General features: G+C 42.5%; 6 protein-coding genes and 2 long non-coding RNA genes across 10 annotated transcripts; 4 read left to right on the forward strand and 4 right to left on the reverse strand.

The window, feature by feature from the left end:
• Window positions 1-7964: 7964 nt before the first annotated feature.
• Window positions 7965-122357, reverse strand: jmjd1cb (jumonji domain containing 1Cb). Of its 2 annotated transcripts, XM_084938548.1 has the most exons (31): window positions 121914-122357; window positions 74726-74941; window positions 46745-46858; window positions 37439-37544; window positions 37174-37298; window positions 36447-36590; window positions 35588-35629; window positions 32047-32317; window positions 30610-31164; window positions 30198-30540; window positions 28205-29117; window positions 27904-28101; window positions 24597-24766; window positions 23345-23507; window positions 20467-22915; window positions 19220-19421; window positions 18373-18587; window positions 18137-18289; window positions 17881-17970; window positions 17639-17763; window positions 15789-16023; window positions 15457-15674; window positions 14109-14447; window positions 13842-14010; window positions 13664-13754; window positions 13421-13551; window positions 12552-12674; window positions 12148-12287; window positions 11855-12031; window positions 10057-10188; window positions 7965-9416 (listed from the first exon to the last, which is right to left on the reverse strand). In XM_084938548.1, exons 1-31 carry the CDS (start codon window positions 122067-122069, stop codon window positions 9324-9326), a joined length of 8598 nt encoding a protein of 2865 aa, XP_084794674.1. In that variant the 5' UTR covers window positions 122070-122357; the 3' UTR covers window positions 7965-9323. The 2 variants fall into 2 exon arrangements, with proteins under 2 accessions (XP_084794674.1, XP_084794675.1); XM_084938549.1 differs by lacking the exon at window positions 35588-35629.
• Window positions 122358-128527: 6170 nt separating this feature from the next.
• On the forward strand, window positions 128528-173681 carry reep3b (receptor accessory protein 3b). 2 transcript variants are annotated; one of them, XM_084938554.1, is made up of 8 exons: window positions 128528-128903; window positions 150146-150218; window positions 157813-157889; window positions 158607-158727; window positions 158822-158935; window positions 165533-165695; window positions 171521-171654; window positions 171788-173681. In XM_084938554.1, exons 3-8 carry the CDS (start codon window positions 157822-157824, stop codon window positions 171857-171859), a joined length of 672 nt encoding a protein of 223 aa, XP_084794680.1. In that variant the 5' UTR covers window positions 128528-128903; window positions 150146-150218; window positions 157813-157821; the 3' UTR covers window positions 171860-173681. The 2 variants fall into 2 exon arrangements, with proteins under 2 accessions (XP_084794680.1, XP_084794679.1); XM_084938553.1 differs by lacking the exon at window positions 128528-128903 and adding an exon at window positions 139738-140095.
• Window positions 173682-175963: 2282 nt separating this feature from the next.
• Window positions 175964-183847, reverse strand: nrbf2b (nuclear receptor binding factor 2b). Its single transcript, XM_084938552.1, has 4 exons — window positions 182200-183847; window positions 180752-180836; window positions 180187-180227; window positions 175964-179240 (listed from the first exon to the last, which is right to left on the reverse strand). The coding sequence occupies exons 1-4, from the start codon at window positions 182290-182292 to the stop codon at window positions 178539-178541; spliced, it is 921 nt and encodes a 306-aa protein (XP_084794678.1). The 5' UTR covers window positions 182293-183847; the 3' UTR covers window positions 175964-178538.
• Window positions 183848-183857: 10 nt separating this feature from the next.
• LOC146382189 (uncharacterized) lies at window positions 183858-185370 on the reverse strand. The gene is made up of 2 exons (XR_014801224.1): window positions 184892-185370; window positions 183858-184451 (listed from the first exon to the last, which is right to left on the reverse strand). It is a non-coding gene; the product is annotated as an uncharacterized LOC146382189 (long non-coding RNA).
• A 216-nt stretch (window positions 185371-185586) lies between these two features.
• Window positions 185587-191732, forward strand: LOC146382190 (NHL repeat-containing protein 3-like). Its single transcript, XM_084938551.1, has 3 exons — window positions 185587-186126; window positions 188275-188477; window positions 188571-191732. Exons 1-3 carry the CDS (start codon window positions 185838-185840, stop codon window positions 189168-189170), a joined length of 1092 nt encoding a protein of 363 aa, XP_084794677.1. The 5' UTR covers window positions 185587-185837; the 3' UTR covers window positions 189171-191732.
• Window positions 191733-244130: 52398 nt separating this feature from the next.
• Window positions 244131-247460, forward strand: egr2b (early growth response 2b). Its single transcript, XM_084938550.1, has 2 exons — window positions 244131-244576; window positions 244869-247460. Exons 1-2 carry the CDS (start codon window positions 244411-244413, stop codon window positions 246035-246037), a joined length of 1335 nt encoding a protein of 444 aa, XP_084794676.1. The 5' UTR covers window positions 244131-244410; the 3' UTR covers window positions 246038-247460.
• Window positions 247461-257144: 9684 nt separating this feature from the next.
• adoa (2-aminoethanethiol (cysteamine) dioxygenase a) lies at window positions 257145-261729 on the reverse strand. The gene is made up of 2 exons (XM_084938555.1): window positions 261146-261729; window positions 257145-259136 (listed from the first exon to the last, which is right to left on the reverse strand). Exons 1-2 carry the CDS (start codon window positions 261479-261481, stop codon window positions 258681-258683), a joined length of 792 nt encoding a protein of 263 aa, XP_084794681.1. The 5' UTR covers window positions 261482-261729; the 3' UTR covers window positions 257145-258680.
• Window positions 261730-261768: 39 nt separating this feature from the next.
• On the forward strand, window positions 261769-268140 carry LOC146382193 (uncharacterized). The gene is made up of 4 exons (XR_014801225.1): window positions 261769-262253; window positions 262371-262470; window positions 262549-262593; window positions 267216-268140. It is a non-coding gene; the product is annotated as an uncharacterized LOC146382193 (long non-coding RNA).
• Window positions 268141-281705: the final 13565 nt, after the last annotated feature.

The raw sequence follows: 281705 nt of genomic DNA on the forward strand, positions 1-281705 counted from the left end.
AAACAAAAAGATGGTGGTAGAAGCTTTAGAGTTCATCTGACATGCACGAGACAGCCGAAATCTGAAAGTAAAAACATCTCTCAGATATCTGTGTGTGTGTAAAATTTAAAGGAACACTTTATAATCAGAGTATAACATTAAGTCAGTCATGCCTCTGGGATACTGACCTCTCAGCAGTCATTAGCAGGGTTGTTAATCAGTTTCAGCTGCTTTGGTATTAATGAAATGATCAACAGCTGCACTGGAGGGGCACTTTGAAAACACATCAGATGTAAATGGGGTGAAAAACATTATGAAATCATGCTGTCAGTACTGATGTCGAGTAATGTGTCAGGAGTGAAAGGATGCGACATCCTTTGATGGAAATGAAAGGATCAACCTGCAGGACTGGAATTAAAGACCCGGGAAGTAAATAGACAAAATTATGCAGCCGACTCGTCCATTTTGCAGAAATTGCAACAAATCCAAATATTCCTCAGTAGTATGTTTGGCCCACACGGGGGTGTCAGATGTACCGAAATATAACGTCCCCGCGGTGTTCTATTGGAGTTAGGTAAGTGAGCGTGGGGGTCAGTCAACAGTATCAATCCCTTCATCCTCCAGGTGCCTGCATGCTCTCACCGCATCAGGTCAGACATTGTTGCTCAGCAGGAGGAACACACTGCACCACCTAATGGCAGCCAGGGTGTCGTTGTTTCCTATCCTGTAGAGCGCGGGGGTGACTCCAGGCCTCGAGGGCCGGTGTCCTGCAGGTTTTAGATCTCACCCTGGGTCTACACACCTGAATCACATGATGAGTTCATTACCGGCCTCTGGAGAACTTCTGGACATGTTGAGGAGGTGATTTAGCCGTTTAAATCAGCTGTGTTGGATCAAGGACACATCTAAAACCTGCAGGACACCGGCCCTCGAGGCCTGGAGTCCCCCCAGCCCTGCGTGGTGTCCCTCCATGGATATGACCCCCCAGACCATCACTGACATACAGAGAAAAACCCTCCCCTATGAGCAAGCACTTTGGCGACAGTGGGAAGGAAAAAGGCTGCTCTACGATTGTGTCATTTTGAAATGTGACAGCGCTCTTCCTTGCACCTACAGCTGTACAGCTAGCATGTTTCAAATATGCTGTTTTATGCTGCTGAATTTTAAAGGACTGTGGAATATGGTGACAGAAGGAATGCTTCAGAGAGTATTGGAGAGCTGGTTTGTGTGATGAATGACAAACACACCTCTGGTTCAAACCTCAGTGACCCAAATGGAGGCATGCTTACACACACACACACACACACCCAGGTGTGTCTGGCAAGCCTTGTGCGTGTTCATGTTGGTGAAGACATGGTGGGAGGCTGCAACCTCCACGTATATTAATCTGTGAGGCTGAGCCACAAAGAGCTGGTTACAAGAAGTCAACACATTTTATGAAAAGAGAGCAAGAACAGTGGGGCGAGCTTCTGTGTTTGACATGTTTCAGTGCAGGGCTTCCACAGAACGAGTGCAACAAGCACACCAGCCAGTTGTGTTTGACCCATTAGTAACTGCTTTTGTTACTGTGACATCGCTAAAGGGTTTTCAGAGCTTTCCAAAGACTTTCTTCTCTTTACCACTTGTTGCATCTTCCACTGAGCGGTCTGGGATCTCTGTGCTCCTGCATTTACACAATACTGAATCCATGCACAGATCTACTGCAACTGACAGATAATTTATGCTCACAGACATCGTTCTTGCACTTTAGTGCCATTTCAGCTTGTGGTGTACATTGCAATTTAAAAATATATATATAATCCACCTTTTTTAAGCAATTAAATGAGTTCAGTGAGAGAGACATGGAGTGCCTCCAAAGGTCACTGCACCTCTAACCTCCTTCTGTTTCAAAAGAAACAGTAAATACATCACAAGTTTAGAGAAAGAGAGAGCAGATTTCTCCTGTTTTGGCTTCCTGTTAAATCCAGAATTGAATTCAAAATCCTGCTCCTCACATACAAGGTCTTAAATAATCAGGCCCCATCTTATCTTAATGACCTTGTAGTACCATATCACCCTATTAGAGCACTTCACTCTCACACTGCAGGCCTACTTGTTGTTCCTAGAGTATTTAAAAGTAGAATGGGAGGCAGAGCCTTCAGTTTTCAGGCCCCTCTTCTGTGGAACCAGCTTCCAGTTTGGATTCAGGAGACAGAAACTATCTCTACTTTCAAGATTAGGCTTCAAACTTTCCTTTTTGCTAAAGCATATAGTTAGGGCTGGACCAGGTCAATCCTCCCTTAGTTATGCTGCTGGGGGATTCCCATGATGCACTGGGTGTTTCTTCCTCACTCACTGTGTTAACAGACCTCTCTGCACTGAATCATTACTTATTATTAATCTCTGGCTCTCTTCCACAGCATTGAATTCTGAAGTGCACAATCCTTTACTTTCTGCTCAGATTCAGAGAGAAATGGTGCAAAACTGAAGGCGCTTCAGTGCAAATGGTTAATGTGCCAACGATTACTGCAAAAACAATCCAAGAGAAGTGTAGCCACACAAATACACACACAATTTTGTTATCTTTGTAAAGAAATGAATCCATTCCTATCCAAAATTCAATCATCATAACTATGTAAGTGCTAACTCAAACCATGATAACCTAAAATATTTCTAATTTTAACCCTAAAACTAAGTAATAATTTAAACCTTTAGAAAATGTCATCAATCTTATAGCGTAAAACTGCTCCTACAAAGGTGGCTAAACATGATTTTATTCTCTTCATCTATTGTTGTAGGTATCCTGTGACAAATGACTTCAAATACTCATGTGATGTCACAGCGATGTCATCAAAGTTAATTCAGCTAGAGCTTGAGAAATTTAAGAAACTCTGCTTTGCAAACTGATGGTGTGTAATTTGACAGGTTTGATGAATAACACTGAAGATGAAGGTGTCCCAAAAATCCACCACCAGATTTTAAAACCATTCCAAGTTATTCCTTTCACATCCAAATTTAGAACTTAGAAAACATCTTGAGGCGACTGATGTTCTCAATAAAAGTGAATTGAATTGAATCACATTACAGTGATTTATTTTTATCTTGTGTCACTAAACCCCAGCATCTCACACCACCAAGCTTCAGTGGACACCACGTTTTAAAGGGTTTTCTTACCATCATAACCATGAGAGGAAAGAGACCAGGTAGGACCAGGTAAAGGCTCAAAAAAAGGGAAAAAAAGAAATAAATTAAAGAAAATTAGAAAAAAAGAAAACAGAAAAGAGAAAAGGAAAAATAAAAACCAGAAAAAATTAAAGAAAAATAGAAGAAAGAAAAAAGAAGAAAAAACAGAAAAAATTAAAGAAAAATAGAAAAAAGAAAAAAAGAAGAAGAACAGAAAAATTAAAGAAAAATAGAAGAAAGAAAAAAGAAGAAAAAACAGAAATAAATTAAAGGAAAATAGAAGAAAGAAAAAAAAAGAAAAAACAGAAAAAATTAAAGAAAAATAGAAAAAAGAAAAAAGAAGAAAAACAGAAAAAATTAAAGAAAAATAGAAGAAAGAAAAAAGAAGAAAAAACATAAAAAATTAAAGAAAAATAGAAGAAAGAAAAAAGAAGAAAAAAAAGAAAAAAATTAAAGAAAAATAGAAAAAAGAAAAAAGAAGAGCCTCGGGTGGGTTCAGAGCCTCGGGTGGGTTCAGAGCCTCGGGTGGGTTCAGAGCCTTGCTTAAGGCTCCTCAGCAATGATTGGTTGGTTTTGGTTGAATCATCTCTTTTTTAATCTGCATCGTCTCTGATTTTGTTTTGTTACCTGCTGCTTTCACAGTCAGACTGAAGCAGTCTGTATGAGATGACCTCATGTTCAGGTACATGTGTGTGCTGCAGGCACAGACGGGGGGAGCAGCAGGCTGCCTGCTGTCAACACTCACAATTTATGATACCTCATCTCACTTTGAGGAACAGCTGCTATTTGTTCACACTGACAGTTGGAAGCACTTCACACACAGATACACACAGAAAGCAAAGGAAAAACAAGTCACAGTGTTTTGGCCAAACACTATGAAAATAAGTCTGCGTATAAGATCGTCTTAAAATGTTGTTTCATTAAATACATCTGTGGGTTTGGGGATTGGAGGGGAGATGGAAATGTAAGTAAAAAGGGTTTTCTGTTGTGGGTGCATGTGACAAAAGAGGAAACCATGGAGACTTAAAGTAGATGAATTAAAAGAATAATGTACTACTGCTTAAATACAAATGCAGTTATTAAAAAAAAAACACAGAATAAAAAAAGTTCTGTGGAACAAAAGCCAGAAAGTTTGACACAAAATCAAACAAAAAGTCTTCACGTATGCTACGAATACTAACATCTAGCTCCAGTATGAGTCCTGACAAGCTCAGTGTCAGAGCATAAGGAACTGGAAACTAATAAACTCTGATAAAATGTTTTTGAACCAGCTGATAGAAATGCATCATGTTTATTTATACATGTAACAAACTATGTGAACCAGCTGAGTATATAGAGCATGGATGTAACAACTGTAATGTCACCTATTGCTTTGTGTAGCCTCAGTGTTAAAGTACTGGCAGCGGTGAACGTTAACATTTATGATGTGGAAATGACCATATTTGGATAAAAACTGGGGTGGAACATTATCAGCTGTAGAGCACAGACACTAACAAAACACAATAGCTTCACTCAGTAAAAATCTTCCTTGATAGTCTGTACCACACAGCATGTTGTTTGTAACGGTAGACACTCAGCAGCACAATCCTGTTGGAAAAGTCCGGTTCAGTAACCGGACTTAGTGGAAGTTATGACTCGTGGTTACTTTTAAGTCTTACTCATCATTTGGAAAAAGAAAACAAAATCCTGACCATTGTGCATCTGTGTGTGCAAACATGCTTTTTAATGCTGTTCAGGCACTTTGACAGTGCTGTCTATAGGGGAGGACTCACTTTTGGGGGGAGTTGTGTTACAAGTAACCTGTGGCTGAACCCTGAATACACTTCCTCTGGTTACAGGGACGACTCTCAGGAAAGGCTTAAAAACAAGAAAGAAAGAAGTAAAGCTCAGTAATGACACGCATGCCCCAAAAAACTGCAAATGGAAAAAACGTTTTAAAAGAATAATTAAAAAAACAGAGCGAGAAACAGCGAGAAACGAAAAGCAAAAAGGCAAGAGAGACAGTGACCTTTCTCTGAACCCAGTGATGAACTTCTGCCTCAGTGTACTCCACACACACACACACACACACACACACAGCACCAGAGGGCACATTTTCAGCTTATGTAATGGAGAGCAGGATCGCATGTGTGTGTTTCCACTTCAGTATGAATAGGAGGTGATCCCAGCATCAGTCAAGTCAGCACTGTTCCTCTCTCTCACGCACGCACACACACGTACACGCAGACACGCACGCACACACACTACTCGTTTCAGCACAAATGTGACCTTCAGTTTTCAAACTAAACTGGTCAATCATGGCTCGGGCTGAGGACGAGCACCCACATGTTAATCAGAGCTGCAGAGGTTTAACCCAGGACAAAGCTCTTACCTGCAGTAATTTATTTTAACACCTTCCTAATTAGGAATATGCATGAGTATAACTATCTCTAAAAGACACTGCTCCCACTGTGAACCTGAGTGTGAGATTCCTCGGTGTCTGCGCTCTCGGGGCAGTTAGCTGCTATGGTAATCACTGTGGTAATTACTTACCCAGTACTGACATTCAGCCTCATTTAGTGAAGATTCATGAAGATATTTCATTCCCTTTATTCTGATTTGTGGAAATCAAATGTTCTTCTGTAGTTGCTAGAACTACTGAACACAGAGTTCTTTAGACTCTCATCGTGCTCAGTGGAGCCGTGTGCCACTGAGCATGTGCAGTGTCACCTCACAACAAAAGGTTTGTGGTTCCCACATTTTAGTCCGTGTCAGCTGTATCGAGTTGACGTGATCTCCCCGTGTCTTTGTGGGTTTCACTCCACAGTAAAGAGTAAAATAAAAAGTACAGTTACCGTCGCATAAATCCAGTTGTAACCTCCAAATAACTTCAGGATTGACCCGTAGCGTCCTCTTCTGGTGAAATGTAAGTACTGTATACTGGTGCGCACAGGGTGTATATGCTCATGCTTCTGTCTTACTAGCTGCACATATATACATATTTGTTTAATATGTGCGTTGAAGGACATGTCCTGGTCAAAAATGACTCCAAGGTTCCTCACAGTGTTACTGGAGGCCAAGGTAATGCCATCCAGAGGAAGAATCTGCTTAGATACCATATTTCATGGGCGTAGATTTGGCATGGACGGCAGGGACGTGTCCCCACCAATATCCAGCGATTATTGAATTGTCCCCAACAATAATCTGATCTCTTCGAGTAAAGAAAAACAACCCGATAGAAAAAAAAAACGATCTGTCAGCGTCTGATTCACCCAGCGGAGCAGAAAGAGTTAAATTACTTCTCTACTGAGTCCTACGTCATGTGACAAATATGGCCAATGTGATTGGCTGAGCCTTTCAGGGAGCTCTGTTTAGTTTCAGCAGCGGCAAACCTGCGCTGCGAGGCGGAGAGGAGGACGGCAGCAAAGAGGAAGAAGCTGGATGTAAGAAAGTGTTTTTCAAAGAAACCTGTCAGTCACTTAAAGCCAAGTTCACTCATAAAATGTGTCCGTCACAATAACGTTACAGGCTGTGCTAGGCTTTGGCCCACATCAGTCTAAAACTGTATGTAACCATGAATAACGTGTTTGGGAAACTAACTGCACAGCAGGCAGCAGTATCAGTTCTCTCAGTCTCAGAGCAGCATTTCTAATTTTGATTGAAGCTGTCAGAAAACCGCAGCCTCGAGCAGCCAGGATATTAGTTTACAGAGGCTGTTAGAATTATATGTCTAACGTTAAAATGTTGGTGACAATAATTTCATCCTAATGGCACTGACGTATTCATAGGGTTCATTTTTGAGACAATATATCATCATGATTTTGCAAATATTCCACCTTGTAGTGCAGTTTGCACAAATTGTTTTAAAAACGCACTCAGCCTACAAACATGACTGAGTGACTCATCAGTCATGTTTGTATGGTGCCTAAAATGTTGCATAATGTTGCTGAGAGATCTTTGACTGTGTGGTAATCTTAGACCAGTAGTTTTATGGACAAAAACCAGCAGGTCATTCAGTGTTCCCTTAGTGCTAATGTATCAGAGATGTTGGTGTAACTGAAGTAATGTAAAGTCCTTAAAGTCATATTCTTTTATTGACTCCATTTTTATGTTTGTATGATACCTCATTTATATGGAATATGGCTGAAGTAAACTAAAGCCTAAAATACTTAGTCAGTCATTTGTTTAATAGTAATTTAACGTTATATAATTCACATATAAAACTATGAATTGTAATTTTAAATGGTTTAAAAGCAGGTAGAATAGCATATGTAGGCAAGTATACTTCTCCTTTTTTTTTTTAATCAAGAAGCAAAGACAAAAAGGAAAAAAAGAAACGGGGCAGGTTCGGCGGTTGAATCATCCCCACCAACGCCTAAACCAAATCTACGCCCTCGGCATATTTCTAAGATTTTCAGGGCCGAGTACAATAACCTCAGTTTTATCTGAATTAAGAAGCAGAAAGTTAGCGGCCATCCAGGTCTTTATGTCTTTAAGACATTCCTGCAGTTTAACTCATTGGTGTGTGTTATCTGGCTTCATGGACAGATAGAGCTGGGTGTCATCTGCATAGCAGGGAAATATTCACAGGCTGCTCGGATTAAATGACCTGCATAAAATGAATTAACGAATTAAGATGCACATCTTCTGCACATTGTAGTTTCAACACATCCTGTGTCACATTAAGGAAACCGCCGTGACGTCGTTTCGACTCATCGACCGACGTCCTCATCAGTTCTCCCACCCAGAGGTCGGGAAAAGGAGACAGGAGGGAGTTTTGGAACGCACCCTGTGAACAGCTCCCGTTCACCCTCAGCCCTCAATCAAAAACACAAAAGCAAATCTTAGATAAATCCATTTTAATGGAAAATGTAAAACCCTTTTGAACTTCAATGTACAAAGCATGTAACACTTGCAAGTTAAAATTTGAAATTGAAGCAAGCCATGTTTTAAAAAAATACCTCAGTGGATGTATATATGTACATATTATAGTTCATTTTTTCTTTATTTTATGTTTTAACTTCAAAATGTCACCATAGTAAATCTTAACAAAAACAAGACAATCAATTCTTTTCTTAAATAAATTACATCTTTTCTGTAAATGTCTCATTTTTACAGCAAATACTTTTTTCATAAAATGCTGACGTGTATAAGCCATTTCGTTTGTTTTTTCCTTTACATAATACAACTTTACACAGTCTACAATAGTTTGGCAGGTCATTTTCAGAAAATGTATTTATGGCATGAGGACTGTAGAGCGTCAACATTTCCCAAAGTACAGGCATTAGCTGGTGTGTGTGTGTGTGTGTGTGTGTGTGTCCTCCATCACAGTAGAGCCGTATTACAACTGAAAAACAGCAAAAGAAAACAAACTGTACAACTCACATTTACATAATGCATTTTGTTTCAATAACACTGCATTTAATAGAGCTATGAAATAAATACATCTTCACAGAGGAGATAAAACAAGGTTAGATGAAAGAAATCCTGAAAAAAAAGCACAACAAAACTAGAAAAAAGGACAAGAACCGACACGAAGGAACGACAAACGAGGGAGCAGCAGAGGCTACTGACTAAAACATCTGAGATTTCTGGTTTGCATTTTCCGCCCTCGTGTGTCTTTTTTCTTTTCCTTTCGAAACATCAGAGATGCCAGTTTTGATCCTAATGCTGCTGGTGATGCTGACGCCATCAGCTGTGTTAGCTGCTGCCATAGGTTAAAGTTCCTGGCCTTTATCATCCAAAGCAGTGAGCGCAGCTCCACCAGTGCTGCTACGGGACAGTCTGAGCCTCCGTGGAAACTGCATGTTAGCTGGATGCAAACGAGTTTGGAGGTTTGTAGTGCTGATTCGCTCCATCACACTGGCTCTAGTGAGGCTCCCAGCCAGCATTCGCTTTGTGTTTGGAGCCTGTGGGGCTTTCAGCCCTCTCAGCCCAGCTGCTCTTCAATTTGTCTCCTCTTGGCACTAAAGGTTTGGGGTGATGACAAGGGCGGCAGTGCCTCTCACTGGCCACTGGATGTGTGACATGAATGTGGGTCACACTGTGAGGTCCTCTGGATCACATGACCAGCTTTGAGCCAGCCATTTATTGTGGTCACGTGACACAGCCCTCCATGGCAGAAGGAGGAGGGTGTAGAAAGGGCGAGGTGCTGATGGGAGTCACAGCCATCTGTGGAAGGCATGAACGAGGCTGAGAGGGCATCATGAGTTGTGTTCCTCGTCGTCTTTCTCAGAGCCGCTCTTTTTAAGGGAACTCGCTGCCTCCTTCACACAATGATACAGGATGTTCTTCACCTGCAGGGAAACAGCAAGGCGAGACGGTGTAAGTGCTGGACCTCATCCATTTCTTTTACAAGAATTATGTTCAAATCTCAAACGTCAAGCAGCAACCTTTGGACCTGAAAAGCTGCCGTTCCTCTAAGGACCCCTTGAGGCTCCACAAACAAGTTCATTCCCATAGATTTCCATATAACCAACCAGCATTAAAAGCTGTGTGCAGCAGCAGTGAAGGTATGGCTGCTCTGACTGACTCTCATGTAGAACTGCTAGCTGCTAGGCTTCACCAAGAGTCACTGAACTTGACCTCCCACTGTGTTTGCACTGTTGGTGCCCCTGTGGAGCATTTTCATGTCGTTATCTGACACAATATGATCCCTCTGATGATGACTGCCCCCTCTGATGATGACTGCCCCCTCTGATGATGACTGCCCCCTCTGATGATGACTGCCCCCTCTGATGATGACTGCCCCCTCTGATGATGACTGCCCCCTCTGATAGACTTCGCTTTGGTTTTCAAACACAAATGCAGCAGAAAAGCAGAATACAGACGATACGGAGACGGAGTCTAACTCTCAGCCACAGAGCTTTAACCACAACGAGACTGCTGTGCTCGGTGTGTCTGCTGACACTTTTTGTGTGGCGTGTATTGTATTACCTGTAGTTTGTCTTCATAGTTGACCTCCTCGTTGTTGGGTCGTAGCTCCTGGGTCAGGTGGAAGGAGTTAGCCACGTGCTCAGGAGACACAAAGTCATTGATGACTTGAACACAGCTGTGGAGGTTTTGGACCTACAAGAATCAGAGGTATTTATAACAACACAGAATATCATGTAAAAATAAGCCAAACACATTGATAATTAAGTGTGCCTATGCAGATTTAATATTCTTCTTCTTATTTTTCTTCTTCTGCCTAAAATTTTGCAGCGAAACGCGTCGTAGCGTTGAGACAACACTTACATATATCATTTCAAGCGGCTCGATTGGGTACGGTGTGCCGGGGATTTTGGTGGCAATTCGTGGTTTTTGCAAAATTCCCCAAAACTAATAGATTTTTAATTGTTCCCCATTCATTTGAATGGGAACACATGTGAAAAAAGGCACAAACGCAGGCCACTTTGAAGGCCTACTGCTCGGCCAGAGTTGATCACAGAAACATCATTCAAACATTACACGGGTCACAAGACTTTGGACTGTTATTGACTAAAACCATGCCTTGATATCCTTTATGGTTTTTTCACAACATCAGTATAAATTTTAAGAAAAATTGAGTTTTCCTGCCACTGAATGATCATGTGACCTGCTCTAAAAACAGAGTGTGGAGAATAATTTGAAACAAAAGTCTTTCTTTCCCGCCCAAAGCTTTTGCTCTACATGTATATTATATACATCAGAGCGTAGCTTCATTGTCCTCTTTCACCCAGTCACGTTCACTTGGAGACAGCATGTATGGTTCTCCCAGAAATGAAGCGCAGCCTCCTCCCCGTCTCTGCCCCATAGGCAACCATGTGTCTTTACACTGTTACCATGTCAACATGATAAACACTACAGATATGATAATGTAATGTAATAATGGGATATTTTGTAGACTGGAAACGTCTTTCACTCACAGTGAAAGACGTTTCCTGAGAGTTTTCTCTAGGGAAGCATTTGTTTCAAAACTTGAATCTTGTTTGGCGGCTGTGTGTCTGAGTGTGCGTTTCTAGTTAGTTAGTTACTATAGTAACCAGTCCTCACAGCTGATGACTGTTTAAAACTCCAAGCACGCAGATCCTGACGTCTCTGAAACCTGACCCAGCAGCAGCTTAGGCACACTCAAAGTTACTAGTTTGTGTAAACAATCTGCTGCCACAATATTATGTACAATCACAATAAAACAGCAAATGGCCTGTATTTGTATAGCTTTACTAGTCCCTAAGGACCCCAAAGCGCTTTACATATCCAGTCATCCACCCATCCACGCACACATTCACACACTGGTGATGGCAGCTACATTGTAGCCACAGCCACCCTGGGGCGCACTGACAGAGGCGAGGCTGCTGGACACTGGCGCCACCGGGCTCTCTGGCCACCACCAGTAGGCAACGGGTGAAGTGTCTTGCTCAAGGACACAACGACCGAGACTGTCCAAGCCGGGGCTCGAACCGGCAACCTTCCGATTACAAGGCGAACTCCCAACTCTTGAGCCACGATCGCCCCCAATATTACCCAAACTGTGTGAAAGCTCCACTGTGCAATAAGAATAATAATAAATAATGAAAATGTAAACTAGACTGCATTCAGTTTAAACTATAAAACATCAAACACCATCACTTCCTCTATTTTAATTGTGCCATTCACAAAGAGGCCACCGACTATTAGATTGACTGATTTCATTTCTGCTGCATTAAATTTGGTAGAGTTGGAAGTGTTGTCCTTATCAGTTAGTGATCAGTGTGTGTGTGTGTGTGGTAAATACCTGATGCATGGCCCCTGCAGGTATAAGGACAGAGTCTCCCAGGAATTGAACGACTGTCCAGCCCTGGACGCCATGCTCATCCAGCAGCTGCTGACGCTGCTTCCTGCTCAGGTACCATGCGTGCTTTCTGATGGGGTCCTGGTCCAGCGACACGTCCAAACCCTGCTCCTTAGAGAGCTGAGGTGGTTGTTGTTGAAGGGGAGGAAAAGGGTTTTTTAGGTCAGCGCTACGCTGAAATTCACTAAATTACATTCACATAATCACGTTTTGAGTATGTTTCTGTGAGTGCCGACCTTGTGCAGGAAGTCTCGGACTTTGTCCATGTCTCTGTTGAGGTAGATGTGCCACAGCGCCCCTGGTGTTTCACTCGAGTCTTTTAATCTCTTTCGAACCCCCTCATCTAGATCCTCCTCTTCCAGACGCTTCAACACTCCTTCAGAAAAACAAACTCATGTCGTTCACTTATTATCATTTTTTAACAATGACCTTTGTCAAACTGTATCTATGTCATTCAGCTCTCAAAAATCTAAACTGACAGTCGTTTAGTTTATGACATAATACAGTAAACAAACCACAGATTAACTCATGTTTAGTTTTCTTCATTTTGACTCTTTGACAAAACGTTTCTCTCAGCTGGCGATTCAGGTATAAAATGCTAACAGCTCCTGTTAGTCCACACACGTTTCACCAGTCTTACCAGTTTTGGACAAGACTCCATTGCCTTTGGCTATTCCAACATAGACCAGAACAGAGACCACATCGGAGACTTCCACGTGGAGTTTTGCAGTCCCAAAGTCCTGGTCCTGAGATGCAGCTACACCTACAGTGACACCATAAGAGCAATTACAATAATGCATGTGTAGAACTTTATACACATAATTCTGAGTATTATGGTAAATGGCCTGTATTTGTATTTGTATAGTGCTTTTACTAGTCCCCCCTAGGGACGCCAAAGCGCTTTACACACCCAGTCATCCACCCATTCACACACTGGTGGAGGCAGCTACAGTTGTAGCCACAGCTGCCCTGGGGCAGACAGAAGCGAGGCTGCCATATCGCGCCATCGGCCCTCTGACCATCACCAGTAGGCGGTAGGTGAAGCGTCTTGCCCAAGGACACAACGACCGAGACTGTCTGAGCCGGGGCTCGAACCGGCAACCTTCCGATTACAAGGCGAACTCCCAACTCTTGAGCCACAATCGCCCACATTATATATGTGGTCATCCTGCTCCTATGCCAAAAAAGTAATGAGCTGGTAAATAAGATGCGATTTAAGACCTTTAAATGTGTAGTTTTTATGTCCTGGTGACTGAAACTCAAAATAACAGCTAGTGTTGGTGGGAGGGCTTTCTTCTCAAAGAAAATGGTTAAAGTTTTCTGGGAAACCTCGACTCCAACTGGGAACGTGGAGCAACCTTGACACACTCAGCATCATTTTCATGTTTCTTTGTAGGAACAAAGAAAGAAATATGAAATAAGGAAATAAATGTCATGATGAATCCCAAAAAGTTGATTCTGATGAGCAGAATCTGGCACTGCTAGATATAAACTGACGGCTCCTCTTACCATAGGCACAACAGAGTCTTGGCCCCAGATCTGGCCTGACAAAGAATGAAGGCAGGTGAGAAGCCAGGTTGAGGTTCCCTTCTGGATCAGAGTACTCTGGCAGAGGCAGGTTCTTCATCAAGTCATCATATCTGCAATGAATACTTGTATTTAGACGGCTTCGTCGTCACTACTGAGTCATTCACGTATCTTTAGACCTTTGTTTTTAAAAGCAGTCTGAGGATCAACACCGGTGCTGTGTACCTTGAAGGCATGAGGGCCATAAACTCTTCTCCAGATGGCCAGTCCATCAGTCGGTAAACCATGGGCTCGCCATCTTTGGACTTTGGTCGCTCTGAACAGTTGCAAAGGATCCAGTCAGACTCGGTCACTGATGGTTTACCATAGTAATGCTCACAAGACTAAATGCAGATGAACTTACTGGTGATGTCTTCAAATCCATCCCAGAACTCCTTGATCCCAGAGTTGGACAGCACCTGGTCTTTACAGTTCAGGAGGTCTCCCTGATGGTCTGCAAACTCCTGGTTGAAGGAGTCGGCCTTCCACAGACTGGCATTCAGTCGCTTATGGATCCCAGACACCAGCACAGGCTACACAAACACACAAGACACAAAATGCATCTCAACACCAGGGTGATAAAGCGTAGTGGAGCACTGCTAAACCGACTTGCTGTAACACGGATGTGCACCTGTCCGAGCTTCCAACACTCTCTGAAGAGCTTCCAGTTGTTGTGGTTGCGGTGATCTCTGAGCCACAGTAGCTGTCTGTTGTTCAGCCAGCAGTGAGGGATGTCTGGATACTGACTGCTCGAGTCCTCCGCTTCTGCTGCAGTAACAGGTGCTGACTTTTTCTTCTCTGCTTTGGCTTCCTCAGCTGGGGCGTTATTGTTGATACTTAGGGTGATGGGCTCTTGCTTCGCTGACAACTTAGTGGTGATGTTCTGGCGGCTGGCGGGGATTTTATTCTCTACAACCGAAGCAATGATGTCATCGAGGATATTGGGCATGCTCCGCCCACCCTTCCCAGTCTACAGAAAAAGGAAAGAGGATCACACATATTACAGGAAATAAAAACCTGTGACTGTGGCTTCTGTTTCTTTTTCCTTTCTTTACATTATGCTGGAACATGGGGAAGTGGTCGGGTAGGACTGGACTGAAAAAGCAGCCAATGTCCAAAGATAAACTTTAAAGAGTTTCAGAAAGACGGGAGACCTATGGCTCGAGGCCGCTTTAGACAATTACACAAAAGTCTGGCTCCCTGGAGCAAAAATCTAAAAAAATAGATGCAGCTTAAAAGAAATTGAAATAAAAAAAATAAATAAATGATTGCACACAAACATCCTCTTACATCCAAAAACAGGAGTGGAGGTGATTGATCAGTTATCCTACTGTTTGCTGCTTTGTTACTTGTTCAGACTCAGAATGTATCCTTTAAATTTCTTTAAACTGTGTGCAAAAGTCTTGAGCCACCCATCATTTGTCTATATTGTGACTAAGCGAGGGGAGGCTGTCACTGTAATTTTCTATAAGAGTGTTTGAAGGTTGGTCTTTCTCTGATTCAGTTCCTGAAAGAAGGAGCTTGAAAAGAAAAGAGAACTGACTTCTTTAAGTTTCTTGAAGGCGTCTCATCTCTGATCCAGAAAGCTTCTTCAGTTCTAAGACCAAATGGTGGAGAGTTCCCGGGTATTTAGGTCCTAGTGGGAGCCCTCTCTTTAGAGGGTGGCTGACCCACTGTTGATCATGTGGCTCATCCAATGAACCAAGACGTGAAAGTCATGGGTCATTATCAGCAGAGGTCTGGGGTGAAACCGCTGTCAGAGAACCGATTAGAACTAAAGAAGCTTCTCGGCTGAAACTTCCAGTCCAGTCACTTTTTGTTCCAAGCTCCTCAAACTACCATGACCTGGATGACTGAGGATCTATACAGGCCTAATTTTAAAAATGTCATAAAGTTTGGGAAAATGATTTTTATAACAGTGTTCTGTAAATACTTCCTGCAAAGAGGGCTGTGTACGAATACAGCATGACTGTGTGTACCTGTGAAGCAGTGGAGTAGACAGGTGCAAAGGCTATTCCTGCGTCAGTGGAGCCCAGCTTCAGCTTCCCTGCTGTGCTGGTGAGGAGATCTCTGAGTGTGGAGCCCTGCTCTGTACTGTTACCCAGTGAGGGGGTTTTACACTGCTGCAGGACTTCCAGGCTGTCCCCTTCTTTGTCCTCCTTCACAGATTTACCCAGCACCACCGACTCTTTGTTTTCTGTTACAAAAAGAGGACGGAGCCAAACTTCACATTCAGCGAAACATTTAAACTTAAAAAGTTAATGGTGTGGACAGATTATTAATAATAATTTGTGGCTTCTGTTCCTCTCACCTTTCTTTTCCTCCCTGGATTTCCGCTCTGCCAAGTCTGCCAGGAAGTGCAGAGGCGACTGGGACTCTGGCGGGGTGATGGGAGCATTTGCACCATCGTTACCTGGACTGGTTCCTCCACCACCTCCTCCGTTAGTTTCTGACTTAACTCCTCCTAGGTCAGAGGTCTGCAGAGAGCCTGGCTCAGCTTTCACCAGGGACAGCTTGTTGCTGTGATTCAGAACATTCTGCAGAACCTGGACAGACGGAACAGTTGGATGAACTCACTTAACTGCATGAAATCACAAAGCCTTCATGTCAGAGGAAGAATGAAACTTTATTTAAACAGTGACCAAGCAAAATGCCTGTCCACAGTATTGATATCCCCTGGGTTACAGGTTAATAGATAGCTATGATCACCACACACAGCTATTGTATTATGAGTTCACCACAGCTGAGCTTAACCACAAACCTGTTAGAAAACTACTGTCAAGCCTGCTTAAAGTCCACCATTCATTAGATAGAAAAGCCCAGATAATAGCACCTGTTTTCGGTTCACTTACTACTAAACCACAGTTTATGATTAACTCTAGTGCAGTAACTGATGGACCGATGATGCCATTTCTGTATGTAAAAGCTATTAACCATGACTCAGTGTGGCTGGTGTAGGCTGCAGGTCCTCTGTGTCTCTCACTCAGCAGTGGATCACAGCGACCCACACATGTTGATCTAGTCTGTGCCACAAAGGTAGCATCATAACAATGTCATAAAAGACTGCCCCCCCCTACCTATCACTTAGAAAACGTTGTCAATGACATTAGACGGTCAGTGCTTACAGCTGTGAATGGCCCGATCGATATCTATCATCTATTGTTTTGCTTTACGAGTCATGCCCAGTGGTGAAAGCTATTCTGGAGTTTTCTCTTGATCCCATTTTATCTTTTCTTTTCTTTGCATTGCAATCAAATGTGGCTTACTGGTGACAGCACTCGTTTTCCAGTGGTCCCACTTAACATATCTGTCTTATGAGCTGTCATTCCACAGCATGTCTTTATCCTGTCTTCCTTCTCTCACCCCAACCAATCACAGCAGATGGCTCCGCCCCTCCCTGAGCCTGGTTCTGCCGGAGGTTTCTTCCTGTCCAAAGGGAGTTTTTCCTTCCCACTGTCACCAAAGTGCTGCTCATAGGGGGTCATATGATTGTTGGGTTTTTCTCTGCATCTATTATTGTGGGATCTACTGTACAATATAAAGCGCATTGAGGCGACTGCTGTTGTGATTTGCTGTTGTATAAATAAACCATCTGCGATTCATCATTTTGTGTTGCAGTCAAGGCCAGACTGACTTGCTGCACCATCCTGTGGTATTACATGTTCTGCTCTGTATCATGGAAATTAATGAAATGAGTCAGAGGCAGAGAACAAGCGTTTTCAATGTAACACAAATCCAATGTCAGAGGAAGTAGATTTGCAGTGTTGCAGAGCTCTGTGTGTATGCACTGCTGAGCAAACACACAGGCCTTTATCTCTATATCGAAATGTGACTAAAAACCTGAAGAAATCCAAAGTCCGGGGTCCTGTGATACTGAACAACATACATGTCATGTTCATTTCAGCTAACTCTCAGCGTGCTGGGCCATGCACCCATTCCAAATGAGTCCATCATCCTGATATGTTATCTCACTCTACATTAACACCACTAACAATCACAGTCAGCATCGCACTATGCTGCTTTTCAGCAGTGAGCGACCTGCCACAAAACCACAGCTAACAGGTTTTTCTGATCTGAACTCTGCACATTTTAAATACACCACCTCTTCAGAAAGTCTTGACAGTGAGTCAGGATGTCATTGACTGGAAGAGGGTGTGGTACCTGTGAGACTCCGTTGGTGGCAGGCAGTTTGGTGAGAAGGTTCTGTTTGCTGGTACAGGGACAGTGAGAGCTTATATTGTGTTTTTCTCTCAGGGAGTGCATGGATGTCACCAAGTCTGTCAGCACTGAAACATGTCAAAATCAAACAACACACAATATTAAATAATTGTGCTGAAAAGTATCATTCAGTCATAAAACTACACACCAGCTGTTGTTCAGGAAAATAGCAACACAAACTGTACCTGAGCCAGGGATGATCTGGGTTGGCATGAGGTGTTTATGGTCATGGGGTTGGCCTTTAACACACTTTAGCCATCCATACAGCTCTTTATCTGATCATAGTGAGAAAAAAGTCACACAGTGAACACACACCCACCACACTCAGACACAGTGGAGAGAAAGGTTACATACACGCGCATGTTACTGAAAAAGACTCCGATTCTGCTCCGGTTCAACCGTTTCTGACTTTTTGTGAACTGTCCAAATACCCACACTGACCTTTGGAGCTCTTTCTCTCCTTGGCCTTGTAGCAGTCTAGGCAGACGACAAAGCCACATTTCTGACAGACCCAGTGGATGTTGAAAAGCGTGGCTTCACATGCGTCACACATCTCCCTCACCCCTCTCACTGCTCGCTTCCACGCCAGCTTGGCTGAAACACACGATAAAGGTTCAGAGGAAAACACGCTAAGACGTGTTCATCTAAACTTTGACACTATTTTTGAGAAAACTTACCATCCTTCTTAATCCAGCTGGATGCAGTATTCTCTGTTGCTACCATCTGACAGAACTTGTCTCCTATGAAGCTCAGGATGTACTTGGCTGTGCTTTGGTCCAGGTGGCTCTGCTCCATCGGCCCCGGGACCCACAGGCTGAGGGCCTCATCATCAAACTGGTCTGGAGTGGAGAAGCCATCCATCCGGATGACGCCATTCTTGCTGTAGGAAAGCCTAGATGAGAAGAAACATGAAGGCTCTCTCAGTAAGGTGGTGCACACGTGTAGGCTGGCTGTGACCAAAGAGGAAGCTGATGAAAGAAGCGCATCTAATATAAAAATGTTCAAACAAGGTTATGAGTGACTGTATTTTGATTTCGGAAGTGTTTTTGGTGACAAAAAACAAATGTTGCTTATTTTTTGTCCTTACAGTCTTAATCAAATAGCTGAGAAAAAACCAAAAGTGTGACATGTTTTTAAAGCGCATGTAGTTTTAAACGCAAGCTGACGTTCTTCTGAATCCAGCATTAAAGTGCCAGACTTCAGAAACAGACACACGCACATTAAAGCAGCTTTTACTCTCAAACAGAAGCACGAAAGAGGCCTGATATCAAACAACTGTTAACTTGTTACACACAAAGTTCAATAGTCTGACTCGTGTTAACCAGGATGGGTTAAACTGGGCGTCTAACACCCAGGCAGCCTGCTTCAAACAAAGACTAGACGTTATTACCACAGAGGAAACAACAACATCAATATGACCTGGACGGATCATTTCAGGTAAATCTCAGCAGGTGTGGCACTCTAAGAAGAAGCCAGTGCACAGATAAAGCAGGAGAACCACCGTTCATAGAGTGAGTGCTTTACCGTCTGAAATAGTAGAAACGACAGAAGACGGGCGAGTGAGCGGGCTCCTCCCCTTTCTTGCTGCGGACCACCCTGCACTCCCTACACTTCTGCAGGTTGGGGCCAATTTCTGAACATGAATCATCCTGCAGGAAGGACTCTCCCGTCTGCTTCAGCTTCTTCACTTTCCTCCAGTCCTTGAGCACAGAGCGAGGGATCCCATCTAACATGCATAACATCATAATCATTAACTGTGACTACGCTTCATTTTGAAATATTAACATAGAGTTGCCCGTCAAGAGAAACACAGAAAATACATCAGATAAAAGAGATGAGATTTTTTTATAAGCAGGGTGTAGATGGAGACGCGCTCACGTCTTTGTCACATTTTCTCTCACCTGAAGTCTCGACAAATTACAGAAATCACTCTGAGTAATGTGACTTTTAAAAAAATAACATCCAAGCAGTTTTCCTTCAGAAAGAATGAATATTATATCTTCTTATAGAACATATGAGACCAGCAGTCACATGGTTGCTTCATGCCACAGATGTTGTTTAGCATCTACACAAACAAACTCTTATCTGATAATGAAACTAAAGCTGGGAGGTCATAACTGTCATTCCTGTGTATCAGGATATCTTCACTGTCACTGTAACAAATATAATTACAAAAGAATAATAACAAAACAGAGGCAGAACGCTCATAATGAAGGAAACCTTACTGTACCTGTCGGGCTGAGCTGGAGGTGATTATGTGTCAGGCACGTATACTCATTTATAACTGTAACTGTTACATCAAACAACACCTTCACCTGGACTCTGTATAACATGCACGATGATGCTTCTGAAAAGTGAAGCCATGCAGAAATACTAAAGCTGAGCTCAGAAAGAATAGTTCAGACTCTTTAAAGTGTACGTGAGTATGAGCACTGCGAAATATTCCCTGAGTTTATGATCGCAGTTGCTCATTTTGCAAATATAGCCCGTGTTATGTTCAGGAAGAGGATGAATGCAGTGACGATGGGTCTCGCATTCATTCATTCATTATAATTCATCATTCATTGATCTGTTACACAGTTTTGTTCCTTCGAGCTTCCCAAGAACACGTGAGAGACTCCGGCTAACACTGATCATGTGGCCATTCATTGGGTAAATGAACTCTGTTACCCCCACAGCTCCCAGTTGCACTGCTATGACAAAAACACTGTTGCATGCTCCCTAAAACAGCAGTGAGACAAACCTACAGCGAGACATGAGCGAGGACTTACTGCTGCTGGCCAGTTTGAGTTTAGTCTTCTCTCGGGCTGATCTGAAGATGCCGTTGGGCTTCACGTCGTCTTCCTCTCTGTCGTTGTCTCCTTTCTTCTTGGCCATGTCGTTCTGCTTCTTCTTGTAGGTCGGTTTAGGCTGACGCTTGGCTCGGCCCTCCATCTTGCTCTCGCTGGTGTCAGAATCATCTCCCCCGCTCTCCGAACCAGACTCGTACGTGCGTTTGTTCACCCTCCTTGACCCCACTTTTCTCTCCTCCCCGCCTCCTGGAGCTCCGGCCAACTTTTCCTCAGGCTGTCTGTCTCTGTCACCTTTGCTTCCAATGTCTTTGCTCAGCTCGACCTCGTTGGAGGTGGAGGCGCTGAGATTGACGGTACAGGGCTTGATCATTTCTGACATGGCTGTTGTGTTGCTTGTGGTAGTGGTGCTAGGACTTTTCTCCACTTTCATACTGGAGCTTGTAGTAGTAGCTGTGTTCCTGTCCTCCTCGGAGTGCCGGGTTAACCAGGCTTTCTTCAGCTTGTGGTAGTTGTTGGGCTGCGCAGAGCTCGGTAAGGCTGATCCCAGGGACTGGCCATTAAGCAGGGGACTTGACTTGCCTGGTGTGGTACTCCTGCTCGCTGAGCTATTGCTGCTGCTGTCAAACGAGACCGAGGAGGCCTGACTAGTAGCAGGTGGAGGCGGGGAGCTGGAAATTGGGGTTTTCTCAGTGGAATCCACAGTTAAGGAAGAATTTTCAGCTGTGACTGATGTGGGAGGAGTAGAAAGGTTGCTTCTGGACTGTGCCGCAGCTAAAGCAGCTTTGTGCTTCTTGAGGTGGATAAACGAAGAGGCGTAAGGCTGACTCGAGCCAGAGATTGAGCTAGGTGTTGGGGTAAGGCTTGGGCTGGGGCGGGGTGCTCCTGCTACACTCGCAGGATTCAGAGAGACCCCTGGAGATGCGTGTGAGCCAAAGCCCTCCTGGAGCTCCTTTTCCGTCTCTGGTCTTATATGGCAGAGCACCCGACCCCCGGTGCCAGTTTTGAGCGCTGCAAAGTCACATCGAGCCGAGTAAACTGGCTCAGGAGTAGCGCTCCTGGTTTTACTCTGAGAGCCAAAAGCTGAGGAGACTAAAATGGCAGTCCTGCACACAGAGTTCGTAGCACCGGCTCCCACAGGTCCTGACACACCTGGCACAGGAGTCTTTTTATAACGGATCTCCTCCAGGTTCAAGTTAGGCTGAATGACCCTACCTGCTGCAGGTTCTGCTAAACCCTCCCCCAGTCGTGGACATTCGTCCTGAAACTTCGACGTGTAGAACCTCCCCTGGGGGAGCTCTTTGTGGATAAGAGCACCAGATTTCTTAGCACCAACGGGACTGTCGTACTTGATAGACGATCGCACAATGACCGATGCCATTGCCGACTGGGGCTTATTTTTAGAGAACCCCTTATCTCCAGAGCACACCCCTCCTCTTTCCTCGATCAAGTCTCTGCCTTTGCACCCATCTGCGGATGGAGCCGCCATCTCTCCGGGGGTGGCAGAGGCCACAAAGGTGATGGCAGCAGCAGTCCCGTGACCTTTGATGTCCCTGAGCTCTGGCAGCAACGTAGGGGGCTTCTGCTGCTCTGCTGATGTTTTGCTACCAGTTACTGGCTGAATGGGAGTGAGGGTTGGTGGAGAGAGGCGTCCACCGTGCGCGGCTCTTTCCCTCTCTGCAGCCTCTTTGCGTTCCAGCGCGTGCTGTGTGGGTGGATGGAAGACAGGTGCTCGGTGGAGAGATGGCATTGCCCTGAGCTGTTGCTGCTGCTGCAGGTGATGATGGTGATGGTGTTGGTTAGAGGCTGAAGATGAAGAGGACAGCGTGGAGGAAGGAGGAGAAATAGCAGGGCTGCGACGGTCTATCCTGTCTACACCTGCGTGGAGCTGATGCTGCGGCTGAACGAGGGTCACCTGCTGACTGAGCTGCTCCGTGATTTTCCCCGCTAAACCTTCTCCTCCCTCCGGCTGGTGCTTGATGAGAGGAGGGGGCTTGGAGAGGGAGTTTTTGGAGCTGGTGTGGTAGCTGCTCATCGACAGAGCTCCTGGGCTTTGCACGGCGGCCCCAACACCGGCCACGACCCCCGGGGCCCCGATCGACACTTTGTCATAGTAAGGACCGACATCTTTGGAGGGGTAGAGTCTGGGAGGCTCATTCACCACACTGTTAGACAGCGTGGTGTAATAGTTGCTCTTTTCTGACTGCATGGTATGAGTGAGGGCGTGGCTAGTCTTGGGGCTTGGCGAGGGAAGACCCGGCATCCGAACACAAAAGCTCGAATCTCTGCTTCTGTCTCTGTCCCTGTCCATGGCAGGGTCGATGGAGCGCTGTATTTTAGCCGTGAAGGGAGCGACCTCAATGCTCTCCTTCAGGATTTGACGATTTTCCTCTTTGTATTTGCAGGCTCGCTCTGCTGCCTGGAGCGCCTCCTGAGAAGAAAACAGAAACGCTGCAAGAAACGCTTCTCACACTTTCTCCTACATTTGTCACTAAAACAGAGACCATGGGCATCACAGTCAGTTTAAATAAGGGCTACACTGAGAAACGGGAATCGAGGGCCAGACGATCTATAGACTTTAATCAAATGGAAAATTAATGTCTGAAAATGCATTTGACATGCAAACTGATCCCCATGTAAGCTTAGCTGAAACTGTCTGTGCAGCATCAGCTTTGCTTCTTAACAAAGTGATAAACAACAGGGTAGCGCGCTGATATGGCCCATGTGCCTTAATATTTACACATGACAGACAAATATACGACTCTGATGACTGAATGTGTCTGCTACTCTCAACCCGCCTTTCTTCCATCTGCTTTAAAAAATGAGTATTTATTAAGAGAGTGTGCGAGCAGCCACGTACCTGTGGACTCGTCAGACGGGCCTTGCTGTGGGGATCCAGGTAAAGGCGGTGCAGATGGACGTCTTTTCCTGTTGGAGTGCGACTTCTGTCTGTCTGCTCCTGTTTCAGCTGTGCCAGTGTCATTGTCCTCATGGGATCCACGTAGCCTTTCTTATCCACATCTCTGCACACGGACAGGACAGATATTCAACTTTATGAAACAAGCTTTTACCATCTTTTTCAACAACTGCTCCTACTGGAAAGATCTAACTGTATGTGTGTGTATGCAGGTCAGTGTTCATGACTCAGAACAACTGATGGATGTTTTAACCTCAGCCATGTTTTGTGTTGGGTAGTCAGTGATGTTGGTTGTGTAAGGCGGCTACAAGCTGCTGAATGAATGGCACTCTGGGTAGATTGCTTCAGTACGGTGTTAGTGCCACTTCATCTGAGGTATTCCCTGCAGCTCAGAGCCACCTCAGGTCTGCTCTGTGAGAGCTCTCTGAACACGGAGCTTTTGAAGTAAAGAGGAGTTCAAATGTCCAAAGCAAATATTCAGCGGCTCCTATATTTTGTGCTTCGTTTTTACCCACAGTAGTTAACTTTTTAATGCATATTGAAGCCACCAAAGAATTTCCTGCTCCCCTCAGTCACCCTCAGTGCACATGTTTTCATTTCATGTGTGAGGTTCAGTAAGAAGTGAAACACAAACATTTGTGTTGTAAGGAGAATGAAGAAACTTAAAGACTCCTTAGAGTACCATGACCTGCGAGACTGTCTGGTTTGACAGGAAGTAGTTCTTTTCCTCAGCGTGGATTTTCTCCACTCTTCAATAACAACAAGTCACAATGGCAACGTGGCCAAACTACGATCTTTATGTTAATTAAGTGTTTTTAAGTCAACACTTAATCAAACCATCCATAATCTGTCCTCCGATCTGTAGAAGTTGAGCTGGAGCCTGTGGCCTGATCACCTCCTCTAACGTTTTGAGCTTTTCCCTCCATAGGACACAAACACAGAGGTGGGAAACACAAATCAGCTACTGTGGGACTGTAGGTCTGTGTCACGGACGTCATTCATTCATCTGGTGTTGCAGGGTGTAACCCATCAAACATCAGCAGCTGTTTGTTTTCACAAGTTCATATTTTCAGTTTTCACTGAAGTTCAGAGAAACAATGATTCCAGGTTTCATCAGTATTAACGCGGGACATCGTCACGTTTGGTGACAGAGTGACGGTGCAGCTTTAACTACAGCACTGATCTTTCTGCTCACTCTTTATGAAGATCCATGCTGGTCTTTGACAACGGAGGGCTCGTGTGGGCGATCTTGACGGGGGGGCGGTGGGCATCGGCGCTGGCTGGCCGGACAGGAACGTGGCTCAGCATTCCCAAACTGTCAACAGCAGCACCAGCAGTCTTATGGAGCCATGGACTGGCAGTATTCTACACAGCACACAAACAAAAACACCACTGTTATTCTGCTCATGGCAAAAAACTACGTGAGGAAACATGTGGCCAACCAATAACGGGGGGAGGTTATTATGTGCCTTAGACACTCGCGTCTGATTGGCCGGTTGCTTTTTTAACACAGGCTTCTTCATCAGAGGTCCAACAACACAGCTGGAAAAAGCAGCTTTATTTCAGCTTTGATTAGTATGACGAACAATCCAGTTCAACCAGGACATGTATGAAAATAAAAGTCTTGGGTCCTGAGTGGAAAGTATCTTTAACAAATGCTGTAATTCACCTTTGGGTGAACGAAGCTGACATGAGCTTTCAGTTCCAGCTGAACAGGGTTCAGGCTCTCTCGGCGCATGTGTGGGTAACACAGTTCATTACTTTTAATCAGTAATACTCGATACAGGAACTATAAATGCATTAGGAGTGGGGGAAAATCGATTCTGTGTAGTATCGTCATATTTTGTTTGCTAATAATGTATCGATACAGGGACAGCAGAAATCGAGATTTTGTTACAAAAAAGGTTTTTGTGCTCTGGCTTCAGAGCATGTTGATCCTTTTTCTGAGCAAGAATCCTTCACTGTCCAAATGTGTTTAACTTTTTTTTGGCAGCAATAAACATGACAGTTTACTTATTTTCATTTAAGACATGTTTTATTTTAATTATGTTTAAAACTTTTTTATTTAATGTAAAATTATATTTTGTTTTAATTTACTTTCAAATTCTTCAGTTGCTGAAGGGGCTGCATAGTTTTCATAAATTTCATAGTTCAGAATAGCTATAATTGTACCAGATGGTTGCGTTCAGCTAAGTTGGACTAGACTGTAATACAAACCGTTCAGTTTGTCAACAATAAAACTGAAATGAGAGAAAGACTGAGTGCAGACTTTGATATTAGATAAAATGAATATTGATAAAGTTTACCTTTATGTACAGAATCTGAATATCGCTAAATATTTAAAAAAAATTGCAATAATATCGTATCGTGCGGTAAGTATTGTGATAATATCGTATCGTGGGATGTGTGGTGATTCCCACCTCTAAAATGCATGCTAATACTGAACATGATGTTTTATGCAGCAGCTGAGAAACTAGTCTGTTAGTTTGTGCACAACTATTCAACTATTCATGTTTCTTTCTGGATGCAAAAGCTGGAATCCAGCCTCACATGATATGCTATGAATATGAAGATACTGAGACGGACAGACAAACAGCCAGTTTGTCTGTCCTAATAGCAATAATGTTAAAACATGTTATGAATCACACTGACTGTAAATGTTTGGATAGTTTTTTTTCTCAGAGCATGTTTCATATATATGATTGGAACATGTTTGTGCAGCCTGTTTACTAAAACTACTGAATATATTTAGTCAAGTTTAAAGGTGTCACGTCAGTCGTCCTCAGCTCTGACCATCCTTCACCTCATGGTTAACAAATGTGTTTTTACCTTTGGAAGCACGCCTCGTTTTAGAGACACATGCAGGGTTGTGTATTACATGATCACTATACAGGGCTGATCAGGGGAGGAGCTCGGAGGAGGGGCGTGGATGCTAGGGACAGGATGAGATGAAGGTAACGATCCACCCATGAAGAGAGCGGCCGAAAGATAAAAGAAGAAGGTGGCAGGTGTTGTCGGCTGATTGTGCGTTTCCTCTAATCAACATGAAATGGTTAATGGGCTGATATGGACCAACAACAAAGGCCTTGTATTCCACTTTTCTGCTCACCTAAAACATATCTGTGTTGTTGCTTTGAGTGTTTTAAGTCACATTCAACAACGCATACCTACACACAGCACTTTAGTCTGTGACTTCAGCACTTTCTAATAATCACGCTCACACTCTGACAATTACACCAAACTCTGGAATACAGATGGAGGGAACAAGCTGCTGGATGTCATCAGCCTCCACATTAAGGGGTCAGACCCCAGGTTTCCTCCACGGACTAAGAATAATGACTAATGCAACCTGAAGCCAGAAACTCTCCCTGGATTGGACTAGTCACTGCGATGTCACCCACTGGTGAACCCACTCCACACAGGGAGGACTTTAGTCTGCTCAGCTTTTTAAAACCAAACGTCATCAGCGAGTCACAATCCTGGGAACGTGAACTGTGGATCTGAGGGACGCTGCACGCTCACTAGCTAACAACCTGTGATTTATAAGTCACACGTCTTTACTGAGGTCATAGAGCAAGACAGCAAAAGGTCACGTAAAGCTCTGGTCACCAGTGAAACTCCTGCTGGGAATGAGAAATAACTGGAGGTATAAGGTGCATCGTAATCGTCTGCATTTCTCAGAAGCAGATGCTATATCGATCTTTTACACCCATTCTACGCCTGGAACTGATGCTAAATGTGGAAGTGGACATTTCAAGGCTGTCAGTTTAAAGTCTACGTTCCTGAATGAACACACAACTGGTGTGGTTACTTTGGTACCAGCTCCAGAAACAGATCGGTCACCTGACCTGTTAATTATGGTTTAGACGACTAAAACACAAAACTGAACAAGCGTTACACACCATTAAAATACTAAAAGAATGATTACTTTCATACCAGCCAGTTGGATGTTATTAAAATATAATCCACAAGGTGGCAGGCTTTGGTATCACAAAGCTCTGTACTACTGCTATTACTAGGATCAATGTAGCGTTGTAGTGCTGTGAAGGCATTTTTAGGAAGGTGCAGACTTTCACAGATCTATCCACAGAGCTCAGCGAGGTGAGCTCACAGGTGAGCGTCTTATTTTATTATTGTGTCACACATCATGCTCATGGCCAACAGGCTTATAGGAAACCAGGGGAGCAACAGCATCTGCCAGTGTTAAAGAAAAAAACAGCCTTTGGAAACCAAAGCAGCGAACTTTTGAACATCAAAACGAGTAAACATCACTGTAAGCGTCAGCACACTGGAAACAGACATCTCGATAAAATAAATATGGACGTTCTAAGGACAATAAGGACAGTACAAAGGAAAGTGTCATCCTGTTGAATGAACTGTCGTAAAGCAGAAACTTAAAGGTGACACTTCTTCTTTCCTTCTTTTTCCTTCTATCTTTGTTCACCAGTGGAAATGAACAAAAACACAAACACACGCTGACATGGGTGCTCCTGTACACCTACCCTCCTGAGAGAGGCCTCAGAGTTCACAGTAACAGGATTTTCAGGGTGGACCCACTTAGCCGTGGGGGGCAGGTTGAGCCCTGGTGGGTAGGACGCTGGCGTTCCGTTGGGGTACTGCCACAGGATTGGGTACAGACCAAGTCCTGCAGCCCCGCTGTGAGCTTGGGCTAGAAGAGATGGTGAAGGGTGGCCCTGGCCCTGAAAAACACAGACGCATCTTTAGCTTTTCTTTAATGAGGGTAAAAAGACAAAGACACTACTCTTCTCCACAGTACAGGACTGCGGCGCACAGGAGGCACACCTGTAGGTACTGCTGCTGGTGGGGCAGAGCAAGGTGACCCAGACCTCCCGGGGAGTCGAGTCGAGGGTGGAGAGATGCTGCAGGAGGGGCCATGGCTGGGAGCACAGTGGGAGGCAAAAGGTGTGGGTGAGGCAGGGCGGAGGTGTGAGCAGGAGCAAGGAGATGGGAAGCTGCGTGGGGGTGTGACGCAGGGGTAAGGCAGGGCGAGTGGGGGGAGTGCAACGTGTGCAGGTGGGGATGGAGATAGGCTGCCACGTGATTGGATGAGACTGTTGCAGAGGCGGAGTTCTCTGCGTCGCAGCGAACCAGAGCTGGGTCTCTGTAAACAGTGAAGGGCTCATTCTTCTTGATAATCAGCGGACTCTTTGTGTTGCTGCTCGTACTGACCGCGCCCGACTCTAACCGCACTGGCTTGAAGCCAGACCGCGGAGGTTCTGCCAACTCTATTTTAACTGGCAAACGAGACGGTGGAGGCGGGGAAGTATCCGAGTACCTCGGTATTTTATGTTTGGATACCTCGGGGGAGGTGTTAGGTTTAGGTTTGGAGATGTCCACCAGGCCTGCGTGCGTCTTAGCTTTGACGAGATCAGCTTGACTTGCGTTGGGGTAGGAGGGGCTCCGAGAGCTGTCGGGGCGGGATTTCTGCTTCAGGGAGTCCAGGTGAGCTGAGCCGGGGTTTGGGCTGGAGCTGATCTGAGTTTTAGATATGTCAGGGGGGAGCACCGTGTTCATCTTGTGGGGGGCTGGTTGCTGCTGAGGGTGCTTTCTTGTCTCTTCAGATAAAGAGGGACTCTTCATGCCAGGGTGGAACGACTGTAGTGTATGGTGCTGCTGCTGATGAAGATGATGGTGAGGAAGGACATTTTTCTCCTTTTCCACCAGCAACACATTTTCAGCTATAGATGTGACAGGCCTGGGAAAGAAGCACAGCAGGAAAAGTAAGAAACAAGTATGATATTGACCATATTTGAAAGACTATAAAGTTAAACGTTGAGAGAAGTCCTCAGATCATGATGTGGTCCAGGGCAGGTAACCCTGACCCGACCAGGTCATTTTCCCATCTATCCATGTACTTCCTGTTAGCCTAGTCACAGGTCTATCCGAGTGTGACAGGAGAAACAGCAGGGTGCATCCCAAACATGCTGCTAGTCTATCTCAAGGCTACAAAAGGCGAGAGAAGGTGGGAACCTAACATTCATGTCTTTGCACTGGAGCCTACAGTAACCAGAAAGAGTCTACATGAATGGCAAAAACATGTAAACACAGAGTGACAGTGACATCCACCATCCAGTGCGCTGCCCTACATCTTGGCTAAGTGAGCAATACTTTTGGTACACAAAGCACACTGGAGGAATAAATACATACGTACAGAATATATATTTCTGCATGCCAGGTAAAACAAAGTTCAGTATCTCCCTGAATCTGCAGGTTTTAGGGAATCACAAAGCCACAAATGTGCAGTAGCTAGGAGACAGAACAGGCTGCGATCACAGCTGTGCCAGGTGTGGTTCTAGTTTTGATGACCACAGATCCATTGTGTTTGCTAAACCTGTGTTGACTGCTGATATTTTAATATAAAAAAAGTGTTTTACTCTCCTAAAATAGGCCCCCAAATCCAGCAGTAGTTGAGCTCTACGATCAAACAGCACCGGAAATAATTCCAACTCCTGGTTTTGGAGTAAGGAAAAGTAGTCCCACTCCACAGCTGGATCACCACCACATTAATGTGTTTACAGCCGCAGCTCAGGCACCACACCTATGGTATGCATTTCAATAGAATATGTCGCCTTGATCTCGAATTATCGCAGTCATCAGATTTCCAGAAACCTTGACCTCTGACCCCTGACCTTGAGATAACAGCTATTGTATCAATTTAAACTCGTACGTCGCTTCATTCTGTCACAGGCGTCCATGTCGCTCGGGCGCCGTCCCAGCATCAGCCCAGGGGTAAAAACGCGTGAGCTGAAATATTTAAAACAGTGTCTGCACTCACCTGATGACCTCAGAGGAAGCAAACTCCATCCTGCTGCTTATGCTCTTAGTCGCCGTAACGCCGCCTCCCAAGATGCCTTGATGCTGCACGGGAGGTTCCATCTCCGTCCTGCGGCCTCCCTCTGATGGCGAGGGAGACGGCGCTACAGGAGGCGAGGAGACGGGTGAAGGGTTGAGAGAGAGGTAAGGCGAAAGGGCCGTGGACTCGGCCTTTTCGGAAGCGAGCAGTGCCGACACGGCCTCTGAGCTCTCGCGGTGCACGGTGGCCTGGGCGTCATCTGTGATGTCAATCACACTGGCGCTGTGGAGGTGGGACAGCGACGGCGTCTGGGATCGAGACGACGCTAAAACAAAACACAACAGAGTAAGAACACTGAAGTGTCGTCGGAGATGAGAAACTTGCAGCAGCTCACCTTTCACAGTGTTCTTGCTGTTCTCCAGAACGCCGCCCTGGACAACATCAGACATCAGCGGCGTCTGTTGCCGTGGAGACTGGGTGATCTGCGTTACGGCTACCAGTTCCTCGTCTTCCTTTGATAACATTTTGCTCGTTTCCTTCACTACGCTCTTTTTGACATCCTCTGTTGCTTGAAGCTCCGCCCACGGAGACAGGCGGCCAATGACAGACGAGGAATCGTTCGTCTTGGGTCCCTGCAGAAGCGGCTTCTCGTCCTCCTCCATTTTAGAAATGGCACTTGGTTTCACGTCACTGCGAGTCTTTAGCTCGTTCTCAGAGTTGGGCTCTGAGGAGGAGGAAGAGGAGGAGGAGGAGGAGGAAGATGAGGAGGTGGAGGAAGAAGATGAGCACGAGGAGTGGGCGGCTCTCTTATTGTGAGGATTTTCTGAGTCGCTGCTCTCGGACAGATCGGATGTCGTGTCGGTCTTCGGCTTCTTTGGACCCGCCTTCTTCTCATCTTCGTCACCTTTCCTGCGTTTGTTCGCAGACTGCTTCACCTTGGACTTGGGCTCTGAACAAATGACAAACAGGTGGGATTATTCTGTGCCTGTGTGAGACTCTACACGTGATAGCGACAGCCACACGTACAGATTTATTTTGGACAGATCGTCGTGTAGTCAGAGGTCAGGACGGCTGGGTTCATTTACAGACATTTTAAACATTTTCAGTATCAAAAACAAAGCTATGCTGCTGTATCTTATTAAAGATGTTAAGGAAAGAGACAAGAACACTTGCACAGTCACATTACTGTCTAATACTTTTCTGTTAATATGTTGGACTGTTGAATCGTCATTTCCACCCACCTATTGTTAGGGGCTGTCAGAATGCACAGTTTCAATATTCAGGACTGGAGGTAAAACCTCAGTCTGACCATGACAATAATCGCCGCAGAGCCAGTGAGAGGTTAGACTGGTTTAGCCACTAAACTGGGTCAGATCCACACACATGGGTGAGGCGTAAAAATGTAAACTTTTCCTGAACAGAAACCTACAAACTAAATATGATGGTACATAATACATCATGTAAACTAACATCTATCGTCTGGTCCAAGTCTTACGTTAAACTAACCTTTGCACAGCAACCAAAAATTGCTTCTTTTTTTCCATAGGTTAGGTTAAGGTCATAGACTGTACATAAAAGATGGGGAAAGCCACCATGACATCACATTCTGGTGAAGTCACTTTGTGAACGGTGAACATTTATGCTGCTGTGATTTCACTGAGACACAGGCATGATATCTGTTCTGTTCGACTCGATTTATTGTTTTCAATATGACATGAAACTGTGGACTTTTTACCACAACGACTAACTGGAGTTTTAAGAGGCAGCGCCTCCATCAAACGCCTTCACATGTGTGCATGTTTTAGCTTTCTTGTGATGAAACCCGACTCACCTCGCCCTGCGGGCTCTTCTCGTCGGTCCTTTTCCTCCTCTGGAACGCTGCTATCTGATCCCTTCCTCCTGGAAGAACGAGAGTTGCGCTGCTCTCTCTGCTCCCGCCCGCTGCCACCAGGCGAGTGGTGTAATTGGCTGGCTGGTTGCTGACTCTGCTGCGATTGGCTCAGTTGTTGGGAGGCCAGCATGCCCTGTGAGCCTTTAGAGTTGGGGCCTATTGATGTCATGATGGGGCGAGGGCTGTTAGCCTGGGCTCGTGTGTAATGACTCTACAAGAATGAAAACAGAAATAAATAACAAATTTAATTTATGTACAGAAATCTACAGAATCACAAACATGAGTCTGATTTTACCTACCAGTACACAACGTGCACCTCAACAACATCAGTAAAACTTCCTACATCAGATTCTATTGTGTGGTTTCCACTGTTACGGCCGGCAGGCTGTATGCTCCACACAATCAAGCATTGGCTGACACATTTATACGTGACATTAACAAACAAAAGAAATAACTGGGCTACCATGGGTGTGAACTGTACAGACTATGAAGTAAGAAAGGAACACTGAAACAACTACTACAAACACACCGTTCTTCTATATGGTATCTATACGACAGTCAGATATGTATGACTGCTTGATATACTTCTGCAATTAATTTAAAACATGCCTGAGTTTAGCTTCAGTCAGAGGAACGTCCACAGGCACGAACACTCCCTGGAAGAGGCTGGAGTCATCAGGGTTTACTTTGTACTTTCTCGTTTCAGAGAATGTTCCTATTTATCACGCGGACAGGAAAAACCCTCCATCTGTGCAGTGTTGAGGTTACCCGACAGGCTTTGGGTCCCAGTAACAGCACAGAAGCTTCTGGTAAACAGTAGCTATTATGCAGTTGCCTAGTTTAATATGTGAAATCATGTCAGTGAAGTTTAAACTACTTAACTTGGTGGGTGAAGAAGAACAGCTAACACTATCAGTCTACTGGGGGGTTGGTGTGAAATACAAAGAGCACAAAGGTAACATCCCCGACTGCAACTGAGGGTCACTGCCTACCGTCATTCAAATGACCCACAGCAGACAGGAAGGACAATATTGCTATGAACTGCCACCACAGCAGTGATGGAAGATGACACACGGATGGCTGGAGCTGTCCTTAACTTGGGTTTTATAGGCTGCAGAGTGCAGGGCAGTGAGCTGATCTCAGGCTGGAGAGAGCTCATCAATGACAGCATCACTGTCCCAGCACATCCTGATACTGTGACTCTCGCACAGCAACAAAGACACGGTCATTCTGCTTCTTATGGTATATTAGGTAATGAGGTCCCAGAGCTGCAGAGAACATGAAGGTGCATTTGTCTGTAAAGTAGATGAAAACCTACAAACCAGTACGCTCAAACGATTGTAACCAGTATTGTACAAAAGACAATGCTGCATCTGCTGATCTATTTCTGCTGTTTACAAGAAGGTGTTCAGTGGTCTGCACGCTGATAACCCCTGTCCCTGAAAGCACACCTGCTCAATACGATTGGTGAACTATACTACGCTGCTTTACAAAATCTGCCAGGTGTTAGTTTACTGTACACATACAGCAGAGTACTATGCAACACAGCAGTCAGTGCAATTCACAAGATGTTTACAAGGAACTAAATTTGCTAAATGTCCAATTTGTATTTACAATAAACAACAACCTGCATGTGATTATCTAGGCTTAGCTCTGCTTTGGAAAACGACATGTTTTTCATTCTAGAGCAGCGGTCCCCAACCCCCGGGCCTCGGACCGGTACCGGTCCGTGAGTCGTTTGGTACCGGTCCGTGAGTCGTTTGGTACCGGGCCGCGAGAGTTGAGGCTCAGGTGTGAAATGTATAGTTTTCAGGGGTTTTATCGGTTTTCAGCGTTATTTTGTTATCGTTTTTATCGTTTACTCGGTTTTCCTGGGTCTTTTCTCGTGTGTTATGAATAAATTTTCTTTTGTTCGGTACCGGTACCAGTTTTATTTTGTTGTATTTATCCGCGACACCTTAAAGGCCGGTCCGTGAAAATATTGTCGGGCATAAACCGGTCCGTGGTGCAAAAAAGGTTGGGGACCGCTGCTCTAGATGACAGTGATGCCGATCTGGCTACATTTGTGCTGCACGAGAACGTCACCATTTGTAAGTGAAATAAGTGAAATGAGGTCTTTAAGAGTTTTTTGTTTCCATCCCTGTGGAAGGCTGACACCGAGGCCTCATTACCAGGCTGTGACTTCACTTTTTGTTTGTGGCAGTGGGCGCTCCTTTCCCTCCCATTAGTCAGCGTTATCCTTAATTCCCAGCGTCAGTAGGTCAATGAAGTTGCCTCAGAGTGAGAGTCATTGAACTAAGCACCTATCCACTTTTCATGACCAACATGGGCCCGTGGTTATTTCCCTGTAATCACTAGAAGCTGACAAACACTGACATTCAGCGTTGTGTGGTCGATGTTAGTCTGTTCCTGTTAACACAACTTCTACAGACTCTGACTGACATGTTGGAGGCTGCTGTGCCAGTGTGTTTATTCACTCTGTGCTGTTGCTGACCGTGAGAGGGTCACGTGCTAAAACGGTCAAACCGTGGCTTTGATAAGGACAGAACCTACAGCCAGGCACATGATGCACAGGACATTCAGTGTCTGTGAGAGTTAGTTCTTGATTCACGTGATCTAATCCTCGGTGAAAGGCATAGCAAAAAGCAACCCCACACTACACAAGACACTGCTGCACTGACCTCTGTGGTCACACACACACACACACCGTCACAGCTGGGAGCAGGTGAGCCTGGGAACAGCTATATTACCCGGGGTGTGGCGGAGGGTAAAGCAGCCAGTAGATGGCGCTGTGAGAAGCACTTTGGCCTGGTTACTCTTTTAATGAACATGTGAAACACTGCTGTCTTTGACGTCCATGAACACAGAGCACAGATTTAGGTTTAATGTAATCGGTGTTGACAGAAAACGTTTTAAACTGAATTAATGCCTGAATATTATACGTTTAAGATGATTTAGGCAGGTCAGCTATATTCATTTAACAAACACTGTCACAGAGCTCCACATTTTACCTTCATTTGTCTGCTTATTCAATTACTCCACAAGCAGTCCAAAAGACAAATGGAGTAAAACTACTGATACTTGATGTGACCGAGTGCCTGCTGAGGCAGCCAGTAGTATTTAATAAAACCTGACTTACAGAAATGAACCAATAAGCCTGAGAAGACAGATCAGTCCGCTTCCACTGAAGCTGATCACTGACCGTGTTTCCAACTTTGTCCCAGTGTGTGACTCTGGCCCCAGACTGCATCTCAGTTCAGAGCTCCACTCCAGATAATCAGCTTGTTTTTTTATAAGTACCAAATGAAAACAGTAATCGCATCACGGCGCTTTACATTGTAAGTACAACCCTGAGCCTGAGTTAAATTTAGGGGTGTGTGAAAATGTTGAGCACAGATGACGTCTGTCAGCTTTGTTCTACTGCAGAAAGTGTAGGACTGGAGGGTTGGGAGGTGGTGTGGCAGTGGGGGTTCTGGGGTACCTGAGTGTTGCCAGTGGTCCCGCCGGGTCTCCCTCCCGCCATCTTTAAAATGTCAACGACAACAGGAAAAAATAATAAAAAGAAAAATAACAAAATGAAATGAACACAAAGAAAATGTGGGACAAGGAGAAATGTTGTTATTGACTGCGGGACTGGCTAAGAGTTCAACGTTAGCTCCTTACACCAGCTTGCTTCAAACGAGTCTTACGTGGCAACTTGACATTACATCACCACAGTTTAATGGTCACCTGCTGACATCGCAGGCACATTACACGGCCAAGAGGTGAGCAGAACAACAGAGAGCGCCTGTGTGTCTAACCTCTTAGTCGAGGTTCATAGAAACTTTTACTTTAAAGGCAAAGGTGGCAATTTAAAGATACGGTGAACACAGAAAATAAGGAAGCGGACATTGGTCAAACAGCTCTGTGGAAGATTCGGAGCCACAGCCCTGTTCAGGGAATGCTGATTGGGAAATGTAAATGTAATGACGTGGAGCGTTCAGAGATCTGTGTTGACCAATGTCTCTGACACGGACAGATACACAGGAGGATGCAGATGATGCTGAGATTAGATGAAAAGCAGCAGCTTGTGCTCGCTAACAGAAACAACACCAAAAGCCACATGCTGGATGCATTCAGCTTGACAGTCATGAACACACCAATCTTTTTTATTCTACAGCTTTGTGTGTTTCGTCTCATCCCTTTGTCAACTCCACACCCTCATCAACTGAATATTTTGCATACAATCCATTATTTATTCCTCATTTCTAATTTTTCACTGAGTCCCTACAGCACAGGTGACAGATAGTTTATCACTGTATCTCATATTTGCTTCTGTGTCTTTGTGCGTCTGTACTCACGTGGGCAGCGTTGTTGTTCTGACTGGATCGCGACCTGCGCCTGGAGGTAATACCGATGTTTTCCCCTTTCAGCAAAGAGTGAACAACGTCATCCAGAAAGGTCATCTGGACCATGGATGGATCCACGTTCTGAGGCTCTAGCACCTGAGCACACACACCAGGTTCATTCGACACTCGTATCTTGGAGAATTCAAACGATATCAAATGATGAACAGAAACTAGATGCAAATGTAAAAAACATCATTACAGTATTTTACGTTACTCTGCATGTACAGGTCTATAGCAAGAACAGAATATCTGCAGACTGCTAACCAACCATTGCAGGTATCCTTCAGCCTCGGAGCAGATACACCAAAACCAGGTTTCATCGGCCTCTGACCCTGAGGTAACTAAGATTCAAGCACTTCTGAGACTTTGAGTAGATCCATCTATGGTATCAATCTGATTTCACTGTAAATCAGTAACTGGGCAGATTCATGCGTGCTTTCATTGAAGGCTAACGGGAAAAGTCAAACTCCACTCCTTTTGCCTCTGTCTCTTAATACCAGATGAAATCAGATGAAACGTCTGTAAATGATTATTATTTGAAACAGGATGAAGACAGAGGGGTGGCTGTGTCTCAGGTTCTAGTTAAGGTCACACGTCCCATCCTTTCAATCCATTTCACACAGTGTAAAACTACTTAAATAATAACATCACATAACTGTGTGTGAGTGCATCCACGTACCTGGTCATTCATAACGACCATGTTTCGACTGAAGAGGTCGTGATGTGTAATGATACCAGTGAACCACTGGGTGGCCGAGTCTTGTCTGTACACACGCACACGGTAGCCATTTAATGAGTAGGGACCTGCAAGCCACAGGAAACAGTTCCCACTGCATGTTCCTTATAAAACAACTATTACAGTAACGATGTCACTGACGTGGTGAGCTTTAGCAAAATAAGGCAGCATGTTAAAATGCGACCACACAGTCCAAACAAAGACTTACCTTGCATAAAAATTTCCTGCACCTTCTGGTCTTTGAGCCAGCCTTTCACTTCTTCGTGGAGCTGAGGGTTGTCTCTTAACACTGGGTTTTGACTGTCCACCTCATCCTTAAAGACACCAACAAGTACCAGCAAATGATTAAACACGTGTTTGAGTCAAAGCCAGCTCAGAAACAACCAGACTGACACAGACGATGGTTTCTCAGCTGACGGGGGCACCGTGTTCATTTCAACTTCAAAAGCTAATAACTCTTTAGAATGTTTACATTTCTTTATTAACGTGACCAGATATTATTATTTTCACAAAAGTCCTAAATGTAAGAAAAGAAAGAGTTACGTAAGTGAAGCCCACACGTCACAGTGTGTCAGAGCCTCCGTGTCCTTCTTGCACAGGCTGCTGTTAGCTCGTGGATCTGCTTTTCTGTAAAGTCTAATCTAGACGTCTCTTCTTTGATGAATGGTTCGCACCCTGTGCTCAGTCCAGACTGGGATCATCATACCGTACTTGCTGGAATGTGGTTGATGAAAAGATCCAATGATCCTTCTTTCCGGTTCTTTGGATTTTTCCGACTGTAATAACGGACTGATTTTCCCTCTGCTAACATTCCCTCTGCTAACATGTGTCACTCCCACAGTGTGTTGTGGGTTCAGATAAAAAGCTTGGAATAATCTTCAGACAGCTTTCCTGCTTAATTCAGTTTATATCTACAGAATAAAGATTTTCACACTTCTTTTCTAATGCATTTCAGTGTTTTACGATGTTTTCGTGCATGTTCATACAGCAGTCGTGTCAACAAAAACGTGCCTTTGTGATCGTCTACATGAGCTTTAGCACGATGTACAGCAGTGCTGTGCACACATTGTTGTTTAATGACTGAACATGAGGCTGTTAAAGGATAAATACTAACTAATGCAGTCACCTCCCTCAGTCCAGACTCCTGGGAAGGGTAGCAGTGGTTGTTTATTTGTGCAAAGGCCTGTCTTGGTAAAAGCTAAAGCAGAAACATGATAAGAGCTAGCACGGGGAACTGAAACCTGTGGGTGAATTCAGCAGTAGTAATTACAATGACAGAAACTTGCACAGGAAGAAGGGTTTTAACGACCTTATTTTGGGGCACAGATACAAGCTCTTTGTTTTTGTTTTGTGCATTCAGTTTATTTATATCTCGATGACCACTGAAATTATTTATATAAAGTCAAGCTGCAAACTGCTCGTCAAAGGTGGCTTTGAAGCAGATGGCAGTTACTTGCACACATGTCATCCTTTGGTTGTCTCGGTAATCCTCTAAAAGCAGGTCATGTGTCAGCCATCGTATCCTGCCCTGGCGCTCAGTCACTGCACACCTCCAAGGTGAGAAAAGTCGGGACCATTTCGCATCGCCGCTGGTTATTTTTCTCTTCGTCACTTGAAGTCATCAAACATCATCAGAGCAAATCTCGTCCAGTGTGGACGCAGCATCTAAAGCTCCAGCATTACCACCATGGCTGAGACATCAGCGGATTCTCACCGCAGTGACTGAAAACGTTTAAAAATCCAACTTCTGTGAAAATCTGATGATGTTTAGGTTTATAAAAAAACAGATTCACTCTAAAACTAGAAACCAGGAAAATATGAAGTGTTTTTGAAAGACGTGATATTATGTTTCATACAGCTGTAAAGCTCAAATACTACCCAGAAAGATTCACACACACATATTTCTACATGACACCTTGTTGGAGTAGTTTCTTAGCTCTACAGTGTACTTGTTATTTGCTTTTAAATTATTTTCTGGCTTTATTGGACAGACACAGTGAAGAGTGACAGGAAAGCAGAGCGAGAGGGGAAGGCTGCAGCTCGCCGCTCTTCACCATCATACGGCCGCCCGCTCATCCCTCTGAGCTGATTCATTTATTAATGTACACTTTGTACTACAAAGTGTTCGTTTTTACTCTTGTGTGACCTCGTTTTGATTTCACAGTATAAGGCCCTCACTGTGGCACCTGTGCACACTACTACGTACTCTTTTTATTCTTTATCCCTTCGCTGTAACACATTAAAAGTATCAATAATTTAATTTTTCTATAACAACAGATTTTCTGCTGTGACAGTAAAAACACCAAGGTAACAGGTATAAGACAGAGATGTCACAGACTCAAAGGGGTGCTAAAAGACGACCGAGTAACCAAACCACAGACACCACACAGTCTCACAGCTCCGTGCACACAGCTCAGTCGGGGGCTTATGTGCACTACAGCTCGTGTAGTAACGATCCATTCTGAGATGTTCCAGAATAAAACGGATTATTGGTGTTTCAATCAAATAAGACGAGTTGGTCCTTATCCTGGTGACGGGCTGATACAGATCAGTAGCTGCTCTGATCTCTGAACGTTTTCTCATACATGAGATCATCTATAATCTTCTCTATTGTTAATTACTGTTTACAAAACTGTGAGATAAGAACTGGGTGTGAGCACACGTCCCTGTACGTCTCCTTACAAATAAAGAGTGGCAGGAGTCAAAAAGACACAGAGGCTGAGGCTCAGCAGGAAGTGAGGCAGCTTTCATTTCACCTTCTCTTTCATCTCCTTGCCCCTCCCTCTCTGATCCTGCTGCAGTGCTCTACTTTCAAAACCTTTTTTAACTCCAAATTAAACCAGTGTAGCCTAAAAATAGCCCAGTGGAAAGCAGCGTGTCTCATATTCTAGAATTTGTCCTTCTGATGACTAATGACCTCTGTTAATAGACTCCTCTAACTCTTAATCCATCCCAATGAGCGCACACACTATTCTCTGTGTGTGAACAGTGGGGCTATGATGTTGCCTGGTTTGTTAGTCAGTATGAAGCTGCAGTAATGTCTCCTCTGTGCTGTTTTACTCCTGACAGAGACAAGTACAGAGCCGTTCATGCTGCAGCTACAGTATGTTTAACTTATCCTTACACCCATACCTGTGAATATACAGTGGATCAGGCCCAGTGTAGACGTGTTTACACACCACACAAATACACAGCTTAACCAAGGCAACAGGCTAATGCAACCAAGCTTGAAGCTAGCTTACATGAATATGAAAAAAGAGACATTATAGTCATGGAGCAAAGATTCTGAGTAGTGTGAAGACATTCAAAGGTTTGTCAAAGAGGAAAATCTGTGTGCACAAGTGAAAAATGTATCAACTTTTCACAAAATTGTATCCTGTGAGTCCATCTGCTGAGATTCTGGCAAAGACTGCAGCTTCACGATTCATCTTTGCTGGTATATAAAGTAGTGGGCTTGGAGAAATGTCAGTTTGAAACGATGTTCTGAAACTAACTCGAGTCCAGCAACAATTTGACTCCTTTTTCTGATGGCTGTCAAAACTGAATGAGTGATGTAAGCTGGCAAAGACGAGCAAACTTCCAAAGCTTTTGTTTTGTCAGATCTGAGTGCTGACTCTATACACGTGGTTTTACGGAGCTCTTCCATACGTTACATCATAGTCTCCCACACAAGTCTCAATCAGACACAGCAGGTGACTGTGCAACAGCACAGAGCAGCTTTTGTATTAGGAACACTGCAGGGCATAAAGCCAGAAACTTGCTCTGAGGCTGTCAGCTGAACACTATTAAAATGGGTGTGTCAGCTGCCTGCTGCCTTCCTCCCCCAACAGTCACACTTCATGGAGGAAAACAAAGAAAACTTCTTAATTTTGTAACACACAGAAGTGATCCTGCAATGTGAACGATACTGAAAGTCCCCTCATGACACCATCAAAGAGTCGGGCTGGCAACAGCTTCCATGAAACCCAATACTTGGTACTTTGTGGTTTCCAGCCATACGTCCATTGGATGTTCCTGCTGAACTCCTAAAATCCCATATCCCATCCATCAGACTCGACTTTTCAAAGTGAATTTACACTTAACAGAAGCAAACTGTGTATTTGGTCGGCTCTATTATTAACAGATGAATCTGTTGGTGCTCTAGTAATACATTTGGGGCAGCGGCACAGCATCTGTTCTGTGGTTCACATGACTGGGCTGTTTTGATGCTGGACTGATAAGCATGCTCGCACTATGTGGTTAACAGTTGCCTCCTAAGCTTGCTCCTGTCCACTGTGTTGGTGCTGTTGAAGCATTTGAGGAGCATTTAATGATCACATGAAGTAAAGTTCTACTCTGCTGTACGTGAGCAGAGAGCATCTCTGCAGAAAGGTGGAGCGACAGATGTGAAACAATCAGTGTGTGCATCGTTTGGTCAGGTTGGTGAGTCAGCACTAACAGTTTTATTATCTGGCTGCTGCTCTTCAGCTTCAGACCACAATTTTCTAGTAACAGGGACACACACACACACACACACAGAACTGAGCAGCAGCCTGGGTTGGCCCACTAAACACTGACTTCATTGTACCGTTTATGCCAAACAGATTGTAGTCCCCGCCCCCTCCCACTCTCTTCTTCCTGTCCAACTCCAAAAATCAATAAATAAAACACTCTGAGGCTGCAGCGCACAGAGAGTGTGAGAGAGACACGACTGTTTTTACTAAAGAACGGGGCGCTCTGTGTGAACACGAGTGATTTAAGAATAGAGGAATTTGCAGTGTGTGTGTGTGTGTGTGTGTGTGTGTGTGTGTGTGTGTGTTACAACTCCTCTGCAGTCACACTGCCCCCTCCAACCTGACACTCCTTCCTTCCTGTTTCAGTCACCACTCATGTGGCAGACTGTGTAGTGTCAGTGTGTATATTGTAGTCATGTGGTTTATCATGAAGTGTGTATTCATTTGACTTCCTTTCAATATTATTTATACAGCACCAGATCACAATGAGTTGTCTCAAAGCATTTAATATTGAAAGGTAAAGACCTCTATACTGATACAGAGAGGCCCCGACAACCAAGCAGCCCCCTATGATCTGCTGCCACCAGCTGAGGGTGAGGGGAGGTCACCTGGTGATTCTAAATCGTCCACAGGTGTGGATGTGGGTGCTCGTCTGTCTCTCTCCCCTGTGCCAGATAGCTGATCTGTCCACAGAGCACCCCCGCCTCTCGCCCTATGGTAGCTGGGACAAACTCCAGCCCCCGCGAGCCTGATAAAGATAAGCGGAAGAGCATGGATGGATTTACATGTCTAATTTTGATATACTGTATTTGCACATTCAGTGGCCGTGTCGTTTACTCTAACAATCATGCTACATCGTGCATAAAAGTTGTACAGTGTGTGGAAATCTATAATTCTATAAAACAAATCAAATCACAACTCGGGGAACGCGGCAGCAGCTGATTCAACTTCTGTCTGACTGCAAAGACAACACAATACATGTTGCTTTTTCTGACTTGGGTTAAATATGAACTTCTGCCCAAGACAGTGAGTGCAGAACAGAGTCTCCTCATTAGGTAGGCACTGAGTGGAACACACTGTTGCAGCCAACATAATACAACAAGCTGCGTTCAGCTGCACAGCACTGACACACAAACATCAAACCGCCTCACCGAGCGCACACAGCACAGGTGTGCACGCCTCAGTTACTCACTGTTTTGAAGCTACGGTGTCTGCTGTATCTCTGCAGTCAGTGTCTGTGTGCTAATGTGCAGGTGTGAGTCAGTAGTGAGCGCTCACGTGCAAACATGTCAATCAGAGGACAGACTGCAACTGCACATGCAGCTTATGGTCATGTTCAGGTTTGGCAGTGTTACATCCAGCAGACACACCTCACTGCGCTCCACAGCCAGCGTCCCTCCATGGCTGCTGTATCCAACCGAAGTATGAATGACTCATTTTTCATTAGCACATTTAATTTGCTTACAATGTGTACAAAATGTGCTCAAAATCAACTAATCTGACGTTCTTTTTCAGAGTAAAGAAATCCTCTTGATTAATCATCGCTCACATAAAGGCAGCAGGGAGGTCTGAGTTTCCATGCTGCTCTCAATCGCTGTGAGCAGGTTAAGACAGGAAAGCCAGAAGGCTCATTTCAAATCAACATTCCTGCTTTAATGAGCCTTCTGTCCACGACAGAACTGAGACCAGTATGGTTGGAGCGTAGAGTAAAGCAGGGACGACATGGCCATTTTCATTTCCGCTCATTAAAGAAAAGGCACCAGCACTCAGCGGCACACGTATCAAAAGTAACAAAGTACTATGATTGTTCATCATTTTTATTAAGGCTGTTTCAGTTTCATCTCATTTTTATAGGCTGCTTCTTTTTTCCAGCTACAGTCTTCAGGGGTTGCCACAGCAGATCATTCACCTCCATCTCACCCTGTCCTCCGTATCCTCCTCTGTCACTACATCCATGAAATCTGCCCAGTAGCTCCACATTCATCACACTTTGTCCAGTATTTCCACCATCCCTGCTTTGCACATGCCCAAACCGTCTCAGCTTGAACTGCCGCTCCGATGGACTCGTTTCTAATGCTCCCAATGAACATCTGAGCATCTTCAGCTCAGCCTCCTGTCTTTGTGTAAGAGCCTCATCAACACCTGCGTCTCTCTATCTAACTCTGTCTTGCTTCTAATGACTTTGATTTCTCTTCTCTGCCGTCTGCAAACATCATACTCCGCAGACACTCCTGCATGACCTCATCTGTCCATCAGCCCTGCAAACAAGAAGGGGCTCAAAGCAGATCCTGGTGCAATCCAGCAGCTGCACACTTCACCACTGTGTCGCTATCCCCGTGGATGCCCTGCACCATCCTCACATACTTCTCTTCTCCTGACGTCCTCATGCAGTACCACATTTACTCTCCTGGCACCATCATATAGTCTCTGTAACTCCACGAGACAAAGTGCAGTTCCTTCTCTCCTTCTCTAAACGTCTTCATAAACACTCTCAAAGCTAACAGCACACCTGCCCCATGAGCATCACATCAGCGCTGTCCCTCTGTAGTTACTACAGTGCTGCACATCAGCTTTGCTCTTTAAAACCAGTAACAGTACACTTCTTCATGCATCCTCTCACTCATTATGTTTCCATCTGTATCCCTAATCTCTGCCTAGCCAGCTGATACAGGTCTCACCGTCTTTCCCTGGTATCCAGCCTCGCCTATAACTCACTATGAACCATACTTCGAGTCTGCCAGTACTGCTGTCTGCTGTCTACATCTCCCTGACTTTTCTTTACTAATTCTTGCTCTGTAGGCTCCAGAGGAAGAAGTTAGTAATGAGATCAAACACCTTCCTGGCAGCTCCCCTCAGCAGTACTTTATCAGTCATCTGGTGACTCTTCCCTACCACTCATCGCCCAGCTCAAATCTTCCCCTCACCAACATTCTTTCTTCGTTAGTTTCCACCATTTAATCCAAGCCTTTTGTCTTAGTTCACTTCCTCTTCTTGATTTCCAAACTCATCCTACAAACTAGCCCCTGACACGAGCCAGCTACACTCCCACCTCACAGTGTCTCTTTCAAATTGCAGCTTCTGAAAATCATGCAGTCCACCTGTGTGTACGTTCATCCACTTTTACACGTCACTCTATACTGACCACAGCCTTTTCACAACATCCACTGCCCTCCTTATCGACCCAACACCATCTAATCAACCTCTGTTTAGGGGTGGCTGTAGCCCAGGAGGTAGAGCGGGACCATCTACCCACTGAAAGGTAAGTCAAGTCTGCATGCCCAATGTTCTTAGGCAGGGTATTAAGACCAACCTGCTCTGGGTCCATCAGAGGGAGACTGTTATGATAACAGTCTCCCTCTGTCAGTGTAATCATAGAAAGCACTTTAAACAAGTGCTTGAATGAATGGATGAATGAGGCACGTAAAGAGATAAGTCTGTTTACTTCCTGTGCCTACGCGTCCAATGAGCTGCAGTCACCGATTTCTGCTCACTACCACTTTATCCAACTTACTCCAGAATGTCTTTTCCTTCTGACACCCAGCCTATGAGGAATACAGACATCCAGCCTTAGATTCATGATGGTAGCTGACGCTCTTCACCTCCACTACAACCCAATCGGCGGATCAGTGGATCAGTCCTCCGCTCATCCAGTCCAGTGCCTACTCAATTTTTCTTCCTATCTAATAGTTTGAATGCACCTTCACTACCTGCTATTCAGTTGTATATCCAACTGAATACCCATCATAATCGCTGAAGGACACATTTCTTCATTAAACATGACAAACTGTGGATTTTAAACTGTTGGTCAAACAAAACAAGGTGTTACTGATGTGTACTGTATGGCTTTCATCATCCAAGGCTCCTGCCTGGGTGCTGCAAACACAGTGACCCACTATTGGCCTACAATAGATGGATATCAGACATATATCAACCTCACTTGACCACTTCTATCTGCAGTGTGGGTTTGTGTGTTAATGTAACAGCAGACCACTCAAAGCTTGCTATCAGCGCAGAGTTCCTGTTAAGTTCCTGTTAAGTGTTTCTGCAGAGTTCCTGTTAAGTTCCTGTTAAGTGTTTCTGCAGACAAACGGACTAGCATCAAAAAACATTTATGACGTAATACTGTTCAACCTCCAGGTGTACAGGTGACATGCTCACTATTCCCAGGAGCTCTGTATGTTTTTACTACTAACTAACAAGTCTGTGTTAATCTGTGTTAAAGGGCCACCCTGTCTCTCCTCCACTCTTCCCAACAAGCTTCTCACTGACAGAAATGGCTTGCAGGACAAAAGTTCAGGAGATGAACAAGCGTCACAAACGTGCCTATCTGCGCCACCCGCGCACCTGGCAGGGTGACCACGAGAAACACTCTCCGTCTGTTTTCTCTTATTTGATGATGACGGATCGGTGCAGACACTCACACGTTATTTTAAAGGGTTAAAGTCCTGTGTGTGTCCACACGTGCCTGGACACGTATGTGTTCGTCATATGTGGAGATGAGACATGAAAGTCTAGAGAGTGAATAGAAATCAAAGAATAACTGTAATACATGATTGCATCAGCAGGGAAATTCCTTACACTGCTTATCACGCTGTTTCCTGTTACTATGACCACGGTCGATTTCATCACCGTCCATGGCTCAACTCTAAGTGCAGTGACGTACTAGAAACTACAATGAAGAAGACGCTGAATTCTGCTTTTAGGTTAGTAGTGCCAAGTGCAGCGACTCATGCAACAAGATCCTAAAATACGTCTGATAAATTTGTTTAATATCACGAATAAGTGTGATCACAGCGAGAGGCAGGAATGCTGAACAAGTGGCATGAAACAAAAGTTCATCTCAGGGATTTTTTTTTCCTGACTTTGAGACATTTGAATGAAAGTATGTGCGTAAAAGCAAATATCTCGAAAAAGAAAGAAAAGCATAGCTGCTGGTGTAACTGTAATCTTTGCAGTCTCTGCGTAATCGAAACAGCAAACACCAACACTGAGATGAAAAAAGCCCATCCAGCTGTGAATACCTGGTACGGATGGTAGGCTGAGTGGTCTGACAGGAAGTCCAGCTGTCGGTCCAATAAGAATTCCACTGCTGTCACTGAAGACAACAGGCGCTCCCCCACCACCGGCTTAAATGTCTGTAAAGAAAACACATCACAGTCAACAGCTGCAGTTTTACGGTGGAGCTCGTTTCTGCGAGCAATCGTTCAGATGTCACCAGAATATATTTAGATCTCAGTGTTTCATGGAAATATTCAATTCTACAACACATTTTAGGTACGATTCATTTTGGAGCTGCAGCTAATGGGACGAAATCAGATGTCAGAAATGTAGGAAGAGGAAACGGGGAGAACGAGAGACAAATAACAGAGCTATGGAAAAGATTAGAGGCAGGAAAAGCACGAGCGGAGACATGATGAAGAGAGACAGAGACGCAGAGCAGGGCATGAAGAGGAGCTCCAGAGTGATGAATAAATTAATGAGCAGAGGAAGTCTGACAGTTGAAAGGCAGCACACTCCACTTTGATGTTACCGCTTTTACACAAAGACACGCTCTCTGACAATGTCAGCCTATGGCTCGGCTGCCCTGCTGCGCAGAGAGCGGCTGCATCACGTTAAATAGTATTTATAGAAATATATACGTTTATATTTCAGCGCCTGACGTCAGTCGACCAGTCAAAACTAAACGGATAAATGAAAGAACGAGGGTCACGGCAGTGGACGAGTGCATGTTTGTGCTGCTGTGGGCTGACGGTTACATAACGAGGCCAGTCTGGTGGAGAGATTAGAGGTGAAAACCATGGCTACTGTGAAGCTCTGCTCCCAAACACACACCCACAGGAGGCAGAAGCACATCGTGTGTGTGTGCAACTCTATTTCTGTCCATGCAGATCATATTCCCAGCATTTACTAGCAGAATGCAATTGCTAGCATTGTATGTATTTAAGAGGGTTAGGGTTACAAATGTCACTAGTGTCCAGGATGTCATACATCATCAGCATTTCTGGCCAGCAGGGTCTATCCAGGGTTCTTCTGGACCCCGGTGATGCAGGTTTACCCAGGTCCAACCAGCAGATCTCCAGCTGATCTTAGAAAGAAGAACTCAGTAGCAGGAAACATGTCATCTGTATCTCAAATTCACAATCTTTCACAATCGAATTATTATTTAACAGAATCAATGGCCAACACATGAGTCAGGACATTTTATAAAGTAAGGCACAGGAAATGATTTGCAACATACTAGTTTCTAAAAAACCAAGACTGCCCGGCGTGCACCGTCAGGTTGTTTAAAGGACGCAGCAGAAGGTTAAACCTTTCACACTTATGTTTCATTATCACCACAAATGTCTTCAGAAACATTCACAGCTATGTGCATGTCCTCTCAGACCCCTCTCTTTGGTCTCTGTCCTTTGCCCCACTGCTTCAGTATCTGTCTGTGGACGCCTCCATGACTGCATCATTTAGCAACGTAGGGCAACAGTAGAGGAAATGCAAAGGTTATATGCAATTCACAGGTGCAAGGCTGATGAGTCACGGTACTCTCAACAGCTTATTGTGAAAGAAAATTTCACAACGTCGCTTGTGCCAGTGTAGCTCAGCGGGTAAGCAGCAACCACAGAGCAGTGTCCTGGGTTCGAGTCCGTCTTCCTCTCTCTCGTCCTCGTCACTATGTAATTAAGGCAAATGCCAAAAAAACGATATTTAATTTTTCCATTTCACGTTGATTCAAGACGAATTTCAAAACTGGCCGAACAGTTCTGAAAGCTCGGCCATCGAAAATGAACGTCGAGCCCAAATTCAGGTCTCAAAACGTACGTCAGTCTTTTCTGTGTTCAGGTGAGTGTTTACCCACTGAGTCACTTCCACACCCACAGAACCGATGGAAAGGTTTTATAAACAGATACTGAAGCTGTCCTACACATCAGAAGTCATGCTTGGTCCATTTTTAGAAATAACACCGGAGTCACAAACGTAACCAAATTATATTTGAAATAACGTTTTTGACTTCCATCAATTAGAAAAAACAAAAACAAGAAGCAAAGATAAAATGATTTTTTCTACATTCCACTTCACCACGATGGGTTTGGCTCGTAAAACTAATCCAGGTGCTCTCTGAGATGAAACTCAGGGCCTGGTGTTCATTTAGTCCAGGTCATGGAGAAAAAACACTTTGTTCTCCTAAAGACAACAATTAATACTAAAATGAGTTTATTGAAAAATCAACAAATGCTTGAGTCATAAAAACATGACGAGATTATGTTTTTAAATCATCAGTGGTAAATAACAGACTTATAACTGCTGGATTAAGATTAAATTAAAGAGTGAAAGTTTTTAAATAAACCTCGGATCGTCTCCCTCTGAAAGGACTTCAGCTCCTCCGTCTTCTTAAAGACACTGCACACTGATTCAAGACAGGCACACACACACACACACACACACACACACACTGAGGTCCTTATATTTAGAGATAAAAATACAATGAAAACTCTCGGGGAACCAGAACATCTCAGGAGAACAGACACGGCACAGCGGCATGCTGGGAAAGCAGATCAGTCCCCGTGAGCACAAAGACATTTCCTCTGCTGCTGTGTGTCTATAATTGACAGAAGTTCAATAGATTGTAAAGGAGAATGAAGAGGAGATTATGAGCTCATGCCTCGCTAAGAAACCTCAAGAGGTTACCACACGCGAGCTTCAAGGAAGCCGCTGCCTCATCAAAGACAGAGCGAGAACGAGCATCAGAAAAAGATTGCATCAAATTAAAACACACATGAGCAGTTTCCTCTCGACTCCTCCGTATCAATAAGATATCCAGTGAACCATCAGAGCGTCCTGACTGCTCAGCCAGGGCCCAGAACGCCACGGCACCTACACGGGAGGTGTCAGGAGACAGGAGGAGACACTGGCAGATGTACATATGCATTCGAACATTTGGTGTTTAGTGAGTCTCATTAAAGTTGTTTGTGTTGCTGTTTTTAGCACGCTTCCACTGAAGGGTCAGTGTTTCAGGGATCAAAGCCAGGAGTTGAATCCACAGTAAGTAATGACCCACAGCATCTGCATAAATGCACTCAGAGTGTTCGTCTGTGTACAGTGGGCACAGTGTGACTGTGCTATAGAATACTGCTAACTGTACGAGTGCTGAATAAACAAACCTATATGATCACTTACAGATCTCCTCATCTGCTTTGATCACGTGACACATGCACACTAAAGTGTTTTTTACCAGCTGGAAACGTCCAGCTGGGAGCTCTTGGGAACACTGTGGAAGTGCAGGGTTTTTACAGCTGAGATATTGTGTATCATAGCAACTAAAGTATGTGTGGAAGTGAGATGTTACAAAGGGCCCTCAATGACTGCGAGTTACCCGATGAACCCATGAAGAGTGAGACGTTCTTTAACCATCACTTTGTAAATGAATCTCAGATAGTGGACCAGGTGACTATACTGTGCATGGACAGTATAGTTTGATAATTTCACAAACTATACTGTCGCTGTCAACAATTATTCTAAGTGTCATCATATAAGTCAAAAGCAGCGTAGTGCAAAGCTGGGTTTGCACCAGTACTGTCCCTCAGCAATCCCACATTACTGTGGCAAAGCCTGAACTACAGAGGTGCATGTCTGCTGCATCAGACTGCTGCTGTTCTATGGTGCGGTGGTTTCGTCTGCACGCATTTCTCTCTGCTTATGTACAGCCTCAGGGCTCGCAAAATCGCTAGCCCGACGTCCCGGGGCTAGCGATTTTTCCAGTCGGGCTACCAAAATCTAACTCAGCCCTGCCCGTCGGGCTATCATAGGAAGGAAAATATATGTCTATGCTTTTGCATTCTTTCGCCAATGTAGTTGAGTAATTATGTCATTGGCATCGATGAGCCACTGTCAATATGTGACATATTGAAATCGCGTTTGAATTTGCGCTTGTTTTTTGCTTTCACTTTCATTTTGCAATTGCGCGAACGGTGTGCAGAGAGCAGCAGCACTGATTGGTGAGTGACGATTAATTGCGCACCAATTCCTCTGACATCGTCTTATCACTCATTAGCTTACTATTCAAACGCGACAAGTGAAATCTCTCGCAGCAAGCTTAAACATGTGAGAGGTTGAGTGCGCAAAGAATCGCTGAGCGTTATGTAAGTACGTGTGTAAAAGCAGCAGGATTTACGCTGGTATTTTAGTTCTGCTCAGCCAAATAAGACAGGTCAGGGTGAAGAAGGGGCAGCCAAAGAAAAGCCTACCACAAAACGGAAAAGTTATGACAAATCAGACTATGAGGCCAAAAGAAAGCGCAGCTTTTTTGGTTTCATGGACAAAAGAATTTCTGTGGCTGGAATATGACAAGCTAAATAACATGATGTTCTGCCAGGCGTGTTGTGAGTTTCATTTGATTTCTGAGTCGACAAGCGCCTTTGTTACTGGGACCAGTCATTTTAAGAAAGACCCCATCAGAACCCATGAGAAATGCAAGAAATGCATTATTGCCCAGTCTGCAGTATCTTTCCCAGAACAAACAGCAATTGCAAAAAAACATACTAAAAATAAATCAAGCACAACAAGAACTCCTGAAAAAGCTGTTTAGAACAGCGTGCTATATTGCAAAGAGTGAACTACCACTGGCAAAATTTAGCAGTCTTTGCAAACTTCAAAAAGCAAATGGCCTCGATCTTGGTTCCACTTGCCTCTTACCTGTGACTTCATTGGAAATTTCAGATTCAGGATCTGACACAGACGGATTCATGTCCTACACAGTTCTTACAAGAAATTCTTCATAGAAATTTCTGTTCAATTTGAACCAAGTATTTGAGTTGATGGTTGTAATTTTTATACAATGTTGTAATTTGCATTTTAACAATTTTTTTGATAAATTTTTGTTTCTGTTGCAATATTATACTTTAATGTATAATATTGTAACGGAAACAAAACGTAAAAAAATTGATTTCTTTTTTATTCGGGCTACTTAAATTTATTTTGGGCTACCAAAAACTGAAGAATGCCTGCCCGAAGGGCTACCAGAGATTTTGAAATTTTGCGAGCCTTGAGCCTACAGACCTACACACACATGCTTCTGTGCAGTCTGTCATAGCTTGAGCCTGCATAGGTTTTATTTATAGTTATTATTATTGTAGGGTCTACCTTACAATATGAAGCGCCTTGAGGCCACTGTTGTTGTGATTTGGCGCTGTATAAATACAGCTGAAACTCTTCTCCTGTTCACCAGGAGCAGGAGAACACTGAGCTGAACGTTAGCCGGGTTGCTTTTCTGGTGGCCTTCAGCCTTTCTGTATTTCCAGTTCAAGTGTTTATCAGTTCCTCTTGATAATAATAATCAGTAGGTTCTCTGTTGGCTTCAGGTTAGGCAAGGTGGTTGGCCAATCAAGCACAGTCAGCGCGGCCATCTGCCAGGAACGTTTAGAGCATTTCATGTTTCCCTTGGCAGCCAATCACTGGTAGCAGTTGTGGCACTTTGACCAGCTCGTCAGCAGAGGGAAACATGAAATGCTCTAAACGTTCCTGGCAGATGGCCGCGCTGTCTTTGACTTTGATAAGACATAAAGTCTTACACTCCCTTGCTCCACCACCACTAAAGCAGTTCATTAGGCATAAAGAAAGCTCAGACAGGACCACTCGAGCTACAATCCGAGGAGACTTGTTTATACCCCACAGACGGACAGCATTTGGGCAGAACGTCCTCTCTGTTAAGGGTGGCCATCTGTGGAACAGTCTTCCTCAACCCATTAGAGAATGCTCTACACTCAATTTGTTTAAGGCAAAGGTTAAAAACTGGTTATGGACAAATCAAGTGTGTGATCATGTATGAGTTGTATAGTTTTAATGTTTTATTTGGGAACAGAATGGTGTGTATGTGTAAGTTTGGTGATGGAGTTTTTATTATGAATGAATGATGAATTTTTATGAATTATTATGTCTATTTTTTTATGTTTAAGGACAACAGATGGAAATTAGCCTTTGGCTATAATCTGGCATGTTTACATTCATGTAATTTTTTTTTTTTTACATTTACGTTCATTAACATGCACTGTCCTAAATAAATACATATAGTGGACCAATCAGCATCAACGAAGCGCGTGATACAGCATCTCAAATCATCACAGACTGGAAACTGTACACTGCACAGCGCTCCCTCATTTATCACGCGAGTTACCGTCTAAAAATAACCCACGATCATCAGCAAAGTCAGCTTTATTTTCTACAATTATTATAGAAGTGTTAAGGCTGTAAAACCTCACTACACACTTTATACACTCAGACAGGCATGAACATCTCCACACATTTGTCTCTTGTTTAAACTCTCTCAGAGTTCAAACATTCGTGGAAAAATAAGTCCAGTATTATATTATAATCTAAAAAATACAGTAACTTCTAGGGCTGGGCCATATCATACCAGTAATACCAGTATAATGTTGGGCAATGATAAGAAAATGAAATATCGCGATAGAATATGCGCATGCGCAGTGCCTTTGTTTTCATACGCACATGGCGGAAAAAGCATGGCGGCGACGCAGAATGAGGAGGGCGAAAGCGGATCGTTGAGTGAAACAGATGAACCTGAACTGGTTTGTAAAAATGCTGCAACTTCACTGGTGTGGAACTGGTTTAGCTTTCGTCCGTCAGATACACAACAAAGCGCTATTTTTGGTAGAGCATGCTAGCGGGCCGTCGTTATTACCGAACCGATTTTATGTACTCGGCGCTCGAAAATCTGTCAAATGTTTCAGTACGACTTTGCTAAGCTACGAAGCCGCACCGCTTGATGGATTGTCGGAGCGTTACGGCTATCGTAGGCGGAGCCTCGCGGAGTGATACGTACTGTGCTTCAACATAATGTTACCGTATTGTGTGTGTAGAACCTCTTTTTAAGTTTTGTGGATATTATACATGGTTATGCTGAGGATGTGTCGGCCAGTTTCCACTGGAAATGCCTTTTGGTTAAACTGTCAGACAGGAATTTGCATTTGCACTGTTACATTTTTATATAACTTTAATGCACATAAAAAACAGCTGCTTGTTGAAGTGAAAATACACTGATTTTTTATTTTTGCACTACTAAAGTTGTGGAGTTGTAAAGTATTTTGTTTCGCGTCAATTATATCGTTATCGCAAATTTTAAATATATATCGCGATAAATATTTTTGGCCATATTGCCCTGCCCTAGTAACTTCTACCTTCCTTTAGCATCTTCCTCTGCCTTTGGGTGCTACCACAGGAGCCTTTGACGGTGCACAACGTTTCGTCGACAGAAAACGTACAAACATACAGTGCAGCAGAGTCACACTGCTGGGATCGAAGATTTATGCAAATTTGACAAGCTGAACGCACTCTGTGCTGTACAGGAGACACAGCACGAGACTGATTGACTATGGTCTACAGCCAATCGGGACGCAGAACACATGCGCTGTAAAAAACAAAACAAAAAAAAACCCTGCAAAATCGACAAAAATAATCCGCGAAAGAGCAAAGCTGCGAAAGGTGAACTGTGTTATAGCGAGGGACCGCTGTACTTCAAAGAATCTTCCTCCACCGGGGACAATACGGCACAACTGTGCTCTATACAACCGCACAAACAACACTCTGCTGGACACAGACATGATTCTACCTGCAACATGACCTTTAAATCCAAATGAGGCTCAACTGTAAGTGAAAACCTCTCTTAGGATCAGAGATTTATTCTTCCATGGTGTTGAAAGCAAACGCTGCAAACGAGCAGCTCAGCTCTCCGAATAACAACATCGTCTGCAGGTTCTCTACACGAACACAAGAGCGTGTTGGGCACTTTTCATCTTTGCGATGTCTAAAAACGCAAAAGATTTATAAGATTTGTGAATCTGATCTTGGTGCAGTGCTGCGCTGACGAGCGGTGTTGTCTAAGTGGGTCACACACACAACGGTTTCTACTCCAGAAATCCACAGGCTGTGGTCAAAGCTACTCATTACTTTGATGGTAGATGACTGGAGTTATCAAACCAAACTGCTGTCGTACATAGTAATGAACCGTTTGCCTCAGCTGCTGGAGGTCGAGGCCTGTATGTCAATCAACCGTAACAATGACACGACTTTATTTGACACTCATTACATGTGCCCTGCAATTTGATACAAGGACGACATATGCAATACTGCAGAATCTCACAGCATCTAATAAATTGTAGAATTTGTTATATAAAATTATTTGTATAATAGTTTCTAATAAACTCCTTTCATGCTTTGGCTGGATTTCAGCTTCAATATCCACAAACATCCACAGCGATATGCTAATCTGATTCTCTGGTAGTTTTGGAGAAGCAAACAGGATCAGCTGGTCCTGGATCAGCCGGTCCTGGATCAGCCGGTCCTGGATCAGCCGGTCCTGGATCAGCCGGTCCTGGATCAGCCAGCTGAGAGAGGGAGCTGCCTACATGCTCCCGGCTTGTCTCACGGGTTAAGTTCTCACTTCTTCCAACTGCGATTTGTGTCCGAGTTCACAAAAAACCAGATCAAATTGCTGCTAAACACATTTTAGTAAGAGTAGTTCCCACTGACCAGTATCCCATGTGATTATGGATCACACGCGTCGTGTACAGGAACAACTGTGTTAATACAGCCTTTTATATTTGTTCATTACAGCTCTAATGGCAGCTTCTGCTCCACAGCAGTCGTTACACATGTAGGACGGGCAAAGTACGTGACATTTTCTGGAGCAGGTACAAGCGAAGGTAGAAAAAGCAGCTCTCCAACAGACAAACACCCCAGAAGACAACATCTAGGACGGAGCAGCATTCCCAGAATAGAAGCTGTGGGTAGTTTTCACAGTTCACAGCCAGTATGTGTTACTCAAATGCGTTACTTCATCGATCAAACTCAGGCCTGCTTCAAAATGTAAACCACAACAGTTCTTCTGAAACGGCAGAGGATATAAAAGTGTAACATTACCTCTGTCCTTCGTGTCCAAACTCACACTGAGAGGCGATGGCTTTGGAGAAAAACTAGCTTTGATCCAGCAACCGGGGCAGAGACAGGAAGAAAGAAAAGAAAAGGATGACGAAGTGAAAAAGAACAGGCGAGGAAGAGCAACAGAGTGCGGTTTCCTCCTGTGGTAAGAAGAGACAGATGGCCAAGAGGGAGAGAGCAGAGCGGAGGACTAGCTACACAGCCGACATTTTAACTGCTGCTGACGCAAGGAGGGAGAGAGATGAGAGAGAGGGAGGGAGGGAGGGACAGAGGCAGGGCCGGCTGACTTCCTCTCTCGCTCTCTGTGTGACGCAGGACTGTCCTATTTCCTCACAGCACTCTTTGACTGAGCGTCTTTCACTTTCTCCCCTCGCCTTTCAGATTGTTCCCTCGCCACTCACCCGCCTCACTTCTGCTCCTCCACTTCCTTCCCCTTCAGCTCCATTCAATACAAGTTTACTGACAATCGTGTGTTTACAAAATGACAACATAGCAGGAAGGAGACAATACTACGTGTGCCATTACTCCTGCTATTATTAGCACCTCCATTCAGTATTATTAGCAGGCGGCTAAATTCACCAGATGCTGGCAAAATGTTGCCCAGCATCGAGTTGCTGTAGCAGATCTAACGTGTAGGAAAGTGCCTGGTGGTGCTCAGAGGAGACAGCAGCAACTACCCCGTTACCTTCCCTCCCTCAGGGCTGCTTAATATTTGAGCTCATAATTTATTTCTCACATACACATTAGGCAAAACGACAGCTGCCAAATGTGCCACTGATCTACAGTATTCATGTAGACCAACGAGCATTTAGAAAATGAGCTTTTTTGGCCTTCCTGCCTGTGTACACAACCAGGTGATTTAAACAAGATGTGACTGTACGAGTTTACGTGAACTCTTTAATGATTACAGTGTTTCTTACATTTTAAATGACTCCATTTCTCCTTATATACACAAGACAAAAGCAATAAAATACAGTTATCCAGTGTTCAATGATGAAACTACAACAGATCTACCAACAGAGGTAGCAGCCAGCCTCGTTCGTCCCTCTGTGCTGATAAACCTGATTGGAGTGTTTGAAAAGCCTCATTTAGTCGAAGTAAGCAATCAGCTGTTCAGTGACAATCGTGTCTAAAACCCTGGAGAGAAAGTGATGTTTAGAAATGGGACCACAATTATCCAAAGAATGAGGGTCAAAGAGGCTGTTTTTATTAAATAGGTTGCATGATTGCACTATTTAAAACAAAGCAAGGACAGAATAGATGAAACACTCTACCTTTCTGCAGGAGGAGCGATTAACTCTAGAAAAATGTCCCTAAACTTTATCAACTCAGATAGTCAGTTATCTCAGTTTATATGGAGCAAAAAACAACCACGGATAAGGAAAGAAACCCTGCAGCTACCTCAGACAATCAGTCTTCCAAACTTTCTACACCATTACTGGGCAGCAAATATTCGGCCATTGCTTTACTGGATGAATGGAGCCAGATGCGGTTGGGCAGCTCTGGAGGAGAGCTCAGCTAAACAAACTTGTCTTGCAGCTCTACAGGTTATTCATTCATTTCTAATCTGGAATCAATTCAAAAGAGCCTTTAATCTTCCTGAGCTGTGGCTTGCTGCTCCAATAAGGAAAGCCCACCTGTTTACACCGTCAGTTAGACACGAAGCATTTGACGGCTGGCTGGAGTCAATGGGAGATAACGGGTTTGCTTCCTTTGCAGAGTCGTCTCAAAAGTTTCAGGTTTTTTTAAGATATTTGCAGATTAGATGTTTAGTCTCATCTAATCCTGGATGTTAACCTTCACCTTCTCTGACGGACATGAGGTCCATCATTTAAAGGATCGGACTTGGAACAGATCCTGGGTGAAATGTGTTTAATGAACCCAGGTTGACTTTCTTAGAGGGCCTTAAACGCAGATGGGAGGCGAACTGGGACAAACAATACCAGAGACAACTTGGCTACAGGTTTTAAAGATCATCTCCACCTCATCAGTGTCTCTTAGGCACAATATCGCACATCGTCTCCACTGGTCTAAGGACAAACTTTCAAGCATCAAGACTGATGTGGACCCCAGCTCCATCCACAAAGTGTCCAAAGTTACATGGAGTTCAATCTTTGAGACTTACTCCAAAATGACAGGACAAACGACCCACCAACCCCTCTGATTTCACTGTTTGGTCTGATTCCCTCTGATCCACCTCTGAATACGCGTGAATCGAACACGACTGCGTTCTCCTCTTTGATGGCCAGAAGACCGATTCTGACCAGGAAGGACCCTCGACCCCCAACATTTGGGAAGTGGATTAGAGACGCGATGAGACGATTAGGTTCACCATCAGAGGCTGTGCTGGAAAATCCCATGGTTCCTGGCAGCCATTCATCAGTTATGTTGAGAATATGTCAGCCTGTGATATGGTTTCATGATTATGTTGTGTTTGATGTGTAGAGCCCACTGCCTGACAGCGCACAGATCTGTGCACACCCTGAGTATATATCAGTGTTTGATCTGGTCTCATGGGGAGGGAAGCGGTGGGAGCAACGCTGTACGTTTACCTGCGTACGTTTACCTGCGTATGTTTATGTGTTTAACTGCTGGAAAACCAATAAAAACAGCTGGATGAAAAAGAAGACGAGTGCCCCGATGCTGAACCCACCCACAGCATCACGCTTTTATCAGCTGACCACAAACCAGACTTAGTAATCTGTCCGTTGCTGCTCAGCAGGTTTATCCTCTACCACTGTAACAGCACACACACTGGTCCAGGTACTGGTCCATCTAACACACACTCACAGAGACACAGACACACACATTAAATCCTGTACAACAACCAACCAAAAACTGAAACAACTAAATCAAACAGCACTGCCAACACATTCAGGTGTAGGTCCAGGTGTGCAGCAGGAACAGTGTCATTGTACTTTCTATTTCTCAGCTTTACTCAACATGTGTGGTGCGGTTATCACTCATCAAAGTGAGTGGACTGAACTGCTTCAGCAGAAGGAGACAAACGTTTCATCTGCAGCCTGCACTGCATAAAGGTAAGCTCTAATTACACATGCACACACAGATCCACAGGAGGCAGGAGATTACACTAGCCCTGCTCCATCTGCTCAGGGAGAGGAGGGGCTTTTTATTGACCCAATTTCAACCAAAACTGCATCTGACGCGGTTGACTGGTTCTTCTCCAGGCTGGCTAACAAGCCTACAAGCAAGGCACGAGGCCCCAACTGTTTCAGGTCTGTGCATGCAGCCGCACAAATACACACATGCTGAGTGGAAGGACAGACAACCTATAAAGGCAGGCAGAGCTAGAGAGTCAGCTTTCAAAGGAGAGAGCTGCACCACACACACACACACACACACACACACAAATGAGTATCAGCAGGCATTCTTGTTATCTGGCAACTGTACTGGCTCTGTTCATCATGACAGGAGAACAAAGGAGTGTGTGTGTGTGTGTGTGTGTGTGTGTGTGTGTGTGTGTGTGTGTGTGTGTGTGTGTGCGTGTGTGTGTGTGTTTTGCAGAGTGGGCAACTGTTGCTAGGTAACATAGCATGACTTGAGCAGTCTGTAGCCAGGAAGGAGTCGAGTGAAACAAAGATCTAACATGCACACGTTCATTCATTTCAGACAGCCTCTCATATCAGACACTCTGTCCTTTCTTTGTTCTTTGTCTAAAAACGGTGGTAAAATAAAACGTGTCAAAACAACTATTGTCTTTATTCTTTCAGCGATATGGGAATGTTTAAGTGTGTGTTTTGATAGAGATATGGTGAGTTTTGCAGTGTTAGTGATGGAAAAAAAGAAGCTTAAAGCCAAGAAAAACTAGACAGACTCTCATGAAACATGAAACATGTAGACATCAGTGCAACATGTGCGATTCAAAACATTTGACCAACATTACAATTAAAAAAATGAGATTCAGACAGCATTTCTCTATTCGTATTTCCTTAAACTTCATTCTTCATGAAGATGATTCATCTGAAGGGCTCACACGGAAACAGGCTTCAAAAGTAAAGCTCCAGTGTCGTGAACGACACGGCGCTAACAAACAACGACTTTAGAGCGCACTTCATAAATGTGCCTCCGGATTTCTGTCATAAATCACAACAAGATTAGTCCGTTTGGCGAACCATGTAAACAATGTTTCACTACTTCTACCTCATGTTTCATTACCTCCATCTCATTATTTCACCACTACTACCATGCTGTGCAAAAAGTCTTAAGCCTTCATGTCTTTGTATTTGGCTATAGAAATGTGAAAAACTGTTAGTTATCAAAGTATGTGTCTTGTAAGTAGTCCTCAGAAAAATTCCATCCATCTATCTCTATATAGACACACACACGTTTACCGTCCTTACCCCACCAACCAGTAAACTCTCCCCTCCCTCTTGTATCATGTGGCCAATAGATTTCACTAGATCTTTGAAGGCAGTCTGCAGTGAGGCTCTTTAATGAGTTCACACAGTGCTCCTGGTAGATACAGAGATGATGTAATAGCTGGATCAGAGATGCAACAGAGGGTTTAATGTGAACACAGAGAGGCTGAGCAGACAGACAGACGTACAGCCCAGGACAACTAAGACTCTTAAGAACATCAGTCCCTGTCTCACCCTTTAAACACCGGTCTGTCTCTCAGTCTCTCAGTGATGCTGTCTTGCTCCCTGCTGGATCTCTGTGGTGTCAGATGTGTTTTCATGTCAGAGCTGGAGGAGCTCACAGCAGAACTGTACCAAATAAATCAAAACATGTCACAGCTGGATGACGGAGCTAATAACTGCTTTTTAAAAGCTAAAACGTAACCACGTATGCCAACGAACACAAAAAACAGTTCAGCTGAAAGCCTTTATGTGCATGTGTGTTTTGTTCAAGATGGCTGATATCAGGCCCATGTGTGCCAAGAGGCCATGTAACAGGATTGCTTCATTATTTCCTGCTGTTGTGTAACACTGGCGTTTTGCTTCAGTAACAGGGTCGTGTCAGTGGAGGAGTGTGGTGGGCAGGGGGTGGAGGGTGCAGTGTGTCACTGTGGAGAAGCCAGAACAGTACAAACCTCTGTGGATGAACACAGCCGCCACGAGCTGTGTGTGTGTGTGTGTGTGTGTGTGTGTGTGTGTGTGTGTGTGTGTGTGTGTGTGTGTGTGTGTGCTGATGGACTTTCCTACTACAGTACTGCAGAAACTTCATCTGATTTCTCTCAAACTGTGTTTAAATATTGCACCAATCAGGTGCATTTTCAGGATCACTCAGATATTTCCGTCTACCTTTATTTGCATTTACTTTTTTAAATCTTCTGCATAACGTCTTTAAAGTGTCTCCTCTTCCACAATGTGCCAGTCCAATCACGTTTCCCTGTTTCTAACTCTGTTAACACAAACAAACCAACAGCTGGGTTACATAACTGTACATAATACACAGAGGTGGAAAGAGTACTAAAATATTTTACTCAAGTAAAAGTACTATTACTTTGCTGAAATTTTACTCAAGTACAATTGAAATTACCTGTCTAAAAATGTACTCAAGTAAAAGTAAAAAGTAGCTCATTTAAAATGTACTCAGAGTAAAAGTTACATAGTTACTTTTCTGTCAGCAGGAGGACAGCCGCTTCTGAGTAGTGCAAAAAAAGACAGTGGGATAAATCTCAAAGTAGTTCTTTTTTAGTGAAAAGAAAAACTTTACAAATTAAAGTGCAGTGGCAGTTAAACTGCAAGTCTATACATGAAAATGGATAATGGTCACCAAACCAATCAACCAAACTGTCAGGTATCACAGTGTTTTCAATACAAAACCACATCATTCTTTCACATGAGAATGTGTTCTAAACTGTCAAATAAGAGAACAAGTCCTGAACTGAACGGCAGCTGCTTTAAAAATGTTTTTTAATTTTTTAAACTTGGCCCTGCCCTACTGTACCTCTAGATTAAAGTTCCTTTGTGTCCATCCTAGAGTGTTACTCTCTGAACCTCCTGTTAATTTTGAGGAGCAGTTGATTTTCAAAGTTAGTAGAGTTCATCCTTGCTCACTTTGCAGTGAACAGTAGTCCAGCACAGCTAAAGAGACGCTCGAAGGCAGCTGAGGCAGGCAGGCCAGTGTTAAGTTTGAGAGAAAGTTTTTTGACGTCCCTAATAAGACATCAATGCATTACATAGCTACCGCTGGTAAATTATACCAATATACCTCGTGTTTTGTTTTATTGGACAGTAACAGGCTAGTTAACGGGAGGTTGCAAGTGCTAATTAACAAGTAACAGAAGTCAGCTGTCTTTGACTAATCTAAGGTAAGTGAGCTCTCTGTTATTCTTTTGCCTGCAGTGTGAACATATGTGGGTTAAGTAAGAAAGTAGCCGCTTCTGTCTTTAATTTAACTATTTTTTTAAATAAATTATTATTATTAACAAACAGGAAAAACGTAGGTAAACACATTTTCTTTTGGCAATTTACCAACCCAGTAAAAAAAATGTAAGTTGCGTGGACAACAACGTGCCCGATTACAGCAAGTTGCTCGTACCAACAACGTTATCTGTGTTCTTCACAGATGTCTTAACGTAATGTGATTAATTTGAACACAGCCTTTTTGCTACCATAACGGTACGAGTTGTATTTAACTTACCTCTACATGCTTGTGCAGGTTTAATGTGGAATTTTTAAAAGCTGCTAACTCGGTCTCTCTGGGCAAACACAGCTTACACTGCATAATAAAGCTGTTGCCTTTCTTGCACTTGAAGCCGAAATGGTCCCTTAAATACGGCCAGGGGTTCACATCCGTTTCTTCAGTTCAGGGTCAGCAGAATTCGACGGGGCTTCTTTTTTCACTGGATCCGTAACACCGACGTCAGACTCCATCTTTAACGTGACCTTAGCGCCGATTTGTTCTACTGCCCATCATCACTGCAGTATTTCCGAAGCGCAATGTTTTTTATTTTATTTTAATTTACTCAGTAACGGGTGTGATTGAAAACGTAGCGAACTACAATACTTTTTAAAAAATATACTTAAGTAAAAGTAAAATTACAGACTTGAAAAATGACTTTAAAAAGTACAAATACACAAAAAAACTACTCAATTACAGTAACGCAAGTAAATGTAATTCGTTACTTTCCACCTCTGATAATACATAATTGTATTTAAAAGTAGAATGGGAGGCAGAGCCTTCAGTTTTCAGGCCCCTCTTCTGTGGAACCAGCTTCCAGTTTGGATTCAGGAGACAGAAACTATCTCTACTTTTAAGATTAGGCTTAAAACTTTCCTTTTTGCTAAAGCATATAGTTAGGGCTGGACCAGGTGACCCTGGATCCTCCCTTAGTTATGCTGCAATAGACGTAGGCTGCCGGGGGATTCCCATGATGCATTGAGTTTTTCCTTTCCAGTCACCTTTCTCACTCACTATGTATTAATAGACCTCTCTGCATTGAATCATATCTGTTATTAACCTCTGTCTCTCTTCCACAGCATGTCTGTATCCTGTCTTCCTTCTCTCACCCCAACCAATCACAGCAGATGGCCCCGCCCCTCCCTGAGCCTGGTTCTGCCGGAGGTTTCTTCCTGTTAAAAGGGAGTTTTTCCTTCCCACTGTCGCCAAAGTGCTTGCTCATAGGGGGTCATATGATTGTTGGGTTTTTCTCTGTATCTATGAAGCGCCTTGAGGCGACTTGTTGTGATTTGGTGCTATATAAATAAAATTGAATTGAATTGAATTGAATAACTGAGGCCAAATGCAGCTTCTGAACAGCTTCAGTCACACTGAGTGAAGCTGCACTGGTGCTGTGAGTGCTCAGGTAGAGCAGAAACGTGCTGAATAGGAACCAGTCGATTTACCACTTAACTTATTCAAAGACAATCAACACCTTCCACTACACCAGTTTAAGAGTCGGACACTGGAAGTGTGCACAACATGTCTAAGATTTCCTCATCAAACACTGTGGACGCCACAAACTCCCTCTGTGATGTAAATGCACAGATCCTGGCCCCGTCCTCAGGGACGGTGCTGTGAAACTGACAGAGGTGTTTCTCATCACAGTGGACTATCCCCACCTGCCTTAGGACGTCCACGACAGTGCCAGCTCCCCACATCCTGGTGTAAACTGTCTCAGGGACTACAGACCAGTGGCTCTAACGACAATGATCAAAAGCCCTGAGAGGCTGAACTACAAGTTCAGTCGACACACTCTGACAGCATACACACTGAAAACCAACAACATAACAAATCCATGCAATACCATTCACTGTCATTTATTATTTACACAGAAACAATACTTTTACAGAACTATTATGGTCATTTTTATTTTCTTTAGCTGAGACAAAAACTAAAACCTTGACAGTTACTGTTAGAACATCACAGAGTGAAAGGACACAAAGACACGGTGGCACTAACGAGCTCCAGCCAAAGCTCAGTGCAAAACCAGGAAGTAAGCATGACCTCAGCAAAGAGGCCGACACACAGGTGATGACGAGCATGACCACGACATGTTAGTGAGATTCAGCACCTTACAGTAATGTGAAATGTGCAGGTGCTCAAGTAAATCACACATCTTAAAGTTTAAATGGCCAAATACACTACAGGGCTGCCCAGTTACTGTCATTTATAGTGACCTCTGATCAGCTTCAAAGTGATAAAACCTAGAAAGCCCATAAATCCTCTTTTGAAGCAATTAATATATATGTGTGTGTGTATATGTGCACTACAGTTAAGCTGGAGCTTTCCTTCATCTTGCTTCGTCTCCTTTAAGAGACAAACCAAACAAAGAACACCACCTCAGCTCAGGCCTGACGGAGGAAACAGCAGTTGTTTCTTGGACCCCCCCCCATCTCTAGACCCAGCAATCTTAGCTAATTATAGGCCAATCTCCAACCTTCCTTTCATATCAAACATCCTTGAAAGAGTAGTTGTCAAACAGCTAACAGATCATCTGCAGAGGAATGGTTTATTTGAAGAGTTTCAGTCAGGTTTCAGAGCTCATCACAGCACAGAAACAGCTTTAGTGAAGGTTACAAATGATCTTCTTATGGCCTCTGACAGTGGACTCATCTCTGTGCTTGTCCTGCTAGACCTCAGTGCAGCGTTCGATACTGTCGACCATAATATCCTATTAGAGCGATTAGAACATGCTGTAGGTATTACAGGTACTGTGCTGCAGTGGTTTGTATCATATCTATCTAATAGACTCCAGTTTGTGCATGTAAATGGAGAGTCCTCTTCATACACTGAGGTTAATTATGGAGTTCCACAGGGTTCAGTGCTAGGACCAATTCTGTTTACATTATACATGCTTCCCTTAGGCAGCATCATTAGAAGACATAGCATACATTTACACTGCTATGCAGATGACACCCAGCTCTATCTGTCCATGAAGCCAGATAACACACACCAATGAGTTAAACTGCAGGAATGTCTTAAAGACATAAAGACCTGGATGGCCGCTAACTTTCTGCTTCTTAATTCAGATAAAACTGAGGTTATTGTACTCGGCCCTGAAAATCTTAGAAATATGGTATCTAAGCAGATTCTTCCTCTGGATGGCATTACCTTGGCCTCCAGTAACACTGTGAGGAACCTTGGAGTCATTTTTGACCAGGACATGTCCTTCAACGCACATATTAAACAAATATGTAAGACTGCTTTCTTCCATTTGCGCAACATCTCTAAAATTAGAAATATCCTGTCTCAGAGTGACGCTGAAAAACTAGTTCATGCATTTATTACTTCCAGGCTGGACGACTGTAATTCATTATTATCAGGAAGTCCTAAAACTCCCTGAAAAGCCTTCAGCTAATCCAAAATGCTGCAGCAAGAGTACTGACAGGGACTAGAAGGAGAGAGCATATTTCTCCTGTTTTGGCTTCCCTTCATTGGCTTCCTGTTAAATCCAGAATTCAAAATCCTGCTCCTCACATACAAGGTCTTAAATAATCAGGCCCCATCTTATCTTAATGACCTTGTAGTACCATATCACCCTATTAGAGCACTTCGCTCTCGCTCTGCAGGCCTACTTGTTGTTCCTAGAGTATTTAAAAGTAGAATGGGAGGCAGAGCCTTCAGTTTTCAGGCCCCTCTTCTGTGGAACCAGCTTCCAGTTTGGATTCGGGAGACAGAAACTATCTCTACTTTTAAGATTAGGCTTAAAACTTTCCTTTTTGCTAAAGCATATAGTTAGGGCTGGACCAGGTGACCCTGAATCCTCCCTTAGTTATGCTGCAATAGACGTAGGCTGCTGGGGATTCCCATGATGCATTGAGTTTTTCCTTTCCAGTCACCTTTCTCACTCCCTATGTATTAATAGACCTCTCTGCATTGAATCATATCTGTTATTAACCTCTGTCTCTCTTCCACAGCATGTCTTTTATCCTGTCTTCCTTCTCTCACCCCAACCGGTCGCAGCAGATGGCCCCGCCCCTCCCTGAGCCTGGTTCTGCCGGAGGTTTCTTCCTGTTAAAAGGGAGTTTTTCCTTCCCACTGTCGCCAAAGTGCTTGCTCATAGGGGGTCATATGATTGTTGGGTTTTTCTCTGTATCTATGAAGCGCCTTGAGGCGACTTTTGTTGTGATTTGGCGCTATATAAATAAAATTGAATTGAATTGAATTGAATTGAATTGAATTGGACGTGTTGAGCCCATCAAACCACAATGAAAAATAAAATCAGTTTTGGCCTTACTGAGGCTTTGGGCTGTTTGCATTTCCAGCCTCTGCTTTGAACAGCAGACTGAAAATTTGCATAGAAACAGGTGCATGGAAATGTGCTGTGGTTAACACGACGCTCTCTCCCGTCAGGTACATCGGAAATATTTGAGACATTTCTGTGCAATATCCTTCTGCTATTATTATCACTATCATCATCATCATCATCATTATTATTCTATCACTGTAGAATTCAACAGGTCTGTTTGTTTAACTTGGTTCTGTGATTTTTGTAAACGGGCCAAACTTCAGTCAGCAGAACAACTGAGATAATCCATCCACAATACCAGGTTAGTCATTAATATACTGCTGCATGGGCTGTAGTTACGTGTAGGGGTTTAAACACTGAGCTTTAACCTCCTAAGACCTGAACTCTTCAATGGCGTGCATTTTTAATTTCTGTGATATTTGGGCTGATTGGGACCCGATGAATGTAAAAACAAAGAATTACCAGGCTTTGTTTCTGAGGTCCACATATGAGGTTTCAAAGTTTGATAAAACAGAGGCAGTGTACAGTCCTCGTAAGTGGATATCAGGCCCTGTTAGAGCAAAATTTTGTATTTTTGTCTAAACAACCCAAAGCGTGACGTCCCCATATGTGGACGCCAGGAGGTTAAAACGAACAGCGGTGATAAAAACCGAGAGAGGCCAAGAGTGACTGTTTTTGTTCAGATTACACAGAACAAGATACAAAGCATCAAAACATGCTAAAAACACAACAGCCTTCATAAACACAGAGCAGGATTCATTACCTCCTTTTACGATTGAGCGGTAAAATAAATAAGAACCACAACTTTAAAATAATGATAAATGGCTCATTTATAAAGTGCTTTTGTAGTTTTTGGTTCAAATTTTAGTTGAAGTCATTTAAGAGACAAATAAGCAGCAACAACGTAAAGCACAAAATGTAAGCTGTCTACTGTAAGAACGAGAAAGCAACACGAGCGGCACAACGCTGTGCACCGTGTTTCAAGGAAGCGTTTAGGAGTCACAGGGACAGACAGGAGTGTTTGCTAACTGCAAACAGCAGAGTGAAGTCACAGAAACACACGGTTGGGGAAAACATGCAACATAGTGAAGATGTTCAACCCTTAAAACGTTTAATTGTGTTTGTATGGAAGCAGAGAGGTACAGTCAAAAGAGGCAAAAGCAAATCCTGTCTCACATAAAAGTTTATCTGGAAAAACTGCCATCGATGTGCCATCAGACTTATTTCCCACAGCACGCATACACACAGGAGGATGAGCGCTTCCTCTACAGTCCTGTTAACAACAACAAAGTGAGAGGAAAGCACAGCTGTGTGTGTGTGTGACCGTGTTTAGATGTGTGCATTTTTCTTCCATACAACAGTGCAGCCTGGGAGCAGCTGTTGTATTTACATGTAATGAGCAGACGTGCAGGACGAGGCATGCTTTCACAGACAAAGAGGAATGGCACCTAAAGGTCACTTTTCTCTGGGCTCAGCAGAAAACAATCACAGGAACAAGCGTGTGTGTCTGCACACAAGTGTAGTGTGAGCAGCACACACGGTGCTCCATCCCTGTCAAACAGGAGGCATTCAGGCACAGAATGAAGCGGTTTTCTCCCACACCTCAGTGTGTAACGACTGTTATGGGAGGGAAAACTAAAGAAAGATCATCTCCTGGTCGTGTTTTAGGCTGGACACTGAGGATGAGCTTTGTCACACAGCAGGTCTAATTACTAAAGTACACGCAAGTACAAGAGGCACAAGATACATTTACTGCAGCAAAATTCTTATTTTCAGCTCAAATCTGCCAATTATTAATTATTTCATCATTAACTGCTCCTGACTCGTCATGTCTCCATGTTAGGGTGTAATTATTGAGGTATGTGGTTCTTTTATTTCTCTGCTTTTTATCCAATATTCAGACACCAGTGGATGCATCGGTGAGCAACTGGAGGTTAGGAGGTTAGTATCTAGCCCAATTATACTTAGACTGGTGCAGCCAAGGATCAAACCACCAGCCATGACCTCCTCTACCTCCTGGGGTACAACCAGAAGTAATTCATACAGTTAATGCTGTTACCACGTGTTAAACTCTCACTGTGGAGGAGCTCATGGTGCTGAGCTCCAGGCATGTAAAAGACTGGAAACAACACAATGATTTCAAGTATCAGATTTTAGTTATTACCACGAGTCTCATGTCTGCTCTGTCACTGTCTTCACTGCGATACTGTAAAGCAGTATTTTTAGAGCAAAGCGACGATTGTGGCACATGAAAATCACTGTGCTGAGCAGGGCGGCGTCACATTTGTGTCCACGAGGAGAACCTAATCAAGCATGTGTAACGACTGCAATGAGAGGCAGAGAAAGACCGTAAAAGTATCCATGTATCATGACGTTTTATCTCAGTTCAGTTGCGCTGTTCTCGTGCCAAATCACAATCGCAAATGTCTCAAGGTGATTTTTATATTGTGAGATAAAAACCCTCCAATGTTACAGAGAAAACCCCAACAATCAGGTGACACAATGGTGGGAAGGAAGAAGTGAAGCAGTGAAAGACACATAGTGAGTGAAGAAACACCCAGTGCATCATGGGAATCCCCCAGCAGCATAACTAAGGGAGGATTCAGGGTCACCTGGTCCAGCCCTAACTATATGCTATATGCTTATCTTGAAAGTAGAGATAGTGTCTGTCTCCCGAATCCAAACTGGAAGCTGGTTCCACAGAAGAGGGGCCTGAAAACTGAAGGCTCTGCCTCCCATTCTACTTTTAAATACTCTAGGAACAACAAGTAGGCCTGCAGAGCGAGAGCGAAGTGCTCTAATAGGGTGATATGGTACTACAAGGTCATTAAGATAAGATGGGGCCTGATCATTTAAGACCTTGTATGTGAGGAGCAGGATTTTGAATTCTGGATTTAGCAGGAAGCCAAAACAGGAGAAATCTGCTCTGTCGGGACTCGTGCTGCATGCCACCAGTTCTCTAAGTAAACATATTTCTAAAGGTGCCACTGACATGAAATTATTATGTCAGTAACAGCACTTTCAATCCACATGTAAAGAAAAGAAACCATAGATGTAAATAAATAATGTGTAAGAAGGAGAAGTGACACAGGGAAAACGTATTGAACACACTGACATTTATTTATTACTTTAGACAAATGTTGATGACGGTTTCATGACAGCTTCTGTATGGAGAAACCAGTCCCAGCTCAGGTGTGACCCATCCACCACACAGTCCCAGCGTGGGATCCTTCTATGAGCTTTAGTTCTTCCCACAGATTCAGGTCAGGTGACTGTCTGAGTCGCAGCTTTACGTTCTGCCTCTGAAAGTTACAAACGCCTCGTTGGAACCTTGTTGGTATGGTGTTTTTAGGCTGAGGCCTTTGACCAAACATGGTGTGTATCACAGCATTCAATTTGGGTTTATCTGACCAAACTATATTCTCCCATATTGTCGTTTTACCAAGATTATGTGACCCAGATGCAGGTTCAGATAAGAAGCTGTATACTTGCACGATATGCAGACCTCCTTTTTTGGGCTGGTCCATTAGGGGTCGCCTCTGCAGATCATCTGCCTCTACCTCACCCTCTCCTCCACTACATCCATGAACCTTATGTGTGGTGTTCCGCTTTTCCTCAATAAATGCTAAATTAAAAGCCCTCACTGAAGCAATTTTGAGGAAGGAAAAAAAACAAAACAAAACAGGGGAGTGGGGGTGAAATTAGACGCAACAGAGACACATAGTGTTGTTCTGCTGTATCGATGGGAGACCAGAGGAAAGCAACAAGAGAGCTAAATGAAAGCCAAATGTGTGTGTGTGTGTGTGTGTGTGTGTGGGGACTCTGGGGGATGGGACCTGTCTTGGTGAGTTATGGAGTGGGTGTAAGCTGGGTGGGGTCACTGGGAACTCTACAACATAAGAGACCCTAAACATGCAGCCTGTGGCAGGTCCTGTCTCAGGCATGTTCAGCTCATATACAGTTGTGGTCAGAAGTTTACACACAGTCATCATAAACATGAATGCAAGTTAACTCTGGGCTTGTCATATTTCTTTGAACAGCTATTTTTCCAGGGTGGGACGATGGTACAACACACAGACTCAAGAAGTAGGAGCACAAGTTTGAATTCAACACAGTCAACAGTATATATGCAGGCTCACATATAGCTACACAAACATGTCTTGTAACTTGACAAGACAAAGGCCTATTAACTTCTCATTAGTGTTCATGATTTGCAACAGCTGGCAGTTTGACAGCAGTCATTGATGGACCAATACTCAGAACAACAGGAAAGTCCAAGGAGCAGGATGTAAGAAGCAAAGATTTACATAAGTTAGGAGGATCTCTTGTAGCCACGTGTAAACAACTGCAGATTCATCAGTTCAAACAATTATATGTACATACAGGCTACTGAGACGCTTTCAGATGAGAACAAACTGACTGAACAGTTAAACCTACCATTATAGAATAAAATAACCAGTTTTATGCATTTATGTGCCTTTAATATATCATAAAGGCATTGCTGGCTTTCTGTTTCACTGCCAATAGGGAAACAGGCCAAATAGGTCTACAGCGTGGCATGTAATGAATATGCAACATTTTCTTGTTATTGTAAAGTTTATTACAACAACGTAACATTGTGTCCTTGTGTATAATTGGATGTGTGTCAATAACTGGGCTGTGACCCAGACATGGGATTTCTGTTGTGTTTGTTTGTTCAAATCCAAATGATGTAACAGGGAGAGGGTACCTGGTGTGAACCTGGAGTTTACACCCCCAGGCTGAAAGTAAGACGCTCTTCACATTTATCATCAGACAATGCAAAGAAGAAATTACAAAAGAGAAAGATCAAATGAAACTTTGGGATCTATGAGATCATAAAATCTGAAAGAGTGGAGGAAGGAAATGAGCTTTTTTACTCAGCAGCTCTCTGCTAACACACAAACAGGAATGTATTTAAGCCTTGAATGGAGCTAACACTTGAGCTATGGTTATCAGACTGCAGGATCCTCCTACAGCCGCACCTGCTACAGCTGTTACTACTACCAGCAATTCATATTCTATTAATACTCTCACACACAATTTTCCTTTACGGCTGGGTCGACTTCTGCTCATCACGCTGCCTTTGTTCTTTACATCTAATAATCTGACAGCTAACAGAACGATCTGGCGTCTGTGGAGGTCTCCAGTGAATAATCACACCCCTCCATGGATCTGCAAACTTCATCCAAACTATGGTTAACTCTTGCTAGTGACCTCGAAGAAACTGATGCACATTTTACTGTCATACTGAAGATGAAACATAGAGATGACAGCAGCTTATGTATAGATGTGCATTCAGTATATTAGCAGTACAATAGGTTGGAGGACACATGGACACCCACAGAGACAGTGAGACTAGCAGATCCTCCCATATCACAGCCGCTCTGCAAACAGACTTACACAAACACATGTATGAACCACACAAATACACAATCAGTCCAGACTTTCCTGTAAACTCAGAGTGAGCTTCAAAAGAAACCAAAAACCCACACTGAGAAAAGCCCAGACAGAGAGATGAATGACAGTAATTAATAGTGAATTAATACTGATGAGTGCAACAGCCCCTCTGTGTGTGCCTGTGTGCACACTTATACATCCTTGTGAGGACCAAGAATTCAACTGTTACTATACTTGTGGGGACCGACAGTCCCTTATGGGGTCCAAATGCCCGTCAAACAGCTTTTGAAGGCACGTTTGAGGCTGAAATTGTGGTTTTAGTAGCAGGGCCACAGTTAGGTTATGGTTAGGGTTCAGGTAAGCAGCTAGGGAAGGTATTATGTCAATTACATGTCCTCACTGAGATATAAAAGCCAAGTGTGCGTGCGGATAGTTATGCAACAACAAAGCGATCTGCTGGGCCCACTCGCCTGCTCGTCTTCTGCTGTCTCTGTCTAGCAGCAGCTGCTGGGGCTGAAAATTCAGGCAGCACAGACCCACGTGAGGTTTTAAAGGCGAGTCAAAGCCACACACTGTTGAACAAAGCGCTTGGAAGCAAAGGACTCGGTGTGAGCCTGTGAGTGATGAGGGTCACTCAGACCAGGGCTCAGATTGGTGAGGTCTGCTGACAGGCCGAGTGGCTGTTTGAGAGTCTGCAGATCTGACTGACCTGAGGCGCCAACCAGAGGGCAGCGGGTCAATCAGGTAAGAGTCTGTCCTATATTTCAATGTTGTTGCTATGGCAATAGCAACAGTGTGATAAATCTGTGAGAAACGGGAGGAGCAGTAAGACAGGCAGAAAAACAACCAGGAAAAAAGTGTGCGTGTGTCTTTGAACTCTTATCTACAACGTGTGTGCCAGATGGCACCGTGCACTCTATTACATAACCAAAACAGTGAATCACATTTGTACGCACACAGAGAAAAGAGCACAGTCTGAAACTAAATGACATCAGTGTCAAACATTTACGAAGCAAATCCTCCAATAAGTGACAAACCCAAAAACACGAGCAGACCCACAGGATCATCTCCTCATACAGTGGTGCGACATCGAGACAGCGGCATAAACACCACGGTAACCACACTGCCACCACACCAAAGTGTGTGTATGACGCAAGCCGCAGAGCAGACCGAGCCTCACGTGATCACTGACACACACTTTGAAGGCCGCTTACAGACAAATGTAGTTTGACTAAGGTGAAACTTAGTCCAAGCCCATCTCTGTGGCTCTGCCATTGGCTAAGAGACTGAGGATGTTGGGCTCAGTCCTCTCCTAACCCTAACCCTGCTGACTATCCAGTGATGAGTGATGAGTTGCGAGGGCAGCACCCTAAGCAAGGAAACCTACACCCTCCCTCTTGCCAGCCACCTCCTACAGCTTATTCCGGGGAACGCCGCAGCGTTCTCTCATCTCAGGGCCTCCTCCTGGTCCAGTAGGCGACTGCCTCGGCTGGCTCCTTTCGATGTGGAGTAGTGGCTCCACTTATATCTGCGATCTCATTCTTTCGCCTTTCAACAATAACAGTATTGACAAAAAGATCAGAACAGTGCTCCATCTGATGGCAAATGGCTGCATAACATTTAGGACAACAATTTACCTGGTGCTGATTTTAATTGTAGACCAATTAGATTAAAGGACTAGCAAGTCTGGTACAAACGACTGACAAGACTAGTCCTCCAGTTAACTAGTCAGGCACATCAGGCACTAGTCCCATCTGTACCTCAATGACTGCATGGTGCCCAGGCTCTGTTGCTGCAAAACAACCCAAATCATCCCCCACCATATTCTCCACTTGGTTTCTGCTGAACAAAGCTCTGGGAATCATGGCCAAGCATCTCCAATTTGATCTTGTCTGGCCAAAACACATTGTTCCAGGACTCCTGTGGATTTTTCAGACACAGCTTTGCAAACCTACGCTGTGCTGCCATGTTCTTCTTTTTTTTAAGTGTACTGTCATGAACATTTATCATGGTCACGGAGCCAGAGATCCAGGTCTATGTCTTTCCATGTTTCGGAGCACTGCACTCTGAATCTGCTGGGACGTCCACTCCTGGAAAGTTTGCCCCGCTGTGTAAACACACGTCTGAATGCTCCACACCAAACTGTCACACCCACTGCTTCCACACAGATCGTCACACTTGCTGATCATAAATGAATTTAAAATCAGATATTAGTTCATTTAAAAGAGATTTTGGAGGAATTGACATATTGTCACAATCACTGGAATCAGCCTTTGTTTGTGGCTTTAATCAGTAAACACAACAACAGTGAACATAGTAACAAAGTATCCACTGTGCCATAATATGGTACTGTATTATTGATCTGTATCAACTATGCAGCCTCCTAACTCACAGCTATGATCACGGGGTGTAAAGATTATTAGAAGAAAACAGATAATAATCCATAAGAAACAGTTTGTCATCACTATTGTTCACAGTCATCATCATGCAGCAGGCAGCTACACCTGCGTGCTGCAGAGAGCCAGATGAGATAAAGCTAACATGAGTTTTTACTGATGACAGAATCATTTGTGCCACACAATCAGACCACGTGGATAGTGACAATAATCCAGGTTCATACCAGTTGCAGCAGCTGTGACTGTGCAGAAAACCTAACCCTGGACACCAGCTGCAGAGGACGCATGTTGGCTGTGAGTAATCATAGCTGAGCAGCTTAAAACTTCATCAGTTCACTGATGATGGACAGGAAACGGAAAAGCATGACACGCCAACCAAACAACAGCAAGAGCCAAACAAGTTTATAGAAAAGCTTGTAAACAGCAACACCTTTATGCAAAACCACAGAGGCGATCCACAGAGCAGCAGATTAAAGTGCAGAGAGAACAGAATACTTGGAGCTCCACGCATGTGTAACAGCAGAGTCAACTTGGCTGGCCAGTATCATTACCGTGCCCAGCCTATAAATAGCAAACACAGGTCTTACCAGGGCAGGCCACTGTATGTGTTTGGCCTTGGATCCCTGCAGTAGGCCTCCTGCTCCTCCTCCTCCTCCTCCTCCTGCTGCTGCTGCTGCTGCTGCTGTGCACTCCTTCCTCTTGGCCCAGACCAGCTGATGCTCTAGTAGAAACAGCTGGAAATCCTCATAGACCTTCACCCACTCCCTCTTGTCCCACTCCTGGTCATCAAACTCCACATATACCTGTACACGACACAGCAGAAGGAAAACACACAAAAAACTGTTAATAACCGATAAAATGAACACAATGAGTATCGTTTGGTTTAGCTCATCAAGACCCACATTAAGCATCTGTTACACACAGGAAGAGGAGGAAGAGGAGTTAAAAGGACAAAGAGTAATATCTCTCACATATAACGTAAATAAGTCGGATTTACAGACAGATAACGCTGGATAATAAACAATAAAGATAATTATCATGAAATAAGTTAACCTCGATATAAGTATGACGCGATCAATCACCCATGTTTGGACAGACAACGTGACAGACCAATGACAACCATAATAGCACCCCACAGAACCAATCACGTGGCTGGGACAGACTTCAGGTTAGGTTGATTTACTCAGACCAAAGTAGGAGCAGCCAGCAGAAGCACACGTGCTAATGTTTGGGCCGCAGCAGCCGTACACACCAGCACGCCGGGAGCGTCTAAACGTGGACAGTGACAGAGTTAACGACCACGAATCCAACAGGAAGAAAGAAGAGAGTGTGTCCGTAAAAGGCAGGTAACGACACAAATCATGTTTAGCAGCAGTGCGGAGCAGACTTTACAGTCCCAGACATTTGGACAGGCACCACACAACATAAGACATACAGTAACATGACAAATGCAACATGATCCTGAGTATAGAAGCACAGTCGCACAGCTGAGCCACAGATGAGCCTCGCTGACCACCTCTGCAGACACAGAGCACGTACGATCAGTCTGCAGCCGTTCTTTAGTATCAAACGCTGCATTGCTGACATCAGAAGATAGTCCAGTGACTGACTGTTGCACATGTTTGTGTGTGTCTGTGTGTGTGTAGTGATCATCTCCCTCTCTCTCCATCCTCATCATTTACTCCCTCTCTCTCTCATCTGCTTCCTCCCCCTCCCCCACTCTTTCCTCCACGAGCAGGGAGACAGAGGAAGAGAGATCAGCGAGTGCATCTCTCTCCTCATTCAGCCTCCCACCCACTCCGTCTCCCACAATGCACTGCTGCAGTCGACTGAGTGATAGCTCCCAGCCAGCACACGCTGAGGACATCATTGTCGTGCCGTCTTTGTTTACCCTTGCTGTTTCATCGCCACATATTACTCATCTGTTTATTACTGCATACTTTTACCCTCCACTTCAAATTCAACACTGGCCTCCTTTATTTTGTTTGGTGGAGTAGTGCTCATTCCTTTACACCATCACCCTCATCACCCTTCCCTGCTCATGTGATCATCCGTCCATCCTGGTGTGTGTCTGCCACTTCAGATTCTTTCAGTGCTTTCCCTTCATTTCATTCTGGGGCACAAGCAGCAGTTTACTCACTGTCATCATTCATTCTTACTGGTTTCATCATCATACTGGTGTCATTATCATCAGGATCATTAAAATGCATACCTTCTGTCACCACTGAAGAGATAACGTCGTTCCAGCTGTTGCCTCTGATACCCACCACTGTTGGTCTCTAAACAAGGCAAACTGAAACGTTATCGCTTCGTGCTATAGGGGGACACTGATCACCACACTTTAGAGTAAACAACGTGTGATTTTACAGCTGTGACAAGATCAGAGAAGAACGAGTGAGATAAAGAGAAGCGCTGCTAAGATACAGTCATCAAAGAAATTACATGATTGTCCTCCTATCCAACCATTTTTACTCATCACTCGTTTTCAAATCTAATCTTCACAATATTCTGTATACACACGAATCCAGACAAACTCAGCAAGACGGCAAGTCCTCCTAACTTCAGGAGAATCAGGATTAGAATAAAATAAAACCAAAAGCTCAGAGAAAATGAGCTGCTGGCCTGATCAGAACAGTGACAGTGTTTCAATGAAACCACCTAAAACAGCTAAATCTATCATACTTAAATCGACTTTTGCTATCACAATCCTATTTTCACTTTAAAGTGAGACAGACAGAAAGACAAAGATACTGAACCTTCACCTCTAAAGACACAAAACATGTAGTAAGTAGCTCATACAGACTGAATTGTCCGTGTAAAAGTACATTTATAATAAGCTAAAGCAATCGTTATAAATAATAATATTGATAAAACAAAACAAAGCAAAATAGAATTTAAAATGTCAGAAAAGGATATCAGCTCACAGGGGAAACGGTGTCAAAGCACAGAGTTAATAATACAAAGTGCTTTATTGCAGAGTTATAGATTTATTATAGATTTCTTGTATCTTCCTCGTGGCAGCAGAGCTTAAACAGCCCCGCCTCCCGTCCACAGCGTGATCGGTAAACGTCTCCACCACGGCTGTTTCCATTTGAATGACTTATTTAAATACTATTACAGTATGTAAAACCTCAGCCTTAAGATAAACATCAAAGAATCCAAGTAACAGAACAACAGTCAGCAAGCAAATGAGGAGCAGGGAGGCCTGTTTGACTTTACCCACTGGAATCTCTAAACAAATACCTAAGTGAGTGTGTGCGCTGTGTGGGATCAGCGTGATGGGTCACATTCTCCTCACAGCGATCTGCTTCATCCATCGCTACAATCTGGAGATTTCACTCTCAGTCGAGCACAAGAGACGTGCCGACGACAGGGAGAGCGAGACGTTCCTGCAGAACCCGTCTGCGTCTCTCAGCAGCGCACAAACCGGAGCTCACGCGCGGGACGTCTCAGATAGATGAATACATCTCATGGCGCCTGAGCATTTAGACAAAGCTGCAGGAGAAGGAACGCCGAGGAGGAGAGCTGCACAGTCTGTTCCCCTGTCGGGATGATCCGTCTGCGAGCACATGTTACTGTTCACAGCAAGGAAGACATGGTGCACACACACAGACGTATGCAGATGCACACACACACAGACGTATGCAGATGCACACACACACAGACGTATGCAGATGCACACACACACAGACGTATGCAGATGCACACACATGTAGAACTCAGTCAAGAAAAAACACACCATAGAAACTGGAAAATGGAGAGTCTGGTGAGTTGGTTGCTATAGTAACTGAAGGTCGCACTAAGCACTGGCTATGTACACACACACACACACACACACACACACACCTAGTTTCCTATTGAATCTTTGTGTGTGTCTCTTGGTTTCCACCTTTCACGTGCAGCTGAGCGTCTCGTTCAGCTTCAAACATTGCAAAGCTTTGAGCGTGCAGCCAAGAACAACGGCAGATGCAGGGTCGGCGCAGAGAGGGACAAGCAAAGTTGATCAAAATCTCACATATTTCTGTGTACAGATGCTTTAGTGTCTGATTGTTTTGGAGGTGTGTTTAGCAGTGCAGCAGAGTATAATCTGCCCATCACTAACAGCTGCAGAGCTGCGTTCTGGCTGGCTGCACCGACGGCCGCTGGCAGCCAATGAGCACAAGTCATGAAAATACAGAACCAATGGGGAGAGTGCAGTCAAATCTGCTTTTTAAACTGAGCACCAGGGGAAGCTGGAAAACACACCCACACACACAAGAAAGAAGACAGAGGAGAACAAAGGTTGTGACTGTGTGACTGAGAGAGCACTTCATGACCATGATGACAGCAGCAAGGTGTTTCCAGTGGACTTACTTAGATGCATAAGCATAAAGCACAAACATGCACATCCTTGCATGGAGTGGAAGTGGTTTGGCCTTTATACGAGACTGCTTGAGTGCACTGCAGGAAGCATACATGAACGTGCAGGTAACCATTCTAAACAATCACTTCATGTTTTTGAACATGTCAACATCACATACAGCTGCAGCAGCAGACTGAAAGCCTTCTGTGAGTTTTGTGATTGTAACTGCAGGACGCTCTGTCTTTAATTTCCTTTCTCTCATTACAATGAAAAATATCTACGAACATTTGAAAAGAGTCGACAGAGTGATTCAGTGTGACATTTTAACCCCACTGATGACTTCAGAACTTTCACAAGCAGCTACACCCTCTTCCTTTCCTCTCCATCTCCCTCTGGATCTGTCTGAGCTCCAGTCTTACCCTCCAAACAGTCATGTCCACACACACGCACACAGACACACACACACGCACACACACACACACACACACACACACACACACACACACACACACACACACACACACACACACACACACACACACACACACACACACACACACACACACACACACACTTCTATTCTGCTTGCCAAAAAGTCTAATCTGATTTACTGAGCTTGACTGGAGAGAAAACATGCATGCTAGCCAAGCTAAAAAGACTTCTTCATCCCCTTTACCCCCCCACCTCCACGGCCTCACACACAGAAGAGGAAGCAAGCACACAAACACACTTAGAACAAGTAAGGAGATTTAAACTCAAGCCTTCCCATCCGCAGTAACAGGAGAAAGAAAAGTTACATCTGACACACTGTCACCACAAACAAGCCCATCCTTTGTACTACTTTGAGTACTTGTGTGTTTGTGATATTATTTGCCTCATGACATACAAACTGTAGGGTCACGTAGAGCTGACTCGAGGAATGAACAGGCCGAAGAATGCAGAGATACAAAGGGAGTGAATTTGCACCATGAAGAGGTGAATCTGTGTCACGTTACATAAACACACAAATCTGCATATCAGCTGAAGCATATCAGCTGGGGACTGTGGATTCCCCTGATAGCAATGATCAACAGTCAACAGTATGTAGTGACAGAACAGGGAGTTATAAAAATACTAAGAAGAGAGGTGAACTACCTGCAAACCAACTGAGCATGAACCAGGCTTACAATACTGAAGCCAAGGTGCCACGTAGCAACAGATGATGCTGGAGCATTTTAGAGTTACAGAATATCAATCAGCACGGTGAGACTTTCACAGAGATGGTCCCCAAGAGGCACATAGATATATGAAGCAGCTGCTGAAATGTGTGTCAGTCTACCCTGCAGCAGAGTTGGTTATGATCTCCCAAGTTATAAATAAATTGATATGTAACTTCGTCCCTTTTCTGTGAGGAAGCATGTGTTAAAATGTTAACCTTCAGGGTCTAGTCTGATTTACTGAGCATCTATATTCATAATCACCAACTGAACAACATGGTGCTTCACAATGAAACAAACTCCGACACAGCAGACACAGACAGCACTCTGTGAGGAGGGAAGAGTGTCTCTTTTGTGGAAGGTCACTGGGTTAGAAATAACACGAAGGCGAGAGATGCAATAAGAGAGCAGATGAGTTGAAGTAATACTCAATGACAGCATGAAGCCACATCCCTTCTTCTAGAAGGTCATCTCCCTCTGCTCGCACCACGTTGGAAACAGACACGATGCGTAGCGTAGAGACATGCAACACAACAGAACTGGAACCGGGAACATGTGGAAGAAAGTGGAAAAAGCCGAGAGGTTGAGACAAATATGTAGAGTGAGCAACAGACAGATAAAGGAAAGTAAACGTCCTCGAGCAGAGTCGTGTGACCCAGCTTTTCCTGCCGCTCTCCTCTTTCATCCACTCCTCTCCTCGTGAAAGATGTGTGGGCCCAGCAGCCAGGAGGGACTGTGAGAGGAAAAGACGGAAAAACACGCAGCGCTGCCGACGCTTCAAGAGAAATCGCACTGTTGTCGTTTGTAGAGTGATATGATCCGGGAGAAAACAGCTGTGTAGTGTTGTGCTTACAGGACAGTCACACATCCTAACGCATGTTGATGGAGGCACGACAGGATGCTTCTTTTCAATTTCAACATTAAAGCTCTTGAAAACACAACATCTCAAATGAATACAATATTCTAGCATGAACCTCTGGGTTTAGTGCAGAACAGGAAACCACAGTCATGGTGAGCTGAGCCACACAAGGTCACTGATGAAAATGAATTATTAATTATTATTAGGAAAGTTGACAGTGTGGGAAACGTGCGGTAGGAGGAGGTGCACAGAGACGACCGCAGCCTTCAGAGGGTCGTCCAGAAAACAGGAACCAGTGTGAAGTGTCTGTTTGTGGAGTCATCTGCTGCTGTGGGCTGGTCCCAGTCTAAAGTCAATGCAGCCGTCCAGCAGGATGATTCACTTCATCTTTCTATGTGCTGACATACACAGATGCCAGTTTCTTTACATTTCCTAAGGAGAAACTACGAGGAAGATGAGGAAGACCAACCCAGTAACACTTCAGCCGACTGCCTCCATGCAGTGCCGCTTTGAAGCAGTAATTTGTGGTAAAGCTGAATATTAATAAAGGTACTTTCAGAATCCTTTCTCAATAGATCTTTATGATCGAAACATTCTAATGTGAGACACTCGATTTATGATATTCATGAACTCTAAACCACGCAGAAGATTAAAGAAGGCCTGAAACATTTCACCTTACACACAATGAATATAGAAGGTGAGAATTTATGAACTGTATAAACATCTTATTGATATTCATCATTTATTATTGTAGTCAGTATTAAATACATGTATAAAAGTATCATTTGTCATTTTGTGGTAGGGCTTGATGAACTGCTGGCTCTTTGGACTCATCATGAGACTGAGCACGTGTCCCGACCTCACTGAGGTGCTTTTGTATTATTATTGCTTTGTTTTCCATCCATCCACCATCTCTCTACATGCCCGAGGAGTAAGATCTCTTAGAGCAGCGGTCTCCAACCTTTTTTGCGCCACGGACCGGTTTATGCCCGACAATATTTTCACGGACCGGCCTTTAAGGTGTCGCGGATAAATACAACAAAATGAAACTAGTACCGGTACCGAAAAAAAGAAGATTTATTCATAACACACGTGAAAAGACCCAGGAAAACCGAGTTAACGATAAAAACGATAACAAAATAACGCTGAAAACCGATAAAAACCCTGAAAACCAAACATTTCACACCTGAGCCTCAACTCTCGCGGCCCGGTACCAAACGACTCACGGACCGGTACCGGTCCAAGGCCCGGGGGTTGGGGACCGCTGCCTTAGACTGACACACACATGCGCGCAGACACACACACACACACGCGCACACATGTGCACACACACACACACTCCTCGTGCCTATGGTACGACAACTTTTCTCCGTGCCCCTGGTACACTGTGCAGACACACACACACACACGTGCACGCACGCACACACACACACACGCGCGCGCACACACGCACACACACGTGCACGCACGCACACACGTGCACACACACACACACGTGCGCGCACGCACACACACGTGCGCGCACACACACGTGCACGCACGCACACACGTGCGCGCACGCACACACACGTGCACGCACACACACACACACACACACACGTGCGCGCACGCACACACACACCCCTTGTTTAACTCCAGCAGCAGCCTGCAGCCTTTTACCTGTGTAGTCCACATGAACTAACTAACTAACCACTAACTAACTGACCTGCTGACAGGAAACCCCAATTTGTTTCTTAGCTTCAGTCTTGAAGCCAACTGTCTCTGATCTGTTCAGTAGTCAGACTTTATTAAACTGCCTTTCACACTTTTCTGGAACTTCAAAGAATTTTATTTTTAATTGCAATTAAACTTTGATAATTATCAAAGGAGACGTGGTAAACTTTCTGCAGCCCTCAAACAAAGCCTAAACTGCATGGGCTGTTGCAAAGACACGACATAGCCATGGATGTGAGACAGGTAACACACTTCATTGCGCTTGCAGCTCTGCAACCCTCGTGTGAAATATCAACTCCTGATGGGAAGAGAAGCCGACTTCTGAGGGGAACCAAATAAAGAACTAAATGTTGAATATTCAGCAGAATATGAGGACACACACTGAAGGAAAAAGAAGGCAGGGCTTTCTTCTCTGCATTGTCCCCCTCCCTCTTCTCTCACCCCCCGTCTCCTGATAATACAGCTCTAATAATAGTCTAGTTGCAGCGAGACAATCGTTCAGTGGAATCTAGGGCAGCCACTGCAGAGCCAGTATGGGAAAATCCCTCCTGTCCTCTCCAGCCTGCATGCCTGCCTGTGCGCTCTGCATCTGTGTGGGTGTTTTCAGTTCATGCTGCACAGGAGGAAAGAGAGCACTTTCATGTTACATTTAAAGGTCTTTATCCTGAAAATCGGCCAACAACTCAGCCATTTCTTTGACACGTGGCCTCCCAAATATGTGTCCCTCGGCATGTGGGAGCCTCCTACAGTGGGGGGGTAATGAATAAATAAAGCCCACTGTGCACGGCCTCTGACGAGCTCTGGATAGAAACAGCATATATGGACTCAACATATATGTGCATTCATCATACTGTAAGCTGTAAATCCGTGCTCCTCTGTGACGCGTGGGGTGAGCTCTGGTCTCTGAATAAACAAGCGTGACAAACATCTGCACACCGCCACCTCTGTGGATGTGTCACAGTGCTTCAGGGCTGGTTAATAATCTGCAGTACATCTTTAGTCACTGTGTTCTGGCTTTATTGTATGAACAACCACAAGCTGCCCGAGAATTACTCGCTGTCTCGGCAGTGATTCCCTCCAACAAAGAGCTACTTCCTGAATATAACCAAGAGCTGTCAAAGCTCGAAGCTTAAACTGCTTCAGTTCCATAAGATCCTACACAGGCCCTAACGATTTCTCCTTTATACTGATAATATGCAGGGAAGATCTTTTGTGCTACAAACATAGAAATGAGTTGGGTGGGGACGAGGTGCCATTAAGCATCATCTCATTAATGTCACGGGTAAATAGTGACCTGCGAGTTTTTAGATTTCTCCTCAGCTCTCAGAGAAGACTCCTGGAGGAAGTGAAGGAGTGCATGCAGAGGGTCGGATGTTAGGAATTCTTCTCTGTTTGGCACTGAACCGACGCACCGACTGCGTGGGCATTTCTAAACCGATGAACAGAACTGAGCTAGACTACACTGGTGCTGTGCCTGGAGACACCAGCTGGGATTTAGTCTCACTCTAGCTTCCATCATGCCACTGTTTTCTACGTGTTACATAATGACAAATATGGAGGTCAAACTCCAGCTGTTATCAGCTGGAAAGTGACAGTTGTGCAATATTACACAGCCAACAGCAACAACAGTGTGTTTGTAAACCTGAAGTAGTTTGATTACACTCAGTGAGCAAAAAGAAAAAATGAAACCAGTTCAGAGACACGTGTTCACTGTGCCAGGAACACTGTAAGGCCTGGATTTAGTTACCACGTCCTAATGGTGAACTTTTTAAACCAGTGTCATCCAGTCAGGGGTTCAGTGAACTGCTAATGGTCCCACATGTATAAGAAAATAATGTATTCTTCAAGGGTTTATCCCTAAAGTTAAATGGAGATATTTTTCCTTGTGAAAAACAAACCCTCTGCAGCCTCTCGGGGATAACGCCGTCTGTTTTTTCCTCTGTCACATTAGGAAGTAGCTTTAGCTTTAGCAGCGAGGCATTCTGGAGTGTAAGCCAACATGGCACTAAACAACTAAGACACACATGAAGCACGGGCCCTTCACACAGACACAAGCTGGCCCACCACAATAAATGTTTATGCCAGCTGCAGTCTGCCAGTCTAGATGCACTGTAATAATATTCATGTAAATGACTCGGGCCTTTGGAGAGAAAGGGAAAAAGAAAGGCTTCTCTGTGTGGGTGGAATTATCACTGGAGGGAAAACTTCATTGTTGTCAGGTATGTATATGTACATGAATGTAGCTGAAACAGCTGCTGTCTTCACACAACAACAACAGGCTGTGCTGGATCATTTCTTTAGTATGAATATGGAGACACCGGCTGAAACCATGACAACTGAAACAAAGATGCTTCACACACACCCAAACGCTAAGGCTGGTCTGCCCTGTGCTGTAGTGCCAGGGCAGCTTAATCAGCCGGGCTCCTAGTACCGAGTCATGCGACTGCACCGAGTCTCAACTGTGTGTGCGCTCATGAGAAAGGAGGCAGAGAGACTCTGCTGAGGGCTCTAGGCAGGAGTTTCCACACATGCACATACACAGCAAGCTCTGGGGTTGATACAGTGAACAAAGAAGACCTCTATTCAAGTGAGCATTCACAAGTAGGTCTGCATCGAGTTAGAAGAGCTAAAAGTTTGTGTGTGAAGCACGTGTGCTGCAGAAAACAAATCTCCAGCTTACAGAGGAACACCCTGGTACTGTTAGTGTTTCCACCTTAAAAAGCACTTCACGCCTCAGCATAGATGAGTTCCAGTCTGTAACACGTTTCTGCTCGTGTGTTGTCATTTACCTGCTCATAGTGTGCGCCGGACTCCAGATTGTTGTTCTACTTGGTGTGCAAAGGCCACTTTAGCCATGAGTTTAAGAGTAACTACTGAGTTTGAAGTAGTTCTTGCAGTTCTTCTGTCTCCCCTCAGTAACTATGTGGGTGGGTGTTAATATTTGTGTTAATAAATATGTTGGAATTGTGTTTTCAGACATGAAACGTCAGACTGTTTTATTCTGCTCTGTTTCCCTGTAAATGTTGGGGACCATAGCTGACCGCTTTCACTCATATTTAGCCTTGAGGCTTTGTAGGGTCTCTCTGAGTCAGTCAGTCCATTGTTCCTGTTTTAAACTGAATGAATTCCAATCAGTTAACTCTGTGCTGCCGGTCGCTGCAGCCAGCCGTGGAGGCAATGCTCATAACGGATCATTGAAAATCACTTGGTGTCATTCTGCAGCACCACACTGCACTACTGTTGTTTTCTGCCACCACTGTGGAGACATGAAGCCACGAACAACACGTGGGCAGATGTTACTAAGAAATCCTTGAACATGTGTTGTGTTAGATACTTTATACCTGGCAGTTTACAACAGGTAACACAGACACAGACACAAACTCAGTCACAACAAAGGAACACTGCTCTGCTTTGAAACAGAAAAGCAAATCATTCAAACATCAAAGCCTTTTGTAACCCATAGTAATAAAGTGTGTCCAAGGGCAGAGAACACAATGTTACCTCATTAAAAACACCTGTAAGCGCTCGCTCACATGCTCGGGCTGAGCGTTACCGGCCTGAAATCTGATTCCACACAAACCCTCCCACCCAGCAGGAGGGTGGGAAGCTGGTTTCCACAGGCTCTTATTCTAGTAGTGTAAATTACCATAAATGAACCAGCAACACACACACACACACACACACGCACACAATCTCGTGTTTCATAGCAGAAGACATCAGTGGAGGCACTTGGAGAAATGTAATTGTGTGTTACTTAGCCCTCTAACCTGTCCTCTGCCTGACCCATAAAACTTCTCTTATCACTTCACTTAGTGGACGAAGACGCTGAAATAATCCAGTTTCTTTTCCATTTGTACGTGAATCTGATACATTACAGCTAAGCAAGCAAGTGCTCTCTGCATAGTTAAGACCCAGTACAAAAAGGATTTCCAGTTAAAGATACAGACTTGGCACTTGTTATCACATGGTGAAGTTAATAACTGGACGACCAATTATCCTCATATGAGCATGAAGGCACCAGCAAATAAACTCAGTGGTCCTGAGAAAAGGTTTTGTATAACCATGACACACAAGATCCACAGTCACATTTAGAGATGTTGACCCACTCAAGCCTGACAGCGAGCGCGTCACAGCAGTCACCAAAGAGCTGCCCTGCTCCTGTTAAAAATGCTCCGGAGGTTCCCATGAAAGATAAAATGAAAGTCCTGCATGAACGCCGAGATTAAATATGGCTTCTACTCTAAATTGATCTGAGTAAGTAAGACTAATAAAGTGATGACACGTGTTCAGGTAAAGGCTTCTTCCCAGCTACACAGACCTGAAACCATACTGGAGGATGCGTGAAGGATTTACTAACTCTTAAGAGGATTTATCTATTGTGGCATTGACAGCCAGTAAATGTGTGGAAGGAGAGACGATACAGCTACAGGGTCTGTGTCTCAACCACTAATATGACTGACACACCTGGGATTTCCAAGAATCCATGTTGAGTTCAGTTCACTCTTATTAGCATGAACCACCATGTCAGCAGCACACGTACTGTTTGAGTGAGTGCCTCCAAACAGGAGTGGTCCACAGCCTCCGAGCAATTAGCATGCAGCCAGAGACAAGCAGAGGCAAGCAGTGATGTAACGACAGACACATCCAGTGCTGCTGGGTTACATGAGACCGGTTCAAAACAAACTAGTGATTCATGCAGAAGGTTCAGATTTCATTAACTAGAAAAAACAAGTACAATATAAACAGCATGTCTGCAAGAGGAACTACTTCAAGACCGAGTGTTAGTGCGTAACATCAAGCACAGCAGAAAACTAGTCCCCACGCTGCCAGCCCAGCTCTGATCGGGGCCCTGTGGTTCTCCTTTGGTGTCTGCTCCCTTCAGGTGAGCAGGAGATCCCTCGAGCAGCAGGGTCAACACCCTGAGGTTTTTGTTGCATCTCTGCACAATCAAGTACATTTCATGCACTTGAAGGGCCTTTACTGAGGACGGTCAGTGCGAGATGTGATCGGTCTGTAATGCTGTTAATGTGGGAAGTGCACGTCAGAGTAACATCGTGCTTGAACAAAAGACCCAAAGTTTCCCACTCACACCGTAACAACAGGAACATTTTGTAGCAGCTTATAAAAACATTGTTACTTTTTCCATAATTGTGAAAAAGTAACAAATACAGTTGGGATGAAACTATATTTCATCTACAGTGCGCGGGCATGATGTCTTTAGTGTTTACTTGCGTTATCTCTGTCTAATATTTAAATTTGTTTGATAAAACATTCACACCACTGTATTTCTTCCATGGTCACCAATCAACTATCGTGGTGTTCTGGTCTCACCGACCAGCAGCAGCTCTCTACGCTACATTCATACAACTATACACTATATTCAAGCTCCCAACATGTTTTTGACCTGTGGCAGTAAGGCTGAGCAAACTCCACAGAGGAAGGCCCCACAATCAAACGGACAGCCTGGCTGTAACACAGCAGCAGTCTGTGGCTACAACACTACTGTCATTCTCACTGCAGTATTCTTATAGCTCAGAGTCTCTATTACCACGACTGGCATCAAGTAACCGAGACTATCTTTATACACACGTTCTTAATATAAGAGACTGGCCTCACTTCTTTTATCAGCAAATGACAACTTAGCTCCAGTTCCCTTAATTACAGTTTCTCCTCCTCTCTTATCAATATTTCAAATTGTTCTGTGAGAGACAAGTTTGTACTCACGCAGAGAAAAACATACACACAACATATGCAGTGTATTACAGCTGCAGGCCTTATAAAGAGCAAGGGAAAAACTCGATTTTGCAGATATCTAGTTCTCCTCAATCTGCTCATGTTTCCTGTATTTTGTTTCTGCATACTTTGTTCTTATATACACAACACACATCACTTTATTCTAGACTCAAATTGTGTGGTTAATGTTTATAAATGTAGTTTAGTATAACAAATCAAACTACAAAGTAAAGCTGTTCTTTTTGTCCTGGCGCTGGGAGCACCATGCTTACAATGTTCAACAACGGGCCTTAAACCTTAAACAGAAGCAGGGTGAGTATTGTGCCGGCTTTCTACCTGCTGTGGTGGATCACCAGAGATGAGCAGCAGCTCAGAAGTTCAAGTCTGTGGAAGTTCTACTGTGGAGACAGACTTTCTGCTTTCACTGACTAATAAATAGAAAAGTGAGTGTTGCAGTGAGCGTGTGTTATAATGGCGACACTCACGCAGCTCAGCCCTCCTGGGGAGAGAAGCTGCAAAATGAACTCAGTGACACTGCTGCTAAAGCTAGGTAATGGTACACATCTGTGAATAGACTGTTGGAGTAACAGCATGTATTTTCTAACATTTCGCACAATCCCTTAACATCTGTTGTGTAGGGGTAAAACACCTGAAATAGATCCTTCTGCCCACAAGTCACCCTTTACGGCCACACACTGATGTGCTGGGATCAGCCGACAGCAGCTTGCTCACGGCAAATAAGATGACAGGAAGTAACAGCTACAGCTGACCAAAAGTACAACATTAACCAATTCAACGCAGGTCACAAGTTATTTTATTATTGATTAAACAGTGGATTTTCTCAATTACTCCATTAGTTGTTAATGTAAGATTTGTAAAAATAAATAAATGTCCATCCAAGCTTCACAAAGGTCAAACATGCCCAGGAGCCTACAGGAGATGAAATTATAGTTTATTTGTGTTTACTTTGGAGTACATTTTGAAATGTTTGAAAATCTATTTCTTTGATGGAAATGAAGGAAATCAGTGAGATTACCGTGACCAGCCTCGTCTCCAACACTTAAGCATAAAAGAAGTATTCAGATAAACGTAGCCACCATTACAATATGACCACTGAGGTCATCGGGAGGTTGGTGGTTCAATTCCTGGCTTCACCCTAGTCTGCATACTAACCCCGAGTTGCTCTCTGATGAATGTGTGTGTGAGTGTTAGTTAGGAAGCATTGTGTGATTGGGTGAATGCACAAGTTGTGCAAAGTGCTTTGAGTGCTCAAGATAGTAGAAAAGCGCCATATAAGAACCAGTCCGTTTACCAAAACACAAACTCAGCTCCAAGACATGACCCAAAAAACACCCACTGATGCTATAAATTTGACCCAGTGGCTAAAACATAATGTTAAAGCACCCAGAAGAGTCCAGGTTTTAAGAAAACAAAAAGGGGAACGCAGAAGCAGAAAACACATCCACTGACACCCTCTTGGTACATTTTGTTTCCAGGCAGAATTCCTTCTAAAGACTACAAATCCCTCAGTTTTACATCTTCAAGGTTTTGAGATCCAAGATCCTGACTTCACACTGAGACGTCCAACCTGGGATGAAGCAGAAGCAACAATGAAATATCCTGATGAAAGCAAAGGGCCCATTAAAGAGACGTCACCACACAGCTCTGAATATGTGTGCTGTTAGATTACACACAAACAAGATTGAGCACAATCATCCTTTGTAACAATATTCAGCAAGAGTTATCTAACCAGCCACACTCAGTGTGTGTGTGTGTGTGTGTGTGTGTGTGTGGGGGGAAACCACACTCCCAAAACAACAGACAGTTATGAAAACAGTCCTCTCTCTAGATTCTGTGGGCATCAGAGCAGAGAGCTTCCCATCACACAGCTTCTCCTGTGTTTCCTCCAACTGTTATTCTAACACCAGCACTATCAGTTGAGTATGAATTTTGCATATTCTGATAAATGTTATCAGCACTGTAATGATATCTAGCATCATAAATCCTTACACCAGCTGAAGTCAGTGCGTGTGGTAATGCAACAACACTGCCTCTCTGAAAAGACATGCTGCTGCAGCGTGCTCACGACCATCTGTTCAACAGCAGACCTAAATAGTACAGTGGTTTAAACCAGCATTTGTATCACATGGGTATATGCACACACACAGACACACACACAGGCCAGATTAAGGCTGTTCAGCAGTGTCTGTAATCTGAAATCACTGCGCTCCCCCACTGTGGGTTTCACGACAGCGAACAATGGGAGGCAAAAATAAATAAATCAAAGATCTTTCTGTAGCAAAGCAAAGGACACATAACAAGACAGGAAGCAGAGCTGATGCCTGCTGTGTAAACAGAAGGTGTCATAGAGCCATCAACCACTGACGCCTCTGCATTTTAATAATCGTGTAACTAAACATCAGCTCATATTGCGTGACTTTTCCTAAAATGGGTAAAAGTCATGGATTTTGGAGTGTGTGGGACAAGATGGTGTAAAGAATCCCCCACTCGCCCTGTGGGCCGTCTTTGTCCACCAGAGGCCTGGGAGCTTGAGGGTTCTGCACAGTATCTTTGCTGCTTGGTTATGGCGCTCCACGTATGCCTGCTAGCATCTTGCACCCTGCTGTTATGTGCTGGGTTTTCTCATGGGCATCTTTGCACAGCCTGTACCCGGGCTCTTCCTGGTTGGTAGACCCCTGCCTTTATCACTTTTGAGCTTGAGCTTGCTCCTGCACAGCCGTTATCAGCTCCTCTGTCCTGTCTCTTAGGCTACGTCCACACGTACACGGGTAGATTTGAAAACGGCGTTTTCGTCTGAAAACGCTCCGCGTCCACGCTAGTGTTTTCAGTCGTGCGTCCACATTGAAACAGCCGAAAATGCTGCGCATGCGTGAAACGCAAGAAGACCCGACCTGCCTCATTTCTGTCTGCCGCTTATTTCCGGCTCTTTGAAACGTCGCGGCAAAATGTGGAGGAAAAGCACCGAGTTGTTTAAATGGACTAACAATGAGGAGTTGTTGCTGCGAGTAACACAAAAGTACAAAGTTGCAAACGCGAGTGAGAATTAAAGAATTTGAAGGAAAGCTCTCTGGAGCGCGTGCAGACTGATATTAATCTTTAACAGGGCTGTCAAACAGAACAGCTGCTGTGTAATGCCCTCCACTATCTTTGGTCACATGACTGCATCACATGACTAACATGCGCCATCGTTTTAGAAAGTCTCCGTTCTCACTGTCCACACTGCGACGCGAAAGCACCGTCTTCAAATGTATTCGTTTTCGGGAGCGTTTTCAAAACGCCGTGTGGACGGGAGAGAAAACGGCGAGAAAACGATGAGTTTTCAAACGAAAACGCATTAGTGTGGACGTAGCTTAGTCCAGCCTCGTCCAGCCAGCGGTAGGATTTCCCCTGGTGCTTCTACCTGCTCCTTTCTGTGCCCCGCTCATGTACTGGGCCATGTACCTGCTCGTCTTAGCCAGTATGATGCCTGACAGGAGCTTCCGGGTGGTACTGAGGCAGGTTACAGGCTGGTAGCTGGATGGGACTGATCCCTTCTGGGGATTCTTGTGGATCGGGACTGTCAGCCTTCGATTAGCTCTGATTACCGGGGGTTTTCGTCCACTAGCAGCTGGTTCATTTGTGCCGCTGCAGAAAATAAATAATGTTAACCTTGAATCTTCACAGAACTGAAAAGGAACCTTTAAGCATGATAGAAACATCAGACCTCACTGATATGAAAGACAGTTTACAGAAAGCTTTACATCAAGTAATCCTGGTCAGATTCCTTCAGACCTTTACAAGAAGTCAGAATAATAACTCTTACTGTGTGTTACTCGTTTGATACGTCCTGGTTGGAGCGACTGTGACTTTGATAGTGACAGGAGCTGAAAGCCTTTTGAAAACAGCTGCTACAGCGATGTGCAGGCTTCTGTACAGCAGAGCGAACACACGACAGGCCTGACTTTCACCGCACTGCTCTCACCGTTACAGTCTGTGACCTTCTCCTCTTCTTCCTCTTCTATATGCATCCTTGTCTTTCCTATATGTGCCTTCATCTTCTCCTTTCCTGTGGTTATTCACACACAGTGAGCGGTGAAGGGCGGCGAAGGCCAACGTACAGTTTGACTAATGTTTCCAGACTAAGATGGAGTTTTTCGGTTCGTGTCAGGGCCGATGGCGACCTCATGATTCAACAACAGGAACTTTCTCTGTAGGACTTCAACAACCCTTCAAACCAAACCAAAGCTGTGCTGCTGTTCTTTTTTGAACAAAGATACTTTCTCCTGGGAACCTTCTTTTTCTGATCGCACTGTCAAGACATTTACGTGTAACATGCTAACCGAGGCCTGCATGTATGTTTTTGTTGGTTCTGTGCATTGTGTAGCATCGTACATACACACCTGAATGCTCCAGACCAGCAAAATGCTGCTCACACTTGCTGTTAATTAAGTAAGTTAATCAGTTAATCCTACATGGCTAGGGGCAAAGAGCTGCTACCTTGCCTCTTAACTCCTATAGAAGAAAGTAAGAGCGGTTTTCCACAGGACGCCTCAGACAGCTGTGAGGACTTCACGACTGTCCCAAAAAATACAAAAAAAACAAGCATTTCAGTAACATTTGCCCCAAAATGTGAGTCTTCAGTATGCAAATGATCAGCGTGGATCTTTTACTGCCTGTGCAACATAAACACACAACACAAACATGTCTAAGAACAGCGTGAATGTGACACGAGCAGACTGCTGTGCTGTCTCTGCTTGTTAAACGTAATCACAGTCTGGTTTAAATTTAGCTCCTGCTTAATTACACAGCACACAAGACTCAAACCTCACAGTGCCGCCCAAAAATATAAGAATGGTTGTGCTATTACAAGACATGTTTACTGTTGGCTGCGTGGAGCCGAAACCATGGAAAGCTGCATCCACGTTTCAACGAGAGACAAAGCACCAACTGCTAACACATGACAGGAGGGCGCGATGTTTTATCTATTATCTTTTATTCCAAATTATGTAAAAGCCTTTCCATGTAAACTGAGCTGCAGCTGCAGCGGGCACAGCATCTGTCTTCATGTGGCTTCGAGTCGAGCTGCACAGCTTGACACAAAAGAAGAAATAAGATGAAGGCGGGAGGAACAGAAGAGCTGTGACTCAACCAAAGATATTTGCCTATTTCACACAAACACTGTGTGTGTGTGTGTGTGTGTGTGTGTGTGTGTGTGTGTGTGTGTGTGTGTGTGTGTGTGTGTGTGTGTGTGTGTGTCACATACACATTTGATCAAATAATGTATTCCTAATTCTAGCCTTCATCATTTTCATGCTCTGTATGAAGCAAACGCTCCCGCTCCTTTAAAATAAAGTATTTTTGGATGATTGTTTTTATTAGTCAGCACCGCCTGGTATTCACATCAATGTTAATGTGTAGGGCCAATATAAAAGGAAGCTAGAAAAAAGCCCTCAGCTCTCTAAAATTCAGCTTCGTGACACTTTATTAAATGAAACGTCCCAGACAGAGGTGAGCACTGCCCTCTGGCCATCAGCCAAACTTGATGCTCATGTGCCAAAATCTTATAGTACGAGTCAATATTTGACAAAGATTAATACGATTAATAAGACGAATACAGCAGTGGAAAAAAACATAAAACATTTAAGAAGTTTAAAGATCATAAACATAAAAGTGGGAAAATAACCATGATTCTGATGGTCATCTAAATGTCCAATAAATCAGACATCAGATTACCTGACTCAGCTCTGTCTTTGGACCTCTCACTCGTGTTCTTTCTATTCTTTTAGTCGAACAGATGCAAATAATTGTTATGCCTAAAAGAATCTCGTGTACAGTAACAGTCACGCACACTGATCCATGAAAGCCAAGAGAAACACAGCAGGACTGCTGAGCACGCTCACTGAAACACCGAACTACACTCCTCGGTGCTGCCCATCCCTAGCTTTAGGGATCGTAACACTTGTCCACTACAGCGTCAGAGAAACACCCACTCAGGACATGTCACGCCAACAGGCTTTGTTCTCGTCGTCTCTCTGCCTTCCATCTTTTGTTTTCCCTTTTCTCCCCAACTGATGTCTCCTTTTATCTCCGCTCACTTTCCTTTAAAAGGTGTCTTCCCCTCTTATATTTCATACACACTAATTCCTCCAGACAGTCTGTGTTGCACCACTGTGCTGCTGCCCTCCCCCTCTCTCAGAGATGGTTTGAGGTCAACCGGCTCACGTGTCCTCATCTCCTGCTACAGCATGTGGGCTAGAAATTCCATCATCCCACCGTTTCAAATTGCATGTTTCCTGGCTCTGAAAGAGCGGCTGCACACACAGTCTGCCTCCTGCAAAAAAAGACCACTTACACACACACACACACCCTTGTTATTCACTTCCATGCACACACTCTCCCATGCGAACACACACACAAAACTGAGTAGGCATTATATAAGCAACAACCTGCTAGTGTGAAGGCAGAAAGCAATGAAGTCATTTCTGAGACGTAGCACATATTATTATTGAGAAAAGACTTCAAAGTGATGAGTTGACTCTGCTCACAGTTCTACATCCACGCTCAGGCATTGGTTTACTCGGCATTTGTTGTAAGAATCAGGTTTGTTCCTGCTAACTGACGGACTAGTCAACAAGAACTAAGAAAGAAGGAAAAGTGACATGTTTGCATTTCACTGTACACAGAAACACAAACAAAATACGATGCAAATCTTTTTCAACCTATATTTATTTGAACACACAACAAAGACAACATATCTAATGTTCAAACTGATAAACTTTATTACTGTTTTGCAAATCTTCACTCATTTTGAGTTTGATGCCTGCAACACGACCCAAAAGGCTGGGACAGGGGCATGCTGACCACTGTGGTATATCAGCTTTCCTGTTGACACTAATTGTTGAAGCTGTGTAGGTGGAATTCTTTCCCGTTCCTGCTTGATGTACAGCTTCAGTTGCTCAACAGTCCAGGGTCTCTGTTGGCGTATATTGCACTAATGCGCCACACATGGGAGGCAGGTTAGGCTGCTCTTTCACTACGAAGCCACGCTGCTGTAACACATGCAGAATGTGGCTTTGCATGGTCCTGCTGAAAGAAGCAGGGATGTCCCTGAAGAAGACAACGCTTGGATGGCAGCATATGTTGCTCCAACGCCTGTATGTGCCTTTCAGCATTAGTGGTGCCTTCACAGATGTGCAAGTTACCCACGCCATGGGCACTAACACGCCCCCATACCATCACAGATGCTGGCTTTTCAACTTTGCACCGATAACAATGCGGACGGTCCTTTTCCTCTTTGGCCTGGAGGACACGACGGCCATGATTTCCAAAACCTATTTGAAATGTGGACTCGTCAGACCACGGCACACGTTTCCGTCTCAGATGAGCTCGGGGCCCAGAGAAGCCGGTGGCGTTTCTGGGTGTTGTTGATAAATGGCTTTCGCTTTGCGTGGTAGAGTTTTAACTTGCGCTTGTAGATGTAGAACTGTGTTAACTGACAATGGTTTTCTGAAGTATTCCTGAGCCCACGTGGTAATATCCATTTCAGAATGATGCCGCCTGAGCGATCGAAGGTCACGGCCATCCAGTGTTGGTATTCGGCCTTGACGTGCACAGATGTCTCCAGATTCTCTCGATCTGTTGATCGTATTTTGGACAGTAGATGATGAAATCCATAGATTCCTTCAAATTGTACGTTGAGAAACGTTGTTCTCAAACTGCTGGACTATTTGCCCACACAGTTGCTCACAAAGTGGTGAAGCCCTCCTCGGCCCATCCTTGCTTGTGAACGACGGCGCCTTTTGGGGATGCTCCATTTATACCCAATCACGACAAACACCTGTTTCCAATTAACCCGTTCAGCTGTGGAATGTTTTTTGAACATTCCTCAACTTTCCCAGTCTTTTGGGTCGTGTTGCAGGCATCAAATTCAAAATGAGTGAAGATTTGGACAACAACTACAAAGTTTATCCGTTTGAACATGAGACATCTTGTCTTTGTAGTGTATTCAAATACATATAGGTTGAAAAGGATTTGAAAATCATTGTATCACATGTATACAATGTCCCAACTTCATTGGGATTGGGGCTGTAACATCACCGTGGAACAGTTTCTTCAGTGTTGACAGAAACAAGTAAGGCAGGATTACTTTTTGTAACCTTTTATAACTAAAATTAACCAGCTTGCTTTAATTTTTCATATAAGCTCATTATAAGCTTGTATTTGTGCGTATGTTGTAGTAATCTCTTATACACTTGACAACACTCATATCAGTGTCCGTATGCAGCATTTAGGACCTTTCAGAGTTATGGAAAATCAGGCACCGTCATTCTTTCTGTAATGTAATGACAAAATACTGGACAGTGTGTATTAGTTTAACACAGCGCTGTGCACAGTCTGTCCACTCTGGTTCTAGTCGGTGCTCAGTGTTCATTTATTACATCATTCTTGCTTCTGCACTGAGGATTTCACTGCTTTGTCTTGTCATCAAGAAAAACATTCATTTTGAAATTACTTTGAAGCACATGATTTTCTTCTTACACGTTCTTAAATCTTTCTAGTAAGGACCAAAGTGAAAACATTTTGTATTGTTATTTATGTAAATATGCTAATGCTTACTGTGAGGATATCAACTGATATTTAGTCTCAAGACATCCACACAGGTCAGGATTTACCTCGACTAACTACTGTACATACCTGTACATGTATGCACACTGCTCAGAGAACTTAAAGGAACACTTGTCACTGGGAAAAAAGATCACGCCGCATCATTTGATGGAAATAATAATTATGAAAAAAAGAAGACAAAAAGGGGGGGTATCATCATCTTCCTGCATGAGGCCAGGCATTGTTGCGCAGCAGGACCCACTGCACCACCTAATGGCAGTCAGAGTTACCGTTGCCTATCCTGTTACATACAGCACAACACTCTCCCCAGCGTTTGTTAATTCCATTAATACCAAAGCACCTGAAAGTGATTAACACCCCCCTCTGCTGACCAGATCAACATCCCAGGAGTTTAACTGACTTGATGCTGCGCTCTGACGTTTTTTGAGCAGTGTCGTTTCTCCACACCCTGTCATTGAACATTGTGTTTTGCATAACACTTGACACCTCTATGGGTTTTAGCACATCATCACAGTACCATCACAGGACCCAGTTCCACTGAGAGTAGATAAATGACACTGAGTTATGACCCAGTCCTAACTGTAACGGCTGATAAGAGTCACTGATTAGGGTTTGTGTTGGTAGAAAGCTTTAACAGAGTGCAGAACAGCAGCCAATCAGAGTTCACCAAAGCCTTATCACCACTGCTACCACAGTTCAACAGGGTCTGTGATTGTGTGTGTTCATTCATCGTAATCCTTATCAGTTAGTATTCAGACACATGGCTGCTAGCAGTGAGTGACCATGCAAATCATCTACACGTTATCTGTATCTCTTTGCAAATGCACATAAATAAGGACCATACACTGTTGTAGTTGAGGTTATGAGCCTCAGCCAGTCACTGTGTTCCCCTTCGCCCTGTACTTCCAACTGAAACAACACCACAGCCTGTCTCGGTCAGCACAGGCCTCAAAATGTTGTCACAATATACTGTCCTGACTCTACTGAAGCAAGGTGCCAGCACCCACAGCAGCAGTACATGGCAGTAGTGATGGCACAGCACTATATCCAGTGACACAGCACAAGCTCAAAAGTGCCACAGGAACAGTTTTCCCTGGAAAGTTTAATTAAAAATTATAAAATAATACTGTCACAGAGAAAAGGTGAAAATATTTCTACCTGGGATGTTACCTCTAAACCGGTGGCTTAAATCCCAGCACAGATGTCCCAGCAAAACTTGCTGGAGTCATTTCAATTTCACATCACCAGCTGCTAGCATCTCCTCCTTCGTGGCTTAGTTGCACTCGATGGTGTGTTTCTGCTTCAAGTGGCAAAACAAGTGTATTGTTTCCACCTTTAGCAGGAATAACTTTCTTGCATGTTTTCCAAAGTTGTGCGCATTGTTGGAGGCCGTTGATGTTCCCTGTTCAGGTACCAAATCACCATCTGAGGCTGACGCGTGGCTCTCGCAGGGTTGCGGTTTAATAACTGAGCAAATGAAAATCAACCAAAACCTGTGCGTAAAGTACACCATGGAAGTTGCAGACAAATTTTAAAAAGTGCACAATGAAATAGTGGCAGAGGCACTACTGCTGCAAGCAAGATTACAAACAGAACCTGTGGTGTTGCTAAATCCCTGCAGTGCCCACAGTAAATGAACACTGAGCCAAGCTGATGAGCCAAACTGTGATTTATTTCTGTCTAAATGTGAAATGGGTTTTCTGTGCAGACACCCTGACAGCTGTCTCTCTCTCCATCATGCTAAAGCTGTATCAGATGTGCAAATAGTGTTCTCCACGGGCTTTGATGCAACTTGAGTTGCAACTGTAGTTGCAATTCTGCAACCGTCAGTGGTGAGAGCTGGAACAGCATCACCAGACATGGTGATTTATGCAGAACGCCTTCAGACAGCACACTCCCATCACATTCTTCTATCTGATGGAAAAACATCGCTGTCAAGTTTGAATAATTCAAATCATTCTCTGGGGCTGATTTAAATAAATGACAGGTAGGAAATGAGGCAAAAACATAAACAGTTTGAGGTTTTAGGGTAAATGCTGGATTATATTTTGTACACAATCAAGCAGAACAACACTACACAAATGAGGTTAGACTAAAATGTACAATTCTATCAATTAGCAAATGAAAAGTTAGAAATCAATCTTTGACTTTCTCTAGAACTTTTCCATACGGAAAAAGAAACATTTTCCATGATGACTTTTAATATTTAAAACAGCATCACTACTTTTGGTTTTTACAGTACTGTGGCATTGATACGTGTGCTGACACAGCCTACAGTCCACAGATAACCCTGCCTCCTCTCACTGTCAGTGCTGTCAGTCAGCTGTCTCATTAACTCCAGCTGAATAGTGTTGTGTTATTGTGTTGGAAAAAAGTTTGGAGCTGTCATGAGTCCCAACCCAAAGAGGATAAAGAAAGCAAGCGTGTGAGACCAAATTACAAAAGACACAAGCGAGCTGATATGAGAGTGCTTCTAGGAAACTGCAGAGTGCTAACACCTCTAATTTAGCAAACAGCAGAGACATGCAAAGCCGTGACAAGAACTTGACAGCTCGCATTTTAGCATCACTGGAGCCTTGAAAAACAGCCCAGTATATCATCACTGTTAAGTGGGGATGGATAAGAATTTAGAGATTCCAATTCCATTATGGATATCACTTATCGATTCTCATTGGCTCCGCTTTGAGAGTCGCCCCATCACCAAGCAGCGTATCAAAGACATTGCATTGCATTCTGCGAGGTCACGTGTTTGTGCATGTTGGACGTGTTTCCCCTCTTTGTTGAGATCAGTGTTGGAGGCAAAGTTACAGCCACAGTTTAGAAACATGAACAGGTATAAACTGGAGCCTGAATGCTCGTCACTGCTTTTGTTACCTGTTAAAGTTCAGGGTCTGTATTCACTCAGCCGCACAACTACTCTGGCACACGAACTGAAATCAGCGGGTTGGTGCAAACGGAGCCGATAGTTTTAACTGCTAACAACAAGAACCGGTTGTCGATTCCCATCCCAGTGATGAGTGCCGACAACAGAACTCTTTGGGGTTGTCGTAGCTCAGGAGGTCGAGCAGGCTCTCACAGGGCTGGTAGTTTGATCCCTGGTTGCACCAGTCTAGATACTAACTCAGATTGCTCTCCACTGCATCCATCTCAGTCTGAATGTCTGTGAATGTTAGACAGGCAGCACTTCAGCACAGAAAGCCTTAGTGAATGTATGACCGAGGCGAGTTGTATAAAGGTGCCCTGAGACCTCAGGGAGAGTAAAATCATTTGTAGCTATAATATGGCTATTTGTCCTGTAGTAATAATCAATGACTGTCAGTGTATCAGAGTTAGAAACACTGTGTGCACACTGGCATTGTTGCAATATTTGGAACATTATTACGAGGTGATGACCCATAAATTAAAAAACAGAGAACACTGTAAGAGCAGCACAGTAATGGCAGAGCTATGCAGTGTGTGTGTGTGTGTGTGTGTGTGTCTTTGGCAGCCGCACAGACATCTGCTGTGAAGGTCAAGTTTCAGTCTGTATGGAACCAATCAATGAAGCCAACGCTAGAACACCCCTCCCTTTCATCTGCTACACTGGGACACACATGGCCAGAAAGCAAGCATTCACAAGCCAAGTATGATAATGCACACGTACAGACACAAAGTTATCATGGATACACAAGCTGACCACAAACACACAGCCACACTTTTACTCAGCAGGTCTCTGAAACCTACACATTTACTGGAAAACGCATCTCAGAAGCCATTAAACACACAATTGAAGGCAAACAGGCAGGCTTAACACACACAGACCGACACACGTGTGGAGAAGGAACCTTGCCCTAGATTCTCAAGGAACAATCTCATGTTACATCTCCGGTCTAACTGGGCTTTGTAGCACAGCAGTCTCTCAGCCCTGCAGGGACAATACATCACACTCGTGCAGGCTGCATGCATACTATTGTTTGGAGATTTCTCCTGCTCTGTGTTCAAAATGTCATTAAGCAAAAAGTTTAGAAAGCAAACAAGACTGAACAACTATTTGAAGAGTTAAAAGAAGCTGTAAATTCTGATTGGACACATAACCACGGGCCGTTAAAGGGAAAGCACTCTTTGTTATTTTCTATTGTGCCAGTCTTCAATACGGCAGCATGTTAGGGTGAGTGCAGGTAGAGTGACACCAACAAAGATTCAACACTTCAACTACTTTCATTTACATCCAAAAGAGTTTTTTTCTCTTTACCATGACACACAGAAAACACGTACACATTTACACCTGTTTGTGCGCACACACACACACATATCCACACACACACATACACGCACACGGAGCTTAAAAAAAGAAGTTGATTGTAGAGATGGCACGATACCACTTTTTTATGTCCGATACCGATATCATAAATTTGGATATCTGCCGATACCGATATGAATCCGATGTAGTGTTTTAATCAATAAAACTGTTTTTTTAATATCTTGCTGCATTTTGTATAAGTTCATACTCAAGTTTAAATAAACAACAACACTAAAGCTATTCTGTTATACCTGTATGTGAAAAACACACTGCACCCAAAATATTTCATAGTTCAGCAAAACTGATCAATCTAATAAACTTAAACCTGCTCCATCCTCCCTATTCTGGTATTTTAAAGAGTACTTAGCAGAAATATTAAGCAACCTAACTAATAGGGTTGCAAACTCCCAGCAAAAAAAAATAGGGAACCCCCCCCCACCACCACCACCACCCTCCACCTCATGATGCTTAATCGACGTAATCAACTTTAATTTGATGCAGGGGGAAAAATGCACAGAAATAAATTATTTTTCAAGAATAATTAAATAGATTCAACATCTTTCTTCAACAGAGCTGCAGACTGCACAGATGGTACCTTCCCAAAGGAAAAAGTACTACAGCTTACTAGGGTATATTAGACTTAATAGTTATTATATACAGTAATGGACTTCTATATATTTTACATCAGATTAAAACTTTGGGTGGAAGATTCAGATAATTATTTATTAAAAGCTCGACATTTTAAATGAGAATAAGAAAGAAAAGTATGTCTTTGTGCCCCCTTTTCCCTGTTCATGCCCTATGGGCCCCCCTGGCTAAACTTTGCTAGATCCGCCCCTGCACAGTTACCAGCCGTCAGCTGTAGAAAAAGATCCTGGTGTAGAAAGTTATATTAAATAAATTCTAACAACAGCTTATCAAGCTTAAACGTGCTGCTGTTGTTCAGCCGCTGGTTTCCTCTTTCTGGTGCAAAGTGAGACAAAAACAAAGAAGAGAGACGGACTCCCGACAGAAAAGCCGATCAGCTGATCACTGATCAGTTTCATGATTGAAGCAGCAGCAGGAGAGAGAGAGAGAGAGAGAGGCAGTCGCTCCATATATCGGTTGTTAAGCTTAACATGGGAATGCTTTACAAACATTCAGAGATGAACTTGCACACTTGCTTTACTTCTCTCTGGGATCACTTCCTCGGAGATGAAATGCTGGTTTGGTAGCGAGGCTACAAATACACCAGCCGCTCTACTGCTCCGACTGCTACGGTTATGAGCCGAGTTACTCCGTGTGGCAAGTTTTGTGAGGTGCTTTTTTGATATTTAATGGATCGGATTACATTTTTTATTTCTCACCGATATCCGATCCAGTAATTTGGGTCAGTATCGGACCGATACCGATACATAATATCGGATCGGTCCATCTCTAGTTGATTGTAGAGCTTAAGGCTGCTTTTTAGCATTAGTGTTGTATTTCAGAGAGGATGTAACAATGTGACAGCACACCTATGGGCTCAAAATGTGGTCATAAATATTTTGTACTTGTAAAAAAGATTTGTATGTGTAAAAAAGATTTGTATGTGTAAAAAGAATTTGTGTGTGCGTAAAAAAGATTTGTGTGTGTGTAAAAAAGATTTGTATGTGTAAAAAGAATTTGTGTGTGCGTAAAAAAGATTTGTGTGTGTGTAAAAAAAATTTGTATGTGTAAAAAGAATTTGTGTGTGTGTAAAAAAGATTTGTGTGTGCGTAAAAAAGATTTGTGTGTGGACTTAGAAAAAAAAACCCTGCAAGTTACAAGTACGAATTTTGACCCTATTTTTCTTCCTTTCATCTGATTGGTCAATGTCATGTCAATCACAAATGTAACAATCCAATCAGAGAACAGATGGGTTTGGCTGTCGGAGGGGCGCTTTTTTGAACTGCAGGTCCTTGAAGGGTGATACAGTTTGAAGCTGGAGGATCTCTATATAAATATCCGAGAGCAGCTAGGTCCCCTAACTTTCAGCAGCTGTTGAAAGGATAAAGTTGTGCTATATCAGTGGTTAGAAATACCATTATTACTTTAGGATTAGTTTAACACAAAGTCAGGGCTGACCCAGGACCATTGCTGTGAGTCACAGTGTGCAGCATAAAAGTCCTTTCACATCGGACGCAGGATGTGCTGCTAATGCTAACTGCTAACTAAAAGCAAAGGATCCAGAATTTGTTGCTGGCTGCTGGGCTCTGTGGGGTTTTGCAGCAGCTCTACCTGTACTAGATGCACCTGCTCCTTGTCTTTTCTATCTCTGACTTTATGTCCTCTACAAGAGTTTCTGGTTTTTTTGCTGGTTCTTCAAATGTTCAATAAAAACATGTATGCTAATTCATAACGAAGAAAGCTTTGTAATGAAGACTGTCATTTCCAAAACACTGCCCGCCCCCACCCCGCGGTCCGCAGCGCTGTTGAAAAGGCTGTGGAAGTCCCTGTATTAAACACGTAGACCTGTGACACAAAAATCACCAAACTCTGACGACCACAGACTGTTTTCCTTCGTGGTGATGAAGGAAAACGCTGGGTTGGCATGTAAAAGGGCATTTATTCCCTTCAAGGACCTGCAGTTCAAAAAAGCGCCCCTCCGACAGCCAAACCCATCTGTTCTCTGATTGGATTGTTACATTTGTGATTGACATGACATTAACCAATCAGATGAAAGGAAGAAAAATAGGGTCAAAATTCGTACTTGTAACTTGCAGGGGGGTTTTGGGCTAAGTCCACACACAAATCTTTTTTACGCACACACAAATCTTTTTTACGCACACACAAATCTTTTTTACGCACACACAAATCTTTTTTACACATACAAATCTTTTTTACACACACACAAATCTTTTTTACACATACAAATCTTTTTTACACATACAAATCTTTTTTACGCACACACAAATCTTTTTTACACATACAAATCTTTTTTACGCACACACAAATCTTTTTTACGCACACACAAATCTTTTTTACGCACACACAAATCTTTTTTACACATACACAAATCTTTTTTACACATACAAATCTTTTTTACGCACACACAAATCTTTTTTACGCACACACAAATCTTTTTTACACATACACAAATCTTTTTTACACATACAAATCTTTTTTACGCACACACAAATCTTTTTTACGCACACACAAATCTTTTTTACGCACACACAAATCTTTTTTACACATACAAATCTTTTTTACGCACACACAAATCTTTTTTACGCACACACAAATCTTTTTTACGCACACACAAATCTTTTTTACACACACAAATTTTTTTTACACACACAAATTTTTTTTACACACACACAAATCTTTTTTACGCACACAAATCTTTTTTACGCACACAAATCTTTTTTACGCACACAAATCTTTTTTACACACACAAATTTTTTTTACACACACAAATTTTTTTTACACACACACAAATCTTTTTTACACACACAAATCTTTTTTACAAGTACAAAATATTTATGACCACATTTTGAGCCCATACACACCCTCCACATGACAGACACATGAACACACACATAGACACACAGTGCACACATGACAGTGTGCAGAGTATTTACATATCATGCATCTAGTTCACTGGAATAGTATTTGCTTCATTCAGTCTTCGCAGCGTAATACAGAATACAAAATGTTCTGAAATAACTCTGACAGCACCCAAGACATGGAACCGAGCGTAAGCTCAACTGAACAGTAAAATGTTGAGAATATGTCAAAATCTAAATATGATCCAATAAGAAGCTCGTTTAATCAATCCATGAAAACTCATTTATTAACTATGATTCTGTTTGAATACATTATCAAACTGTCATGCTGCAGATCACAGAAACTGAACAAAGAGCTCAGGTTTCATTGATGCACGTTTTACAGCATTAATCATTTTGCTGTTTTAAATCACCTCTCTCTCCATTCACAGTCTTCATCAACATGAACAACACCACTACTGCAGACAAGTGTGTGTGTGTGTGTGTGTGTGTGTGTGTGTGTGTGTGTGTGTGTGTGTGTGTGTGTGTGTGGGTGTGTGTGTGTGTGTGTGTGTGTTGCTCAGAATCACCTCCAGCACTGTTTTCCTCAAAGGTGTGTCAGTGTAGAACTGTAGCCCAGTCACTTCTCTTTTCTCTGCGCTGCTTGCCAACACTACAAAAGAAATGAAGCGGGCCTTGTGTGTGGGCAGGCATTTGGAGTCCACATGTGTCTTTTCTTTCAAGTGTGAGTGCTAGCACAGGGGGCCGAGGCACAGGCTGACGTACACACTGACAGGAGAGTGGAAAGAAGCCTGGCTACATGGCCGCCAGAACAAAGTCTACTTGTCTGACAAGCTTTACTGCTTTGTGACTGCGACACTGTCTGACTGCTCAAACAGGGAAATACTAATCGTGTACTATCGAGTATATAGCTACTGGGGCTATAGGGAACTTGGGTACACGTCTGGATTATATTCCTGTTTATTTTGACATATCTTGCACTCATTTTCTATTCAGAGCTGCAGCCCGGTAACTGTTGTTGTACATTAAATGAAGATATTACACTTAACCGACTGGTATTTCTAGAGCAGACTGTTATCCAATTCTAATTTCACTGCACAACTAAAATATGCCACAATAACTCACAGGATTTTAGCCCATGAGCAGCACAAAAGTTTAAAAAGAAAAAGAGCAGCTCTAAAGACATCTGTGAAAATGTGACAATAATCAGGCAAAGAATTCATTGTAACATTCATGTAAGTGATTAATCATTAAAAGTATCTTTTGACTGTTGATTTCACAAAACAGACAGCAGAGCTCTGAGCTGCTGGTGATGCTACTGCATTTATAAAGTCACAGTTTTCTTGAATTTCATAAATCCAAAATATATCAATATTCTCGTCTGCATGTGGGGATAGTACTGTTTGCTGCTTTGATGAAGACAGAAAGAGCCGACCAGCATTCAGCCTGCTGATGATGATGATGATGTGCTCTTCTTTGGGAGGGAATATTTTCTCTCTCAGGAAACAAGAGTTAACTTGTTTAATTGCAATTCACATTCCAGCTGAGACACGTCAAATACAGGAGCTACTGACACCCGGCTGAAGCAGTTTTCGAGGCTAATCACACAGCAGTGTTCAGGGGTCCGCGCCCTGTGGCGGTGGTGGGGCCTACTTAATTAAAAATGCTGCTCTCCACTCATAAAGGTGACATTACATAAGTGTAACTGAAGCACAACCATTCAGGTTTCACAAACTGAAACCATCCCAAAGCAAACTTATATTAAACTCAATGTTTTAATAATCACTTTGTACTGTAAGAGCTTATAACAATCAAAGAACTGTACAATGAACTCTTCACAGGCAGGTCTCCAAATATTATTTCCAGCATGTCAATGTTTTTTAATCTAAGACCAATTTATTTCAGCTCTAAATGTCCAAAATAGTAAGATATAGAGTACTGAGGTCCAGCCTGGTATCTTCTAATGATCAATCCTACATGCGAATGATGGTGAAGCTGACCTCACGGCTGATTCTCAGTCGTTATGCATACTCAGCTGAGACTGAAGGAGTCACCTGGATGAGTGACGCGTGTTTGTCCCACTGGAAACTCCACGTCCAGATGAACAGGATCAACTTTTTGGGGGTGAGTCTGTTTTTTATGCAGCATGACGACAGCTCGAGGCTCTAGATGACGAAGCATTATTAGTCCTGTATGAAGATGTCACTCTGGCTTCACGTATCCTTCTTTCTTCATGATTCTTTGACCCTGACAAGACTCCCAGATCCAGATGCACTGACGCATCCCCACAGCAGATACTCCACGTTCATGGATCATGTTCTTCGGGTTGTACGCCTCTCCTTCTTTCTCCAAACATAAGCAGCATTTCTGTGAGCTCCGTACTCATCTCATCGAAATTGGAAGCTATCCCTTAGTTTGAACTTGATTTTATCATAAAGTTAAAGCATATCATTAAACAGCAGTGGCTCAATAGAAACATGACAGCAGCATGTACAGAATTAAATACAGAGGAACAGCAACGTTTCTTGTGTTTATTTACTTGACTGCAAACTGTGGTCACAGTGAGCTGACATGCTTTCCCGCTCTCGCTCGCTCACTCATTTACTTTCACTGCCATGATATTCAGGCAGGAGCCTGAGAAGCTGAAAGGACGGTGTGACATCTGCTGTTAAGCTTTTACTACGCTCGAGTATAGTGCGGGATATGGATTCATAATTTAACACTGTACTGGATCAGTACTCATCATCAGCAGAGACCCACAGCCAAAGATTCGGATCAGGTCTGACCTGGATCAGGCTGGATCCCAGCTCTGATTCCATCAAGACAAAATGAAACAGGATTTTAAGTGGACAGCATATTAAACTTTGTTAAACTCGGTTTAAACTCACATGTCAGTCTTCACGTTCACATGATACGCTCTCTGTCAGGTCACAAGCTAACGGTTTAATTCTTGGGGAGCTATGCTGGTAGAGACCTTGAAGCTCTGAAGCTTCAGTGAGAATTACTGTGGGGCTTACACTTCACCCACTGGCTTTGCTACCTGGCAAACACAACAGGAGCAGACACATCACAGTCACAAAGACTCCGTCAGACACACTCAAGTATCTCAGAAGTTACTCTCAGCTTTATGGCACGAAACACAGAGCTGGGAGAGCGCTTTACTGTTGTTGACTTTTGTTTGTTTCTTTTTGTGTTTCTCTGACATCTTTGTAACATAATAACACATCACCGTTCCAGTATAAGGACTAGTAACATTAGATGTCTCACAACCTTGCATTGCTATTTCTTAGTTTAAGAATGAATTTCAAATAAACAGAAGCAGTTCAATACTGATGTGGACATCAGTGCCAATATTGGGTCACCAAGTCGTTTGGTTTAGTGCTTATGGACACAGCAGCAGAGAAGAAAGTGGCATTAGCACTATGCCATCTGGAAAGAGTTAGCTAGCTGTTGAACGAAGAGAACAGAATGAACAGAAGGCAGCAAAGGCAAAAACAAGCTCTTTAACGTTTCGACTGCACTCTTAGTGAAACGGAGATGAAGCTCTGCTTTTGAAAGCACTACACGCTCAAATACACAGCCCTTCACTTTGTTTTGGGGTTTTTCTTGGAAGAAAAAAGAGATGTTTCTATGTCTGTATTGCACAGGCAGAGTGAAGCTGGACTCCCCAGGGGAGCCATACTTTCTCCAGTCAACAGTCGTTCCCCCGTTTCCCTCTCACAGTGCTGTAAACCTTAACATAAGTGCACAAGCGTACTCTGATCTCCTCTGCGTGATGTTCAGTCCACACCATCAGGCGCGACTCTGCTGAACTATGTTAAAGATCACTCATTAGGGAGCAGTGTCCCTGCATTTCAGTGTGTCTTCACTAGAAGCTGCTCAGCTGCACAAAAATAACTGTTGCATGTGTAAAATGTCTGCATTGCATTACAGGACTGTTAGCTTTTAATTGTGCAAATGTCATGGACACCACTGTACTATATTGCACATTGCATTCCTCTTTATTCTATCAGATGGTAGAGCAGTGATTAGTATTGTCAATGAACATGGAAGAAACGATCTCTGTCTGAAATCAACTGAAGACACTACAGTTGGAAAGGATACAGTGTGCTCAGATCCTTTGTAGATCTTTGTTGTCTTGTGCTCTGTGCCTCAGTGCTGCTGTAAGCTGGCACTGAAGGAGTTAAGTTCTGTGCAGCGGGTGAACTCAAAGGAACTGCCGTTCACGTGGCTAAGCCGCTGTTGCTATGGGAGAGAGGCCAGACAGAGGAGAAAGAAACCCCTCTCTCTCAGTCTCGCTCACATTCCCATTTTCTCTCTCACGTTCCCTTTCCCTCCTCCTCTGCTCTCATTCCCTCTCTTCCAGAGAGCCTGGCTGGCTACAAAACCAAACAGCTAATGAGAGTACACAGCTCTCTCTACTCTGTCCCTTCATTTTTCAAATAACAGCCGCTCGCTCCTTTCTTACAGCTCTCTGAAACATCATCTCTCTCCCCTCCGTCCCTCTCTCTGGTTTTCACTCTGTCTCTCTGAATGCCAGCTAGTGAGTCATGCACCAACAGCAGAGGGCCAGGCTCAATGTACCAGTGTGTACATCTAGACAGTTTCTCTTATTTTCAGGTCCAAATCAAGGAGCTTGTGATCGGAAACAAAGCACAGACATGGCTTAACACAGCTGCTGAAATGTTACACTTAGAATACAAACAGATTCATTGCTGAAGAACATGAAGCAGAACGTGAGTACAGAAACATGACGTGTCGCTGCTTATAAAGAACTGAGAATCGGGAGTCTGGTTCAGCCAATAGCTGATATCAGCCTGTGATTCAAGTATCACACTGTCGTGTACGTGAAAACAGCTGTTTTATCCACTGCTGTACCATCTAATAGAATAAATTACATTCTATTCACCACCTCTCCCCTACACTCACACACACTCACACACTCATATCTTTTAATGCTACTGACCGTCTGTCATTGGCTCTTTACTGCAAGCATACCTGCTGCTGTTGGTCATGTGCAATACTGTCTGTGTACACAGGCTCTTTATGAAGACAGACAAACAGTATTTTGATTCTCCTGCATGTCCTGTACATGTAGCCAACTGTCTTTGGCTGTAAATGAAAACAGCAAACAGGGCAACATCCATAAATGAGATCTTCCAAATGACCTGCACTGCCCCTTTAGTCAGTGTTGCACATATTACACATAACTGTAGGTGTGCGTAGGGCTGTTCGATATAACCATATGTATCTGATGACGATATAAAAACGTCTCTCGTTTCATTTCACGCTGTCGTTTGTTTGGTGGTGTCGCAAAATAAACTGTTTACAGCAATATTTGTTCATGGTTCTGATGGTCACTGTAGTGGTTATATTAATGTCTTAAGGTTCTCTCTTTCTCTTATGTTTAATATCACCACACTACGGACGGACAAGCGCCTGTTTTTATGCGTTGTCGTTAGCAACAACGACGGTAACACCATCGCGTGTCCGCTTGTTTATGTTCCACATAAACCTTTCACAATAAAGCTGTTGAGACTTTTCAAAATAAACCGAATCACGTGAAAGAGTATGCAGAGTGTTTACAGATGAGAAGTAAAAAAGAGAAGCCAGGTGCTAAAAAATAAACCTTAGACTCAAACTTTAGAACAATAAATACTCACAAAGAAAACGGCGGCCGTTACAACTTATGTCTAAAAATGTATCTCCAAAAGTTCACTCTGTTCATCTGGACGAAGTGACGTCTTCAGTCTCAGCTGACTGCAGGTTTCAATCTTATAAACAGGACATTTGCATAATGACTGAAACCAGCCCACTGATGGAACAATGGGCTGGGAGGTCAGCTCCTTAATCTTAATTATGCAAATTCTCATGACCATTGATCAACAACCACTGATCAAAGCCCACCGATCAATGGCCATGAGTACCACTGACAGAGAGTTGGGGAATGGCTGCAATCACAGCATTTGATTTACTTACCTGGATGATTGAGCAAGCATCAAGATTAAAAATGTACCGTTTCATACGTCGGTTAAAACACTCGACTCCAGCTACATGACGCGCAGCTGGAAACACTTCACTCAAGTCGAGCTGCCCGAGATTCACAGAATTTTAATGTTAAATTTCTGTGATTTATATCGTTATCGGGACGATAGATGTCTTATATCAGGATATGAGATTCTGGTCATATTGCACAGCCCTAGGTGTGCAGAAATCTTTTTGAGCTATTTGATCAAACAGACGGACAGAGGTAAGAGACAAAGAACCGACAGAGGGTTTTGCATTTCCTGCTATAACGTCATTCAGTGGTTAGCATTCAAACTCATTTAATGGTCAAGCAATCAACTTAGATTACACCTCGTCTGCTGAAGTATACGTTTATCGCCTGGAAACTGGATCTACACATACAGCTCGGAGGTAAACTGGAGCCAGCACATACAATAACTTCCATCTGGGTATATCCAGCAGTTAAACAAAGAAGTATTCGGTATACTCGTATCACAGCCGGGTCGAGACAGGAGGAGGTTAACGTGCACCATTTATTCTCCACACTCTGTGCTACCCAAACAGAAAAAACTCAGGTAAAGACACACGTGGACGTTCATATACAACAATGAACAATTTAGAACACCAGAATTAACATCAGTGGACTTCATCAGTTAAACAGCTGAGATATTATTATTCCTTAATGGTGGCCTCCCAGCACACAGTGGAGTTTGTGCCGTCAGATTAAGCTTTCATTTAAAAATCAACACTGCTGACGTCATCATCCTTGGACACGACCCTACACTGCAACAAATACATCATGTGGTAGATACATGAAAAACAACTAATTCCACATAAGTAAAGAGAGCATCCAACACATAAAATATAATGGCAGCTTTTTAGAGATATGATTATTATTGCAATGCTTCTTTAAGTCCAATAAGGGCACAGACAGGACAGGTGAAGCCAAAAGCAGACTCCATCAGACTAGATGCTCACCATATTATTAAAGGACTATCAGGAGAACATTAATCAGTAATGTTAATGTTAATATAAACCACACCCCACTCAGTACAGTGGATCCCCCTGCATGATAAAAACAATCACCAGAACAGACCTGACCAGCACGGTGCCCCGGTGGGTCTAAGCCATACTGGGAGCACGGTGAGCCCTACCAGGATTAGGCAGGCGATTAAGGTGTTACCTTATTGTTGTTTATAAAAACACATGGTAAGATTTAGAGAAATCAACGAGGTGGTGTGCTTCAGTAACCATGACAGCCAGCATCTATGGTGGTGGTAGTGACAAAACCGCCGCACATCATAATAGGAGATTTATATTGTTCATCACAGTCTTATCAGGTAGGAATGGTTTGTGTCTTTGCTCACCGAGAACAAAGTGTTCTGATCCTGTTTAAAATTCATCTACTGCGACTGCCGGCACGCCAGCTGTCACTCTATGCTTTGTAGTGTCCCACTGGCACAGAGCAACCACGTTTAATATAATGAATCAGTAGATGACAAGATTAAGTGAATTATGTTTCAGGGTCAACTGGTTTCAGCTAGGACAGAAGTCGGGCACATTATGTAGCCGGGTAAGTTGAAGCTCACTGCTCACAGGTAGCAGACAAACAACACTCCACTCACCCTGTGCTCCAAAACTGGAGACGGCAGCAGATGACTTTTCATGTTCTACACAAAAGAAAAGACGAACACATGCGAGCCACAGTGTCTCCGTCAATCCATGTGGGAGATGTTCCAAACTGAATGAGTACAACCTCCTCATTACTGGCTACACAAAAATAGCTTCGCTCACATTCTTTGGTAACAGTCTCGTTAGAGGGCCCAGCCAGTATCCTGGTTGACTGACAGCAGCGTTCAAAAATACACAGAACAGCTCTGGGCTGGACTGAAATGAGTCTGAAGCTCAACACAAGTCATTTATTGAGTAGAGTTGCTTTGATAAGAGACACCCATGGTGGCGTTGATCTATACTACTTATTTGGATCCCAGCTACATTAAGTCCAGCCAAACCATCTCAGTGTGTAGTATTGCATTACCTCTTTTATGTCAAATCAGCCAAGCGTGAGGACAGAGGTGCTGAAGCAGTCAGACAAGCCCAGGTTTACTCGCTCCTTATGCTTCCTCCCTACATGCTTTACTGAAACACTGACTTTGCTGTGGAAACCCCACAGGTCAGCTCACATGTTTTGATTTATCAGTGACTGTCATAGCATTGGCCTACACAGTGCATTATGTAGTTTACTCAAAGCCATCTACAGAAAAAGATTCTGACTAAACAAAGCTGTTCACGTAGCTGTTGATTCATGCCTACACTGAGAGGTTATAAGGTTTTCCAAAGAGCTCAGCCACGCACTGTTATCCTCCAGAGGTAACCCACTGGGTGGTGTGTATCTCACTGAGCTGTGATCCATTACTGAAGCCTTCCACAGAGTGAAAACAGGTCATGAGGTTAGCTGATATGATGACAGTTTAATACTACTTTGCATTGTGTTTGATTTAATTGAGTTGAATTATTTGGGGAATGATGATGTGAAATTCAACATGAGGTCAAAATATAATAAAAACGACACGGTCTGTCTACACACAGAAATTAAATCATGTGAGTGGTTTGTGTGATGCTCATGAAATTAATTGTCATTTATTTTATGAAAAATTAAAATGACTAATGTCCTTTTTCTTTAGATGTATAATAATTTTCCAGCTCACCACTGTAATGTCGCTGCATCACTCATTATTCACCGTGTTGGGTTTTTTTAACACAGAAAACCAAAAGATGAGGCATTTACCTTATAGAGCAAACAGTCAGTGAGGAAGAGAAGCTTTAATGGAAGAAGCCAGCTCAGACGAACAACTGCAAGGCTTGGAGCGGGCGGATGACACCAGCTGATGAAGGCGTAGACACTGATGATAGCAAGTGAGTCAATCTGCAGGACGATGCTTTGGGATCTTCCTTCTATAACTCAGTTATACATGCTCTGCTGTGAGAGCGGTGTATTGGAAGTTTCACTGCTCTGGCTGCGTGAAATATTACACAGTCAAAATCCTGATATGGGAGCTGTTTGGTGTGTCCGCCCTCGCACACTGTGTAGAGTACATCGTTCGACTGGACGGTGATTCAGAGAGCTTGGGAATTCTCCAGGAAGGCATGAGAGGTTAGTTATTCATTCTGTTTAGCTTGATTAGTGTTTTCCTACTGCACTTTGTTGTATTTCTATTTTAAAATGTTACCGTTAGAATGAACTTTTGAGTATTTTCATGATACACAGTTTTACTGTTGCTTTGCCTTACCTCCTGACCATTACTTACACAGGGAAAAGAAATTAGTTTTAACTTCTGGTCTGTCAAGAAAGTCCTTGAAAGTGCTCCAGTTCAATTTGTTTAAAAAACTGTTTTGGAAACTTGTGCTTTTTTCTAGTTTGGCCACATTATCTCAGTAACTAGATTACTTCTTACCACTACAAGCGAGAAAAAACAAAGTGAAGGAGATGGTACGGTGGCGATTTTTCTTCCTTCCACAGATGTTGATGATATTAGGATTCCCAATCATGCCATGATAAAAAAAAAAAAACTCTGTTATGGTTGCAGTGTGCCTGGGAAAAGAACAACTTAACCCCAGGATATATAGGGGTTAAATTACACCTTAATATTACATGAAATGCTCCTGATCGGACGTTGTGGACCTCTGCTCTGCCCACTGATTGTGCCACCTGGCCCTCTCGTTATGGTGCAGAGTCATTTCTTTGCAAATAAGATGGGTGGAATATCGTACACCCAACCTATTACAGGGAAAAGTCAACCACTGAGTATCAGACTGAAGCTTAGTCCAGCAGAGCACCAGTGCACCTGACTCAAACACCCTCTCCAACAAGTCATCATTTAAAAAGTGCTCTACAAACCTTAGCATCAGTTAGCATTACTGCTAACTGATGCATTTTCTCATTTCAGTGCAGCTAGCCATCAATGAAGAATCACTTACTGCTTAATAGACAAAGTGAAAATGGACAGCCTTCCTTTGGTTTTAACATTAAATGTATTGCTGCAGCTAGGAACAATACACAAGGTTATAATACGTTTTAGCATTATACAGTTACACCATGCCACACTAAGAACAGAAGAACAGCCCACTGAGGTCTGACAAGGTCCTGCAGGAAGCTAGAGCAGCTGCTGACTAGAGGAGCCTAATATATTCCCAGGGTTATCTAGGAAGCCCGTGAGCCTGTGGAAGACTTTGTGGCTGCTGTATGAAGCAATGAGGTTCAGTGTGTGTGTGTGTGTGTGTGTGTGTGTGTGTGTGTGTGTGTGTCTGACAGCAATGGGGGAAGGGTGCATCCAGCCATCCCAACTTGGCTTCAGATTACATTTTGTTTCCTTAGGCACCAGAAAACAAACCACTAACATTTGGTGGATCTCGTTACCGCGCTGCCCAGACACCTCACAGCTTGGATGTCATATTGCAAAATGTAGCTCAATGCACTGATGCCAACCTAATAAATAAATATAACCACTCTACACATTTCATTTATTTACCTGATTGAACTGAAACGATTGCTATAACTAATGTGAGAAACGTAGTACTACAAGAATATCCTGAAGAATTTGCAGTACATTTAAAGTCTTAACTGTGCTCAGCTAACCTCCCAACAACACTGCATCGTTTTTCAGCTTTACATCCTGTGTGGCTCACGAAACAGACACAAGTGCTTCTTTTCTCTTTTTTTAACTATTCAATTATATAATGAAATTTAGAGTATTTGTCGACAGCTCTATGAGAGATTTTTACAGAGCATAAAAGAAATGAGTGCACGGTGGTGAGAAGCTCGGCCTGAGATAATACACAGCTTTATCACAATATTAACAGATATTTTACAATATTTTTTTAACCATGTAACAAAATGAATTGAAGGCCATGTGACTCACATGTACAGTCATGTGACTATAATTTGGACTGACCTGTTGAAGAACACATTTTAAGTGAAAACTGAAAAACAGACGAAGCACTGAACAACAATGCAAAGAATTCAAATCCATTGTGTTTTGTACAGAATGATATAGTATATAGGGCTGCTCAATTAATCGAATTTTAATCTCGATTACGATCTGGGCTTTCAACGATCATTAAAAATGACTGAGCCGATTATTAGCCCCTCCCTCGTGCTTTACTCTCGCGCTGCTCCGTGTGGCAAATCGAGCGCACCTCTCTGCGTTTCGAACACGTGTCACAACAATTAAGAGCAGCGGTCTCCAACCTTTTTTGCGCCACGGACCAGTTTATGCCCGACAATATTTTCACGGACCGGCCTTTAAGGTGTCGCGGATAAATACAACAAAATAAAACTAGTACCGGTACCGAAAAAAAGAAGATTTATTCATAACACACGAGAAAAGACCCAGGAAAACCGAGTTAACGATAAAAACGATAACAAAATAACGCTGAAAACCGATAAAAACCCTGAAAACTATACATTTCACACCTGAGCCTCAACTCTCGCGGCCCGGTACCAAACGACTCACGGACCGGTACCGGTCCGAGGCCCGGGGGTTGGGGACCGCTGATTAAGAGGACCCGAGGGAAGCTCGGAAAGCTAAGCAGAAGTTATTTGGAGAGGAGAGTGACTGCTGTTGGTTGAAAAGAGAGGTAAAAAAACTTCAGTGGTGTGGAAACATTATGGGTTCACGGAGTCAGACGTGGATCAAGTAGACACAGTGTGTAAACTTTGCTACAGTGTCGTAGCTGCACCACAGAGCAACACTGCAAAGTTCACTAAACATAGATGTTTACATTTTTCATCTATTTTTATATTGCAAACATTTGCACTGCTATCAGTATTTGCACTATTTTATATTATTTTTTGACAATCTTTAAAGTCATTATTCAACACATTGTTATTGTTAAATAAATATCGTCAAATAATCGAGATCTCAATGTCAGTGAAAATAATCGTGATCATCATTTTTGCCATAATCGAGCAGCCCTAATAGTATATGGATCTATTTCATGTGGACTAAGCCTACATATACACAAGAAGCTGACAGCATCTATTCTGCCACATTTATTCCCTCTGTTTCTAAACAATGTTGTTATTCACGACCCAACACACACACACTCACACACACTGCAGCACTGCAACACCCATGCATGGATTCTGTATGTGGAAGGTTCTTTTCCACTCACAGCCTGTTATTTTCTGCTGATTAGCCACACAGTGATGAACCGAAGGCTACAGCCTTAAAAACAAACTGGCACCAAAGGTTCTGTACACACACACACACACACACACACACACACACACACACACACACACACACACACACACACACACACACACACACACACAGTGGACTGTAATGAAAAACAAAAGCTCCTATAGGCAATGACCTGGCTGCCCTGCCCTTTCTATTCACTGTGAATCCAGATGAGTTTGTCAATTTTGTGTCTAATGTGCCAGAGTAGAGCTTTGCTGCTGAGCTTTGCCTTTTCTTTAAGCATGTGTCACTGTCTCTCAAGCAACTGAAAACTATGGGGGCCTAAAATGCTGTTTAGACATTGTTTATATGACTGCTTCACAGATGTTCAGCTCTCGGTTTAATATTTATCATTTCATATCAGTTCCATTTAAATCTGCTACCAGTTTGTGTTTCAGAGTGCTTGCAGAACCAATACTGGCTCAAATGCAGAGGAACTCACAAAAATCATCAATGGAGTAATTTATTTTCATTTTCTGAACTTTATTCTTTTTAAAAATCCTCCCAGAACTGAAGCAGAGCTAATTAAAATGACTTTAGGCTTCTCAGGTGGCAAACACCTAGTGACACTGCAAATAGATTAGGAAGTAACAAGAGCCTGACATGATATGACATGAGATGGAAAATAAACACACGTAGACTGAATCTAACCCTGCGGCTACTCATTAAATATCATTATAAGCAGAACCAACTGTATCAAACTAAACCTGTTATTTCATCAAAACAGATACATTGTATCTTATTAACTAACAGTTATGACATTCTGTGTAACAGGATTAAGATTTAGTTACAATGTATTTGTAAGCCTGCTCCTGGGCAAAAAGAAGCTCGTGAAGAGATAAACAAACACCTCTGGCAAGGGTCACTCTGACCAGGAGAGGAGTGGACAATGGTTCATGTCAAGCTCACTGAGATGAATGAGGCCTACAGGTTGTAGTCCAACATAATGAAATCATAGTTAAACTGCAGGACACTTGAGAAGCAATCAATGTTACTTGTTTATTTGTCAGAAAGTACTTTGAAAACAAATGATTTGAAGACAAACAGAAAACAGCATTTAATTCATCCATCCATCCATTCGCTTCCGCTTCTCCTTTTCAGGGTCGCGGGGGGCGCTGGAGCCTATCCCAGCTGTCATAGGGCGAGAGGCGGGGTACACCCTGGACAGGTCGCCAGTCTGTCGCAGGGCCAACACACAGGGACAGACAACCATTCGCACTCACATTCACTCGCACATTCGCACCTAGTGGCAATTTGGATAAATCAATTAACCTATCCCCACAAGCTGCATGTCTTTGGACGGTGGGAGGAAGCCGGAGTACCCGGAGGGAACCCACGCAAACACGGGGAGAACATGCAAACTCCACACAGAAAGACCCCGGCCTGATGGTGGAATTGAACTCAGGACCTTCTTGCTGTGCGGCAACAGTGCTAACCACCGTGCCGACGTGCTGCATTTAATTCAGTGTTATTTATATAGGACCAAATCACTACACTCAAGGTAGGACTGTGTTAACATGAGGAAAATCTAATATCATGATATTTTTTTGGGCTATATCACAATAAACGACATATATCACGATATGTTTGCAACCTCCAAAGCCAAATGTTATTTTGAACCATACACCGTTCAACATTTTTTTCAACATCATCATGAATTCATGAGACAAAATAAAAACTGAAAGTTGGAGTAATAACGGAGTAATAACGGAGTAATAATGCCTTCGCAGCGTGTGGGAGAGGAAAACCTCATATGCAGACAGCGTAATATTTCTATGGCAATTTATACTCAACATGGCTTTATCATAACCATTAACCATCGTACATGCAAAAACTAGCAATACATCGAGTATATTCGATATATCGCCCACGCCTAACTGAAGATGTTTTATATTAAAGGTAAAACAGGTTCTGCCACTTTACTTGATATACAGCTTAGCCAGATGTCAAATTTAAGATCTTAAATAATTTTGACATAATAAAATCTCTGTCAGACACAGTCCACAGCATTTCATGGCTCTTTGAATTTTGAATATTAACCTGGTAAAATCACACAAAGACAATTATGATTATTTCCATGCTCACTGACTCAATCTACAAGTGTTAGAGTGAAAAATGCAGAAGTCAAAATACCAACAAGTTTCACTTTTTTATTTTCTTATGTCATACCTGGGAAAACTCTACATTAACTCAATCAACCCTGATAATATAGCTTAGAAGACCTTTATAAACAACCAGTTACCAACAATGACCTCCAAAGCACCCTGTACCAACCCTTGAGTAAACACACAGGGTATATGGTCACTTAATATTTACACACAATTGTTAAACTGTCTTATGCAAAATGAACTATAGAAACTGTGAGTAGCCAACATGGTTGGCTAACCGTGCAACCAAATGAATACGAAATGAATACGTCTGACTGATCACATCTCAGTGCATCAACGCTGTCTGTGATCAGGTCACACGGACTGCATCGTAACAGCAGGTACGGACCGCACTGCAACAATCAGAGAAACAAAATATTTTCTTTCTTTTTCCAAATCAAGTAATAAGCTCTTCCACTCCATATAAGAATTAAATAGGGCTGTGCGATATGACCAAAATCTCATATCCCGATATAAGAATTCTATCGTCCGATAACGTTATAAATCACAAAAATGTAACATTTTCTGTAAAGTCTGTGAATCTCGGGCAGCTCGACTTACGTGAAGTGTTTCCAGCTGCGCGTCGTGTAGCTGGAGTCGAGTGTTTTAACCGATGCATGAAACGATACATTTTTAGACATAAGTTGTAACGGCGCCGTTTTCTTTGTGAGTATTTATTACACGGCGTGCTGCGGGGAAAAGCCTGTTCTAACGTTTGAGTCTAAGGTTTGTTTTTTAGCACCTGGCTTCTCTTTTTTACTTCTCATCCGTAAACACTGCATACTCTTTCACGTGATTCAGTTTATTTTGAAAGGTCTCAACAGGATCTTGAGCTTTATTGTGACAGGTTTATGTGGAACATAAACAAGCGGACACGCGATGCTGTTACCGTCGTTGTTGCTAAGACAACACATAAAAACAGGTGCTTGTCCATCCGTAGTGTGGTTATATTAAATATAAGAGAAAGAGAGAACTTTAAGACATTAATATAACCACTACAGTGACCATCAAAATAATGAACAAATATTGCTGTAAACAGTTTATTTTGCGACACCACAAAACAAACAATAGCGTAAAATGAAACGATAGACGTTTTTATATCGTCATCCGATATATATGGTTATATCGAGCAGCCCTAGAATTAAATGTAATTTTAAGACAGTGAAACCAAGAGAATCGTCTTTACAGGAATTGTTAAGTGCTGTTCTGTCCAACGGATTTTTGATACACACTCATTGATTTCTACTTCAGCCACAAACGTGAAAAACATTAAGGGGCATTCTCTTTTTTCTACATTTGTATCTGCTGAGTAATAAATCTCAGTGAGCATTAACAGTAAATATGAACTTTTGGCCTATCTGATCAGAGACACTTGACAAAGGCCTGGCAGCCTGGCTTGACACACTTCCTCTAATCTACTCTCAAATCCCTCTCCACTGTATTCACTCTGATAGTTAAGCCCCTTGCTAATGAGACTGTGCCACACTGTATGGAATTAAAGTAGAACACTACTCCATGCCTAAGTTACATCACAGACAAGGACCAGCTCTACATGGGCATTAGTAATCTGGGGACATGGCTGTTGTCCAGTACAAAGAAGCACATGCCTGATCTAGTGAAGGCACCAACAATGTTTTGTTATGAAACTGTAATTAATTCATGAAAGATACGTAACCACCCGTGCCAGCCTGATACTTTGATTATATGAATAACAGAAAGCAAGGAAGGTGTGACAACACAAATTCGTCTACTCTCTAATCAAAAAGAAATCAGTATTAATCAGTTGCATCTATGATCTGCCAAGGACTAAGAACACTGAAAAAAAAAACGTTTAAGCTTCAAAATAGTTGGAAAATATGCAAGAAATTAACTTGACAAATAAAATCATACACAAAGAATAAATCCGCCACAGAGCTCTGTGACAATCACATGATTAAATTCGCCATAAGCTTTAAAGCCAGACGCTTTACTGCTCTCAAAAAGGGAACATATAGACAAAGACAACAGGCTAAACCATCAAATCAGAGCTGGGCTGGGGCTTCTGCCAGTTATCTGCATAGGCAGTCAAAAAAGACTGAACAAAAGAAAAGGGGAAAATGCACTATACACTGCGTTCGCCAGCCAAGGGCTTGTCAGGGCAAATATTTCATTGTTTGTTGGTTTTGGCACGTTAGCCCGTTATAAAAAATGCCTCTCTTTATAGGAAGGAGGGATCGTGTATTTACTGCCCGGCTACTATTACGAATGCAATTATTACACGTGAAGCGGGAAACGTATCGGCACCTGCGTGGCAGGAGCGTGACAGAAGGTCCTTTTTGAAAATGCAAACCATATATTTTACTTGAAGACAAAATGGCCTTTGTTCAGCCTGCAGCGAACCTCTTCTGTTGTGTGTTTGGAAATCCTAGCATTCCCGCACCCGTGCGCAAGTCCGAGTGGCCACAAGAAATGCCCTAATAACACGGACGGAGACGAGTAACCACGAAGTAATAACGACTAATTTAACGTCTGTAGAAAGCCAACTTGACACGCGTCAGCTGATCTGCAGTGTAAAGCAGATTAAAGCCGCTCGGGACTCAAATTCCTACACATGCTTTTCTCGAATGACAACATGAGCCATTCACATGTCACTCGGTGCTTCGCATTGATTATGTGTCAATCGACCCTTACAATATCCCTCTGGCTGGCAGAAGCACACATAACCGCGCTTCAAATGATCTGGCACTAACTGAATAACCAGCCCACTTAAATCAGTCTTAGCCACAGCGCGTGCCTAATGGAAGACACAAGTTGGAGGATTTCATGTAAATAAGCGGAGAACTTAGACCAGAACTAACCGTTTGCTTTCCAAGCTACCACACATTGACTCGCAGGCTTAAGCGGTCCGAAAACTAGCCAAACTTACATGTAAACAATACAACACATTCTACTAATCAGTTGTGCATACACACCATAGACTCCTGCGTCCGAAGAGTCGCAGCGACCGAAAAGAAAGCCGCAAAATAATTTCCGCCTGGCAAGCCTACAACAGTGCCTCGCTGGCTAGCCACCAACCACAGAGATTTTCCCGTTTGCTTTGCATGTAACAGACCAACTACGAGGACAAAGTCAGCGTTTTCCTTACCGTCAGCTCGGCATTGTCGCTGTCACGATGGTTGACGGCCCGTATAACCCCGGACCTCCACGGCCACCGACCAATGTCGCCGATTTCAGGCGGCTCGTCACCGCTGACACAGAGGAACCGCTTCCCGACCAGCTCCGGCCGAGCCTCGACTGCCATGGCCCTTTGCTGGTCAAACCCCCCCACCCCCCCCGGAATAAACTTCCCAACAACGACGCCCTTGCAGACCTGTAACTTACGACATTAAAACAGCTCTAAATAATCCAACGGATGGGAGGAAAAGGAAAAAAAGAAAAGTTGGCCTTGCTGAAAGATGAAAAACCGACCCGGGGGATTTAAACGTGTAGCAGTCTCCACCCGTTCAAGCGTCAGTCGCCTTTTCTCTCCACTTGAAAAAACGGTGGAACATTGAACCGCAGCACAGCCGCCATCCATTGGTGTTTCTCCGCTGATCCCTAGACATTCACAAACCGCAGCACGTTGGTGTCCCTCCGCTCCGTCGAATAATTGGTACTATTTTTGCTAATACTACACCGACTACTACCGCCACGAGTCGAGGCTAATATAATGAACGACTAATGTTCAAATTCCTTGTTATACTCCCGCTCTGCACTTCTATTTCTGTCATCACAAGCAGCATTAATATAGGAAGGTAACAATTCTGGAGGAAATTATGTTTATATCATCTATATTTTGTTTAATATATTGTTTATTTTAATATATATTATAAATAATGTAATCATTTATCCATTCTACTAAAGGTATACGATTTTCATCACTATCCCAGTATGAAAGTTGGGTTTTGGTGTTTTTTGGTGTGTGTGTGTGTGAGAGAGGTTTTTTTTGTTTGTTTGTTTTTCTTGCAAAAATTATTTTAAAGCAATACCGTATCTCTACTCTTTAATGGCTACAAAGAACATACCCAGTGTGCTTGGGTGGTCTCAACAACAACAGTCTGCCTCAAGCTGCTTTATATTGTAAGGTAAAGATCCTACAATAATACAGAGAATACGCCAACATTTAGTTGACTCCTAATGAGCAAGCACTTTGGTGACAGCGGGAAGGACAAACTTCCTTGTAACAGGAAGAAACCTCCAGCAGAACCAGGCTCAGGGACTGACGGGAAAAAGACACACAACTAGAGAATAATAATAACTAATAATTACATGCAGAATGGTGTACAAACACACAAAAAGGTGTGTCAAGAAGAAACACTAGAGCATCATCGGAAGCCTATTGCAGCGTAACTAAGGAAGGATTAAGGGTCTCCCTTATAATATTCTTTGTCAAAAAGGAAAGTTTGAAGCCTAATCTCGAAAGTAGAGATAGTGTCTGTCTCCTGAATCCAAACTGGAAGCTGGTTCCACAGAAGAGGGGCCTGAAAACTGAAGGCTCTGCCTCCCATTCTACTTTTAAATACTCTAGGAACAACAAGTAGGCCTGCAGTGTGAGAGCGAAGTGCTCTAATAGGGTGATATGGTACTACAAGGTCATTAAGATAAGATGGGGCCTGATTATTCAAGACCTTTTATGTAATAATAAGGGTTTTTAATTCAATTTTGGATTTAACAGAGAGCCAATGAAGGGACACCAGTGAAATATACTCTCTCTTTTTAGTCCCTGTCAGTACTCTTGTTGAAGCATTTTCAGGCAGTTAGCCTATTAATAGAGATAGGTTTATAGTTTTTAATGTTGAAGCATTAATAAATGGTAGGGCTTCTCTGAACAGTCTTGTTGCAATGGGGTCTAAAACACACATTGATTGTTTGGAGGAAGTAATTACTGAAGGTGAACTCACAAAGATCAACTGGACAACAAGAGTCTAAATAAATATCAATGGTATTGCGCTGTGGAGATGTAATACTTCACAACGTATGACTAGCCGAGTAATTGTTGTTGTTGTCACTGGTCGGATTTACTTGTTTAATCTAATTGTTACGTTTTTATGTGATGCCCAATGTCAGTAAATTATTGTGTCCTAAATGTTATGCATCCATCCGCCACCAGGTGGTGCGTTGTTGTTTGGGGGAGTCTTGTATGTCAGTCTGATCTTCTTGTTAACACAATTAGACTGAGATACAAGCGGTGGAAATTTTCTCAGAAAGGTGGATGGGCTCTGCCTTAGCGATAGGGTGAGGACTTCAGTCAGTCAGGAGGTGTTCAGAGCAGTGCTGCTACTCCACATCGAAAGGAGTCGCCTCCTGGGCTAGGTGTTTTGGCTGGGCGTGTCTTTCCAGGAGCAGGCCCAGGGTAGACCTGGAGACATCAGATAGAAACTCTGATTAAGGTCCAGGAGGACGACAAATATCAACAAATACAATTAAAACACTTTCTGGGTCTTTGGTTGATTGATAACCTCGAGTGGAAGATTGTTGCCACTCACCCGCCTCAACTTGAGCTTCAAGGATTCTAACAGTTAGTATGACTCGGGTGTTGATTCATTTAAACTAAGATAATCCACCTGCTGTAACCAGGTGTCCGTAAGGCAGAGTACATCAATACGTTGATGAATTATTAATTCATGTACCAATAGGAACTTAAGAGAGAGACTTAATAATCTGCATTTCACTGGTTTACTCTTTGGTGCAGTTGTAATTCAGTTCAATTGAATTCATTTATATAGCGCCAAATCACAACAGTTGCGTCAAGGCGCTTTATACTGTAAGGTAGACCATACAATAACACGGTAGACCCCGCAGTAGTTGTAGATACCACATTGTTCTTTCTTTGGGACTTTTTGTGTTTATGTGGTGGGTGGTGTTGTCTTTTGGTGGTCTGGAGCTGACGCAGTCAGGTCACCTACTAATCGGAAGGTTGGTGGTTTGATCCCTGTCTGCTCCAGACTGTGCACTGTATGAACACTGAGTGCTCAGAGTAGAAGAGCACTATATAAGAACCGATCCATTTACCAGACTGAAACTCTGCTTCCTGGTCTCAACTCTGGATAGTTTGGGGGGTTTGACCAGATTCCTAGAAAAGAGATTAGCTCCATCCAAGGATTGGATGTTGTAGCTCCTAACAAGACCAGGTATTCCCCAGAAAGTTTTCCAATTATCTATAAAGCCAACATTATTTTTTGGAACCGTTCAGACAACCAGCAATTTAAGAAGGACATGTGGCTAAACACATCACTCCTGGTCCAATTTGGGGGAACCAGAGAAAACTACCTAGTGCAACATTGTTTTGACTGTTACATACTGATTCAATTCAAATTTTAGTGACCTCTTATTGATGTAGCTGACTGGTATTACTGCCAACGGGAGTTATAGTTTTACAGAATTTATGTTTATCCTTAGCCAACAGTTTCAGAGCTCCTGCGATGTCACCTGCTCTGGCCACTGGAAGATACTTCACTATGGTTGTTGGTGTCTCTAGCTTCATGTCCAAAAACAGAATCGGCAATAGCCAGAGTTTGTTTGGTGTTGTTTATTGGGTTGGATGATTGAAGTCCTAAGAAACATGACATTTTGGCAATTTAACAATTTATTCATTTAACAAACACAGGCCATAGAACCATGTGGAAGGACGATACACAGCCACAGCAGGCTGGCACTTCCTTCTCATGCTAGTCACCACTTGGTCACACACTGCTGTGGGGTGGCATTCCATTCTTCAATGTCACAAGTCAGCCAATGTGAATATATTGGTCACTCTGGCATGAACAGCACGGCCAAGTTGATCCCACAGGTGTTTGGTGGGATTGAGGTCAGGACTGCAGGCAGGCCATTCCATTCTCTCCACTCCCAAATTCTGGATGTAGTCTCTAATAAACCCCGTTCTCTGGGGAATTCACATTGTCGTTTTAGAGGATAGAGTCCAGGCTCAGACTGTGGAGATATGGCATTGCTGTTATGGTAAGCTGTTTGGCAGGCAGGGGTTGGACCCAAACGCAGGACTCTGAGACGGAGAACTTAACTTAAAGCAGCAGCTTTTATTTGCTGGCAAAAATGAACCTAGAAACAAAATACATGAACACTAAAAGATAAATAAAAATTCAAACTTGGACTAATGAGCTAAACTTGGGAGATGAGACGAGCACCGACAACTAATGCAGAGAATACTGCAGCTTGGATTTGCAGAACACCAGCTTGAAGTTGCCCAGTGGCATTGGCCCTACCCATATGGAAAAGAAATAGTAAAAACTTATATGTGATTACTCATGAAAGTGGCCACTTTCACGAGTAAATCATATAAGGCTTACATGATTTACTCATGAAAGTGGCCACTTTCTCATTACTTTCATATATTGTTTTAGTAAGTATCCAAAACATACAAGTTTCATTATATAATTTTTCAAGGGATCTTATATCTGTTTTCTCTCTTATATGCTTTTCATACAAGTCTCACACAAGACAGATACAAACTTTATAAGATTTATATATATCTTTTCCATATGGGTATCCACATCAGTCAAATGTGGCATGCACCAGCAGATGCCAAATGACTGCTGTAGCATTATTGTAAGCACCTAGGATATCAGAGTCAGTGGCACCAAATCATAACAACAGTCGCCTCAAGGCGCTTTATATTGTAAGGTAGACCCTACAATAATACATACAGAGAAAACCCAACAATCATATGACCTCCTATGAGCAAGCGCTTTGGCGACAGTGGGAAGGAAAAACTCCTTTTTAACAGGAAGAAACCTCCAACAGAACCAGGCTCAGGGAGGGGCGGCCATCTGCTGCAACCATTTGGGGTGAGAGAAGGAAGACAGGACAAAGACATGCTGTGGAAGAGAGACAGAGATTAATAACAGGTATGATTCAATGCAGAGAGGTCTATTAATACATAGTGAGTGAGAAAGGTGACTGAAGAAGAAACACGCAGCCTATACCTATTGCAGCATAACTAAGGGAGGATTCAGGGTCACCTGGTCCAGCCCTAACTATATGCTTAAGCAAAAAGGAAAGTTTGAAGCCTAATCTTGAAAGTAGAGATAGTGTCTGTCTCCTGAATCCAAACTGGAAGCTGGTTCCACAGAAGAGGGGCCTGAAAACTGAAGGCTCTGCCTCCCATTCTACTTTTAAATACTCTAGGAACAACAAGTAGGCCTGCAGTGTGAGAGCAAAGTGCTCTAATAGGGTGATATGGTACTACAAGGTCATTAAGATAAGATGGGGCCTGATTATTTAAGACCTTGTATGTGAGGAGCAGGATTTTGAATTCTGGATTTAACAGGAAGCCAATGAAGGGAAGCCAAAACAGGAGAAATCTGCTCTCTCTTGTCAGGACTCTTGCTGCAGCATTTTGGATTAGCTGAAGGCTTTTCAGGGAGTTTTTGGACATCCTGATAATAATGAATTACAGTCGTCCAGCCTGGAAGTAATAAATGCATGAACTAGTTTTTCAGCGTCACTCTGAGACAGGATATTTCTAATTTTAGAGATGTTGCACAAATGGAAGAAAGCAGTCTTACATATTTGTTTAATATGTGCGTTGAAGGACATGTCCTGGTCAAAAATGACTCCAAGGTTCCTCACAGCGTTACTGGAGGCCAAGGTAATCCCATCCAGAGGAAGAATCTGCTTAGATACCATATTTCTAAGGTTTTCAGGGCCGAGTACAATAACCTCAGTTTGATCTGAATTAAGAAGCAGAAAGTTAGCGCCCATCCAGGTCTTTATGTCTTTAAGACATTCCTGCAGTTTAACTCATTGGTGTGTGTTATCTGGCTTCATGGACAGATAGAGCTGGGTGTCATCTGCATAGCAGTGTAAATGTATGCTATGTCTTCTAATGATGCTGCCTAAGGGAAGCATGTATAATGTAAACAGAATTGGTCCTAGCACTGAACCCTGTGGAACTCCATAATTAACCTCAGTGTGTGAAGAGGACTCTCCATTTACATGCACAAACTGGAGTCTGTTAGATAGATATGATACAAACCACTGCAGTGCAGTACCTGTAATACCTACAGCATGTTCTAATCGCTCTAATAGGATATTATGGTCAACAGTATCGAACGCTGCACTGAGGTCTAGCAGGACAAGCACAGAGATGAGTCCACTGTCAGAGGCCATAAGAAGATCATTTGTAACCTTCACTAAAGCTGTTTCTGTGCTGTGATGAGCTCTGAAACCTGACTGAAACTCTTCAATAAGCCATTCCTCTGCAGATGATCTGTTAGCTGTTTGACAACTACTCTTTCAAGGATGTTTGATGTGAAAGGAAGGTTGGAGATTGGCCTATAATTAGCTAAGACTGCTGGGTCTAGAGATGCTTTTTGAGTAAAGGTTTAACTACAGCCAGCTTGAAGGCCTGTGGTACATAGCTGATTATTAGAGATAGGGTGATCAGATTTAAGATCGAAGCATTAAAATGGTAGAAGTTAACTCAGAAAGATCAATGGGAGAAAAAGACTAAATGAATATCAATGGTAATTAAAGTAGCTGTAGAAAATGTCTATCTATCTATCTATCTATCTATCTATCTATCTATCTATCTATCTATCTATCTATCTATCTATCTATCTATCTATCTATCTATCTATCTCAATCAGAATTTAAAATGCAGCTGGCATGTTTGATCTCTCTCCTGTGTGGTTTACTCCACGTCTTCCATCGACTTACTATAAACAAGCAAGACTAAAAAAGGAGCAGTGAAGGCAAGAGGAGGAGAATAGGGCAGAGCAAAGCAGAATGAGAGAGGGAAGGTCTGTGTGAGTCTCCTATTCATGTGTTGCCCTGTCCAGGATTGCGTATTTGTGTGCTTTTGTGTTCATGTGCTTACGTCTCAATGGAGTGGAGTGGAGGCATCTTAAGGACAGCGTCAAGGTTTATATGCGTGAAGCATGTAGCAATCAGCCTGCAGTGATCTCCAGGCTTGTGGGATGCAAGATAAGGAGAGAACGAGAGCTTGACGAGCGATGGAAGAAGAGCGGCATTGGAAAAAAAAGGGAAAAGATCCTGAGGAAATGCAGTCATAGAACAGACTGACAAGGAAATGCAAGAAAGAGAAAACAAAAGAGTACGAAGAAGGCACAGAGCAGCGGTAGGTGTCAGCAGACGAGTAAGACCAATTTGAAAGCAAGAGTATTGTGATAACTATGAAGAAATGACACTGTGGGATGAACATTATTGGATTCTATACTGTACTGCATTGCACTTATATTGTACACATTTATATTGTGCTTTCACATAATACAAGACCTGCTGGGGAGCTCTGCTAAAGACATCCCAGTTCCTTAAATTAGCAGAAGAACTCACTGCATATTCATGCTGTTTAAAGAAATACTTCAACGGCTTTCTAGATTTCTACCCCTAGATGAGTTGGTCAGATGTGACCAATCACAGTCAGTGTACAGCTGAGTAGGGATGTGTTTGGTCTTCTTCGCCTTTCAGCGGCTCTCTTTAGGGATCGCCCTCTGCCTCCATCTAACCCTATCCCTACCATCCTCTGTCACACCAAGCCTCTCACTATCCCTCCTCTGCACACATCCAAATCATTTCAACCCTGCCTCTCTGACTTTGTCTCCAAAACTGCTAAAACCTAGCTGTCCCTCTGATATACTAATTTCCAATCCTGACCAGCCTGGTCCTGCTCTGCTTCTGGTTTTTCATCAGCACTACCATCTCCAAACCATACATCATAGCAGTTCTCCATACCAGCTTATAAACTTTTCCTTTCACTCTTTCTGCTGTCCTCCTGACACTCAGTCTGCACTGCCTGCTCTCTTCTTCACAGATTTTGTGCACTGTCTGTTGTTTTGGATAATAATCTCCAGGTATTTAAATTTATCTTCTTTCAAACACTTGACTCATTCCTCTTCTCTTCAGTGCATACCTTCACCTCTCTAGGCTCTGTTCCATCTGCTCCATACTCTCCTTACAGATCACTGTAGTCCATGCCTGACCTCATCTGCCACCTTGTCCAACACTATCACAAATAATGAGAGGCTCTCAGAACATCTGTGATATAATCCCAGCTGCATCTTGAACCCATCTGTTACTTCCACCCTACAGCTCACCACTGTCTCGCTGTCCTTATCGATGCCCTCCACCACGCTCGCATACTTCTCTGACACTTTTGACTTCTTCATCCAGTACCACAGTTCTTCTCTTGGCACCCTATGATACGGCTTCTCTAGATCCAAAAAGACACAGATCAACTCCATCTGTCCTTCTCTAGATTGCATTGGTAGTGCTCTTTCTGGGCAAGTACAGCTTCATGCTCACTAATCATTCCCACTCTTTTTATCCTAGCTTTAGCTTTTTCCCATAGCTGCATGGCTCATTAATTCTATCTCTCTGTAGTTACTACTGTTCCATAGATTACTCTTGTTCCTGAAAATCGCTACCAGCACATTTTTTCTCCACTCCTCAGATGTTCTCTTACTTCTTGAAGATTGTATCAAACATATTCAAAGGAGCTTGCAAAGAAAAGCGTCTGGACTTCTTTAAGTTACTTGAAGACGTTTCACCTCTCACCCGAGAAGCTTCTTCAGTTCTAAGGTCAAATGGTGGAGAGTCCCAGATATAAACCTAGTGGGAGTATCCCCCCACAGAGGGACAAAAGGACCCCTGATGATCCTCTAATCGCCTGAGCCAAGGTGTGAAACTGGGTGTGGGTCCCAATCAGCCAGAGTTTCGGGTGTGTTCATTGTGAAACCTGGCCCCACCTTATCATGCGAATTCCTGAGGTCAGATGGCCCAGGATGTGAGTGGGCGTTAAGGCGTCTGGGAAGGGATCTCAAAACTGGATTATAGATGGCAGACAGTTGGTGTCGTAAACCCCCGCCTCTGTTCAAAGATGGTCGCTCACAGTGGACATAGATGCTTCTTTCACTCCTCTTTCAAACCATCTGTCCTCTCTGTCCAAAATGTGAACATTGGCATCCTCGAAAGAGTGTCCTTTATCCTTAAGATGCAGATGGACTGCTGAGTCTTGTCCTGTGGAGGTGGCTCTTCTGTGTTGTGCCATGCGCTTGTGAAGTGGCTGTTTGGTCTCTCCAATGTAGAGGTCTGGGCATTCCTCGCTGCACTGTACAGCATACACCACATTGTTAAGTCTGTGTTTTGGCGTTTTGTCTTTCGGGTGAACCAGTTTTTGTCTGAGCGTGTTGCTGGGTCTGAAATGCACCGGGATGTCATGCTTGGAGAAAACTCTCCTAAGTTTTTCTGATACACCGGCTACATAGGGGATGACAATGTTGTTGCGTCTGTCCTTCTTATCCTCCCTCGCTGGTGTCTGGTCTTCTTTTCTGTGCCTCTTTGCTGACTTTAAGAACGCCCATTTAGGATAGCCGCACGTTTTGAGTGCTTCCTTTACATGTGTGTGTTCCTTCTTTTTTCCTTCAGGCTTAGAGGGAATATGTTCTGCCCGGTGGTGTAGGGTCCTAATTACTCCAAGTTTGTGTTCCAAAGGGTGATGGGAGTCAAAGAGGAGGTACTGGTCCGTGTGTGTGGGCTTCCGGTAAACTTCGATGTTGAGGTTGCCGTTCTCTTCAATGTGCACAGCGCAGTCCAGGAAAGGCAAACAGTTGTCCTTTGTGTCTTCCCTGGTGAACTTGATGTTTTTATCCACAGCGTTAATGTGCGCAGTGAAGGATTCCACTTCTTGTGTCTTGATTTTGATCCAGGTGTCGTCCACATATCTGTACCAGTGGCTGGGTACTCTTCCTTTGAAAGAGCCAAGAGCCTTCCTTTCCACTTCCTCCATGTAAAGGTTGGCTACAATAGGTGACACGGGGGAGCCCATGGCACAGCCATGTTTTTGTCTGTAAAAGCCTTCGTTGTATTTGAAGTATGTGGTGGTGAGGCAGAGGTCTAACAGTGTGCAAATCTGATCGGGTGTGAAGTTGGTCCTGTCTTCCAAGGAGCTGTCTTCTTGTAGTCGTTTTCTGACAGTCTCCACGGCCTCCGTGGTGGGTATGCAAGTGAAGAGAGAGACTACATCAAAGGACACCATGGTTTCATCTGGATCCAGGGTAAGTTTCTGGACCTTGTCAGTGAAGTCGGTGGAGTTCTTGACGTGGTGTGGGGTGTTCCCCACAAGAGGAGCAAGGATGGTAGCAAGGTGTTTAGCAATGTTAAACACTGCGCTGTGCACATTGAAGAGAACAGCAAACTCAACATCGAGGTTTACCGGAAGCCCACACACACGGACCAGTACCTCCTCTTTGACTCCCATCACCCTTTGGAACACAAACTTGGAGTAATTAGGACCCTACACCACCGGGCAGAACATGTTCCCTCTAAGCCAGAAGGGAAAAAGAAGGAACACACACATGTAAAGGAAGCACTCAAAATGTGCGGCTATCCTAAATGGGCGTTCTTAAAGTCAGCAAAGAGGCACAGAAAAGAAGACCAGACACCAACGAGGGAGGATAAGAAGGACAGACGCAACAACATTGTCATCCCCCTCCTAAGTTTTTCTCCTTTGTATCAGAAAAACTTAGGAGAGTTTTCTCCAAGCATGACATCCCGGTGCATTTCAGACCCAACAACACGCTCAGACAAAAACTGGTTCACCCGAAAGACAAAACGCCAAAACACAGACTTAACAATGTGGTGTATGCTGTACAGTGCAGCGAGGAATGCCCAGACCTCTACATTGGAGAGACCAAGCAGCCACTTCACAAGCACATGGCACAACACAGAAGAGCCACCTCCACAGGACAAGACTCAGCAGTCCATCTGCATCTTAAGGATAAAGGACACTCTTTCGAGGATGCCAATGTTCACATTTTGGACAGAGAGGACAGATGGTTTGAAAGAGGAGTGAAAGAAGCATCTATGTCCACTGTGAGCGACCATCTTTGAACAGAGGCGGGGGTTTACGACACCAACTGTCTGCCATCTATAATCCAGTTTTGAGATCCCTTCCCAGACGCCTTAACGCCCACTCACATCCTGGGCCATCTGACCTCAGGAATTCGCATGATAAGGTGGGGCCAGGTTTCACAATGAACACACCCGAAACTCTGGCTGATTGGGACCCACACCCAGTTTCACACCTTGGCTCAGGCGATTAGAGGATCATCAGGGGTCCTTTTGTCCCTCTGTGGGGGGATACTCCCACTAGGTTTAAATCTGGGACTCTCCACCATTTGACCTTAGAACTGAAGAAGCTTCTCGGATGAGAGGTGAAACATCTTCAAGTAACTTAAAGAAGTCCAGACGCTTTTCTTTGCAAGCTCCTTTGACTACGATGACCTGGATGACTGAGAACCTTCACAGACATATCAAACATATTAATAAAAAATGTCCACGATGATGCGGCTCATCTTTGGGGAAGATCAGTGCACCTACAGGATTGACTTGGAATCAGTGATGGTGTCATGCAGAGACAATAACTTCCTTCTTAATTCACCAAAGACATTGGAGCTCATCGTGGACTTCAGGAAGAAGGAAAGGTTACTCAGCCATTACTCGTTAACAGGCAGTGTATGGAGAAGGTTTCAGTTTCCTGGTTTTTGGGAGTCCACATCACGGCGGACTTGACCGGTGGTGTTAACACAGCTGAGGTGGTGAATAAGGCCCAGCAAAGACTTCATTTCCTGAGTGTGATAACAAAAACAAAACCCCAGCAACATCCACCTCAAACTGCTGGTATCCTTATATCGCTGCTCAATAGAAAGATTACTGGCGTATCGTCTCTGTGTGTGGTTTTCCAGCTGCACAGCGGCACAAAGCACTTCAGCAGGTTATCAGAGTTGCCCAGAGAAAAGTCAGTTTGCCCTCTCTGGAGAAACTTCACAATACCCACTGTTTCAGGAAAGGCCCCAAATTTTGTGTGACCCATCACACACATATCAAGATCTTTTAAATTGCTGCCATCAGGCAGACAATACAGGACAATAAAATCAAGGGCAAATAGGCTAAAAAAAAGTTTCTACCCCACAGCCATTAAAAGATTAAACACAATTAAAGTATAATTTCTAATTATTATCAATGAGATTGATGCAATGCCCTGTATATTGGGGGCCACGATGGCTGGGTTGAGGGTGTGTTCAGGCCAGATTAGTACTAAGACTGAGAAAATGTGATGAATAAACACTTACAGCTGGCAGTCACTATTGTAATGATAAAGTGAAATTTACACTTTGATCTGAGCAGCAAAGCTCTGCTAATATTTCCTGACTCATTTTTACAGGCTTCACACTCTGAATAAAAACACACACACTAAACAATATGTATTATGTATGTCTATGATTCTATTTTTACTTCTTTCAGTTGAATGATTGGGACAAAGAGAGATTGTTGCTTTAATTTCATTTTAAAGTTGCCTGGTGTCTTGAAAAAAAAGAACGATAATTACTGGGATGCAGAAGTAAAAATTCAACCGCCACCACTGCAGTGTACTCACAAAGAAAGACCCAAACACCTTGCGTAATGGGAATTGCCTTTTACCAGAGGCTGATCTTCAGAATACAGTATATTTGTTCTGTTTGGTTTGTCTGCAAATGTGTATGTTTCTAATTAATGTTGTTGCTCTCTATGACATTAGACCAGTGAGCAGCTGAAGGGTAAGGAGGTGTTTTCTGCTCAGCCCTGAGCCTCTGATGCTTTCCCAGACGGATTGTGTGACCAGACAGGCTCCTCTGGGAATCTCCCTCGCTGAGCTACACGCTGTAGCAGCCGCCTTCATGAATAACAAGTAGCTATAAAACCAGACCCCCCTCCCAGTCTTACCCACATGCCTGCACATACCTGCACAATACACTAACATGTCTGCATGGGTTTACAAATATCCTGATACAGAAAGGCACAAGCTCATAGCTGCAATTGTACAAGCACAGATACTGTTATTACTTAGATTATTATTACCTAAATTATTATTATTACCTAAAGCAGACACACACAAAGAAGCGCCATTCTGAAAGCTGACAGATGGGGTTTGTGTCTACAGTTAGGTCTGTGAGTATTTACACGATGACACAGTTTGTGTTATATTGCCTCCGTACACTACCATGGTAGAGTTTAAATCAAACAATCAAGAATTGCAGGTTCTTACCTTTAATTCAAAGGGATGGCAAAAGTGTTTTTATACATAGTCCCCATTTTCAGGTGATCAAAAGTAATTGGACATTTGACCGAAAAGCAGTTTCATGGTTGAGGATGGCTGTTCTTTGTTATTCCACGACCAGTTAAGCAGATTAAAAAAAATCTGGGGTTGATTCAAATGTTGAACTTGCATTTGGAGGCTGTTTACTGGAACTCTCAATATGAGGTCCACATAGATGTCAATGCAAGTGAAGAAGGCCATCACTAAAAAAAAGCTATCAGAGAGCTAGCAAAGGCCAAATCAACAATGAATGTAACCACAAAGATGATGAAACTCAGCTAACGTGTGGAATTCTGTCTGTGGTTAAGAAAATGACTTCAGAAGCCGTCATGAATGTAAACACAACAAAGTGCAAACCGCTGGTTAGACTCAAGAATGGGAAGGGCAGATTAGGCTTTGCCAGAAAACAGAGCTTACACAGTTCTGTAAAATATTTTTGGACAGATGAGACCAAGATGAATTTGGTACCAGGTGAACCAAAAAGACTGAAGAAAGAAAAGAACAGCTGATGATCTGTTATGGCATGGCATGAAAGTGCCTATGGAGTCAGGTCACTAGTGCTTATTGACCATTACATGACAAAACACTTTTTTGCATAACAACAAGAAACAGACACTTTTTATTTGGGCCATTGGACTTTATGAAATGTTTCAATATTACTTACCCTGATGTTCAGTAACCACCTAACCCTTTGCTTTCCAACGTTTATGCGATTAAAGGCATTGTGTCTGTGAAGGTTCTCAGTCATCCAGGTCATCGTAGTCAAAGGAGCTTGCAAAGAAAAGCGTCTGGACTTCTTTAAGTTTACTTGAAGACGTTTCACCTCTCATCCGAGAAGCTTCTTCAGTTCTAAGGTCAAATGGTGGAGAGTCCCAGATATAAACCTAGTGGGAGTATCCCCCCACAGAGGGACAAAAGGACCCCCTGATGATCTTCTAATCGCCTGAGCCAAGGTGTGAAACTGGGTGTGGGTCCCAATCAGCCAGAGTTTCGGGTGTGTTCATTGTGAAACCTGGCCCCACCTTATCATGCGAATTCCTGAGGTCAGATGGCCCAGGATGTGAGTGGGCGTTAAGGCGTCTGGGAAGGGATCTCAAAACTGGATTATAGATGGCAGAGAGTTGGTGTCGTAAACCCCCGCCTCTGTTCAAAGATGGTCGCTCACAGTGGACATAGATGGCTTCTTTCACTCCTCTTTCAAACCATCTGTCCTCTCTGTCCAAAATGTGAACATTGGCATCCTCGAAAGAGTGTCCTTTATCCTTAAGATGCAGATGGACTGCTGAGTCTTGTCCTGTGGAGGTGGCTCTTCTGTGTTGTGCCATGCGCTTGTGAAGTGGCTGTTTGGTCTCTCCAATGTAGAGGTCTGGGCATTCCTCGCTGCACTGTACAGCATACACCACATTGTTAAGTCTGTGTTTTGGCGTTTTGTCTTTCGGGTGAACCAGTTTTTGTCTGAGCGTGTTGCTGGGTCTGAAATGCACCGGGATGTCATGCTTGGAGAAAACTCTCCTAAGTTTTTCTGATACACCGGCTACATAGGGGATGACAATGTTGTTGCGTCTGTCCTTCTTATCCTCCCTCGTTGGTGTCTGGTCTTCTTTTCTGTGCCTCTTTGCTGACTTTAAGAACGCCCATTTAGGATAGCCGCACGTTTTGAGTGCTTCCTTTACATGTGTGTGTTCCTTCTTTTTTCCTTCAGGCTTAGAGGGAACATGTTCTGCCCGGTGGTGTAGGGTCCTAATTACTCCAAGTTTGTGTTCCAAAGGGTGATGGGAGTCAAAGAGGAGGTACTGGTCCGTGTGTGTGGGCTTCCGGTAAACTTCGATGTTGAGTTTGCCGTTCTCTTCAATGTGCACAGCGCAGTCCAGGAAAGGCAAACAGTTGTCCTTTGTGTCTTCCCTGGTGAACTTGATGTTTTTATCCACAGCGTTAATGTGCGCAGTGAAGGATTCCACTTCTTGTGTCTTGATTTTGACCCAGGTGTCGTCCACATATCTGTACCAGTGGCTGGGTACTCTTCCTTTGAAAGAGCCAAGAGCCTTCCTTTCCACTTCCTCCATGTAAAGGTTGGCTACAATAGGTGACACGGGGGAGCCCATGGCACAGCCATGTTTTTGTCTGTAAAAGCCTTCGTTGTATTTGAAATATGTAGTGGTGAGGCAGAGGTCTAACAGTGTGCAAATCTGATCGGGTGTGAAGTTGGTCCTGTCCTCCAAGGAGCTGTCTTCTTGTAGTCGTTTTCTGACAGTCTCCACGGCCTCCGTGGTGGGTATGCAAGTGAAGAGAGAGACTACATCAAAGGACACCATGGTTTCATCTGGATCCAGGGTAAGTTTCTGGACCTTGTCGGTGAAGTCGGTGGAGTTCTTGATGTGGTGTGGGGTGTTCCCCACAAGAGGAGCAAGGATGGTAGCAAGGTGTTTAGCAATGTTATAAGTGGCTGAGTTTATGAGCAAAAAACTCAGCCACTGAGCAAAGACCACAACATCACTGTTTTACCAGCTGATAAGGGAAGATGCACCGTGGTCCTAAACACTACAGATTACCATACAAAGATCACTACTCTCCTCAGTGACAACAATACCTACGAAGCCTTAAAGCGAGACCCCACAAGCAGCTACAAAAAGAAAGTTATAGTTTGCTTTCAAGACTTTGAAAAGGACAAAATTATTGACCGCCTTACATATCACCGCCTTTACCCAGGGGATGCCATACCCTGCATCTACGGACTTCCTAAAATCCACAAGGAAGCTGTCCCACTCAGACCCATAGTCAGTAGCATAAACTCAGCCACTTATAACATTGCTAAACACCTTGCTACCATCCTTGCTCCTCTTGTGGGGAACACCCCACACCACATCAAGAACTCCACCGACTTCACCGACAAGGTCCAGAAACTTACCCTGGATCCAGATGAAACCATGGTGTCCTTTGATGTAGTCTCTCTCTTCACTTGCATACCCACCACGGAGGCCGTGGAGACTGTCAGAAAACGACTACAAGAAGACAGCTCCTTGGAGGACAGGACCAACTTCACACCCGATCAGATTTGCACACTGTTAGACCTCTGCCTCACCACTACATATTTCAAATACAACGAAGGCTTTTACAGACAAAAACATGGCTGTGCCATGGGCTCCCCCGTGTCACCTATTGTAGCCAACCTTTACATGGAGGAAGTGGAAAGGAAGGCTCTTGGCTCTTTCAAAGGAAGAGTACCCAGCCACTGGTACAGATATGTGGACGACACCTGGGTCAAAATCAAGACACAAGAAGTGGAATCCTTCACTGCGCACATTAACGCTGTGGATAAAAACATCAAGTTCACCAGGGAAGACACAAAGGACAACTGTTTGCCTTTCCTGGACTGCGCTGTGCACATTGAAGAGAACGGCAAACTCAACATCGAAGTTTACCGGAAGCCCACACACACGGACCAGTACCTCCTCTTTGACTCCCATCACCCTTTGGAACACAAACTTGGAGTAATTAGGACCCTACACCACCGGGCAGAACATGTTCCCTCTAAGCCTGAAGGAAAAAAGAAGGAACACACACATGTAAAGGAAGCACTCAAAACGTGCGGCTATCCTAAATGGGCGTTCTTAAAGTCAGCAAAGAGGCACAGAAAAGAAGACCAGACACCAACGAGGGAGGATAAGAAGGACAGACGCAACAACATTGTCATCCCCTATGTAGCCGGTGTATCAGAAAAACTTAGGAGAGTTTTCTCCAAGCATGACATCCCGGTGCATTTCAGACCCAGCAACACGCTCAGACAAAAACTGGTTCACCCGAAAGACAAAACGCCAAAACACAGACTTAACAATGTGGTGTATGCTGTACAGTGCAGCGAGGAATGCCCAGACCTCTACATTGGAGAGACCAAACAGCCACTTCACAAGCGCATGGCACAACACAGAAGAGCCACCTCCACAGGACAAGACTCAGCAGTCCATCTGCATCTTAAGGATAAAGGACACTCTTTCGAGGATGCCAATGTTCACATTTTGGACAGAGAGGACAGATGGTTTGAAAGAGGAGTGAAAGAAGCCATCTATGTCCACTGTGAGCGACCATCTTTGAACAGAGGCGGGGGTTTACGACACCAACTCTCTGCCATCTATAATCCAGTTTTGAGATCCCTTCCCAGACGCCTTAACGCCCACTCACATCCTGGGCCATCTGACCTCAGGAATTCGCATGATAAGGTGGGGCCAGGTTTCACAATGAACACACCCGAAACTCTGGCTGATTGGGACCCACACCCAGTTTCACACCTTGGCTCAGGCGATTAGAAGATCATCAGGGGGTCCTTTTGTCCCTCTGTGGGGGGATACTCCCACTAGGTTTATATCTGGGACTCTCCACCATTTGACCTTAGAACTGAAGAAGCTTCTCGGATGAGAGGTGAAACGTCTTCAAGTAAACTTAAAGAAGTCCAGACGCTTTTCTTTGCAAGCTCCTTTGACGATTAAAGGCATTGTTTATTTTAAAAAATCGTGCTTTCACTTTTAGGTTCTTCACAATGTATTTTGTATAATAAAAGCTATAGACATGAAGACTGAACGTAATGTGGAGGTCAAAGGGCGCGCACCTGCCGTTTTCATGCTCTGAAAAATATTTCCCTCGTGGTTGGCTAGAGCTCGCCACGAATCGACAGCAGACCAATCGGAGCACAGTAACTGAGTTTAAAATTCCACTTGCTTAGCCAAGTGGATGTGATTGGCTAGCCAAACGTGGCCAGCCAATTACAATTTCAGGTTCGTCGTAAACAGACTGCACTGGCCAATAGCATATGCGGAGGGAGGGTGTTTATTTCCCTAATGACGACAGCACCTTTCTTGTGCCAGGAACTGAGCAGCGAAGCAGAGAAGGAAAGAGGAAATCTGATGGGAGGGAGCGACTACAGCAGGAATATTTAGGATACGCGCTTCGTCGTGTAGCTATGACTCCAAGGACACTGCAGTGAGGTGTTCCTGGTGTGTTGGCTAGCTGATGTGCGACGAGATTAGCTAGCTGTTTCTGGATTCGTTTACCGAAGTTTGGGCTGAAAAGTTCACGGCGGTGCGGGATCGGCGTTTAACATTATTATTATTGGCTCTGTTCTACTGCTGAAACAGACCTACAGATACAGAAGACATGGTGTCCTGGATGATTTCGAGATGCGTTGTGTAAGTACAGAGACCGCTCAAGGAGAACTCTTTCCTCGTTTTATGAGCAGCCGCTGTTTGCCTGGCCTGCTTGGCTAACCCGTTGTCGTGCTTAAGCTAAGTGAAGGCTCGAGTCATTTAAACTTGTACATTCGCTCTAAAACAACATCGCTTACGTCCATAAAGAGCTACAAAGTTGTTCTGTTTATGAAATATAGTGTTGTGGGGACGCAAGGTATGTAATCTTGTCTGAAGCTAATGCTAACAGGTTTGAGAATCATAGCCATCCGTGGTGCTGGTGAGTCAGTCCTAAGGAACTGTGACTATTGTGAAGTGGAACTTTACAAGCCTTTACATGTTCCACTGTGAAGGAGTGTCAGGTACAGCTGTCAGCCTGGAGATAACTAACCAGCAGTGCCCGGTTCAACCTGTTATCCACAATGTTGTCAAGACGCATGAAGAAGTGCGCTGCTATAAGTGGGGGAACGTATTTGGTTACTGGATAGTTATTAAATATCCAATGGCATATCACTGGATGTTAATTAAATATCCGGTGATATGCCATTGGAATTGCGTATGATTAAAGCAGGTGTTTAATGTGTTGGGAACATGAGAGACATGTTGAACAGTAACTTGGGAGTCGACATAATTCCTTTCTTCCCGTCTGCTCCTCCCTGTGTCTGCATACGTTCACAGGGTAATGGCGGACAGGAACACCAAAAGCCCTCTGGGGAGAGAATAAATGCTTCTCATTTTTAACTAGTTCAGCCTGTTACTGTATAATGAACACAGTCATGGGCTGACGGTGCTGAAAGTACAGAAAGAAGGTGTGTTATTGTCTTAGACCAATAATTACGTGCACACACATTCCTTCTAATTTTAGATTCATGTGAACAAAAAGAAAATTGTATAGCCAAGTGTACAAACCACATTCGCCTGTACAAATTGTAACTTATCCCAATCCTGCTGAGAAAAAGCCTTTAAATCAGCATGCGGTCCATTACACATGCTCTTATCCAGTTGCTGGTTTGAAATTCAGTGTAATTTTGTTTAGTCACACATTTATTACAGTCTATATATGCTTATGCATCGCCACAAAGAGATTGTTATCTCCTACACAGATAATGTGGCGAGTGTTACTATCTTTTTGCATCTCTCCACGATCTCATAGCTGGTGTATTTTATTATAGCTGAAATAAATAAGGTTGTGTCTACACATAACAGACAACTTGTTGTTAAAAAAGTTCTGTACTTAGGCCCCATTTTTACTTTAATTTACTGAAGAAACGCCAGCGGTAACAGTTTAACAGGCATAAAATTGTATTTTTGCTCCCACAAGATGATCCCAAAAAGCTGTTGGTGGAACATTCAGCATATCTAAAGTGGAGGACAACATCTCAAATGAACAATATCTGAAAGTCATTAAATGAGAAGAAAGAGAACAGAAGTTTCAGACTCTCCTTTGCACGTTGTGTCAATCAGCTGCCACAGCAGCTCTGCCTCGGCTCATTGATAACAGGTAGTCAGAAATGTGTATAGAAGGACTTTGTGTTGGTATCCTCAGATGCATGTTGGAATCAGCTTTGTGCTACAGCTTAAAATGTTTGCAGTTGCTAATGTTGTAGAAATGCTAAAGGTAACATAATGTATCTAATAGCGTTTAACACTACTGCCTCCTCCACAGTCAGCACCAGCATGTGACTGATTCACAACGACTTTCTAGTAAAAGAGCTTAAAGGAGTATGGTACTGGTACTGACTGTTACATGTTTGCTATTGTGATGTCCCTAACACAGACTGCAGCACAGTGTTGTGAATATCCATTTTTATGGACATTGCTTACTTTTCACATCTATTTTCCTGTCTGTTTTTTTTCCTTATGCTTTTATTTGGCTCTAACTCATTTTCATATAGAGTTAATGTTATCTATATGCTAAAGCCATAAAGAACAGCACACAAGGATATAATACTGTGAAATAAGGCAACAGCACAGATGACGTGGCAAGCATGCAGTAACAGCAATCAGTCAAAGTCACTGCCAAAGGCCCAGTTTGATTAAGGCAAACCCCAGGCTAGAGCTTTGGTTGGTTTAGCTCATTAGGCTGTGCAGGTGACCTATATGTGTTTAGGCTAATGCAGGAAAACATCCCCTCTGTAAGCAGTGTCCTCATGGTCACCACCAAAAAAGGAAAGCAAGTCTTCAATTTGAGATCAAGGACTTGTGTCGCTCTGCAAAGAGAACATGTAGGTATAACTAACGGTTTCTGTAGTGCACAGGGAAACCCTGGAAGTGTCACAGTAACATGGGGATAAAATCCAAGAGTTGACATTGTTCTATTTTAAGGTTATGAACTCAGCATGAGGGAAAGAGCAGCAGCACCTCATTCTTACGCGTTTCCTTTTCACTTCAGTGTATCTCCATCTCAGCAGCTATTTCCCTCGTCTGATTGTGCCGCAGTAGAAAAATAAATCAAAGGCTGATTTTCAACCTGTTTCTAATTTTAGGCAGCACCCTCGCAAGTCTACAAGTTAATGTGCCAAATATTTGTGTGCCTTTCTTCGAGTCTGTGTAGTCAGCTTGGTTCATAGTTGCCGTGTCCTTTTAAGTTTAGCGACAAAGATGTTTGAGTAACCTGCTTCAGAGCTGGACAGCCAAGATAACGATAATATAACAAAGGAAGCAGTGATTAAAAGATTTCAGCATGTTCAGCTGTACAGGTCCAACAGAAAGTTTTCCTTCAAAAGAAAAGTTTTTGTTGTATAAGCTCGCCTGTCTCTGCCCGTCTGAGACCCTCACGTTCACTTTTATTGAGGGGAACAAAGTCAGTATTCATGCGCCAGCTTCACTGTGCTAATGTGTGTATATTATCCTAACCATAGCTCTCTAGCTAACCACCATGTGGCGCACCATTATATGCCAACTTCAGTAACCCTACAAATCAGGCCGCTATGTGGTTTTGTCTTTATTTATATCCAGTGATAGCAGAGCTGTATGTTTTAGTTTTTCAGAACTCCCTCAGTCAGAAAGCGGTCCATCATCTTTAGATAGAAACTAGCGATCTAACTCTGTGCTAACTTGTAACGCTGTTAAACTTCTTAAATCCTGTTTTTCATGGATGCTTGTGTGTTCAGCTGTATTGTCACACCTTTTAGAGCAGCCACACTGATCATTTGGACGGTTTTTGACTCAGCAGTGTTTGAGTTTGGGAACTTAAGAGGAGTTTGGACCCAGAAACAGCCATTGACTGTGTTTTTAGTGGAAAAGTCATGTAATCAAGTTCTTATTCCTAAGGCTCAAACCAGATGGTGGGAGCTAAAATCTTGGATATCTCTGGGTCTCCCACTCCTCCTCTCTTCATTGTGTGTGTGTGTGTGTCTCCTGTGTGTTTTTCTTCTGTTTTTTTAAACACTGCTCTGTGTTTCTCTGTTCTTTCCTTCCACCTCCATCCATCTGGTTTTTGGTGGTGTACGATGTCAGGAAGCCAGGGAAACTGACCTGTCGCCCAGAGTCAAAACCCATCTGAAAGCATTATTTTCACAGCTGCATGCAGACAGAGGAAGGGGTGGGGGTGTGCTGAAATGAAGCTTAGAGGAAATCAGAGGGAATATAAAGAAATGGACAGATGCTAGTTTTGGCATGATGACATTTAACATGTTTTCTGTGAGTATTTGTAGTTTTTTTTCTTTCTTATCCTCATGCACAGGATACGTTTAAGATCACGAAAAATAAACATGGTCTTGCTACCATAGTAACTATCTAAATGTTTCCTAATAGACTTTTTTTAATATAAAAATATACTCCTGTTGTTGTACTAAAGTGATCTGGTACTCACAGACACCATGGCATCAGTAAAGATGAAACCTCTATGTAAAGTCTGTACCAGAAGCATGCCAAGGGTGTGAAATACAAAACAAGGAGTCCAGCCTGTCTGGGAACGATGGACCTCCGTGTAGATGGGACACAGCTGAAAGTCTAAAGGAATCTCTTTGATCCTAAATGATTCAGTTTAAAAGAAATATTAGTCCCGTTTATTCCCAAAAACATAAATCAGCGCAGTCACATGACCCATAGTAATCTAATTAGGCCATTTGAAGCTCGATGACAGGAGGACATTTGATACTTTTTTCAAACTTCAGATTTGTCCTCAATTAGTTTTATGCCAGGTTCTGCTCTGGTGTTAGTTTGCACAGGTCTTTGGCTAAACAGAGTAAAGGACTGCACAGTAACTGTAGTTTAAGTGTAAATAATAATGTCTTGGTTAGCATGTTAGTTTTCTAAAACCAGAAGGGACCATATTTGGATGATGTGGTACAGTATTAAGTTGTTAGCAAGCTGTGAAACACAAACACATATGCTAATTAGTGCTAACACTAGACTTTCATTCACCAAGACTAAGGCTCTGTATCATACAGAAGCTATTTTAAAATGCCATTAAAAATACTGAAGAAGGCGCAAACAGAGGTCCAGTTCAAGCCTCAAACAGAACGATTGGCTAAAGTTCCTAAGTCAGGAGCCGTGTCAGATCAAAGTGGCTGCACTCCAGCGCCCAAATGCACAAGTCATAAGTAAATTCACCCACTTTACAGTAACTGTCGATAGAGGAAAGGAACATTACTTTTACTAGGCAATGTATTAAAGTTGATAGCTATGGGAATCTATGGGGATCGAGGCCAGATTCACTGGCCGGTTTGCTGTTGCAGGACGTACGGTAGCTGCTTCTTCACTGAGTTTCTTGTTTTGCGCATCACCAACCAGAACCTGCACCAAGTGAAGAAATGACTGGTGCGACTGCACTGAGCTCAGTGTAGTTGTAGAGCAGAACAAAGACTACTGTGGCTGCTGCAGTCTGAAAGGGTGAAGTAGCAGTGACTCTGCAGAATGAGACACTGTCTGAAGAATAGTATATTACTCAGTTAATTCTTTTTTATAAATAGTTTGCAGAGAATTACAGAAAAGACAGATTAAAATGCATTCATTTAATAATGTAAGACAGTGTGCTGAGAAACAAGCTGCAAGTACATTAAGAAGGATTCACTCACTCTTTCAAATCATCAAATTCAGCTGTTTCATCACCCTTATCGTGACAGGTGTATAAATCAAGCACCTAACCATGCAGACTGCTTCTACAAACATGATGGATGCCACCTGTGCAACAAGTACAGCTGTGAAGTTGCCTTACTGCTAAATATTCCACAGTTGGTGGTATTGTAAGTGGAAGCAACTGGGGAATGACAGCAACTCGGTCACAAAGTGGGGTCAGCTGATGTGGAGACACAGCGTGTGCAGAGTTGCCAAGCATCAGTCACTCAGAACAGTGCTTCATGGAGTGGCTTTCCATAGCTCAACAGCTGCATCCACAGTGTTACATGTCATGACTGGACTCGAGAGCAGTAGAGATGTTCTCTGCAGTGACAATCACACGTCTTCTGTCAGGCCAACAGATGAGTCTGGGTTTGACAGTTGCCAAAAGAAGGTTAGCGGTCTGACTGCACTGTGCCAAATGTGAAGTTTGTTGGAGGGTGGATTATGGTGCGGCGTTGTTTATCAGAAGTTGTGGCGCAATCCAATATAACATCTCTGAGATGAGCCAGGAATTCTCGGGATCAGTGCCTGAACACACAAATGTGCTTCTTGAAGAATGGTCAGAAATTTCCAATAACACTCCTAAACCTCGTGGAAAGCCTTCCCAGAAGAGTTTGAAGTTGATATAGCTGCAAAGGGTGGGCCAGCATGTATTTATAGACAGACATGCAGTACAGTGTATGTGCATGACTGTCCAGAAAATCTCTGGGAACTATTTTCCCTCCAGTTCTTAAAAAAAAGTTTGAAATAAAGCTTTATTGCTCTTGATCTTGGAATGGGCATCGATTGGCTGCTGATGTTTTGATTTTGTGTGGCTTAAATATTTTTATAATAAAATGTATGAAATAGCTCAGGTGACTCCTGCTGAGACAAATCCACTCTTGAGGTTTGATTTTCCTGCCTGTGATTGTCCTACTTTCCTGGAGGAACCTTCCACACCCACCTTCACTTTCCTGCATAACATACCGTCCTTTAAGTTTAACAGCGTTCACTACCAATATGGGTACTCATGGATTTGTTACAAAGTAATATCTTTGCCATCATATGAAACTGAAAAGCCAAATCCTACGTGACAGCACATGTGGAAGACTCACTTTACATCTTCGGCCACATACAGCTCTCTTTGATTTTAAGTGGGCTGGACTTTCATTGGGAAAGTAAATTCCCAATGAACTAAAAACATTTAACTGCACATTTAATCTCTGAGTAAGAGTGTGTGTGACGAGTCGTCTAATCATTGCTGCTGTCAGGAGTCGGTACAAGGCGTGGCTGTAGCTGCGGCGGTAGAGCAGGTCACCTACTAATCAGAAGGTTGGTGTTTGGTCCCCGTCTGCTCCAGTGCGTGGCAAGTATCCTTGGCTAAGATACTAACCCCAAGGTGCCTCTGCTCCACCATCAGATTATAGAACATATCTTACATAGAACGCGCACAGGAAGAGTGCCTGTGTGACTGGGTGAATGAGGCAGGTTGTGTAAAGCATGTGCTCAGAGTAGAAAAGCGCTATATAAGAACCAGTCCATTTGCTAGTCATTTAATTTAATTATTTTTGTATAGCATCAGTAGCTGTAGTGGAGATTTTTATCAGTGGGACAGGCTGCAAAATGTGTGAAAATACAGTTAAAAGAAGAAGAAATCCAGTGGGCCTGATTGCAGTGTTTTCTGGGCTGATTCTGAATCTTGGACCTTATGTTTGACACCCTTGGTATGGCGAGACCAGGACGTCCTTGCAGGCTCTTGTTCCTGTGTGTCTGGGTAGTCCAGGGTCTGATCTTGGCAGCTGTCCTTTCTGCTTTAAACGCTCACACAAAACCTATTCAGCACCAGAACAGAGAAACAGGATTCAGGTGCAGAGTTTTGTTTTTCGTCGGTGGCTCGGCTGTGTGCTTCTCTGCCCTTTATCGAACAAAAAGCACATTTTTGAACCTGCACTGACATGACGCAGAGACGTGACGAGCGTGTGAAGTCTTGGTTACCTTGATGTTTCTATAGCGACAGCTGGAATATAAACAGCTCTGTTTGTTGGCAGCTCGCTGGTTACTGAGGGGACTGTGGTCAGGGGCGGTGTGTCTGTGTACAATACTATATCCATAAAGTCTGTGGTTAGAGATTTTTATGGAATTTTGATAGTGCAAAAATGACTTAAAGGCTTCCATGTTTCCTAAAAGTCTGAAAGTTGTTCATAAATAATCAGTAAATAAGCCGATTATTTACAGCCACGGGGCAGTAAATAATCTGCTCTGAGTCAAAGGATCCGTTCTTGGTTGCTGAGCTCCTGGTAAAATCCTCAACATATAGCAGAAGGGTTAAATCAGCTCCTTTATTCTTACACCGTCATGAGATTATCTGATATTTTTGTCTTTATAAATGTCGAAACATTTTGCAAACATGAAAGTATTTATGTTGTATCCCATCACTGCTGTTGATGTAAGTGATCAGAGTGATCGGGCACTGGAAGGTGGAGTCTTGTTTTTCTTTTCTTTTAATCTGATCCATACTGGATGATTAGAATGATCGATGTCTCCGGCCTGTTCTCGCTTCCTTGTGAGGCGTGTTCAGTATTATGAACATCAGCTCCTGTTCATGTGTCCAGCTGCTCGTGAGAGGAGCATTAAGATCAGGATTATTTGATTTGGATGGAGAGGATCGTCCCACGCTTACGCGAGCATGTCTGGACTCGCTGTAGCCGCTGCTGTTGTCATGGTAGCTAGCGGCCGTCATGTAAAACTCATGAAGCCCGTCTTTCTAACGGTGTGTGTTTCAATCGTTTCCAGTGAACATCCGCAGAATTAAAGCACTGAAATCATTCTTTTTGATGTTGACATGAATCATTCTCACAGTTAGCACAAATTGAAGACCACAAAAATGTTGGGACTTTCTGCAGTGAAGTTACAATGCAGCTGCTTCTGAAAGACAGGGAGCAGGTCCATGACCACTCCCAGTCAGCTGCAGTCTTCAAAGCAACTTTAATGCGTTCAGACGACAGCAGTAAGACACAGTGAGTCTATCATTCGTCTGGTTTTTGTTTGATGTGGGGCTAGTTTGGCAAGTACATAGATTCTGTTTGTTATAATACAGCGATTAACCATTAAAATGAACAAAAATCACAATTCTGTTTCCATCTACATGTATAGAAAATACAACTACACAAATGTAGTTGCTTCCATTCAGAGTCTAGCCAGAAATGCCCCCACAAAGAGCCATGCAGTTGCTACAAAATGTCAACATAATGTCAGCAAATTCACTTTTATAAAAGAATAAAAAGAGCGCGACTAGTTTCAGTCTCCTCTTCCAGAGAGGCGCTCGCAGGTACAGGGACCCAGACAGATTGCAGTAGTTTGCTGATTGCAATTAGACAGAAATTATTTGCAAACCTTTGCCAATCTGTGTGAGAGTGATTGCAATCAGTCTGAGTCAGACGGCTATGTCCCGGCTATGTCCCGACTATGTCCCGACTATGTCCCAGCTATGTCCCAGCTATGTCCCAGCTATGTACCTAAACCTTGCTTTGTGATCAAAAGTGGTGAGACTGAGGCTGTTGCATCCTGGTCCATGCTCGACCTCTCAGCCACTAAATAAGTTAGTTATTTATTCATTTTTGTGAAACCCCCCCCCCCCCCAAGAACAACCAAACAGTCCAGTAAAACTAGACAAGGTAAGCAGGGTAAAACAAGGTAATCCACAACATTGCTGTGACTAATGGCTACTAGCGAACTAGCTAAAAGAGTAAAAGTTCTTTACTGGTTTTGTTCTGTTCTATCGACGAGTCAGACAGCTTTAAGAAAAGACTGGTGACAATTTCCACACTTTTTACATTAAACGTGACGTACAAAAACTGCGATGATACTAAAGCACTTATTTTGTGCTGTAGCCATGCTGTGGTTCTCCTGTCTGTCAGTGTTTCCTGTAATCTGTGCAGCTGAGTAATGTTGATGGCAGCTGACAAACTGAATGCCACCCAAGAAGCTGTGTGTTCTTATGTGGTGCACAGTCAGGGTATATCTAGCTTGTGCATACTGGAGAGATCTGCACACTGTGCTGTAGACAGAGTAACCTCAGTGCAAGAGGAGGAGCTTAAGAAAGAGGGATTGGAGGAAAGGAGTGTCCCACTTTAAATTTATCGAGTCGCTTATCTTGCATTGTGAGTCACTCCTTCACAGGCTTCTACCATGAACAGTACATGGTGTTTACCTTGTGTGGGTGTGTAGACTGTTTTGGTTTTGCTGTGTGCGTGTGTGTAACGAGAGCTCTCCTAATGTCATCTGAAACGCTTGATCCTTTATTGCTCATTGTGCAGTTTCTCTTTGTTCAGGTGAAATTCAGTATATAATTAAAAAAATGTTTTAAAAAAACGAGGCCTGTACAGTCAAAACCACCCCAGCTTCAGAAACCCAGCGTCACATTCTTCATATGATTTTCTCTGCTTGAATCTTAGCACACAGTCCTGAGTGAACAGTGCAGTATTTTGGGGTAGTGTTGAAAACTGCATAGAAACCAAAGTCCACATTACCCTCAACTACTGTTGCATTATATTACAGAGGAAAGTGGGATATAAATAAGGCCCCACATTGTTCAGATGCAAGAAATGATGGTTTTTAACAATAAAAATGCAGTTTTGGACGTTTGCCTTAGCTTGCATGGTGGCACTGCAGGCTTTCAGCAGTGTATGCATTGGTACAAACAAACCAACATAAAAATCATTTCTTGTATACATGTGAAACAGAATGTATAAACCTGCAGCACTGGTTCACCAGTCAGTATCTACTGTATCATATACACGATGTACGGGCCCGTCTTCACTATGTATGCCTGCTGATCAGCATGTTGAAATAGGGTCTGGGTTTAAAGGCAAAGCTGTGTTTCCACATATCAGCGATGTTACAGTGCAGAGAACTTTCCTGTTAGTTAAACTTTACTAGAGAAACTGTATTTGTGTTGATTAAATTTGAGAGAAGTTAAAATGATGAGTCGTGTGTTCTGTCTCCATGCAGGCTGCTGTTTGGGACGCTGTATCCTGCGTACTACTCTTACAAAGCTGTCAAGACCAAAAATGTTAAGGAATATGTAAGTTCAGAAATATTACTTTTTATTTACTTCTCTTCTCCTGCATGACTTCATCTCACACACAGACACACTGTGGGGGGTGAGGGGGGGGTCTAAGTTATTAACATTTGTTAATGTTGTTTTTAAACATTAGAAAACATTTCATTTCAACAACTTCGACAAATTAGGAGGTAACGTGGGCCAAAATGATCTGGAGCATGATTATAGCTTTTTCACTTAATGAGTAATTATACCAGCAGGCATACAAATTAATAATATCATCAAGTGACGTCATTTTGTATGTGAATGCATCCAGCATGGTCCTGCTGACACAGCCGTCGTTCTTCATGTGCTTCATATGCTTCATATGCTTCATGCGCTTCATGTGCTGTCTGCATATGTCAGTGAAACTGAACATATGATGTAAGTTTAAAATATATATCTTATTTTCATCATTATGTACCTTTTTCAAAATAACCTGAATGGTGATATTAACTCAGAGAGGATACTGGACACTAAGTGCAGTACAGTAATAGACTATGTTGGACTAATGCAGAGCAGGCTGTGTATCCACTGTTAGTGACATTGACTGCACAGCCCCTTTTCCATCAGTACCTACTGGGATCGACTCGGTATGGTGTGCCACGGTTTTCCATTAGGTCATAGTACCTGGTACCAGGTATGGGTTTTTGGGGTTTTTTTAAATAAAAAAGTACCTGCTTGCCCGGGGTTCCAGGCGATCCAAGCAGGCACTAAAATGTGAGGTCATCAGACTGCATGCCACTGATTGGCTGGTCAGTAGCGTCACTCGGTGAGTCACGGAGAGTGTCTCCTTCATGGAAATTAAAATCGCCATTTTTGAAACCTGGCATTGAATGAAATGGCAAAAACCCCCCAACAAAAACAACGCCATGATCTTTGAGTGTGACGAAACGCCACGGACCAAGCACCAGCTTTGTAGCGTTCGTGTCGCATATTAATTACATTGCAGGATGCTTGGACGTGTTGCTATGACAACAACCTCACACGTTAGGTAGTACTGGATTGGGCGACCAGTCAATCCGTGGGGAGTTGATCCGAGGAGGTGCTGATGGAAAAAGGAGCTTGTGTCACTTTTTTCTTTACATTCAGGCTGCTGATGCTGTTTATTTTGACTTGACAACTTCCACTCGTTATACAACAGCATCTTTGTGCTGGTTAGCGGTGTGAAAGCAGCCAGCGCTCATGATGTTCTCCCGTATTCATTCTCCTATTTACTGACCACTTTATTAGGTATAAATCGATCATTCAGTGTGCCTCTGTCTGACTTCAGAACTGCTTAATGACTGCATCGAGGCAGCGAGGTGATGGAAGCAGTCCTCAGAGACTTTGGTCCATATTGACATGACATCATCACACAATTGCTACAAATTGTTCAGCTACACATCCATTATACAAATGTCCCATTCTAACAAAATATCCTTGGATAACATACTAAACACAGCCGATGCATTCATTGGAGTTTTAGTGCGCTGGTAGACGTGAAGAGGAAAAAGTGCTTATGTGGGAACGGGACACGTTGTATGAAGCACTCTGACCTTTCGTCCACACGTCAGCGGCGTTTTCGGTCACTGAAAATTGGAAACTCAGTTTTTGCATTTACGTGTGGACGAGGAAAACGGAGAAAGCGCAGCGTCAAAGGCGTGCAGCTTTTTTGACGTCACACTGTGTGGCACGTTATTGTTTCGGTGAAATGGATTTCTACAATGGCGGACCTTTAACTTGACTCTCTGCAGTGTTTACATGCTTACATATACAACAGTTACTGTCCCTCCACACATAGGGCTCAGTTCTGCTTCTGTGCGCCATCTTTGTTTACTCTTTCCCACCCAAGCTTCTAGACTTCTGATTGGCCAACATTTCTACACGGTTAGGAATATATCGCCACCTGTTGCTTTGGCGTGTTCCTAGCAGCGCTTTCCTTCGTTTTTGCATTTACGTGTGGACGGGATTTAAAAAATAAAAAAATAAAACGGAAAATCTCAGTTTTCAAAAGTACCCGTGTACGTGTGGACGTAGCCTGAACCTCAGTTTGAACTTAAGCAAGCCGACTTGCTTAACTATTAAATCTATTGGTAGATTAACAGTTCTTTTGAAGTGAGTTATTTCTCCCCTGTGCCATTAGAGGATTTTAGGGTCACCCTGCCTACCAAAGCTCACTTTCATCTGTGATTACAGTCCTCCATCCTTTGAAATATTTTCTTATCTGTCAGTTTTAAAAATGCGTTTGATGATTCGAATGATTTGATCTTTCATCTCGATTCAGACATTCTTGTCCTTGTCTTAGGGACTAGCCCCCTCTGGTAGGTACCAACTTGCTTTCTTTAAGTCTTTTGCAGAATGTCAAACATGTCTTGGGACTGATTACACATTTAAAGCACGGCTGGATGCATATAGACGATATGCCCTCGAGGTGTTTTGGCTAAGGAGTCGGGTGATGTAACTAATACCAGTGAGAGTGACATTCCAGTCTGCTGAGTTAGTAACACATTCACATACAGCTTTAACACACCCTGTCTCAGACTGCTCCGTCTTTCACCCACTTACTTTATCCTTATCTGCTCTTCTTGTTAGACCTCTGCTTTTACTTTGCTTTTGCAGAGGTTCATAAAGGAATGGTTGGAAATGAAGATCAGTACTGTTTCTTGTTTCATGAAGCAAGATGTACTTAAGCTGACCAGGAGAAATACTTTGTGTGCAGTGCAGCAGCTATTCTGCGTCTCGTTGCTGCTTGTTTGTAGCTGCAGCTCACCCTGCAGAGGTTACTCCAGTTCATGACAAACTTGAAACGGATTCAAGTCCCAGCCTTCTTCTTTTTCGCTGCTTATGAAAACGTGCGCGTACCATTGCGCTCACTGACTGACGATGTCGCTCAGATTCCAGCAGAGTTGTCCATCCATGTACAGTCGACCACGCTCAGTTGTAGATAAACAGGTGTCTGAGATCAGCCGTGTGTATCCCTGCCATGATTGAGCAGGCTTGTCTGCTCCACCATGTGAGTACATACAACATATCTTTTGCAGTGTGTTTTGGAAAACTTAAGCTGTTGTGCATCAAATGCTTTCCAGATGGTGTTTCCTGATTTAAAAATTCCATTAATTTTGACAAAATCTCTAACACGGTGGATTGGACTCTGTGGTTTACAGATGGCTGTAGACACTGTACTTTCAGAAAGGTTGGTGTTAAGTGGCTACAAAAACCCAAACAGTCCTCTGGTACGAGGACTGAACTGTAAATGAGTATGAAAAACAGCCAATAACCAAATAACAGCTTTCAAAGACCTCCAGAAAGCTTGGAGAGCTGTTGCTCAAGACCACTTAAATCATTTTAAGAAGGTCTGGGATGAAATGAAGGATGACTAAAGACTTGAGCACATGAGATGTTGCTTTATGGTGCTTCAGTGGGGCCAGTATATCGGCCAGTATCAGCTATTTGCCAGTTCTGAGTATCTGCACTTTTAATGGCTGATCAATGAACATAGCAAAGCAGAGATGTGACAAATGGCCTTAAATCATGTTGCATGGTTTTAAGCAACTTACTTATTGGCAGCATGTGTTTGGAATACCACCAAAAGAAATCAGCTGATCCAAGTATAGTCTGGCAGAGTGTAAACAAGTAATCCACAAATCTCATAACTAACTACATACATCAGATTTTTTTAATCCCTAGATATCAGCATATTGATCGAGTGGTGCCCTGTCAGCACTGCTTGGTGAGGTGGGGAGGAAAACCTCTGGGAGAAGTTCCAGCACAGGTCATGAGAGAGAACTTTTTAGCACCAATGTAAAAACAAAAGCTGCAGTCGCTGTCTGTGCTTCACTTACAGGCTTTTCAACCAGTCAGCAGTCTTTGGACTGAATGTCGTTGCCAACATGCTGTAGCCTTTTCGGAGGATTGAACTCAAAACCACCATAAAGCCTCCGTATAAGGAATCGTTGTTTGTCTGCAAAGCCCAAGAACTATATAAATTAAGACCAAACATTTTGAGCGACGCAAACACACTTTAAATAAAAGCTTGTTAGTCTCTGCAGCTGAGGAACATAAGATGTGGGTCAGTGCTTGACAAAAGTGTTGTGATGCTCTGTGTGCACCTTAGAAGTTTGGTATAATAGAGTGTTACGGCTGTGGCCATAAGAACACTGTGTGGGCTGTTTTGTTCTGTGTCTCTTTACTGTGTTTAAGACTCTTTGCAGGTCCCTCCTCTAATGAAGAGTAGCGAGCAGCTGATTGGACCGTGGAACAGGCGACCACGTTCAAAAAGCCGCTCTGACAGCTCCCGCCGGAGAGAGAGAGAGTGGAGCGAGCGAGCAGCCTGGCAGCCGACGCGGTCCTGACCCTGGTTTCCAGCCTATACTTTTGTTGTGTATTTGTGTGAGCGTGATCTGTGAGAGCCGCTCCTGGTGCATTAACTTAGCGTTTAGGCACCCTTAGGCTGAAGCGGAAGGGGTGAGCCGCCTTTTTCTTTGGAACAGTTTTCTCCTGTTTTCCGGGTTAGGGAGCGAGGGTTAGTGTTGTCATTTGTTTGTTCTGTTTCTTTCTTAGGGTTTAGTTAGTTTTCTGGTGGGACTTAGTTGGTTTTGTTTATTATTTTGGCCTGGGTTCACCCTGGAGCTATGCTTCATTACCTTCAATAAAATCACCTTTTTTTTCTCACAACTGGTTTTGGATGTTTGGCTTGGGAACCAGGGCGGGTACTTGTCTCTCTCTCCTCCAACCTTATGTGCGTCTCTACACGCCTAGACTAGGGGCGTAACATAGAGAGAAAACAATTTGATGACTAATCGATACACTGAATAACTTTAGTGTTTCTTTCACTTAGTCAGGATGAATTGATGGATCAGCTGCTTGGATACAAGTTTGCTCAAAATTCTTTGAGTTTGTTTCAGAGGCACAACTGAAGCTCGGGGGGTCGTAACTGTTGCCCACCTTTTAGTATTTTACCTCTTAGCTGTAAACGTGGGTGTTATCACACAGTGGGGCTGGCAGTGTGGAGCATCTACTAGGAGGCTGAGGTGTCGGGCCACCAGAATTTTGATCCAAGTTTAACCTTAGCAGTAGTGGCTGTGCAAGTCTAATGTAATGTTTCTTCTTCCCCCCTGGAAGGCAGTTATTCAAAGACAGGGTCAGTAAATGTCTACTGTAGCCCCAGGAAGCTAAAAGGCTGGTGTATAGGTTACATCTTAATGTCCTTTGTACTGATAAAATGAATGAAGGAGGAAAGGAGAAAATATTCTATCAGAAATGGAAAGCAGAAGGAAGCTGAAATGTCTGAAGCAGAGGGAGACTGAACGTATAAATTAAACCTCTCAGTGTCAGCTCACTCTTTACATTTAGTGTGTCTGTGTGTGTGTGTGTGACCTTGTGAGATGGGTGAATGTGTTTCCCTGTTGTTTCTCTTTCAAACACTCACAGAGATGAGTGAAGTAATGTCATTAAAAACGATGAGAAGTCTTGGCTGACTTTCCATAATCTGCATTTTTTAATCTTGGATGTTTTTCATGGTGAACAGCTGTTCAGCATGATGGAGTGGCAGCTGAAAACCCCCCTCTGTGGGCAAATGGGACACAATTAAGCATCACTTATTTACTCACACACACCTACTGCTTGGTTTAACATGGAAATCCAGTCAGGCGAGACTGGAAAGCTGTCAAAGAGGGACGAAGGAAGCCAGACCACCGGGGGGAAGAAAAAGGGGAAAAAAGTCCTCAACCTTTGTCTAAGGAGCTTGCAAAGAAAAGTGTCTGGACTTCTTTAAGTTGCTTGAAGACGTTTCACCTCTCATCAGGTCAAATGACCTTAGAACTTAGACCTTAGAAGAAGCTTCTTTGACTACGATGACCTGGATGACTGAGAACCTTCAGACGTCCTCAACCTTTGTTTCACTGCTGCCAGCCTGCGAAGGAGGCAGAGGCTTAAAGGAGAAAGAACAACATCATTTAAAAATGAGTTTATTAGCTCAAACCTGTCCACTGGGGTCCGTGACCATGTTCGCTTGTTACACCAGTGTGGAGCAGGGTTCTTAGTATAACTTTTGAATGCTCTGCTCAGTCAAAGCTTGATTTTACCAGTTGAGGTTGTTGATCATCAAAAATGATCAATTCTACCCATTTTCAAAATGCAGCTTTTTAGAAGCACCCATTATGCCTCAGGGCATGTAATGTAATTCAAAAGAAACCCCAAGTATGCCAAGTTGTGGGCATTACTATGCTATAAACGTCTTCTACTAAAGGACGCTGTCACAGATACAGAAAATGTTCCTGTGTTTATTACACAAAGCAATGCACTCTGGGTCGATGATGCAAAATGGTGGCACTCCAGAGCCGGTTATTATAACTAACTAACTCTCTAACTAACTCTCTAACTGTTCAGAGCTACGCTTCCACTACTGTAGATATATTCATAGGACATCTGTTTACCACACACCAGCACATCTGTATATATGTAGCATATCTTTATATTTGTTCATAGGACACCTGTATATCTGCCCGTCTGCACAGATAGAACATCTGTGTGCTGTACAGATCATCTGTATATATTCATCTCTACTCGACTTATCTGTATATGCTCTGCTCTTATTGCACGTGCTGCTCTTGCAGTCTGCATCCTATCAGAAGTGTGTTTTGTTACTCTGTATTTATTCATGTGTAATGACAATAAAGTGGAATCCTAATCCTGACAGACCACAATATACAAAATATGAGCTGCTTTTGGTTTTAACTGCCAGTGCGCAGGAAACGAGGGATGCAGTATGAATCCTCACATTATGGAGGGCCAGGAGTGACAACATGAATTAATTAAATACACAAATTAAGTAATTAAATGTGTCATTAATTAATTAAAATTGGAATTGATTGAATAAATAAATCTATCAATAATTAATTAAAGGCACGATCATTCCATTTAAAACATTTAATTATTTATTTCCTATTTTATTAATGACACGTTTAATTAATTATATAATTGCTTAATTATTTACACATTTAATTATTTATTCCGGTTTTTAATGATGTTTTTATGTAATTCATTTTGGCAGTCCTGGCCCTGTGGCTGTTCATGGATGAATTTCAGCCCATCAAAGTCAGGGGGCGGGGTTAGTGCTGAAGTCACACCCATTGCTTTGGCCTGCTGTGAGGCTGTATTATAAACTGTGGTATGAGTCTGTAGGTGCTCTTATCCTTCTTGCCTTCAGTCGTGCTCATGAGCAGTATTAGTTTCCTTCTGGAAGTGTGTGATGTGTTTCATGGTTTCTAACAGTGAAACGTAACATGACATAAAAAAGCACGCCCCACACAATCAGATGTTAATCTGATTTTATTTTTATTTTAGTAAATCTAAAAAATCCTAACAGACAGTGGTGCTTAGATTACAGTTCAATTAAAACAAACGGATGATGTCATCATTCCTTCATGATCAGCATGCTGGTTCAGACGCTGCTGCTCTCGGTGGAAATGCTCCCTCTCTGTCCTCCTTGTATAACAAAGATAAGAGGTGATAGTAATGTTAAGAGGTGATGCATGGTTTAATGCTCAGCCTTCCTTTTAAACGATGATTCATGCAGTTGTCTCTCTGCCTGTAGGTGCGATGGATGATGTACTGGATTGTTTTTGCCCTCTACACTGTCGTGGAGACGATCACTGACCTAACACTGGCATGGTGAGTTTGCCATGAATGTTAAACACAAACGCAGTTAATCAAACATTATGTGAACCTCGTAAACTCACATGTCGTACAGATGCATCTACACTGACTGTGTGAGTGGAAGAAGTTTTCCTCGCTAACCCGAATAATAATGATAGAAATGTACTCTTTCCTAGTGTAACTAGAATAAGCTTGTGGTAATGTGGATGTGCACTGTGTAGGAACAGAGTCACATTTGCAGGAAGGTTGAATTTCAGTGATTTTATGAATCTCTCATGTGACAACATTTAGCTAGAAGGAACAATGTAACGATTTTGAGGAATTGATGGAGTTTGATGGTTTTTTTGACAGATGTTATATGCAGTTAAACTTTAAAACACTGAAATTTCTAAAACCAATGAGAAGTTTTTGAATATTTATTATTACTCATTAATAAGAGAAAATAATTTCTTATCCGGTTACTCGATTAATCGATAGAATATTCGATAGATTAGTCCATTAATAAAATAATCGATACCTGCAGCCCTACAGCTGGTGTTTTATCAGACAGTCACAGAAAGTGCTGGAACATGTCGGTGCAGTCCAAAAAAAACATAATAAACCTTCAGAGCTGTGTGCAACAAAAACTTGACAACAGGAGTGGGTGCATATCTCTTAAACTGTTTTTCTGCAGTGGAAAGCATCATTATGTACCATGGGTTAAACTTACCGTGTGTGTGTCTCCATATCCAGGTTTCCTCTCTACTACGAGCTAAAGATAGCTTTTGTGGTCTGGCTGCTGTCCCCTTACACCAGAGGAGCAAGTCTTATTTACAGGAAGTGTCTGCATCCTTTGCTGTCCTCCAGAGAAAGGGTACATTCATCCGTACATCCACGTGTAATGCAGGTCACACTGGTTTGTTCCCAGTTCAACTGTGTTCTAAAATGTAATTGTTGTCTTCCTTTAGGAAATAGATGAGTACATTGTGCAGGCCAAAGAGAGAAGCTATGAGACCATGGTGAACTTTGGCAAGCAGGGCCTGAGCATTGCAGCCACCGCTGCGGTCACTGCAGCCGTCAAGGCAAGTTATTCTTTTTTTATTTTTCACGTGAGTGCACTACAGTTTTATGTTAGATAGCATGGCTAAGTCAGTTTTCATCTTCTTTCTCACTACTTTGCTACAGAGTAGGGCTGTGCAATATGACCAGAATCTCATATCCCGATATTAGAATTCTATCGTCCGATAACGATATAAATCACAAAAATGTAACATTTTCTGTAAAGTCTGTGAATCTCAGGCAGCTCGACTTGCGTGAAGTGTTTCCAGCTGCGCGTCGTGTAGCTGGAGTCGAGTGTTTTAACCGATGCATGAAATGATACATTTTTAGACATAAGTTGTAACGGCGCCGTTTTCTTTGTGAGTATTTATTCCACGGCGTGCTGCGGGGAAAAGCCTGTTCTAACGTTTGAGTCTAAGGTTTGTTTTTTAGCACCTGGCTTCTCTTTTTTACTTCTCATCCGTAAATAATCTGCTCTTTCACGTGATTCAGTTTATTTTGAAAGGTCTCAACAGGATCTTGAGCTTTATTGCGAAAGGTTTATGTGGAACATAAACAAGCGGACACGCGATGCTGTTACCGTCGTTGTTGCTAAGACAACGCATAAAAACAGGCGCTTGTCCGTCCGTAGTGTGGTTATATTAAATATAAGAGAAAGAGAACTTTAAGAAATGAATATAGCCACTACAGTGACCATCAGAACCATGAACAAATATTGCTGTAAACAGTTTATTTTGCAACACCACGAAACAAACGATAGACGTTTTTATATCGTCATCCGATATATATCGTTATATCGAACAGCCCTACTACAGAGTAATAAAATACCAGTCTGCGGCTTCAGCTCTCTTTGCTTGCAACAGCTTCCTTTGTCTGTGTTCTACAGTGACGCCTGTGGGCACTGAATGTCCTTATTTAGCTTGCTAAATCAGATGTAAGAGCATATAGACCAGGGGTCGGCAACCTGCGGCTCTTTAGTCCTTACAGTGCGGCTCCGCGTGGTTTGGGAAAATAAATTAGAAGTATTTAGCTGAAGTGTATTTTATTTATGTTAGTTCTTTTTTAACTTGTAGTTCTAAATTGGAAGATTATTGTGATATTGAAATCTAAAAATAAAATTATATCTTATTATTTTTTCATCGCTCAAAATAAGCGTCACACTCGCGGAAGCCGAAATGCCTGCATTTATCGAGACTTTCAACCCCAGGTAGGCCAATTATGGATGTTCGGATCCACATTATGTCAGCAGCTCCACCGTGAACTATGTTAAAACAAACACCGCTCACGCCTCACAGACGACAGCTTACAGTCCTGTAAAGATGAAAGTGACTTCGTACAGCCCCGATCTGCAGACGCTGTGCGCAGAGGTTCAGGAGCAGAAGTCCCATTGTAAACATATCACGGCAGACCCGACGATGTTTGCATGAACACGCTTTGCAGCATCTCTTTATTGACCACTTTTCACACACGGTTGCTGTACGCACACAGCCGGCTGTAGCTTTGCAGCTCACAGCCCGACACACACCAACAACAACACAACAGCAGAGAGAGCACAGACGTAAAGGCGGCGAGGCGTGATTGCGGGTGCCGCTCAGGTGCGTCCGCCTCCCCTGCAGCTGTGCTGCAGACCACGCCCCGCCGCACACATTAACCAGGTAAAATACATATTTAGGCAGAATTTTGCAAATATCTATTTTTCATTTTTTAGCAGCATAGAGCTTTTTTTCCCAGTTATTTTTTAAAAGTCAGGTCAAGGCTCCAAAAGCACAAAGGCGATATAAGGGTGGCTCACAACAGTTTTTGTTTGCTGGATCATTTTAGTTCAGCTTTCCTTTTGTTATATTTCTTTAAGAGTTCAAAATGTGTTCATTACATAAATAAAATGTCATTTTCTCTGTAGCACTTCATGGATTTCAGAAGCAACACACCTTAGTTGTTCACACAAAGCATAAAGGTGAAAAACAGTATACACAGTGTTATCTTCATTTTAGATGTCACAAAGTATTTGCGGCTCCCACTGTTTTCTTTTGCGTGGAAACCGGCTCCAAATGGCTCTTTGGGTCTTGAGGTTGCTGACCCCTGATATAGACAGTCACTGTGGTATTGGTGCATGAATGAGTGCATAGGAGATGAATCGATAGCCTGTACGAGATCTTCACTTGACGATGTGTCTGATACCCTTTGCACATGTACACTCATCCTCTGTGCACGTCTGTGCCTCAGATGGTCTTCCTGCAGAGCCAGTATAAATAAATTACATTTGAACTGGTTTCTTCAGCATTTCTTGAATCCCTGAGTGATTCAGATAAGCCCAGTTGATCTCACGCTTCACAGCACCTGAGCAGTGGGGATGCACTACAAAGAAAAAACGAATGGTGTCAGGTTAGATCCACAGTAGTACAGCAGTATTTAACTGTGAGACGCTACAAAACAGTGAACTCCTGTAACAAATTAATAACTGCTCACATTATTATGATGATGATCAATGATTCGTCTGGTTTATGGGAGCAGCTGAAAGTAGCTTTATTAAGCAAGACTAAACAATTAAGCCCATGTTTAGAAATGGAGGAATAATGATTTATAAATGATGCTAAGCTAGTACATTATTAATGATTAATAGTATGTAGTTATTATAATATAGAACTATAATACAATTATATTGTGTGTTTGTGTGTGTAAATAAACAAATAAATAAAGAATTAAACTGAATTGATTGGCCCACTCAGCCAGGATTTAGCAGGTGCAATGTTCAAGTATCAGAAAATGTTAACATTATGTTAGGATGGTCTCTGTTAGTGTTACTATAAGATAACATTAGCCTAAGCATTTCTCCAGTGTTTGCTAACACTTTAGCCTGTGGAGCGGTTGTTTCACAACGACACCGTCGGCCGTGTCAAACTAAACAACTTGAATGTTGTTAATGAGTTCAAACTGAATGAAGTTGAGTTCTTGAGTGGTATTTCCACGACTGCATTGAACAAGGTTCTGCTGACCGTGCTACCCATCGACTCTGAATGGAGTTTTTAACAGGCCATACTTCATTTAAGCGTAACTGAAGTTCTTCAGTGGGATTAGTTTGTGGCTGACTTCAGCTGAGTAGCACTGTGTTATGTTCTGTTTTAGAAAAAGAGCACCTGCTTTTTCACATAGTAACACTTTAAAATGAACGAGGTCAGGTGTGCATATTCTAACACAAAGAAGCAGCACTCAGCAGGATCAACGACAGGTCTGGTTGTTTCTGTGTCCTTGCTGTGTCAGTGCAGCCTCCTGTCTCCACTTACTTGAAACATCCTGTTAATCAAAGCGATGCCTCTGTCACTGCCCTGCATCTCGCTTCTCTCTCGCTGCCTCATTTTGAGTCTCTTATGGTTTGTTCCTTGACATGAAGATCTTCTTTCCTCACATATTTCATCTTTGTGTTCCCCGTTTGTCTTTACAGTCTCTCTTCTTTTCTCTGCATGCATGTTTTGTCATCACAGGGTTAGTAACAGTTTTTCATTTCTTTAAAATAGAATTTGATTGACCTTGGCTTTTACAGTAAAACCATCTGAAATGCACATAAAATCAATCTGTTTGAAATATTTTAGCTGAGCCTAGAGCTGTGGTTAGACATGCAAACCTGGCATCTACACCACATGTACCTGCTGTCACAGACTGAGAAGAAAAGACATTTCAGAGCTTTTCCTCCGTCCAGTTTACAGTTCAAAGCTGCTTTTTTGTCCATCTCACAGCATGGGACCAAGATTCAATAAATAAAGTCATAGCAAACAAAGTAAAATCTAAGAAATCAAAAAATAGAAAAAACAAATGTGTTGTAATGTGGAAGCTTGCAGTCCTGGCTGGTTTGGGAACCAACCAGTTTACCAAATGAGTATTACAGCTCACAGTGCTCCTTTTGTGAGATATGTCTGTATCCACACTGATAATTGATAAAACATTTGCATTGCTCTTGGTAACTACGGGACTGAAGAACTTATTGCTAATAAGATCACATAAACATAGTTTAGCTTTTAACAGGTAATAAAGGTCACATCAAAGCACATCACTTTAGATCCGAGTACTTTCTAACCATCATCTAGGCAACTCTTGGTTAACAATTTGCTAGTTTTAAGCAGATGCAAACAATATAAACAGGGACTATTTTGATGTTCCTGTCACTGCTATCAGGATGGTGCAGACACGCAGTAAACATGCATTTAAGTTGAAAACACTGTAGTGTGAAAATGTAGCATCATTGACCCGAAATGAAAGCAGAATAATTGCTTCACTGTGTTATTGTTAACTCAGAGTGCCGCAGAGAAACCCAACCACTGTCCAGATTAAAGGGTCCTACTCAGTGGTTGTGTTTTTAAGAATTTGCTGATTGCAAGTGTAACAAACTCGACTAAATATGAGTTGATATCGTTCTATATTGTGTGTTTGTTGGTCATCAGCATGCAGGGTTGTGAATGTTTTGGATCCTGGGGGAACACTGCAGATCTCAGCTGGACGTTTGCTTTTGAGATGATGTTTTCTGCATCTGCACCAACTTGCCTCCTGTCTTCCCTCTGACGTTTGTTTCTTTTCTGTCTGCACTAACATCCTTGTGTCTTCAGGCTTTCGGTGGTTCAGCAGGCTGCTCTGGGAGGTAAAAACCAGTCAGTGTAAGCAGCATGGACAGAATGTTCTGTTTCGTACAGCTCAGCATCCACCTTTTGATTGTCGTCTGTGTCCAGACCTGCTGCTTGAGAACATCAGTTTTAATTTGATTCTTCTTTTTGGTTTTGGTTTTGACATGGACTTGGTGGTGTTGCAAATACATGTCACTCATTATTTACGACACTGTTTGTTTTTCATTGTATGTCCCTTAATGTGTTTGACATTAATTTCATTGTTACAGCAGCATAGCGGGGCTTTATGTTTACAAACAACAAACAAAAAGAAATTAAGAATTATATATCAAAACCTTCTAAATCACAAAGCTCTAAGAATAACATTAAATACATATGTGAGCTTACATTGGTGCTACAGGGTGAAAATGTCCCTGTGAATGTCTGACTTTATCATTTTGAGAATCGTCAGGTTTTGTTTGTATTAACGTTTCTAATATAACCTGCAATAGCCCAAATATACTGCTGTACATTACAACAATACCCCCCCCCCCCCACTGTTCATGTTCTTTGTGAAGTGTTTCCGTGGTAACATCTTCATCATCATTCAGTAACATCCCTGATCTGAATGTATTCTGTACCTCGTTATTCACAGTTAGCGTATTCTTGTCATCATCAATTATTCGTCGTTATATGTTTAATTGGTTTAAGCTTTAATTCCCAGATCTGAAGCAGACGGTATCATTTAATCAATTCCATTAGGTATCATTTACACTAGTGGGTCTAGTTACAGTGGAAATGCAGCTTCAGAGTGCTGAAGCCTGTTGCTGTTGAAGCTGTGGTGCTCTGACTGTGGCTTTGGCCCTTGTTAATGACACTGCACCCTCTCTGAGAGTCCAGTGTGGATGAGAGGCATCACGAAGGCAAACGAAGCCTGTTTCAGTCTTTATTTGTTCCTGATTGTCTCAGAGGCTTGAAAAACAAGTGAACTAATCCTTTAATGCAGAAGGTTCCTTTCATGATGTCTCCAGTATTTCATGTTTCTAAAAATACAGTAATGATGAAGGAAAAACACAGATCAGCAGCACAACGAGAAACGAGTGTTGTGGAAAAAAATGTAATGCTTCTTAAACTTTTTAATGTAAAAATGTTGTCACAGCAAAGTCATTTAAACAACATGTTTGCATTTCTGTGCTCCACCGTCGGTTTGTCCCACAGGTCTTTAAACCTGCATAAAGCCCTTTACAGTTGTGTAACAGCGCAGCAGTGCGGACTGAAGTTTAGTTTTCTCTAATGTAAATATTTTATTCTTCATGTAAGATACTGATAGTCCAACATATGAACTCCTCCATCTCCATACTTGAGTAAATCGTTGGATCTATTTCCAGAAGTGAAGGGTTGCTCCACAGCAGCTCACAGTGCTGTAGTTTAGTGTCTGTTTTTACTGTCACATTTCTGCCGTTCCAATAATATCTGTCCTGGATTAATATATCATAGTGTTCCCAGTGAACTGGTAAAATCTGAACAGCTCAGTGTTGATATTAATCAGTCACAGCTACACAATGACATTCTGGATACAATGATGCATAAATATGTGGAATTATAATGCATCAAATTTGAATTGTAGCTGTTTAGATGTGACGTGTGTCTAAGGTACAGATAAGCAAAGAAATATTTCCAATTATACAAAATAGAGTATTATGAGGATTTTGACTGGTGAGTAATGAACTTTAGATATCTGACACTAGTTACAAGCACACAAATACGTCTGCTTTTAATTTAGACAAATTAAAGTCTACAGTGTCTGTTATAACAACTGATGGGATCAGGAACAGTACACCTGTATGACTGTAGCCATGACTGTGATCATTTAATAGAAAACAGCCACACCTGGAAACAAAAACATCACCACGTGATTCAGATTATTGATAAACTACAGACTCTGCTCTTTCTGTGATTGTAACACACATCAGCACTGCTGATCTCTGAGATGTTTTTGTGGTGTAATGCTGAGTGTTGTGTGTGCTGCAGGGTCAGGGGGCCATTACTGAGAAGCTGCGTAGCCTGAGTATGCATGACCTCACACAGATAGACCAGCAGGACGACAGAGGAAACCAGCTGTACCAGTACAGCTCCCATTCTTCCAACCCTGCTGTCAGGAGGTCTCGCAGCAGTGACGCTCCGGATGGAGATGGTACGCGCACACACACGCACACACACACACACACACACACTCCTCATGCCTATGGTACGACAACTTTTCTTCGTGCCCCTGGTACTCTGCGCAGAAACACTTTGCCACACACACACACACACACACGCACACACACACACGTGCACTTCTCTCATAAACGTAACACAACTTCTCAATCACAACAATTCATGGAAAAGGAAACAAAAAGAGAAAACAGTTCGTAAGCAGAAACCTAAAAGAATCAAATCTGTGTCATTAGAGGTTTGACTAGAATCCTGACAGCTGATTGATAACATGTTTGATATGGTAGCTTTTTCTAAACAATGACTGGAAATCTCATCTTAGCAAAGGTCAGTCCTTCGTGGTGGATGAAGGTGGCGTCGTTCTGTTTGTCACTGGTTCTCGCCACCGTCTCCATGACAACTACAAAACGTCTCGTATCTGAGGAAGCCTGCTGGGGTTTGGAGCTTTGCAGTGAGCCAGTGACTGGACCTTTAGTTATGTTCCCCCTGAAAAGTGTCTCCCTGCTGTACACAGTTCAAAACCAACCAGAACCCTGAAGAGCCTGAGCTCAGCGTTTAGACTGTTGTATGAGCAACGATGTGCGCAGTGAGCACATGTGCTCCACACTCAGTCATGGAAGCACATGCAAACCTCACACATGCCATGAAGGGATGAATCCCAAACATGACTCCTGGAAAATGTGGAGATATCAGTGAAACGCTTTCCAGTGATATTACGTTTTTATTTTATTATGAGTTTGGCAAAAAACGTCAAAGCAGTGATTCATGAAGACTGACGCTGGTGATGAATAAGATAACATTATTTTATTACAATGTTGACTAATAATAATTAAGAATAATGACAAACATCATAAATAATAATGATGATGATGATGATGATGGTCAGAAGAGAACAATAAGGCACAGATGAGCAGGACTTTGTTAAACAGCTACATTGTTACCGTTGCACTTCTCTGTGTGTGTGTTTGTCCTCAGCTTGATGAGAACTGCAGGCTGGTTGGCATTTCAATGAAAACACTCTGAGTGTGTGAGATGACTTCCCAGCAGACACAGGGGATGAGATAAGGCTGTGTGGGATGCCAGTGGAATGTCAAACACACTCTCCTGCTCCCTCTCTCTCTCTCTCTCTCACTCACACACACACACACACACACACACACACACACACACACACACACACACACACACACACACAGCAAGTAGGTGAGGTGTGGAAAGAGACAGAACGGGGGGTGAGATGAAGGAGGAGAGGACAAAGATGAATGGAGATGTAGAGATGGATGGGTGGATGTAAGGGAGAAAGGCTGCTACACAGTATCAGCATACTGAGAGAGAGACTGTATTATGTATTCAGCTCAGACGAAGAGGAGGAGCTACGGAGAGATGAAGACGGAGACGTTTATGCCTGACAACTTCTCTTTTGTGTGCTCCTCGCTGCCTCTGAGGCTTCATGTTATGTCTGTCATCCTTTTAACAGACTTAAAAATAACTGATGATGATGCACATTAGGGCTGTTCGATATAACGGTATATATCTGATGACGATATGAAAACGTCTATCGTTTAATATTACGCTATCGTTTGTTTTGTGGTGTCGCAAAATAAATTGTTTATGGTTTATTTTCTCATGGTTTTGATGGTCGCTATAGTGACTATATTAATTTCTTAAGGTTTTCTATTTCGCTTATATTTAAAATAACCACACTACGATAAGCGAAGTAAACTGAAGTGATGACAAACAGAAGGACCAGTCAAAACGAGGGCCTACCTCTGTAGCATGGACATGGTTTGGTTATGAAAAGTCTGACACGGACCAGAAAACCGTACTGAGGTCCCCACCTCAGACTCAAACACGACAAACCTCTACCACCGACGCAAGAATCACGTGAAACAGTGTGGAGAGAGTTTACAGATAGAACAGGCCTTTCCCCGCAGCACGCCGTCCTATAAATACTCACAAAGAAAATGACGGCCGTTATAAGTTATATGTAAAAAATATATAGTTTCATGCATCGGTCAAAACATTGAGCTCCAGGTACACGACGCCCAGCTGGAAATACTTCAGCTGCCCGAGATTCCCAGAACTTACAGAAAAATGTTTTTGTGATTTCTATCGTTGTCGGGACGATAAACGTCTAACATCAGGATATGAGATCCTGGTCAAATGGCACAGCCCTACTGCACATTCATTTTACTATTAACAGATCTGATGCTTAATAAATCCTGCATAGAAACGTAGAACCTTTGTATTGTTACGACCACGTGTGGATGAGACGCACGGAGTCGGGGATGTAGAGGGGAATGAGCTTAAACACCTTGAGCCATAGTTTTCACGTGATTCGAGAGCTGCGGTACTGCGGCCCTTTGCCTTCCAGCCATCCTTTGAATATCTTTGAGTTTACCTTAAGCAAAATACCAGACAGTTGCTGTGTGAGATGTACTAATCAGCCTTTACTTAAAGCTGCCACGAGAGCGTCGAGTACGGTACCAGCACGTGAACACACCTCTCCTAACCCTGCATTATAGGCTCGCACCAATCCCTGCTTCTCCACAGCGACCCCGGCTGTCAGTGGCAGCTCGTGTAAACTATAGGAACAGTTTACCCGACATCGGGTGACAAAAGAGAGCTTTTCTGGTCCTGCACTGTCCAAGTCAACAATAAGATTTGTGGTAGTTTGTTTAAACCAGCTATGTAACACTTCATTTTGCTTTAACGATGAATAATAACCTGTTTTCACCTTCTTCACATTGACCCATCCAGATGGAAAATACATGTAGCTGTCCATACTTTGAAAGCTTTCAGTCCTGTGTTAAGAGCGTACACAGTGTAAAAGATGGGTGTAGCTTCTGTGGCATCACCCACTGGTTTCCACTGTTGGAAGGATGCAAAGATATGGACGGGGAGGGATGGTTTGTGACTGTGAAACTGTACACTGGCTGACAACCAGCTAATCAGTACGTGGTTTTGTTTCACAGATAACTGTATGACCCAAAATAGTGACTGAGACCATAAGAAGCCAGGTTTTTCTCACTGACTTCTTCATGACTGGAAGTCTTTGTGTAACCATCGTCTTTCAGGAAGAATGCAGTTTTTTTCAAGCCAGAAGTTGCAGCCTTGGTTTATACTGTCTGTGGTTCTTTGCCACAAAAATACAATAGAAATAACAACAAGGTCGAAAAGAAGAATTGAGAATGACATCATTGCTATGAAAATTGCTGTCAGTTAATTGAAGAGCAGGAAACATGTTCCACTGGATCACAGCACTGCTGAGGCATGGTGCACTGTTCTGGATCTGTACTGACCACAAAACTGGTCAGTGAACTGACCAAAGAAGAAGAAGGAGCACCCAGTGCATCATGGGAATCCCCGGCAGCCTACACCTATTGCAGCATAACTAAGGGAGGATTCAGGGTCCCCTGGTCCAGCCCTAACTATATGCTTTAGCAAAAAGGAAAGTTTGAAGCTTTAAAAGTAGAGATAGTGTCTGTCTCCTGAATCCAAACTGGAAGCTGGTTCCTGAAAACTGAAGGCTCTGCAGGATGTTTCTGTGCGAGCGCCGGAGCCGTGCTGTACAGTCGTGAGTGTCGTTCTCTGTCACAACACATAATGTGGTTTCTTCTTTCTGCTAGTAACTGATTTTGAGTGTGTTTGGTAACGATTCATTCATCAAGTCCAAATCAACTTTGTCATCATACTAATATTCAAGTATAGTGCATACAGTTGATACAAGTAGGAGTGTGTATTGGCAAGAATCTGGCGATACAATATGTGTCACAATACAATATATTGCAATACTAAAAGCCAGACGATATTTGTGTTTGTGTTGATTGTATGAAAACTCACAGTAAACAGTCCAAACTGACATGAGCTATGTTAACTAAAATAGAGGGATACGTTTCTCTCTAAGTTCAAAATGAATGGAGAAATGTGCCTTATCAGAAGATAAACAAACAAAAACCACTTTACTGATACATCAACTATTTCTTTGAAATGTAACACTGAGGTCTTACTTAGTGAGTACTATGATTTTAAAATACTAATCCAAAAAATGCTCTCTGCAGCATCAAAAACAAGCACTTTTATGTGACCTTAACATAAACAAATATACATGAAAAATGAAATTGCTTGAAGAATTCATCCAAGTAAACATTGACAATATAAAGTGCTAATAAAAGAAGGTCCAGCCCTGCAACGTCCATCAGTGGAACACTTTTTGTGCAACCTGAAAAAGGGAGTTTGTTGGTCTGTGTGACTGAAGGTTCCACGGATCAGTATGTGATGAGCTGTGATCTCGAAGTCCAAGCGTTGCGTGTGAAAGCAGCTGTCTCTGCTGAGCTGAGAGTCCAGGACCGTCGCTGTGACTTCTTGGTGCAACTTTGGGAGAGCGATGTCTGCGATATGTTGTCCGGAGAAACGGTGTAACGGGGCTCCAGCGTTTTAATCATATTACCAAATCCTTTATTCTCTACTGCTCTCAGACAGCGCAAATAGAAACAAGTACTGACGGCGCTGGTTGTGTTGCACGAGTCAAAGTTGCTGGTAGTTTTAAGGTTAGCATTTGATGCTACGTTGCTATGGTGTCTAGACACATGTACTCGTAAATTTGTGTTACCTGAGTATTTGACTGTGGCGGTGCAGATTTTACAGACTTCGTAGCTCTTGTCAAAGTCTTTACTGCCTTGTTTTGTCCTAAATCCAAAAGAAGTCCACACATCTGCTTTGAAAGCCGCTGAGGCCGGCTGTATCCTCTCCTCTTCTTTCATCAGTGAGCTAGCACAGTTTGCCACACGTCCGCTGTTCCACTTCTTTGTTTTGGTAAAATAGACGCTTCTACGGCACATCCAGTGTTATTGCGAGACCTTGTTTTTCCATCATAGTGAAAGCGGTAAAAACTAGCGGCCGGAGTTTGAATTGCTACACATAAAAGAAATACACAGTAAATGCAAGTAAATTCTCAATAAAAAAGTCGATAACACTGCTTTTGAATATCGATTCAGTATCGTAACACGAAACATCGCAATATTCCAATGTATCGATATTTATCCCTGGATACAAGAGTGCAATCCAAGAGTGTGAGGCAGTCCTGTCCATGATGGTATATGATGTCCACGAGCTCGTAATGATAAGCTCAGTGCAGTTCAGTGAAGAGCTGCAGATCTTATTAATAATGAGCTTATGCTGTTGTATGTTTATGACAGTGGAGCCAGAGAGAGGCGGCAGTTCTGGTGTGTGCTGCCCTCTGCTGGGACACGTGCGCCTCACAGTCATCGCTCACACTCTTCAGTATTACAAACAGTTTCCCTGTTGTTGGTCCTCACAGGACCTCACCAGTTTGTGATAGTTTTGTTCTGGTGGTTTTGTATCTCGTTGTTGTTTTAGTATCGTTGTGTATTTGATTTGTGCTTCTGTTTCCTGTTTATTGATATTACTGTACTGAATATTTCAGTTTGAGTGTGCTTATTGACTGTGGGCCCTTTTAATAGTAAGAACAGTATAAAAAGTCTTACGTTGATTTTGGTGATCATTGTTGAAACTCAGACGTGTTGGTCAGCACTGACGCCTCACAGCAGGAAGGTCCTGGGTTCAAATCGGGGTACTCCAGCTCCGCCCAGAGTCCAAAACATGCAGTGAGGTTGGTACCTCTGAGTCTGTCATAGCTGTGAATGTGAGCGTCTTAATCTCTCTGTGTTAGCACTGGGCACCTGTGCAGGGTGAACCTCTTAAGTGGAGGAGAATGGATGGATGCAAACATTGTGTGTTTTGGTGATTCCTGACCCGTCTGTATGTGTTTCTGTTCTCCAGAGTACTATTATGATCAGGAGGAAAGGACGGACGAAGAGGCCGAGCCAACCTTCTCTGAAGACGAGGCTGTCAGTCAGAAAGGACTGAGGCGATCGCAGAGCGTCAAACTGTCTCGATCCAGAGTTCGCAAAGACGTGAGTGTTCTGTTCCACTGGAACTGAGAAACGCACATTAGTGTGTTGATACGTCCTTCTGCCACAGTCAGTAGTGCTGAATCTCTGGACTGTATGAACACTGATGAGTGTTTTTCTTAAACATTGTCACCAGGCTCGTTACGGATCACTGAAGATTAAAGGCAAGAAGAGACCAGCGCTGAGCTCCGTTAACTATGGCATCTGAAGAGATTACTGCTGTCACATACATACACACAGCTGAGCAGGCTGCTGATTGGTGGATGGTACTGTCAGCTTGTTTTTAGCTCTGACTTTTCACTCTGCTGAGCTCTTTGACGATCACCTTTCTGCTGACATATTTATTACACGCAGTGGCTCAAAGAGAGCTCACTCTCAGCGAACACGGGCTGACTTGGTTGTGGGACGTGTGATTTGTTTCTTTCTTCGTTAGCATTGTAGACATGTTTCTATGTGTGTCTAGATTTTAGATCAGCTGTTGATTTGTTTGTCATTTTACAGAACACATGCCACCTAAGGCGTCCTCTGTGAGGAGTTCATAAAGTCATGCTTCACTAGTTTTCATGCTGTTGCATCACAGCATAATAGTAACAAGCTTTGGTTTCTTAGATTCATCTTTGGTTCTCCACTGTTGTCAACTTTTTGCATCAATGATTTTTCTTGTGCAAAAGACCAAAATCTCAAAGTTTGAGTGAACCTTCAACTATTGTGTGCTTGGCTGGAGTCACGTGACACTAATGGCTCACACTCATACTCTACATAGACATTTACATTGCTTTTAAAATAGCTTTTTAAAAATCTTAATTAAAGCTTTATCCAGGCAGTTGTTGTAAGAGCAGCAGAAGAAGGGCGAATGTCTAATAACACGTCTGTCTTATTAGCAAACATGAGCGAGCTGCACATTCAGCTACACAACAACAACACAGTTGTGTTACTAAGTGCATTCGGGAGTAATACAAAAACAGACTTCGCTCATCCTGATTTGGACTGAACTTCATTCCAACTTTCAGCTCAGAGTGAAAAATCACTGTTCTCGTAGTGGAATATAAAATGTTGAACTTACATTTAGAATAAGCAAAGTTGTTTTTATTATATATAAATATGTTTTTATCATTTATTTAGCAGTTCAGCTTCAAACTCTATTCGAAAAGTTTGGCATTAGTTCTGCTTTTGCTGCCTTTCAGCTGTTTTACCTGCTCGTACCACTATTGTTGGAGTCTTGACTTGTGGCCTAATTGGTACCCACTTACAGTACCAGTGGAGACCAATGTGAAAGCATGAACATTTGAGGAGAGCAGGACTGACAGAGCTGATGTTCAGACTCTTCTGTCGGGGGGGAACCAAGTGAATAAGAGAGAGTGTCAGCACTTGTGCAGGCCTGCAGCTCCCACTCTTGATGATTATTTTCTGTTTTTTTATTGGTGTACTTTGTACTGTGTCCCGATCACTCCCCTGGTTGTAAATTTCAAGTCGTGTTTTGTGCTATTACTCAAGTTTTGCTTTCTGAATGGTGTTTTTTTTTGTGAGGTGATCAAAAGGTGTTTTGTATTGCAACCACATGTTTTGCACATATACCTCCTCTTATACTTTTTTATCTTTATGCTGTCCTTGCTTGTCATCTCAATTTTAATGTAACTAGCTGTGAGAGGATGCAGAGCACGAGGTGGCTGATGGATGCTGATATCAACAGCTGCTCGTAGCATTCGTTTCCTCGCACACTGCTGGTTGAGCGACGTTGTGATTTCTGCGTTTCTCTGGCAGAAACGATGTCGATGTGTCATCGTGCTTCTGGTTCAGCAGGTCGTCCTAAAGCAGAGGAATTTTCAGCCTTTTTTTATTTGCTTTGATGCAACAACAAGCCAAACGTATTCACATCAGCGGGTCCATGTAACGATTGTAACTGACTAATGATACCAAAGCTTTATGTATCCACACAAAGCACTGTGGCTGTATGACCTTTGTGGGGAAGATACCTGGTGTGTGGAGGTGTAATAAAATAAAGTTTGTCTGACTGCAGTCAGGCCAACAGATCCTGTGGTCTGTCCATTATTATTCAGTTCTGAGAGTTTGCAGTACTTTATTCTGTGCACTGAAATTGGCAGTCGATCTAATGTAGCGCCCATATTTCCTGTTAAAATCTTTGTGTGAGACTATGAAACAATACTGTACAGTGTTAATATTACAGAAGAACCGGAGGTGAAACAGACAAAATTCCTTTTATTACAAAAATGATCCATAAATGTATGAACTCCTGTGGTGTTGGGCGCTGTAACAGTACTCTAGCCCATGGTCATAATTCATATTTCAGTGTATGGTGCCACTCGGTCTTTTTCAGGAGCAAAGTGTGGACAGATATCATTTTTCATTTGCTACTATTAATGAACTACGTTGAAGCTGATGACATGTTCTCACAGTTAAGAACCACAGAGCAGTTTTTGGACTTCTCCCTTTGCCAGAAAAATCCGTTTTGCCAGAGCTGCTCTGCTCAGAGTTCACACCTGCCAACACCTGTGAAGCTGTACAGATGAAGCTGTGTCTGCTGGGTGGGTATGATGTACATGCTGCTGCTTCCTGTTTGTCAGTTGACCTGTGGTGTCTAGACTTCAGCGTCATACACAAACAGATTTTTCCAACAACATTAGAAGTGTGTGCAAATCACACAGTACAGAGTTTGTATAGGGCTAAGATGAATCTGACAACAGCACATGAATGTGGTTCTGTCAATATAAGAACACTTCCCGTCACTGACAGCAGTAAAGCCAAGAGTCTGATCCCAAAGGCTGATTCTGTTCATCTGGATGTTTTCAGAGGGAGAAACGTTTCATCATCATCAGGTGACGTCTTCAGTCTCAGCTGACTGCAGGTTTCAATCTTATAAACAGTGCATTTGCATAATGACTGAAACCAGCCCACTGATGGAACAAAGGGCTGGGAGGTCAGCTCCTTAATCTTAATTATCCAAATTCTCATGACCATTGATCAACAACTACTGATCAATGGTCATGAGTCCCATTCACAGAGAGTTGGGGAATGGCTGCAATCACAGCATTGAAGATGGTGACAGATGTACCCTCAGGCCCCCTCCTCCATTCAGAGATGGTCTTTCCCTCCTTGACTCCGCCCTCAAACCAGCGTTCCTCCCTGTCCAGGATGTTACATCCTCATCACTGAACGAGTGTCCACTGGCCTGTAGGTGTAAACAGACTGCAGAGTCCTGGCCTGACGAGGTGGCTCTGCTGTGTTGTGCCGTCCTCTTAGTCAGAGGTTGTTTGGTTTCCCCGATGTATAAATCCTGCACTTAACAGCGTACACTATGTTACTCTGTTTGTGTCGGGGGACCCGATCCTTGGGGTGGACCAGTTTTTGGTGCAGTGTGTTTTGGGGTTGAAAAGCCACAGAGAAGTCACTTGGATGACTCATTGAAAACGTCCAGATGAACAGAATCAGTCTTTTAGAATTTACTTACCTGGATGATTGAGCATGCAGCGAGCATGCAGCAAGGCTGCAGCAAGGCTGCAGCACCTGGACAACACTCCAGAACTGCCCCCTTATGACTTAGTTTACTTCCTAAAAATGGAGGCCCAGCATCAGTTACAAAGCTGCAAGAACAATGGAACCAAATGAGATTACACACACAGAGCTCTAGAAGATGTGCTTCTGTTCACTGATCTTGAAAAGGAGATCAGCCAGATTTAAAATAAGATTTTTATTTCTGGCTTTAAGCCTTTATAGATGGGCTTAATGACTTGCAGGAAAATGGCCCAGTGTGGTCCCAGGCCTCTGTAGTAGCAGCATATGAGCCACCTGCTCAACTAACTTAACTATATTGGTGGCCCATTCTCAGAACCTCGTGTGCAGCATCTTGACCCAGTGCTTACTGAACTGCTCAAATACTACTTGACATTTCCCTGTAGTTGCTTTGAGATCGACAGCTCTAGGTGGTTTGCAAGTGAAACACTTAAAGTGAAGCATCAGCAGTAAGAATGTCTTCAGTAGTGTTTTAACAAATCTCTGATCCAACCGGCCACAAGTGGCGAGCTGGGACACAGGTGTGTGGGCTTTAGTTAAGCGCTTGGGCATTTGGAAGAACTGAGGCGGTTTTAGAGCTGCTGCTTTCAGTCAGTGAGTCAAAAACTTATCCAAAAACAAGACAACTTGTTGAAGCTTTTTCAGCCGCTGTGATTTCTGATAGCTGACCATCTGGCAGGTTTGTCACGCTGCATTCATGCCCTGTGAGAATGATAAAGCAGCTTCTGTAAAGCTCATTTCAAAAATACATGAATAACATGAAGTCCAAATGACACACTGAGACTGACAGTCAGTTAGCTTTATTCAAAAACAGAACATCATTTTGTACAATTGTTCACATCACCATCGATTTAAAGGCCAGCTAAGCCAAACACGTGGCTTACAATGAATGAGTTTTGCATAGCTGGGAAATGCAGCAAAGTGTCCTGTGTGTAGCCACGTCTTCATCATAGTAGATCCAGGAAGGAAATGCACTCTCTTACGTGAATACACGAGTTTGTACAAGTGCCTCGAAATATGCATGCACATGCCACATGCATTAGACCGCAAGCAACACAGTAAACAAGTTGCCTCGAGTCCTCTTTATTCTGTTGTGCCGACATAAACTATCAGCTTTGCTCGTAGACATGCTGGACTAAACGCTTGCTCAGCTCGGTTAAAGCTGCACCACAGCTTCATTTCAGGAGCCGGTGAGAGTGTCGGGACTTGAATGAGCCATCAATAAGAATCTTTTAAAGGGATGGCTTTGTGATTACGATGGACTAGCCTCACTGGATTTTCACTGACGGCCTATGATAATATAAACGTGCCCCGCCTGCAGTTTATGCTGCATTCTGCTCCTTCTGTTATCATGGATGTTTGTCATCAGATTTTATGATGTGGATCAAAATATCTTCAGTTATTTGAGGCATCCAAACAAAAAGAAATTCACAAAGTCACATCCTGGGATGACTGTGATCCAAACATTTAAGAGAGCTTCAGATTACCGAAGGTGCTTCTTTTGGCTTTGCAGGTAATGTACAAACTGCCACATTTGGGACTAAAAACGTGTAACTGACATAAATTGTAGTTCCTCCAACGGCCACTTGAAGCTCGCTCCAAGAGTGACTCTTTCCCCTTAGACTCCCATGTTACAATGCCCAGCTAACACATTAGAAAGCATGTTCACTGGCCTCAAAGAATAGTTTTACCCTGCCACAACTATAAGGAGGGTGAGCAGCCTTTCATACCTCTGCTATTTGGATACTGGTGAGGCTTAACTTTGGGGCTTGACACAGAGTCAGCCCGTCACCGTCTGCTCACCCCAGTCAATATGAGTTTATTTGAGCTGGAGTGCTCTGCTGCCTTCATGCTCTTTGTGTGTTGGAAACCAGGCCTGCTGAGATGCATCCGTCCAAGAAGTTTCAGTGAGTGAAATTCAAGTATTCTGACTGTATTCACATGTGGTCTATAGTAAACACAGCTGATGTTACCATTAGATCACAGTGTAGTTTAATGTATGTGTGACCACCAGATGATATGGTACTGCAAACGCTCAGGACTAAACATTTCCATTAATGAATAATTACTTGGTTTCAAAACAGGAAATAAAATGCAGACTACAGTTTGTTAACAGAGACAACAAGACACAATGAATGACTTCAACATCATAAACAGTACAGACATGAAAATCCTGAGACACAACAACCCACAACTACACTTGTTTTTGAAGAACTATGTGAAAGATCTGATGGACTCTGCCCTTTGAAGAACACTGTCATTATGCACACGCCGTTTCTGTTGGAAACCTTCATGTATCAACTTTTCAGAATATATCAGCCCATCAACAGATCTGCTCGCTGATGACACTGTGTGCGCGTCAGCCTTTATTCCTATTGATCCCCACTGACACCCATTGATAACCTGTGTGTCTCTACATTTCTGGTGGGGAATAATAAGAACATCAGAAGGCTTGTTTGTTTTTTTTAGCCTTCAAGTATCTGCTCAGAAAAACATCAATGAGTCTATTACAAGCTTTTCCTTAACACCAATATGCTTTCTTATAATTAAGTTACACATGATCATGATCTGAATGCATCTGTGTGTGTGTGGATACAAAAGAATTTTAGGAGCAGTTCATCCAGACAATCGACACTCAGTCTTTACCTCTCATGTCACTTAAAATCCAGCTCAGGCCTGCGGTGCCGAACACCTGGAACAAAACGTCCAGGACGGAGTTCATCCGCAGGACTAGTTATTCTGAGAGCAGCTGAGTTTGGAGCCACAAAGTACACATACACAGAATTATTGTAGGAAAGCTGTGTGTGTGTGTGTGTGTGTGTGTCCTTTTATAATAATGCGCACACTTGCACATACCCCCGCTTCCACAACACCTTAAATAAAGTCTAAATCTGTGGAAAACACTATCAGCTGATCTGCTGTTGACAGAACTAAGCTGTCATTGAATGCTGTATGAGATCTGGGTCATGTGATAATACAGTAGAAGACAGACATAAGTGAAAGTTTTGGGAAAACCTTGAATCTTGACCGTATTCCTGTCCTGCTCTCAGTGTAAGTCATACAGCCTCGCTGCTGTTCTCACAGATTAGTGAACGTTTCCTTTATCTGTGACTTGGACTGCCTTGCATCAGTGATAGTAGTGTCATCACTTCCTCCCTCTCTGATGTTCTCGTTTGTTGCTCCAGCTGCATAAAGACTGACTGGTGTCTGACGTTCTGTAGTCTGATTCCACCTGAGCAGAGGCCTCGTGGTCGAGCCGGTAGCTTTCACTGTATAACATTTTGGCATCTGAACTCAAAGTCGTATTGGTTGAACCACATGTATGCGTGTGTGTGTATGTGTGTGTGTGATGTGTTTTATTACAGCTTATCCCTGTCTAGTAGCTCCTGCAGTTCATTCTGGATGTCCTCTGGCAGCTCCAGAGGAGGCAGGTCATCCAGACACAGGTCTTCCTGAGCTGGCATTTCCAACGGTGGCAGCTGAGGGATTGCGATCTCCTTTCCCTTCCTTTTACTCTCCCCTCCCTGTCCAACTCCGGTTCCCATAGGACCACCTGCTTGTGGGAGCACCCAGAGCTCGGAGCGCTCCACAAAGTCGGCCGCCTCCGAGTGCAGCCTCATGTTTTCCAGTCGTAGCCGCTCGTTCTCGGCTCTCAGCTGCTGGTTTTCGTTCGTCAGGCCGTCAACCAGGAGTCGCAAGTTCTCGATGGTCGTCTGTTGTTCTTCCAGGCGCGTTTTGTCATCTTTGGTGGTCTTAGATCCCGAACACACTGGAGTTAAAACCTGTGTTCCTCCAGTCTGCCGAGTCTGAAGCTGGTATAGTAAGGTGTCATACTCCCTCTCCCCGACGCTTCCAAGCTCTGCAGCTGAGGCGCCTGGAGAGGCATAGGGCCGGCTGCTGCCTGTGGACGGAGATTTTGAAAAGAACCCTGGCCCGGTAGCCTGCACTAGACCAAGTCGTGTCTTAACCGCCTCTCGCCGAGCTTCTCTCTTCCAGCGCTCTTGGATTAACCGTTGCTGTTTAATGTGACTGTCCCTCTGCAGCTCCATGGACAAACGAGCCTACAGCCATGGAACAAACAATCACTCTCGTGATACAAGACATACACACACTTGCATTCTGTCTCACGTCTACTGATTTTCATTGCTCTTCCTCAACTGTCAACATGACCACTGACCATCAGAGCTACTGATGTACTGCTACCTGAAACTCTGAACCGTCTGTCATTCCTGCTTTTACACCTCACCCACTGTCTCGCTGTCTTCCTGACGTCCTGATGTTACATGTTCAACATTACATTAAGTTTATTTCCCCCTTAAATTTTTCTTTGATGATAAGATGGACATTTTTTGTGTTTATTTATTTTAAGATTAGAGGAAGTGACCCTTAACTTCAGCTGCTGCTTTAAAAACAAAAAACAAACTTGAGTTGTCATGGCTTCAGTTTTCCTCTGAGGTCACAGACCGGTTTAATGTCAGACAATATTTTCACTCATCGGCCTTTAAGGTGTCGCGGATAAATAGAACAAAATAAAATGACACGACCGAGACAAAAACTGTGGTATTTTGTAAATATAATAATAAACATGAATTCACTGTGTAATTGTGTAACTTTATTAGCAGCGTCCTCCTGAAATGCACCAACAACATTGAGAGTAACATCCTCCTCTCTGCCCCTTAATGCTCTCTGGTCGCTATGGTAACATGTAAATATTTCTTTCAAAATAAGACACAACTACAACACGGGAAAGACCCGGGGAAACCGAGTTAACGATAAAAACCCCGAAAACCATAAATGTCACACCCGAGCCTCAACGCTCGCTGCCCGATACCAAACGACTCACGGACCGGTCCGCGGCCCAGAGGTTGGGGGCCGCTGGTCTACAGCATGCTACAGGTGGTGTTAGAACTGAATCTTAATCGGCATGTTTACATGACAGAGAAAATATGTTTCACTCAATCACTGACCGAACACAGAGAGATAAAAAGATAGAACTGGGTGTCTCACCTGCTCACACGCGGGTGCCTTCATTGCCTCGGTCAGAAAATCTGGTAGTGAGACAGTGTGTGTGTGTGTGTGTGTGTGTGTGTGTGTGTGTGTGTGTGTGTGTGAGTGAGAGAGAGAGAGAGAGAGAAGGAGAGAGAGATGAGACAGAATACACACCTAACACACACACAGTATATTGGATTAAACATACAGTTTAATATATGGTCATCACAATAAGACAGGGACAGTATTTGTTGCGCTGGACTGGAGTGAAGTGGATGTAGTAAAAAACCCCAAACCCAACAACACCACCCTTCCTCAGACGCTTTCTTATAAGATGTTACCATGGCTACAACGTAAAAGTATGTAGAAAGTGAAATGCAGTTTGCTTATGTGAGGAGAGTCAGCACTGTAACGTTCTACTCGTTGTTTGGTTACTTCCTGATTCTGCATAAAAGCAGATCAAGTCCAGAAAGAGAGTCCAAAACACATTCAGTGAACGACCTCCGCTCTGCAGAGCACCTACAGAGGAGCAATGCACTACATGGCAGGACTGTAAGGAGTGTGTGTGTGAAACTGAGCCTACCTGCTGCTTTTCCATGGCAGGAGATGGCCTCTTCATACTTCCCAGCAGCTACCAAACGGTCGGCCTGTCTGCACTGCTGGTGAGCCTGAAGAACGTAAGACAGGGAATGCAATGTGTTACGAGAATGTTAAAGAGGTGGTGGAATGAAACCAGGGATAATATATGAAGCAAAAATACTAAACAGAGACTAGCTTCCCCTCTTTACTGTAAGAAAACTTCTTGTCATACGTGACAATGAACATTAATGCTATGAAAATGAGACTGATGATCCGATAGAATCTGAAGACTTTAAGTCTTTAGATCCGATAAATTGGATTTTATGTGATTTACTGTGATTTTTGTTTTTTGTTGTTGACGTGTTACACTAGCTGGTAGTTCTACTGTAATCCTGGATGATCGAGTTTCAGAGCTGTAGCTAAGTTAGGAGGAGGAAATATTAAGATCAAATGGAGAAGGGTTTCATGTGTCGCAGACATGCTCCTGATCAATCATCTAAAACCCTGACTGTGCATTGCTGACATGGATGGCCTATGTGTCTGCTAAATGCTGACAAGTGGGCCAGAATCAGCATCCAGCTGACGTCAGAAGGTGCCGTCTTCATCTGGAATGCCTCCTCAACTTGGAATTTATACTTGGAAAGTCGGAGAAGCCACAACAACCTTAAGTTAACAAACCAAGATCGTGACAATGAAGGTAAAAGGTAAAAATACATAAACGTGTACATAAACCATACGAAGGAAACTGACCAGGCTCTATCCATTGCTTCAGTATCCTGATATATATCCTTTATGTACATACAGCACCTAAATCTCCTGATCACTTGTGCCCCACGAGTAAATTTGACCTGGGTGTACTTTATTTTATTTTTTAAACATCTTCTCTTTCACTTCTGCATCTCTATGGTGCGGTTAGCGTATATTGCTAACTATTGCATGACCAGCCATTGCTGTAAAAAATGAATGGTCCGTTGGAGTGAATGGGGATGACGCGGCTCTGGTTCTGATTTCCGAGGTAACTGGAATGTTCCCATAAATTGGATTTCCAACTCAGAAAGTCGAAGTAGCTCCACCAATGAGTGTAAACAGTAATCCAACCGTATCAGTCTGTTCGGCCACGGTTGTGTATTTGTCACTGACTAAATAAACCATGCGCAGAGCGCTGGTTAGGCTCTGTTCGTGAACGTACTGCAGCGGTGTTTTATGAGGCATAAAAGCATTGCGCTATGTTGCTAGTGATGCCTGAATGGCTCTGCTAACGAGTAAAACAGATCCATATATTCTTGTTTTTCCCGACTTTACACCTTGAGAGTAACGCCAGTCTCTGCTCCAACATCTGACTTACGAAGCAAATGGGTCGCAGCATAACAGCCGCAAAGCTAACAACAAAGCGGCTAGCCGCTAGCTCCTAGCTGCTGTAAAGATAGCCTCTTATTGCAACATCAAACTTACAAGGTTGAGCGGGCTGTCCACGACCTCCATGGAGTCGATCCTTCGACGGCTTACACTACATGAAACGCGCCTCTGTCCCTCACTGACTGTCATTCGCACTGAGATTCAAAAGCTCGAATAAAATAATTACAAGAAAATTACTGTAAAGGAAGCAAGAGTCGCCTCGCTGCACAGCCACAGCAGCGTCGTGACATCACAGCTAGCTTGCATTTTGATTGGTCAACTGTGGTGCTGGGTCGGCTTTCTTCTTCTTCTGTTAATTATTTTAAAGGCGTCGGTAAAACATGCAGCAGCATCACCGCCTGCACTGACGTGTGGACAGATTAGCAGAGGAAACGAGCTGTATTCTCAACCCTGTAGTTCAAAGAGGCTCCTGTAATAATAAAATAATCTGTGGTGCTGCCTCTAACATGTAAAGTTCTGATTACGATCCTTTCAATCACGCTACTAAATCTCTCCCCACTCGCACTTATTGCATTTTTAACACTTTCTGTCATAATAGAGTAAAGACGGGGTGTTAATGGGTGTAGTGTATGGGGCAGTCCTATATGTCCTATTCTTACCTGAGAAATGATCTCCTGCTTTGGGTTCCTGCCCTGCATGCTGTTCAAAACTACTTACTACTTATTGGATTCTCTGTAGATGTATTTGTGTGTCCACTATCTCAATATTCATATCAAATCTTCTGCATATGATTATGAATTATATTGTTTTTCCTTTGGTGCTAATTTCCTATAAACTGAATTAATTTTTGCCAACAAGTCCACATTTATATTCCCTGAACACATACACGTACGGGCAGATAAGCTCTTCTTTCCTCCCGTCTACTTCGACTTGAGAGACACAAAAAGCAGAAACTAGACTTGTGTCTAACTTTCTTTAACACCAGTTTAGCTTCTCATCAAACAAGCATGTAGAAATCTCACCACGTGCACCTGTAACCATGAATGTCCGTTCATGTACTGATTTTTAGTATTTATTTATTTTTTTTTAAAGACATGATTTTTTTAACTGATAAAATAAATAAATAAAGGATAAATCCCGACTTATTTGCACAGTCTTCTACTTCCTTTCCTGCAGGCTACATTTTATTTCAGAGATATTCAATTTTTCTACCCTTACCCAGTGCGCCCCATCTTTAGCATAACGCAATTTTCCTACATTTGTTCAGTCTTTTCAAAAACGTCATTATTCCTTATGTTAAATAATATACGACATATCATACGACAATCTGCACCTATTTTTACTTCTTTTGTCCTACCAAACAGGAATTCTAATATCAACTTTTACAATTTGCTATTTACTGCTTGTTTTCTGAGTTGCAGAAGTCCCCACATTTGATGAGGAGCCTCTATCATCAACTCTATGGCCCCTGATCTTAATGCCATGGATCTATAACTTGACAGATTTGTTGGGTCTTTACCTGAATTGACTATTTACACTATAACTGCTTGGTTTGATTGAGGGGATTGGGATAGCTTGTGCCCTTTCCATTACTAATATACACAAAATCATGATCATTTATGAACTTTTTCAATCTCTTCATTCACATGAACGAGTTCTGCTACGATTCCCCACATCACATTTCCTCTGATGGGGACACCAACGTCATTCAGTATATCAGTTCTCGGTGTGTTGCTAGGATTATGATAATGACATGATATTGTCACACTATGTTTATCTGTCCATACCTTGATTACATTCATAATATTATACCATAGCCTATTGTGGGATAAGACATACCACATGTATGTCCTATTCTTCACGTTTCCACAGCCCCACCTTTCTAGTCTGTCTATGACTCCTGATGGTTGTATACCAATATCTGACATAATCAAACTGTCATTTCAACCATATTTCTTGAATACATATTAAATTAGGCGTTTCTAAAAATTCTGAAACAATTTTGTAAAATTCTTGTCCATTGGCTTCAAGACTCATTGAATTCCACAGTAAAATAGCTAATACACGAAGAGCCATCAGACCTTGACAGAAAGTTAGTATTTCTGGAATTTAACATTCTTCTCCTGTTTCACAGTGTAGTCATTAGATAACAATTGTATTGTACTGTTTCCTTGCAACAAACAGAGTCACGGTTTTGTGTGAGAGCTGCTCTTCCGAGCACATCCCAAGGATCTGTTTACTGTGGAGGCCTTTTGAGTGTTTTTAATCTTCTGTTTCTTTTTGGTGAGTCCGAAGTGTGGCCTCAGTTTCCTGTTCTTAGCTGACAGTTGTGCCCCGGTCTTCTGTTGCTGTAACACAGATATGTAAATAACGCAGAGTCATAGGCTGCGTTCACACTGCAGGTCTTAATGCTCAATTCCGATTTTTTGATCAGATCCGATGTTTTTGTCTGCTCGTTCACACTACAAATAAAATGCGACAGCAAACGCGCTCTAGTGTGAACGCTCAAAGCGGCCGCATGCGCAAAAGAAGACGTCACACACAACGCGCTCTGTTTAGACCCAGAGCAAACAGTGTTGTTTGACCGATGGCCTTAATATAATATAAAGACTTCGGACTTTACGTTTCCCAATTTTTGCTTTAAGTTATTTTGTTATTTACATAATAATGTAAATAACCTAATAATGATCCTTATTGCTGTTTTAGAGGAGCGGTGCTTCAAAGGATAGCTGCAGATTTCTGTCAGAATCTGCAGATTATACAAATAAAATGTTCACGTTTCTCCAACCTTGTCTTCCCAGCAGTTTCACTGACATCTACACGGGAGGGCCAGGAAGCGTTCGCGATGTCTTCCCGGGCGCTGATAGTTGGCGTCTGTCTTGTGTCAGTGACGTAAAAGACGGATTTAATGCGACATGACCATCAAACAGCAGTCGCTTTCTAAAACATCAGATATGTATCGGATTCAGTACCACATACGAAAGTGACCCAGATCGGATTTGAAAATATCGGATTTGCGCCGTTCACGCTGTCACACCACGCTCGGATATGGGTCGCATAGGGTCAAAAAAGTCGGATTTGATGCGCTTTCGCCTGCAGTGTGAACGTAGCCTAAAAGATACATGCAAAAGAGGTCATTTCTTTAACGCTGTCTGTAAATCCCGCTGACTACAGCTCATTCATCAATATAAGGAATGCCATTACACATAAAACCAGACAGGGAAACACACAGGCATCACCGAGCATCCTCCTCCTCCTGCTGCTGATTCAAGCGACCGGAAATAGAAATGTTTCTGTAAAAATAAAACCTCAACAATATTCATATTTTAGCTTGTTTATGATATGTTATATATTAAATCTCATGGGTCTATTTTTTTTTTAATTAATCTTTATTCAGTAGTTATTTCTGAACTCGAATGAATCTAGTTTTTTCTTTTCTTTTTCTTAACGTGGTTTTATTGCGACATAATAAACAGAAATGCTTTGCGTGGTTCTGTCTCACGTGACAGCCTGTTTTGTTTTCGTTTAGTGCTGAAGAGGAAGTGTCTTTCTGTTTGGTCAGTGGGATTCAAATATATAAGACAGTCACGAGGTTTTAACCGTATAATATCTTAGCAGGTGTCGTACGAAGGTTTTACTTGTTCCGTAGCCTGTGTAGCTAAGCCGACTTCCGCCTGTGCGTCCTGCACGGACACGTACGCAGCATACTGGCAGCTTTAAAACGAGAGTGTTAAATGAAGTACACGCCAACAGCAAAACCACTGATGCTGACGACAAAGACAAGTCATACGTGTTTGATAGTTTCCAGCATGGCCTCTTTGGTCCTGCTCATGATGGTGCTTTACGGGACCATGAGCAGCCAGCAGCCGGGCGGCTCGAGCCTCAGACACGACTACCAGCTGCTGGGCAGACCCCTGTACAAACTGGATCTGAGCTGGCCCAAGAACCCGGAGCTCTACACCGGAGACGTGTTTGGAGTGGCAGTCAACCAGTATGCTGGGGTGGTGTATGTGGCTCAGAGAGGTAATCCCACTCTGTTGGTAAAGTACTTCAGAGTCAAACATCATACTGGGTCATAATGGTGACTGCGTCATTAGTGTGTCAGTGCAGATGAAGATGATCTTAATTGTTATCTGTTACGATAAGGTCGACATTTGGAAATTGCTTCATTACAGAAGTTAATTTAAACACAACAAATATAATAAATGTAGTAAAAACAGTGCTGCTGATGTCAGATGAAGTAGCTCACTGTATCAGAGTGTAAGGGCACCAGGTGGCAGCAAGGTTTTTATAGATGTTGCCAACGCAACCCAGTGTGGAGCAGGGCTGGACTGGGACACAAAATGGGCCCAGGCATTTTGAGTAGAGGCCCCCAGGTACTATAGGAAAAGCCATAAAGCCTTTGAATGAAACACTGCAGTGACAGTGATGTACAGTCTTGTTGGTATATGTATGATTTCTATACAGTTTACATCAGATGAACACTTTAGTTTAAAGATTCAGATAAATATTTATTAAAAGTGAGACATTTTAAATAAGAATAAGACAGAAAAGTATTTCTTTGTGCCCCCCTCTCCCTGTTAATGCCCCACCTGGGCTCCTGGCAAATGTTTGCTAGACCCGCCCCTGCACAGTTACCAGCTGTCAGCTACATAGAAAAGGATCCTGGTGTTATTTGTCTCTCAGAAACAGTTCATAACTTCAACTCATTCATGTCACCTCAAAGGTAAACCTGTTTCTCCATCACCTGTTCAGCTCTGATGATTCAGTAAGGACATCTCCTGGTTTCATCTTCATGTTTCTCACCACATATCCAAACCGACATCATGACCAGCAGCTTTACAGCTGTGGCTCCAGCAAACATCAGCTGATACTAGAAAGTAATATTAAATAAATTCTAACAACAGCTGATCAAGCTTAAACGTGCTGCTGTTGTTTAGCGCGACAACCGCTGGTTTCCTCTTTCTGGCTCAAAGTGGGCGATAAACAAACAAGAGAGATGATCAGCTGATCATTGATCAGTTTCATGATTGAAGTAGAAACAGGAGAGGGAGGGGAGAGGATGAGAGGAGAGGCAGCTGTGCAGCGTAACGACAGAATAACTCCAGCTTTGTGTCTTTTTCATTGTAGCTGAAGTCCGGGATGAATCAATACTATTTTCTTCTGTGTGTCTGTGATAAGACAAGGGGGCGGGTGCATCTGACCTCCTCGGCTGTAATTGGTCCATTTCAGGATTGATCATGGCACATTGGCCAATCAACCACCTTTCATTGTTTATGCCATTACAAAATAAACAAAAACCAAAAAAACACTGGCCCATAAAAACGAAAAATCACCATCGGCCGATGGCTGGTCAGCTGTGGTGTGGAGTGACATCTAACTGTGTGTGGTATTTGGTACATGATACAGCGCAGTTTTGAATCTGTGAATGTATTATCAAGGTATCTGTAATCTGAGTAGATACACCGGACGAGCTGCCAGGCCGGAGGAAAAGAGGAAGACGTCAGAGGAGGTTCATTGGGTGAACGCGCAGAGTGCCAGCACGACAGAGGAAGGTGCTGGGAATAGGGTGAAATGGAGGCAGTGTGGTAACCTCCCCCTGAAAGCAGAAGATGATTTTAAAAAAGAAAAAAATCACTCAGAAAATTACAAAACGTCAGTACACATGAGGGGTTTGACATTGTGCTGCAGTTCTCTGTTTAACAAGTGCATCAGTTTGTGGACAAACAAATTCTGCAGTGTCACAGTTTTGTGGTCAGGAGTCAGTCGTGTAGTAATCAGCAGCTCTCCCTCCACCTGCTGCCAGTTATTTCTCTTCTCCTCCTTTAAATGAAGCACATGTCAGCTCTTAGTCCATTTAACCCAGCATGTCAGCACATCTTTCAGCTTATTCAACACTGCTGCGACCTCTCCCTCTCTCACACATGCACAGCATCGCATACAGTTTACATGCAGATCTTGTTAGTAAGAGAGTCGCTGCATCAAACTGACTTGTGGAGCTCCTCATGGACAAACACCAGCTCACATCATTGACCTTTTACAGCCATACGTCCTCAGCAGGGACTAAAACTAAAGGACACCAAGCTTTGTTAAATGCTGGCTGCTGGCTGCATGTGGAGTCTGATGCAGTACAGCATATATATCACTGTGCTTGCATTTACTTTCCTGTAGGTGACAACGTTCCGAAGGTGCTGGTGTTCACTACAGACGGAGATTACCTCATGTCCTGGAATACAACCACCCTGGAGAAGCCTCATGGAATATTTCTAGCAGATGCAGCTTCATCAAACCCCACCGTGTGGATCACAGATGTGGGGAACGGCCCGTATGGTCACTGCATCAAACGGTACACGCCATCAGGAAAGTTGCTACAGGTGATTTGGTGCTAAGTAAAGCTGTTTCTGAAGTATCTAGTGTGATTATAGGAATAGAAAACATCCTGTTGATTCTCGATTTGTTCGTCTCAGGTGCTTGGAACGCCAGGAAAAGCAGGTTCTGGACTGGACCCCCTGCAGTTTGATCAGCCCGCCGAGATATTTGTCCACGACTCTGGGGAAATTTATATTGTGGACGGTGATGGAGGGATGAACAACCGCCTCATTAAGCTGTCCAAAGAGCAGAAGGTGATGTGGATGCATGGAGAGAAAGGACAAGGCCTAGCTCAGTTCTACATCCCACACAGCGTGACCGTGGACACGGCCCAGAGGGTGTGGGTGGCTGACAGAGGAAACAAGAGGATCCAGGTTTTTAATTCTGTCACCGGGGAGTGGCTGGGGACGTGGGGGAGCTGCTTTACTGAAGATGCACCCTATTCTGTGCGCCTTACCCCAGACAAAAAATACTTTGTTGTTGTCCAGCTCAACACCAATCAGATTTCACTGCTGGATGCGCCGCCTGTCGGCATGATTGGCCAGTGCAGAGTGGTCAGTGTGATCCAGTTGGCTGATGATGTGAAGCCCCACTTGGTAGACCTAGACCTGAAAACTGGGGCTCTGTATGTGGCTGAGATCGGAGCTCAACAAGCACAGAAGTTCACCCCCTTTAGTCTGGGTGAAAACTTCCTGTGACACAAGCTAAAACAGCCTGACTGATCATAACGGTTTGTGATCGAGTGTCAACAAACAGGATGTGTTTAATCCTTTTAATTAGCTGGCTTGAATCAAAAATCAAAAGGGGGTCTATCGTGTACTTTCCAGCTCTTTTTCTGTCTGGGACTCCACTACAGCAGCTTTGCGTGATCACAGTAAGCCCACTGAGGCCCAAGTTTAATCCATGACAACCCCAACTTTAAACTCTAACCGGAGACAATCCGAATATTTCTGTGGTTTAAAAAATGTTCTGTTGAGTATCAGGGAACAAACCACACATCGTGGTGTAACACATCAAAAACAAACTAACAAGTTCTCTAGAATATAGGGCTAGGCTTAGGGTCCGATCACTAATAGAGGGTTAAAGAAACTGCCCTTTTTGAACTTTAAAACTGAAAAGTAATACAATTTCACAGCCTTTTGCTCAGTGGAGTTAATTTTACCTCCTTATTTGAAGCCTGTCCTCATTAAATGTGAATAAACAGTTTAGTATTATAGATATGCATGAAGAGGGGAGATGAAATTAGGTCTCCTTTAAGCAAAGACTGGTCTCAGATTCACTTCAGTTGAATTCAGTTGTATTTACATAGTGCCAATCTACAACAGCAGTTGCCTCAAAGTGTTTTATATTGTGATGTAAAAACGATATGACAGTAATAGACAGAAACCCCCTCTGAGCTGGCAGCACCAGGCGGCCCAGCGGCTGAAGGAGAAGAGAGCAAAGAGAGACAAACTAGAGCCAGAGTTAATCACTAATGATTAAATCCTGCATTACAAAAACGTCTTGTTCTTCTTCTGCTGCATCAACTAGTTTCAGCTACTTTTCTGATTTTGGCTTTTGTCAAAATAAGATAAAGGTGAAACAGAGTATCATGGTGATTTGTTTTATCAGGCTGTTGTTGTCAGTCCTCGCTGTAGTCATGTGCCATTTGTAATGTTCTGATTTTGCACTGTTTCAGCAGATCAGAGCCTCTCTGAGATGTTTTCCTTCTTTGCTGCAGACACTTTAAGTTTGTGTGTTTTGCCTGAACCAGAATCTGGTTCAGGCTAAAGGCTGGAGCTGTTCTGATAATGTTATCTGATAATGTTGTTAATTCATGTATGATTGATTTGTGTTTTTTGACACAGCAGATGTAAATATTTTGCAGCATTTTCCTGAATCTGTACAGAGTATACACATTAAAATCCATCCTAATGCTGTCAGCACTCATCATTGAACACTAGCAGCCATATGTACCGGTGCCATAAAGCTGTCTCCATCATGTGGTCAGGGCCTTTCCAGAGTGTTGTGTTAAAGTCTAATCTGGCCTCTTTTCCTTGAGTACAGCGAGTGGTTTACATGTTGCTGGAAACAGGATTGCACCTCTAGAATCAAGGTGTTTCCTAACTGTAGTTTCTGACTTGGCTAAATGTTGTGAAAGACTTTTCTCCACAGTCATTCACTTTGAGTTATTCTGTGCTTTGCACGGTAATAGTTACCCACCACCATCATCACCGTGCAGTGTAAGAATCTGTGCTTTGCTCAGATGAGACATGCTTTAGTGTTTAGAGTAATGGGATTGTTGTATATATTCTCTCCTCATTAAAATTCATCGACCACAGCTGTTTGTGGAGGCTTGTATACATCAGTGCAATGGAATACGATTTATGGGCAGTTTAACGTTTTGACTTTGTTTGTTTGGCTTCTTCCAGTAACAATTCAATGATACATTAGAACGTGACAGCAGTCGGGATGTTATCAGGAAAATCAGCCTAAAGTATGAAGCTTGATAATGCAGATCCATAACAAGGCAGACAAGGGTCTGGTTATGGGAAGAGCCTTATAACATACACTGCTGAGCAACGGGGGAATGAGGAACAGGTGACTGCATAAGTCAGGTAACTACAGTCACATGGCTGACAAACAGGCAGAGCACGTTTACTGAACAGGGCCAGAAATCAGATTTAGTGCATCTGAATCTTAGTCAGAATATCTCAGCCTCTACTGCTTTGGTTATGTCGCTCGTAGATCACGTATGTTTCTTCCATAATTTCATTATAAATGTCAATCATTGTTTATATTCATTGTGTTTAAGAATCGCCTTCCAAATGAACCGTTTGCCACTCGCTGGTTTACGACATTAATCTGTGATCCCATGAGGCACATTTTCAGACTTATTGGAGACTGCTGTAATATGTAAAGGTGTAAACAGTTGGTCTGTGTAGTTTCAAATGATCATTTTCCAATACTGAGTTCATCCAAACATGTATTAGTGTCTGCTCTAAATGCAACTACAATTTAAATCCTTTACGTTCAATAATAGTCCGTATTTGGGAAATTGATTTGCAGAATATCCACACATCAAACAAGACACAAAGGTGTCAGGTCACTTTAAGTAGCATCCAGTAAGGGTCCCTGTCTGTCTGTCTGTCTGCCTGAAGCGCTTTTATTTTGGTGGACTGTGTTTAGGTACTACCAGTAGGTGGAGCTGTATCCACATAGTTTGTACGTCTCTCCTGCTTCTTCAGCTGAACGCCAATAAAGAAATACAGCATGATGAATCTCTTTGTCCTTCATTAATGTTATTGATTAGCTTTGAAAGGAAGTAACTAACTAACATATTCATGTCCACACTCTGGCCTGTAAACGGCATTTTTCCTCTGACTGTGAATAACACACGAGAGTCTCTCAGTAACGAGGAAGCTGTCCTGGGGTCAGTTTAAGCACATTTACAAGGTTTTTTTGTTGGGCCTGGAATCTGTTAGAAACAGGAATGGGTGTGTGTAACGCATTGAATGAACATGTGATATTAAAGGAGAGGTAGAAGCATCTCGTGTAGGTCAAACTGAACAATGTTGATTTTATTAAAATGTGCTAACCTCAGCCTTAATGCTCATTTGGGCTTATTTCCCAACTGATTTCATCTTCAGTCAATTATTAAAATTATTTGTAAGAGAAACTTTCAATGAAAATAACTGTTGGTTTCACCAACGTAATGGCAACGTTGTTAAAAGGTTCAAAATATGATTGGGGACATAAAACACAGGGACATAAAGGTGCTGGGAATATTTGTAATTACATTCTGCAAACAGCAGCAAACCCGGGGCTGTTGGAGCCCTCGGTGCTCCGTGTGCTCAACTAAAATACTTTCAAACAAACAAAGAACACACCAAACAGTAAAAGTACAGGTTCAGGCTGTTTCCTGGGTTCTTTCTTTTTTAATTCTTTAAAAGGGTTAATTGAGGTTAGTTTTCAGAATAACAGCCTGACCTATAAGGAACAGTGTTCTCTGTACTGTTCTGCCCTCGCCAGTGTCTTAGAGGAACTCTGTAGGCGTCCATGCAAACAACAGAAAAATGTGAATTGACTAATGCTTCATTGAATAAAAAGAGAGAAGCGAGAGAGATTCAGGAAAAGAGCAGAGAAAGATGGGAGGACTCGGGGAAGAAAGGGGAACTATACCAAGATGTGTGTGAGAGGGAACGGGGTCACATGGATAGGAAGATGAAGGGGTACAGATGAATAAAATGCCACACAAAGCTTGGTAACACAGTGGGGTCATTGTTGCCCGGTTGTAGTGGCCTCTCAACACAGGAGCACTAATGAAAGAAGAGAAGACGGGCGAGGAGAGCGCAGAGAGATGTAGCAGCCCCGTGTTAGGAGCTGTGCACTGGGCACTGTGATGGTACCGCAGAGAAGAGCCAGAGCGTCTCAGTAAGGTCAGGGTTCAGAAAATATGAGTCTCAATTCCTTTTGATTCACTTTGATCATTTTATCTTAATTTATTTAGATATTACATTTTCTATATGTATAGACAACGTCTTCTTCGCGGCACATTTTAAATAAAGACTGCGGCAGGCTGCAGACCCTGCCATCTGACCTATCCACTCCCTCTGGAACAAACACGGCTCTTTGAAGGCAACTACAAAGCTCATCCTTCTGACCTCATTTCCAGTCAAGCATCTCAGTCTCAGTAAATGCTCAAAATTTGTATAATTACCCTTCCAGGTAATTATACGAGCTATTACATTCATTTCTTGATCTTTATGTAATTCAGCTGGCTTTCTTCAGGGTAATATTAATATTTCATCCAGCTATTCTATATGATCTGTCTGGTAGTTCAGTAGTTTGGACAATCGTCTCACAGTGCTAACTAGTAATCCTAGTGCTAGTAATGCTGTTGGTTTTATTAACTTAAACAACTGCTAATTTGTTAGAATACATACAATTCTACAGTGTCATCAAGCTAGTTATAGAATACAAAGGATTGCATGCACTAATTAATGTTGTGTTCAGTGGAACAATGAGTACAAACACAGGACACATAGGGAGGATTTTTATGGTTTATTATTGTTGTCTTTGTTGTTTTTCTTTTGAAAAACAAAACAAAACAAAAAGAAAACGTTCAGCCCTGAAACTCTGAAATCTAGTAAAGTAAATAGAAACATGAAAATAAAGTATAATATATAATTTTACATTACTGGCAGTATGTCCTTTTGAAATATGCGTTTAATAAAATGAAAGAGAGTGTGTGGGATTTCTTCTATCCTCTGTGGACGAGTCTCGTTTATACTTCCGGAGCTGCTCTTGCCCTGTGACCACCTCGGCCTGACGAGTAAACACAACGCTCTCTGCTGCTGCTCCTCAGGTTTCTCGCTGCATTCTCACTCGGGGGAAGCTTCACGCCCCCTGCGAGTATCTTCCTGCGACAGGTACTTCTGCTTTTCCCGATCAGCGTGCAGCTGTCGGGGATGTGTGTGTCGTTCCTGTTGACTTCCATATAATATAAAGGAATGTGAGTGTAGGAGTTGTCCTATTCTGCACACCAGGATGGTCCCACCGACACACACTTTGTGCATCTGCTTCTGCATCACACTTTCCTTATCATGCACGTTTCTTTTTGCTTCGCATTCTCACTCTCATACAGCTTTTGTTCTCCTTGTTCTCCTCTTCTTTTATGGTTTCTGCCTCGTTGGCTGTTTTGCTGACAGGCTCCAGCTGGATGTCATGGCTCGGAGAGAGGCGGGATCCTGAGTGTGTAGGTTGGTCTTTAGAGGCCTTCTGTATGGGGAAAGCCCACACAGTTCACCCACACACCTTCCACACACACCCAGGAGGGATTCCACTCACCACAAAGGGCACTTCCCTGTTAGAGCTATTCATTTGTTAAACGTGTCATATTAAGGACTGAGCAGTCCCCCCTCCACCCTCTTTTTAAAAAACTGGTCAGGAAAATGAATAAAAAATGTTACCAAGTTAAAATCAAAGTGTTTAGTTTGATAGTGTCAGTGACAGCAGTGACGCTCAGCTCTGCGGCTGCATCTTGTGACTGGACTTTCATTTTAACCAGGATCAAACACAACTTCATCAGAATCCTGCCAAACGCTTGTGTTTGAGTGTTAAATGACTATTATTAACTTAAAAACATCCAGATAATGATCATAAATGGTTCACATCTATTAGTAAACATTATTCTTATCATTTCCTCGTCTAACAGTAAAAACTAGTAACTAAACTTTTATATAATTTGCATTAATTATTATAAAGTTTTACAATTGATACAATATGAAGTTGCTCATGTCTTAATCTTGCAGAGGGTAGAAAGAACATTCATTTTTACTTTTTAAAAAATCTATTTTGTATATATATGTTGTGTAATCATTTCTGATGGTGTGACAAATTATTTTCAGTTGCTGAAACATGCGTTGGATGCATCAGGGCCATCTAGGACAGCTGTATGTGGGTTTTTTCAGTTATGAATTTCTTTGTTTGTTTTTGTCGTCTTGATTTGACAGATTTGACATGGATTTAAAATGGAATGTAATTTACTTAAATGCCACATGTCTGCCTCACTCTTTGCCTAATGAAGACTTTGAGGAATTCAAACATTACCTGTTTTCACTCAGTTAAATATTAGACAGCTGGATTTCTATCTGCCCATTGTGCAGATAGAAAGGGAAAAAATGTGTGCAAACCGTGTGCAGGACAGGAACAGCTATATCACTAACACAGCTGCAGCTCTTTGCAAGCATCTTACAGACAGCATACTAATGCAGCTTGCTAACAAAAGCAGTGATCAGCCGTTGAGTTTCTAGCAGTGTGAACTCCAGTTCTACCTGTACATGTATCTGCAGTAGAATGTGGAGATTGTATTGACACTGCATTGAATTCAGCACTGTGTGAATGCAGCGGGACATTATTAATGTTATTACATACAAAAGTTGTCTGTGGTAAGCACTTTTCTGCTCTGCACGAGCACTCAAAGCGCTTTCATTCGCCCATCCACACATGCAGTTTATTAAACCTTCACACACATTTTATAGACGTCTCCAGTGACCAACTTGGGCTTCGGTATCTTGTTCTTGGACACGTAGAACTGGAGCAGCAAAGGATCGAGCCACCTGCTCTACCTCCTGACACACAGCACGACGAGCTCTGATAAAGTCATCTTGAAAATGCAGATTATTTTTCCCATCACTTCACACCCACTCACTGACTTCTCGCTGTAGCAGAAAGCTAAAGGCATGCATGGACATTACTGCTGCTGTGTCGTCAGTCCTGTCATGTCCTGTCAAATACACAAAGACACGGGAAGATGGATGAGTTGTGGCATTGTACATGTGATGGCACACTGATGGCACTCTTTCTACACTTAAGGAGGTAAACAAATATCAGATAACTGCAGGCAGACATAATGCTGGTTCTTTAATCAGTCTTACACATTATTTTGGATCAACTGTGGGCAAAAAAATCCTGGAAAATCACAGCACACGTCAGCTGAGCTCAGGAGGATCGTTTAAATGATTAAAACCAGAACAAAAGTTAAACTGACAGAGTTTCTTTAACACAGAGAAATGAGATGTCTGAATTTACTTATGTAAAGCCTGGGAATAGCAGTCCTGAGGGGCTGGGGACAAAAGAAACAGCAGGGGGTAAAAGAGTACACTGGTGACTGTCTGGACACACACACACACACACACACACACACACACACACACACACACACACACACACACACACACACACACACACACACACACACAGTAAATACATGAAGTTTTTAGTGATCAACACTATCACCTCCAGAGCCACAAAGAAACTAAACTCCAAAACTAAACAGAGCAATGAAATCCAGCTCTTGCTCAAGCCGACAGTAATAATATGACAGCCTACGTAACTGTAGACGTGAATTGTTCTCTGTAAATCATCGATATCTAAATATCATCAGAAATGATATCTGGTTCTAGACGATGGACAAATCACCTCCGAGAGAAGAAAGAAGGAGCAGTCGGGGGTAACAGATCGTATGGAGCTACCGGCCGTGCGGAGGCTGGGTGTACTGACTATCACCTTGGAGATGGGTACCTGCAGTTTTATAGCGTAGTACCGGCACATTCAAAGAGTGCACGGCATGTGCGGGAAATGTGCTGTGTCGGTTTAGTTTATGAGACCCGTGACACTTTTTTTTCAGTATGTATGTAAACCTCGTAATCATTCTTTCATCTGCAGAGAGCTTCCTGACCTTCATTACAGACAGCACGGTTCATGGCTTCTGTTTCACAGGTTTAGTACCAAAGGATTATCTTTGTATTACAGTATGATGCTGACTACTGGCAGCGAGGGGCTGATTTTCAGAAAAGCTTTAATATTTAGGTGAGGAGGCAGAGGGTTTTTCACTTGTGCCTGGAAACTCAAAACAATTAACTGCTCGTGATTACAGCCTATTTTATTTATTATTTCCTGGTTCATAAAATTCTACTGATGCATAATGATATCTAAAGATCTAGCGATTTGGTCCGGTACCATAAAGTTATCATTTTATTAGTAATCATAATGGTCTCAATAGTTTTTGTAAAATTTCATATTAAACTTGAAAATAAATGATGACTTTAGTAAACAGATCAGTTCAGTTAATTAAATAAACTACCAGGATTCTGTGAGGAGACAGAAGCCTGTTCGACCTGTTCTGGATACTCTATATTGCCAGTATGTATGAGAGTGTCACGCTTTGGTTTTTGCCCAAAATGATGGAATTGTGAACACAGAAACACCAGATTTTGATTTGTGTTTGTCAAATAGAATAAAACACTGATCCTGTTCAGATCTTCTGTCCACTCGGATTACCCAATGATGAGCACACAAATGAAACAGGGGTACAGTATCGTTCCCTGGCAGAAACACTGCATCAGTTCCTGTCTGTGGTTGAACATTAACAGGCTGTGAATAGGACTGAATGTAGCTCCTGCTCTTCTGCTGCATCCTGAGGCCCTGCTGAGAGAGACAGGACACTGCTGGTGTCTCGACACCACTGAGCCCTTCAGCCACATCCGTCTTTGTTTGTCCGGACAGGACAAGACAGTGATGACAACACGTCAGCCATAATAGCCTGGTTTGTAGTTTTCTGCTATAGCAGGAACTCAGTCAGCGGCTGGCTGTGACAGAGGAAGTAGGGAGGCAGATGAGAAGCATTATGCTGAGCTTTTAAACTCGTTCCATCAAGATGCTTGTTGTCACAATTTGTTTTTCCACTGCTCTGCTGACGTTCCACCACCACATTTCAACTGGGCTGACTGGGCCATTGCACCTTGTTGCTTTTCTTTTCTTTAGACTTTCTCTTGTAGATTTGTGTGCCTGGGATTTACATCCTATTACATGATGCCGTTTCAGCCACGCTGTAGCTGTCAGAGCCATGTCTTTATATTTTCTTCTTAAGTGCTTTGCAGAGGAGTTCATGATTGATTCAGCGACTGCATGGTGCCCAGGTGCTGCAAAACAAGTCCAAATCATCATCTGTGTGCACAGTATTGGTTTAAGGTGTTTCTGCTGACATGCTGTTTGGTTTCCTCCAAACATGCAGCCGTGCATCACAGACAAACTTTGGTGTGAGCTGCCCAAACAACATCGTTGCAGACGTTTTGTCCTTTGTTCAAATGCAACTTTGTGCTTTGTAGAGAGAAGTGGCAGGCCTTCCAAACACATCATACCTGTTCAGTCAGAACTTAAACATGTGGCATGCTAACTGAAGTCTGTTGAGTCTGAGACCTCTTGTGATTTTGCAGTTTCTCTGATCATTGCCGTCTGACCTTTGGATAAATTTACTGGAATGTCCACTCCTGGGAATTCTGAATGTTTTCCTTTACTACTCATTGGAGAATAATGGACGTTAAAATGTTTAGAATCAGCCTCGTAGTCCCTCCCACATTGATGCGCCACACTGCAAAAACCTGTAATATTCTGGCAGATGGGCCACCAGAATTATACTGGAAATTTACCATCCCATAAAAATAAGGAATTTTCTCCATGATATAAAAACAAAAAGTTTACGTAATAATGAATAATGTAAAAGTTAATACAAATAAATAGTAATATGATAAATAGTAAATGAAAATACCCTAGTTGTTTTTAACTGACATAAAATCTAATGTGTTTTAACATATTTTTTCTATATGAAATAAATGTAGTTACATGTGTAAAAACAATAAAATGACCTAATAATATGATCAGCTGTTGTTCTAATATAATTAATCAGTACTGTTATTAGTTTTGCTTTATTTTCTATTTTATGTGAAAATTCAATAAGTGTAATAATAATGTAATAATCTGATTCATTAAGCAAAAGTCAGAACACTCACTATTATAATTACAATATAATGACAAACACAGAGCTTACCAAGTGCATCCTGATGGAGGGGCTTTATTTTGTGTGATAATGCTATAACACTGCTGCAGCTGAGCGACTTTATCTTTTTATATAATGACATAATTTAGAGAACGATGAGACAAATCTTAAACGGTAAAGACGCACTTACTTTCTGTGCCTCAACTTTTAATTCTGCTAACAAATAGACAGAAACAGAAAACTTTAACCAGTTTGTTGTGAAAACAAACATGCTCTGATTTTAATGAGCCATAAATAACACAGAGTTAAAATTCAAAACTGCCAGTGATTAAATGAAGGGTTCCCTCACACAGAGCATGTTTCCCTGGTGCTTCAGACCTAAAGATGTTTGGATACGTTTAAACAGCAGAGTTACGTTTCAGTCTTGGTGCGCTTGACAACAGTTTAGGTTCGCTGTGAAACGCTTCACAGGAAGTCTATCAGGATGGCACGTTCAGAGGTGCAGTTTGCAAGAAGGTTTTCTGTGTCTCCCAGCACAGTTTCAACAGTGTGGTAGATACATGAGGAAGGCAGGACAGGACTGTAGGAGGAACAGAGCACACACTGCCAATCTATTAGTGGACTGCTCACAATCCAGCACCATGCAAACTGTCTAACATCTCCCAGAAAACACCGGATCGGCCTGGTCTGCCACTGGCAGACGGAAACACGTTCACGTAATTTCAGCAAAGATGGCCGCCAGCCTGCTCAAAGTGTTCTTCTTCCCTTTCTCATCTTTTGCTGTTGAATTAAATAAAAACAAACAAAAACAACCACAACCTATTTTTTTTTTTTTATGTATTTATTTATGCAAGTTTCAAAATTTTTACACATTCAGAAACAGCGGGACAGAGGAACACAGACAATAAAGACAATAACAACAAAACAAAATCAAAAACAAAACACAGGAACAAACAAACAAACAAACAAACAAAAAAAACAGAGCAACAAACCCCACAACAGCCAGCACTTATTAAGAACAGCAGAGAAGAAAAAAAAAACAACTGGTATACATGTCAAACAACTCACAATCCAGTGAGTCCAATCCACAAGATCAAATCCAAAGATCGCTAGGAGGAGCCGATAACAATTATGCAATAACAGTTATGGGCAACAGCCCAGAATGAAAGCAGTTTAAACAACATGGTCAGGACCCAGGGCGTGAACTGTCCTTCTTAATGTGGTCTATAAAGGGCCCCCATATCTTGCTGAACTTCTCCATGGAATCAGACGTAGAGAACCAAATTTCTTCCAAGTATAAACAGGAAACCATCTCCTCGAGCCACCTCTTGAAGCAGGGAGGGGAGGCGGATTTCCACTCCCCCAGAATCAGACGTTTGGCAATCACCATACCAAACATGAGGGCCTGTTGAACAGCAAAGGGAAGTGCCAAGGAGTCGCTGGAGCAGCCCAGGATCACCATAAGACAGTCAGGATACCGTTGCCTATCGTAAACAATGCTATAGAAATTAAAAATACTAGTCCAAAAGGCTGTGAGTGTAGAACAGGGCCAAAAAAGATGGCCAAGAGTACCGTCCACAAGTTTACATTTATCACATTTGGGGGAAACGTTAGGAAAAATCTTGTTCAATTTGGTTTTGGAATAGTGCAGTCTATGGACAACCTTAAATTGAATTAACTGAAGCCGGGCGTTAACAGAGCATAGTTTTATCCGGCTTAACACTTCAGCCCATAAATCGTCAGTGATAACCAAACCAGTGTCCCTTGTCCAAGCCTCTTTAATATGGCAAGAGGGGGCTGCCGAAGAAAAAAGGTTAACAAGCCGAGAAGTTAAGTGTTTTGAGGTGGGAGGTTCGTTCATTATATTGTAAAAGACATGCTGTATGGGGATGGTATCTAAATTTGAGAATGCTTGCTTGACATAATTCCTAATTTGTAAGTACCGAAAAAAATGACTTGTAGGGAGATTGTACTTTGTCTGAAGCTGAGCAAAGGAGGCAAAATGATTGTCAATATAAAGATCCTTTATAGCAATTAACCCTTTGACAGGCCATTGTTTGAAAGCAGCATCCATTGTACTAGGCGTAAAGCTAGGATTGTGGCAGATCGGGGCAAAAGTTGACACTACCGGGAGGTTCAAGATTCTCTTAATTTGATTCAATATTTTTATGGAGTTGCAAAGAATAAAGTCATCACATGTACTTTTAATAACCAATTTTGAAAATAAGATAGCTGGCAAGGATGCTCCAGTGTGCTCGATAGCAGTGCTAAGCTCCAATTCGAGCCATTTAGGGCTGGACCCGCATCCCACAGCATCACCAACTATAGACAGATTCCAGAAGACCCAGGCTCTGGCATTACAGGCCCAGTAATAATGTCTGAAAACTGGAAGGCCCAGTCCACCCTCGTCCGAGGGCTTTTGCAAGTGAGACTTCGAGATGCGGGGGGGCTTGTAGGCCCAAACAAAAGGCATGATAATGGCATCCAACGCTTTGAAAAAGGAAGACCTGAGAAAAATAGGAACGTTCTGGAATAGGTACGTGAATTTAGGGAGCACAACCATTTTGATTATATTGATACGGCCAATCATTGAAAGTGGGAGAAGTTTCCATTTATCTATCATACAACCACAACCTATTTTTAATCAGTGACTAAATACGGACTTTACATTAGTATGTATTTTTTCAATATCACTAATAAAGGCAAAGACCATGTTTATGGTGGGAATCTGCATGTTATTCCTGTTATTCCTGCACCAGTAGTAGTAAGTGTGTATGTCCAAAGGGGTTAGGTTAGTGGTAACTCTGATTTGTTACATTTTTAATCATTAAAAATGAATCAACAATGCATTTTATTTGCATACTTGCATATGCATTTTTAATCTGTGTGAAGTGTGGAGATATTACGATACAGCACTTAAAAAACAGCAGGTTAAACTGAAAACTAACCTTTAATAAGGATGTGAACAGAATATCCACAGAAAAAATAAAACACCAAAATCAAACTTCTTAGGAGAACAGCAGAGGAGGTTAATGAATGACGTGGAAAGAAAAGCATGAAGTGAGAATCATTTCAAACAGGAATATGCAGAGATGACGTAATAACATAGTAATAACATAATAATAACAATTAACACTGCGGACTAGTCTGTTATGAAGGCTACATTAACTACAGTCCTTTTCATGTCTGTCTACAAAGAGTGTTACATTATGACACAGAAAATGAAAGCTGATGGTGACAGTAAACAAGACAATTGAAAGCACTGTATATATACATACACATATACATATAATTTCATATACAGGGCCTTTTAGGGTTTTCAGTGAAACATCACAGCCTGACGAGTGTAATTTCTGAATATCCTAGCATGCTCTTGGTGCAAACTCGCCTTTTTAATAACCGTTGACACCAACAAGTCATATAATGAATCTGCTTAGAGAATAAAAAACAAAGCCGTGTGAGTTCAGAGGACGTGGCACTGATGCAGTCTTGGCACTCTGGGAGGATTTTACCTAACACTGAACCAACTGTGGCTGTTTTCTACCTGCTTAGTATTGGTAAGAAACTGTGTAAAATTTAAATAAAAAACAAGAAAATCAAACAATTTAATCATACATTTGAATGTAATTCAATTCATATATTTACATACGTGGCCTTAATTTACTTAATGGACTGATATTTAAATTCTAAGCTTACTAAATGGTTAATGCGTGGTTTGTATCTTGAGGGTTGCTGTAAAGTTTCCACTGATATTTACAGTAAACACGTTAAAACAAGTAAAACTATAAACCAGCTGTGAACCTGCTGTTAGCCTGTAATGGTATTAATGGTTTGGGCTAAAATACACCTTTGACAACATTAACCCTACACACTGAAACATCATGTTTAAGAGCAGCCAATGCATTTAAAGGTTAAGCCAAGGGTTGCTGACAGACAGCCATGTTCACTGCTGCCTGCACTGGTGCATCACGTAACCAAAGGACACATCGTGTGCGCTGTTTTCCATGGACACGAACTGAAATCAGACTGTTATAGTGCAAGTGTGCAGGACGAGAAAAAGCATGTTCCCTTCTTTCTATTCACCCAGAGCACCGATAGCTGAAGAACTGAACACAAGTCGCAGCATAATGGTAGCTTTAATGTAATTAGAATCAGAATACTTTATTACTCACTGAGGAAATTATGCACTATTACTATTACAGCTTAGTACATGTAACATGTAACATCACCACGTTACTGAAAATGTGCTGTGATTACAGAACACCCACACACCGCATTTTTCATCTGCAGTTTGATCTTTATGAGCGAAGCTCCTGCAAAAATGACACTGTTGTCTCCGTCCTGGGTGCTCGCCGGTGTGTTCTTGAGCATTACACTCATTTTGGTCGGAGTGATAGCAGGTAAACATTTCCATCTTTATCTCTGCTCCTTACTGAGTAACTCACCTTCATCAGTGGAACTGGCATGGGATTTTTTGGTGCTCCTCAACTTGAATTTAAACCCGACAAAGTTATTTTCTTATCACTCTGCATGATGTGGATTATAAATGGTTAAAATGACTCAGGCAAACCTTTCAGGATCAGTGCTATCAACAGCTGATCACTTAAAGCCTCTTTGTGATTTATCAGTGCAGTAATATCTGCCTCTGCATGCATAATATAGTTTGTAACACATTCGTTGGTGGCTTTCTGTAAAGAAGGTAACTCTGTGTAAAATCTGATCACTCAGGGTTTCTGTCTGATACCTTCCATCGTCTGCTGCTTCTCTCTTAACAAGCGAAAGACTTCAGTCATCCAAAAACTCTCTCAGTTCATTTTTCTCAGCATTTTGTCATCTTCGTTCTTCATGTGTCAAAGGTCATAATGGCAGTGAGCACACCTCAACAGCTTGTGTACAGTTACCAAAAAGCTTCCTCATACTTGTGTGTGAAAGGTGACACTTTGCAAAATGAAACATGGAGCTCAAAATCATCTTCTCTGTTTTCAAAACCGAACAAACACACACAGCTATAAAATGTCATGTCTGTTTTTTGTCTGAAATATCATTTACTGTATGATATGTATATGCTGTATATACCTGTTTTATAAAGTATGTAGAAAAAGTCCAGTCATGCAATGTTAGAATAATAGGAAACAACTCACTGCACACAGAAAAAGTTGGAAAAGAAATATTTGTTTCTGTAATACAAAGTGTTCGTCTGTCAGGTGCCGCCCAGGCCGCCTCTTAGCGTCGCTCTTCCTTTTCGTCAGTGTTCCTGCCGATCTCCATCTGAGGAACGCAGAAAATGAGCGCAGAGCTCGAGGGCACACGACACACGATCGGATTATTCTCACAACTGAGTTTGAACAGGTGCAACAAGACTAAGTGGTCATGGATGGGTTGCATTTTGAAGGCAAGTGAACAAAATGTGCTAAATGATGCAATTTGTGTTCAGAGATTTGCAAAACTGTGATTTAGAATATTTGACCAATGGTACAGTGCTTAGAGTTCAGCAATTGGAAGTGATGTTGTTGGTAAGTCATGAAAAAGTTATGTGTAATAATGAGAAATCACATGGGGGGAAAATACTGAACACGTTTATTTAAATGTATTTAATACTTGTCAGTTTGAAGAGGCCTCCTGTACGGTGAAACTGTGAGACTGGCAGGTAGAATCCAAACACAGGACTCCAAAAACACAAGGTGAAACAGTTTTATTCCTGATCTCTCACAAGGAAAACCGGCGAGGAAAAAAAACAAACGATCATTCTTCACAGGAAACACTCACAAGGAAGGACACAGCCACCAGGGAAGACTGAGACCACAGATATACAAAGAGAATAATGAGGGAACAGACCACAGATGGAAACACAGCCGACACTAACTGAAGACTAAAGAGACAGATGAAGCAAAAGTGACCAACGTGCACAGCTTGACACACAGAAGCTGAAACACAGACTGAGGGAACAGAATGGGACATAAACAACCTCCCGCAAACGTAATACACAGATTACTGCAACATAACACTAACACTGAAACAAAGAGCCTGAACAACAATAATACAGAATAAAGAACAAAAAGCGAAACCCTGTAAACACCCAAACCCTGGGTCAGTGACAGGGACCATGCTCCACACAAACAGTCTTCTGCATGCTCCGTGGGACCCTTCTGTGAGCTTTAGGTCTTTCCACAGATTTTCAGCTGGATTCAGGTCAGGTGACTGACATTTTTATTTGCGTTTGGGATCACTGCCTTGCTGAAACGTCCACTTTGTTGGGGCGAGGCCTTTGGGGCTCACATGGTGTGTGTTATGGCATCCAAACTAGATTCTCCCAGTATTTCACAGACTTGTTTAAATGTTGTGCAGCAGCAACATGTTTTTCCTTAAGCACTGGAGTCTTGCATGGTGATGGTGGCTGAATGCATTACTTGTTTTCTTTGAAACTATTGTACCTGCTGGTTCCAGGTCTCTCTGTAGCGCTCCACGAGTCGTCCTTGGCTCTTGGACAATATCTTGGATAATTCTTTTCAATGTAATTAATGAAATTCTCATGGCGTCTGACAGTAGACGCGTCTCTATATGCCCTGCTAGATTTGAACTAAAGGCCCGTCTGAAAGAGAATTTTGATCAGGATATATAATAAACACATTAAACATATATCATGATGTTGCTAAAATGTAAAACTAGCCAATACATTTGTTTCTCGTCCCTGTGAAGCTCGTCTGAGAGTTTCCTGGAACGTATGAATTTAAAATCCTTCTTCTTAAGCAGTGATGCCGACAATTTAAAGAGAAGACTGAGTCTTGAAATATGGCACAACTGTCTACCATGTATCACCCAGACGTCTTTTCAAAGCCATTGGCTGTGTTATATGCTTATTTTAGCATACAGGTACTGCACAACGTCAAAGCATGAACTGGAGGACCATCTGTTTGGTGATTAATACGGGAAAAACCTAAAGTCTCCTCCGTATGGGTCCTTTATGTGGCAGCAGACTAACAAGGCCAAACTCTGACTTAAACCGTTACCCATGTCTGTCTTTGCACTAACTCACATACACAGAGTACTTGTTCTTCTCTTGGCTACTTGCTCTCGGGTTTGGCGCAGCAGATGATCTGCCTCTAACTCGCCCTATCCTTGGCATCCTCACCAAGCCTTCTCATGACCTCATCTGTGTTATTCCTTCTTTCCTCCTTACTTTGTCTTCAAACTACTCAGCCTGTCGCTCTAACGTGCTTAATGCTGCCTAACCCGGTCACTCCCAATGAAAATGTTAACATCCTCAGTCTTTTTTAATACAACCACTACAAAAACAATATTTATGTCCAAAATGCTGACTTCACTACCATCTTCTAGATCTTTCTGTCACATATCACTCGTATACTTGTCTCTCTTCTTCACTTCTCTGACCACAGGTTTGTTAACTCTTTAAATCTACTAGTTTATAATCACTGACATACCTGCTTTGGACTGTGAGAACAGAGACTCTACCGTAGCAGGAAATCTAAACCCACAATCTGTTTGTTGTGAGGTGACAGCACTGCACCACATACTACTCTTATCTACAGCGTGAATCATCCACCAGCGTGCATTAAAGCAGTTGGGAGTTAAAGGTGTTGACTTGCGTGCTGTTTTAATGGCACAGAAACAAACTAACGATGGTCCCATCGTCCTGCTCCAAACAAATTCACTGAGCAAACAAGACAGCGCTGAGCAGAAAATGTGCAAAGTGACTCCGAGTGCAAGATTCTTGAAATTTCACTTTCACACAACAGAACTAAAAGTTTCTCTCCTATTACTCCCTGAGTGAATTTGTTTCTTTGGATGCAGATTAAAGGGTATTATTCACAAGAAAGGGGAATGGAGATTGAATAACTACAAAACTAATAAGGGAAATGGTTTGAGGAGTTTCTTTACATTCCCTTCTTATGAAGAGAGGGAGAGATTTTGCTATATTTGGCTTCCATCAACCTCAGATCACATCATTTGCACCATTCAATAAAACAGTAAATACATCAGCATGGGCTCCGAGGCCTCTCTACAGCAGAAACACAACACACACAAAGATGATCAGCAGAGACAGAGGGATTCTTGATGATTTTCTAATCAGGTTTATTCCTCTTTCCTGTCATTAGTCAAACGATGACAAATCCATTTGATCTCCACTGTGTGATGTTATATGAACTTCACTGGGGAAACTCTCTGCTCTCCTGCCCAGATGAGCCTGAAACCTGAACCCTCACATTCCCTTTTTTGTTTAATTGAAGCATTGAGAGGCAAATTAAACAATAGCCTAGTGTAATTAAATCTCAGCAATACCCTGTTGTGGTACTTTCAGCTGTAATGATGTTTTTGCCTCACTCCTCTCTCGTGTTCCCCACCAATTAAAACTTGCTAAAGAGCATAAAGACAGCTGGATCGAGTTCTGCTTAATGCCACTGTTGTGGTTTTTGATTCGTCCTCCAGTGGCGCTGAAATCCAATAAATGCTATAATTGTGCTTCCTTAATGACAAGACACAGGTGCAGGGTGATTTGTTTTTCTTGATTTGGCGAGCGCGATAAAATTTATGCGAGACAAAAAAAAAAGTTGCTTAATTGCTACAGAAAAAGACACTGACTTGAAGATTATGTGTGGAGGTTTGTATATAAGGAATGACCCAGAAATCAGCGCTACAACAAAAAAACGACATTTAAAGACTGAATATTTACAATTTTAATATTTGGAGGTTCTAATTGAAAAAATGGAGATGTATGCAAAACGGGCTTTTGAGACGGTGAAGATATATTTCAATTCCCTTTTGTGTCCTTTATGCTGAACACAAACATCCCTGTGCCCTTTCCTGACCGATGCTAACCCGTTAGATGTCTGCCTCGTGTCCTCTGGCAAAATGGAGTTTTTCCTCCCCGGCGTCTCCAACGTCTTGTTCATCAGGAATCATATTATTCACAGTATTCTCTGTAATCTTATAGGCCATTAACAGGAGTGCACTGAACTAGTAACAGTGTTTCAAGCTGGGAATGTTACTCCCTTGCAGATCACTCTGTTCATGTTTTGTTTTTCTTGTGCTCAGAATGCAGGTACACAGCTATGTGTGTCTTGGTGGTGCCTAACTGCACCTAACTGTTGCATAATGAGGGTGACAAAGTTACAACAGCAAGGAAGAGTCACAAATCATGTCAAGTGAAAACAATGTAGCACTTTAAATATTTTACACTTTGTATCACATCACAGTTCATATGTTCGTGTGTTTGAGAAATCACTTTGTTGACTTGACGTGCAAAGTTCAATGAGTTGTAAAAAAAGTGTGAAATGTTTAAAATAAGCGGAGCCTTGTCACGGTCTGCTGTGTGACCTGCAATTTAGGACCTATTTCCAGGAAAAGATGCAAAACCCAAAGAACAACTGTACTGCGTGAACCAGGTGACCACAGGAAAACTCAGACCACAGGAGCACAAAGCAGGTGGGTCTTTTTCCTCTGCAAAAACTACAACAAACTAAGAATCAGACAGAAGCATTAAAGCATTAAATAACAGAAAAAGAACGTAAAATGAGAAAACTCCAAAATGCTAGCTCACACACCCAGGATCATGACAAGCATTAAACATCTTCAGCAGTAATGTTCATTAGTATATGTCAGGGTATGAGTGTATTTTCCCCTGCAGGTGGATCGGTGGGCGGTTCTTGCTTCACCTGCACCCTCCGAGTCGTCTGCTCATCAGGAGGCTGTGGATTTAAGCTCAGCTGTGACTCTGGGTCTCTGCCAGGTTCTTCTCATCATATCACCTGTGCGCCGTTCCTGCCAAGTAGTTATTCCCGTGTCTTGTGTTTCTGTCTTTGATTAACGATTTTGTTTGCTGATTTGTAAAAACTCACCTGGCACAGGGCAGACACTCTGTCTGCTTGTCTCTGTAAAAGTCAACACATGCCTCTGATTTTTAACAAAAATAAAATAGACAGGCGCCTTCGTGAACCATTATCTATGAATGGGTATTACATCTACTTCTCTCAATATTTGATTATTAAATAGAAATAATCAATACAATGAATAACTGACGCTTGATGAAGTTTATTTATTGCAGTAATTTACTACGCAAAAGGTGTAATTAATAATTAGTTGAAACACTATAACTTCCAGGAAGTGTCTGCACAAGTTAAGTTTAATTGGTTAGTTTAATTAATTTAATCAGTTTATAAATCGTTTGAGTCATACCAGCTTTAATGTTAACATCTAAATGCATTTTAAATGGTTTACTTTTAATAATAACATAAAAAAGGGAGATTCACAGAAAATTCACAAAAACAATTTACACATTTTTTAACAGCTTTACTTCACCACTGAAAATAAAGCCTCATCTACTAAAGCCAAACTCAGAGGACTGACTGGGGAGGGGGACAACAGCAGAATCAGTACATGATGCAAGTTTATAGATTATATTCTAAACGCTGTTTGTAAAATTAAAGTAAAATTTAAAAAGTAAAAAAAAGAAATGCTTGTGATTACTATCACAGTAACTCTGAAGATTTCTCTCCTCTTCTCTTCTCTTCTCTTCTCTTCTCTTCTCTTCTCCTCTCCTCTCCTCTTCTCTTCTCTTCTCTCCTCTCCTCTTCTCTCCTCTCTTCTTCTCTTCTCTTCTCCTCTCCTCTCCTCTCCTCTCCTCTCCTCTCCTCTCCTCTTCTCTTCTCTTCTCTCCTCTCCTCTCCTCTCCTCTCCTCTTCTCTCCTCTCCTCTTCTCTTCTCTTCTCTTCTCTTCTCTTCTCTTCTCTCTTCTTCTCTTCTCCTCTCCTCTCCTCTCCTCGTCTCTCCTCTCCTCTTCTCTCCTCTCCTCTCCTCTCCTCTCCTCTCCTCTTCTCTCCTCTCCTCTCCTCTCCTCTTCTCTCCTCTCCTCTTCTCTTCTCTTCTCTTCTCTCCTCTTCTCTCCTCTCCTCTCCTCTTCTCTTCTCTCCTCTTCTCTTCTCTTCTCTTCTCTCCTCTCCTCTCCTCTCCTCTCCTCTCCTCTCCTCTCCTCTCCTCTTCTCTTCTCTTCTCTCCTCTCCTCTCCTCTCCTCTCCTCTCCTCTCCTCTCCTCTTCTCTTCTCTTCTCTCCTCTCCTCTCCTCTCCTCTCCTCTCCTCTCCTCTCCTCTCCTCTCCTCTCCTCTCCTCTTCTCTTCTCTCCTCTCCTCTCCTCTCCTCTCCTCTCCTCTCCTCTCCTCTTCTCTTCTCTTCTCTTCTCTCCTCTCCTCTCCTCTCCTCTCCTCTTCTCTTCTCCTCTTCTCTCCTCTTCTCTCCTCTCCTCTCCTCTTCTCTTCTCTCCTCTCCTCTCCTCTCCTCTCCTCTCCTCTTCTCTCCTCTCCTCTCCTCTTCTCTCCTCTCCTCTCCTCTCCTCTCCTCTCCTCTCCTCTCCTCTCCTCTCCTCTTCTCTCCTCTCCTCTCCTCTCCTCTCCTCTCCTCTCCTCTCCTCTCCTCTCCTCTCCTCTCCTCTTCTCTTCTCTTCTCTTCTCCTCTCCTCTCCTCTCCTCTCCTCTCCTCTCCTCTCCTCTCCTCTCCTCTCCTCTCCTCTCCTCTTCTCTTCTGTGACAGGGCTGGTTGTTTAACTAGTGTCTGTACAACTGAGTGGCATTCAATTATAAGCGCTATTATCAGCCTGGAGGTTAGGGCCCTGTCTAATTCACTCCTACTCTGTTGTCACAACATTAAGACCCCCCCCCTGCCCCCCCGCAGCCCACTGTTTTCTCCTCTTTTATCTAAACTACACACATTGGCAATCTGATAATAACACCTGATAATGATGTCTACCCCACCTCCTCTGCTCCCCACCCCCCACTAACTCATCACCAGCTAAATGAAAGCAGGGAGCGAATGAGCTGCTCCTACGCTGCTTTAACAGCATTAAAGTGTTGGGGCAGGTACGATTTCCTATCAGTTTTATTCAGCAGGAAACACGAGACTCACCGGCATCATTAGTGAGCAGACATAATGTAATCACTCATGACCAAGAAGATGTGTGCTTGTGTGTGCTTGGCAAGGGGGTTGATAGGCCTATATTACATATTACACAGCAGCGATTATTAAAAGTGAACTTTTTGGACTTTTCCCATTATGATCTCTGTGTGTTTTAGCATCAGCCCTGTTAATCTAAGGTCGACGTTTCTGTTTTAAGACCTGGACATCAAGGGGATTGAAGGTCAGAGGTCACACATTTATCACAGCAAGGTGGCAGTTAGCTGAGTGACAAACAAACAAAGGATAAATAAAAGTAAACTAAAAAGAGGATGAAATGCACAAGAAAGTAGGACTACAAATGAGCTGAAGACAGAGAATAAAGACTGGGAAAATGAACAAATGGGAAACAAAAGGAAAGAAACAGGCACCAAAAAACCAAGTCGATGATGAAAGGAGAAAAGCAACAGGACAATATTGGAAGAAGGAAGACAAGCTTTCAGTTTTTCTTGTCCCAAGGATGTGCCACACAGGTAGCAGCGTACGGTTGATCTACCAGAGCTTTACATCAGATGCCCTTCCTGATAGAGTTGTGTCAACAGCTGAAATTGAAATAACAACCCACTATACTGTGGAGCCTGAAACAAAGATGGAAACTGGGAGAAAAAGGAAAAGAGGCAAATGCTTTGAAAGGGGGAAAAGAATAGAAAAGATATGGACAGATTCAAGAAAGAGCAGCAGAAAATGAGAAAATGAGTTTGGACACATTCAGTGGTTTTTCTTTATTTTTTACTGCAGTGTAGATACTTACTGAAGGCATCAAATTTATGAAGCAAATTTGAAAAATTTGATAAATAACTCAAAATATGTTTTATATTTTAGATTCCTCAAAGTAGCAACCCTTTGCTTTGTTGACAGCGCTGCAAACCCCTGATGTTCTCTCGATGAGCTTCATGATGTCGTCACCTGAAATGGTTTGTGTGCCTGTCAGGGTTCATTTGTGGAGTTTCTTGCCTTCTTAATGGGGTTGGGACCATCAGCTGTGTTGTGCAGAAGTCAGGTTGGTGCACAGCTGACAGCCCTGTTTGACAACTGTTAGAATTCATATTATGGCAACAACCAATCGGCTAAGGAAAGCGAAATGACAGCCCATCATTACTTTAAGAACTGAAGGTCAGTCAGCCTGGAAAACTGCTAAACTCTGAAACCATCGAGCGCTACGATGAAACTGGCTCACATGAGGACCTCCCCAGGAAAGGAAGACCAAGAGTCGCCTCTGCTGCTGAGGATTAATTCATCACCAGCCTCAGAAATCACAAGTTAACAGCAGCTCAGATTAGAGCCCAGATAGATGCCACACAGAGCTCCAGTAGCAGACACATCTCTACATGTTCAGAGGAGACTGTGTGAATCAGGCCTTTATGGTCAATCAGCTGCTAAGAAACCACGACTAAGGAAAAGCAACGAGCAGAAGAGATTTGTTTGGGCCAAGAAACACAAGGATGGACATTAGACCAGTGGAAATCTGTGCTGTGGTCTGATGAGTCCAAATCTGAGATCTTTGATTCCACCCACCGTGTCTTTGTGTGACGCTCATGAAGGTGAACGGATGGTCTCCACATGCATGGTTCCCACTGTGAAGCATGGAGGAGGAGGTGTGATGGTGTGGGAGTGCTTTGGTGGTGACACGCTTTTTGGATTTTTTCAAAATTGAAGGCACACTGAACCAGCATGGCTACCACAGCATCCTGCAGCGACATGCCATCTCATCCAGTTTGTGTTTAGTTGGACCATCATTTATTTTCCAACAGCACAATGAGCCCAAACACGCCTCCAGGCTGTGTGAGGGCTGTTTGACCAAGAAGGAGAGTGATGGAGTGCTGCACCAGACAGCCTGGCCTCCACAGTCACAGTGACCTAAACCCAATGGAGATGGTTTGGGATGAGATGGACCACAGAGTGAAGGCAAAAGGACCAACAGGTGCTCAGCATCTCTGGGAACTCCAAGACTTTTGGAAAACCATTTCAGTAGTCAAAGCTAAGGGTGGATATTTTAAAGAATCTGAAATGTAAAACATGTTTTGAGTTATTTCGTCAAAAAGGGTGACAAATGTAAAAAAGTGAAAACATGAAATTAGAAGAAAAACAGGAGTGGAAGTAGTCACTTCTAACTGAAAACAAAGAGAAAGAAAACAAAGACGACAGGACAAGAATCATAGATGTCAGAAACAAAGAGGAACGGGGCGAGCTATGATGAAGCTGAAAGACTAAGCAGGAAATTAGAAGAGGAAAGGAAGAAAAAATGAAAACAGGATGAATGAAAGAGAGATGAATAAAACATGAGTAAGAAAAAGAGATGAACAGTGGCTGAACACAGGTAAACAGGACAAAGGGCCAGTTAGAAAAGAAGACAAAAAGAGGAGGAGAACAGCAAAATAGGAGTGAAAACAAAGCAGAAGGGGGAAGTGTTGAGGAGGACAGGAAATGGGAGAACTGAAAATGTACAAGAAATGGAGAGGAGTGGAAATGAGGAAAAATTATGACATGAAAGAGGAGAAAAAAAGGTGTGAAGAGGAAAGAAAAGAGGGTAAGCGTGACCAAAAGTGGAGAGCCTCTTTATGTGTGATGCATTAGGTCATAATACATAAAAATCCTTCCAATGCACCATTATGCTCCCCATTCTCTCTCTCTCTCTCTCTCTCTCTCTCTGTGTGTGTGTGTGTGTGTCTGCAGAAGAGGGCTGTTTGTAGTCCACATGTTCATACTGCAATTTTGTACTCTGGCTCTTTTGTCCCTGTGGTTGTGCGTCGCTGATAAGCTCCATTAACTCACTCATATCACTGTTTATTTGCATTAAATATGACATGAGTCAGATGGTCCATGTTCACAGGTCAACATGAAGCTGCTACAGCTACATGTGTGGAGGTGATAGAGTTGTCTATGACTCAGATATTGAACACAGACATTGTTTCAGATAATCCTCCCACGACTGCTGGTGTTGAGCCCATACCTGACTTAAAAAGGAGACCTGATCAGTGACATGATTCGATGTGTAGCCAGACTGACCCCACTTCCTGTAAATGGCCTGCTTCTAATATTCATACATATAGAACAGATATCAGTTGATTTCAAGCTATGTATTGTATTTGTTAGTCAGAATGGCCAGGAGACGATGTTGACTTTCAATCTAGTGTCTGCAATGTCACCAGCACACAGCATAACTATCATGGTGGAAGTAGTCACCGTGACAGTCACCATTTGTTTGAGACTCTGCATTATGAAGCTTCAACATCAGCCTTTGGCTGCTGCCATATACATTTTTTTGAGCCAGACATTTTATATACTAGTTTTCTTTTCTTTTCTTTTCTTTTCTTTTCTTTTCTTTTCTTTTCTTTTCTTTTCTTTTCTTTTCTTTTCTTTTCTTTTCTTTTCTTTTCTTTTCTTTTCTTTCACACCAACACAATGCTTGCCATGTTTGACTTCCTGCAACATTTTTCCACTTACTAAAAATTACATTCAAATTGCTGCTTTCAAGTTGCAACTCTAGCACCTATCACACAGTTTCAGGAGCTGCTGGAGCCTGCTGCCCCTGATGGGGGGGTACTCGATGTTCAGGTCACCATTTCATCCCAGAGCTAACGCAAAGTACCAACTACTAAGCCAAAAATAAAGGAGTAAACATTAATAAACAGGTAACATAGACAACATCATTATAAGTATTAGGAAAACGAAAAGACAGTAATTGTGTATCAAATATGTAACACAACAACAAATATGCACCCTGTCCTCACAAAAGTGGTCAGAACAGGACTGAGAGCAATCTAAAAACAGCAGCAGTGCTGGAAGCACTCCAACACATACTATATAGTACTATAGTATGAAATAGTACTATTTAGTACTATATAGTACTATTTAGTACTATTTGTATGTAATAGTAGTACTATTACTATAGTACTAAGTAGTACTATAGTATTTAGTACTATAGTACTACTTAGTAAATAAATAGTACTACTATAGTACTATTTATTTACTAAATAGTACTATAGTAGTACTATTACATACAAATAGTACTAAATAGTACTATATAGTACTATACAGCACTATTTAGTACTATTTAGTAAATAAATAGTACTATAGTAGTACTATTACATACAAATAGTACTATATAGTACTATACAGCACTATTTAGTACTATTTAGTAAATAAATAGTACTATAGTAGTACTATTACATACAAATAGTACTATATAGTACTATACAGGGAGTGCAGAATTATTAGGCAAATGAGTATTTTGTCCACATCATCCTCTTCATGCATGTTGTCTTACTCCAAGCTGTATAGGCTCGAAAGCCTACTACCAATTAAGCATATTAGGTGATGTGCATCTCTGTAATGAGAAGGGGTGTGGTCTAATGACATCAACACCCTATATCAGGTGTGCATAATTATTAGGCAACTTCCTTTCCTTTGGCAAAATGGGTCAAAAGAAGGACTTGACAGGCTCAGAAAAGTCAAAAATAGTGAGATATCTTGCAGAGGGATGCAGCAGTCTCAAAATTGCAAAGCTTCTGAAGCGTGATCATCGAACAATCAAGCGTTTCATTCAAAATAGTCAACAGGGTCGCAAGAAGCGTGTGGAAAAACCAAGGCGCAAAATAACTGCCCATGAACTGACAAAAGTCAAGCGTGCAGCTGCCAAGATGCCACTTGCCACCAGTTTGGCCATATTTCAGAGCTGCAACATCACTGGAGTGCCCAAAAGCACAAGGTGTGCAATACTCAGAGACATGGCCAAGGTAAGAAAGGCTGAAAGACGACCACCACTGAACAAGACACACAAGCTGAAACGTCAAGACTGGGCCAAGAAATATCTCAAGACTGGTTTTTCTAAGGTTTTATGGACTGATGAAATGAGAGTGAGTCTTGATGGGCCAGATGGATGGGCCCGTGGCTGGATTGGTAAAGGGCAGAGAGCTCCAGTCCGACTCAGACGCCAGCAAGGTGGAGGTGGAGTACTGGTCTGGGCTGGTATCATCAAAGATGAGCTTGTGGGGCCTTTTCGGGTTGAGGATGGAGTCAAGCTCAACTCCCAGTCCTACTGCCAGTTTCTGGAAGACACCTTCTTCAAGCAGTGGTACAGGAAGAAGTCTGCATCCTTCAAGAAAAACATGATTTTCATGCAGGACAATGCTCCATCACACGCGTCCAAGTACTCCACAGCGTGGCTGGCAAGAAAGGGTATAAAAGAAGAAAAACTAATGACATGGCCTCCTTGTTCACCTGATCTGAACCCCATTGAGAACCTGTGGTCCATCATCAAATGTGAGATTTACAAGGAGGGAAAACAGTACACCTCTCTGAACAGTGTCTGGGAGGCTGTGGTTGCTGCTGCACGCAATGTTGATGGTGAACAGATCAAAACACTGACAGAATCCATGGATGGCAGGCTTTTGAGTGTCCTTGCAAAGAAAGGTGGCTATATTGGTCGCTGATTTGTTTTTGTTTTGTTTTTGAATGTCAGAAATGTATATTTGTGAATGTGGAGATGTTATATTGGTGTCACTGGTAAAAATAAATAATTGAAATGGGTATATATTTGTTTTTTGTTAAGTTGCCTAATAATTATGCACAGTAATAGTCACCTGCACACACAGATATCCCCCTAAAATAGCTCAAACTAAAAACAAACTAAAAACTACTTCCAAAAACATTCAGCTTTGATATTAATGAGTTTTTTGGGTTCATTGAGAACATGGTTGTTGTTCAATAATAACATTATTCCTCAAAAATACAACTTGCCTAATAATTCTGCACTCCCTGTATAGTACTCAGATTTTTTTAACGCTGGTAATATTTGTTTTATTTGTAGATGTTCTGTATTTTAACAGGAAACTTCCAATTCAGTTCAATTGAAAAACATTTATATAGTGCCAAATCAGAATTTTATATTATATGTTTGCATTTATCAGATTAACCCCCCCACAAGCACTTGGTAACATTAGGATGGAAAAACTGCCTTTTAACCCGAGGAAGCCTCCAGCTGAACCACGCTCTTGAACACAGCGAAGGGGAACATGACAAAAGAAACACGTGGAAGAAAGCCAGAGTTTAAAATGAGCTAATGATTCAATCCAGCAGTGGTGTTTAAATACATGTAGAGTAAAAAGAGGTCAGTGGAGCCCATGCCTACTGCAACATAACTAAGGAAGAGTGTGCAGGTCACCTGGTTGGCCCTGACTATAAAGAAGGGCAGTCAGCAGTTCACAGACTGCGTGGTGTCCTTTTATGCACTCTGTTTACTTTTGTGTTTTTAAGATAAATGTAAAAATATGTCTGCTCGTTAGCTCATTAAATAATTAATGGCAAATCATTAAAATATGAAGTTCATCTTCTTCATGAAGAGACATTTTCATTTTTATAGCACCTTTTAACAACAAGACGATGACAATAAATGCGGCACATGAGGCGTGAAAATGCATTAAAATAACATCTAAATGAACACAATGAAATATAGAGAACATACATAAATAGTATGTACGTAAAAATAAAAAGTGTAGCTGTGAAGGTTTCTCTCCTGGTAAACAAGAGAGGCCGAAGCAGAGAAGAAAGGAAAAGCATTTTAATGTCAGGACAGAATCAATATGAGGAAACTAATGGATCACAAGTAACACGAGTTGGTCTAAATGTTCCTGTTTGTCAGGACTTTATTGATGGAGGATCAATACAGCATAAGTGACCCCAGATCTGTTTTGTTGTCTTTATTTATGCACGGGGCAGCCCTATATACAGGGACACGTGCGCACACACACACACGCACGCACGCACGCACACACACACACACACACACACAAGATCAGGGGCGACACCAAGACGGGCTGGGAGGGGGTGGCACCGGCCACCCCCCAAAATTTGCCAGCCCCCAAGACTGTCCCATTCTGGGAGAGCTGGTTCTGCTGAGAATCATTAAAGTGATGGTTGGGACTCTGGCAATCAATCAATCAGTTATTATGGATTTCAAACTCTTATTTGTTTGTCATGTGTTCAGTGATATCATCTGAAATTACCAGGCATATAATTCTTTTCTTATTCTCTAATTTGCCATATTTTTTAAGTAACCCACATTCACCCATGCGTATATACAACAGCATAATGAAACTGGAAATTCTGGTTTTCTGTGCCACCCAATATTTTTAGTAGGCCGTATATGTCCACCCCCATGAAAACATTCTGGAGGCCCACGATTAAACGTTAGAAGTTAACGAATCATTTTCAACTTTGCTCACATCATTTGAAGGCCTGCCTCAGTTTCATAAAGCTCATATGAGATAAACGTAACATTTCAATCAGGTCAGCTCAGGTCGGTGTTCTGCTGAAAAAGCCTCCAGGTTCTTCTTTATTAGTTTAGAGCTTCTGGTAGATGCTACAGATACTATATATACAGTATGTAATGTAGAGGAATTTTTTTAGTAGGATTACATTTAAAGCACAGCTTATTTTAATTGGCTCTTCAGTTGTCAGTATAATTCTATATTTGCTTATTTCACCAAATGACATGTTAATAAATGATAAGTCCAGTAATGTTGGTGAACAGAAAGGAAAATCCCGAGCTTGGACCAGACGCTGCTGAACCGATGGCTTTAATGTCAGACACACACTCATAGCTGAAGCTAACAAATACGCAGAGGGGATTTCCTTTCCCACCCACAACTTTACGTGTGTGTGCGTGCGCGTGTGCAGTTGTTTGTGTGGTTGCACAGGAGCATCCACACATTTCTGTGTCTTGAAATTGACATTTAGTTTGGTGTAGGCCTCCAGTAATACGAAGCAGTGAATTAAAGGTAAACTGGGGGTGGAGAATGCATATGCATGTTTTCACATCTATACTTAGCTTACAAGCTAAATAAGTCTTTATTCATGCAAAACGGTGCTTTAACGCAGCACATGACAGACCTGTGAGCGAAGAACAAAACAAATAAATCTAAAAGAACACAAAATCTGCCCTGAAACCGAAAAAATGTGCCAAATACTGTATATCACACTAAATGAGTAGGTGAAGGAAGCTTCTAGAGTCCTATCAAAATAAAACTATTACTCATACTAAGTGTGTTATCTTTATTTTAAAAGGCCATTGTTATACTTTTTAAACCTAGACGTAGCACTGGTCCATCTGTCCCGTCTGTTTACTTTCAATAAAGCTGATTCTGGTAGATCAGAAAGTTTTAGCAGTTCCAGTACTTCAAATGCAACAGTTGCAGCAAAGATGCTAAAAATATGCTTGTGCATATCAATATGTTTTTTTCTGTCCATCACTATCGTGCTTCATAATGGCCAGAAAAGTGGTTTTACAGGTTGTCATCTCACAAAGTGTCATCATTTCGTCCTGTTAGACACTTGATTGACATAATTATATTGGCTTCGTTTTTGAGAACTGAGGCTGGGTTTGTCAAGGCTGGCTCAGCTAGTTCAAATCAGATAAAAGATTAACGTAACCCTGTGGCTGTGATCCCACATCGGCACTGAAAGTGATAATTTAACGTTTCAGATTAAAACAGACAAACACTGAGCGCACAGAACCCTTTCACCTCTGTGCAAATTATCCCCTCATGTTAACGCATTTCTGTAAGATACTTTTTTGCTGTTGGTAAAATGTGGATGGTTTTCTGTAATTGTAAGCTGAGCTGAAATTTGTTCATAAATTTTGATCCGGCCCGTTTCCACACATGCGGCAGTTTCAGGCTGCATTTGTTCTTGGAGCCTTTTTCTATAGCAGATTGTGAGGGGAATGTAAATGAAGCCACATTTACAGACAGAAATAAGTCCCAGTTTTCATGACAAATGTCATATTATTTAGTTTAGTAGAATAATATCTTTATATTAATATTTCTGAACATTCATCCTGATAAAGATGAACCGTAGAATTGGGATGGATTATTTTCTTTGCATAGAAACACCCCTTCCACCACCTCTGTCAGCTTGTCATCATGGTCTCTCCCTGTCTCTCAGCTTTGTTCACAAATATGATTTATACCAGAAATTGGCACACAATCAGAGTTCATAATATTATCTTTATTTCTCTCATTCATATCATTTAACTGCACAATGAGGCCTGTGAATTTGATTTGTCATTTTATCAACTGAGACTAATTGATTTATGCTGAACCGCCCGGCCTCCCCGAAGATGGAAATTGGAAAAAAAGCAGCCATGTTGTAATGTTGATGGATGGTCAATAATGGGGGCCTGACAGTGTGAAGCTCTGACATATGGTTTGGGCAGCAGTCTAGGCCGCTTTTGACAAACAAGGGTTGGAGGTTTAGTTCTGGGGGTCAAAGAAGATCAGAGTTAACCTTTGACCTTACAGTTCAATTGTCCCTGCTAACATATTCAAACAGAGCGTGTTGTCTTTATTAAATAAAAGGTCTCAGACGACAATATGAACTGCATCCATGACCCAGTAGACGTATCTCATGAGATGCAAATTTTGCATTTTACATTAACAATCTCCTGTATCATCATTTTGATAAAGGTAATCATTAATAGGGTGGAATAACAGATTTCTGTTATTCACCAATCAGTGTTGGTCAACTGTGCAGCTTATGACACCGTAGCTTGGTCAAGGTGTACAGCCCTGCATTAAACGACTAATGTCAGATAACTTGTCTGAGACTCCCAGTACTCACAATGTTCCCAGCATTGTTCACATCCTGTGAAGAAGTACTGGCAAGAAAACGGTGGAGGTCTAAGTTATAAGCCAACACTAAGAAGCTTGTTTTCAGGTTTGGGGCAGACTTTGTTTCTGTCTCTCTTTAAAATAATTGTCTTTGGACTTTAATTTGAAATGCTAACATCATTTCTAACTGCATTTTAAAAGTAAGTACGATTAGCATAATTTTGGTGACATTTAACCACATTGTGCTCAAGGTTTGGTTGGATTAAAAACGACTTTATTTTGTAGTTTATCTTGGAAAGGCTGATGAGGCTTTGAAATAGTCTTAAGAGACATTTGTTATCATGTTGCGATCATAAAAAAACGTCAGCTCTCAGCAGGTCTGACCGTTTGAAGCTTTTGTTTAAAGACTAAACATTATTATTAACTATATGCAACATAATAAAAATACGAGGTGGTAATTGTGATCCTCAGTTTGCTCCAAGCATTGATTCAAATCTAGCCTCCCCCTCTTTTTGCCTCCCTGCAAATGAGTGTAATCCAATCAGTATGTTATTGCTGTGACTCACTCTGCTCAACAAGTCCATTAACATAGCTAATAAGTAGACTTAATTGGCTGATTGGCCCATTTGGCCTGGGACCTGGTGGATCATGTTTTTCTTTGATTCAGTCTCAGGTTACCAGCGCTCAAAGACTACTGTTGATGTAAACAGAGTAAATATCTTACATCCCTTCTTTAAACACTGACAGTGTTGTATAATAGAAGAAATACTCATAAATGTTAAGTGTAATGTATCTGTGGTAGTGCATGGTTTGTTCTACAGAACCAAACAGTGAAAATTGTCTGGAAAAGGGTGAAGATGTAATTTAATATGCACAATATTTCGTTGGCTTTCTTTCAACTGCGTAAAACGCGTAGATACTATCTATCATGCCTCTATGAATAGTTCGAATCATGATCTTGGTGTGTGGAAGCTTTGACTGTCTGGTGTGAAATGACAGCCTTTTGGTGTCTGCCAGCTCTCATTCCTGATTCGACTCACTCAGCTGGAGTCATTCATATCTACACTGTACCATGTTCTGCACTGCTGTTTAACCTGATAAGGCCAAAGTCTGATCATCAGTTCAAACAATTCTGTGTTAGTACAACATATTCAGATGTGTCAATATTTTGCCAAACTCTGGAAAAGACCCAAAGTGTTACCCTGAGATGAGAGGAAGGGTTGCGATGTTCAGTCTCCACAGTGAAGTGAATATTTTGTGACTAAAATCGAAATCTTACTGCAACTGTGTGCATGAACAAGCCCAGTGTTTTATGGTTAGATGAGACAAAGACTGAACAGGAGGTGTATTTGAAGGAGTAAAGGTGAGGCTTTGAAACCTAAGAAAACTGTCAAGCATGGTGGTGGTAGCACCATGCGCTGAGGCTGAGACTGCACAAAGGGTTGGTTGTAATAATGAAGAAGGAAAAGTACCTAAAAATTCTTCAACTTCACCTAAAATCAACAGCTAGACAGTTAAAACCTGGAGATTAGCAGAACAATGCTACATATCAAAGCTGGTTTGGGACTTGATAAAGCAGGTCTGTCCTCACCCTTATGGAAAATTCATTCTTAAAAACCAACCAGTTTAAATGAACTCCACCAATTCAGCAGATTGGCCAAATATCCACCAACAATTCTGCCAGAAGCTTGTGGCTGAGCTGTAACTTGCTAGGAGACATATGACCAAACGAGTGGGGAGGTTTCTGTAAATGTGCAGATCTGAGCCTGTGTGGATGAAAGAACATCCAAAACATCTTTTTCTAAGTCATTAAAGATGACTTTAAAAAACAATATTCATTCAGCCCTGGTTTTTATTTGTATTTTTATTGAACCTTCTGACAAAATAAAAAAAAGGAAATTAAATATTAATTTGAATATATTAGTTTTAACTTGTTTCCTTTAACTTTAAAGGGTTTTAAGTGCAAAATGAGCACGATGTTGATGCCTTTGATGAGTAATGCTCAGTGTTTCCTCACAGTCTGACACGAGACAGTCACCTGGTCCAGTCACCTGATCCAGTCCTAAATGTATCAAGAAGGGAAGCTTTCGTCTAATCGTAAGAGTGGAGATGTCTGTACTAGTCTAGTATGAAAAACTGCATGAACCAATTTTTTAACTCTGAGACAAACTGTTTCAAGTTTCACGCAGATGAAAGAAAGCCAACGAAATATTGTGCATATTAAATTACATCTTCTGGTCACAATGAACTGTAAGGAAATGCATGAATTACTGAAGGAGCAACGGAGTAAAGGTAAAACAAACACACACTTAATTCTCTCACCCTCTGCTTTGTTTGCTAATGACAGGACTCCTGCATGACAGCGGGGTCATTCATCTTTTTGACACCCTCCTACATGAACACACACACACACACACACACACACACACATGAACAGGATGTCATATTTCAAATTAAAAAGCAAATCTTACATTTTAACACAGCATGAAATTGTGAAAGTAAAAGTTAATGAAGATGATCAGTTTTCATAAAAACAATGAAGTCATCAAATGTTGGAGATACATGTTTAATAATGCCTGAATGCCAGTCTGCCATTATCAGGGCTGTAAAATTTTATGATTCGAGTTCACTGGACGAGGATCTACACGTACAGTCGATGTGTGCGTCTGTGTTTGTACAGATCAGTCGGGTCAAATCATCAGACGTGTTCTTCCTGCCTCAGCGTGGAATCTCCTGTCTTCAGTCAGTCCTAGTGTCAAGTTCACTGGTCTGGGTCTCAGTGTTGTGCGTTGCTTTCTGTTTATTTTGATAGTTTCCCATCTCACGCATTGCCTGAGTTTTACAATTGTAGTATTGTCTTTGAATTTGTAACAACAGCCTATTTTAGTGCTGCAGTTTGGTCAGTTTGGCTGTGACAGTGATGAGCAGTCAGGCCGGTAACCTTCATTTCTGTGCCTACATATTTTTACAGTAGAATCACTGTGATGATCACTTTGCAATTACATAGATTGCATGTGTGCCCTCATTACAACATGCCTATGAGCTGGCCTTGTGGGACTGTAGCTACAAGTTTATATTATTAACTGATAATTATGCAATCCAGCATTTCAGTTTACGTTACAGGGTAATGTGAAAGTAATACGAGTAGAATAACAAATTTCTTTATCTGAGCAAAGAGTAATATTGTCTTTATTGTAGTAATGACCCTAATGCTGCTGATTGTGATGGATAATTTACTTTGGAATAGAACAAAAGACCACAAATTAGCTTCATGTATCAGTCTGAAGCCAGTGGATGTCATTAAATGCAGCACGCACTGGTTTTTCGCATTAATGTTAATGAACTGGCAGATATTGACCCGTATGATGTGCGGGGGTCTTTAAAAACCTGATTTTGATTGAACCCTTGCGTTGCCAGTAGTCATTAGTTTCCAAACAACAGTAGCAACAGCAGGAACGCAGAAGACAAGTGAAGACATAAAGCTGATGTCCAACATTAAGTAAGGCTACTATAGTGGTAAATAATTTCAATAGACACCATAGCTGAGAAACCTGATACTATGATTAATGCTCGCACTGACTAATGGAGAAAGTTCCACCTTGTTTAGAATGTACACAAATCAACACACAAACACCCCGATGGTTAGTTGGACTCGATCTAGCCCTTATGTCTCTATGTGACTACAGGTAGTAAATTAAATAGCGATTAGTTGAAGTCATTTGTTTGCCTGTCTGACACCTGACCGGCTCTCGGGAGGTCCTGGAAGACGAATGGAGCGCTCCACGAGTACGAAGTCAACAGGTGAAGATTAACTGGCTTTAATGATGCCATTTGCTTAATGTATTTGCTGTTTTCTTTCTGTCTACTTTGCTGTCTGTGTTTTCACCACAAAGAAAGTAAAGTGTGGGGAGAATTGGGAAAAATTAGGAAAATTCAGAGTATAGTCGAGAACAGCATCGATTCAAAACCCCCAAAAATGTTTTATTGTTTTTATTCTTTATTTTGATTATTTTATCAGTTGATTTTTCTTAATCATTGTGATTTATCCACCATCGGCTACGTGTTGCTTTGTAAGTCTTGTAACATAAGCTTCTATTAAAAGTCTATTAGTGTCTTTGTCCCTTGTATCGTACGCTTGGCGATGGATCGTTTACTAACTACAGACAGATCACTGACTGACTGTAAACCCTTATTTTCTAAATAACATTTCAGTTTACAGTAATCGATTACACAGAATTGGGGAATACTTTTCTTCACAGTAGATGTGAAAGTGCTGTAACTAAGTTTATCTCCACTGTTATCTTCTTCACTGCCCTGTGCCGATACAGAGCAGCTACCTGAACTCCCACAGAGGTTGAATATCTTGTTAATAATTGCATCTTCACTGCATACGACTCTGGATACTGTAGCTGAAAACACCTCAAATTGCAAGTACTTGACTTCTTGGTATAAATTTCAAATGGGTACCTTAAAGCAGATAATCGTAAGGTGAAGAGGAAATGGTGTGTCCCCATTTTTTTCTTTAAGCCTGTCCTGTCCAGCAGAATTCTGAATGCTTTGTAGTGCCAGACGTATTTGCTTTACCTCGAGGAGACTCTCTGCAGGCTCCACTTGTTAATATTTGTGTTTAAAGATCATCATTTAGCCTAGAAAAATAGTTTGCAGCTCTATTTTTAAAAAGAAAATAAGAAAAACCCGAGGTTTCTCTTCAGCACTGTAGCCAGGCTGATAAAAAGCCAGCGCTCTGTTGAGCAAAGCATTCATTTAACCTTAACTAGTAATAACTTAGTGAATTTCTTCACAAATAAAATTTTAACCATTAGAGAAAAAAAATATTCCTAACCATCTTACAGGTGAATGGACTGATTCTTATATAGCGCCTTTCTACTCTCCCGGAGTACTCAAAGTGCTGTATACAACATGCCTCATTCACACAAGCACTTCTAAAGTGCAAACTTAACCTACATTCACACTCCGATGAACGCATCGGAGGGCAACTAGGGGTTAGTATCTTGCCCAAGGACACTTGACATGCAGACTGGGGAAGTCAAGGATCGAACCACCAACCTTCCGATCAGTAGCTGATCTGCTCTACCGCCTGAGCCACAGCCACCCCATAAAAGTAGCTGTACATATCAATAATATGTACAGCTACTTTTAATACAGTGATATTTATTTAGACTCTCTTCAACTAATCTTTCTGAGTTAACTTCAGTAATTACTTAATCTAAACCAGGGGTGTCAAACTCAAATACACAGTGGGCCAAAATTCAGAACTGGAACAAAGTCGCGGGCTAACATTAATATTTATTGAAAAAAAAATCTTCCTCTAGATATAAGAATGAATCTTTTCTTATGGACTCAAACAAGTTTTGCTGAAAAACTGAATATGGAACAAGCAAAGCTTAATACTAAACAATATATATATTAGCTGTGTAATACCAGTAGGCCAGCTCTAATAGTAATTTGGTATGGCTTCGCGGGCCAAATGTAATTAGGCTGCGGGCCAAATTTGGCCCGCGGACCAGAGTTTGACACCTATGCTCTAAACCATCAACATTTTAGACCCCATTCCTACAAAACTGCTCAGAGTGGTCCTACCATTAATTAATGCTTCAACCTTAAATCTTAAATATGATTAGCGTCTATTAATCGGCTATGTACCACAATCCTTTAAGCTGGCTGTAGTTAAACCTTTACTCAAAAAGCATCTCTAGACCCAGCAGTCTTAGCTAATTATAGGCCAAACTCCAACCTTCCTTTCACATCAAACATCCTTGAAAGAGTAGTTGTCAAACAGCTAACAGATCATCTGCAGAGGAATGGCTTATTTGAAGAGTTTCAGTCAGGTTTCAGAGCTCATCACAGCACAGAAACAGCTTTAGTGAAGGTTACAAATGATCTTCTTATGGCCTCTGACAGTGGACTCATCTCTGTGCTTGTCCTGCTAGACCTCAGTGCAGCGTTCGATACTGTTGACCATAATATCCTATTAGAGCGATTAGAACATGCTGTAGGTATTACAGGTACTGTGCTGCAGTGGTTTGTATCATATCTATCTAATAGACTCCAGTTTGTGCATGTAAATGGAGAGTCCTCTTCACACACTGAGGTTAATTATGGAGTTCCACAGGGTTCAGTGCTAGGACCAATTCTGTTTACATTATACATGCTTCCCTTAGGCAGCATCATTAGAAGACATAGCATACATTTACACTGCTATGCAGATGACACCCAGCTCTATCTGTCCATGAAGCCAGATAACACACACCAATTAGTTAAACTGCAGGAATGTCTTAAATGGTAAATGGCCTGTATTTGTATAGCGCTTTTACTAGTCCCCCCTAGGGACCCCAAAGCGCTTTACACACCCAGTCATCCACCCATTCACACACTGGTGGAGGCAGCTACAGTTGTAGCCACAGCTGCCCTGGGGCAGACTGACAGAAGCGAGGCTGAAGGCTAAAGACATAAAGACCTGGATGGCCGCTAACTTTCTGCTTCTTAATTCAGATCAAACTGAGGTTATTGTACTCGGCCCTGAAAACCTTAGAAATATGGTATCTAACCAGATTCATACTCTGGATGGCATTACCTTGGCCTCCAGTAACGCTGTGAGGAACCTTGGAGTCATTTTTGACCAGGACATGTCCTTCAACGCACATATTAAACAAATATGTAAGACTGCTTTCTTCCATTTGTGCAACATCTCTAAAGTTAGAAATATCCTGTCTCAGAGTGACGCTGAAAAACTAGTTCATGCATTTATTACTTCCAGGCTGGACGACTGTAATTCATTATTATCAGGAAGTCCTAAAAACTCCCTGAAAAGCCTTCAGCTAATCCAAAATGCTGCAGCAAGAGTCCTGACAGGGACTAGAAGGAGAGAGCATATTTCTCCTGTTTTGGCTTCCCTTAAATCCAGAAATGAATTTGAAATCCTTCTAATCATATGAAAGTCATGAATAGTCAGGCCCCATCTTATCTTAAAGACCTCACATGCTCTCAGACTGCTGATTTGCTTGTGGTTCCTAGAATGGGAGGCAGAGGGTTCAGTTTTCAGGCTCCTCTTCTTTGGAACCAGGTCCCAGCTTGGATGCACCATCTCCACTTCTAAGATTAGGTTTAAATCGTTCCTTTTTCACATAGTTAGCGCCTGATCAGGTTACCCTAAATCCCCCCTGATTGTTTCTTCTTCACTCTCTGTGTTTAATTGTGAGTTATTATTTCTCTCTGGCGCTCTTCCACATCCCTCGTCTCACCCCCAACTGGTCGGGGCAGATGCCCCTCTTGTATCTTCCCACTATCACCAAAGTGCTTGGTCATAGTGGGTCATATGGTTGTTGGGGTTTTCTCTGTATTATTGTAGGTTTTAACCTCACAATAAAAAGCAACTTGAGGCGTCTGTTTGATTTGAAGCTATATAACTGAAATTGAATTGAACTGAATATGAGGTGTTTCCCAATAACATAGGCACAACAACCAAATGAGCTCTTGCTTTGTCTCCCTCACTCTCTCTCTGTCACACACACACACACACACACACACGATATAGATGCAAATGCCCGTACCTACATTCATACATGCTTACAACAGACACACATTAGCGCTGTCTCCATAGCTGTCTAATGACTTTTTTTTTAAACGCTTTATTGCTGTTACAAAACATTATCATTAATGTTTTCTGATGATGGACCAGATGTCAAATGTCAATGGTGGAGCCCAGCTTGGTCTAATGAGTGAGGCAGGGGATCGCTTTAATGAGTGGAAGCCGATAAAGTCTGACCTGCTGATCTTTGGCTGCTCCCTGGTGATCTTCCACACATGCAGTGGATGACAAATGGGAACCAGTGGATTCATTTCAAAATTGTAAAGCCATCACTTAAAAAAATGGGATCCTCATATGTGAGAAATCCTATCTGACCCAGAGCTTTGAAAAGGAAATATCCTAAAACTATAAACAGACTTTTTGTTTCTTATATCACATCTGCAATTATTTAAATGGCTTTAGGTATGAATATAAAACGTATTCTCATGTCATGCACACGGCTCATCACATGTAACTAATATAATTTATATATTGTTTCTTAATATTTTATTTTAATTTATACTTTGCATTGAGTTAGATACCACTCTATTTATTTAAACTGTTTATTATCCGTTTATTTTTTAGTTAAAAAAAGGAATTTCTTTTACCTTTTATATTTTATGTAGCATTTAAAAATGGGAGTGAGGCTAGAACTTAAATATCCTCATATTCACCAGCCCCTCATTAAAGATATACAGCCATAAGATTTGTCAGGGATGCTCTTTTTCTCAAAAATAAGACCAGCCCATTCCAGCCCCTATGCTGCCTCCTGCAGCTGGCCCACAGGGCCAGTGCTGCTTCTCTGGGCTGAGCCCGACCAGGCACTGTCCCTCAAACCTCCTCCCCAGGCCGTGCTCCAGGGTGGGGGATAGGGTGAGCCGGTATCTTGTCTAGATTTTCCTCACAGGAATTTTCTGAATCACTCCTTGTCTGCCCCTCACCAGTTTGTCTTGGGAGACCCAACCAGAGGTAAATAGCCCTGACAACATAGTTGTTGGGATCACTGGTACACACAGATCCCTACAATGGTTTAAGATGGCAATTAACAGAGGGGACAGTGGTAATTAAATCCTTTATAGACAGTCAAAGTGAAAGCACTGGTTTCTTTATGTGGACTGTACAGTTCTGTATCCTTTGTAAAATCATATCTCCTGTGATCTAAAACATACATTTATATTTTTATATAGATTTCTTCATTAATAAATAATATTAACACAGTCAGATGATTAGTTTATCTTTCTCTCTCGCTCACTTTTTCTCCTTTATCAGTGCAGATTTCAAGATTTTGTGCAGAGAGCAGAACAAATGGAAATTTTCTCTTTTGGAGGAGTGAGAGGCTCATTTTAATGGAGTGGATCGCAGAATGGGCAGAAAGGGGAGATTTTTATCTTGTACCTCAATAATATTCACACATGCAGTGGTATGAAAAAATGTTTGGCCCTTTACTGATTATGTTTGTCACACTTAAATGTTTAAGATCAACAAACAAATTGAAATATTAGACAGAGATAACACAAGTAAACACAAAATGCAGTTTTTAAATGAAGGTATTTATTACTAAGGGGGAAAATCCAAACCTACATGGTTCTGTGTGAAAAAGTGATTGCCCCAGGAACAAATGAGAAACAAAGTAACTGGGATCTCTCAGTCTGGAAAAGGTTAGAAAGCCATTTCTAAAGCTGTGGGACTCCAGCAAACCACAGTGAGAGCCGTTACCCACAAATGGCAAAAACCTGGAACAGTGGTGAACCCTGCCAGGACTGACCGGCCGACCGAAATTACCCCAAGAGCGCAGCAAGGACTCATCCAAGAGGTGATAAAAGACCCAGAACAACATCCAGTTAGTGTCATGACTCCATAAGAGACTGGGCAACAATGGGCTGCATGGCAGAGTTCATGAAAACCACTGTTCAGCGAAAGGAACATAAAGGCTCGTCTCAGTTTTAGGAAACATCTTGATGATCCCGAGATGCTTGGAAAATACTCTGTGGACTGATGAGACAAAGGCTGAACTGAAGGTGTGTGTCCCGTTACATCTGGGGTAAAAGTAACTCAGCGTTTCAGGAAAGGAACATCGTACCAGCAGTAAAATATGGTGGTGGTGACGGTCTGGGGCTGTTTGGCTGCTCAGAAAGACTGGCTGTGTAAATGGAACCAGGAATTCTGCTGTTTACCAAAACATCCTGAAGGAGAATGTCTGGATAATGTCCGGATAAGCAAAAAAGCAAAATGAAGACTTTGGAGTGGCCCAGTCAAAGTCCTGAGCTGAATCTGACTGAGCTGCTGTAGCTTTAAAAGGTGGTTCATGATTGAAAAGCTCCCAGTGTGGCTGAATTACAACAATTTTGCAAAGACGAGATTATTCTTTTCTTTTAAATTCTTATGTGGGTTTAAAGCTTTTGTTGTTTTTTAGCGTTTTATTTAGGGAACCTTTTTTCAAATTCAGGGTAATAAGATTAATTAAATATGTCATCAGGAGCAGAAAAAAATTCTATTGTTCTTGTTTTTCAACTATCAAAATCAAAAAGTGCTGCGTGCGTGTTACGGAGTTTGGGTTGAAATTTGATGACCACCTGTAAAACAGAAACAAAGCTTCACCGTCACTTTCACCAAAAATACTTTTAGCATCTGGATTTCACCATTAATTCAATCAGAGGAATGATTTCAGTAAAGCAATATTCTAAAATAGCCACAATAAAATGAATGCACTCCTCTCCACTGTCACATCATTTCAGCGCCCTCCTTCTTAGATTCCTTTGATGGTCAGTCTCAATGAGGAAAAAGCCACCTACACCAATTTACAAAGAAAAATAGAAACCTCCCACAGAAAGGGTAGAAGAAAGAGCCAAACAGGCAGCCGTCTCCCACATGGTCACCCTCACCGCTTTCTTTGCAAGTGTGTGTGTGTGTAACTTAGGGGTACTCTAACAGTCCGGGGTGACAGGGGGAATTTGAGGATGTGGGCGGACAGTGACGGGTTGCATTAAGGTAAACAGACAATGAGGGGTAAGGAGAAGTGGCAAGCAATGATTTCAACACTGTACTTACTGTCAGCACTTTCCTTATTTAACTTTTAAAAATTCCAGTTTATTTGATTCTTTACTGTGGTAACACTTACGAGGGCCCTATATACAGCTCTCTTTAACTTCATAGAGTCACTGAAACTCTACTATGTTTCTGGGAAATGGTGACATCATTTGGTATTAATTATACAGAAAATGTAAGCTCTCGCCGTTTTCCTGTTTTGTCTGTGGTTTGGACTAAATTTAACGCTTCATTCTAGGAAACTTCTTTAGAAATTTTTAGTTAATATTTTAGCGTGCACATGTCAGCCTCATTTTTAAGATGGAAAGGAACTGTGCTGAACCTTAATTAGAGTTAGAGAATTTGTTGTGTTTGTTTTCCCCCAATATCTGAAATAGCATAACCTTAAAAAGCTGAATTCTCCTGGTCTGTGGAGCGCTCTCGGGTGAATTTTTAGTAAGAATCCAAAGAATTTAATGGTTCACTCCTGAGTGTCTTGTTTGAATGCATCTTCAGAGTCTGACTTGGAAATGAAACAAATGACTGGCTCATAATAAATGGTCATAATTATGATGATGATGAAAAACAGAAAGTGTTATTTCTACTTTTAACGTTGGACTTTTCAAGATTAACTTTACTGTTTGTGTTTTAAAACTGCGACGTTAGTAAAGAACCCAAAAATGTTTCCCACTGCTAAGCCTGTAGACGTGTGACTGGTAACTGTGTTTAGTATTTTCATGGAAAGAATGGAAATGTCCATGAAAGCAGCGGTAGATTAAAAATCATCACAATTCACTGTATTTTGAAGAGATTTTAAAGAGGTTTGTTGCAAACGTTCTATGACACTGGATGGTTGCCTGTGTTGATACGTAAAATAGTAGATAACAGATAAGAAGCAGATACTAATCATTTACGTCAGTATTTTTCTTCACTGCTATGGAGTAAAAAAACTATCCGCTTGGTCTGTGGAGCGTTTGTCCACTAACTATTACTAAATGAAAACATAGAAGTAACAATTTGATACAAAGTTCGGTTTAACTTCATTTCTCTGTTGTGTCAGAACAACAGTTCGTTCTGATCCCCAAGTTCCCCATTAAATATAAAGCACAATTTGCCTTGTTACTTTAATTTATAACTTTATCACCCATAGTGGGTTTTAGAAGAACGATGAAACAGCACAAAGATAAAATAACATAAAGTTCGTACAGATATGGGGCCAGATTTCCAAGTGGGCTTTGGAACTGCATTTGATGTTAAAAAGAGAAAGAGCTGAACACAGAGGGATTATGTAAGCTGGTGCAGCAGCAGACAAATGTTGATTGATGTGGTGATAAGGGAGAGCTAGGCACTTGTTCTGCGTTCTCCTCTGACTCAGTCTGGACCTGATGTTGAAACAAAAGTGGTAATGAAGGCCCTGCGAGGTGTGGGTGTGCCATGTGTTCAGCCATGACACCCCCCCGTCTCGCTCTACTTCTATCCCGTCCTGCCCTCTGGTTGTCTTACTGTCCTTTGTGTCATTCTTTCTTTGCCTTCTCCATTTCCTTCATTTCTTGTTACCTTCTTCCTTTGCTCCTGCCATACTTTCACTCCTTGTCAGATCATTCCTTCTCTTTACGGCACATCTGCATCAGTATTTTCTTTTACTACCTCTTGCTCCCTGTTTTTCCTTGGCTTCCTGCACCCTACCAAGAGAAACTGGAATTTTCTCTTCTCTTTCTTGTAACCCAATTTTGCTCAGTTCACTTTTTTCCTTCCCCTTTTTTGTCTCTCCTAATGAATGTCTTTGTGATTCTAACCTCTTCTTCCTTTTCTGCTGTTTTTCTGTATTTACTCCTCCATCCTCACAATGCTCCATCTTCTTCCTCTCCTTCTCCCTTATCTGGCATAGCTTTTAGTGCTTTCTTGCTTCTCTGCCACAGTGTGCAAACATTTTTGCGTCTGTGGGCGAGACAAGAGAAAAACAGGCAGCATTATCTGAGGACGTCCCCACAGCCAAACGGTTTCCTCATCTGAGTTCGTGGGGGCGGATGAGAAACATTCCTGAAAATGCGAAACATTCAGATGAGGCTTAATAACGCTGGGGCTTTTCAAATGCTTTCAGTGTTTTGCAGAATCTTAGGAGCTTTTGTGGTGGCTGAGCTATTGTCAGCATACTGCTCACACAATCACAATCTTATATGTTTGTCCTGATGTATGCTGCTGTCACTGACCTCACGTATACACTGCTCGTGATATGATGTTTGTTATTGTGGGCTCATACATGTGGTTTCATTGTTGAAAGGTTGAGCCTTAATGGGAATTAGACAGGGGCTCATTCACAGATGGCCAATCTGGAAATCATTAAAATTGAAATGACTGAATTTTATTTGTTAAGTGGAACTCGTGGTAAACCCCATCATTCTTTTTAAAGTAAAAGTTGTGCTTTCAAAAACATACTTCAAATTTAACACAAAGATCAATTTAAATATTCTTAAAATGAATGTTCAGATAAAAAATATCTTTTTTCATTCATTTGATTCTATTTTCTAGAAGAAAACATTTTCTTTCAGATCAAAGGAAAGAAAATAACACAGATTTGTGTATCTTTGTTTACAGCGAACTCATTTTCATATTTAAAGTTACAATTTGAGAAAACACTTAATATGTGATATATAAGGAGTGGGTGTGGGAGGGGCCGGGCTGGATTCAGAGCAGTGGTCTGACATTAGGCAGTTTACTTTTTACTGCAGTCTTCTTCACAGAAATCAAATGAAAATAAAACTTTCGCACAGAATCTTCCACATAGTAAAGTGACAAATGAAAATGCATCTGTTACTCAGACAACTCAGATCTGTAATGTTTCACATTCATTATAATGTTGTTGAGGTGACAGTGAGTTCAGGATTTTGCAGAAAACATCAGCAGACCGGCTGATCTCATGTTTGTTTACTTCCTGTTTACGTGATTTTTTCCCTTAGCAAATTCTAAGTGCTTCTTTTAACTGTGAGAAGGAAAAACTCCTTTTATAAGGAAGAACTCTGAGGCACGAAGAGCCATCTCCTGTGAACAGTTGGGGGTGAGGGCAGAAATGTGTTGCACTTTAAAGGCCGGAGTTCCTCGCTGACAAAAGAGTGCTAAATGATGCAATTTGTGTTTAGAGGTTTCCAAAGTGGAAACCTGGAAGTTTGGACTCATGTTTGACCAGGATGTGTCCTTCATTGCACATATTAAACAAATATGTTATTCACAAACATACACATAATTAGTGTGAGGCAGACAATCACAGAGGAGGGAGAACAAAGAAATACAAGAGGTAAAACTAATAATAGTGTATAGATATGTATAGAAGGTATTATCCTCACCAGATGAACCAGCATACTGCCTGTTCTCTGTCCTTGCTTGAGTGTTTGGTTTCTGGATCTCATTGTGGTCCATTCTCCCCTCTGGGGTGTTGGGATTGGGATGTTTGCTAGGACACATGTTCACAAGTAGAAAAAAAGAAAATAAAAACAGAGCTAATGATGTATCAGAAGAATATAAAGTGACTGGAGTGTCAGAGCTGGTGGAACATGTGATATTTTCAGTTTCTGCCTCTTTCACCTACCGGATTAAGACAGCTGTCGCTAATTTCCTGAACACCCCCTAAAACAGAGAAAAAAGTAAAGATGTTTGAAAATGTGTTAAAAGAAGCCCAGCATTGGCTGGGTACCTCTGGTGAATTAGAGCTTGTAAAATATTCTCATGTAAGCAGAACTCCCAGGGCTTTACTGTGTGCTGACAGAATGATCTGGGGTGGTATTGATCATGATGCCAGCCAAATGAATGGTTAGGAGCTTGAGGAAGAGATGCCAACGATACCACACAAACATGAGATACGTATATATGTAGGAAGGACAGGGAGACGAGGGCAGAGCAGCTGAGAGCACTGGGACCATAAAGATGGATGGATGGATGTTTCATATCCCTGAAACAAACAGGAGGTGTGTGTACAGTGCCTGCAAGGTGATTTGTCCAATATTCAACAGGATCTCTTTGAAAATGATTTTTACAATGTTATATTAGACCCTTGATTTCCCTAATGACCAGACTCCAACCTTATGGTCCAAAGGAGATTCAAAATTGTATAAACTGGTGTAAATATGTCCAAGAAATCAGTACATCATGTAATAATTGGTAAAAATTCAATCTTTAGAATACAAACTAATAATACTGCCCAGCTGTCTGAAAATGAGCTCCACACTGCCACGAAGGACCCGGATGAGGATGAGGAGTTCTTCTTCCTCAGTCATTCATGACAGTTACATCAGCTTTCGGGCCAAACAGAACAGCGAACAATACTGCCTTACACATACAACTGTCATCATAATGTGTATACTAATATATTATTTGGTGACTACTTTGTCACCGTACATATTACAGAGCAATAAAAAAAGCTGAATTTTAAATGCATCGTGTGGACATCTGTAACTGTGATCAAGAGCCAGGACAGAGGAGAAAAATAGTAAAAAACCAAAGTTACATAAACATGACGACCTGTTCATTTATTATGTACCTGTAAAGGGAATGTACAGCACATATAAATGTGTATAAAGCACATTATAACCAAAAATGATTAAATTACAGAACAGCCCGATTACATTTTCATGGGCAAAAAACACAAACAAAAAATGACCTCAGCATTCGGTTATTACAGTTTCTGGAGGTCCCGTTCTAACTATGTGCTACGTAATTTCACTGTGCAATGAAAGGTCCTGAGCATCAGTTTGTTAGCAGGCAAACACTCGGCCGCATGGCTGAGATGCAGCGACCAGGGTTTGAGTCCCATCCAGGGCCCTTTGCTGCATGTCCTCTCTGTCCACTGTACCACTACCCAATAAAAAGGGCAAGAACACCCCCACCAGAAAGGAAAGGTTCTGCAGACACCAAACATCAAGTTCTGTTTCAAACGAGTTTGTGCCATCATCTATGATGATTAAGGTTTAAGCAATTTTAAGGCAGTTTGACAGATGAGTCATCTGAGAGAAAACAATCAGAAACTGAATTGTCATGCATGTCAGCATATTCCCACAAAGTGCACTAATAAACTTGTCAGTTACTCACCAGATTTGCTTCCCATCAACTTTTTTCACTTCCCTAAATTGAGCACTTTTAATAAACTGCAGGAGCTCTTCTGCTCATAATCTGGACTTCTTGGATGGATCAGTACTGTGAAAACTAGTAGCAAAACTAACTGAATGTTGCCTGGATATGACACAGGCAAGTATTCCAATTATATTCCAAGTATTCCAACTTTATAGAAGTGAACGACCTAATTGTCCAGTGATCATCTCCACATTAGGCTGCCTGGGCCGTGGTACGGAGACACATGCATACACTCAGTGCATGGGTTTACGAATGAACACGTTAACAGGCAGTTAATTTCCCAGCGGTGATCATCTCCAGGGTCAAGCACAGGCAGCCAGAGATCTATGGCTAGTGACGAGGGACCCAATAAATCCAACCTATAAAATGTGGACCAGCCTCATTAGTCACAGCTTTCATTATGGCACGGCAGTATGTGTCAGTGTGCTAATGTGCCATCCTTCCACCGTTTCACTGGAACTATATATGTATGTGTATATGTTTAAAGCATGTGTGTCTCATTAATATCTGTTCAGGCCCTGAGGAATAGCTTTTCCCACTGACACTGGGCGTTTAACAGAGTCTTAGCTGCTATGTCATGTTTCTGTCAAAGCTTCCTGCCGCTTGTTCACACGACACTTACACACTGGTTGAGGGTGACAACAGGTTTGGCCATATTCATTTCAGGGTTGATTTCCTAAGAGACAAGAAAGCGATACTGTGACAAAGTAATGACAAAGTGTCACCAGCTATTCAGCGATATATTTTCTTATCAGAGTGCGATGCAGTACATATTCATTACCAAACAGGACTGGACAGAAGGCAGACTGCAGTGTTTCCACAGTGGAACAGTGAGCCAGACCACAGCAGCACTGCAGTGTAGTGTGCAGCAGAGGTGGATGGTGATGGGGACAATGACTGTACGCTTTCTGGAACTTTACAGGGGCGGCATCATGTTTGTATTAGTAAGGTGGGAGGCTTGTAGCTATGCTTAAATCCAGCACATATACTGTCATCACTGACACAGAGTTTACAGTCGACTATAAACAGCTGTTGTGCTGAGCGCATTATGTTCGTGGTATAATTAGTATTTTAAATTGTGAATGGTAGAGTTTTATTAGCAGTTTTTCAATGAACTGAAACATGAAAGTAAAAGAAACATAAAGCGGAGCCGTGCACTGTGTGTCTGGTTATGCCTTTGTGTGTTCTTGTGGTGAACTTGTGGGTTATGTGTATGCATCATGTTGAACCTTTGCCACATGGATGTTTAAACAGAAAGTGCCCAAGAGGAAGGCAGCATGCAAGAGGACGAATCTCACATCGAACAGATTTGATTTATGGTTTATTTCTCATACATACTGGCTTATAAAATGTAACTTTGAAGGCAACCCTCGTGTTTGGGTTTACATCCATGGAGTCTGTAATTACGTGTTTCCTAAACAGCACATGTGAGATTGTGCTTTGCTAGTCTTTCTGTTTTGTCAACCCTGTAGCAACCATCCAACCTGCATTCACAAAATATTACAGCTATTGTCTACACCAGGGGTACGCAAATATGAAATATTTAAGTTAATTTACTGACTGAACACTTATGAGATGAAATAATAAATAATTGTGGCTGTTATGGATTCTAGTTACTTACTAGGAATTTTGTCATGACTCTTATATTGAGTGATGTGTAAATTCCAGCTGCGTATTGAGTGTAACTGTGCGTACTTGTTCTATTTGAGGATGGAACAGCTTTGTTCAAAGACTCATGGGACTGTTAATGTTTCATTTCAAATTACTGATATGGACATGACTATTTTTATTGCACAAAAAGACGAGAGCGCCATGGTAACAACTGCATTATGTTGCTAACACAACTTTGGCTCTTTGCAAGCAGCTGCACAGACAACATGCTAACGTTAAGCTAGCCAAGAACCCAGAGTGATGATCTGCTGATGTTCTGCTGGGATGAGTGACCCCAGTCCAGCAGCCAGACCCAGGACTTCAGCAGGTAACTGATGAGCAGTCAGGCTGGAGTCCCCGTTTCTACCTGCTGTTTTGTTGTAGCTCCAACATGTACAAACATTTGACCACACAACGTGCAGTTAATTTGGCTGTAATGTCTTTACTATGTTGTGGTTGCTCCTAAATTGGAGCCAATGAGAATTGATAAGAGAATCAATAGGTTTTGTGTTTAGACTTTGATCTGTGTGGATTTGCTAAGTGGTTTCCAACATTTTTCTGGTCAAGAACAGTGTATGAACAGGCCAACATCAATGTAACTCCTGTTGTGACCAATGACACTAATTTAATCATTTTTGCTCAGACTATACATGCACAAACCTAAATACAACCACGTGAAATACAACAAACTTGTGATCTCTGCTTGGTTTGCTTCTTTTACTTTCTAACGTGCACTGTTAGAAAGCCAGTTGTATGCCATGTTAATCCAGTGTTAAGAAGAAACAACAGTTCACCTGTTATTTTTAAGAAAATCTGAAAACACCCAGGATTTCAACGTTTCCAAAAGTTGAATTAGTCACTCAAGTTAGATTTATATAAAAGTCATAAATAAATAAATATTTCTTTCCAGAATTTAATATCAATGTAATATCAAGGCCACATTTACTTATGTTTACTGCAGGTATACTGAACAGGTCGGCTCTAGCACTGAGGGTGACACAAGTGTGAGAGCGAAGTGTTGGGGTGATATGGCACTATGAGGTAAGATCATACACACTGTGGACATTCAGTGACGGCTTGGTTACAACAAGAAGTTACATGTTTTCCACTCACTGACACCTCAAATGTAATCAATAGGACGTTCAGACCATGATAATGTTTTTGTGTGAATATTGGGTTAAAAGATGCAGCAGGGCAACCCACCGTAAAATGCTGTTGTAAAGATGCTCAAAAAGTGGAAATTGGGACACAACAAAAACTTTATTGGTATCTGGGTTTTGCATAGAGGAGTGGTGGTTCAACAGCACCACTAACAACGTTTCAGTAGCCACAGAGCTACTGTGGCTGGGATATCAGATGCTTCTCAATGATTTGAGTTGTCAGCAGAGAAAATGAACTGGCTGCTGTTTCTATGTTAGTTTATTGGTGACTATTATCTGAGCAGTTTTTCTCTTCCATCAGTTTTTGTTATTGTGGCAGCATTCAGTAAACATGGGCCCAGGTGTGTTGAATAATATTAGGAAGTATCAGGACAGTACGATTCCAGCCCAGACAAATTCATCCTAGCCAAGCTCCTGTTCTAGGCTGTTTGAGACAAGGCATGTCTCTGTGTAACAGCAGACTGGAGCTTTCTTCTTTTATCCACTGGTATGGGTTCTCTCTTTTCCTTCTTTTCTGCTTTGGACTGATATCAGAGCATTTCCACTTGCTTTCATGTTTCACACTGCAGGCGATGAAAGCTGTCAGTCGAGAGTGCAAAAGGCTAACAGTCATGGAGTTTTAAAAGCTTTACAAGAAGAATTATGGATTTAAGAGTGGTGACTCTCAGGGAAAAAAAGGAGGGCAATGAACTTCCACCTCAGAAAAAATGCATGAGTGTGTGTCCTGGTGGGCAATGGTGTAATGGTTAGAAAGGCTGTAGAAGTGTCTTTGGGCAGGACAGGTAAAAACATGCTGCTCATTGTAAGATTGGATTTCAGTGTGTGAGCTATGTTGCTGGGTTTACCCAGACTAGTCTGAAAAGAGACAGAGAACATTTTCAAGATGCAAACATTGCATAAATCTTCCAATCATGGTACAGTTTCCTGTGCTGTGCTACTTAGTCTCACAAACACAATCAAAATGTTGTGATTATTTTATAAACTATACAGTAAATAAAATAAGAAATGAATAAAAGAACATTAAATTTAAAATAGTAAGATGACATATTGAACATTGAGACATTTTTTTTAAATGTATTAATTTAAAGTTTCAACATTATAAACAGGACCAACAAAAGACTAAAAACAAACTTGTGTAATACAGACAGGATATCTTACTACTAATTATATTTCTTAGCAAGAGGCTGAAGTAAAGATGGGGAGTTCATGACCCTACAATAAGCTGGCCGGGCAAAGGGCTTATCAACTAAACAATATTTAAGATATAAATATTTTCTTGAACAGAGGCTGGGTAGTGTGATCACCGGACTTTCAGATAGTACTGCGCTAAAAACAGACATCATTCTGGAATTAAAATCACTGTATGGGCTGAGCAACACTGATGAAAACTCACAGTCAGTGGACACAGTTTACTGCAACACACAAAGAAAAAACCTTTATACAAAAAGATCAAGCAACACTTCCACTTTCTCTGGGCTCCTTTAAGGGGAATTGAAGCGAGGTAAGCAACTAACCTTTGGCCTGACCATTTAAAATCTAAAAACAAATCTTTCTGGAATCTGTGGGTTCCATTAATACTGTTGTAATCTGTACAGGTTTCAGAACATCTGCTGCTTCTAAAGCTCCGTCTTTTTAAGTAAGAAGAAAGGAAGGCCTCTCTTGTTTTATTATTCAGCAAAGAATGGAAACAAAGCAATATAGAGTCCAACTACAGTTGGTCTCCTCACAGTCCAGACTCTTGCAGTGTTGTTAAACAAAGAATAATGCATCAGAATGGACTCTTTCCCAACCACGAGCATCATGAGCCCTGTGCCGCAGGCCGTATCACCGGACCTGTGGCCATATGTTCTGGACACGCGGGTAAAGAGAGGGCCTGAGCTGTCAACTGGTCACCACCTGGTGGTGAGTTGGATCAGGCAGCGGGGGAGGATGACGGACAGACCTGGCGCACCTAAACGTATTGTGAGGGTGCGCTGGGAACGCCTGGCAGAGGCCCCGGTCCATGAGATCTTCAAATCCCACCTCGGGCAGAGCTTCAACAGCATTCAGAGGGAGACATGGGACATTGAGTCTGACTAGACCATGTTCAGCATCTCCATTACTGAAGTCACTGTACTGAGCTGCGACCGCAAGGTGGTGCCTGTCGTGGTGGTGACCCCCGAACCAAATGGTGGACACCAGAGGTGAAGAAGCAGTCCTATCAGGCTTGGTTAGCATGTGGGACTCTGGAGGCAGCTGACAGGTGCCGACAGGCCAAGCACATGTGCTAAATCTTCAGGAAGCTTTTGGCTTTGCTTTCACATGAGACGCTCGTGTCAGATCAACGTCTTCTTTTTCGGCTCTATGTGATTTTATCTGAACACAAAGTTGATACTTTTGTGTGTGTGTGTGTGTGTGTGTGTGTGTGTGTGTGTGTGTGTGTGTGTGTGTGTGTGTGTGAGAGAGAGAGAAATAAATGAAATAATATTAATAAAACCCTGGCAGTCTGGCAGTGCTGACTTTCCAGTACTTGGCCCAGTCAAAATGTGAGACGGGGGACGAGAGATCAAATGCTGTGCTGTCCATCATAAAATGTCTCATCTGGTCACTACATTAAAATACATAAAAGGTTACTACTGCCACAAATTTCAGTCAAATCTGCTTAATGCTAACATCGACTGACATTGTAATTCAGTGAAAAACAAAAAATCAGTTCCTGATTTGGAAAACATTTTTAACGACCATCTGACAGTTGTCAGCTGATCACCGATTTGTTGGAATTACCAAAACCATCTTCTTCTAACAGCATCATGAAAACTCATGGGAGTGTGATATGGTAAACATCTCGAGTTAGCACAGTATGTCACCGCTCACTTTTGACATCACCATATAACAGTTATTGTAACCTACCACCTACCCAGCAGGGAAAATCCCTGTACTGTCCCTCGAATACTCTCTGTATATGAATATGTGCCTGTGGTTGTCAGTGTCTGCTGCTTGATTAGACTGGAGGATATATTCATTTGGATAAAACATGACATTATGACCTGTGTGGCCTACTGTACAAAACATATGTGGTCTCTCGGTGACTTTGACAACTGCTTTTATTTATGAGATTTGAGCTTGTGGACCGTATACCTTTCTGATTATAACATACTGTCATTATCTTCCTGTTAGATAACTTATAGACTTTACCACTCAGGTTATATCACTGTCACAAGTTTAATATGCAAGAATATACAATAATTTCCTTGTCTGTTTAACTGTCACAGTCATCAATACAAAGCCCACACTGGATACAGTTTGCTTTTGTAGCCCACATATTTTCTCTGTGTGGGAGTTGGGTGTGTGCATGCAAATATATGGCTGTTTAAAGTGTGTGAGTGGGGTGGAGAGAGACGATGAGTGTGCAGCTGTGAGAAAGATAATATGGTTGGAATTGAAAACCTGACAGAGACAGTGGCTGGGACACATACAGTGCTGACTTTGAATAACCATATATGGAGAACTGAAACGCTTATTAAGGATTTTCGATGGCCTATATCTGAAGTCATATTAGACAACAGGCAAAAGCCAGTATGACAAAGCCTATCAGCAGGCTGGACAGTATATTCATTTATAACTCCCAGTGTAAGTGGTGCCAGCAGCAGTTGAAAAATATGAAAACTGTAGTAGCAGCAACAGTGATGATGACGGGGGCATTGAGTGAAACAGCATTAGTAGGTCAAGTAAGTCGGGTGAGATAATTAATTATCACTGACTCCATCAGTTTATACTTTTAAAACATAGCCCTACTGCACCAGTGGGCCAGCTCCTGTTTCTGTGTGTGTGTTTGTGTGTGAATAAAGCATAAAGGCCTCTAACTCTGACACTTTTATTCTTATTTATGTATTTTCTCCCTCATTAGCTTCTCTGTACCAATTCCCTGGATAAATTCCCTCTCCTAACATACATGAGATTTGTTGTTTTGACTACCTGTTGGAATGATGTCATAGTGGTGTTAAGCATTATTATTGTGAGTGTACATCACTGTTTATCCAATATTAGCAGTGAGATATAGATCAGTGATCTGGTAAGCTTGTCATCAGCCTCTTTGTTGGTTTCCAGCAGGGTCAGTTCGAGGTTTCTTTGAGATGATTACAGAATATTTTCAAGCGTCTCACAGCCTGAGGTCACTGCCAGGCCTATATTTGGATCACACCAAGACAGTAGTGACTGTGCAATGTATCTGTACAATGCAACACACACAGTGGAAAGTTTATTCCACTAAAGGTGCGTTCTGTCTGTCAACTTTCTCCACCCACGAAGGGACTTTACAAGATCAGAACAGGTCTGTGAATTCTGTGTGCGTGTGTGTGCGAGAGAGGAAGAGCGAGAGAAGGCACACTTCCTAAAGAGGCCACAGGAGGGCATGCAGTTTTCACGAGTACTAATAAACACACTCTGTGTCGTCCCAGTTGTTTAAACTAAATTTTGGCCCAATTGCTATTTTCATTGAAAAATGGCGCTATGCTTATAAAAATGCAAGAGTATGTATGTGTACCACTGTAAACTCGTGGTCCGTGTGTGTGGTTATTTCACAAAACCTATAACCGCTGCCTCTATAAATATTGGCTTCCCTTTCCTTTTCTATAAATATCTCTCAATTACTATAGTTAACTCCTCGGTGAACTAAATCGAGTCTTTCCTAGAGCATAGTCAAATGAGAGCGTCAGAAATTTCCGTGCCCATGCAGCCCGTCTACCAAAGAAGTAAATTCCACCCCTCTGTCCGTCTCATTTGTTTGTGGTTATGCCTCTCAGTGTCTTTCTCCCTCTTTCACTCTCATAATGCTCAGCTCGGTAAAACTCGTCACTTTCCGATGATCGTTTTCCGGAATCCAACCCAAATATGGAACATGGAGGGTGGGCCCGTTCGTGCCGGATTCAACCTTATATGGGTTACGCCTGAGACCGGAATTCCTCCTCTTTTGATCGCAGAGCGCTATTAAACAGAATATGCGCGAGAATAATCGCGTAAACGACGATAAGACAGGTGCATTAGTGAGGGCTGCATGCGCTTTTTATTGTGTGCTCTTGCTGTCAGGTTCTGCGCAGGTTGTTGCAATTTTGCAGCAGGTGGAAAAAGTCGGTCTTATCTATCCTGGAGCAACGGGCTCTCCATTGACAAGAGATTCCCTTTGAAAGCGTCATGGAGCCTCCCGGCCAATCAGCTTCTTCGTTCTTCTTCGACTACCCCTCCCACTTCCATATTTGGTTAATGACGTTTTGAAAAGGTTCCCCATATATACATACTAGTGTCAGGGCCCCCGTTCCCGTTACTTTACACCGTTTTAACTCGACCATCAGAGCATATGAAGCGCACCAGAACACGGAGCTCATCCTTTAACACACGCTGACTGACAAAGACATGCAGTGGTGACCCCCTGCGCGGCTGGGTTACATATCCCCTATTTGTGATAAGCTTTGAGGTAAAGAACAGAAAGAACAGGACAGAGGGCAAGGAGACGCGCTAACTTCGATCCTTCTACAATGACGGCTAAAACTCTGGAGAAAGTGCCGGTGAATCTCGGAGGGTTCGCGCATGCCGAGAGCGTGTACTCCATGGATGACATTGCTACCAGTTTGCCGACCTCTGTGGCGATCTTCCCCAACAACGACTTGGGAGCACATTACGACCAGATTAATGTGGCAGCAGGTAAGAAAACAGTGTGTGTGTGTGAAACATTTTATATGTCCAACATCCAAAAACAAAACAATAAAAAACTTCTTTTTTTTTCAACATTTCGCAAATGACTGCAAGAAAGAATAACACGGACACATTTCTTTTAAATTTTGGAGTGCTGTACTTAAGAAGTTTGGGATGGTAGGAGCGCAGTCCGTGCGTAACGGAACACAGATGCACCTGCTCTCTGTCACTTAAAGCCCACTTTCCGGTCTAGTGTGAAGAGGTTAATGAATCATGCTTTCTGATTTGTTTCCCCCCGCAGATGGCTTGATGGGCGCAGACATGAGTGCAGAAAAACGCTCCCTAGACCTCTCTTCATATTCCAGCAGCTTCTCGCAGCCTGCAGCCCATCGCAACCAGACCTTCACCTACATGGGGAAGTTCTCCATCGACTCTCAGTATCCAGGTAACTGGAACCCCGAGGGAGTGATCAACATCGTCTCGGGGATCTTCAACGTGGCCCAGCCACCTCCTCCTCCTCCCTGCTCTTCAGCGTCCTCCTCCCCGGCTTCTTCAGGATCTCCCAATCACTTCTCCAGTGGTAATTTGAGTTGCACCATGGCGGCTCAGAGCCAGGCAGAGCTAGAGCACCACCACCACTTGTACTCACCCCCGCCTCCTTACTCCACCTCCGGCTGTGGGGAGGTATACCAGGACCCCTCTGCATTTTTGTCCACCTCTACCTGCCCCATCGCCTCTTACCCTCCACCCTCCTACTCGTCACCCAAGCAGCCCGGAAGCTCAGACGCACCAGGGCTTTTCCCCATCATCCCCGACTATTCGGGCTTCTTCCAGCCGACTTGCCAGCGGGACATGCACACGGCAGGCATCCAGGATCGGAAACCGTTTGGCTCTTGTCCTCTTGATACCTTCCGTGTCCCTCCACCTCTGACCCCCCTGAACACTATCAGGAACTTTACTCTGGGGGCTCCGGGTAGTGGTGCCTCCGAGGGAGGGGCGCCGCGGCTCCCCTCTGCGTACAGCCCACAGAATCTGCCCCTGCGGCCAATCCTGCGACCCAGAAAGTACCCGAACAGACCCAGCAAGACACCAATCCACGAGCGGCCGTACCCCTGTCCAGCGGAGGGCTGCGATCGGCGCTTCTCGCGATCAGATGAACTGACCAGACACATCCGCATCCACACTGGACACAAGCCCTTCCAGTGTCGGATCTGCATGCGTAACTTCAGCCGCAGCGACCACCTCACCACTCACATCCGTACGCACACGGGAGAGAAGCCGTTCGCCTGCGACTTCTGCGGCCGCAAGTTTGCTCGGAGCGACGAGAGAAAGAGACATACAAAAATTCACCTGAGACAGAAAGAGAGGAAGTCCTCCACTGTCTCCTCTTCCTCCTCTTCCTCATCCAGCAGCTCCGGACTGGACCGGTTATCAGGCGGCATCAGCGCAGCCAACGGGATCTGTTCGTAGGTTTCCGTGGAAAGCTTTGCTGTCACCGAGGCAGTGTGAACTAAAACTAAAACTAAACTAAGAAGAAAACCTAAAAAAGAAGGGTACCATCAGAACAGTTCTTCAGCTATTGTGAACTGAAGACCGCGGTCCAATCACCAGGATGGGAATAAACAAGAACTTTTGTGCAGTGGTGCGCAGATACGCACATTCTCCCATTCCTGCCGCAGAACTGAGTGAAAGACTGACACGAATGCACTTTGACTGCACAGTCTATTGAAAATACAAATAAAAAAGCCAATACAATTCATACAAAATTAATAGATCATTTGTAATGTGAAGGGGACTTTATGAAATAAAATCTAGCCAACACTTAACTAAGAGCCCAGCTTTTGTGCGCGAATGTGAAATAACTGCAATAACGTTTCAAAGAAATTAAACAATTTTAAGTTATTAAATTGACAATGAATTCATCTTAACATGTTTGTGGAACTCTTAATTTTCCCTTTAGTGCCTTGCTGTGTGTCTTTTTGTACACATACTGATTCAAGGACGCTTCTATCGCAATGTATATTTGTCCTTTCATATGTAAAGTTGGAAGACATTCTATTTTTGTACGCATTTTGTCTCGTGTAACTCCATTTGTTCAGCAGTTGTGGTTAATGTTTAAACCATGTTGGAGTGTAAATGTTTGACTCATAGCGACTTGACCATTTTGATTTGATTTGATTTTTTGTTGTTGTCGCTGTTGTTGTTGTGATGTGTGTTTTGAGACTTATTAAATGGATCAGAATGATAAACACAGCCGGTAGAGTCCGATTGGTTCATTGCTCTAATCTGCAGCACCCGAAAGCTGCTTTTATGAGACCTACCGGGTCACTGCGCTGAAAGTAGTGAACGGTATACTTTTTATTTGCATTCTAAAAAGATGTGTTGACGCTGGAAATTTTAATGGGTAAATCCCACGTTGCGTCACCAATGGTATCTCTGACTCAGACTTTTGCCCACTCAGTTTTTATTTAGGTGTCACATCAGGTTACAAACAGGCTATCATATGCAAATGATTTGTTTTACGCTCGCCGACAGCAGCAGAACAAGTCCGTGCTTTGACGCAGCGAAGGTGGAATAAAGCATTTGCGCAAACTTTAGAAGTTTAGACAAAACATGCGAAGCGCACAACATCTACATCTCACACCACGTTGATGCGGTTCGTTACTTTAAAAATGAACTAGATCTAAGAGGAAATATATGTTTATGAGAGGCAACAACAAAGACGAACGATACTTCCACACAATTCATGAAATGAAATCATTTTACAAGTGCTGCAACAAAGACATTTAATCCTAAAGTTTACTCTCTGGGGTTATTTGTTAGTTGAATAGTTAAAGAACCATTTTTGGAATCACGGAGACTAATCGACTTCAGGTCTATTGATCAGTGTGGAATTCCTATTCACAAGCATTTCTAGAAAAAATAGTAATAATAATAATAATAATAATAATAAAAAGCTTTGGTATATAAAGTAAATTGTGTTTAATTTGCTCCTTCAAACTGTTACTTTTACAAACTTTAATAAATATTTTTTAAATGGGTCTCCTATTTATCTTCAAATGTTTATTTTTCCGTGTGTGTGCGTGTTTTTTATTATTATTATCTGTTGTGAATCAGAAGCAAACGCCTCTCAGCAATGGGAAAACGGCGGTCACCTGTTTCCTTTCCATTTACCAAATGTCTGCATATGAATAAACACCCGGATGTGGTTCTTTTCACTTGTGGTGGAGCCCAATTATTTATGGCTGTTTTACTTGAGGCTTTTTAGTGTGTATTACACATCATAAATAGTATGTAGCGATGCAGAGTACTAAATGCGTCATTGACTGAAAACAAAGCAGAATTTTGGTCGTATTAAGGAAAAACTGCTGTTTGCTGAGCCTTTGAGAAGTAGTGAGAGAAAACACAATTTTATTCGGGTTTCTCGTTCCTCTCAGATAGCATATAGACTAGATTTCTCTCAAAGTAAAGGGATTTCCTTGGCAATAAAGAATCTTCTATTAATGAAAATATACGATTTCATGAAAACCGTGAAATTCTTCTAAAGAGTCATTTTAATGTTACACATGTTCAGATATTGGTTAAAATTTTGCACTGTTTTCTCAAAACTACAATTTTAAGACTATATTCACGAAATAATTTTGTACACACTCCATAAAAATACCGTTTACTAATGACAAAAATGCAACTATGTCCAACCCCTGCCTGACTGCCTTGAAATTCCAGAAAAATGAGAAAAATATGAAGTAAAAGCAGAAAAACAGACCGCAGCTGCACTCTGTCCTTTCTACCTGTTTCTGTGTAAAGCTGAACGTAAGTTAACCTGAGACTGGGTTGTCCAATTTGTCCTGCTTCTACGTTTTTCTTTCTTTGTTTTCAGTCTGAGACGATCGGCTGGCAAAAAGTGATTTCGATATTTCTGAGTGTTCTATATTTGTTTTCCATTTTCTTTTTCTCTTTTTTGATAAATAGAGCGTAGTCAACAGGAATTGAGATAAAGACGAAATAAACAAATGACCTGTTTTTGAAAGTGTCTCTTGTACCTGAGTCCGTTCTGGCCACTTAAACTATCCTGATAAAACTGTGATGTTAAATTTGTTGCCATTACTGCTGCGCTCTTCGTTAGATCTGTCTCGAAAAAGACATTTTTAATGACACATTTTACGCAGATAAATAAAGGATATAAAGTGACTTTACTAAAACCCGATTGCAGATTCTACTTTGGCAGTAAAGTTGTATGCGAGAAAGTGATACGGACAAACACTTTCTGGCATACAGACACACGCACAGCCTTGCAAACAGTATGCTTTAGCTGTCTGTCTGTAGGGGGCAGCGTCAAAAATATGTGGAACAACCGGTTTTCGGGCTGCTGTTTGTGCTATTCTTGGACCTTACTGCGTTTTTGATCGTCGGTGTTTTTCATCCTTTTCTCTTTTGTGGTGAGCGTTTCTGTGCAAGCAGTCAACATTTAACTGTTGTTTATTTATCTGTTGCATGTCTGCATGCAAACACATCTGCATGGGTTGCATACCCACATTCCTTTGCTGTATGTAGCCAAATACTTACATGAATGAAAGCTAACAGTACTGTGATTATTTTTGAGATTCACTCTTAGAGGACAAACCCAGAAGCCTTGAGCTAAAAACCGAAGTCTGCAAAAGCTGAGAGCCAAAAGTAATATTTCAAGTCTTGATTTCTTCTACTTAGAAATGTAAGGAAAATAATAATTATGGGTTTATTTATAGTAAATTCAGTTTGCTGTGTTACACCTAGATTATGATATAATGTTAGCCAATATGAAATGCAGATATGCTTCTACATGGGTCAGTATAGTAGTGTGACCATTAGCTCCCAGTGACTTTTACAAATTCTTTAGGATGGTTATGGTGGTTGCCTAATTGATATTAGTTCAGACAAAGGCCTATTTCTGTTAAAAGGGAGTTCTTGCTTCCTGCAATCACCAAGTGTTTGCTCACAGGTGATCAGCTGATCAGGCTCTCTCTCTAATATTGTCCTATCTTCACTCTACAGTATAAAAAACATTGATCTGAACTGTTACTATATGAATAAAACTAAACTGAAGTGAAAGATGTTTGAACGTTCACGTCCACTCTAGCTTCATTACAACAGTTCAGTTCAATTTTTTTAAAATTTATATTATTATTTTATTTATAGTCCCAAATCACAACAACAGTCGCCTCAAGGCACTTTATATTTTAAGGTAAAGACCCTAATAATACAAAGAAAACCCCAACAAACAGACAACCGCCTGAACAAGCACTTGGTGAGAGTGGGAAGAAAAAACTTCCTTTTAACAGGAAAAAACCTCCAGCAGAACCAGGTTGAGGGAGGAGGCGGGGCCATCTCTCGCGACTGATTGGGGGCGAGGGTAGGAAGGTGGGATAAAGACGCACTGCAGAAGAAATGATTAAATGCAGAGTGGTGTATAAACGCATATTAAATGAAAAAACTGAGTGTAGAAGAAACACTCAGGGCATCATGGGAGCAGTTTAGGTCTTTTGCACCGTAAATGAGGGAGGCGATCCATGTCACCTGATCCAGTCCTAACTATCAAAAAGGAAAGTTTTAACCCTAAGCTCGTTCTGCCAAAGAGGGGCCTGAAAACTGAAGGCTCTGCCTCCCATTCTACTTTTAACTATTGTAAGAACCCCAAGGAAACCAGCAGTCAGAGGGCAAAGTGCTCTATTGGGGTGATATGGTACTACAAGGCTTTTTGGATGGGATGGGGCCTGATTATTCAAGACCTTGTTGGTGAGTTGGAGGATTTTAAGTTGGATTTTGGATTGAATGAGTGAAGCCAGCCTTTTTGATAAAGCACATAGTCGTGGCAGGATCAGGTGACTTAATTAAGCTGCAGTGGGTGGAGGCTGCTGGGAGCTCCCCATGATGCACTGGGTGTTTCTTCTTCACTTACCGTGTGATTACACATCATGAATTATTACTAATCTCTCCTCTACAGTGTGTTTTTTGTCCAGTCTTTCTCCTGTCACCAGGTCGCAGAGGATGGTTGCCTTTCCATGAGTTTGCCTTTACTGGCAGTTTCTTCTTTTTAAAAGTGGGAAGGAAGATTTTTGCTCAAAGGGAGCTGTTTGATTCGGGATTTTCTCAGATTGTCTCAGTCTTTCCATCTTGGTCAGTCGCTGTGAAAATCATCAACTCTGCCACCGTCTCCACACCATACATCATAGCAGGTCTCACTGCTATCTTGTAAATCTTCCCTTTCCTTCTTGCTGCTTTCTTTTGTTACAAATTACCCCTGAAACTAATCTCCACCCACACCACCCTGTCTGCACTCTCCTCTTCAGCTCTCCTGTTCACTGCCCATTGCTTTGGATGGTTGAGCCTAAGTATTTCAGCTCATCTACCTTGACTATCTCTACTCCATGTCTGCTCACCTTTCCACCTCCTCTTTCTTGGCATGAACTGCTGCCTACTGATCATTAGTCTGCTTCTTAATCTCGCATTTAAAAAAATCTGTCAATGTAACTTTTAACTGTGACCCTCTACAGTCAACAATTGAACCACTGTACTGTCACTGTGTCAGCACATGCAGTAGCTTTCAAACTGGTATTTTACTCTGCGAAAAATGAATTAATAATTGATCACATGAATAAACGAAGTGTAATCTCTATCAACATTTGTTTTCATGTATTATTCTGTCCTTCCATTTTTCTTTGTCATTTTGTTGTGTTATTTTCTTCCTTTTCTTTGTTCCTTGTTTGCTCCTGGTGTCTAATTTCATTCATGAAATTCTGTGTTCATATTATTTGTATTAACAGGAGTAACTTAAACCATTCTAGTGGCTCTCTTTAGTTTGCTGTTTACCAGTCAGTGCTTTCTATTGCATCAGGAACATTACCTCAGAATCCAGACACTTTTCTTTCCAAGCTCCTTAGACTACGATGACCTGGATGACTGAGAACCTTCACAGACATATTGTCGTACATTTTGAGAGGAACGTTCCAGAAACATTCACTATGGAGTAGGGCTGGGCCATATCATACCGTTCATGGTAATACCGGTACAATGTTGGGCAACGATAAGAAAATGAAATATGGCGATAGAATATGGGTAAAACGCGCATGCGCAGTGCCTTTGTTTTCATACGCACATGGCGGAAAAATCATGGCGGCAACGGAGAATGAGAAGGGCGAAAGCAGATGTTGAGTGAAACGGATGAACCAGAACTGGTTTGTAAAAATGCTGCAGCTTCAGTGGTGGAACTGGTTTAGCTTTCGTCCGTCAGATACACAACAAAGCACTATTTATGGTAGAGCATGCTAGCGGGCCGTCGTTATTACCGTGTTTTTTGGAAAATACGGCACACTTAAAATCAATCCTTTGATTTTTCTGAAAGTCGACAGAGCCCCTTATAATCCCGTGTGCCTTATATATGAACTCTGGTTGTGTTTACTGACCTCGAAACGATTTTATGTACACGGCGCTCGAAAATCTGTCAAATGTTTCAGTACGACTTTGCTAAGCTACGAAGCCGCACCGCTTGATGGATTGTCGGAGCATTACGGCTATCGTAGCAAGGAGCCTCGCGGAGTGATACGTACTGTGCTTCAACATAATATTACCGTATTGTGTGTGTATAACCTCTTTTTAAGTTTTGTGGATATTATACATGGTTATGCTGAGGATATGTCGGCCAGTTTCCACTGGAAATGCCTTTTGGTTAAACTGTCAGCGAGGAATTTGCATTTGCACTGTTAAATTTTTATATAACTTTAATGCACATAAAAAACAGCTGCTTGTTGAAGTGAAAATACATTGATGTTTTTTTTTTTGCACTAATAAAGTTGTGGAGTTGTAAAGTATTTTGTCTCACGTCAATTATATCGTCAGTTATATCATTATTGCAAATTTTCAAATTTATATTGTGATAAATATTTTTGGCCATATCTCCCTGCTCTACTACGGAGTCAGAACCTACACAACACAGAGAAGAACACACACCTGAGGGCAGTCAGGAAAAATGGGTGAAGAACTTTTATCACTGAACCTGAAAAGAAAGTGTTAGCCAAAGGACTCAATTTTGCCATTTCTCCTCAACAGCTGTCCATAGTGGACCTCATCACAGCCACAGAAACAGCCATACGGACTGATAAAATATCACAAACAGAAGCAGAGCAAATCAGGATGAAAGTTTCAGCCACCCTCTCCAGTCCCTCCGTCTAACCTCACAGTACAAGAAAAAGAAGGCCGTCGCTTCCCTGAGCAAAGACCACAACATCACCATATTACCAGCTGACAAAGGAAGGTACACCGTGGTTCTAAACACAACGGGTTACCACACAAAGATTACTACACTCCTCAGTGACAACAATACCTACGAAGCCTTAAAGCGAGACCCCACAAGCAGCTACAAAAAGAAAGTTATCACTTGCCTTCAAGACTTTGAAAAGGACAAAACCATTGACCAGCCTACATATCATCACCTATACCCAGGGGATGCCATACTCTGCATTTGCGGACTTCCTAAGATCCATAAAGAAGGTGTCCCACTCAGTTAGCAGCATAAACTCAGCCGCTTACAACATTTCCAAACACCTTGCTGGCATCCTTGCTCCTCTTGTGGGGAACACCCCACACCACATCAAGAACTCCACCGACTTCACTGACAAGGTCCAGAAACTTACCCTGGATCCAGATGAAACCATGGTGTCCTTTGATGTAGTCTCTCTCTTCACTTGCATACCCACCACGGAGGCCGTGGAGACTGTCAGAAAACGACTACAAGAAGACAGCTCATTGGAGGACAGGACCAACTTCACCCCCGATCAGACCTGCACACTGTTAGACCTCTGCCTCACCACCACATACTTCAAATACAACGAGGGTTTCTACAGGCAAAAACATGGCTGTGCCATGGGCTCCCCCGTGTCACCTATTGTAGCCAACCTTTACATGGAGGAAGTGGAAAGGAAGGCTCTTTGCTCTTTCAAAGGAAGAGTACCCAGCCACTGGTACAGATATGTAGACGATACCTGGGTCAAAATCAAGACACAAGAAGTGGAATCCTTCACTGCGCACATTAACGCTGTGGATAAAAACATAGATTTCTCCAGGGAAGACACAAAGGACGACTGTTTGCCTTTCCTGGACTGCGCTGTGCACATTGAAGAGAACGGCAACCTCAACATCGAAGTTTACCGGAAGCCCACACACACGGACCAGTACCTCCTCTTTGACTCCCATCACCCTCTGGAACACAAACTTGGAGTAATCAGGACCCTACACCACCGGGCAGAACATGTTCCCTCTAAGCCTGAAGGGAAAAAGAAGGAACACACACATGTAAAGGAAGCACTTAAAACATGCGGTTATCATAATTGGGCGTTCATAAAGTCAGCAAAGAGGCACAGAAAAGAAGATCAGACACCAGCGAGGGAGGATAAGAAAGACCGACGCAACAACATTGTCATCCCCTATGTTAACAACGTAGTGTATGCTGTACAGTGTAGCGAGGAATGCCCAGACCTCTACAGAGAGACCAAACAGCCACTTCATAAACACATGGCACAACATAGAAGAGCCACCTCCACGGGACAAGACTCGGCAGTCCATCTGCATCTAAAGGTCAAAGGTCACTCTTTCGAGGATGCCAATGTTCGCATGCTGGACAGAGAAGACAGATGGTTTTAAAAAGGAGTAAAAGAAGCATTTATGTCCACTGTGAACGACCATCTTTGAACAGAGGGCGGGGCTTATGACACCAACTGTCTGCCATCTATAATCCAGTTTCGAGATTCTTCCCAGACGCCTTAACGCCCACTCACATCCTGGGCCTTCTGACCTATCACGTGATAAGGTGGGGCCAGGTTTCACAGTGAGCTCACCTGAAACCCTGGCTGATTGTGACCCACACCCGCTTTCACACCTTGGCTCGTGTGATTAGGTAGACGATCATTAGGGGGTCCATGTCCCTCTTGGTGGGGGGGACACTCCCACAGAGCTTAAATGTGGGACTCTCCACCATTTGACCTTAGAACTGAAGAAGCTTTTTGGATGAGAGGTGAAACGTCTTCAAGCAACTTAAAGAAGTCCAGACGCTTTTCTTTCCAAGCTCCTTAGACTACGATGACCTGGATGAGAACCTTCACAGACATTACCTCAGAATCACAACCAATTAAAATATTAATGAAAACATTAAATGAAATATCTATGTAATATTTTTAATTTTTTTTTTTTTTTAAAAAGTAGATCAAGCACAAAATTTCAATAATTATCCACCTGTGTTTACAGCTGCCTAATGGTGCAGTAGACTATGTAAAAATCATTCAAGAAATTTTTACAGGAAACTTTTTACAGGCAGCTACTATTTTATTTATTTTATTTTATTGCTGCCAAAATGGTTTCAGCATTTTCAGGGCGTATGGCTGATAAGTTGCTGGCCTATCTGAGCCTCTGATAGTGTCTCCAACAATCACAGTCACAGTTCAAACCCTCAGTAGCGATTTTTCCCTGGCAGTTGGTAATTTCCTTTGACATTAAACAAAGTGTTTGTGAGATGTGGAAAAAGCAGCAGGAAGGTAACAAGTGAGATGCAGTGTGAATTTTTCACCCACTATTATGACATATAAAAATATGCTAAAAAATCTATATTAATATACTAAAATGCATAAAACCATTATTATTTTTTTATTTTTGTGAAGTGTGCTCCTGTATTTCCAAATAAAAGGCTTTGCTTTAAAAACTGCTTATAAAAGTATAATATATTCAGATTAAACTGAAACACATCATTTGATTCTCCTTCAACAGTTTACAAAACTTCACCCTAATCCAAGAGTGATGTGAACAACAGTTCGATCCCTTTCCTTATTTGGGTTTTAGATTCAGAGTCATAACAACATTAGTCATACTTGTTGGCTTCTTTCTGAACACTTCCTTCAATCGACTTTAACCAAAAAAGGAAACAACTGCTCAATAAACATTTTATAAGTCAGAGATGCCAATACAAACGATTCTTTTTCTCTTTTAATCTCCAATCGCTTCTAAAGTCTCCTCATGGGAGATGCTATATCTGTTTTCTGAGATATAACTTGACAGTGGCTAGGTGACACTGTTAATCGGTTAACGGTTTCATCCTTACAAGTTGTCAAGTTGTTAAATTGTCTGTTGAATGTGTGCGTGTTTCAGTTACTATCGATAAACCAGTTCATCTTTTTATTTATAACATGGATATATCTCCGATCACAGGGGACTAGTTTTACAGTAACCTCTTCTTTAGAGGCTCTTGTCTCCGTTTTAGTCTTTTAGAAACTTTTGTTTGCTCTGTTATGTTTTAATATTTATGTTAATAGTAATTAAGGACAAAGCTTTTTAGTTTACACAATGGGGCTCTTGGGCTCTAAGTGCACAGAGAAATATTCCACTGCTTTGTGTTCAGATTACGTCAGTGAAGCTACTGACTATAGCAAAAAAAAGTGATCGTTTATTAGACACAAAGTAACCTTTAGCCTTTTGGTAATCTGTACACCATATTACTGTTACTGTCAGCTCCAGGAGTACGACGAGGAGTACAAGACACTGATCCAAGATTTTCTTGAACGCTGTGAATCCAACTACTTGCATTTTAACACCAACAAAACCAGAGAGTTAGTGATGGACTTCGGGGGCTGCGTAGAGAAGAGGGACACTTTGAATCTGGACAGAATGGTGAGGAAGGCAGCCTCCTCTGTTTGCATAGCGCTGAAGAGCCTAACAGACCAGCGGGCAGTAAGCAGAGTGGAGCAGCATCACTAACAGCCTGCAGTTGGTTTCCTGCTCCACGGACAGACCAAGGAGATCATTCCTCCCACAGGGCACGCGACTCGTTAACGCCAGTGGGTGGGTGTAGAGACTTTAACATTACTGTCAGCATTTCTCACTGTTCCACAGTCTAATGCACACTGTACACTGTTCACCATGCACCTTTATCAAAAGGTTGTCTATAGTGGACTTTTAAATTTGTAACTTTATATTAAAATATAGAAACATTCTATTTATTGGTGTTTATTATTATATGTCTATAATATTTGTGGATATTGCTGGAATGTAGAATCTGTGTAGTGCTCTCAGTGTAAGGTTGGCTGTCACGAAGAACAAAAAGGGAAACAAAAATGGTGTTTTATCTCCCACTGTTCCCAACGCGGGTCATCTCATCGCTCATTTTTCTCTTATTGTAGGGCTTTAACTTACAATTTAAGCACCGTTAGGCAACTGTTGTTATGATTTTGTGCGACATAATTAAACCTCAGAATCATGGGATGACAGAGAACAAAAAGGCATCCAAAGAAAAAATATCCTTCAAAGAGTCTGGAGAACTATTCCTGAAGACTACTCAAAGAAATTACTAGAACGCTTCGCTAGAAGAGTTCAGACCATGATGAAGAATAAAGGTGATTATTTTTGTTTATACACTGTATTTCTATTTATTTTCCATATGCTTCTACTTTCCCTGGCAGAATAAGAAAAATCAGGAGTGGCTTGTGAATATTGCAAAATACTGTACGTGTCACGTCCGCAGTGGCAGACAAGTGGAGGTTGGAAGTAGGACCCAAGAAGCAACTTTTGATGCGAGTGAGCTTTATTTTAAGAGGTAGGAGAAAACAAACAGAAACAGCAAGGCGAGAATAAAACTAACAAAACAAACCTGAAGCCAAAAACAGAGATGCAGGGAGATACGGAGGGAAAACATACGCTGAAGGCGGGAGATCACACAGGCGAACCAGCAACTAACAGAGGCAAACACAAGGCTTAAATACACAGAGGGATAACGAGGGAATGAGACACAGAAGGAGGACACACCTGGGAGTGATTGACAAGACGAGACAGGAAGCAAAACTCAATACATTTACATAGGACACAGACTTTCAAAGTAAAACAGGAAACATAACTTGACTAGGAGGGAACAGCAACCATGGAACACAGAAACAGAAACCAAAAACTAGAAAAGATAAACAATGACAAAAGTTCAATAATGATACAAAAACTCAAAACACCTGGTCACTGACCCAGGACCATGACAGTACGGGTTTCTGCAGGCATTCTGGAAAATACACTATGTTGATTGGGTCAAAACGGCCCATCAACAGCTGACAGCATTTTCACTCAGGATCAGCACTGCAGACTACACTCTGACTGTCAGCGGTGCAGGTCACTGACAGGGCCAGGCAGGTTTCTGCTGAGTAACTTAGCACCCACCCTCCTCCCAAAATATTGTAACTTTTGTCAGATTTTAAACTCTATTAACGATAAAAGACATTTTTTATTTGTGAGCATCTTCATCTGTTTTATTGCTCCACATACATTCATCATCAAAGTAACAGCATCATGGTCATACTGACATAAATGTGTGTGGAGTCAAATGTAACCGCAGGGAATTCCAGACATAAGCTCAGGTGACATACGTAGGATACACGTCAAAGACAGTGAAAATGGTTAAAATATTAAAGTTATCCAATACATCTTCCATTTCCAGCACTTAGCCATAGCCATCTTTGTAAAAACGGCTTTTTTCTTTCCTCTAATAACTGACCAAACCTGTTTAGGAAGCATGTCATGGATAAGTGAAAAGAATAAAAAGAAAGCGTAAATATAATGTGTGCAGTGAGTGGGTACATGGCCTTCTTCATAAGTGTACATTCATTATTCACATATAAGGCAGACAGGAGTGCTGCAGGCTTTGGCAATGTGGAGGCTCTCTGCAGCAGAGACCAACAACAAGGAGCACAGCAGAGATCCTAATGATACCCCACCGTTCACAAAGTGTTGCTAATAACATTCATCAGTGTACACGGCAACATAATGATCTGAAGGAAAACACCATATTAGGAATGAGAATTCCCCGGGATAACACTTCCCAATACCACAGGGATATTTGTGGAAGGCTGTTCAGTTGTCCTTATTCCAAGAGGGCTTTAAGTCAGTTTAAGCCTGTGTATACCTCTGCACTAATATATTATCCTTAACCAAGAGCAAGGCAGTCAGTCCAGGTAACTTCCAGGTGATTATGACTCAATTTTTGGTTTTCCTTCTGGAAGATGGCAGAACAAACAAGTCTGTAATACTTTGTAGTGTATTTCCTTTCGAGCACAGGCTTCTATTACACAGAGACTGCAGGCCCTGGGTATGATTCCCCACCACACCAGAAATCCTCCGGCTGAGGGATTTCTAAGAGCCACACCTCCTCTTCCTTCCCCTTCTCTCCCTGCTGTTCCTGGTGACCTTTTGCATCAGTTTCATCTTCTAGTGCACTTTGCAGGACTTTGTAATAGTGACAGTCTCGCCCATCATCTGAATTGTACGGAGGAGCCAGGATGTCCAGGAAGGCGGCGGGCCCATCGACTGCGTAGATCTGGTGAAGGTTATCCCGCACAGGAGTGAGGAGACATGGCCCGCTGTTCTCTGAGTACTCAACCACTGAGCGGAGCACGGCACGCCACACGGAGGTCATCTGCAGTGGGGGTACCGGGGGGTCAAATACGGGTGGGACTGTGGTTACAGCCAGGTTTTGCTCCAGCTTGTCAAAGCAGCGGACGTTCACCTTTCCATAGAGAACCTGGACCACAGGACAGGAAAAAGATAGCAAGAATGGAAACTAGTTACTTGCTGACAAAGAGATATGCAAATAGCTTTAGCCAGAAGTTAAGAACATTCAGCTCCTGGATAGCCTTCCTAAAGCCCCGACCTTAACAATGTGGGGACTGTACTTAAAAGCCAGGTCCATGCTGGGAATCCAACCAGTTTAAAATAACTATTCATGTAACTATTATAACTGTTTTGTCACATGTGTGAACAGAAGCTCATACTGTACAGGTGAGACAGCTAATTGTAATCAATTACATGTATTAGGTCATTTTTACATGTACTCAGTTATTTTGATTACTTTGGCTGGAATGGATCCGTGTGCAGCCGTGTTTTTGTCCTTACTGCTTCTATGGGTACAGGGTACAAGGTCAGTAGCAGCCAGGTGCTCCTGCGTGTGCACACCTCTATACATGCAGACAGTTTGGCAGTATATTAGTCTGGAGCATTCAGATGTGCATTAATAACACAATCTTCCTGGGAGTGGATGTCCCACTAAATTTACTCCAAGATCAGACGATGCAATCCTCAGAGAAAGTGCAAAAATCCCAAGAGAAACATCTCGGCTTCTACAGGCCTGCGTTAATATGTTAAATGCTAGTTCATGACAGTACAATTAGATAGACTGAACAAGTATTGACTAATTCTAAGAGTTGCCAGGAGAAAGCCCCATCTCGCTATTATGAAAATGTCAGCACATCTGAACACACCACACGATGTCTGGAACAACATCCTTTGGACAGATAAGACCAAAACGGAGATGTTCAGCTATAAGATAAACCACCACACTGGAGAAAACCAAAGACACCACATCAGCACCTCATACCAACTGTGGTGGAGAGCTGATCATTGGTTTTGCAGGCACAGGAGCTGAACAACTTGCAATTGGCTTTTTTGGTTTAAAAGCGTTTATAACAAACAAATTAGTGCACTCTGACACAACAAGCAACAGCTACTTTTGGCTGCTCCCTTATTCACAAATATTTGATTTGGTAGATTTGTACAGCAGATGCTGATTTTTGTCTCCTACCAAATACCTCAAAATGTTAAAGTAATACATTATGATTTTTCTCCTTCCACACGATGTATGTCTGCATACAGTAGATACACAGTCTGTGTAAAATATCATTTATTACAGTGTCTGTATGACGCAATTTTGGTGAAGCTTTAGCTATCAGACAGATAGCTCTAGCTGTGCTTTGGTTGCACCGAGGTCCTCTGGCTGCAAAATCAGATATGTTGTGTTTTGTTTTCACTGAACGTAGCACTGTGCATTCCAGCAGACATCACTACTTTAGCCTAGTCTGTCCAAAGGACATTGTGGTTTATTCACACACGACTTATCTGTAGTGCCATGTTCTCTGGCAATCATACAAAAAAGCCACACTTTTCCCCAATTGTACTGACATGAACTGTAGCATATAACTTATTAACTGAGGCCTGTACAATCTGAGATGGAGCTCTTGGGTTTTTCACTCCTCTGAGCTTTGCATGGTCTGACTATGAGGTGAACTTGTGTGTTAGTGCACACCTGAATGCTCCAGACCGGCAGAAGAGCAAAACGTCTGCTTGTATATAGGTGATCACACTCACCAAATCTGAAGTCTGACCTGGAAGAGCTTTGGCTCCAGCACCAGATGTATTTCTTTCTGTCAGTAAAATACTTCCATTTCTATGTTCCTTGTTACAAATGCTGTGTGACACAGCCACCAATAACATTTCTTTATAATAGGCCCACAACTAACTGTATCAGAAAGGCACCAAACGGTGTAACGCAGCATCCATGTTGGAAAAAGGACATAAATGACTCCACCCATCAAGTATTTAAAGGTGTGGGCTAACCATAGTTATTTAGCCTGCTGACCCTACGCGAGTTCGAGTGGAAAGTTAAAGGTATGTTACGCACACGTCCAACTAGTTAAGACTGTTTAGCTTCAACTAGTTAGCTTAAATGAAGTTAGCTGAACACAGAGGTGTAAAAACCTTGAGCATCCCGTTCATCCCCGGGTGATCGTGGAGCGGTATGGACGCGCCGCTCCTCAGCAGGAACACACCCATACTGAACACCTCTGTCTCGCAAATGTGCATGTAGGTGACCGGGGGGCTCTGGAGCTCCGCTGCCCCGGAGCTCGAGTTGGTTTTCCGAGGAGCAATTTTCACGTCGGAAGCCCTGACGGCAGTTACTAAGGAGATTAGCCCATTAAGTTTGTCCTCAGCGCCTTTATTGCCGCTGTTGGCAGACGACTGCAAGCCTCTGAATGTCGTATAGGCTTGTTTTGCTATTTTCTGGATGAGAGGAGTTTTGTTGTCTCGTGGCATGCTGTCCCCAAAATTAAAAAAGCAAAGAACTTATCGGCGTCTCTCTGCCAGGATTTCCACCACCTTTGTTGAAGTGCCACATAAATCCTACAGTGTGAGCAGATGTACTGTAGGCTCGGCCAGTTCAAAAAGTGCGACTTTTATCAAACAAACAAACGCAATTCATAGTGAAAATGTCTGATTTGAAGCCCAGATCAGAGCCTCCCTCCAGTCATTCTCCGCGGTGTCGCCTCCTCATCCTCGCTCAAAGAGCCTGCGCACGAAGCAACAAGCAGCGTGGGATGTGAAGTTTAACCTGAAAACTTTATCGTGGTCTTCTTCGCGTTAACGCGAGCAATGAATCACTGCGTCATCGGATCCTGTTTAATACACACCTTTGTGCAACTGTGGAAGACTGGCGGGTGTACAAATGAGCCAGAAACAATAAAGAACAGCTCCGTCTGTCAGTGACACTACATTTCCCAGAGGTCCCGAGGACGCAGCCGAGTTTGTAGAGGGGAAGGCCAGACAGGCCACTGAACTCTCTGTGGCCCTCCCCCGCATCACATCCTCCATCTCCGTTTCTTTCCTTGTGCTAAGGCTTTCTTTTCTCTTTAACTTTTCACACCCACCCACGCCCACACACACCACGACCATAAGGATTTTACACAACAGATGTGTGAAGCTTTGCCATTTTTTGACATAAAGCACTAACAGTGAAATGCACCTGTAGAGGCTTCAAGCAGATAGGATGAGGGTTTCTGCATTTCTGACCCAATGTTTCGAGCTGTCTGTGAGTGTGTGATTCCTTATTATATCCTCTGTTTGTTGTCTGTTTATATTTTGGATCTTCTTAATGGTTTTATAATATTCAGTTTTGGTCCTCTTTGTCGTCCCCCTCTGTCTCCAGGGTCCTAATCCTGCCATTCACAGTCCTAATGACAGAGGCCTCCGTTCCTCATGTGGTCCCTTGGGAAAGTTAATTGGCCACCCCTGCTTCAGAGTGACAGGTCATTGCACGTCAGTACAAAGAGAACTATGAATGAATGGTTTGATCAGGATTAAAATCATGCGACTCATATTTTCAGGTCTTACAGAGGGACAGTGCTCTGCGCCACCAATCAAAACACCAAGTGAGAGAATATTTTGAAAGAATGCTGTTTATTGTTAAAATATTCCAGGATCCATGTGGCAAGGTGATGCTCCACACTTGTGTAATACAGCCTGCCATTTAGGGTTGTGAGCACAACTCCATGCAAAGTAGCTAAACATTTTTTTTTACTTATTTATTTATTTTGTTTTAGTTTTTTGTTTGGTTTTTTATGGGGGGAGGGGGATGTCATATTCAGTGTAAATGTACTTATTATATTTTGCACACTAAGCACACTAGTGAAGACAGGGTAATGTGTTTAAAATAGGCTGGATAAAGTCAATGTAAATTTGAATGGTATATGATATTTTATATAAAAGGACAGAAAAGAAAGGCATAAACTGAAAGCGACAGGATGTCAGTTCTAATACAAATACAAAAACATAATGATATGAAAATGCAAAAAAAAGTATTTTGCTCATCTATCCACACACACACACACACACACAGAGCCTAAGAGTTGACCATTTTGTTGTTGTGGTTTTTCTCTCTAGTATCAAAGGATTACTACAGTCAAGGAAATAATAAATGCATTAATTATGACTTAAACTGGAGCAGAGCATTAAAAAAAGAAAAACCTAGAGAAGCCCAAATTGGATCTTTGCTGGTAATGCTTTAAAGTCACAGCTAGTGTTAACTACTAAATCACAGATGCTTTGTGTGTACGATGTGACCCACATGAAGGCCTTAACCAGTCAAGCCAGTCTCCTTACCCACGGCACCATTACAGTACTGTTACAGTGCCATAATTAGGCTGCCTTGCTGCTAGCTCACAACAACCTGTTTCTCAAGCTTTTCTTGCAGACGTTTTATCTTTTCTTCATGTTTTTATATTGTCTGCTTTCATCATCACCTTTCCTTTTGTGCCACTCTGTATCAGCTAGTTTGTTAGCTAAAGTGTGCAGTGGAATCTGTCAAACTGAAATCTGCACCAAACATAGAAGCTTGGATGACAACATAAAGACGTTTCAAATTCACTTCATAATATTTAGCAGTAAAGGTACATCCAAGACATGTAGGCTGTTAGGTTTGGTAATCTCAGTCTCTTCCCACATAGCAATATTGGTATGGCCTGGATCTGGCCCACACAATGTGCTTACACATGGCCCACATACTGCAAAGAATGACAGCCCTTTGGTGGCCCAGATCAGGTTTGCCAGAGGTGGCCCACACATGGGCCAGCACAAGGCCAGTTGCAGACACACTGCTGGCCCTGTGCTGGCCCAGAACAGTTTCAGCTCTGGCCCCAGATGTCAGCCTAATGTGTACCTTAATCAAGCCATGTAATAACAACATGTGACTAAACTCTGTTCAGACGGTGAATGGACTGATTCTTATATAGCACTTCTCTACTCTCCCAGATTACTCAAAGTGCTCTATACAACATGCCACATTCACCCAATCACACACTTTCTGCTAACTACATTCAGACACATTCACACTCTTGACATGCAGACTGGAGGAGCCAGGAATCAAATCACTAACCTTCCGATCAGTCGGTGACCTGCTCTACCTCCTGAGCTACAGCCATCCACTGGCAACGTTGAGTAAACCCTCATTAGGTTTTGGATAAAGTGTACACTCACAAACCTGTCAAACTTGCATTTGAAACGTTGGCTACCATAGCAGTACAGTATTGCAACATGGCATTTGGGTCTTCTAACTAAAATAGCAAAATAGGAACATAAATAGTGCCATCATTGCCAGACCTGGACACATCTGGTTGACATACACTCTGCCATGACACCAGTCAGTCAGAAGTACCAGCTTGATGCCGGATCCAGGCCAGACCTTGTTTTCTACGAGCCTGGACCACATAAACCAAACCACAATCGAGCCAGATGTGGCATGCCATCACATAGACAGTGCCATCTATGCCAGGCCTGGCCCATATCTGAATGACATACGTCTTATCATGCCAGAAGTCAGCCAGCAGTGCAGGCTTGATACCAGATCTGGGCCAGACCTGCTTGATATGTGGGTTGTGTCTGTTCCTTGTAGGTGATGTGGTCCTGTGACCTCCAGTTTGCACTGGGAGATTTGCTGCTGAGTATGAAGTGGCTGGGATGTGAATGTGAATTTTCAAATTAATGGATTTCAGATAGAAAAGCATAGATTCTTCACTGGATTATGGAGATTGCTGCTTGAAGTCGGAGACCTTCAGTCTCTTGTTCAGAAATGAGGAAAGAATAAAACCGGAGGTTGGTGGAGAGATTGGTGCAGTATTTCCAGTAATGTGGACGCTGTATAGGACTGTTGAGAGAGGGAGCTAAATCACAAGGCTGCTGATTTAGTGTTATCTACACTGCTACCCTCTCCAAGCTGTGAGTAGGGATCAGAAAATGGGCTTCCTTAAAAGAGTGTCTGGGTTTACCCTTTGGGATAAGGTGAGGAGCTCAGAGTAGATCTGCTGCTGCTCTGCTTCAGAACGAGCCAGCAGAGCTGTTTGGGACATGGAAGGAATTCTTCCAGAAAGGAATTCAGGGCATCTCTTCTTGGATGGATGAATATTTGCTACTATAGGAATATATATAGAATATAAATGTTATAAAACCTCTAACGTTACAGGAGATGATACACTAATTAGCAACTTTGTGTCTGACTTGGAATCACAATAGAAAGATTAATGCAATAGCACAGGTTCAAATGAACTAGTATTTTTCTTTAATCTTTTGACAAACTTAATATTGATACTTTTAAGAAATGAACAAATATTGCAGCTAGTACTCATTTTACCGTCCAGAATATAAGTTGCATAAAACAATATTGAGTTATGTGTTCACCGAGGACAAAGCAGCAAAGACCCGTGTTTGTTTGAGATCTTATTTGCATTTGGTGCTGGTACGCACACATAAAGCCAACATTATTCCCTGGCTGTTTAAAATGTGCATGACTGACATTGCAGAGAAGTCAAGTAAGCTTCATCATGCCGTTGCCAGAGTCGCAGCCAAGGACCTGAATGAAGCAAGTGATTCTCTCGCTATCTGCTTTTTGCATCGCAAAAAATGCATGTTTGAAGATGCATATATAATGTTTATATGTGGACGCTGACATATGTAAGGGTGAAAATCAACAGTATACTAAATACACTGAATAAGGTTTTGAAAACACAGCACACGCACACACACACACACACACACACACATTCCTCTGTCCTCTGGAATCAGCATATTGGGACAATGAGACAATGATAACAGCTGCTTATGGATCACTTAGTGGCCTTTGTATTCAGTCAATACACAGCCTGTTCTCTGTCATCAGAGTTGTCATTATTTTGCGATGTGTTCCACTGTGAAGCATATGAGGAGTCTTTCATTTGTTGGCCCCTGTGGCCTCAGTGAATCAGGCCATCATTGAGAAAGAAGTGAACTCTGTTGTTCATAATAAAATGCTAACAACTTGGGCCAAACATGAAAATTCATTAGCTTGCTGGAAAAAATGTCTGCATATCTTACAGAAAAAGACAATGCAATGCTAATGTTTGTTCTTTCCAGCAAAAAGACGTCTCTTTAGACCAAGCTTTTCTGGGGATTTTGTTCATCCATCAGCGAACTGTGAGAGGCAAGAGATGAACATGTTTATATATACCAAACGATGCACAATTGTATTATTTGGGCTTTTGAATTTGGGTTTTATTTGGGCTCAAATCAGCAAAATACACACTGTCAGTTATAGACATGATATAGAGTGGTTATTGTTTTTACCCCTTTAAAAAATCTGCAGCTAATACTCACAATTTCAAACTGAGAGCAGAAATTACAAATACAATTACTACAGCAAGCACAGTTCCTGACGTTTAAAACAGTCATCTAAAGGGACACATACTTGTTGAATCATGTGCACCAATCAGTCAATAAAATGCCTCCAACCTGTTCATTTCTTTAGGTAAAAATAGATGCATGCGCCATGAGCAAACAAATGAAAACAAGCAAATCAAACATTTTTGGTTTTATAAAGCGGTTAACATGCAGGAAAAATTTCTGCTGACGTGTTGGTAAGAAGTATGAAAGGTCCTGTTAGAAATAAATACTCAACCTAAACATTCGCTGTGATTGCATATTGACCGTATGGTGAAACACAAGCTTAAAAATGGACTCGGATACAACTGTAAATTGGTGCATTGACCGAAATCCCAAGTGTTTAAAGACTGGGGAAGGAAATTCAACAGGATTTCTCTCCGGAAATCAGAAAAAGGGCTCTAACAGTGCAATACAGGGTAATACTTACCACTACTATACTTTACTGGTCCTGTGCTAACTATAAGCAGGGCTGAGACGGTATGCAGGATATTCCACCGTGTGGTGCACTCCAAGAAAATCATACAGTCTTGACTCGCTGGATTTAGGGCCACTTAGTTGAAAGAGTCTATGCAAATGATCCTTTGATGAAACATTTCTATCCAGAGGACAAGAGGACAAGAGGGCTCATTGAACCGTGTAATGAGGATCAAAATGATGGAAATCATGGCTGTGGCCTTTAAAGTCACCACATCTCAACACCTGTGGGAGATTTTAGGCCAGTGTGTTAGATAGTGCTCTAAGCGTCATCATCAAAACAGCAAATGATGGAATATTCTTTGTTTATGTTTGTGTTTCATCGCTCCAGAGACCTGGAGAAGCCGTGGATAGTGGAGGACGAGCTATGGGTGCACGAGTGGCTCAGAACCTTTCGCTTGCTTTGTTACCTGTGTGCATTTATGTCACTACGTTTGAAAATTTAAAAAAAGAATTGTTAGAATGGTTGTTGTTGTATTTTTAACATGACAGGTTTGATAATCTCTTCACATCCAGATAAACTGGTTCAGTCAAACTGTTTCACAGCAGCAGGTTAATAAAGGTTTGTACTGTCTCATCTATCAACCTCTTTCTTTATGTCTCTGATTCTTCGGCTGTAGACCTCGACCAAACAGCTGAGATGTACCTTTCCATGAATAATGACATGAAAAGGTACTCGCTGAGAGAGACATACACAAAACACACAAGCAGGTTAAATGCTTCTGTATCTGCTGTAAATTATTTAGTAATTATTAGTTCAACATTAGGTAGAGGGCAGAGGGGAGGCAGTCACATGGCAGGAGCTCATAGTGTGGGCTGCCCACACTAAGCAGAGTCTAGCAGGACTGAAGCATACTGACTAACATTTTACCAATACCTGGATCAACCCTTGTAATCCACACATGCACAGAAGTCAAACCACAGATGTCCATAAATTAAGTTGTGCAAGAATGAGAAATGACACAGGGACATTAAACACACGGACATTTATTTATTACTTTATACAAATGTTGGTGATGACAGTTCATGACAGCTTCTGTATGGAGAAACCAGTCCCATCATTGCTCATGACTTTGACCCACTCACCACACAAACAATCTATAGATCCCGAATGCTCCGTGGATCCTTCCCACAGATTCGGCTCAGGTGATTGGCTGGGCCGTTCCAGCAGCTTTACTTGATTTCTCTGAAACCAACAGTTTCCATTGGCTGTGTTTGTGATCATGGTCTTGCTGAAACATCCATCCTTGTTTCATCTTCATTGTCAGGAGCACTGTTAAAAACATATTTACTTAAAAATTGGTGATGGATTTGATACTTATTTAAGCTGCTGTACTTGTATTTCATGTGGTATAGTTAAATAATTACAGATCAGTGAATAACGATGCATATTTAAATGCAACAATGGAGTGTAAGTTACCATATATGTATATTATAATCAAAACACATGTATTATAAGTTATATAGGTGTAGGAATTAACAAGCATTTGCCTCCTCCTACTCTACATAGGATATATTCATGTGAATGTGATCGTTTTCTTTGATTTCATGTTCATTTGCAATTTCATGCTCAACATTTTTTACTTATATGTCAAAATAAAGATTTGATTGAGAATCATTTTATTCAGGTTTTCCTCAGGTTTGAATGGGTTCCCTCTCTCACGCTGAGATTTCTGATAATAAAACAGGTTCTATGAGTTCATCCTGTCCTGTATGGTGTTTCCTTATTATAAATAATGTGCCAGGAAACAAAGCTGTGCTGGCTCACAGTGGATAAGAGAGTCAGTGATACAGTGGTACTTCACTTATTTCAGCTTTCACATTGAAATGAGAATCCAGTTGTTTTTGGAGCACTGGATTACTCTTCATTTGATGTTAACTTCTTCTCTGACTTGTGTAATAATTTTGAATACTTTTTGGTTTTTGTCTCTTCTGAGGGGAAAACTGAAGGTCAAGCTATAATCTACTGCATCTCTATCAGTCAGCATTCAGAAGAGCACCAATAAAGTGTAAAACAATGGGGTGGAACCAGCCCATTTATCACTGCCATTGCTGCTTTGATAGAAACTATTACCTTTGTGTATACTCGAGTGGCTTCCTCTGTAATGTGTGGTATTTGTATGTGATGGTGTGTATTCCTCAAAAAACAGTACACCTTCCTGCTTTATGTCATTATTTCCTTACTGCTTCCATGGAGATTAAGAGGGTAAGTAGCAGACAGGTGTTGCTAATGAAATGCACTAAATTAAATGATCATTTGCGAGGATAACCACCTTTATAAAATCTGGTTTTAGTGGGGCTTTCAGCAGTTTGTTGGCCTGGAGCGTTAAGGTGTGCATAAACACAGTGTCACAACTTTCCTAGCTAATTTACTCCAAGATCAGACAGCGAAATGCTGAGAAAAGTGCACAAAGCCCAAGAACAACATCTCGGATCTCAGTTAATGTATTAGAGGTGACCATTTCTTCTTATCTTGAAGCCACAGGACCTGAGTCAGTGAGTCAACCATCACCTGAAGTCAACGAGTCAAATATGAGGTCATCTGTCCAACAGCTAATTCCAAAATTGTGTCAAGACAATAATTCCAAGGACATCAGCAATTCCACAACAGAATAGCTGAAAAAGAAAAGAGTCAAAGCGTTACAATGACCCAGTCCAGACTTCAGCCAGATTAAAATGTTGTGGAAGGCCCTTAAGAGAGATGTGTATAAATGTTGCATGAAATCTTCAACAAACTGAAGCAATACTATAAAGAAGAGTGGGCCAAAATTTCTTAATTAATAAAGTCATACAGAAAACAGCTATGCAAAGTTATTGCTGTTAAAGGTTGTTCTAAGAGCTACTGAATCATCGTTTTTCACAGGTCTGCATAGACTCCTGTGAAAACTCTGTTTTTCATATGACTGTACAGAGAAGACAGGTGAGGACTGAACACAGCAGGAAACAGCAAGGGAGGAACAGACAGTCACAGAGGAAGGAAATGGCAGGACGGATAGAAGGAAACTAACCTACAAGGTAAAACAGGAAGTAACCAAAGACAGATAATACAAGACATGAAGGGTAATGCTTGTTTTATGCTCGAGCAGGGGGAGACACCTGTCTCCAGATAGTGTCTGTGGTGAAGGCAGTGTACAAAGGATGTAGTACAAGCAGTTTTTGGGCCACTCTTGCTTGCGATGCTGTTGGAACGTGCTAGTCGTGCATTCCACCGTCATGACCATTCCACTGGTCATCCACATCCAGTAACTTAGGACTGCATGGGAGCATTTTTGCGATGGGGGAAAACAACTCTCTGCTCATTGTCCGAATGGAAACCTGTATGCAAAGTGACACATTTGCAGGTCCATAAATTACGTTTGACTATAAACAGACAAGCCAGGGACCAGGATGCACAGCATATACATGGTTAACCTATCTGTAACCATTACATATAAACTCGCGTGGAGGTGAAGCTGATTTTCTCCTTTACAGACAGGAAAGGCTGCTCCTGAACTCTGAGTGTCCCATCAGGACGTGCAACAACGGGCATTTTAAAATCTCATTTGGAAACTAGGATAATTTGTGATTTGTAATTAAGCTGTGTCAAGATTAAAGTCAGTTTTCTATAGAACGAAAAGCTCTGTTTTTACCCATGGTAACTTCCCCTGAACACACAACTTGGTTGTGAAATCACCAAATGAGTTATTTCTGGCAGGGCTAATTTCTTGTCTTCATTCCGACGGTACTGAATTGTATTTACTGTTATATTTATATATTCTTTATAGATTTTAATCACCTTTTTAAATCCTTGCCTGACTAAATCCCTGATTGATCATTTTTGTGGAAAACCCACAAAATGCCTGATTTTACATGAGGGCACACCAAGCCTAGAAGAAAAAATTCCAGTTAAATTGAGAAGTTGATAACCATCATCATCATATCTGTTATCTGGCTTTGTCGAGCCAGCTAAGACAACAAAAGCCTGGCTGTGTTCAACTTCATTTGTAGTATATCCCTGTAGCCCTTAAACAAATTAGAGTGCAATGTTTATTCAAATAGAGTCTAAGTTGGTCTGATCATGACTTGTCACTACTTCTGACTGTGTGGGGGATGGCTCACTGCAGATAATGTAGTGACAGCAGGGCTGCCTTTTGCTATGCTAACGTTGTGTTTGTCAGATTCAACTGCCAGAGGCTTCACTCTCACAGACACACCCTCTACCTCCGTCTTTTCCTGTTTAAATACAGACAAAACTGCAAATACTGCCCAAACCTCTGAATTGCTGCAGAAAATGGAAACTGGTTGGATAATAATGAGGAAAAAAATCAGAGAAATCAGAGAAAACACTGATTTGAAGCTGATTTGAATTCATGGCGCCAAATCACAACAACCATCAACTCGAAACCTTGATTTGTGGAGATTAGTGCTATGTAAATATAACTGAATTGAATTAAACTTTACAGTGTATTTTGTACAGCCTTTCATTAATTCTGCATATGACAACTCGTGAAGATTTACCTGATGCTAAGTACATCAAACTGCTGCCACACACATCCAAACCCTGATTGAAATACTTCATTATTGCCATTATTATCAGTGTTTGAACCAGCCACGCTGAAACACAATGTGAAGCTTTATTTTCAGAAAATGCAGGTTTAGTCTGGATTGAGCTCAATGTGAAACTTCCCCCAGATGTTTGTGGAGCTCTAAAAGGAGAGAGTAAGAGTGTCTCAGGAACAGGAAGGCCCCACCTCCTCCACCCCCACCCCCAACCAGGCCCTTTGTTCCCTGATGATGTATGAGACAGCATCTCCCTTGGAGTACCACAGCAATATGACAGCAGAGCACTAACTCTGTCTCATAATGGAGACTGATGGGATGGCTCCAGTGCTCTTCACTTTGTCTACTACTAAGATTGAGCTGGTGCTGCACTCCAGGGCACAATGGGGCCCTTGGACACTTTGACAGGGACTGTCGTAAGAAAAGAGTCAACCTGACAGCCGCTCGCGTATGTTGGTGATGCTGGGTCTGCCACAGCCTGACAAGTGGATGGATGGATGGATGGCATATCAGGGGATGAAGACCTGCACAGGTCTTTGTGGGCTGGATACCAGTAGAGGAGAGGTGAGGGGATCCCTGGTCCTCTAGTTCCTGTTGAACATTCCTGAGATGACTGAGTTTGCAAAAATCTTCTTGGCACATTCACAATTTCTGCAAGCCAGGGTTATTTGATTTCTGGTATCAAACTACAGCAAAGCAGGATTGCACTGGATAGTAATAGCAAAAAACGAGTAACAAATATATGTCAGCTGATTGCTGTTTGGATAAAATGTCACTACAAATATTGGATGGAATGCCAGGAATTTTAGTTCAGCCATTGGTGACTCATCCAGATGGAACTGTAATAGCGCTTCGTAACTTTTCAATTAATACCATCTATGGCCAAATATCTTCAAGAAACAAAATATGACATGCTCCTCAAATCATCTCGTAGTTAGCAAGTGTTAACTATCTAACTTTAAACTAGTAAATCTTTTTTTCTTTTCTTTTGCCTGTCCCGTTTGGATCTTTAGCCATCAGATTTGTTGTCTGAAGGCCATGAAAGATGCCAAGCGGATTTACTTTACCAAGTGGATCATCATGGCCTTGCCATATTGGTCCATTTGATTGACCTTTATTATAATTATGTATTTATTTTATTTTTGTTTTTTAAAGACGGGACAGACATGACTGGGGGATAGGACAGGGAGAAAGAATGAAAGAAAGAGAGGGAGAGAAAGAAAAATAGAGGAGAGAAGAGATGGTGAGAAAGGGGGGAAGAAAAAAAAAGAAAAACAAACAAAACACCTGGATCACCTGTATGGAGATAAAAAACCAGAAGAGAAAACAAACAACAAAGAGCAACATAATAAAAACGACACCATCACAATAAACTAGCTAACAATAGATAACAGTAGATACTTTTTTAAGTTCACCTGTTGAGAATGAAAAAAGAAAACAAGCAGAAGAAACGAGAGCAATACAATAAACAACATCACGATGATCTATGTGAATATAACAGTAAATACTAAATATTAAACATTATTGTGCAGCACGTAAGATCGACAGCACACAGTGTGCTTTGAGGTAGGAGCCAAAAAGGGTGTAGTTTGTGTGTGTGAGCACCCGTGTGTACACCTGTGAGCATGGACGCACTTGTTTTTAAAAGGTTCCTTCGTGTAATGATCTGCTAGAGGGTGTGGGGGGGCCATAGCCTCGTCCTCCGGGGCTGGAAGCAGGTATGGAGGAGATCAAGACTCCAGACATCCAGAGACCCCCAGAACACAAGAGACCAAGGAAGACCAACAGAGGGGCAGCCGCGCCACTGTCCCAGAAAGAGCTGAGGAGAGTCCCAGATGAGGGGTCACTCAGCAGCCGCGGAGCAGAAGCCAGGGGGGGTTGCAGTGACGTGCCCGTGAGCTCCGCCGGCAGCCAGCTGCGCCAGAGTGACCGAGCCCCAGGCCGAGAGGCCGAGAGCACACCACCCTCGAAGTGGCCCGAGCGAGCCCCAGGCTCCAGGCCCCGATAAGCAGCCACCAAGGAGTGAGCCGGTGTGTACCTGGGCGCCCATCCCCGGACACAAAGAACCACCAACGCCCTGATGTCTGAGGGCGTCTGCCACTGGTAGGGGAAGTGGTGGGGGAGATAGGCCTCCATACCTTGGAGGACCTGAGATGTCCCCAGAGAGGTGGCGTCTGATACCCAACCTGAAATATAGACACAGACATACAGGCACACACAGATACAAACATCCATTCCCACCCTCATGCTCTCATATGCAATTACTCAACACTCAACCAACGTGGAGACAGACATAGAGAGACACTGTACACACAATCACACTCCTCAAGTGTACTTTAAGCCCCGGGTGTAGGTACCCTTGCCCCTGGAGGGGGAAACTGCACCCAGACCCAGGTGGTGTTACCCTTTTCCCTGGGGTGGGGAGAAGCAGACCGCCCCGACTCCGCAGCAGCAGGGAGGCCCCACCTTCCCCTCACATTTTTCATCAGTGTAATCAACTTCTACAGAAACTAATAATGCGCACGAATCAGACAGGCAGCATTAAAACCTAACAGCTCTACCTCCTGGCAGCTCTACCTCCAGGTCACCTACTGATGGAAAGGTTGGAGGTTCGATCCCAGGCTCCTCCAGTCTGCATGCCAAGTATCCTTGGGCAAGATACTAACCCCAAGTTGCTCTCCGATGCATCCATCGGAGTATGAATGTGTGTGAGTGTAGTTAGAAAGCACTCAGTATAGAGGTAGTGCTTGGCTGGGTGAATGTGGTGTGTTGTATAGAGCGCTTTGAGTACTCCGGGAGAGTAGAAAAGCGCTATATAAGAATCAGTCCATTTACCATTAGCATGTCCTAAAATATGTGAGGATTTGTTAAGGTGTTGTGATTCGACAGAACCGCGTTTTGGTTTTTTGTTTGAGTTTCTTGTTCTTGACTCAGGTCTTCACCTGAAGGCAAGTATAACAAAGACACATGGTGCCAGACCGTTTCCATTGATGTGGTGATTCTTCAGCTCCTTCAGTTTGTAATCCTTTCAAAGTTTCATTTGATCCCTCCCTTTTTCCCCATGCTCTTCATAGCTGCTCATCTGAGAGGCCCGTTTGGAATTGCTGGCTCACAAATCAACTTACCTGCACTCTGGTAAGAACTCAAGCTGTTTTCTTTCTTCTTCTCACCACCACATGGATCTCTGCAGCCTACACTTAGCCTTCCTGCCTCCTCTTTCCCCAGGAAACCCACCTCGCTGAAGCAAGATCAGAATCTTCCACATTGTTCAATAGGGCCCTAAAACTTTTTGGAGAACTTCAAATGTTATTATCTGACAATGTGGACAATCCAGGAAATTAGTTCTTCTGCTTTTTAAAAAAAAAATAAAGTTCTAGTATTTTAGTAGCCTAGCACTAAGTGCTAAGTGCAGTTTCCAAGTGCAGCTTGCTAATCAAATTTGCAATCCTCAGCTAATATTTTAGCACTTCAATCTCTCTTTCAAATATGTCTCAAAAAATCCAACATGGTAGCAGCCAAACTGCAGAACTGAATCTGCAATATGCCGAGTCAGCAACAAATGAGTAACTACATCTGCCTTTCAGTTCAAATATCAAAGTCAAAGTCACTCAAATATAATATAAAAACATCACACCACCTTTGTTCCTAGTCACCCAACATCGTTTAGCTTAATGGTGCCAAAATCATCAGAATGTTGGTTGTTACACTGTAAAATTGTCATTTTTGAGTGTGTATTATATCCCCTTGCTTCCTCCTATTGTTCTGTGCATGCATTTCAAGTCTGATCAATTGAATTGGATAAAAGTAACAAAGCAGTAACATTCAGTTTGTAGTTTGTAGGAAAAACTGCAAGTTTGATGTGATGGTGAAAACTTCTATGTTGAACAAGACCAAAAAAAACCCCTGGCTAAATTATAATAATGATCAAGTTTTAGAGGGATGACGAAGTAGAAGAAAATAGAGTGATGCATGGACGATGAAAAGACCAAAGAAGATGAGAAGAAAAACAAGGAACAGGACTGATACAGGTGGAGTGGCAGGGAGAGAAAGCACAGTATGTTTGTTCAAGAGGTTGTTTGGATGCTCTTCTTTGCCAGGCTCTCGTGCTCTGTGTGCGTGTCTTTGTGTAGTGGTGTAGTGGGGACATTATTCACATATTATATTGTATTATCCATTCAATAATTGAGCCTCCATCTCTAAAAGATCATAAAAATAATTTCCTGCCTGAGTCATGATCTGTACGCATCCAGTATAAACACACACACACACACACACACACACACACACACACACACACACACACACACACGTTTGTGATGAATCATTTCCTCTGACCACAATAATAGTGTCATTAAAGCATGAATCTATACATAGAGGGCCAGCTACAATGGCAGACAGAATTTAGAGGCTATGTCAATGGTAGTTTAATCTTTAGAACCTGACAATTAGATAAATAATCAAGAACAGAAAAGAAAAGGTTACAACTGGAAGACATTTGAGAAATGTTGTATTTTGTTCTGTTTTTAAAAATCAGGCCAAGACAGCTCTGCTTCCTACTAACAGAGACCGTGATCTCATCACTAATAAACCTGAGAATAATAATGAAAGTAAGCATCCTTTTTCTTTCACTTGTCCAGTTGAAGGTTGTGGGGTGGAAGGGGTGGGGCCTATCCCAGCTGCCATCAGGTGAGAGACCTATCTACGTCTGTCTAGGTCTAAAACCCTAGACAGGCTGACCGTTTATTACAGGGCCAACACAGATACAACCATCTATGATCACACCTACGATCAATTTAAAGTCAGAAGTTAACCTAAAATCACTAACTGCATGTTTTTGGACTGTTTCTTAGGACTGTGGGAGGAAGCCGGAGTACCCGGAGATAACCCATGCAGATATGGGGAGAGCATTCAAACTCTATACAGAAAAGCAGTGGATTCAGGACCTTCTTGCTATATATGCAAGATCACTAACCACTGGTTGTGCTGCTCCTGAAATATAACCAGTATCTATAAAATAAAAGTCTAGACATGGTTAGCATAGCTTAGCATAAATAATCAGTAAAGTCAGAAATGAATAGCCTAATCCAGAAGTAGGCAACTCCAGGCCTCGAGGGCCAGTGTCCTGCAGGTTATAGATCTCACCCTGTGTCAACACACCCGAATCAAATGATTAGTTTATTTCCAGGCCTCTGGAGAACTTCAAGACATGTTGGGGAGGTAATTTAGCCATTTAAATCAGCTGTGTTAAATTAAAGACACATGCAGGACACGGGCACTTGAGGCCTCGAGTTGCCTAACCCTGGCCTAATCATACCATAAACAATCTTGGGTTGATTTGTACATGCCAACTTGATTGGAGTCAACCAGTGGTAAATTCAGTTCATTCGCAGTGATTTGGAAAGGCACATACACAGGCTCCATAGAAGACATGTCACATCACAAACAAAGCCATGAAGTTCAAGAAATTGTCTGAACACCTCTGAGACATCATCGTAGCATGGCACAGACCGGGGGAAGGGAACAGAAACATTTGTGCAGCACTGAAGGTCCCAATAAGCACAGTGGCCTCCATCATCTGCAAATGGGAAAAGTTTGGAATGACTAGGACTGTCTGTAGGCGGCCACTCCAGTCTGAGTGATCGGGGTAGTCAAGGAGATGACTGAGAACATGATGGTCTGACAAAGCTACAGCATTGCTCTGTGGAGAGAGGAGAACCTTCCTGAAGGAAAACTGTTTCTGCAGCACTCCATCAGTCAGGCCTATACAGGGAGTGCAGAATTATTAGGCAAGTTGTATTTTTGAGGAATAATGTTATTATTGAACAACAACCATGTTCTCAATGAACCCAAATAACTCATTAATATCAAAGCTGAATGTTTTTGGAAGTAGTTTTTAGTTTGTTTTTAGTTTTAGCTATTTTAGGGGGATATCTGTGTGTGCAGGTGACTATTACTGTGCATAATTATTAGGCAACTTAACAAAAAACAAATATATACCCATTTCAATTATTTATTTTTACCAGTGAAACCAATATAACATCTCCACATTCACAAATATACATTTCTGACATTCAAAAACAAAACAAAAACAAATCAGCGACCAATATAGCCACCTTTCTTTGCAAGGACACTCAAAAGCCTGCCATCCATGGATTCTGTCAGTGTTTTGATCTGTTCACCATCAACATTGCGTGCAGCAGCAACCACAGCCTCCCAGACACTGTTCAGAGAGGTGTACTGTTTTCCCTCCTTGTAAATCTCACATTTGATGATGGACCACAGGTTCTCAATGGGGTTCAGATCAGGTGAACAAGGAGGCCATGTCATTAGTTTTTCTTCTTTTATACCCTTTCTTGCCAGCCACGCTGTGGAGTACTTGGACGCGTGTGATGGAGCATTGTCCTGCATGAAAATCATGTTTTTCTTGAAGGATGCAGACTTCTTCCTATACCACTGCTTGAAGAAGGTGTCTTCCAGAAACTGGCAGTAGGACTGGGAGTTGAGCTTGACTCCATCCTCAACCCGAAAAGGCCCCACAAGCTCATCTTTGATGATACCAGCCCAAACCAGTACTCCACCTCCACCTTGCTGGCGTCTGAGTCGGACTGGAGCTCTCTGCCCTTTACCAATCCAGCCACGGGCCCATCCATCTGGCCCATCAAGACTCACTCTCATTTCATCAGTCCATAAAACCTTAGAAAAATCAGTCTTGAGATATTTCTTGGCCCAGTCTTGACGTTTCAGCTTGTGTGTCTTGTTCAGTGGTGGTCGTCTTTCAGCCTTTCTTACCTTGGCCATGTCTCTGAGTATTGCACACCTTGTGCTTTTGGGCACTCCAGTGATGTTGCAGCTCTGAAATATGGCCAAACTGGTGGCAAGTGGCATCTTGGCAGCTGCACGCTTGACTTTTCTCAGTTCATGGGCAGTTATTTTGCGCCTTGGTTTTTCCACACGCTTCTTGCGACCCTGTTGACTATTTTGAATGAAACGCTTGATTGTTCGATGATCACGCTTCAGAAGCTTTGCAGTTTTGAGACTGCTGCATCCCTCTGCAAGATCTCACTATTTTTGACTTTTCTGAGCCTGTCAAGTCCTTCTTTTGACCCATTTTGCCAAAGGAAAGGAAGTTGCCTAATAATTATGCACACCTGATATAGGGTGTTGATGTCATTAGACCACACCCCTTCTCATTACAGAGATGCACATCACCTAATATGCTTAATTGGTAGTAGGCTTTCGAGCCTATACAGCTTGGAGTAAGACAACATGCATGCAGAGGATGATGTGGACAAAATACTCATTTGCCTAATAATTCTGCACTCCCTGTATGGTACATTGGCCAGATGAAGGCCACTCCTCAGTAAAAGGCACATGACAGCCTGCCTGGAGTTTGCCAAAAGACATCTAAAGGATTCTCAGACGCCTTAGAGAAACAAATTCTCTGGTCTGATGAATTCTTTAGTCTGAATGCCAAGCATCATATCTGGAGGAGACCATGTGCTGCTTATCACCTGGCCAATAACATCTCTACGGTGAAGCATAGTGGTGCCAGCATCACACTGAGGGTATTTCTTTTGGCAGCTCGGAGACTCAGTTTGGAACTCGGAGACTAGTTAGGGTCACGGGAAAGATGAATGCAGCAAGATACAGAAATATCCTCCCTGCTCCAGAGGACTTTGGACCTCAGACTGGGGTGAAGGCTCATCTTCCAGCAGAACAATGACCCTAAGCACACAGCCAAGATAACAAAGGAGTGGTTTCAGGACCATTCTGTGATTCTTCTTGAGTGGCCCAGCCAGAGCCCAGACTTGAACCCAACTAAGCATCTCTGGACAGATCTGAAAAGGCCTGCGCTCTCTTATCCTCATTCAACCTGATGGAGACGGCAAAGAGGAATGGGAGAAACTGTCCCAAAATAACAGTTGAGTACAATGCTTGTGGCATTATACTAAAAAATACTTGCTTTTGGTGAATACTTATCTACATGTCATACGATTCCTTTTTTTTTTTCATTTTTAACAAAATTTGGAAGACTTTCAAACAAACTTTTTTCACTTTGTCATTATGAGGTATTGTGTGCAGAATTTTAAGGTGGGACACAGTTAGTCCCTTTTGGAATAAGGCTATAACATGATGAAATACACTGTGGTATGCTTTGTGTGATTAGACATCTTCACAGTGAAGTGCTGTCCAGTGATTTCTGAATAATTTGGCTAAATCTGAGTAGACTATACTGAATACACCTCAGAATTCATCCTGCAACATGGTCTCTGCAGAGGACCACACACACACACACACACACACACACACACACGCACACACACACACACACACACACACACACACACACACACACACACACACACACACACACACATCCCATACACAGTTGTAACTCTCACCCTGTCTCCTTGATGTGCAATTTTCCCTATGTAACTAAGTATTTTATTCTATTTGTATAGTACTTATTCTATTGCATATAGTATTGTTTCTATTTTGTATCTAAATTTGTTATTCTGTTTATCTTATTCTATTCTGTTGTTTTTCTCTTTGTTCTCTGAATTTTTTACTGCTCTTGTACTTTCTGCCATGACCAAAAAATTCCCCACGTGTGGGACAAATAAATGTTTCTCTTGCATCGTGCATCCTGCTGCTTCCATCAGTATTACACTTGGGACTGGGTTCCACAGGCAACCATACATGCCCATTACGTACACATTGCCTCCAACATGTGATTTCCTTCTCCACTTCATTGTAAATCCTCTGTATTTACATACATGGAGGCATTGCTTGATTGTAGACTAGGACAATGATATGCCTACCTATCTGAGAGTGCGCTTTGTTCTCGATTTATATGGATGTTTTGAAAGGGGCATTCTTAACCAAAGAAAGATTTGTTTAGGCTAATAGACGGGTGGACTCGAGCGCAGACTCAGAAGATCAGTTCAGTACGTTTATTTACAGTCATTAAATAATTTACGACAACCACAAATGTGACAGCGGCAATGGTGCTCCCGGGAGGGGTCCAAACATCCACTATGAACTCAGGGTTGGGCTCACCACTTTCTAGGAACCTGTGCACATGGAAGGCAGAGGGTCAGAATCCACAACAGCAGAGGCAGCGCAAAAGCACACAGAGTAGCTGGAGTGAGGGTTTCAACTAATCGTTTCAGTTTAACAGCCCAGCGAAGATTGATCCTGATGGTGGCTTCACGCAGAGCAGGTGTGCTCAGTCAAGGGCAGGGACCAGCGATGAGTTCCACCCATGAACACAGAAGCACACAAACAAACACAGAGAGATGAGACAGACAGAAACAAACAAACCAGGGCAGAAGTCTAGGAGGACGGATAGACCCTGGCACCATTTTGGTTGTCCCCTGCGTTCTCCAGGCCTGAATGTACAAGACAGTTTATTTAGACTCCTAAAGTTTCTGATATTTCTCTCATAGGTTTATTTAGTTTTTTTAGCCTTTCACTGACATCTTTTTGGATCTCATGCTGAGAGATCCAAATAAAGGATATCTAATTTCGTTATTATCTAAATACTCTGTACTCAGCGGTGTTAACCGTGATGAAAACCACAGGTCAAAATGTGTCATTTAAGCAATAAAACTGATCTTGTCAGCCTTCAGCTTTAAAACAGAACTTAAGGTTGAACAGAGCAAGTGTTTGCTGTCTGCTCTGCTCCAGGGCCCGTCTGTCTGCCTGCAGTGAGCTCTGTATATGTGCTATAACCGGTCTATGGGCCACTGTTGCTCGTGTTGTTGTTGGCCCGTGAGCCAGCTGTGGAGAAGAGCAAAGTTATAGCATACAAAGAGCTGAAGTACAGCCGTGTTAAAAACAATGAAGAGTCCACTGCAGCCACTGTCTGTGGTTTCATTTTTTATTTTTTGAAATTTTTTCGCAGTTCTCCCGTTTCCTGTGAACTCCCCTATGGCTCCCTGCTCCGTTCCAGCCCACTTGTCAACCAATCAACATTTAGCAGTTGCATCTGCTTTTAATATGTAGAATCAGTCACTATTGCACATTGTTGAACTGGGCAAAGAGCAAATTCCTGCACCACATTGTCAGCATTGCCAGCATTACCTGATTTGTGATGATTACAAAGGACAAATCTTAGCTTTATGTCACAGGGGCTGCTAAACATTAAGTATTTTGGCCATAAATGGAGTGATTGATATCTCATGATTTGTTATTGCCATAAGCAGAAGCAGTGGTGTGTCATGAGGGGAATCCACACATCCAAAACAAGGAAGTGAGACTGACTGATCAAAGCCAACTC

Source organism: Perissodus microlepis, chromosome 8 (genome assembly GCF_051167445.1).
Source record: "Perissodus microlepis isolate ML-2025 ecotype Zambia chromosome 8, ASM5116744v1, whole genome shotgun sequence".
NCBI lineage: Eukaryota > Metazoa > Chordata > Actinopteri > Cichliformes > Cichlidae > Perissodus > Perissodus microlepis.

Bases quoted from the DNA above. Each gene is read 5' to 3' on its own strand.
- jmjd1cb (XM_084938548.1), bottom strand. From the start codon at position 122,069: ATGGCAGTCGAGGCTCGGCCGGAGCTGGTCGGGAAGCGGTTCCTCTGT. The intron at 37,545-46,744 runs GTATTCACAGCT...GGTGTCTTTAAG, and splicing joins CAGCCTACCATCCGTACCAG to GATGAGGTGGACAGTCAAAA. The intron at 12,032-12,147 runs GTCGGCACTCAC...CAACCACCTCAG, and splicing joins TCCGAGACTTCCTGCACAAG to CTCTCTAAGGAGCAGGGTTT.
- reep3b (XM_084938553.1), top strand. From the start codon at position 140,064: ATGGTGTCCTGGATGATTTCGAGATGCGTTGT. The intron at 158,728-158,821 runs GTACATTCATCC...GTCTTCCTTTAG, and splicing joins TGCTGTCCTCCAGAGAAAGG to GAAATAGATGAGTACATTGT. The intron at 158,936-165,532 runs GCAAGTTATTCT...TGTGTGCTGCAG, and splicing joins CGGTCACTGCAGCCGTCAAG to GGTCAGGGGGCCATTACTGA.
- nrbf2b (XM_084938552.1), bottom strand. From the start codon at position 182,292: ATGACAGTCAGTGAGGGACAGAGGCGCGTTTCATGTAGTGTAAGCCGT. The intron at 180,837-182,199 runs GTAAGTTTGATG...TACGTTCTTCAG, and splicing joins TGGACAGCCCGCTCAACCTT to GCTCACCAGCAGTGCAGACA. The intron at 180,228-180,751 runs GTAGGCTCAGTT...TCTCACTACCAG, and splicing joins CTGCCATGGAAAAGCAGCAG to ATTTTCTGACCGAGGCAATG.
- LOC146382190 (XM_084938551.1), top strand. From the start codon at position 185,838: ATGAAGTACACGCCAACAGCAAAACCACTGATGCTGACGACAAAGACA. The intron at 186,127-188,274 runs GTAATCCCACTC...ACTTTCCTGTAG, and splicing joins GGTGTATGTGGCTCAGAGAG to GTGACAACGTTCCGAAGGTG. The intron at 188,478-188,570 runs GTGATTTGGTGC...TGTTCGTCTCAG, and splicing joins CATCAGGAAAGTTGCTACAG to GTGCTTGGAACGCCAGGAAA.
- egr2b (XM_084938550.1), top strand. From the start codon at position 244,411: ATGACGGCTAAAACTCTGGAGAAAGTGCCGGTGAATCTCGGAGGGTTC. The intron at 244,577-244,868 runs GTAAGAAAACAG...TTCCCCCCGCAG, and splicing joins CCAGATTAATGTGGCAGCAG to ATGGCTTGATGGGCGCAGAC.
- adoa (XM_084938555.1), bottom strand. From the start codon at position 261,481: ATGCCACGAGACAACAAAACTCCTCTCATCCAGAAAATAGCAAAACAA. The intron at 259,137-261,145 runs GTTTTTACACCT...CCTGTGGTCCAG, and splicing joins GGATGAACGGGATGCTCAAG to GTTCTCTATGGAAAGGTGAA.